The following is a 288,358-nucleotide window of genomic DNA, read 5'->3' as shown; positions in this document are numbered from 1 at the left end:
AATGATATATATATATATATATATATATATATATATATATATATATATATAGTAGTAAATGAAACTGTCTATGAGAAATGGCACCAATATTTTTGAATGTCCACCAAAGTTTTTGAGCTGGTAGCTTCAGCAGGGCTCCATGTCACTGGACATCCTCAAGCATTCAAAAACATATTGCATCTGCACAAGTGTAGCATACATTTCTGCAGACAAGCACAGCCAACGCTAGAAAGATGGATGCAGGATATGCAAAACACCAGTACATGTATTAAAAGTAAGTGATAACCATAGCCTTCAGGAGCAAGGTTAATGTTCAACACTGATTAAGGAGAGAGAAAGATGCAGCAATGCTATTAATGAAGAGGACGGCACTGAGTGACTGTGCTGAGTTAGGACAAAGACAGAGGAGTAAGATCAATGGCAGTCTGAGAGACAGTAGAAATACAGGCTCAAAAAAGGTGTGGGACAATAAAAATCTTGCAACTTCATTGCATGATACACTATGGAAGTGTGGATTGTTCACATGAGGTTAAGTGCCAAATAAGAGCAGTAAATGATGCTTCAACACAGCTAACTAGAACACTATTGACTAGAGCTGAGTGTGTTTCTAATCCAAAGTTCTTTGAACCATATTTTTGCACACCATCATTGACAGAATGTAGATGGTTCAGGCCAGTTGAACACTTCTCTCTAATCTCTGCAAAAATGAATGAGTATGTTTGCTTATTCCACAATAAATAATGGTCCTTCTCAACAGTGTGGTGACCAAGTATTTTTGGTATGAAAACCTTGTAAAAACAATCTGGTTGCGATAGTACACCAGAATAAGTCAGATGGTATTTTACAAGCCTTTACAAAGTCATATCTATCATCAATGTGCCTGTTCTGTTGTAATGGATTGAAATTTGGATTTTAAATTCCTAAATTTAGATGTGTAGATCTTAGTTAGCTGACATGTCATAGGCTCCGTCAAGTAAGCAGGTTACATTTTAAAACATAACCCATCCTTTTTGTTTTTCTTTCTTTTCTTTTCTTTCTTTTTTGGCTTTCTTCATCTTCATCTTCACCTTTTGCAGTGTGAAAACACAATTTTTTTTCACTGCTGTTGTGACATATTAAATATGCCATTTTATATATGAATAATATATTACTTTTCTAATTAGCCAGCACTTTATACCTGTCTGCTAATTTGGTATGTTGTTAACAGGGTTTGTGGGCGTTTTGCATTTTTTTGCACCAAATAGATTTTATTTTATTTTTTTAAACTAACGAGATTTTGTTAAAGATAACCCTGCAAATCACAAAGTCTTCGTGGAGTTAAAGCTTTTAAACCTTAACTGAGAAAATAGTAACAACTACTAATTTAACACAATTCACACAATTTAACACAACATTCTAGATTTTCCATGTTTGTTGTCTATGAATTGCTAATTAATATGCTGCGATATTACAATATATATTGTAGTGCGACTATAATCCTCTATTGTTTTATATCGTAATTTTAATGTGTGGGCTACTGGGTTAGCTCGGCTAATGTACCGCTGCTTTGTGGTAGCATTTTTACGTCTCCGGGCAGAGGCAGAGCGCACATTAGAAACAGAAGCAACAGAACCCAAAGACTAGTGCAGAAAAGGGGGGATTGGAGCTAAATTGTTTGGCTTTGGTTTGGATTTAAAAGGTCAGACACAGACCAGACAACGGTAATCTGCAAAACATGCTGCCAACAAGTTGTTTCTAGCCACTCGAACATGCCTAATGTTTTCTGTCACTTAAAGACACAGCATGATGATACAGAGACAGCATTAAAATGCAACACTAGACTTAAATAAAGAAAGCAAACTGAAATGCATTACTTGAAAACTGATTGCACTCTATTTTGTTTTATTTATTTTTTATTTATTTTAGTTTTGATTTTGTTTTAATTGTGTTGTCCTGAAATCCTTGAAATTGCCATTCATTTACTGTGTGTGTATATACATGTATATAGTTGTAAGAAAAAATACTATATCGGGATATGTATCGTTATCAGGATGTAAAATTACCTATGTCGGAATATACATTTTTAAAGCACCTCTGCCTGTGTGGACATGTAATATTAGACAAAGGAAGTAATATGCAGGACACAGGACAAAATAACCTGGATCTTTAGTTGCCTTTGTAGCCTTTAGTGTGTGTGTGTGTGTGTGTTTTTTATTATTATTACACTGGTGTTGCCAGTGGAAACCTAGAGTTTGTTTGGAACTGTTTTTGTCTTTTGTTTTTGTTCTGTGTTGGTCAGTTATTTTCCTGCTTACTCTTATGCTTGCTCTCCTGCATGCACATATTTCTCAATAATTCTCCATTTTAACTCTCACCAGACAGCATGGTCTGCAGAGAGAATTTAAATTACTCTGAGAAAGATTTTGGAAAGGCTCCTTTTTTTCCAGCAGTCTCTTTCATTTCCATGTCAATGGGCAGCGATTTGCCTAGTGGCCATCATCTTGGAGATGCATATGAAAACAGTGGCAGTGTATGATGACATACTCTAAGAGCTCAATAGATGTTACAGGAGGCTAACGTGAAGAAAGGGAAAGGAGTCATGTACTGTAATGAAAGGAGGGAAATAAAGTTTGTTTCTGTAACAGCGGAACAACACAGTGACTAATAGTTTTAGTTGAATACATTTTTCTACATTTAAATCTACATTTGCTTTGGAATTATTATCCAGATCCCTCTGTCAAAATGCAAAGTATTAAAATATACAGATACACACATACTATAGAATTACATTGCACCTGATGTCCGTCCGTCCATCCATCCATCCATCCTCGTCTGCTTACCCAAGGTTGGGTCACGGGGGTAGCAACTTCAGCAGGGAGCCTCAGACTTTCCTTTCCTCGGCCACATTGACCAGCTCTGACTGGGGGATCTCAAAGTGTTCCCAGGCTCGAGTGGAGATATAATGTTTCCACCTGGTCCTCGGTCTGCCCCTGGGCCTCCTACCAGCTGGACGTTCCTGGAACACCTCCCAAGGGGTCCTAACCAGATGTCTGAACCACCTCAAGTGGTTCCTCTCAATGCAAAGGAGTAGTGGCTCCACTCTGAGCTCCTCTCAGATGGCTGAGCTTCTCACCCTATCTCTAAGGGAGAAGCAGGGAGAACCCTTCTGAAGAAGCTTATTTCAGTCGCTTGTACCCATTGTTTCGTTCTTTCTGTCATCCAGCTCCAGTTCTCATGACCATAGCTGAGGGTAGGAACAAAGATTGACCTGAAGATCAAGAGCTTTGCTTTCCCGGCTCAGCTCTCTTTTTGTTACAGCGGTGTGATACAGTGACTGCAGTACTGCTCCCGCTGCTCTGATTTTCCCACCAATCTCATGCTCCAAGGTCCCTCCACTGGTGAACAAGACCTTGAAGTACTTGAACTACTTCACTTGAGGCAAACACTCATTCCTGACTTGGCGTAGACAGTCCATTGGTTTCCTGCTGAGAACCATGGCATCTGATTTAGAGGTGCTGACCCTTAGTTGCAAAATAGCATTGTTGGGTGGGATAAGGCTATTTCACTCTAGAATTCATTTCCTCAGTAAACTGTTGTGCAAGTGCTTGGTATAAACTCTTGATGTTCTCAGCCAGATGTGTCTTAGCTAAACCCCAAAATTTCTTCATCTGACTGACTGACTGACTGACTGACTCGGGTTGTGAGCATGTTTGGTAATTGCCTGCTCTTGGTTCTTGCAGCACTGGGTGTGGAGATTGTCTATGCAGAGGAGATAAGTGGCAATGATCCTCTCTGTGGTCTTAATTATAATTCCCTGGAGGGCTTTCCTCTCTCTTAGTTTGGTGTTCTCAAAGAGCGTCAAGAGGACACTCTCTCTAAGATGCCTGTGGTGGCCTGAGTGAGGGGCTGATGCCCGAGGCCAGCCTTCTTTCATGATATATCATATATTTCATGATATATATAGCTGCAGGTGTGTTTTCACAACAGTAGCTGAGATACCGACTGACCAGGTCAAGCTGGACCCAGCAGTCTGGAGCTCCCAGGCTGCTCTTACAGCGTGTCTTTAGTATCCTTGAGCTGTAGAGAGAATGCCCCCACCCTGATGTCCATTAGTTAACGGTGAACTCGTCAGCAAACTTGAATGAACTGAATTTCTTCATGAGTAATTGTATAATCTAACATTGGATCACTCTGAACATTTTGAGCAGAGTAGATGTCATTTCCTCTATTTTGGTGTCTGGTGTTTCTTCAAAGGTGTTTTGACACCTTGATCTGACTGTGGGGTGACTGTGTTCCAGGCTGAAAGCAGAAATGCAATTCTAAATGGCAAGTGTGTAGTCTCAATCAGAATGGCATGCATTTTTGTGACTGAGACAGAGATTAAGTTTGGAGGTTTTAGCTCAGGAGCTTTGGGTGAAGCATGGATCTCCTGTTCTTCAACACAGACCAGGAGTGTGGCTCTTATGTGTAAAAGCAGTCTATCCCAAGGCTTTATATTGCTCTCTTGTCTGTTTGAACAGGCAAAGTTTTTTAATTCTTTGCACCTGAGAGAAAGTGTAATGACAGTTTCCACACCCAGCACCTACCACGTTTTCTTTCTGATTCGCACTTTTCGTCCTCACCTTTTTTCACTTACTCCTCCTTCACTTCCAAAACAACTGTCCTCTCCTGGTGATATACAGTAGATTCATTAGTGTTTGATAAATATCAGATATCAGATGATTGCGCTCTTCAGCTGGAAAAGTTGATTCGTGCCACCCTTCTACCTCCCTTGGGCCCTGACCATTTAAACTGCGCTGCTGTCTTCTTCTTACCCTCCATTCTCATTTCTTGTATTTTGGTATCTGACCTTGATCTGACTACTGTGTGAAAAATTATGGGTACAATATGTAATTGCAGAAAGTGATTTTAAGACAATTCAGAGCCATCTCTAATAATAAGGTAATTAGCTGACATTAACTCACTGCTTCCAGTGGTTATTTACTGTCCCCTTTCTAGCTGTCCCCCAACCCTTTTAAAGAAAATTCATGTTCAGTTCATGTTTTCTGGGGCCCAGATATATCAAACCAAGAGGCTGTGTGTGTGTGAGACGCTGCTGGTAGCAGTCAAAACATGTGCTGTAGTTTGATTGATTTGGGTTTTCTCTCATGATGGAGGTGTGTGTATATTGCCAGAAGTGCATAACAGATGCGAATGCAACAGTGTTCATGTTCCAAGTGTGAGAAGGTAGTTTAGAAAGATGGTTTTGTGTGATAACAATGGTGTGTAATGGATTTGATCATGAAACACTGACACAGCGCTTTGAAGAAAGCACTGAGTGGACAGACTGATGTACTGAGTATCAACATGGTGAAAGTATGGGGGTGGGGGTCCAAACAAATTATTTTAAAAAGTGGGTGGAACTTGTCCCACTCTTGTATAATGGCAGCTAGGCCCTTTATTTATATATATATATATATATATATATATATATATATATGGGTGTGTGGGTGGGTGTGGTAATTTCCGGATTATAAGATTATAAGGATTATAGGATTATAAAATGCTACCTTTTTCACACACATAGGACCAATGAAATTATCGAACAGGTCACAATGGACCAATTAAATTGTTTGAAGTAAATTAAACGCACCCACACTAAATTCTTCAGATCAGTCATTTATTTTGCGCTTCATGCAAACACCCTTATCATGGAAAACGCACGAAGCAATGCATATGATGCAGCTTTTAAGTTAAAGTCGATCGATCCTGCGAAAGGCAAAATCTTTCTGTGTAACATAATTCCTGCCAGATGCCATTTCCTCCCATATTTCTGACACCTGCGTCTTATAAACAAGTGTGGCCTGTATATGTACAAAACTGTTTTTCTCTTTAAATGTAGCGGGTGCACTCTATAGTCCGGGAATTACGGTATGTATAGTCTTCTCTCCAGCTGTCGCTTCAGCTGCACTAATGATTGTGATGATTCTGATGTCTTAGTTCCTATCTTTATTTAGTAATATAGCTCCTGTTAATTTTAGGCGAATATTGAAGATTATTATTAATATAGCCGACCCTAGCTGGCCCCTCAGCAATCCAAGACAGGCCACCATCACATGGCTTGGGTATATTTCTGCAGTATGACACTATGAATTAACTTTCAGTTACAATGGGACTTCTTCTGTCTCCAAGTGACTCTAAAACGAAACTCTGTTTAACCAGATTTTGAGCTGAAATCTTTGCTTGTGTTGTGTTGGCACAAGCATTTAAAAGGAAAACCTCTTTAAGTCATGCTTTAAATTCAGCTAGTCTCCAGAAAAAATAAATACAGAAGCATAACAAATTTTGATTAAACAAAACATAAAAATCCAGAATATGATTACCCCTTTTGGATGAAAGAAAATGAAGTAGTAGTTAACCTAAATACCTCATGAAATTATAAATTTGTTGCATGTATATTTTGAATTCTTTAAGTTTTCGGGCTACGTAGAAATCAGTGAGATGTAAAATATGGAAGGATCTGGAAGACAGCTCAACAAATAAATTCACTCCTGCAGTATATTGCGTTGTTTTTCTGGTTGATGAAAAGCACAATACAAAAATGTCTTGTTTTTCTTTTTTTCACATTTATATATTTATAAAAAAAAATGACAAAATATTTTATTAGCATTATTTATGCAGGTATATTAAGTCAGTGATCTGTGACTGCCTGCACATGGATATGTAAAGGTAACAGTGTGGATGGGTGTGTGTCTGTTCTCAAATCACAGGCTGCAGATTTATCAACATATGTCTCTTCTTGCCTCCAGATGGCTGCAGGGATTTAATGAACTGAAAGGAGAAACTTTTCAGTGTGAAGTAGTACAGAGCAGCTGCAGACAACAGATACTGTCAGAAGCAGTAACATTAATTATTTTACCAGTGTTTCTACTTTGAGCACATCAAGATTATTTTTATACAGCTTTAACACGTTAAGTGTTTAATAAATTCTACTATTTCTGTGCATTTTCTTCTAGAAAGCAGTTTGCTCTTCCTGTACTGTCAGGGTGATGCTTTTTCTTAGATGTCTTGTCTCACACAGTGCAGCAACAATAACAGGCTTTATATTGCGTCTTCTGAATAAACCTCCCACCTCTGCGCTGAGCACATAGCACTTGGTACCAAAATACACAGTCACACAAAGCAAATTTCAAGGTCAGGAAATAGTTTGAAAGGTGTTTGCAGTTGTTGTTGTTGTTATAATTAGTAACCACTGTCGAAATGTAAGTGTACGAAAATCTTCAGCATATTTCCACTATGATGGGCAAGCTCAATTTGTCCTCACCTTTTATTACCAGGGGTGTGCCAAAAAAACAATTCATAGAAGAATCGCGATTCTCATTTACTACAATTCAGAATTGATTTAAAATAGCCCAAAATCGATTAAAAAAAGAAAAACAAACCCACAGGGTGTCTGCCTCCATTTTGTATGCAGGACGTCCTGATATCACCACAGAGCCGGTTCTAGAACACACGCCTGCATGGTGAGCACCAAATCAAGGAGGAAACTACAATAATGGAGGAAAGAGAGATTCAACTGGCCCCGTCCTTGTTGAAGGTTAATATTAATTAATTAATTAATTAATTCATTCATTCATTCATTCATTCATTCATTCAGTCAGTCAGTCAGTCAGTCAGTCAGTCAGTCAGTCAGTCAGTCAGTCAGTCAGTCAGTCAGTCAGTCAGTCAGTCAGTCAGTCAGTCAGTCAGTCATGGGTAGGGTGGTGTGGATCATTAGTGACCTCTGCGGAGCATTTTCCCAACAGATGTGCTCCTTTTCATTTCAAGAAAAAAAAAAAAAATGTAAAATGTTGGCCTGAACCTAAGAAGTCTCTTTTATGTCTTCACTACATAACTTGGTCTTTACATGTTAAGGACTTTTTTAAACAGTCTGTGTAGGCACCATGCATATTTTCTCTGTGAGCTTTATACAAAATAGACATATCTGATTTCACAAATTCTGAGGTCTGTTATCTTGCTTGGGAACTTTACCTGTCCCTCCCCCCGCCACTGGATTAATCTTTGTTGCTATTTTATTTATTTGTTTGTGAGCATCATATTAGCATAAGAAATGGAGTACTGTATACATATAATTCAGAAAGATGGACTGATCACTCCTTTTACAGACACAGGATGCCAAAAATGTCATGTGTCAATGTGTTTGAGTGCAAAGATTTAGGCACTGAAGAGAGTCTTATAGCAGAAGAGACTTTAACTTTCGCAGCCAGGAACCTGCTGAATATGCTATACCAGCTAATGCTGGCTATGACAGGGACTGCTACATCCATTTTACTAATATAACAAAAAGTGAATCCAGAAGAGAAAAGGAAGCTTTAATTCAAAAGGAAAATGGAACAGAAGGTTGGTATCAAACGTGCTGTGTGAAACTGTAAATGTGGATCTTGAACTTCAAATCTGAATCTTGAACGCTGAACCTGTGAACAAAGAAATTAAATTAGAAGCTACAATGACATCCTCTCACACAATCAGGTTCTGACAACTCAAGTTTACTGTGTGTAATTCACTGTTCAGACATAAGCTTTGTATTTTACTTTACTCAAATGAGCAAAACCCTAGTGAAAATCTGTTAAATGAGATCACTGTATTCTCACCCACTTGATTCCATCACAGGAGGGAGTCATTTGCCCATCTAGCTGCAGTGAACACTGTTGAGATGAAGAAAAGAGTAACTTAAATTAAGCCCCTCACTCACATTCACATTACTTCTGAAGTCCAATAAAGTAATCAGTAACATTTAAAAATGGCATTAATTTAAAAACATCCAGGGAAAACATGCAATTGTTATTTCCATTTCATCAGATAAAGTGACCAGATTTCTGAAATATAAAGCAGGGACATTTCAAGTTCATACTACAGAAGTCATTAAATATTATCATTATGCAATAAAAAAATGGTGGCAATTGCGGTTTCATGTATTTTGATAACTTTCAAAGAATGCAGTGGACCACCGTGCCATGGTGGTCTACGGGCGTAAATGCTTTGTTTTTTGTTATCTTGTAATTAAAAGGACATTTCATTTCCAACTTTTACTCTATCAGTAATCTTCCTCTCCTAAAATAGAGCCACATCATAATATATTATAATAGCTATCATGAAGATAATGTTCACAATTCACTATTCACTTTTCAAAAACCTTACTTTTTTTTGTTTAGCTGTTAGCTCTCTTCTGCTGTTTCCATTGAGGTTATGAGAGGAAACTGATTAAATGACATTGTTTACACATCATCATAGCATGTTTGCTTGTTTTATGAGACTCAGTGACGTTGGTCAGCAGATACTCTAATAAACGTGCAACAATCCCAGTTATTTTTACCACAAGGACTTAAGAGACCGAATGTAACGCAATGAGAAATAAGATGCAAGCCACTTCAACTTAACTTTACCTGTAAAGTGTGTGAAGCTGCTAGTGAGGGCTTTTTGCAAAAGCTAATGCTAACGTTACTTTTACACTTGCAAAATGTCATCATACATTTGAACTTAATACTCTACAAAACAAACAAGTTGCAAACATTTTTTAATATAGTAATGTTACTCAGCCTACTTGTCTCCACCGTGTCCATCTGCTGATTCCTCAGTTGAATAGCTGTGCTCAGTGTAGCTAAATCTTAGCTTTCTGTTGGTCAAACTGTTATAGTAGACTGTGGCATTTGCCTGCATATTAAACAAACTTTAAATTATAATTATGGACAAAAGTGCAAGAATATGTGGCAAACATGGCAACAACCCAGATCTGATGAAGAATAAAATAATCTTCACAATTTTACAAATCCAGGTTATCCCTCCACGGGGATCATAATTTTTTAAACCTAATGCAGATACGGGTCTGCGGCCCACTGCCTAATAGAAATAGATAAATAGTAACATAAATAATAACAATTTAAAAAGATTAAAAAAAAAAATAGCATGAAAACAGGGCAATCACAGTGTGTGCAAATTGAAGCAGTCAGTGTGCAAATCCAAGATTAGGAAGGTGCAAATGAAGTGTGAGAAATGTAGTATAACAGTCTGACTGTTACATGAGGTAGTCTATGCAATTATTGACTTTCGTTTCAGAGCCTGATGGCAGTGGGAAAGAAAGAGTTCTTTAGTTTGGTAGTCCTACAGTTCACACTTCTGTACCTCCGGCTTGAGGGCAGAAGTGTGAACAGTCCTTACTGGGGATGGGTGGAGTTCTCGAGGATGGAGGCAGGTTTCCTGCAGACTCTGGTGGTAAATGCTCTGCAGAGAAGGCAGTGGAGTCCTGGTGATGCTTTTGTACTACACTCTAATACAGCTGGTCAATATGTTCTCAACAATACAGCTGTAGAAGTTGGATCTTTGGCGACGTGCCAAACTTCCTCAGCCTCCTCAGGAAATACAGTTGCTGTTGGGCCTTCTTGACCAGCTGTGAACGCCCACGTACCGAAAGCTGCTCACCCTCTCCACTTCAAGCTTCCGGATGAACAGTGGCTGATGAGGCCTCCTCATGTCCACTATCATCTCCTTCTTCTTGTCCGTGTTGAGGGTGAGTTTGATGTCCCTACACCATTACACCAGACTGGCCACCTCCCTCTTGTAAGCCACTTTGTCACCGTCAGTAATGTGTCTTATCACTGTGGTGTCGTCTGCTAACTTCAGGATGATGCTGTTCTTGTGGTAGGTGACACAGTTGTGGGTGAACATGATGTAGAGGATGGGGCTGAGGACACTTCCCTGTGGGGTGCCAATGTTTGTGGTAATGCTGGCCTGGCTGAAATCAGCCCTATTGCCAACCCTAACAGACTGGGGCCTGCCAGTCAGGAAGTCTGGATTGAAACATCAAAGCTTGACTATCATATTGCCTGTAGCAGATCCAAAGATGCTGCATGGCCATAAGTTACATGTATATACACATATATACATGTATACATGCGTGATATGCCCTCATCAACTGAGATTTGGTGGAGAATGTTGTGGTCTGTCTGAACATGACCTGGCTCACTAACATTGTTCTTCTAATTTCTTCCACTCCATGGGTGTCTCTGCCTCTTGCAGCGTCTCAGTCGCTGTCGGTAAATCTGCTCACCCTCTACATTTGTCTTTCTTCTCTGTTGCCAAATAAAACAGATGTCCCTCACTGACCACCTAGGGTGACTGATAAAGGAAGGCAAATGAAACAAAAGGCATATTGCCTTCAAATATTTCAGCTATTTTTTTTTTTTTTTATCATTTATAATATTGTTTAAAACTGTCACCATTCATTAAAACTACTACCACTATTACTTTAGCAGCAACAACAATAGTAATAATAAATTATGGAAGTGTCACTTTTGGGTAACTTTGTTAAAATGTTTGCATAAAGTCCACTACAATAAAAATGAATATTTAACATAAAAAAGGGAAAATAGCTTTGTGAATGCAGATGATTTACAACAAATGAAACAATACAGACTTTGGATGGAAAAAGTGCCCATATTCTCTACTCTTCCCATATTAGCTCCAGGAGTCTCTGAACAGAAAACCTTTTGCTCATAGAGATGGTGGAGGATTGTTTTGTGGGATTTTATCAATACTTTATTACTCTTCAACAAAGGTCCACTGTGTGGAAAATGGAGCTGTGTGGGACATTACAGCTGCATGGAGGTGTGTGTCCATTGCCAGAGGTGCATCACAGATGCGAATGCAACACTGTTCATGTTTCAAGTGTGACATTAGTTTAGAATATGTAATATGGTCCATTGTTTCTTTAGTTGGGTATAGATTATTATTCTTTTATTCTCGTGTTCAACCAACTATATGGATTGATATGCAGGCAGAAAAATCAATGAAAGCCTTTAGGATCCAGTTACATAAACGTGTCAGGGAGTAGATTTAGTCATAACTAAAGAAATGACTTTTTCACAGCAGAACGTGTTGAACTGGTGTTCCATTATTATACTTACTGTTCACTAAAACTGCCTTTTTTTTTTTTTTTATTATTATTATTCCCTCTGTGGTGGTCCCAGATGTGGTATTCTTTTGGGTCACTGCTTTCTCCAAGGCTGGACAAAACCATTACAGTGAAAAACTATAAAACCAGAATGTTTTTACTAAATATAATGGAGACTCTGAGCTTCTCTTCCATCTGGTTTCTGAGCAATCCAAAAAAGATAAATCAAATTTTAGGTAAACCAAATCTAGCAAAATTGAATGGTGGGCCCTGGTTGACCCAGCTTGGGGTGTAGCTGAGTGGTGACTGATTGAGCTCACCACTTTATGAAACTAATGACAGACTATTAAGCCTATTAATTTCCATATTTTGAAAGATTATTTTCATCTTAATTCCAAGTGTACATGTTTGTACACACTTAACAAAATCATTCTTATTAAAACTGAAAAGCCTCCAGTTTTGGTTAAAATGTACAGTAAGATACGACATAAGGTCTGAGGTCACGATGATTTTTTGTCCTAAACCATACATTATCTTTCCTTTATGTTAACTAAATGATCTGAGAATATTAACACTAATTCCATCACCAATCTTTTTTAGTATCAAAGTGTAATTTGCCAAAAACATAAATGATTTCATTGTATCAGTTACATAACTTGGCCAAGAATAGGAATTTTATTTACACACTCAAAGAGCCCTGGAATGTAAGAGCTTTATTTATTTATTTATTTATTTATTTTTTAAACAAATTTGAAGTTGAAGTTGGGTATGGATAATTCTGTACTTGGAGATTTTGGGCAAACAAAAATATGATGTGGATGAGTAACAAAAGGAGAGCACAGATGTTTTTCCTATCTTAATTTCACAAAAGAGGGGTGTACGAAGAATGGAAGAGAGTTGTTTCAGTGCAATTTCTGTTTACATTGATGAAAATAAGGAATAAGTGCACAACTCTTGAAAGAAAACCATTCTTTTCCTCATAGATTTTTCTTCTCTATTTCTCCCTGCTCCTCAGTTGATGTGATACATGGAGCTGGAAAAAAGTAAATGTGCAATGGATGTGCCAAAAAGAAAAAAATCTTTGAGGTTTGACTGGTTCCACCTTTTTGTGCATTTGTTTAATGACACCTGACTTTTCCATTTGCACCATTCATTATAAGTCATGATGATGCACTTAATTAATGCTCACAAACCCAACAACAAGGACGAATTATCTAGCAAAACTCTAGGCATATTGCATTTCAAGGGGGAACCACTCATTCTTGTCTTGTTGCCTTGTTTTAGGGATGAAGACTTAGTATCTAAGACTTTGTTAGGGCCAACTGATAGAAAAGAAAACACAGTATTGAATGTTTGAAGTTGTCTCTTTTTTTTTTTTTTAAATGCTACTGTTGCCCTTTGCCAATCAATTTTTGAAATGAGCAAAAACCAGGTTCAGAAGTTAAGATGATCCATCGCTTATTGGACTGGGACTTGACAAAATACAACCTTTCCTGTGACGCTATTAAGTATCCACCATTGTTCAACATCTCATTTCAATATAACTGTTTTACTGGGCCTAATGTGATTAACACCAGTATGAACAATAATGGCGTGAGGACTTGTACAGAGGTCAGTGAGAGCGGGGAAGAGCTCAAGTAGATTGGGGATTTATTCACCAGACACACAGTAGGTTAATCCACAGGGAAATTCACAAATCTAATTATTGAATCTAATTATATTCTCTCAGAAGAAGACATGCTGTGATTTTTGGCGCCACAGTGGACAGGTTTGAGTGGAGCTAAGTAAGACTGGTATCACCAAAAGCATTGTCTCTGACTGATCAGCTACATTAGACGTCTCCTTCTTGGATAGGAGTCTTCCTGGGATATCGCATGTTTTCCACTGAATTAGATGCTACTTTAATGAACAGCAGGCAGTTGCCAAGTGGTACTCTTTGTAACATTGTTTTGAAAGTTGTGACACTAATAATAATATTAATAATAATTATTATTATTATTACCCTGAAGAAGAGAACAAAGTGATTCTTTTCATACTGTAATGTCCTATTATCAAATGAATTAAGACACATTAGATCAGTCTTTATATATTATTCAGAAAAAAAGTTCCAGAATATTAGAATATTAGATTTTAATCCAGTTTTGATCAGTGCATTTTTTTTATTTTTGTCTTCCAAAAAATGCAAGGTTACAGCTGCTGATATGTTTGTTTTATGCTGTTACCATAGTTACCAGATATGTCCCTGAGCGTGTATGTTTACAGGCAACTAATTGGCACCAACAAATATCTTCCATAACAAATGCAGTATTGGATGCAGCAAGGATATACTTTAGATTGCATTTAACAAGTTGCGTACATGTTGAACATCAGTAAAATGTTTGATGAATAATATTTACTTCAAGTGATTACAGCGTTATTCAATGCTTTTTTTTTTTTTAATTTATGGCTTTTGTTTGAGCTTAGCTTCAGAGGTAGAAAGTCAGACTACAACAACCCAGACGTAGTGCAGCAAATATCTAGAGGATTGCTGACATTAATCATGAATGCATTCCCTTTGAGAGGTACAGCAGAGATAGCTGACTAAAAGTAACAAACAGTACATCTACATCCATTTATTACAGGAAGCGCTTATGATGGATAATACTTTCCACGGTGGCATTAGTGAATCTGAAATTGGTGGAATTATTGGAAGTACAGAAAGGCCATGTGCAATATCAAAATCACAGGAACTCGTTGATAAAAGGTATAATGAGTCACATTACACAGTAAATGAAGCAGGCCTACCTCATATTCATGAGGGAGCATGAAAGGTTAGTCCCATTCCAAATGAAATCATCAGTCATTTCACAATTGTAATATCTGGCAAAATAAATTCAAATTGGTTTGTTTTATTGTATATCATTCCTCCTACTCTGAACAATAAACAGTTTAGTACTGATCAACAATGATGATATGTGATTATAGACACACGCAGCATATTGGTCATGGCAGCCAAATATTTGCCTGGCTTTTGTATTGCTTGATTTGAGTTTTTTGTTGTTTAAAAAAAAAAGTGGGATTTTTTTTTTTTTTTTTTTTTTTTTTTTTGATGGAATTAAAGTGGTTCTGGGTAGCTGTACTGAACAACCTAACCCAAAAATACATCAACACCAGTATGAAACCAGATAGATGCATGTGGCAGTTGGATTAAGGAAGTAATGATCAGCAGAGTAGCATTGTGGTGATCGTATCAGTCACTGCTTGATGGGCTAACAGCGGATGACAGTAAAGTATTGACATATATTGCACACACAAGACTTCCTTGATGAGCAGCAGGGGCCAAATAGTCCAAAATAACCAGATAACCATTTATTATTTTCAATTCCACACACACGTGGACAGTGGGGGAGCACATCAAATTCATGTTTGATTTGGAATAGAACATGTTTTTGCCAAGAAATAAGTTTCATAACTAAGAAAGATTGTAAGTAGAGATCTTGAATAATTTCTCACAGAAGAGATGAAGAAGTCAAGTATTAGACAGTGTTATGCTCTGGATCAGCTTAACCCCTTTGACATAAAGTATATTCTTTTCATACTCTCTGGCTGACTGAAAAGAAACTGAGTTGGACTATTTAAGATTAAATGAAAGGAAATTCACAATATGCCGCATTTTATTACTGAATTCAACTGAATGAAAGAAGAGGGGGCTACATGATGTGCATTGTTCCTTCACCTTTCTTCCCAAAAAATGTAACAGTAGCTTTGGAACAATCAAACATCCTCAGACATGCTCTCATTTAGCTCTTAAAAATTTTGCAGTGAAACAGCACTTCTTATCCACATGGGAGCAGTTAAGAGATGCTGGGGTCAATGAGGTTGCTCTGCTTCATGGCTTGGATATCAACAACACTGCATGCACATATATATGGAACTAAATTGACTAAATCTATTCTAAAAGTTAAAAGTTGTTGAAAAAAAAAAGAAAAAAGTTATTTGTCCTCCTGGCAACTGATGCCTTTTATATTATGACCTCATGTGTAAGTAAAACTGAGCCCACTGTCCCCACAGAGTCAGACTTCAGGGGAAAGTCTCAGGAACAACCTTCTCTCAACCAAAGTAATCAGCCTTTGAACACGGCACCCATGTCGGTCGAACGTATGTGACAGACTTAAGTGTGCTGACATTGTAGACTAGACAACTCTTGGGATTAGTTGTTGATGAAAGTAATCTCTCATTCTTTATATTTTATGAAATGTTCTATAAACTCAGGTTGTAGAATTGTTGTATTCCTTTAATTTATCTGCTTTTCATTCTGCTTTTATCCCCCTGTGTTTTCCTGAATGTTTTTCCTGATTCTTATTCTTTTATGGGGTCATATTATGTCACATGCATATTAAATCTGTTTCAAATGGCTTCAGGAAGCATGTTGTCTATAAGAAGCTAATAACTTTAAAATTAAGAAAAAAACAACTTTGTTTTGCCAAGGGGCCAGTGCTTCTCTCCAGAGCTCTTCCATATTGCTCAGATGTCTCTCCCTGTATTATTTATTCTTTACCAAAGACTAATCTAAGTCCTCCTATGCGGTCCATTATTCCTCCACTAAAGAGGCAGAAACGGCGGAAGTCTGGCATCGCCATGTGTCTTTAAACGCAGCCCGCGGTGGGGGCGGGGTGGCGATGAACTCATAAAGGCTGTGGAGTTCCCTTCAAGGCCGCTAGGCGCGTCTCTGCTCCATGAAAGCTGCCGAGAGAGGTTTTAGGCTGGAGGAGGAGGAGGTGGAGGGAGAGGAGGAAGAGGAGGAGAGAGCAGAGAGAGAGGACGGTGTTTTATCAGCCAAGTGCAGCCTGAATCGTGCGGAGCGGACGATGGGGGCAAAAATCCCACTCTTGTGTCTTTTTCTCCAACATCACCGTTATTAACATGTAGCCCGGTGCGTGTCAAAAACCTGGAGGTGCTTTGCTGTCTTCTGACTAGGAGAATTTAATTCTTATCATAGTTGTGAATAATAATAATAATAATAAAAAAATGGATTAATAGTGGACTTGTTTTGGACTAAAAAGCCATTTTTTCTGAATTTGTTTCCGCGCGTGTGTATTTGTTGGACCGCATTTCACCCGAGTTTTCTACCCTGTGGAGTGAAAAGTGCGCCAGTCTTATTTCCCAGGTTTATTCCCAGCTCTTCAGCGTCGAGATTTTCCCCCCTTCTTCTTTTTCTTCTTTTTTGGGCACGGGAGGGAGGTGGGGGGCTATGTGGCTTTTTGGAAGGAATGCACCTTATCCTAACGGGACGTAACGCACAGAGGAATATTATCTGAGGTGGCTAAAAAGAAAGCAGCAGACGGGATCCTATCCTTGACGGTAAATACACACTCCAGACTTCAATTCTCCGAGCTCCATCTACACTATCACACTTTGCCGTTTAAAGAAAAGGGGAAAAAAATCTTCCAACTGCGGTGCGGTGAGCTGTGAGGTGTTCAGTTCATCATTTACTCGGCTGAATTATCCAGATGAGGTGGTGATGGTGGAGGACAAGTTCAAGTGGATGTTGAGATAATGAATGCCTTTTTCTTTTTTCTTTTTTTTTTTTCTCGAAATACCCCCCCCCCCTCCCTCTCCACCAACCCCCTCTTCCTCCATGACGTTATTTGTGTTTTAATGGAATGGGGGGGTTTAGTGGTGAGAAAGCTGTAGGTGGTAACGCAGAGAGGCAGCATCCCCGCTGTCCCTGTCCGCCACTTCGGGCTGTCTCAGACTCCATGGGCTCTCAGTGCCGCTCACTGCCGCTCACAGCCACCTGCGCAAAAAATAGCCGGCTCCAGGAATGACCTGCTTTTTTCTTTGGGGGGGGCAGAGTGATGAATTTGTTCTGAGAAACACTTGTGCTATTGCAGAAATATGGGATACATCAACAATTCAGGAAATCCATCCGTCCGTCCGTTTACCACCGGTGTGTGTGTGTGTGTGTGAGCGCGCGTGTGTCCGTGTCTGTTTGTGCGTGCACGCGCCTATGAGAATATTCTGCCTTAAACTGTCAGCTCATCTTGATCTCCTGTTCATCAGACACATTTTTTTTTTGTGGGGGGGCGGGGGTCACTCGATCTGGCCGAGTGGACTTTGGACACAGACTCAGAGGTTATAGGCTTGTTGAAACATAGGAGTGATAATCAAATAACCGCAAAACCCTTTTTTCGCTGGTGGTGGTGGTGGGGGGGGGGTCAGGATGGAGAGGGAATGAGAAGAAGCGTGTGCGTGTGCACCCGCGCCTGGTGAATAGAGTCTCTCTATCTTCTCTCAGATCCAGGAGGCGGAGGATGAGGGGGGGGTCCGCCCGACGGCTGCTGTGGGGGCACTATCACCATATAAAACTAGATGAATGCGGTATTTGTGTGTGTGTGTGTGTGTGTGTGTGTGTGTGTGTGTGTGTGTGTGTGTGTGTGTGCTTGAAGGACCTGACATCTCAAAGCTGAAGTAGGAAGAGCTCAAGTCACTGAGGACTTTACCCCCATCACTCTGGGCTTGGAATGGGGTGAGGAGGAGATGAGTTAAGGTGATCCTGCTCGGCTTCAGCTACTATGTTGGCATTAAAAGAATTGCTGTGCAGATGAGCCTAATCAAGCCTGAGTGATGCTAATACTTGTATATTGGCCACAGTTGGACAGCACAGCAGCTCAAAATGTTAATGGGATTTTATGTGTTCAGATTTTTACTATTTATAGTCAGCGGTGGGTTGACTGGACTCCATGTGAGACCGCCCCCTCCCTCCTGCCACCTCTCAGCATGAAAGTGGTACGTTAACCTTCTTATCTGCAACAGAGAATATATAAAGTGACACTTGAATGCAAACACAGACGAGAATTCATTGAAAAACTAAACAAACAAGTGTGAAATCATATTCAGTGTCTGGGCTGCATGTGACATCTCTGTCATGTGTGGAGCAAAGCAGAGTCATAAGCGATGTCTCATAGGAATAACACATTGACTTTTAAATGGTGACTTCTGAGAGCTAAAATGTTTAATTCCTCCTTTAATAGAGACAGAGTGGCATGAGACCATGCAGTAAGAACCCTTCAGACACAATCTGCCTATAACCTGTATTGTTTTAATTTGTTGCACCCTCACATGGTGGTGGAGGTGGTCATGGTATTTCTGTGGGTGGGGGCTATCCCAGGGGTTCTGATCTACATTTCTTTGGCCTCAAGGAAAATAACTACTCAGGGTTGTATTTTCTTTCTATTATGTATTGCTCTTAAGGTTTACCCACTCTCTTCTCTCCTTGCCTCATCTGCCATCTCTTTGAATAGGAGAGAGCTGTTTTGTAAATGACCTGTTTTGCTTTGTGAGACTCTTTGTGTGAAACAGGCCCTTGAAATTGCAGTTATGGTTTGGACAGTTTTAGTGCAGTAGTACATTTTGCCAGTGGCACATTGACTGCACTATACCAGTGACTGATACTGTGGAACTTGTAAACAGCCCCAGTTCAACAAAGCTTTTACATTTTGAGGTATAAACAGCTGTTATGACAGGACCAGTTGGATTTTATTCCTGATAGTGCGACCTAAAATTGTATCCCTATTCCAAGCCTGTTTTTAATCCCAGGACATGCCTTATGAAGGTGGTATTTTCAGAAGACTGAAAGACAGAGGGCTGAACCTGCATCTCATCAACATGTTAACGATTTGGTTAAAGATTTCCACCAACTTGTTCGGGGGAAACATTTCATGTTGGAAAACCAATGAAATTATAAATGTATACATGCACTCATATTTCTTCAGCTGAATGTGTATTATCCCATTCATTAGGATCATGTTTTTGCAAGCCTCTGAAATTGAAGCGAACTGCATTTTAATCGTTCCAACCGGTACATTTTCAACGCTGTATACAAAGTATCTCTCCACAAAAGTTCATTTCACAAAGGCATTAGAGAGGAGATATAGTTAACATTCAAGACTATTCAGTCTTGAGATGGGAATTTGGAAGGAACATGTTGCAATAGCTTCAAGAAAAATAAAAGAATATTAACTGTGTAGATGAACTCCTGAAGGATGTAAAATTCATCTAATCTGGTGGAAAGCATGCATTACTTTGTTGGATAGTTATTCAAATGGAAAAGTCAAGCAGGAGAATTCAGTGTTTAAAGATCTTTATCTTTTGTCATACGCATATGACAAAAGATGATAATATGCACTTCAGCAAGAAAGAATGACCTGCACAGTAATGCCTTCTAGTACTAATAGCTAGATTAAGCTGTGTAGGTCTAACAAGCATGATATATTGCCAGCTCAAAATGTTTTGTGGGTGGATGGTTGGTTGTCAGAATGGCAATTTTGGTCAAGAAAGTTAAAAGTTAGTTTTACTTACAGGTGGTAAACTTACCAGTGTGATACATTTTCTGATCCATTTGTTGTTCTGCTACCTTGTTAGACTGAACATACCACATGTGTCTCTGAAGCTCGGCCCAGAGGCAGAAGCCAACTGATCACTGGAAGTTCCTGGTTTTATCCCTTGTGGACTTTGTTTCAGGGTGCAATGAAGATCATGTGGTGTTGAATCAGTAGTGCAGAAACACTGCTGAATAACAACAATTGCAATGTTTTAAATATGCATCTGCCTTTACTGAGACAGCAGAAAATAAATTAGGTATTGACAGGCATACAAAGAGGGCACAAGTGGCTTCACCCAACCCATCTATACTTTAAGAGGAAATTGCTACAGTTTTACTTTGTTTCCCCTCTCATGCTCAAAGCATGTTTGGGCGCTCTGTCGCTCTGGTAGTTGGATGCTATTGATTATTGACTATGGAATTTTGAAAATAAACCTGTTTCAACTCCAAGCAAAACAAAAGCTAGCAGCAGTTCGTTGTTTCATGAATAGAGATTAAAAGCAATGTTAGAACATTTTAGCTTTTTTTATACCCAAAGAAACAAAATTCTCTTGCATGTTACCAGACTTAATGTAAAATGCTGGAATTACCTTAATAGGTAATAACTGAAAAAAAATTGATCATCACAGCCATAATGTTATTCCACACTCAAAGGAGTAATGTCTTCATTTCTCATTCATTTTTAAATAATATATTTTTATGATTTTTACTTTCATAAGTAAGTGGCAGAGGTGCTGACAGGAAACGGGAAATAACCTGCTGCATAGGTCCCAGGCTCGAATCAAACTCTGTGATAACATGGCACAAGTGTAACCACTGTAACCTCCACCTACACTGCCCTTTCCATTCATCTTTACGCCATTATGAACCCACTGCATCTTAAAAATTTTATAAAAAGTGAAGACAGCTGTCAAACTGTGGTTAATGCATATTCTTAATTGGAATGGTCCAGCAAGTGTGTCTTTACATTTTTGCTTTAAAGAGGAAGGCCATAAAAAAGGTATACATAAGAACCCGTGTAATTCCTAAAAGGATATTTCTGTTGTGTAAAGTGAGTCCTTTGGTATTGTGTCTTTTAGATTGGTGGAACGATATGTTGGGGATTACTATGTTGCTCTTTCTCTGGAATGCCCTGGATGGAAATTCGAGCTAGGTAAAGTTTGATTCAGGGTACTTAAATTAAGCAGTCTGCCAGTCATCTGTCTGTCTCCAATCATTAAGTCAATCATGCATGGAAAGATGCAAAAGTGACTCATACTGACATCAGTTTATTAATAAGATAATAGTTTATTAACAAGATATGTTTACACCCTCAGACTGGGTAACATACATATGACTCATCCATCTATACAAATCACATCCGCTGTTTATTACACTCAAATAGCTTCTGTAAGCTTTGGATGCTTTGCACTGTGGGGAACCCATAAACAACGGTAACCAAAGCAGAAACAATCCCTGAAGAAACAAAGCACAGTTACTCTCATGCTTTGATAGTCAGGCTAATGTTGTGCTTCAACACCTTTGGCAGCACCTAGGCTTTAGTAGCTGCACATTACTCCTCTGCTCATGCTGTTTTCTTTAATTATCCGAATGTTTTAATTACATAAAAACTAAAATAAAAGACATAACTTGCATGCTTGTAATTAACAAATCAAATAAATATTTTGTAAAAGAAACAGATGACTGAACATAAGAGCAAAACATAACAGGGAAAGTCACAAGGCCACCAACAGCCCGAACCAATTCCGAGATAGATGAGAGGGAGGAATCAAATAAAGTAGACCACATGGTGCAATGGTGCCAACCTGTTTCCAGTGGCGACTGATTGAACTGATAAGAAACACAGCAAATATATCATTATTTTTGTACTGTTTCAGCATGGAAACCCAGTTTATGGCTGGTGACACTTATTGAAGCTTCTGGCAATTGTAGACTTGTCATCTGTTCTATGTATGGCCACTTCCGTGCTTACTGATGCGGATGTGTAACCCTTGGTTAGTTTTGTCTGCATGCAGTAATACACAAAGGGTAGAACAGAGAAAAACGAGGAGGTGGTGAAAATACATGGAACAGAATGTCCTCATTGGGACTAGGGTGAATTTCTGTTGAGAATAACATAAATTGTTGAATTATTATTTTATCAGCATAAGATTCAGTGCAGAGATTTTATGTCACAAGGCATAGATGCTCTTGCTATGATACAATTTTTCTAAAACCAAAAAATATATGTTGTAATTTTCTCACTCATGATATACCGGACATTTTTGATATACTACTATTTTCAGCATGTGTTCCAGATCCAGTGAATGTAAATTCACTGCAGTGTTGCAATACACATTAAAGCTATGACTAAACTGTATTATTTTAATTCAAAATTCACTTTTAAGGTTTCAGCGCCACACAGTCTCACTGATCTTTATTGTAACTTCTGAGGAATTGGGGCTGAGGAGGAATGAACAGTGGATCTGACCTGCTCTGTACTCTGTCCTGATTCTTAGGCCAGTCACGGTTTGTGGTGCAGTCCGTCAATCACACACTAATGCCTGCCATGCTTTATAATCTATTTTCATTTAAATTGAACCATAATTTAAAAAATGAAAAACCTGTTGTATTGAAGAAGACTTGAAACTTGCGATTGAGACCATAAAGTCATTAGGAAAACGTTTACTCTGGTAATAAATCAAGTGAGAAATATGGCTTTTTTCCCCCATAGACTTGGAAACTAGACTTCTTTTTGCAACCAGTGGACTTGCCCCCTAATGATCTTAAGATAGAAGGTAGGTTTAAGACTGTTGTCAGTCTGGAGTTCATGTCCACCTTTACACACAGTCCGAGGTATTTCCCATAGTATTCATCCTATTCATGATCATCATTAGTCATAACATACTTTAGTTGCTATCACAGTTGCTAATGATTATGTTTAATAATGATAATTCATGTGCCAATGAGACAGGATGACAAACTACGCAGTCATTGAAATGCCTTTCAATCTTGATATGTTTGCTCAAGCTTTTTTTTGTGTGTAAAACAAAACAAAACTGCTTGAACACAAACTGAACACCAACCGGACTCGCTGCGGTGTCTGAAAATGGCTGCTTACAGAAAGGTCTATATAAAGCGGTGGGAATCTCTCCTTCTCGCATAGTTTGCTGAGTGAAGACAACACAATGAGCTGAGAAGGCCTGGCTTTGCTGTTGTATTTGCATGAACTGCATTATGTGTTGCATAAAATAGCCTTAAGTGTTGTGTTTTTCACGCAAAACCATCAGCCCACACTTAAAATTACAATCGGGTGGAAAACAGAGTTGAACTGTCAGAAAACCAAAATTGATATCATAAAAGAGACACCACAATGCTGGAGGAAAAAATGAATCTTATCTGGAAATCCAACTGTGAAAGATCTTCCAGCAGGATGTGTGACAAAGCTACTATGTTTCATCTGTTGCATAATGGATTAGATATGTTATGGTGCTGTTTTGCTTTGCAAAGTGTTTTTATTTTAGAATGTTATATGCCTGATGATAACAGCATTATAGTTTTTGTCACAATGTTGGAAACTGAGATACAAACAAGAAGAATAGCCACTTGGATTTTCTCAGAAGTTTAGTGAGCTGTTCAGCTGAGGCATGGTTGCATCGAGCATCCCTATCTTTCCGTCTTCCTCTGTCTCACTGTGTTAAATCACTTATAACTTTTTTCACAGTCTTCACTTTTCTTTGAATAATAGTATGTTTATTAAAGTCTAGCTCAGCAAGTTCTCAGGAATCACATTTATATTAAATACTTCTTCAAAATCTGGATCCCAGTTCCCAAATTTAAGTTCAGAACTTGTTTCCAGAAGTCAACTATGGAGGACGCTACTCTGCTCATCTGCCCAATTATTTTCTGAAACTCCTTCATCACCAGCGATATGAGTCACTTTGAGACAAAAATGACCAAGAATATTGATCAAAAGATCTGATATTTAATTTTATTTTACTGTGTGAACCTGATCTGTTTTACCCACAACCACGATCTTTCCCATAACCTTAACCAAGCAGTATTGGTAGTTGAAACCTAACAACAAATAGTCAAAATAGTTTCCAAAATATGCTACACATCAGTGACATATTAATGTCACTACTTACTGTCCAGTGTTAGATAGGATTACCAACCATCCCAGTACATACATCGTATGGCACATACACGTGTGATGGAAATGTGAGGTCATAATCCTCAGACCTCTGTAACTCGCAGAACATCATTATACACAGAAATGTATCTTTTTTTTTTTCTTTTTTTTTTTTTCCCAAGGTATTTTTGTTGGGTTGCACCTTTTTATGAATGAACTCTGTGAAATGTTTTCAATGAAAATCCCATTTGTCATCAAGTTCATCTGCCTTCACCCTTGTGTTTAGGTTATGAGAGCATTTGGCAGCCATTCCCAGAGGACAGAAGACAAACATGAATCACTGGCTGTGGTTACATGAGTTGATTTTCTTTTTTGCTTCCAAATGTGACCAGTATGATCAATAATTCACATAAAATATTTAGCACATGGGTGCTAATATTATAATATAATAGCTAATAATATAGCTGTTTCATTTGTCCAGTTTACATGCTCTAAAGTAAGGTCAGAAGGCAGAGTAGCAATGAGAGTCTTTGGGAGCAAAGGACACTCAGCTTTCTTTTTTTCTCTAAAGTAAGATTACCAGGGCTCACTTGGTGGATTTTTATTTAAATGAATTGTCAATGTTATACGTGTAGAGGGAGGTTACCTAATATATAAGATGATGACATTGTCTCTCCTCCTCTCTGTCTGTGTCTGTGTCTGTCCCTGTAGACGCCACTTTTAAAAGCTTTAAATCCATCCACACGTTCATGTCAGATGAAAGCTCACCTAGGGATTGAGCTGAAAAGATGTGGGGCTGTGTGGCTGCCACTGTGGTGGCAGGATGATCGGGCTGTTAAGGTTATAGAGCCCAAGAGTGTGACTGTATATGTTTGTGTTTTTAACATGGCTAACAAGATTGACAGCATTTGTATGTGTGTCCATGTGTAGGCAAATATGACAAGGACTATGGGTTCCTGAAAAACAAAAACATCATTAATAGACAGCTCTGCTTCGATGAGAGAAAGCCGTCAACACTTCTGTTCTCTTTGTAGAAGTAAACATAATTTTTTGATGGAATTGTTTGTTTCCCGTGTCTCTCTAGACCATTAAGTGAAGGCAAAATGCTAATGCTCTTAATAAACAAAGGCAGAAAGCCATCTGTTGGGAATGGGAACTTTGGGCATTGTAGTTATGGGGTATGCACCTTAACCATTCAGATGATTATTTGTTTTTTTATTTCTCCAATTATTCTTGTTGTCATCAACAATGCCAGTTCATAATTTTATGTAATTTTGGCATGATGTCCCTCCGTACTACTACTACTACTAACAGCAATGATAATAATGATGAATAATGACCTTCACAATGAACCATTACTGAGCAACAAAGGCTATTGCATTAGGGCTGGGCGATATAATGATAATTATCGCGAAATAATCTTTCCTCAATTAGAAATATAAGACATGGTCAAATCAAATCAGATTTATTTGTATAGCGCCAAATCATATAAAAGTTACATCAAGGCACTTTACATTTAGAGCAGGTCTAGACCAAACTCTTTATAAAAAATCGGTAGAGTCATTCTATCCATGTTTTGACAGACAGCACGAACAGCCAATGATAATGAGAATAGTGCCGTGCCGAGCCAATCACGCAGCTGGAATAGAGTTACAGCCACGTCACACGTAGAGGAGAGTAGGTGATGCAGCCGGCTTAAATGTAAGCACATATGCTTATGTTTTGACCACCATTACGTTAGGAGTGGGAGTGAAATACGTTAACACGAATGACAGTGTCCCCGAAGAAGACAACCCAGCAGACACAGCCCAAGGCTCAAAAGATGAGGACATTGTTGAGAAGAAAGGTCTGAGGAATTCGGTATTGTGGGGATATTTTGGCTATTTAAAGTCCGACAGGAAGCAGAGTAATGTGCACTGCAAATTGTGTCGAGCCTTTGACTGGTCAGAATTGAGACTTTTCTATTTTGTATTACCTATTTATTTTTTTGTAATTGACCAAAGAATGTAGTTGTTGATTTGCTTGTGTTCTTCTTTAACACTTGAAGCTTCTGACTGGTCAGAATTAAGATTTTAGTTCATTATCGACTCATTTTATTTATTTGAAATACAGTTCGACAGGTCTGTAGTACATTTCATATGTTTAACTTCTGACAGAAAATAAATATTTAAACCAATATTGATGTGGTATCTTCACATCTCACATAGGTGTAAAAAGGAACCTTGAAACTTGACAGAATAAGTTATTTGATTTATATCATGATATATTGACTATTGATACCGACTGATATGAAATATTGTGATAAGAATTTGTTCCATATTGCCCAGCCCTATATTCACAATGTGGCCAAACCCTATGGCCCAAAGAGGACTCCTTCATGTGACACACATTACCTAAAGCAAAGGTTTGATATTATTTTTGTACTGAGTGTCTTATTTTAATACAAGCAGTAGTAGATCACTTTAGGGGCCTTAATGCAAAACTCTGTCTGTTGACTAAATTGCCTGGGCATCAAAAGCTGCAAACTCAGAATTTCAAAAGGCACGACCCAGGGGCCATTCCTGAGACGTTCAAAAAAACAGAACAAAACAAGAAAACTAACTTCAAATTTTGATGTGGTTTCTTTAAACTGAAACTTCATGAAAACAATATTTTGACCAGAGTCCCTGCTGTGGCCATTACAGTACCATTATATCTCCTAGCCAGTAAAAGCTCCCTGTTAAACCCCAGGGAGGCAGATTTCCAGATACGGACCTTAAAGTAACTGACTAATTATGTCTCTGAAACAGAATTGAATTCCTACTGAATATAAAACAAGGTGTCAAAGCAAAGTCAAGAGATTTAGAAAAGAAAAAAGAAGTGATTTGGATATGTGCAGGGAAGTTAATAGGTAAAAGGTTATGAATACAATAAAATGTTGCAGCCACTGAGTAGTTTCCTCCACATTTACATGTATAATTGAATATATTTTTAGGTGTGGTTGTGTTGATACTTGATTGGTTAGGGTTTTTGCGTGTGTGTGTGCCTTCTGGAGGCAGCTCAGTATTCACCTGTTCATCTGTCCCCAAGGGATCCATATCACACTAAGCAAAGAGTGGCAAAGAAATGTGGTTTCATGCCAACCCACCAGTTTCCCATTGACCCTCCTGGCAGCCGGGCACAAAATGTCTGCCAGGTGAACCAAACAGAACAAGGAAGGCTCGGCTCTTCTACCTCCCACATGGATAACACTGGTCGCTTTCCTCTTTATCCATGCTACGGCACTCACGGCACCAGCCTGCTTAGTATGGACGCCCACTGACTGACTGTGACTGAGAGAAAATATCCACACATCGATTCTGCTCAGTTGAGATGATGGAACTGAATATAGTGCAGGCAGATTGGTGCGTAATGTACTCATCCTTCGTGTGAGGTTATGAGGCGGTTCCTGCTGATGTAACAACCACACTTTGGGGAAAAAAAGGTGTGTGAGTGTTCCTCGGTGGTTGTGTGTGTGTGTGTGTGCGTGTGCGTGTGCGTGTGCGCTGGATAAATGTCCAGTTCAGTGCTTTAATTACAGCTAGTTATATAAATTTGTACTGCTGTTTTTGATGTGTTGTTTTTTTGCTTTGCGGATTGAGCATGTGCAAACTTGCCATGAGCCAGCAGAGCAAGGAAAGCAAAGGAGAGGGGAAGAGAGGATGAGGAGCAGAACAGGGAAAAAAGTGAGCTGACACATCCTCTCAGTGCTCATATACCTTACTGATCCCAAGGCTAGCATGTGTGTGTGCCTGCGTGAGCTACCTGTGCGAGGCGCTTGAGGCCCAGTGCTAGAATTTAACTCATCCTCGCAGTAGCCGAGGATGCACAGCACACTGATCTAGACTGACAGGCTAGAACACATACTACATTCTCTGCTCAACAGCCTGAACAATAGTCAGCCTGCCTTCTCCAGTAGCAGCGGCCAACAGCTAACAGTCAGCAAATGGTCTGGAAAAAAAGACTTATAATTTCTTTTAAAAGGCCACAACACAAATAGCAACACTTTTTGAAAATGAAACCAGCCCCGTCAGAATTTTATTGTTTATATTTATTTTTCATCAAAATTGTTTTGTGGGCTTGTTCATTACTTTATGGATATATGGAAGATACGTGTTAACAAAAACACGATTATAAACCGTGAAATAAAATTTTGTCTCATAGGTCACAGCTCATGATTGATTAGTTATTGATGTAAAGGACTGGGCAGTCTGGCACTGCTCGTATTGATTTGATCCACCATGGGTTTATGCAAACCTTTGAGCTATAAATAACAGGTTTAAGTAGCAAGTCTACAAAGTGAAGCTACTAAATATACAATGTGCTGTTCTCTAACCCTAACTCCAACCCTTATATAGATGAAAAAAAGTTTACATTTAGAGGGGAGGAAAAAAAAAAAACGAACTTGGGATAATTATGTTGGTAAAAACATTTGCAACACACACCATGAGTTTTGATTTGCTGATTGTTTGAGCCAAACAAATAGTTTTTTAACACTAATAGTGTCTTCAAATTTCTGTCTGTAAACAAGATTTCTAATTCATACAGCCATGTTAGATAAACAAAAAACATGGCTGACCCTTCTTGTAAGAGCAGTTGAAGGCTGTCAGAACAAGTAAGAGAGGCAGTGCTTTGTCAGTCAGTGCTTGAAATAGACTTTAATTAGTACGATACTGAAGGAGAAGTGATAGCTCTCCTTATATCTGATCTCAGAACAGCTTTTTTTCCATTAATGATTGGATGGGTTGCATCCATCATGTAATTTACTGCCAACTTGTGGAGGCAGCGGGGTATTTTCTCTGGAAGCTGGCTTGACTATCAGCAAATGTATTCTTAACTTCTTTTATTTCCTCTGTAACTGTCCAATTGTCAAAGACTTGTCAAATGGTCCAAAACATTTTTTTTGGGACATTTTCACATAAACATCAAGGATGAGCTTAGGAGCTTGGCTCTTGCAGCAAAAAGTGTAGTTGTCAAGCTGTCCGCAACCCAGCTTATTCTGTTTGGGGACAAGTTATTATTGTTGTGTGCATATGCAAACATGTCCAAAATTCTAAACTGCACATTAGAAATTCAGTTCCAGTCTTCTCTTTCTAAGCTTTAAGCATCAGCAGTAGCAAGTAAACAAGCAAATTACATAGATTTTGCATTGTCGCTCGAGTGTCAGTTCATGGTAAGTATTTTTATAATATTAATACTTCGACAAGGTAGTGTTATCCTCTCCAACTATCAAAAAGCAAAGAATAGGAGGAATGCCAAGAAAACAAAGGCCTCTCAATCTCCAGACACAATAGCCAATTTCCTAAAACAGATTATAGACTATAAAACGACAAAGAATGAGTTTCAGTATGCTGCAGAAATGCTGCCTGCCATTGCAGAGCAAAGTGGATACTCTGTTTTTCTACTGAAGGATGTGGATGACCTCATGATTGTGAATTTCTTAGGGAGCGAGGAGGACAGATACACACTCATTAATTCAAATAGCTGATAGCTTGAACTACAGTTTAACCTGCTTCTTTTATGTCGCTTCTCCTATTTTGACCTGAAGCTTTGTAGTTCATCCTCGACAAGGTAATTACAATGTTGCTACACTACTGATTATTTTTTTGTTCATGCATCTCCCTCATTTTCACTTCAGTCTAGTTGATTTAACTCCTACACATCGCTCATTACCTTCTTTTCAAATGGATTTTATCTTAACCTTTGAACCGCCAGGCATGGCTAGCAGTGGTGTCATGATAATGTGCCCTTTATGTAAATGTGTGTGTGATGGAAAGTCATGGAGTGGAGGATGCTTTTCATGATCTGTCTCCTGCAGCTGATATTCAACCTTTTATGAAGTGTTATGACCTTTTCACAACTTGAACCATATTGCAGTTATCATTTGCAGATTTAGTAGAGAAGTGAAAAGCTATGATGTTGTAAATATAATCCCAACATAGTAGATTTGTCCTGCATCAATGGCTTCTTCTGTCAACAGTTGGAATTCTATATAACAAGTGTAAATAAGTGAAGTGTCCATGGGCCAACAATGGCATGCATGCTGAAGAGATAGCTGGATTATCAAAGTCTACCAAAGCTCCCTTTATGGACACAGAGGCAATTGTGCAACTGCGCCGGAAAACTGTTTATAGTGGACTTTGTTAGAAGAATGCATCCTCCTCAACCTTTTTTCCTGGCTGATTTCATTCCTCTCTACAGTATCTCAGTCACTCTTTAACTCTTTTACGCTGTCTTATAGTCACACACATTTTTTTTTTTTTACTTCATTCGTTTTGGATCCATCATTGACAAAATGCATTTACTCGCACCTTGCCCTAACTTCAGCATCTCAGCTTAATGCTTAACCCCAAAAGTCACAATTTAAATATGTGTCTAGTTGGGTCAAGAATTTCCATGTGGAGACACACACACACACACACACACACACACACACCAACCATATTCTTAGGATGACTGGTTCTCTCAGACCAGTGAAAGGTTGAAGCAGGACAGACCTGCAAGCTAAGCACATCACTCAAATAGTCATAAGCACCTCTTCAATAAATCCCTTCCACAGGCCTAGCTCTGTGTGTGTCTGCGTGTGTTTGTGTGTGCTACAAACAGAGGTGAGATGAGATGCTTAAAATAGGACAGACAAAAGGGGTGGAGGGATGGCTAAAATGCTCTGATGTTGTGAGGATTTATCACACAATGGCACTGAGTGTAGCGATGGATAGATGGATGGATGATGGGAAATAGAAGGAGGATATGGATGAGACTGACTAAAGCGCAGGCTGATAGAGTGTTTAGCTGGGTGACTGACTAAGCCATAAGTCTTCCATGAGTCTTTATACTCACTCTCTTTATCTGTTATACCCCCTCTCTCAGCCTCTCTTTAAAATAACACTATGTCCAATGTGGTGACAAGCCGGGATGAAATGATTGGCCCTCAGTTTTCTCCCGATTGCCCTCTCAGATAATCACTACACCTTCTGGCTGCCTTCATATGCTGTTTCTAATTTATTAATGACAATCTCTCAATACATTGTTATTGTGGTTAGGCGTGGTAACACACTGACACCCTAACCCCAAAAAAAACAAAAAACAAAAACAAAACAAAAAAAACAACAAAAAAACAAAAACAAAATCCCACCAAAAACTAAAACTACAAGTTGTTCCTTAACATTTTAAAACATGTATTTAAAATCACCTATTAGTACATAATGGAAACGTGTTTTTATTTTTAATTTATTTTATTTTTTTTATTATTATTTTTTTTTTTTAGCTTTAAATATCCCCAGCAACACTGTGGTCTGAATAATTGTGAAATTGAAGAAGGGTTGGAGCAGCAAAGACTCTTGTCATCCAATCATCGTTGTTAACAGAGTTTCTGAATTTCTCTGCAGGGATGGGAGCACTTCACTGTTCAGGCCTTTGTCCTAGAGTGACTAAACAGATGCCACTATAAGTAAAATGCATAAGTCTTGGGGTTTTTCCAATGGAGATTCAAGGACTATTTATTATCCACACAAGATATATTCCTCTGTATTTTTCACAGTTGTTAGTAATCACAGCAATGAAAAACTTTTTTTTTTTTTTTTGTGCGTTGATTGCAAAAATTTTAATTTTGAATTATATGGTCCTAAATTGCTAGTAGTTTTAAATAGGAGTATGAATGTCTCTTCATATCAGTGCAATGAGTCCTGTGGTTGGTGACCTGTTGTGAAATGTCAATCAGAATTGGCCCCAGGCTTCTCACAACCCTGAAGGATAAATTAATGGATGGAGGATGAATTTCCATCTTTCCTTTCACTATGAAGCTTTAAGTCAGTCATTATCCTGCCAACAGTCCACACGCCTGTCCGTGTCATTTCAAAATCAGCTAAATATAAACACATGTACATGTGCAGCCGCCCAATACACATATCGTATACACACATATGCGTCACTTTAATAGCTGTCATTGAGTGTCGGTGGAATGACAGCGGAGTGCCTCCAGGCTCTGTGGCTGATCTGAGCTCATTAGAACAGCGACTCAGACTGAGGGGATTCAGCTTGGATTTGTTACGCTGCAGCAGCACTCCTGCCCGGGCCAGGAGGTGAAATTGGGAGAGATGAAGTAGAGGATGAGGAGCAGACAAGGATGGGGAGAAGGTAAAGAGATGAGGTTAGGGGAGGAGAGGAGGAGGAAATTGGTAACAGAGGGTAGAAAATTAGGAAAAAGAGAAGATGGGTGGCGGTGAGAGGAAAAATGGAGAGCGAGGAATAAAACTGGAGTAAAAGACAAAGAAGATAAGGATGGACTTTAAGGAAAGAAAGAATAAACCAGGGGAGAAAACAGATAGGACGTCATGGACAGCTGCAAAGCGGTAGAGAACATTAACTATAAGGAAAAAGTGTAGGCTGGATGATCTGATTAAAGGTGTAAAAAGAGAGGGGGGAGGTAGGAGGGAAGCAGAAAGCCAGAACTGAGAGTGCAAAAAGATAAGATGGGAACTATGTTGAGCCTCGCAGCAAAGGAAATGAGTGGAAAAAAAACCCAGCACAATACAGATATGAAGAGAGGAAATAGGAAATTTATAAATATGTGCAACTCACAACTTCAGAACCTTTTCATGTAAAGTAGAAATTAATGAATTAGAATATGCAATAGGGTAGGAGATAACACCACAAAAAAAGATGAAAAGGGACAAAATTTATTAAAATTAATACCAGTTTGTGTGTACATTTGATAGAGAGGAATATTAAGAGTGTGGCAAACTCTAATACATGGAAAGATAGGAGAATATGTGCTTATGTATAGTAGAAGGAGTGAACAAGGTGCTGGTAAGCACAAAAACAGGGTCAGGCATTTATACATACGCATAAAAATGATGTGGGAAGAGGAGGAAGGAAGGATGAGAGGAGGAGAGGAGGAAGTGCAATGAAGACGCAAAGTGAAGATTGAAGAGGGATTTTCCACTTGGTTACCCAGTCCTGACCACGTGTGAAATTTGCTCTGAACACCCGGTGGCATTCAATCACCAGTCAAGTGAAGCAACAAGGAAATTAAGTCCAAATTGAAGGAATGGACCAAAAAAAGAAGTAAAAGCAGTCAGAGAAAAGAGACACATACATTTTTCATGCACTCTGCCAGCCATTAAAGTATTTGTATTGTAAACAGTGCCAAACGATTATGTATCTACTCATGTACTACTGTCACCAAGACAAAAATTATGCCATACTTTGTGTTTCTCAATCCAGTGCAGTGATTAGCATTTTCTGTAAATGTCATGTTTCTATAAATTTTTGTTTTTTTTCAGTGTAAATTATTTAAACAGAAAAATTTCCACACAATTTCTGCACGACTACAGTGGACTTTTTAAGATTAGGTATCTTACAGTATGTTAGAAAACAGCTTGAAAATAATCGTGTTTTCATGCTGTGCCTTTATTAAATTGCGAGGGTGTAAAAAATGCATTATGTATCATTAAGCCAGTGGAGACTTTGTTGAAAAATAAAGGTGGAGGTATTTGATCGTTGTTGTTGTTTTTTTTTTTTTAATAGTTATATATGTATATATATATATATAATCTATAACCAACAATGTAATACTCTGATGTACTAAAAGCACTCTTGTGATGGGAACATTTAGAAGTACAAACTTAAGGTTTTGAAATGCTCATGGCTTGACGAGATGATTTGGTTTAGTTCAGATGCAAAAAACTACTTGGTTTGGTTTAGAAGAATAGTTTTAGTTCACATAAGTGTTTCTGTGGCCCAGTGAATTTCTCATTTTGAAAGACTGTCCTTAAAAATAAATAAATTAAAAAAAATTGTGCAGCAGCTTTTTGTAACCCACCGTTACAAATTGTTGTTATGCAACATCTAGACTTGGTAATTCTAACAGGAGCATCTGGAAATCTGTGGTGATGGTGGTTATAAAGCAATTATAGAATATACAGTTAAACAAAAGTTTGAATTTGTTATTTATTTTCATGATCCACAACCTTTTCCGAAAACCTAACCCAGCTATGTTATTTTCTATGTTACCTAGCTAGCTATTGTGATAACTGTCAGCAAAAGCTGGTACAGGCACAATTTCAGGAGCTTATCATATCAGAGGGTTGGATATTGCAAGCAAAGTCGTACAAGGATCACAAGTTGAAGAACCTCCTCCTCTCGCTTCATTGATCCCTTTTTTTTTTTTTTTGGTTATCCCTTCTCTCTCCTGATGTATTGCTAATGCAACTAGGAGGAACAGCTGTCAACAAGATATGTATAATGACTTGGAGGACTGACAACACCAATAAGTTTTAGAAATGTGGAATAATACAGGTGAAATGCAGTCCAGGTAGTCCAGAATTGTTGCTCCTGTTCCTTCCTTTGTTTTTTGTCTCTGTGTTTGCTCCTGAACTGAGCAACCATCATGTTGAACTGGCAAACTGTGGCTGTGAATATCTTTTGAAATAATAAAGCGTCTGTCTTCATTTCTTTTTCTTTGTTTAGTGTTTTTGCATTTGAGAATAACTTCAATGTTGTTGCACAATGAGGGAGACAGAAACAAACAGGAATGGGCAGTGAGATGAAAATGAACAGTAAAAAAAATAAAATAAATAATGATGATGAAATCTTGAGAAATAACGAAGAGATATGAACAACAAATAGCAAATTTGAGATCAAATCCAGTCATCTGGCCATGATTTTTGCTTTAGTCAACTAACAAAGAGATTTGGAGATGCAAATAGAGCTGACGTCTGCTGTATAGCAGATGCACTGGGTTATAGCATGACTGATCATGATGATGGATGGAACATTGCCCAATGAGGAAATGAAATGTGTAGTTTCCCAAATCAAAATTAATGCACACTTGATATTGGTTAATACTGCATGGTTTTCTGCATGTAACAAAGAGATCACAGCTAAATCTACCCATAGCTTTAATCAAAAAATACTGCCGTATTATCAACATCTGTAAACAACTAACTAAAAAAGTGGGACTAAAACTGGGAAAACAGAAAAAGAAGTTTTGAAGCCCGGGAACAAAAAACTAGATTCAGATGACTATAGACAAAGAGATGAGAAAGACAGAAATAGATGGACACAGAGAGATACTGACAGAGTCGGGCGTTGGGTTTGATCTGATGACAGGCAGAGAGGGAATGACAAGAGCTATTGGCAGCAGCGCACACGCAACATGATGTGAGAGCAGCGTCTCTGTTGACAGCTACCGACTGAGGCTGTTCTCCCTCCACTGACAGATCTGTGCGCTTGAGATGAAATTACAGTCCTGCGCATTAAATTAAAACACACACAGGTCCACAGTCACAGCGGCGCCCAAACTGTTGAGTTTCAAATGTTGTTCGTTTGCGATTGAAACAAGTCAAACATTTAAATAAGCGGTGCATGTTTTAGTTGATGTTACTCAGCTGCTGGAAATAATCTCTACATATTGCACTCCTCTCTTTAGCCCTCAGCAGTCTAAAAAAAAAAAAACTGAATTGTGAATGTGTGTGTAGTTGACCAATCTAGAGGTAAGAGGAAAGATTGCAAGTCAAACTTTATTATGTTAGAGCTGTCGCCGGCGGTGGAAGGCGATGCCTATGTTTACTCGTGTTCAGCTTCTCTGTTCTTCTACTGAGGAAGCTGCGGCAGTCCAGCTCCTCATTTTCTGATGGCAGCTAGAGAATCGATTATAACCTATTATTGCGAAAACAGTAATCGTTGAAGCTCTTAGCATACTGACCTTCATCCCACATGCTCCCAGCGCCCATTCCTAGAAACTTGCAAAAAGCTCTTTTAAGGTGTTTAAGTGGTTTTTGTTCAGCACTTGTGACTGGCGGACTCTGGCGGGGTGCTCTGGCACCAAATGTGTTTTTATTGAACATTTAGTGCAAATGCTCAGGAACAGGGGATTCGATCCCTGAAGTGTGATTTTAATCTTCGTTCCCGTGCACTCGGTACTATAAACACATCCCTCCTGCCTTTAGGTTTCAGGGTTCAACAAAATAAAATGTGGATGATTCCTTTTTGCCAGTATCAGTATTTGATGCGCTCCCTCTCCAGGACTTCATGTGTTAGTGATTGAAAAAGAGCAGCATGTCAACACTTGCAGGCGCTTTTATGGACTCATTAACGAAACACTGAAACAATCAATGAATACAGCCTTCTTTTCAGCGCTCCTGTTGTTCCTCTCTCTCTCCCTCTCTGCTTGCTATCTGCTATTATTCTGCGAACACTAGCTCCCTGTTATGTATTTGTTTATTTGCATACAATATTTTGTGTGCCACAGTTGAGAAGTAGTGGTTTCCTTTAGAAACGTGGTCGCTGGGAGGCGGGGCAGGAGGGCTTCTGTCAGCCAGTGACTGTCAGCTTCTTCGCTGTGTGGATGTAGCATTGGCAATTGTTGCTCCTCTGTGTGGTATGACTGGAGAGGTCTGGGATCACTTAGTCTGACTCAACAGATGTTTTGCAGGGAAAAATTGAGATTTCTCTTCCTGCTTCAGAGTTTGCAGATGGAAATTCAAATTTTTTGCTCCTTTAATGCTTCACCTTCACTCGCATGTTATTGCCACTCAGTCGACTGCCTCCTGCGTCCCATGAGACCTCAGAGACAATAACAATGGCAAATGCAGACTGTCACTTCCCTGGTCTTAAAGAGAACCAATAGACATCTCCCATATTCAGTACCAGTATCAAATTTTTTTTAATATATCAAGAGATATTACTTTCTATACATATGCCGCTCTATTCTTGCTTTTTGTTTGTTTTTTTGCCAGGATTAACTAGAAGTTAGCAGCAGATCTTGCAGTTCTGCATGTGGTAAGGCGGGGCCTCCATAGATCAGACTTGCCTGTCCAGCTCGTCAAATGGCTCCATGGTCTAATTCTGATGAGCACATGCCCCTTATAAGCGCTTTTAGAGGTGGATACGGGTCAGTGTGTGCACCCAGACATCACTAAATACGAGAATTCTTTTTTTTTTTTTATTATTATTATTATTTTTTATTTGAGTGACAGTAGCTCCTCGATTGAATTGGATCTGCTCTCCACATGCATCAATGAGTCTTTGCCACCCATCACTCTATTGCCGGTTCACTGGTTTTTCCTTTCTTTGACCACAACATTCCACAAGGGCTGCAGTTTTGGACTTTCTGTGTCCCAGTTGTCTAGCCCTTGTCAGAATTGCTCACATCCTTATGTTTGCTCATTTCTCCTTCTTCCAGCACATCAACTTTGAGGCTGCCCCTTTGCTGCCTAACATATCCCACCCACTGGCAGATGCCACGGCATCAGTTTAATCACTGTTATTCACTTGACCTGTCAGTGGTCATAATGTTATGTTAGCCCCATCCATGTGTGACAGAATATTGCAATAACATCAGCCAAAGATCCCGAGTTGATTTATCACTAACTTTAACTTTAATTTCACTTGAAATTACGTACAGGAATATGCATTTCTTCAACTGAATTAAGCTGATTTATTATGAAGGCACTATATGCGGTCTTTTGATATATATTATATATCAATATCTGTATTACTAGCTATCCCAGCCCACTCCCACCAGTCTCAACACTTCTTTATAATGAGACAGAGTGGCTTCTACTCTGCCCAGAAAATGCAAAACTGCTCAGAGGGCGTATAAAAACCTCTTGTATTATAACGACTGATCCCCACCAATATGGCAGCAAAAAACACTTATAAATACCCCCTTTAATCCAGTCTATAAATGCTGTTTTGGAACACAATATTTCACCTATAACACAACAGCACTGGGTGGTAGAAGCAGTAGCAATGTTTCTCCCAGTCTACCCTTTTATCCATATAAAAGTGACAAGCCAGGGAAATGAAACTGCAGACTGTTAAACTGCAGCATTTTGCAAATAATTTGGTACAAGGATTATCTGTGGAAATTTGTTTCAGTGACTGATAAGAGAGTGACTCAGAGGCAGGAAGAAAAACAGTTTCAAAGACAATGAAATTTAAACCTGATGAATCCCGGCAACACATTAATTAGTTTTTTCTGAAACCAAACTCAATATGTTTAGATCAAGTGAGCTGCAGTATGTCTGGTACGCCTCCCACTGGGACAACCACAGTGATTACAAAGTGCCGTACATGAAAGACGTAGGTGAGTGTGTTGTTACGGGGCTGCCAGACTGCATAAGGTGTTAGCTGATGACATTTACAGATGCCACCGTGAATTAGAATTTACATATCCAAATACAGAATGAAAAGGCGACACACAGTCTTAAATGTTTCGGGAGAGGAAACGTGAAAACTATGATCTGTCCCATGTATGTTGCTGACTAGAATAATTTAATCTGGAAGTCAGATTTGCAATACCCTCCAGCAAAGAGTAGCTGAAAAGAATCATCTGTGAGGAATGGTAGAACATCTGTCCACAGATTTGTGGAATACCAGTATCATCCATGCCCAGATGGATCACGTCTGTCATCAAAATTAAAATTGGACATAGAAAATGGAAAAAAAAAAAAAAGAAAAAAAGTAAGATAAAGATTAAATCTCCCTGATGAATCGACTGCGGTTGATGGTGGTTTCTAGATAATGGCCTGTCTTTAAAGTTTCATTTGTCAAACATGTCTTTTTCTCAAACTAGTTTGCTGTATGCTGTACGTCTGGGTCGGTGATGCGGTGTAACACAACCATTAGCTGTGTGCTTTTCAGAGAGTGAGCAAATCTGTCTCGCTTGCTGTGCGATGGACAGAAAATGAAGATTTGACAAGAATTAAATAGGGTTCACACAAGTATGGCAGCTGTCAATGATTGGTTTTTTCCCATATCTCTCTGTTGGTGAAAAAATGTACACCACACAATGTATATGAAACACAGTGTGTACTAAATATAAAATATCTGCGTATGTTAACTGCAAGTCATTCAATCTTTTTCATCTTGCAGTGCCATCCATCTCTGAAATGCTTCCAACACCTTATTTCCTGCTCTCTTGGTTATAGGAAAAAAAAAAAAAAGAAACCCAAATATATTCTCTGATTTAATGTCATCCACATAGAGATTCAAATATAATTCCAGACAACTGATAGATTAAGGCCACACTCAATTGTTTCCTCTTTTTGTATGCTTAAGAGCCTTATACAATCCATAGTCACTGTGTAAATTCACATTTGCAGCCATGTTGATGCCAGAGGATAAAATGCTTCGTTGGCCGCCTTTAAAAGTCAGCAGTTTTTGTTATTTGTTCAGGGACACAGAAGAATTGCCTACTAAACCTCTTTTACTTTTAGCAAACTGAAGCATGCTAAATGGTCCCTTTGGATGATGTCAAACGAGGCAACCCGAGGTTTATACCTGTACTTTTTGTATATTGATGGAAAATTACAACTGTTTCAAACACAGCGACCTGCTGGAAATGAACATTATAATGTAAAGGAAACATACTGACAGTCATTGCTTTGATAAAGGGGCCAAGGAAAATTTCCCAAAATTCCTTAATATTTTTCTTCTAGTTTTATTTAACTACCACCAAAACCTATTTTCTCGATGACTTCAGCTTACTAAGGAAAAATGCATAAGGAAAATATCTCCTTTATGGAAGAGGTGTCATTATTGTCTTTGCTTTAAATGTTTTGCAGTGATTTGATTATGCGATTCTCAGTTGCGTCTTCTAAATAAGCACTAAATAACTTTCGAGTTATTGAGCAATCAGTTTCACTGCGCTTACTTTTTTCACGTTAGTGTTCATTTTCATCAAAATCAAATATATATACATTATACGATAATACAGGGCAAAAATTCAATACATTCCACATTCATTTGCATTTTTAAAAGCCATAATTTAGAGCCAGTAGAAATGTTCTTTCCATCTTTCTCTTGAAAAATCACCTTTGATTGGCCATCATAGGCTCGATTTTCTGAAAAACAGCAGAGGCCAATAGGAGGCCCAAGCATCCACCTCTCTATCAGAAAACTGCAGCTTTGTACAATCACGCCACCCCCCAAAAAAAAAAAAAAAAAATCATAGCCTATCCCTATGGCTGAACTGCTAGGCTGCAAACCACATAAGTACAACCTTCACAGTCTTACCCGCAGGAAACCTTTAATGCATATGTCATTAGCAATTTTGGGTTTATGACCCTCATACTGTCATTAAAAGAAATGAGTCGGTGAGAATAGAACTCAAATGTACCTAACGTGAGATAGTTGCTAATTGCTGACCCCTGCCATGCAGAGTCCTTCAGAGGATCAGGGATCAGAGAGTGACAGTTGAAACACAATCTGCACTTCCATCAGAAGATGATTCTTCTTGAGTTGTTCTACTTGACACCAAACATTCAGGAGAGTGGTGACACATCAGACTACATTATGTATGCTTTTCTTCAATCTTCTTGCGTTTGTCTCTGTGGGTGTCAAAGTGTTTTTCTTCTGATTGGAGTAAACAGCTGCACTATAAATTGGAAGCATTACAGCGAGAGGAAGTACAATTAACTTTGATTTGAGGGGGAAAAAAAGAAATGTTTGAAATTTGCCTTGTGTGTTTGTATATACTTTAAATTTAATCAATGGGGAAGTCACACCTGTGCGCTCCTGCTCCTGAGACCAGTTACTTTGTGAGGCACTGAAACATCCAAAATTATTTCCCCCCATCTGAAACACAAATCTGCTTATAAGCAGTGACACGGCAAAAACCAAATGTAATCATTTGTACCGTCGGCGCAGTGAAATCTGTCAAGCAAAATGAACAGCTTTCCATGTATCTCCATCTCTAATGAAACAGTTCTAAGATATTCTGTTTTACTGTACTGTCTGTTTTTTGAAGCCATGTTCCTCATTAAAACCACCACTCCCCTAGCTTCAAACAAAAATAGAACACATGATCATTGCTGGTGAATTTAGGTCTTCACTTGCAAATATAGCAAGCAGATTTTAGACACGCATAGTCTATATACACAAAGAGCGGGAATCATCAAGGTGGGATACAAAAGCACTGGAAACATGAGGATGCAACAAATAGAGCCGATAGGAAGGTTGTGACCGTTTGATTAGTGAGAGGGTGACAATACATTTATTCATTCATCTTCTACCGCTTATCTGTTTCTGGGTCACGGGAATGCTGGAGCTAATCCCAGCTCACATTGGGGCGAGGCGTACACCCTGGACAGATCACCAGTCCATCCCATGGCCAACTCACAGAGACAGACAGAGACCAACAACCACTCACACTCAGACCCACAGACAATCTGGACTCACCAATTAACCCAAACATGATGTCTTTGGATGGTGGGAGGAAACCGGAGTACCCGGAGGAAACCCAGGCAGGCATGGGGAGAACAGGCAGACTCTGAACAGGAAGGTCCCAGGCCCTTCTTGTTGGGGGGCAACAGCGCTAGGCCATGCTGGTGACAATACAACTACTGTCAATTTAGCTCAAATATAATAGAAAAATGACCTATTATTTACATTTACCAACATAGAAAAGAATGGTGTAATAATCATGCTCTGTCATCAGTGTTTCCCCTAGGATTGCAGCCTTGTGGGGGTGGGGGGGTGACTGGTGCTGCCATCATCACCCTATGAGCGTTTAAAAAACGCTGATATTTTGCTTTGCTTTTCTTGACATTTTTTGATACTCGCTTGCGGGACTCTGCTCACCTGTGTGTGCGCACCGAGGCGGAACTCCGCCGTGTGTGATACAGAGCGCAGGGGAGAGGCGAATATGGAGAGACAGAAATGACATTCTGTCGCTTAAATAAAATAAATAATAAATTACTATCTTGTTTAATAAAAGCACAAGGTAGCTATAGACATGTTCTATAGGAAAGTTGCCCTTAAATGACGTCTGATGTGATCTGGCGCTATATAGAAAATTAAATTATATTAAATTAACTTCACCTTCTGGGGGGGCAGGAGGTGCTGTTGGGAGGGCGGGGCGCCCCCCTAATATAATGGTAGGGGAAACACTGGTCATGTTTTATTGCAAAAGGAACTATTCTGCTCTGCTGCATTCATTCATTGGCTCTTCAAGCAGGGGTTAGTCATTGTTTTTCCTCCTTGGGTGTGCTTCAGATCAACTTTTTATTATGCATAGTGCACTGTAGAGGTTGACACACAACACACTTAAAAAGAAAGAAAGGAGAAAAATACAATCTTATATAATATTTAGCTATACAGTTTGTCTCACAGCAGTGTTTGGCCATGGTTTCTAAGCATTGGAGTGAAATATGGATGGACATAGCTGGACTCAATAAAAGAGAGTTTTGAATGCCACAGTGAACAATACATTTATTGCTACTTAAACATTGTGACACTAAACTGTAAGAGTAATATTTAAATATTTGGACCCAGAAACAGACACGGTCTGAAAGGTATCTTGATGATTAAAAGGTTGAGGGCGAGATGGAGGGAATTAAGGGGATGGGGCTGAGCCATAGGCAGCCAAATTACAGCAGAAGAGGTATCGTTGGGTGTCTGTGAACTGGAGAGTGGTGGCGAGCACTGGAGTGATGGGAGTGATATGGGGGAGTACGCGGGATGGTTGGAGGTGAATGGCGTGGTGGAGGGGGAAGGCAGGCAGCAGCTTGATGTAAATGGAGCTTAGATCTGGCACTGAAGTCCACATTGATTGGCTGAACAATCTGGTGATGAGTGGAAGGAAGACCGGAGCACTTGAACTGTAAGTGAAGAGTAGATTAAACACAGGTGTGGAGAGCTGCCAGTGCCCACAGGCTACAGTCGAAAACTCAAAATAATCTCCTTTCCGAAACCACTTTTCCTCGACCTCAGTAGACAGCATGATGAGGTCAAAGAAGAATGTGAAGGAAGTCTCATAAGAGCTTGGCAAAAGACAACAAAGCAGTGCAGAGAATGAGACTGCACTTGCTTTTAAGACATCATTATATATAACAATATTATAATCCTGTCCACAAAAACCAAATAATTATGATTGAAATGTTTAAATAAAAAAATATGGCAGGAACTTGACGAAGGGTCAAAGTAAGTAAGTAAACCCCTCTGACATTTTTATTCTTTTGACAGTAAAATTACTTTTGATGGGGTAATCTAAATAGTCCGAAATCATTTAGTGCGATCCACATTTGGACGATATTTAATGAATTAACATTTGAGTATAGTTTTATTGGGATTGTAATGCTAACTAGAAATGTTATCTGTGGAAATGTGGATGAAATGTCTATATTCATGTGGGTCTACTCCGATCAATTTAATCTAGGTGGCTTTTAAAACGGCTTTTTTTTTTTTTACACACATTTACTAACATACATCATCCTAATGTATTATTGCAGACAGACAAATGCAGTTAAATATATTAATAAAAAACCCCCCAAACATCGAGACCTCATACACCTTTCAACATTCGCAGTTCATCTCTAATGATGATGGATGTCACACTTTGCGCCTTTGTGACTGTGTGCATGATTTCCTGCTTTAATTTAAAATTTCTCTAACTTGTCTGTTGTTCACAGATGGTTTTGCCGTGTTTGGTCACCTGTGTTTTGTTTCCCTCTACCCTGCAGTTCTTGATCCCCTCGTGTTTTCAGTAGTTTTCATGACTTTTTAAGTACCACCACTTATTATCTTAATAGTACAAGCAGCAACAAGCGATGCAAGATTCAGGACAGTTGAGCCTCATGCTGTCAAGGCAGACAAATACGAGCCAAAGGGCTTATGAAGGTTAATTGTGGATTCCCTTCTTGGGAGTTCAGACCCCTGCTGTTTTGGCTGTTTCCAAAGTATCACACTTTCTGTTTTGCCAAGAACCTACTGGTCAGTCTGGCTAAATCCAGCTAACCCATGTGGAGATGGGAGCAACTTCTGGTGTCAAGTCTGGTCTCCTCCGGGACTGAAGCCAAATATTTCCGACTTTTAATCTGATCTGATGGTTGTCGTTCACGCATTTCTTAAATCTTTTGAGGTTTTCTTTTTCCAGTTCATACTTTGGAAACACAAGCGCCAAGTGTACCAGCAAAGTGTCTGAATACTTATGTCAGTGTGCGTTGTTTTTTTTTTTTTTTTTTTTTTTTCCTCTCTCTCTTTTCACACATTCAAAAACATTCTAAAATTTGCTTGGCCTTGTGTCTGATTAGTAGTTTAGATTGCTACTGTTAGATAATAGTCGACAGGGTTTGATTATATTGCACCAGCGTTACCATGACTCCGGAGTCGGAAGGATTTGTCCATATTGAGCTCCTTGAGGTCAGATTGTCCTCACTGGTGAATTGCAGGAAACCTAGTGTCCATGTCTCTTTGTGCATCGTGTCCACAGCTAAATCGGATTTTCTCAGTGTATGAAATGTGAAGGTGAACTTGTCTAGGTGACTCCCAAGCAGAGTAGAGGTGAAAAAAATAAACAGAACAAAACAGAAAAAACACAGACCAGAAATGATAAGGTTTCATATTTAAAATATGCCATGCGTGCTCCTTTCGAAGTAGAGTTTTTTTAAAAATGAATTTCACTTCCAGATAGTTTCATTAACAACATCATATTTCACTACTGTGTGTGCTTTTGCATGAAAATTTTATTCTTTCTTTCATTCGCTGGTAATTAAATAAATTGTCATTACAAACAGTCAGTTACTCTTAGCATGGAGCTTAGGATTTTTCAGACAAGGATAAGAAAAATTTCCTCATTTGAAAAATTTTTTTTTTCTTCTCTGGAGGATTTTATGTTGAGAAAAAATGTCTCTTCTTCCACCAGCAATGACGATGATGGAGTGTAATGCTCTGCTTTGTGTTGCAGACAAGTACTAGTCACGGTATAGCAGCTAGTCTATGATCTTTTCCTATGAGACATGTTATTTTGGAGAGTGGACGCAGACTAACACTGGGAGTTAGCGTATCATACTACTCTGATGTGTGCAATAAAACACAGTCTGTATATTAAGGCGCATTAGAGATTTCAGGTGTGTTTCTGTTTCTATTTTTTTCATTTTTTTTTTTTTTTTACGCGTTTTTGGCAAGCTACAAGGAAAACAAAAGATCCCATTTGGAAAATGGTAGCTATACCAAACTTCCACCTTAGTCCTGGCATTCAAAATGTAGCTGTGTAAAGGGGAAATTAAGCGGTCAAGTACCCATACAAAAACTACATTTTGAGATTAAACTCTCCACCACTTCTAAGTTTGTTAGGTATTCATAGATTGAGACCCTGCTGATGGATGACTGTTTTTGGAATAACAACTGTGGTAAATTTGAGGGAGGATGCAACCAAGACAGTTAATTGCAGGTCAGATGGGACCCAAACTACTGGGGTCAAATCTATACACAAGCATACACATAAGAAAGAAAATGACAAAAACGATATGCGCATATGGATCTGTATTTCTAGACTGGACCATCAAATGCTGGTGGATTTTTCAGTCATGCCTGAACTTGTGGCATTACTAAGGATATTGGTTCTTCATTCATTTGTGCTTAATTTTGGGGTTTGGATATGTCTGTGGATATGCATTAATTTCTCAGTGAATCAGATTTACACAAGACAATTGTGCATACAGTACACAAAACAGTTTTAACACCAGTGAAAAGAATGTATTTACATATTCCTAGTTTCATGCATACATGTTAAAAATTCATACGGTCTTATGAATCTGGTCCCATCACACACTTACAGTGAGGCTGATCCATATCCTTGACCTCCATACCTTGCTGTGTTCAGGGTTTCGTGTACCCTCTACATTGGCAAGGAGAGTTGGCATTTGAAAACCTGTCACTATACCCACTTCTGCTCACAAGAGCTTTGGCGTATACCTTAAGTCTTTATTGTTGCTGACAGGAAGCATCTTTGGTTCTCTCCCAAAAGAAAGGACAATGCATATTAAAGGTGGAGAATAACATTCAGCTGTAGAACAAATTTGCCACAATCCACCATAAGTAGTGTGTGTATGTATGTGTATGTGTGTGTATATATATATATATATATATATATATATATATATATATATATATATATATATATATATATATATATATATATATATATAGCCTCTTGAGGTGATGACTAATATTCCTTGCGGTGATGTGCCATTAATACATTTCATGCATCTCTTTAATTCATTGCATGTGGTTATATCAGACAAAAAATGTCTTAAAAAGGGTGACAATACATCGTCTCATTGTGTGAAATTTGATTGTTTCGTTTCTGTGTTGCAGAGGACTGATTGGAAACTGGATAGAGCTGCTTGAAGCACATGAGCTCTACAACCAGCCACCGTTCCACCACCCCTACTTCTGCTGCTACATATGGCCGTCTGCTCACCTCAAAATGATGGAAACCCTCATCACTGACAGGCGTGTTGACTTGCTGAGAAGTGGCACTTAAAGATGACAACATTCATGTTTTCTTCCCCCATCGGAGAGGTTGTTCGCCGGTCCTTTTTGCTGAAGCTTTTTACTTATTGTGAGGAATACTTCCCAGATTTCCCTTCACCAAACTGCAGGAAAATTATGGCTGCTACTTTTCCCCTGGATGTTTCATTTCCTGGATTTTAAAAAGGATCTGCAAAGATCACCACCCTTATTTGCCCTGGAGTTACCTACTTGCTTATGCCTTCTGTGTGAATGCAATTTTTAGTATTATTTTGTGTTTGTATAAATGGCGTAAGTAAGAGGTAGAGGAGAAGGAATTTTTCTGGTAAAGGACAAAGAGGACGCAGAAAACAAGTTGCAAACAAGGAGTAGCAGATATGTCCCAGTGGAGACACCATTTGAGGACTGGATTCTGGCAATTTCAGACTGTGAAGGGCAGGAGCAGGATGATGGGATATGTAGGGCCTGAAGGTCCCTTAAGCACCTGTCGATGGGTGTCCTCTCTAATATTGCTGGGACTGCTGCTGCTGCTGCAGGCATCTCCAGCCGCGGTGTCTGCTCAGAAACTTGATGAGAGCGACCCTGTGGTCACCACCGCCAACGGCAAGCTGCGTGGCATTAAGAAAGAGCTCAACAATGATATACTGGGTCCTGTCGTGCAGTTCCTGGGTGTCCCGTACGCCGCCCCACCCACCGGTGAGCGTCGCTTTCAGCCCCCTGAACCGCCAGTATCTTGGCCCGAGATCCGCAATGCAACACACTTTGCGCCGGTCTGCCCTCAGAGCATTGTAGAGGGCCGTCTTCCGGACGTGATGCTGCCAGTGTGGTTCACCAACAGCATTGACATTGTGTCCACATATGTCCAGGACCAGAGCGAGGACTGCCTGTATCTTAACATCTACGTGCCCACTGAGGATGGTGAGTTAGCCTGCAGGTCCAGGGCAGGATGCTTGTGGGTACAATTGGCCAAGGGAGGAGGGTAGAAGAAATTTAACCCATTTACTTCTGGTAGAGAAACAAGTGTGCTGTGGGGATGTGTTTTTATTTATGTGAGAGTGCATTTCTGTCTCTGTTGGTCCCTCTGTCCTTATCTGTCAGCATGACCTTGCGCATGTTTAATGTGCATGACACTGCTTACAATACATGAATGTGTTCGATTGGTTTTGTGAAAGAAAAAGTTGCACATGTGTATGGCATCTATACATCAGTTTTTTTTCTCCTCTCCCTTTTTTCATTTAACTCCTGAAACCTTTACTCTTCCCATCACCTTATTTGCCCTCCTCTGCAAAATCCATACGCTTACCCTCCTCATGTCTGTAGCTCATCATAGCCTATTGTGCTCCACCACAATGGCTACAGTTCATTAAACAAGACAGTCGTTGTCATGATCATCTCTGATTGATTTGGCTGACTGGCTGAATGACTGGCTGGCTGACTGACAGGCTGAGAACCACGCTGCCTGAGCTGCTCATTCTTTCCTCCTGTCTTTATTTCTCCTTTTCCTCCAAGTCTCTTTTTTCAGCCAATCAGCTGTGTGTGCGTGCGTGCGTGCGTGCGTGCGTGTGTGTGTGTGTGTGTGTGTCTGTGTGTGTGTGTTTATGTATATATGTGTGTATGTGCGTGCATGCAGCTCCTGTGTGTGTGTTGCGCATCCAGGGGCTCCATGTTATTCTTTAGTCTTCTATTCATTTTACAGTCAAAAGAATATCCAAGGAATGTGCCAGGAAACCGGGCAAGAAAATATGTAGACAAGGAGGTATGTATGATCTAAACGCAAACTATACAATGCCACAGTAAAAAGGAAAGAGCTTGGAAGTAGGAAGACAAAAAAAATAAGTGAGAGTAATCGGGACATCAAGGTGTACAAATTATTCAGGTCTTGACTCAGGGCATCTGCAGGTCTTCAGAATGCTAAATGTAATAGACAGGGACCTTTTTAAATACAACCTGGAAGTAAATTTAAGGGCAAATCTAACAACCAAAGTAGAAGGAACCAAGCTGTGACATCTCGGCTTCCACTGGCTTATTATACTTAGTGCAGTTAAGAAATTGTAAGTGAGCATAGCAGAGCCTTTTCAGGTTGGTAAATATCCTGCAGATTGCAACAATAAGATGTTTGCTTTTAAAACCCTGACTCAGCTGTGTAATTTGTAGACCTTGTGATGGCGGGATGATGGCGCAGCAGTGTTGCATCAGTCTGCTGTGGTCCACTGCTGTGCGCTGTCATTGGTCAGCGAGACTGGGGGATTTGAGTGGATGCCAGATGTGGGGTCAGAAGGTGTACAGTAATGATGGTTGATGTGTGGGGAGATAACAGCGAATTTATTATATGAGACCAAACACATACACACACACACACACACACACACACACACACAATGATGTAGATGTATGCACTGTTAAACAAGATGAGCTCAGGCTGGACCTTGACTGTGTAATCTCCATTAAAAGAAAGCAGAGCTGTGTTCAGGTTGGCTCGAGCTACTGTATCAAGCACTGTTTCATCAAGATAATGCCCTCCCCCTCTTCCCCATCCCCTCCCTTTCTGTCTCTTGGCCCCTCACTCCTTAGATGTGTGCACATCTCTGTGTGTATATATGTTTGTGTGTGTGTGAGAGAGAGATGCTGACAGTGTCCTTGATAAGGTCTGGGTGTTAATGTCATTGTCTTGGCAGCAGTCTGGATTATCACTTTGTGTTCAGTCCTGCTCTTCTTACTACACATATACATGTATACTCCTCTCCTCCTCTCCTCAATGTGTGACACACACATGCATACAGAGTAGAAATGTGTTTTAAAATTGCAGATGGTAAAAGCTTCCATTTTACTCATACAGCATGGTGATTATAAAACTCAGACAATCTCTTTATGGAAAGATTAGAGATTAGGTGTACCCGCTGGCTATGCATTGAGGGGAAAAAAATGCATTTTTGAACCTTTATATACAGTACGGTCACATCAAATAATTCATTAAATTGGGCTATATGCAGCTCAGTGCAGGGAGCCACAGGTAATTAAAGTGTACATAAATTAAATGAAAATGAATGCATGTAGGCCACTTTGAATATTTTTGCCAGTAATGTGAACAGTAATTTCCAATGTTCAGTATGTCTAGTAAGATATGTTCTTGTTGTAGACACACATATATATATATATATTATTATTTTTTTTTTCTTTTAAATGTGCCTTTGAGTATGAAAGCGATCAGTGCAAACATTAAACTCTAGGATGTCTCTTTGGTTCTTTTCAAGCTGGACAGAGTGTGGATAAGATGCTACACCAAGAGCACGACGGCTCCGTCACCTGTCTCACATGGTCAGGGAGTAGCTGGCTGGATTATTATTTCCATGCACATCTTCAAATTTCATCATATCAAATGAAAAGGTGTAACATCTTTGCAGCACATTATTATATACCAGCTACTCACATGATATATTATCTAAAAATTACACTGATATTTGATACCCCACCTCATGAATTCAAATGACAACCTACATGATAGTGAGCTTCTATGTAACTAAGTTAACTAACTTGTAAGTGGCAAGTGGTGGATACGGTGTGCAATCTCAAAACCAGCAGCCTTTCCTTATTCTTAAGGCTTTTAAAGTTGCCTGTTGCCTGAATCTACCTTAACTGTAGTTTATTTGTCAACGCTACAATATTTCACAGTGTTGACCATTTCAAGCACAGATATTGTAGCTATGAAAACACAGACACCGTTTTGGAGAGTCTAATCTAATATTGATGTTCTTGTCTGCTGTATGTTGTCTGTGCAAGGAGTGGGTGGCACACTGGGACACTTTTGAGCATGGTCTGAATACCAAAGTGCACAGTAACGCTGGCAGTGTTATTTAAAGTTTCCAAATGCACATTTTTGACCTGACAGTAGCATGTGACACAAAGCTTCTATCAAGATCTCTCTTGGATCATCATATTGCAGAAACCATATGACGTGACTGACATGTCATAAGAGCACAGTTTAACTGTTAGTTATTGGAACCATGCCGTCACATGAATTTTTCTTCTGGGGATATAGAGTCAGCTTTTCTTCCCTTTAAAGAGACTTGGATAGTTTTGGGACATCAGTCATTATCAATGACACACTAGCACAGTGTGTAGGCAGTCGTGCATGGAGTGAGTGGACAGTTCATGTTGAGTGACAGGGTAATTTCATGGCCTGATGTGTGCATAGAAGTGCATTTAGTAACAGGGGTGGATTTGGAGGACATGCATTATCTGTCTCTTTGGAAGTCACACAACACTAAATCTGTTTAGCAATGTAGACAGCATTTTAAAGCTGATGTAACCAAGGCTTTTTCCAAAGGGGAAACCAAAGTCCTCAGGCTGCATGTGCGAAATCATCACGAGTGAATGTGCGGAGCCTTGGATTTCATTCGGTACTAATGCAATCCAGAGGGCAATCCGTAAAAAGGTTGAGCAATTATTTAGACAAAGTAGCAGACAGCCGGCAGTTGACCACTCTTGTCCTTGTATGATATTGTCTTAATTAATTAGAAATTTTGCCAACATTCATACTCACTGCCAGTGTGCAAGAGTGCATGACCAGGAAGGAAAGGCAAAGTTAACAGGGGCAAGAAGACAGCCAGAGATGGGCAGTGATGAAGAACAGCCAAAAAAAAAAAAAAAAAAAAAAAAAAAAAAAAACCATCGCAGACAGCGATATTAGAGAGAAAAAGACAGACACAAAGTGAAACCAGGACACAAAGGCAGAATATAATTGCTGCAGGAGTCATGTCTTAGTCCTCATAAGGACGATTGTACTTTGCCCTGGTGGTTCAAACAAGTCTTCTGTTGTAAAACTGTTGCTTTTGATGTCCCTGGATGGTGGGTGGTCAATTAGTTATCACTTGCTGGAAGAACTGTCTCTCTAATGAGATCATCCATAGATGCATTTAAAATTCTTTTTGAAAAATGGAACAGAAATCCACTCTTTATCATTGATTACAGCTAAAAAGACAAAATAAAGTAAGTGACAAGAAGTCTGACAGGAGGCAAAAATGGCTTTGTGAGATCAGAGACATAAGCAAATCTCCCCAAAAACAGCCACTGTGAGTCTTTGGATTTCTGTGTTATATAACTGCACTTTGAACATGAATGAACATATGAATGTCACTGAGAATTGGAGATCTTAACTATATATATATTTTTATCCTTTTGTAGCTATATTATTGCATGTACACTGTTGTTTAGAACATGTTTGATAAAAAAGCGAGGCCAAGAGGCCGATAACTCCCCTAAAACATTTCCTTATAGTTAAATAATTGCATGATTTTTGATTTGCTTATCTTGTCCCAGTGTAATTTCAAACTAGATGAAACAGCAGCAGATTATTCCAAAAGAAAAATCATAGACCAAAAACTTATTGATGGATGAGTCAGATGTGTAGAGTATTTATAGCTATGGGACGTCTGTAGGGGTGGATTTCAAACCTCAATAGTCTCAAAGCCAAATGTGTAGAATCAAAAATTTTCCTGTTATATAAGGCAATAGCCAATGACACTTCATTTATTTATGCTTTGATCCAATTTGTTCTCATCCAAAAATGCTAATTATCTACATTGTGTATGCAGTATATATTTGTATGTGCATAAATATAAATTTTTATGCACACATACATGTACACACGCAGTATGTATATTAAAAACTACAGCATCCAAATATATTCAGCTCAAAGATACACATCTTCATGTGGAACTGTCAGATGTTTCTGTGGCCCAACTTTTCAGTGAACAGCCTCACAGCAGTGCTCCGCCGTCTCCGCCTTAACCCACAACTGACTGCAGGCACGTCCAGGCCTCAACTCTGCAGGTTGTCACACAACATTATAAATACAGGAGAACACATGCTAATGCAGATGTACATGTCTGAGGGTGAACCAAAGTTCAGCTTAGGCAAATTATAACACGTTGAATAATTATGGCATTTACATTAAGCACTGCATGCTGACAATATCCAGACAGAACTGTGCTATATCAGAGTTATGCACTGGCAACAACCTGGACTGGAGAAATTCTGTCTCACTGTCCTTTGCGTACTCTTTAATATGATATCTCAGTAATTCCTTGAGTGAATTTGGCCCGAACATTAACTTGGAGTCAAAGATAAAGGGATTATATTTTGTCGAAGATCAAAGTTCAAGGTCTGGGTAACTGCATGTTCTTGTGAATGCAATATGTCAGAAAAAGCCAGAGGGAATTTAGTTACATCAGGCTCAAGTTCTCACGAGAGTTTGCTCAAAGTTCAGTTCACAGACTAAACGTCAGTACTTCACGACAATTAGTTCAGTTAGTTCAACTTAAAATATTTCATAAAACCGTTTGTCTTGAATATTTCTTCTCAAACTATTTAAATATATGATTTTTTTTAAATTAAGAAAAAGTGGTATAAAGATGTTATCTAATTAACTTGCGTGAATTACGTATCATGGATTATCAACTGTTTATATGAATTGCATGAATGAAGAGCTTCTCAGTGCAGCTTCTCAGAACAAATGCTTCACGTTCTTTTTAAATACCTTTTAGATACCAATTGGCCTGAACCTTTTAAACTTTAGTTAAGTGCTAAATGTTAAATTAGTAAATTCTCTGCATAAAATTATGAAAAAATGTAAATATAAAAATGATTACTGTAAAATTTTTTGGATGACCCGAACTATGATGTCACGTTCAAATTACAAATGGTGTCTTTGTAGTGATTAGCCTATCACGTGTAATACTGCCATTGATGTGGAGAAGGACCTCAGACTGCTATTTTTGGAGGTGCTAAAAGCCATAATTCAGGTTTAAATCCATTATATTATCCACAAGTTGCTCCCCTGATAAAATAAATCATTATAAACATCAACAAGCAACCAACAACTCCCACTGTAAATGAATTTGTGGCTACCGTACCACACATTATGTCTGACACTAAAATGTCCAGGAGGAGGTATTCAAACCTAACAGTTTTTAGCTTTAAAGAACATTTTCACAATCTACTTTTATTACTTTTTGTTTTTCAGTGAGCTTCTCTGAGCTTTTGTTTTCCAGTAAATCCGCCCATGTCTTGCCTACAACCACAGCCAACTTACAACATTAGTATATGATTGGCATTTATTTATGGCAGATGGATTTTTTTTTTTTTTTTGCAGCATTACAACTGTAATTGATCCAGGTCTGGTTCATTGTTGTAGTTTAATATTTTGACAAATGAAAGCTATGGTGGACAGGTATCCAGACACAGTGCCATGATTAAGTCAGAATTCCTGTAAAACAGATTTATGTGGCCTCCTAAACACCATTTGGAAAGGTTTTGGCTTATTTAAAATCCAGCTCTATATCTCAAACTCTACTTCCCGCTGTGTGTGTCTTAGCCCTTCAGCCCCTGTAAAGGAAGCTCAGCAGAGGGACAGACAGGTGGGGGAAGCTTTCCATCAATCATTTTTAAATTATGTTATCCAACCAGAGTTGAACTGCTTTTAAAAGTCAGGACAAAACAGCATTTTCTGAATGCACATGATTTGGTGACAGTGTTGAGGATGATACTGCTTTCTCACTAACTACACAGAGCGCGTCGCCAAGCGTTGTCAAGGCAGTCAACCTAACAGAAACACTGGCCTATATGTTTACTTTATGTTGAATTAAGTGCTAGACTTTTAAAACCTAAAGTAGGCCATTTAAACTGCAAACTAGGCCATTTCCCAATGCATGTGAACGCTCTTTAATATCTCAAACAGTTCCAGAAGTATTTCAACATGTTGCATTATTCTGACATTGTGTGCTGTCTTCACTCCAGAGGGCTTGAGAAAAGAAGCTTTATTGTAGATCTGAGTTTCTTCAAGATGGAGGCGTCTTCACAGAAAGTGAATTTCTCACTGCCTTGCTTCATGGTTTCATCTCTCCCTCATCACTAGTCTTTGCCCCGTGCCTCTTCCTTTCCATCCATCTTTATCTCCCTCTGCACAACTTAACTCGGTCCCTCGTGTCTGTCTCAGTGTCTCAATCCATCCTGACCTATTCACTCACACATCTCACTCCCCTGCTTTGTCCTTTCCTGTTGTTTGACTTTTACTCCTTGGGCTTTGTCCCAGTTTTGCAGTCATTGAAAAAGGATCTTGTGGGAGGCTGCATGCGTGCACACACATGCACACTAAGGCAAACAAAAAAAACCAAACAAACAAAAATAAATAAATAAAAAATGCCAGAATGGGCATGGCCCTTCTTGTGTTTGGGTCTCCCTTGAGGCGGTCTGTCACCTGTATTCACAGTTTAACTTCACTGCTCTGGTATTTCTTCTCAGGCTAGTGTGATGTGCTTGGGTGTCTGTGAAGATGAATCTTTGTGTGTGTGTGTGTGTGTGTGTGTGTGTGTGTGTGTGCACATGTGCGTCAGGTGAATTTTAGGTTCTGTCATGTCTGACAGGGTGTATGTCAAAGCTTGGCTGGCTATCTGTGCTGACTGCTAGACTGGTGGGAGACTTGTCATTTTCAGCCTGGCTCTATTGGAACAAACAAAAATAGTTAAAAAGAAAAACAGAGAAACAGAATACATGTAATTTGGGACAAACGTGTTCTCTGCATGTAATTCTGTATCTCTTCAGTTATCTTTGGCCATGAGGAATTATAATACTGCCTCCCCCCATTTGTGGCAAACTTAAAAAAAGTCAATCAATGCTCAATACTAATGCAATTAATCTGTTAATATAATCATATCATAGTGACATTGATAATAATTACGACCTAAAAGTGTCATTAAGATTTAAAAGTTTAATTATTCAAGTATATGTTAACCTTGCCATTTTTTTTGAATGACCCCCTGTTTTTACTTCATGTGGTAATAGTGGATGAATACTCTGAGCTACTGTCTTGACTACAGACAGTGTTGGACAGCTTTTCATTGCTGGAAGGAACAAGACAACTTGGCTTAGGTTAGGAATTTCAGTAACCAAATTCTGCGCTGTTTGGCAGGGAAAGAGAGTGTTATGCTTGTTAAAAGTAGATGCTGATTACAATCCAACTTTACCTTTCCTAACAAATGCAATCATATAAAAGCTAAAATCTGAAGCATATCCTGCCAAGGAAAGCCCTCTCTGGAGAAAAAAAAAAAAAATCACCAGCAGGATTTTGCTGCCATACACCTGAAGTGACTGCTTGTTAGAGGAAAGAGTTTCCAGCTGGTTGAGTTTTTACCAGGTGCATTTTGGCTGGAGTTCATTTGGGAGAAAAACAGACTACCTCTGTGTTATGATGGTAATTATAACATGAAAGAGACTGACTGACGGTCAGGGACCCTAATAGAGCGAGAAGATTTGTAAAATAGTGCGTTTGTTGGATCTTAGAGAGAAGTTTCGCCCTTTCCAGAACTGAGAAAGCCTTCTCATGAATGAAGGCCAGCTACACCCAGCCAGGATTAGAGTTGAGTATATTGTAGTGGGTATTGCAAAGCCCCCTGAGACACACATATGTATTGTACTGTATCTCCTGACCAGATTGTTCTACTATTTCTAAAAGCATGTCAACAGTGGGGCTAAGTGATCCTACAGGAAATGCAATTATCTTTCATGGCATTCTCTTCATATAAGAATGTGTGCAAAATACATGAAAAGTGAATGTGCCTGACTTAGTGTTGACACAATACTGAAATTATAGCAAAAATCCAACATCCATAAATAGAAGCAATCCAATATGCTCTGTACTTGACTTTATATTTTCTCTTTGATATTTTTGAAATGGGGTAATTTGGGGTATTTGATCAGGGTATTGTGAAACCTGTCTATTATTGGTGTTCTGTACCACACTATACAGATACATGGTATTTTTTAACTTTCTAAGCACTAGTGGCCTGATCTACTAAGATCCCAGATAAGGAGCGCTAAAATGCGGGCTCGTGGTAATTTGCGCACTTGGATTGTGTGCATTTTGCAGGTGATCTACTAAGAGAAATTGTCAAAGCGACTATAGGTGCAAACAGTAACATTTAAATGAGGAGTTTGCGTGCTGCCACCCTTTCCATCATGGCGAGTGTGGAGGAAGAGCGAATGTGAAAAATGAAATTTGATGCAGTTGAATTGGAAGTGCTTGTAGAGGAGGCGAATAAACACCTGAACCCCAAATGTGCGCTCGTATGGACCACGTTGTATGGATTCTCTCCCTGAGTGGTAGGGTTGAGTATTGGGGTCAGGAGGAAGGGATGGAGGGGATATGCACTATCACCTTTGAAACATATGAAAATACATGGTTTCATTTTGTTCAATGAGAAAAATTATTTATATAGCGTAGAGTATTTGAAACCACTCACGCAACAGCCATCTCCTAACTTTGAAAATATACTGCTGTTTCTCATGATGAATGAGTCGTGCACCGACCCAAGTTATTGTGCCACATTAGTTATGACTCCTCTGGAGTCACAAATGACCTACGTGTTTAATGAGTGGCTGTGTTTGCGCTTCTTGTACGCAAGCTCAGTGATGTGAATAACTTTTCCTTCTGTCATCCATGACATACTGACGCGAACAAGAAAAATTTGTTCTCTTCGTCTGCGTTCATTGCTCCTGTTTCTCCTCCTGGTGTCAATGACAGCAGCCATTGTGCGTAAAGCTGGGATGATTTGCACCTGCCCTTCCAACGTATTATATTTAGGTTCAATCATAATCCCCGCAATTACTTGTAGGTTCGATAAATCTAAATGCATGTGCTAATTTGTTATCTGTATTTTCTCCTCCCAGTATTTTTGCTCGCCTGGGCAGAAACGCCCCATATTCCATATTCATTAAGGCCAAGGTGCTAAATGGGCAGCGCATGTCGTTTTGCTCACTTCAAAGACGAAGTCCTCTGTGCGTATTGTTAGTAGATCAGCTAGCACATTTTTTTGCGAGTGACATCAAGTTTGCACACGTTTTTATACAAGCAAACCTTTAGTAGATCAGGCCCTAAGTGTGGCAAACTGAGGCAAAAAATAAATTCAAATCCAAGTATTCTTTTCTCTCCCAAAGTCAACAGTCACACATAGGCCCTTGTTTACTGATGCAAGATTCTTTTTTTTTTTTTTTTTCTCTTTCCCCTCCCCTCCAGTTTTGCCCCTTGAGCTTGGATGATCTTATGGAACAGAAACAACATGAAAAGATCATTTGATCTGAATGCGCTTTGATATGAGAGAGATCGGTTCCATCTCTATCAAGCATTTAAAGTAAGCAGCTGTCAAACCCTCCAGTACACAGCGAGATGCTGCGGCAAGAACAACATCCAGTTCATGCGTGCGAATGATCGCTTGTCTGAGGCAATTTGTATGACGCTAACAAAACTTTGAAAGGGTGACATTTCAAGGTTTCATCGAGTTCATGGTCACCACTGTTCAAAGTAAGTCTTAAATTGATATACCCTCAGTGTGTTACTGGACATTACAGCGCATATGAAATTAGTTCAACTAAATAAGAGGAATCTTTCTGGTATATGGACTGTGGTAACTATCTGTATGCCTAAATAATAGAAAACCAAGTAGTCTCATTTGATGCCAGTCACAGGCAAATAAAAATTGGACAAAAATTGCAGTCATTTATCTTCTGTCGCAGACCTCCAAATGATACAGGCTGTTTAAAAAGTAATTCTAAACTTGCCAGAAAAAGTATCAAGGTGTTAAATATGTTTTAAAGCTCATAAAGATGACCCAGTGTCTCCGAGACCTGAACCAGGGTTATCCCTTAACACACCTTTTAAATCTAGTTTATCTGCAATAATTCTAATCTTCAGTATCCTTGCAGAGAGATTATAGAATTTAAAAGAACCAATGATTGAACATTTAAGGATCAAGGGTTTTAGATCCTGACAAGTGTTTTTGGCCATCTTTGAGCTTACTGTTACCAGCAGTAAATGTAGCAAAATTTGAGTATTCATTAAATGTTGGCTGGGTTTTGTGCTTGAATGCCCAGTTTGTTGCCTGATCAGGGAAATGTCAAAAGAGAGTATGACCTTGATTGTATACCCGTTTCCACAGTTTATTTTTTACCAATAGTTAAACACACACACACACAAACATACACATATCAGCATCCAGGCACCTCAAGCCAACACTTTTACACACAAACACACACCTTCACACGCTGATATGCACACATGCGTATGTGCTCTTCTGCTCAAGGTGACAGCATTGATAGTTGCTCATACATATTCATGAGTCATACATTTCAATAAATAAATAAAGAGCGTTTTATTTTTTTTCTCCCTGAATATTAAATGAAGGGCATTTGAACCTTGGCATGCCACCAACACCAGCTATTGTAGTTTCACAAATGACAGGAGCAACAACTGCACAGAATGTCATAACATTGCCCCATTTCTAAGATTCATCACACAGGAGAAAAAAAAAAAAAGAAAAAAAAATCTATCTTCTTTTTTTCCCCCACCTTCTTTTCTTCTGTTCTCCGTCGCTGCATCTGTACTGAGGACATTTTGCCTCATGCATATTTCAGACCCAGCATATTGTGAACAGCACAGATAGGCATGGCGTGGTGAAAAGTAACAGCTTTTCCCATAGTTTCAATTTCACTCCTAGTTATTATTTATGGGGACCCTTTTCCAAAATGACCATACAACTACGTATGAAGCTATTTGCTTCAATGATGATGGAGAGGTATCTGTAAACTAGCTGAAAGCAATAAGCCTCTGCATACAGGCAACAGGAGGGAGGGTAGGGTAGATATTGAATGAATTATAACATTGTTTCTCTTGTAGCACATTCTTGTTTTGTTCATTATACTTGCGAGGCATATCTGTCACAGTGTAAGTCAGCAATGTATTGTAATGGGAAAGGAGAATCACCGCCTAGTTGTTATATGCCACCGGCAGCCGGCCATGCTGCTGGAAATATGGTCCCTATCTCCCCATTCATAGTTATGTTGAATAATAAGACTTTTGCAGTACATCACGATACCACAGTGAGCTTGGCCTTTGACCCAATGATTATAAAACTTCACTGTTGTTTTATCGTATTAGTCATTTAAATAGTTCTCTCTGGCACCCCAACGTATTTATCTTGGAGTCCAACTGAATGCTTTGGCAAAAAACAACGTTTCCTCAAGGTTTAACTGAAATGTCAATCCGATGGACAAAGGAGGAGACATAAAAGAGCATACCTTAAATTGAGAAGAGATAAATTTGATTTTAATGGCCAATATTAAAGCAAGTCTGAAGTAGCGTGCTGACCATTACCAGGTTCATAGCTCAATTAATTGTTTCCAAGGCTATTATGAGTCACTTGCACACTCAAAATGATACAAACAGCACCACAAGCAGTTGTGGTTTCTTTACTGATGGGTGAATATTCATATATATATATATATATTTGGTGCTGCTACAGTCACAATGTAATTTCCTGTGAGGATCACTGAAGTATCGGTAACTATTTATGTTAAAAGCTAAATCATAGTTTACTTTTTGTGGGCTGTGGATTTCTGGTTTAGATTGTTAAGATACCAATAAATAATCTTTAATAGTAGCTAATTAGCTCTTGCATGACCATACTCATTTGCTATTTAACAACAAAACAAAGCTGTGGCAGCAAACCTCCTGAGTGTATTCAACAAGTTTACATTTTATACTAGGAGAAGTAACAATGGTACATTCAAATAATTATTGCATATGTTATGGCTGGCTCAAGTGACCACAACAAAAAGGAGACCCAATGCAGATAAAGATTAACAATTAATATTTTATGAAACCAAACAGAACCAAATTAGAAGGCCAAAATAAATGACAATCAGTCTCTAATTAGTTATTAATGTATGATGTGTGCATGTGAATGTGGGTGTTGTACAGAAAAAAAAAATAAAGACAACTTAAATCAACTTAAAGTACTCAAAGTATGTAGAGACTCAATGTACCTGTGGAGACTGGTCTGCAGCCAGCACTCGTATAGTTTGGCTTCAGGTGTCTCAGGTACGCAAATTCAACTGCCAGCAGAGCAATGAGACAAATCAGTGTGAGATCTCAAAACAAGGGTTAGGGTTAGGTCTGCACAAATAATAATTGATATATTTTCCTGCATCCATTTTTTTTTTTTTTTCGTGAGGCAACTCTTATAGAAGGCAAGAGAGTATTTTGCTCAACATTGTTGCCTGTGGCAGCTAATTATTTACTTGGTATACTGTGTATGCTAATGATTTTGCCTTGCAGTTTGTTGGATTCACGGGTTTTGCATCATCTCTGAAGTGCTCTTAATACGGAATGCACACTGCAGAAACAGCTACTGATGTTCACGCCATGACATGGTGTCCAGACTAAAGAGCTAATTGGTTAGACAGTCTGAATATTTCCTCACGATGAACTCAGAAACATTCTTAGAGGCTGCAGCAAACGTCAAAACCTTAAAGTGCAGCTGTGCTTTCAGGAAGAAACAAATCTTCTGTCTATCTTTTATATTCATAATGTGTTCTTACTTTCTCTGCAAGAATTTAGTTTTTTCGCTTTACAATTGTGAATGAGAAGGGAACCCTTTTAAGCTCTTGGGAAAATTGGTTTACAGAACTTACCCTCTTATAGATCCAAAAGTTTTTTTCTATCAATTAGTGTATTGATGAAAATCGGAAGCCATCCTGCAATGTAGGTGTGATATTCTGTGTATCCTGCAGTTCACTTCAACAAGCTCTGTTTTAGTACAGAAGACTATAAAGTCTGCTGTTCAGGGGCTGCCAACCCCCTTTAATTATGCTGTGATGTTAAATTAGGTATGTAGGAATGGAACAGGGTGCATGTTAAAAGCTGGCCTAGTGCCCAGGTCCAATGTCCCCATAGATACATACACGCTATGAATGCTACCCAGTTTTATTTTAAAGGGCTTGTTGGCACAGTGAAGCATTGTGGTGACAGCGAAATGTCACATTTGAGATCTATGTTGCAAAAGCAGCATTACTATGGGCCAGCTAAATAAATACATAGTAATGTGTGTCTTGTCAGTACATTCTGTTTAGAGACAGCTTCCGCACTGACAGGTGTGCATTTGTGTGTATCTATCTATGTAAAAATAGTTTACGAGACTGTGTGTGTTTGTGTGCGTGCATGGAAAAGAAAAAGGACAATCTGATGCTTGGCCAGATGGTGTGTACGTTGGATCCTTAACACTGAGGCCAAGGTGTCACCTTGGCTTGCTAATAAGACAGCGAGTGTCGTGGTAGCAGTGGGATGGTTTTCAGAATACAAAATATCTTATAGCATGTGAAAGTACAATTTACTTCAATTTACTTTGCTGGAGTGTGAAGTTAACAATTTCAAGGATTTTATTATTTTTCTTTTGGAGAAGGGATGGCAACAGGCATGACTTTTAAATAAAAACATTGGCTTAGATGTGCGCAGTGTGAAAGTCATTTTCCTGAAAAATATTGACATTGAAATTTGTTTCTCTTTGTTTTCAATTTAATTCATTTCCTGGAATATGGTAGTTACTCTCCAGGCATGGAATGCATAATGAAATATTAAAAGGGTTTTTGCTGTCTTTCTGGTCTCCTTTCTGGTTGTCTGTCACCTGTGGAGCCCCAAAAATTATTAGAAATAAAGCGAGAGCAATAAGGGGGCAAATAAACAACTCTTTACAATTCTTCTCCTGTAACTTCGCATAAATGGCACTGATTGTGATGGGTTTACAATAAACCTTTCAGAATTTAGTCCCCTTCTCTGGGTAAAGGCTGTGGTGTTGCTGACTGACTGGATGAGTAAGTGGTGCAAAAAGCAGTGCTGCAAACTTTATTTTGTGGCGATATTGTCTATGTCGATATTGTATGTTGTGTTTACCAGATCAGGATTTTAGCACCGCAGAGCAGCAGATTAGCTGGCTTACATACTGTATAGTCTGAATGGGCTGTTTCACTCACTAGTTCATAATGTTTCCATTGTCTGACAACAGAAACAGAAAAACACTTCAATGTGAACAAATTCTGAAGTGCAAAACTCACAGCATTGAAATATTGTATGTGATCACAGAGAAGAAAACAGATGAAGGGCTGAGACTGGCTGACAAGAGGTGGAATGTAAATATGACACAGCTCAAGCCTGTGCTAAATTTTGATTTAGTCAAGTTAAGTGTTTATATTAGTAAATGCTTCACTGAGAATATCTGAGAGTACAAGTGTAAAATGCAGGAAACAATCTCCTCTATGTCCAGCTTCAGTCGCCGCCTTTAATTCTCTTTTTTCAGTATAGTCACACCCGAGCAGATGAAAAGTCATTAGCTCTATCCCAAATTGCTACCTAGTGTCTCATCTGTAATATTTATGTGCTGCACTAACAAATACAGAAGCATGACAGAACAGCTTATTGCCACAATGAGAAGTAATGAGATGTAATTTGGTGTTGCACAACTACATAAATCATTTAAAGCCTTGCAGTCATATTCACTCTAAAGGTGTTCTATAATGGACCAGGCTTGGCATTAATCGATGTCTCTCTTTCTGTCTCACTGTCTGCTCCCTCTCCCTCAGCTCAGTTTTCACATACTTTTGTAAATTTGGGTCTGTGGATTTGTATATCTCACCACAGATTATTTTGCTTATTGAATAAAATGACTTTGCTTTTAAAGAGCCCCAGTAGTGGCATGATCTACTGAATTGAAACTTCACACACATCAGTGTCCCAACACAATAACAGAGGATGGGTGGCACAAAGAGACACAAATGAAGACTTGATCATTTAAACAACTTGATTGCAGTTACAATTGAATCCTATTCAGCTGCATGTATCAGCTTTACAAGAAAATTCATCACAACTTTAACACTAACATCAGGTAATTCATTACCAAAAAGGAAGTATTCCATATACTCCTTTTTGGAGTATACATAGCCCTTTATGACAGGAAATAAAAACATTTAGAATCAATTTCTTTCCAATACTGTTGCCAACCTCACCTAAAGGGTTATTTCAGTTGTTTGATGTGAAGTGCAGTGGTTTACTGATAAATTACACCCTAATGTCACACCCTCTATAGAACCTACAACCTACAACAACAAGCCATCCAACTTAAGCTCATTTTAGTCACACACAAAAGTGAAGACCAACAGCAGAGTTGGCTTGTAGCCTATAGGATAATTAATTTTGCAGGGCAAACAGGGATATACACATATACACTGGGTTGGCAGTTTAGCATATACCTAGCTGGTGTTAATGCAGTCTAATACAGCAGTCATGCATCTAATCCACCATTTGTCAAGGCCATTATGTTTTCATACAAACTGTTTTTGAGAGGTGTTGACTCAACAGTATGATAATGTTATGTTAATTTATTGTATTATGCTGTGAGGTGATTTTTTTTTTAGTCTAACCCCAAAAATATGAATGGCTTGGATTAAAAAAAAAAAAAGAAAAAGAAACATCTGTCCAGTTAATTTTCCTTTTGAGAGCAATGGTTTCATGTTACTCATTAACAACCACAGGTTACTGCCCCGTAGATGTTGCCTGATGGACTGTTGCAGGCTCGGCCTGTGAATGTGCTTACGGCTCTTGTGGAAAATGAACAATTAAGAGTCAGTTAATTTTCTGCTTTATAACAGTAAACTGTTATAATTGTATTTTTTTTCCACTCAGATGTTGTTCATTTATGAGAGAGCTCCAGAAATTCAGACAGTGCTTACTTCCAGCCTTTGCTCAGTAGCTTTACCATTTAAAGTGGCACCCTATTAATATTAAATTCACTAGCCATGGACAATACTACTTAGTCTTTAAACATACCTGTGGACTGACTTCTCCCTCAGAACAAGCTGAGGAATCTGAAAAAAGTGACTGATTATGAATATTTTCTACATGTTTGGCCATGCTGGCTGGCCGGTGTGTCCATCACTGTGGTCTACACTGAATACGACTTTTCGTTAGGTGAAATCATGCAGTTGGAATATTTTGAGGAAAGTTGTTAATTGTTAATTATTGGGTCAATTGCCATCCAGTTATCCAGAACCTATGGCAGGGCTACAGCCTTTTAACATCTGCAGTACAAACTAGCTTGCGCTGTCTGGAAGATGTGGTCTCAGTATTAGAGAAGGTAATGAATGTCACTATGTTGTTGCTCAGTAGTGCTTTATCCATCCAGAGTACAAAAGAAAAGGATATTCTGACCTCGCGTAACTATTTGAACAAGGTTTACAGATAGTTGAGATTAAGGTTGAGTCCATGGTCATGGATGTAGGATTTACAAAAAGCCTAACCAGACCTGCTGCTTGAAATACAACTCAGACCCCCCCCACCCCCCAAATAAAGGTCTCCATTGCACTATTGCCCTGAAATGACCAACACTAAAGACTTCAAAGGTCAGGCTGAATCACTGCAGATCTTCAGTTATTCAGGGCTTCAATCATTTCGCCAGGCCCCCACAAGTTATAATGCGTTCTGAATTTTCTCTTTTACTCGCTCTCGACCTGTCTCCCTGTCTTTATCTATTTCCCCAGAGAAATTTATTAGGAAGTCGACATCATTAAGTACCTTGACTCATGTGCTGCTGGGCTTTAATGTTTAATTTCGCACCAAACGAGGGGAGGAGGACAGGGAGGAGGAGGAGAAGAAGGTGGAAGCAATAGAGGTTAGAGTATCACACAGGTGGATAGGTTTGTTCATTTTATACCAGTATGTGTCTCTGTGATCACAAACCTAACCATAAATCCATCACTGTGAGGACATTTCCAAGGCCTGCTTCACAGAAAAGCCTGTAGTCCATGTCCTTGGAAAGGAACATTTACTGTTCATTTTCCCTGCAGGTTTCACATCCAGTTGTTGCAGATTTTGCACATTAAACATTTTGTGCTGCTAATTCAGAGGACATACTCAGCTACATGCAATCAGTCCTAATGCATCAACAACTGTGCGCAATTAAACACTGGTGCCCTAGTGACCAATAAGTCTACCTATGTGATGCCTGAGAGAAGGAAACCAGAACGATTTACCCTGACTATTAAATAGCCTCTATACTTGTAGTGTTCAGATTATAATCAGGGTTCAGTTTAGATTAGAGTGAAATGCAGGGCGATGTGTTATGGTAATGCACCCTTAATCCATCCATTATCTTTACAGAATGGCCCCAGAACCAGGAATTGAATCCAGAACATGTGTGCATGTTGTTTTTTGTTTTTTTTTGGGAGGCGTGTGTTGGTGCTGACTTCACGTTCATTATTGTCAATCCTTCAATTAGCCACAGATGTGTATCGAGTCGGTGGCTCTAATTAGACCCTTAAACATCCTGCCACTCAAATGTCTGAGTGTACATCAGATAGAATTGCTGAAATGCGTGCACACACACACACACACACACACACATGCACACTGTAACCTATTGAATCTACAAGGCAGGTTCACAGACACATGCACAATGAAACACTGACTCCAAGATAAATAGTGTGCAGGGCCTGGTGTGCTGAAAGATGATGTGCTCAATAGTCACTCATTGCCAATAACATCCACCCTCTGACACACACACAAACCCCACACACACTCACACACCCACAAGGGGACACAACCGTTCAGCTTGGAATGCTTTATCAGACATTAGATTTGAATTCAAGGGCTGTGTGTGTCAGCACATTGGAGACAGCAATACACACCTCAGCAGCTTCAGATACACGGCGACTGTCAATAACTCATCACTTCTTTCATTAAGCATATTGGCAGCCAGTCAAAACTGACTCTGTGTGTGTGTGTGTGTGTGTGTGTGTGTGTGTGCATATGTATGTGGCATCTTCTCATCCTGCTTGTTCAGTTACTCTTCCTCTGCGCTGCTTTTGTTCATTCAAGGCCCATTTAACCAGCAAACTGCTGTGTGTGTGTGTGTGTTCACGCGGGTTCGCATGTGTTTATGTGTGCATTATGAAAGCCTACGCAGATGGAAATGTAACATCCAGGAATGAGTCTTGTAACACAATGTGTGTGTCTTTGCTGACAGGTCAAAACAAAGGTGATGGATAATGTGCGTGTATATGTGTGTGTGTATCCAGAGGGGCAATTGACGTAGGTGGAGGAGATCAAGTATGAAGAGACCATTTGTTATATGAAAAGGTGGGGGTGGAAACTGAACAGAAGCTAACAACTGTGATCAAGTGATGAACATTGAGGTAGTGGGAAAGAAAAAATGATCTGTAGTGAGTGACATTGTTTTTGGGAATACACTGCGGCCCTTCTCATGGCCTTTACACATGGCTCTTTGGTGTTTTTCCTAAACTTCAGATTCTATTTGCCATACAATATTTCAGTGCCTGGGGCACAGTCCACAGTTACTGGGAGAGTCATTCAAATGAGGCAGAACAAAGAGAGTTATCTGTAATTTCATTTGGTGGTAAGTGGATGTTAGATATTGCACTGAGAATAGACTATAATACCTGCGTCTGCAGCAAACTCTCTCTTTGGTTACTTTGCAAACACGAGTAAGCTAAATACTTAGAGGAAATGATAATGGAATAAAGATGAAAAATGGCTGCATTCAGATTTAGATTAGGAATTGTGGTCAGCAATAATTTTTATATTAATCTATTGAATCTATACTTAATTTCTTAATATGAATGAAATTGCCATTTTGGACTGGACGCAAAGCTTCTCCAGCGGCACATTAAACACCTTCAGCATCTGAAATGTTAATGAATCTTGAAGCTCTCTTGAAGCTATCTAGGCCTTATGAAGTTATATGTGTTATGTGAAGTTGTATGTGTGTATGTGTTAGCATCAATTACTTTGACACACATCAGAATCATCCACATGTTTGAGTGGGAGTTGTTGAATTGCCACAGCTCATTGATCGTATGTTATGATTAACCTTTCATTTTTGAGCAGCAGTGACTAATTGTCTTAATCTCAAAAGAAACATTAATTGCAACGTGATTTAACAATATAAATCAGAATAAATTGTGTCAAATTGAGACAATTATTTCTCTTTCAGAGCTCCAACACCAGCAATTACAGTGAATTTCCTAAGTTGTCAGCAAGTTAATGTTACCCATTTTTAAACTTAGTGCCACTGCTCATATGTGACTGGAATAATAGATGCCCAAGACTCATCCATATCACTGTTTTCTGCATTTGTGCCATTAAAAGGCAAAAAGAAGAAAATATTCACAAAATATTGGCATTGAACCGTAAGAAACAACATCTGTCAAACCAAAACTTAAGGCCACAGGGGATAAAAAACACAGCGCTATGAGTTTGTTGTTGTTGTTCTTTGTAATCATATTTTTCCCCCTCCTATATCCAGTTCTCTCTGAATACTGACAAGGCCTTTTGCATGCGTGCAATTGTAATGTCCCCAAGGCATCAAACTCAGCCACTGTGGTCACTGTGGAATGTCTAAAAGTTCTGAGCACAAAGCGAGTTTTTCTTCCCCGCTGAAAAGCTGACACTCACTTAAGGCTTCAAGGTCTTCCTCCGATGGGAGCGCTATATTAGTGCAACGAGGGAGAAACTGCAGGCGATTGCTGCGGCAGCCGGCAACTCAGGGATCGTCACCTAAGTAAGAAAGAAAAAACAGAACTCCAACAAAAACAAGGATGAATGGTGTTGATTTACAGCAAGAAAAAATAGGGCATGGAGTATAAGGAGACAAAAAGAAAAAAAGATCTCTGTAAAAACAGAAGGCTTTGAAACGCATAGAGGAAATGTAGTATTTGAACCACTGATAATTAGCGTTAATGCACGATCTTCATTAAGTGCCTGTATTCTGCTGGAGAATGTGAACTCTTGGCTTTCTTCCCTACAGCATGTGCTCTACATGCTTAACAGATATGTGCGTTTGTGTCTGCCTCATGCAGTCTCTCTTACAGATACATGCCTCACTCACTGCTCTTGCCCAAGAGGTTAAAAAACCATGGTACATATGTAATTACATCAATACAATTCTGTTTCTGCGTTCATTCCAATTAAATATTTGATGACTTCTGATTTAATAAATGTGCAAGAGTAGTGTCTTTTACATTTTCTTTTAGTTTTGTAGAGGGATGGCCAGATGGATAGGTGAAACTCATTTTTGTGCTTGAGGAAAATTTCTTGTTCGCGTCTTTTATGATTTTATGATTGTGTGTTCTCATCACTTCTCCCATGAGCAGCAGCTTTGTAGTTCTCCCCATTGTTCTCCTAGATTAGGTGCTTCCACCAGTTAATGCAACACATCAATAATTCTATACAGGGAAATGCGGCGAGCAGAGGGAATGGGAGAAGGTTAAGGAAATAGAGCAAAACAAGAGAGGGAACACACTGCCAATTGACTATGCTAAAAACTTTGCTTCTGTCACCATTTACCACCAAAACCTTTCAAGTCCTTCCTCTCCTCTAATGTTATGTAATTTAATTATTTCTAAACGAGGACTCAAAGCAGGAGAACCTCGAGCACATCCATGGTTTACTTCACAGCTGAGGCCACGAGCTTTTCACAGTGTGTGTGCATGTGTGTGTGCACGTGCAACTCCACTGTGGGGACTGAGGCCCATACCATGGTACTAGACCGATTGCTGCACAACCCAGAGTTAACCGCCCCTCGCATCCGTCAGCACAGGATCTGTGTCAACTCAAATGACTGCACAGATACGTCACTTGGTAGTAACTTATTAGGCCACAACAAAATAGCCTGTTCCCCTGCAGGACAGAAAATTGGCTAATATGACCGCAATGTCATGCTGAATGGACGAGGACAAAGCGAAAAAGGTTGGAGTAACATTAGATGATTTGACATGTGACCCCAGCAAATGATTCATGCCATTTATATATGTCTATACATCGATGCACTTTTGTGGTTAATACTAAAGCAGATGGATTGGAAGATTCTTCACTAAAATATCATCATTTCACTGAGTTTGGTATCATTTCATGCTGTGCTTAAAGGACCAAAATTATGAATTGTAGATGGATGTAGTGGTTGAAGCAGACTCACAGTTGATTGAAAACAATTTGAGTAAGAGCCAAGGAGGAGATTAGGTTAACAGACAGGATAGATAAAAGAGTTAATCCCCCCCACCCTCTGCACAGCTGGGCTTTCCTTCATTTTGGCCAGTTGCATGGGATCCAGCCAGGAAGACTAGTATCTCAGCAGAAACAGGCCATATCCTGTCTAACACAGCGATTGGATACCACCCTTTTTTTTTCCACAGTAGAACATGAAACATAAAACAATTTATAGGACAGAAGGACGCCACTTCAAAGACAATAGCTCAACACGTAAGGATTGCATCAAAAGATCGCTTGTTACACTGGAACTGTATACACATTGTTCCTACGAAAGGCTTTAACCATCCTTTTAGTCATAACGCTGTGCTGGTAAGATACCCGTGTCTAAGTTGAGTTGATTAAGCTGTCGGAAGTGTGAGTAGCAACATGTACAGGTGATCATGGTTTTTTAAAGCTGATTTATTTTTTTTAGTTTAGGGTTTCCTGAAGAGCCTGGTGTAAAAATGTGCACTTGCAAAAAGTCAATTGTCATAAACCAGCAGCTGCTCTTTGCTAGTTTGTGTTATCAGATTTTTTTTTTTCCTTTTAGTTATTTTAATTATTATTTCCTCAAAAATTAGTATTATTGTTTGTTTCATGTGAAATACTGTTATCACTGGTTTATGAAGGGCAAAATAACATCTGAGAATCAAAATGACTGCTATTATGTCTGATCCACTGATTGCCTGTGACTGAACAATTCCATATAACTTTCAGATTTTGAAGAAATGACAAATATTATAAACGACTGTTCTGATGACAGTTCCATTATGATCCTCATGACGTTTACTTGGCATGTGACAATAAGACCACAGCAGGATAGTTTAACAAGCTGAGATTGACTCGTCTGATATTAAGGATAAATGACGATCGGCTTGAAATATAACAGTAACTATGAAAGAGTTCTTGATTATAGCATCACTTTCCCTTCACGACGAGCTGCTCCGTAATTTCGGAATCTCATTTTACTGAGCTCATTTAGCACCTGTTGCAAATAATAGCATATGATTATCTGGTAGGAATGATTAGAATTCAGTGTTGCTGATAAAAGACCGCCCCAACTCTTTTTTCAACAAGATGTTGCCACATACTCTTTGTTCCACATCCATCATTCAAAATGATGTATATAACTTAAATTACATTTATAAGATATAGATGTGTGCCAGCCCAACGTCTTTTCAGTGCCACAGTCCTTTCGCTTCTGTCTTATAGCTGAAGTGGCAAACTTACTTATTGATCAGCCTATTTTTCCTGTGACCGTCTGATTGGTTTCATTAAAGGGTGGACGCTGAAGCAATTGATGCAGCAGAAAACAGGAGGTTGGTATTGCGACACATTCTAAACGTCTGTAAAAGCAACCTGAATTTAAAGTTGGATCAATTTAAACGTAGATTGAACGGACAGACTTATTACAATCAGTCTTGTCTTTTGATTGCTGTTTTAATAGTTGATGTGATGTTGGATTCATGGTGGCATGGCGTTTTCATTTGTTTGAGGAAGAGAAACTTGAAAATAAACCAATCTGAAGGAGGGGCAGAGAAACGGGAGCGTTTGAAATGATGATTCAGGAATGCAATAAGCTTATGCCTTTGGGGGCCAAAAGTGTTTTTGTTTTCTTTGGCCTGGATTGCGATGTGGGAAGCAAGTGTTTATATCTTTCCCTTTACAAAAAAATAATTGTCACAACTTTGAAAAGTCACCACACAACGTTCCCTCCCCCCACCCCCTGCCCCGCAACTCCAACCACCCACAAACAACATCCGAAAGGGACTGGGAGCTAAGCAACCACTAATGGTCAGTCTACCACTGTTTTTGTTTGGAGAATAACTAATTGTTCAATCAAATCAAGATTATACATATATAAGGTGACCTCCTCCAAAAGTGTTTGAATGGATCAGAAGAATAGTGAATACAGCCTGCTGAAGGGTTAGGGTTAGGGTTGAAACAAAATAAAATAGTCAAGCACTCTCATTTGACTTATTTTAAAGACTGTGGTGTCTTGCTGCCAAATGAAACAACACACTAAATTGGCTACAGGTCTGATCTATGCCTGAAGTTTTCCAACACAAGCTCTGAGAACTATATTTAAATAAATTAAAACAATTGAAACAGCAAAACCTTGAATGCTGTTGCATTATAGAGGAAAGGAGGAAGAAATCATTAAATACAGATTTGCACTGTTACTGTTGGAGTGGTAAAAAAAATAGTATGTAGTCTTAATTTTCATCATAAGAGCTGTCTCAATACTCTGACCCCAGTTGAGTGAAATCGAAAAGTGACACAGAGAGAGGGAGGTTGAATCACATGGAGTGCAAGTCAAGGATGTCTTTACCTGATATTCATACAACCTGATATCAGCATATCAAAGCCCATCACCTGACTGAAGCCTTGTCTCAGGTCTCCAAAGAGACTGTCACACATGAAAGAGAGAGTATTTGACAAGCTGAGGAAGTGCTGAGCTGAAATGCCATTTCCCTTTTAAATTGTCACTTTCGGGGTAGACACTTCTGAACTCTTTAGGAATTGGCAAGTCGCCTTGAAGTGATGATAACCATCTGTGACCATGTATTCAATCTTTAATGAATTCACCGCTGCTGCTTCTGTACTGCTGGTCATTGATCAGAACCACTGTAAACCAGCGTGGCGAGCACGCCCTGCTGTACCATTTTTTTGCACTGAACACTGATGTTGTGCGAAATCACCCGCAGTCAGCCTTCTCAAATTCTACACGCGTGCATGTAATCAGAGAGCTGCGTGAGTTCAGGTAGACCAAATGCAGCACACAGGCAGCAGGGAACCGGCAAATCTTGTGAGCTGCCATAATTGAGTTGTAATAGCAAATCCATTATTGCTCAGGATTTGTCAATAATCTAAACTTCTTTTCTGTCTCTTTTTTCTTTTTCTTTGTTTTTATTGTATTGAAATGCAAACACATTCAGAAAAGATAAGCAAGGGTGACGGATTTTTTATTTTTTTTTCCTGGGAACATTCATTTTTCTGAATCCTTCACAAAGATGGCCCACATTGCTTTTGTACCATAGTATTAAGCACCCATTCAGTCAAACACTTGGGTGTAAGCATAGTCTAATAAATTCATTTCGAGGCAAGTGGGTGTACTACAGTATCCACAATTGGCAGATATGCAAATAAGCAGGGATATCATCTTATATAACAAAGAGTTTTACTATAATATTCCAAATGCCCATAACATTAATCACTCATCTGTTAATCTGTGATTAAGCTGAGATCTTTTTTTTTTATTTATTTTTTTTATAAAGAACCAATTTCACACCATTTTTTAATGTTCTGATTGTTCAACAAGAACACAATCATATATATTTTTCTATGTATCTAATTATTTAAAGTGAAGGTCAAAAGCCCAAACAACTCAGCCTTGCACTCTCTTTCAGGCTGCCCTATCACCGACTGAGTGCTCCCGTCCATTTTACAAAATGGATCCTCCCAAATGAACCAGTGTACGAACCAAGCATTCGTTATTATTTATCCACCTGCTTCAGACTTAATGATGGGCAGTTATCAGGCCTTTTCACTTTTTGAGTGAGATTTGCCTCGGAGCACAAAAACAACAGACCTTGAGAAAGACGGGCTGCCTGTGGCACAGGTGACAGGAGATGGAGGAGGGACAGATTGGAGAGGTGGGCAGTGGGCTGCAGAACCGCTCACTCTGTCCACTGGTGAGTGCTGACATATTCAATAGCAGCCATTTGATTACTGTATCGTTTATTTCCCTACAGTGTATTGATTGACGGTGCATCATGTGTTCATGCCACAGCCATTGATTGTTTGGCTGGCAGCCAGGGGAGAGTGTTTCTACACTTCTCTACAATAACACCATTTATTAAATCGTTTCTTATGATCTGTATTTTTTCTTTCCTGTGATACTCGTGCCCCCCAACTGCAGCTGCTTTTGTCGCATTTGGCTTTTATGGACAGTGCATAGTTAAAATTAAAATGAACATTCTCTAGTTTGTGTTTGTTTGGGAGGTTTTAATAAGATATTTATTATTACTATTATTATTACCTGTGATATACTGTTTGATGTTGGTGGCTGTTTTGAAGCAGTGATTCTTCCATGGGCTTGAGGTTTGCAAATTTTTTCTCTGCGCAGATGATGCTTGAGTATCTAGGCTGGTGCTTGGAGAGAGCTACAGTTTTTATTTTTTTGTTTACACTTTGTTCCCTTTAGAGTCAGTCCTCACATTTTCAGGATTGGTAGCAATGGAGACATCTTTCATTTGTGTCATGTTTGTTTCTTTTTTCTTTTTCTTTTTTAATTTTACAAAAGGTTTCATATGTGTTTCAGCATGGTAGGCCCATAGAGTAACCTAACAGTTTTTTATATATACTTTGTTTTTAGTTAATGAACATTTTGCAATATTCAAAGTGTCCCCTGATTGATTAGTAAATATTGATCAGGATGCTATTTTTAAAACCAAAAAAAGAGTTGAAAAAGTTATTGCCAGGATGATTGGACCAGTCAGGCTGCTGAGGGGAGCCCTGTCCTGGAAACCGGCAGGCTCTTGATGACATACATGCAAAGAGGGCCATTAGAGAGACTGACGGACTGCTAAAACCTTTATGGATTTTTTGACTGATGCAGCGGCTCACTGGGGTTTGTCATGATGGCTGTTGCGACTGGGTTTCCAGGTTCCTAACTCAGTCGCTCTGATGCTGAAGTAATTGATTTATATGAGCATGTACGACTTATACTCTCACCTGCCATTTCCCATACTCCTGCAATATAACAACCAGTACATTTAAACATTCAAATCCAATAGTGACCATCAACGCCTCAAATAATCGTTGTGTGCTGTCATTTTGTCATCCCAGTGATTCCCTGTGACTCGCTGTGAGATGACACCACTGTGCTGCTGCAGCAGTAAAGTCCCAAGCCACTGCCTTAGATGGTGCTGTTCTATAATCCATTTGTTCCAGGCACTCATATGAGGATTGAAGTCAGCGGTAGCAAAGAAAAGACTTCTCTTCACTCTCATCCAAAGGGACAACACCGTGGCTAAAGCACAGGAGCCCTGAGAGGTTGTCGCCATCTGCCACACACACACCATATGCAAACACACAGTACCCTTTCATACACACACTTCCTGAGAGCCAGACTTAAGAAATCATCCTACTGTGAAAGCTCTTGGTCAGGAGCAAATTAGCCTCAGGGAGTGAAAGAAATCTGGTTATGGGTTTGTGTGTGGATGCGTATATGCGTGTCTCCAGTATGAATATGTACACAAATGTGTTGTGTGTCTGTGGAAGGTCTAGCTTTGTGTTAGCTCACTTGAACTTGGGTCCGGATGACAGAAAGGGAACTGAGCTGGAGCAGCATGGCCATAAATGGTAGTGAGGGTGACACAGAGAGGGACAGATCCTTTACTCCAAATCTTTTTCATCTTTTATATTTTTGCTTGACTCACTTTGTTTCCATCAGAATCAGGTTATTGTTTTAGCATGGTGAGACTTCCAGCTGTGCCAATAAATCACCTCAAAAGTGGTGGTATATCTTTTACTATTATTGTCAACAAAGCCGAGAAGAAAAGTCTGTTGTCTTATTCCTCTGTCTCATACCTACAAATACATTTTGCTGGAAATAATTCCATTTTCATAGAACTGTGCTGGCTGTCCTCTCAGCAGGATGTTCCAAGTGTCCATGTCTTTCCCCATGTCGTATCAGTAACACCTTAATCTCAATTTTGTGATTTATTTATTTATTTATTTATTTTTTGTCTTGCACTGAGCACTGAACCCACTCCTTGTATTTTAGTTTGAGTTAAACCCACATCTGCTTTTTTGCTGCAGGAAATATCAAACTAAATTGACTACTGTAAATCAGTGTTTAATCAAATATTGAGTTAATGTCACTGTAATTCACAAGGATTTAAAGTTGGCGAATGACTGAATGGACTGTGTCGTTCACATTGAGGTCCATGTTGTGCTTTGGAAATTACAAATAGGTTTATTGGTGTGTGTGTGTGTGTGTGTGTGTGTGTGTGTGTGAGAATGGTATGTAATTGTGCATGGAATCTAAATTACTGTAGAACCTACGACTCCAAAATGCGTTGTTATATCAATGATTCGCCACCTGAAGCTTCCCTAAGGTTTCACCCGAGGCACACAAAAAACTTGGTTAAAGTGGGAAGTGAGTTTTGTCACGCAGGAGGTCAATGTACAATGTAAATACCGTGGTACTCAGTAATCAGTCCATGAAGATATGATTCAGAAACTATCTTCAAACCATAACCTTGACAACTGGACTCTTAGTGAGCAAGCCAACAGTATTACAGCTGGGTCTATCCCTTTCATGACCATACACAAGAATTTCAGGCAAGGATTTAGTTGTTTTCCCCATTTTTCAATGAGAAACTTGAGTGTGAAAGAAAAAAGTAGTAAAAAAAAAACCCAAAAACATGACAACTGGTTTGTATTATGAGCGAATTTAAAATGTTCAATGTATTTTACAAAAGCCATGACTGCTAAAGTTGAATTAATTAACATTTACAGGCATCAAAAACCAGCAAATTAGCAAAACACTAACTCCCTACACTTTGAAGTGACAAGTTCAATTGAATGCAAATTCATCAGTTCCTCATTCATTTCATTAATGCAAAAGTTGTGAATACTATCATGTGAAATTCATACAATGTGTTCAGTTCTTTCAGCATTAAACTCATTTTTCAAGGACCAGTCAGGAACCTTTGGGCAAGCTTGTGTGTGATAGTTAGTCTTTTTGAAAGGTGACGTGAAGACAGTAACAACACTATATAACGATTTGTTCATTCAAAATGCTGGCCTTGAGCCTTTAGGAAGGAACAGGCCAAACAGCCTCTCTTAATCAAATATAATTGTTCAATCTTCCTGCCAATCTCTAAAGAAACAGAGAGCTTTGGGGCTTCAGGCCTTCAGTTCTTGCCATGAGGTCCAAACCAATGAGCAAGGCAGAGAAATGTTTTCTGATTTGAAAACTGCATTTTCATGGCTACAGCTGTAATCCCTCCACTCAACCCCTGTAGGCTATGAGACTACAATTAGATTGAAAATGATAATGATAAACTTATTCATTCTGTTATAGTCGGCGGATCTAGAAGCTGACAAATTTTCCATCAATTTAAAAGCAATTTCATTTATTTTTGCAACTGGTTGCATGACCCCCTAATGGTCATGAGATAAGATAAGATTCTGGGTCTGAGAATTAAAGTGCCCTACATCTGCATTCTACTTCTGTTTTTGCTCACAGACTTAAAACAAACAACAAACTGAAACTGACAGGACAATAACGTTGTAAACATTAATTCAAACTGCATTGCATCAACCATAAAACTATATTAACCACATTAAACACGATGCAGGTACAGAAGTTACACAGAAGCTTGGGAATGACATTTGAGCTGTAATTAAATTTCTGAATCAATTAACCTCCGTTCAGAAATAGCAACAGCAAAAACATCAGTGTCATGCAGAAACAATGCTATGCTGCATTTGAACTTCTTCTGATTATTCTCTGAATGTTTCCAGAACTTCTACATGAAGCTGATTTATAAAAAAAGAAAGAAAATGACTTAATGCAAACAGCAAAAACGCTGTCTGTATTAAGTCGTTTTCAAAGCATATACAGCTGATCACACAGCTGTTGCCATTAACCATTTTATGCAGATTTTGCCTGGCAGTGTTGAGAGTATAAAATAAGGATTTGCAGCAGCACATAATCAGCTTAATTTTAACTATATGTGGGGGTGATTCTGAGATGCCCAATAAATTCTGCATGGGTGTAAGTTCTCGTATTATTTTTCACCTCACCTCACCTGAGTTAACATATTTTACACAAAACAGCAATCTTTTTTACATTAATATATAAGAAATATAATGGTCTTATAGATAAAATGCCCAGATTTGTTTCAGCAATATCAGGCACGCAGCAACAGTTGAGAAACAAACATTGATGTTTCTACTTCATCCATCCATCTTCGTCCCCTTATCCGAGGTCGGGTCGCAGGGGTAGCAACTCGTTTCCAGTTCTTGTCCTGATGAATCTACCAAAAATGCTTCTAATTATAACAGATACTAGAACAACAATTTTTGACAAGGTCCTAAAATGAAGGTTGCGTTTTTCACATATGTATAATTATGAAGTGATATCAGAAAATAAACAAATAAATGCTAATGATAATGGCTCAACAGTGTGATCTGCTGATGAGAAGGAAGATGAAAGTGTCCAAAATGAAGATAAAACAATCAAACAGAGGAAGTGAATCAGATGGTTATCTTTCACTGTTACAAAGCAGAAAACAGTATCAGCCGGCTCAGGAAAAAGCTGTTTTGGTGTTGGAGAAATTCGCCGGACTACAATGGACTTCACTTTCCACAGCTTTCACAACATTAACATTTTTTTATGACAAACTACTTTTTTTCCACACTCAAGGAATATAAATAATTGAGTAATAGATTTGACAGCCTCTTCAAAAAAGCAGGGAGTCATCACTGTTTCTTGAGCACCAGGGAAATCAGAGCTGCTCAGTCAGTCCGTTTACCTTACCTTGCTTGAATTTTTGTGCATATATCAATTGTTTACTTTCTCAGCTATTGCAGGTTTGTGCTGCCCTTTTTTTTGCACCCCAAATTTCAATGTAATTTCTAAAAAATAACCATACCTCATGAAAAAAACATCTGAATCTCAGTATTTGGTGGTACTAAACTTAAAATACCAATCCCGTAGCATTCTGGCCATGATCGGGGCAAAGTAAATATCAGAAACGATGTGGAGTTATCATTTTTCCCCACTGTGTTTCTATTTCTTTGAACCAGTTGACTCCCATGTTGTTTCTAGTGAGCCCAACTTTTCATTTTCATCATTCTGCACACAAATATCAGGTGGGCGTAGGCAGGGGTGTGCAGGTGTTGTCTTCAATATGACTGCAAACTCTGCTAATTATCGAGGTCTCACTCAGTGACACATGGTGTGCGGACATGGCGACGCCAGTCCTGCAGCATAAAGCAGTTGTTAATGGGTGAAATGGGGAGAAGCTGTGTTGGGTGTCAGGATGTTGGATGAGTATTAATTACCTCAGAAACCGAGGGCACTGATGGAAGAGAGAGGAGAGACACAAGAGAGACACAATGAATACGACACATTATTTATAGAACTTATTTTATAGTTCACGTCCAACTCATTGATATAATTCACCATGATGCAGTTTAGGTCATGCTTCAACGAGAGAGAGAAAAAGGAGAGAAGGAGACTGACAGTGAGAGTGGTGACGAGGTTATTTTTAGAGTCTTTTTTGTTATCAATTTTAAAATTCTCTGTCATGTATCCTGACAGAAGTTTAAAAGACATTCAATGTATGTAGATTAGCCCTTTCCTTTTTTGGAATCAAACTAGCGACTGTTTTCCCAGAGACTGCTTGCTAATATACTGCTTATTGTGTGTCAGGTTTTGTGAATGTACAGAAGACAAATGGTGACACATAGAAAAATGTTATGCTGCTTATACATAAGATTCCAGGCAAGAAGTGAGCTGAAGAAAGTGAAATTATATACAAATTTTAACTTACTGTGATAATTGTATTGCTTTGTTTGTATTCCCAACTGCAATTAGTGGCCAACCGACTCTGTGCAGAATGAGAAACACCTACAACCTCCTTATGAAATATAATGACAAGGCAAAAAAGAAAGAAAAGTTACTGTCACCGTGGCATGGATGTATCTAATTAGAATCTGACTCTTCTATATAGTTCAGCTGCAGTTCAGCACATATAGGAGGTACAGGGACAGCAAGTTAAATTACCTGACTGTGTCATGTTTATGCTTTCAATACATCTGTCACAATCACTAGAGGTTAATACGGTTTGTAACAAAACCAACTAGGCAACAGAGGGTAATGGCCTTTGTCCAAACAAAAACCAATACATAACATATTTGAAAAAGAAGCTGTAGAAAACATATTATTGCTAATTTTCTGGGGGGAGGGGGAGGTTGATGTCAGGTGACACACCTGGGTCCATGGTTGTCGTGCATGAATGGTTTCCAATGTAAAGCGCTTAGAACAGTTGACAAAATGAGAAAAGTGCTCGGCAGTCCATTTACAATTTTTAACCTGCACCAAAAGGGACATCATAAGACTCCAGGTAGTTTATGAGTTGTCATATTTAAATTGCTTGTTCTTGGCTGGCTCATTCAAATGTTAAATCCCTCTCAAATATAGAGCTGCCGGGTCGTTCTCTATTTCATGCCACACTTTCATTAAAATGGTAGTAATTCTTGCAGTCAAGTCCTGTGTTAGAATCTTTTGTCGAGCAGTGTCTCAGTAAGTTATTCATTGATTTTGTGTATTTCCAGTAACATGGAGTTTTTTCTTCTTTTAAATATACTGGGCACGTCACCTTATCTTAAGCGATCATTAACCTCAACGGGTTTCATCAGTTTGAATGAAAAAGTAGCGTTTTAGTGTCCCGCGAGAGCCCAAATGTTTCAGGGGCTTTTCCACTTTCGGGTGACTAAACTTGTGTGATGTTCAATAAATCTTCCCAATTTTTTTTTTTCTAGAATGTGGTCACATTGAAAGATGCTGTAGAGCAGACTTTTAGCCTCTAATTATGGACTAATTGCTTCTGAAGAGGGTTATTTTAGTGGTCTGAATGCTGCGGCTGTGTTCTTCTTCACCAACCCAACAGCTTCAGGCACAGATTACAGGAATCAGTGTCAAAGAAAAACCTACTGTCAGGTGAAACCCTGGAGGTGCTGTCTATTCCTGGCCTCCATTTGTTCCTTCCAGTGCCTCTGCCACATGCGGCGGTCGTCCCAGGGTCGCTTACTGCCTCGGCTGCTGTCAGCTAGGCTTCCTCGCTGCTCCAAGTGTTGGTAATGAGCGGCTTCAAACCTCTTTGCCCCCTCATTACAGTCGGGGCCTGCTGGGATTTCTGCTTCTTTCCTTCCCTCCAGGATGTCACTATCAAAGAGTCACCTAGCTTACTGCTGGACACAGGTAGACTTCTGAGGGCCTCTGTGACATGTATGTACAATATAGTGTAGAGGAAAAATGTATTGCATTCTTCCTGTATCTGCCCCCCCTCCTGCACCAAAACCATCTCAAGAAGCCTCCGCCAGGCTTGGGAGAGTTCTTTTACAAATCTTGAGGCCACCATGCTCCATTATAGCCTTGGCCTGTCCATTCCCTACCACAGTTTAATCACGTTTGATTTCATGGCTTCTTTTTCTTTTCTTTTTCTTTTACCAACATATAGTATTACATATGTAATGTGCATAGACTGCAAGTGCCTCTTCTCTTCAAAGAGGATGAAGTAGGCGGTTGTGATTTAGTAGCAAGTTTGTATTTGTACGCTGTCAGAGAGTTTCACAGTCAGATGATGGTAGGTTGTCTTTGGGGACTAATATTTGCCATGGGGCGTGATGATAGCGACGAGCTGTTTAGTAGATCAACATGTGATATGCTTACATCTTCCAGTGTTTCACTCCACTTCAATAGGAAAGAGGCTTTCTCCTTAATTGGCTGGTTTTTGCTTGACTTGGCGAACAGTTTACTAAATAAATGGGTGGAGAGGTTTGAAGTGTTGGGCTGCTGCTGTTTTAATGGGATCAAGGTTTCTCGTACTTTCCCATTTCTTGTCAATCCCAGGCATGTTAATTCTGTCATTTAATGGCTTTTACATGAAGCAGATGGTTCAGTGTCTGTAGCAGCATCATACCACAGCAGTATGCCAGCATGCCAGCATGCCAGCATTCCCACACAACCTTACCACACACGTGTCAGTCGACAGGAAGAGAATTGTGTCTGCTGAGAGCTGTTTTAGTCCACACAATTAAACACATTGCAGATTGATTTAAGGGGAAATCATATAAACATTTTCAGCGTTTTGAGGATAAAAAAAAAAAACATTAAAATGTTTAATTTAGGATTTCTTAAAACCTTAAGCTGTTTGTCCAAATATACAGTAATTTAGTAAGGGGACATTCGTCTCATCTCCGGGTCGATCTTCTGCCAGATTTTCACTATAGCAGGTGGTTTTGCTACCAAAACCTGGTCTCTGTTTGGTTTCCCACAACCAGGGCCAAGCCAAGTATTTACAAATGCATGTCCCATGGTTTCCCCAAGGTACAGCATAACTTCACCGGGATCTATCTGCATAGCACCGCTATGTAACATATCCCGTGGCCATTTGTTTTGCCTATTTACACTCCACCCGTCTCCCTAGAGAGTATCCTTCCACTCAGTGGCAGGGAGCCCATTCCAGTGCTGCCGACCACCAGGGCTGAAGACTTTATTACTCACACAGGCCAGAAGAGGTACTTATGGCTCTCTCTGTAGCTTACCTTTGAAGCTAGGGAGACTTAGCTCATTGGCAGGGCAGACTATTGAGCCCTCGAGAGAAGCTATGGAACCCCCACATTTAAATTTAGCCCTCTGTTTTATCTTGGCTTTCTCATTAGCAGCACTGGAGACTAATTGTTATGGGTTAAGTCTTTATTGCTGCAGGTTCTTTCACTTGTTCATCTCTCTCGCTCGGGCTCTCTCACACACTCTTTCTCGCTGGTCTTTTCCAAATGGTACAATAGCAGGGGTGGCTCTTTGTATGGTGGTAATTAGGTTTTATGGTGTTGCTATGAGCAGGGTCTTTTCACTGCTGTGTCCATCACTCACTTCAGCCTGTCACTTTATCACCCTGCCAGGCTCTGGGCAATTAGTCTGCAATCCCACGTTCCACCCCACCCGTCGCCTCCATCGTCCAGCAATATCCTTCCAAACCCCAGCAGAGAACGAGATACAGAGTGAGACTTCAGCCTCCTTTCTCGTCTGCTCTTCCACAGGAGGAATAAAAATCAGCTGGTTTCACAGAGCCCTCCTTTGTGTTTGTCAGTTTTGCTTGGTCTCATCCAATGTATGCACACTGAATATCTCCAATGATGTAATTGATAGCAGATGCATTAGGCTATTCTGTGGAATGCCAGCCTCTAAATGGGATAATTATCAATATATAAAAACCGGAATTAAACATTCACTATACATCTGTGAGCTATTGCTATTTAAATTCCCTTCCTTTGTGTAGCGTCCACATTCTTTGAAATTATAGCTTGAATGTGTAGAATCCTTGCTGTGCCTTTGGCGCATTATTATTTATTATTTTATTTTTTTATTCTTCTGCCCACACACACACACACACACACACACACACACACACACACACACACACACACCACAAGCTCACACCAAATGTCATATATATTATCCTGAAAAGGAAAAAATGAACAATGAAGCTGTTCTAACCAGGAACTACTATTTTCCGTTCTGCCACTATTTGGATACCGTAAAATAATATATATACGTATACAAATATTTGTGAGTTTTAAAGAAATCCTAGAATCCTCATGAGGTGAACTCAATTCTATGAATATCATTATTTCTAATACGTTTTTTCTTGTTAATTTTGTTTGTAAGTGCAAAATATTTTAGATTAATAATTAACCAGCAATCATCACATTTTTGCACAGTAATTTTGATTCCACCACTCAAAGCGGAAATGACAAAGCCCAACTCAGGGGAACATTTGAACCCTGGGGACCTATTGGCACTCTCGTCACTGAGCTGTGGTCTTTCCCTCTGAGCTCAGATATTGATCTGGTACTTAGGCAATTAGTCTGAACCGACCCGTTTCCCTTTTTAGCCATTCTCTTCTTGCGCTTCAATCTAAAGCTTTTTGCAAATTCAGAAGGATTGCCCCGAGTCGGAAAAAGGCCAAATTACTTGCTCTTTATAATGCTTTATCACCTGCCAGCTAAAGGGGTTTGGAGAGGTCTCAACTGTTGATACAAGTCAATCACCCGTCCCTCCCTTCTGTTTCGCCTTCATAATGCACTGAAGGCCCGTGATCCAATGGCACTGTTGGCCTATAGTAGACCAATAGAAAACAATGAAAAAGACACAAGGATAGACGTTTGTAGTCTTCTTGTCAATACAGGCAGGTGGCTTAGAGAGAAATGCTCTCTTAATTAAGCCTGATGGGAAACGAATTAAAAATTAAACCCAGAAACCAATGGCTATGATTTCCACCAACTAGTTGCAGTTACTTAAACTTTTTATCAAGTGAATTCTCAATTGCTCTATGTACAGAATGTGTTCTAACCCCTGCCTGTCACCTTCACTGGTCGTCAATCAAAAGGATTTGCTGTTTTTTATCACTCTAATAGTGCTGTGTCCTGTTCTAAAGTCATATCTTAATTTTTTAAAGCAACTGCAGTATGCCTTATAACCTGAAGTTGGAAGCTGAGTCAGGGGAAATCAATAAATAATGGCCAGTTGATTAGGCGTTTAACACAACTGAAAACAGTCATATCTGTTTTTGTTAACATTTTAGTTAAGTCCAGGCACTAAACATTGCTTTTTACATCACGTTTTGATAAATTGGTTAAATTGGTGATCAGTAATGCAACTGATTGCTCAAGTACACCATTAGTGATTTTTACTGGCACCAGTTCTTATACAGTATGAAGAAGTTGATGCCACGCATACAAGAAAAAAGAAAAAGCAGTCCCTGTGCTGCATTTATTCTTGTAATTTATAAAAATCATACCATTTTACAGCTACAGCTTGTGTAGTACAGCATGTTTTGAACCATTTCTCTCATGTCCCTCTCTTGTGTTAAAACCCTGTCAAACCAGTGAGGTCAGTATGCCTTAAATTTGAGCATCTGTGTATGGTTTCAAATTTGGATGGTAGTAGGTTATCCTGTCAGATCTCATACCCACATCACACCTTTAGGTATTTGGAAGAATTCTATATGATGCACACATAGCCAGCTCAATTCAGAGACTTGTGACAAAAATGTAAGCGACAAAATGCCTTTTTGGTCTTCTCCTTACGTCTGACTCAGTGACTTTTTCTTTCATTTCCCTCTAAAGCAACATGATGATCACTGTATATTAAAAGATTACGTACAGGGTAGCAGTAAAAAACAACAAACACACAAATAAATAAAATCACACTGTGTGTCAGGTCGACACATAGCCTAGGATTTTTTCCTGTTTAACCTTGAAGTGCAGTAAAACGGCTTATACAAAAACTTATTCAAAGGTTGCTTTTCAGAGGAAGAACATGAACCCAGCTGGTAGCAATTTGAAGCAGCAGAGGAAAAAATGAAGCGTAAAGACAGTCTCCCTTTTGATTGAACATTTGTGACACTGCACAGATATTCAACAATAAAAGCTAGAAATCACCAGTAAGAAAACAAAATAGCAGATAAATCAAATAAACAATGTGCTACACTGTTCGCTAACATTTTTAGAAAATATATTTTGGCTATTTCATCCTCTAGAGAACAAACCATCTCGGAGGTTTTTCCCCTAAACTCCCATTTTTATGCTTGAAATAATAATGGTCTGCTGTGCTGTTACTGAAAGCTAAAGTTCAATCCCGCACAATTCAGCAACAATTCAAAAGCAGTCAAAATGACAGCCTTTGTCAGATTTTATCCTCCATATGCATCTGTCTGTAGCAATGGCACAACTCTCCTGCTGACATTTGGTTAATCGGTGGTAGGAAAGGGAGGGAGGGAGGGAGCGTCACTTTAATTTAATTACTGGATGACGCTGTGTTGAGGAGGCCATTACAAGCTAATGATTGTTGCCAAGATTCCCCCATGGCAGCAACCACAACAAAGACTTCGCCAGACTTCACACTTACATAGGTAGACACTTAGTTGCAAACATATGCTGGCTGCCATAGAGGTCATAGAACCATATTCAATTCAATTATTTTTATTTGAAGGTACAGATGCACGTCCAGCAACCAATGAAGAAGAAAGAAGAGTAAAAAAATGTAGCTGCATTATCATTTGTCATTTGGCCTCATCAAATTGAAATAATGAATTTACTTATTGACAGACACTTAGTGCCCTTGACAGATAATTTTTAACTGTGAGTGCCTTGGGGGGGGGACACCAACATTTTTAGTCAGCTAATGGAGCAGTAACAGTGATTATTGTTTTCCTACTTGGAGGAGAGTTTGTGTGAAGCTAATGACTTCTACGGGATAATTAATTGATTCTAGGCCACCTGAATTAGCAGACTTTTAATAAAAAGTGACAAGGAGAACAAGTCCCAGTATAACCATCTCTGCACCATTTAAGTAAATAACTGTTGTAATTTGATTCAGTGGTGTGGGAGCAACATAAAAAAGGCCTTTGAGATCATGCCTGTAAGCCATGATCTGTAGGAAATATATACCTTCAGTGGAGTGGAGGATTGAAGCAATGTGATTTGATGGTTGTTGGGGTTTAAATTTTCCTTGGTTGTTTGTTTTTGTTTGAATGTTGATTATACAGTGACAGCAGAGAAATACCTCTAAGTGGCATATATCAATCATATGAATTAATGTTTTCCAATTTGACACCAGGAATACATATAAAAGGTGGCTATTTAAAAGAATTGGAGTGCCTCGCTTCAGTGAAATTCAAATTAGTTTTAATCAGCTGGAGCTGTTAAGGAAGTGAAGAGCAGCAGTTACATTCATGCATGTTTATAGTGTAATAGCTGCTTTGAAGTGAGTGTAAACCTCAGCTCCCATGTGCAGTGGAATATTAGTTTTCACCCAAATGCATATTTTCCAGAGGTATGAATGATTGCTGTTCTTCCTACACAGAGGTTTTTAACTTTGAGATCTATTACATCTGTTCCTCTGGGTTTCTTTCAGGAGTTTCGTATAAATTTGTAGCACACATACACACAAGGAGCCGTCCACAGACACAGTGTCAACAAGTGAAACGCCTGCTGTTATTGCTGAGTGTGAATGGGTGATGAATCTCATATTGAAAGACCTGCGTCGCACGTTATTATGTTGAGGTTTTAAACCAGCTAAAGCTCGACAACGCTGAGTATCAGGAACATGCAGCTGTAACCATAGCTCTGGAAAGAAAGACTCCCTTGTAAGTACACGGTCTGATGTTCAGTTTGCGACTCAAAGACATTCCCTGAAGGCCTGCAGAGCTCCAGACTTCATCACATCCACACTTTACTTTTCTCTTTCTTGTTTATTTCTCAAGAAACACGCACAATTGTTTAACATTATATTTTACAGCATATTTTAATTCAAAAAACTCAAATTCAAAATTTTCATTTCAAGTTTGTCCCAGTGCCAACTTTAAGAGGTGATGTGTAGCTATCACTTTGCACATGAATGTAACATGTATTACATGTATTTATCATTGAAATCTGCGGTTTTAGCTCAGGAATTATAGGCTGCTGCTTGTTATTCTACTGTGACCTCAAATGCCTTCTAAGTGTGACACTACCTTCAAATAAGTGAAACTTTAATCCTGAACATGCCTCAACAGTGCATGTTTACTGATTCAGTGGCACTGACTGAAATAGTTGATAATCCTTATTGCACTGCAAGAGAAACAGATGTATCCCTCGATATATGTGATTCCTAGATTGACGCTCTCTGACAGTGTCATGAAAATAGTTTGACCCTATACCAAGAAAAGATTTAGAATAATTTAGCAAAAAAAAAAAAAAGGGGGGGGGGTTGGCTCATTTCCATTCCCAGGTCAATTGGTCAATTACTCAGATGCCGATATGTAACCTTGACCTTTACTTTGACCCCACCCTTGCTTATGACAATGCTATAAAGGAAGTGCAGAATCATCCATTGTAATAAGCCCTGTAGAGAGTAGACAAAAAAAAGGAGCAGAAAAGATGAGGATATCACATTTGCTCTCTTTGTATTTGACACCCTCAGCATTTTGAATAGTGACTTAGTCTGCAGCTTCCTAGTTATCTGCCTTGTAGGAGTGAAAACATTGGACATCTCAGTGGCACAACACTTGAGATCTTTTAAGATCTTTTATTTCAGTTCCTTTAATAATGGAATGCCATTCTTTTTTCATCATGATTATTTTTGTTTTCATAACCTTTTTTTTTTAGTTCATATATAGCCATGGGCCATATATTGGCACAACCCAAACCAAACATTACACCTTGAAATCACAGGTATTGTCACTGTTGTTTTTCATTCAATCAAAATCATATCATTCAATACCTGGTTTTCTATTATTATGTCCATCTAATTCATGTTACTAAATTTTGTTAGAATTACATCTCTGTGCCATGAACAGCTTTGATTCAAAGTGACCATGATAATCTTCAGGCTTTGCTTTTCAAGTTCTGTTGTCCTGGACTGCATTAGTTTTAGCAAGGTGTACCCAAAAAAAACCCCAAACTGCCAGCTGAGTATGTTTTTAGAAAAGTAATTTATTGGCTCAAATCCCTTAATGTTTTTGTAGGATTGTACTGTATTTTATGCCAGTTTAGTCAGTACATCAATTTTGCTTTTCAAAATCAGTGTGAAGTTGTCAATTTTTCATCCCCAATCTGTGCTGAGATATTTTATGGATATGTTTTGGGCACCTGAAGATGTGCCCAGCAGGCCGGGCTTGCTTAAGGTTTGGGAAAGGTTATGACTAGTTTAATACAAAAAAAAGTTCACAGTAACAGCACCGTGTTAAAGTCATTGCCTTAATGCACTCATCACCCTCTGCTATTACACATCAGCTACTTTGCTGCTTTCACACAGTTACGCCTCTCATCATAATCCGTCCAGCTTTTCATTTCCGTAACGACAACAGTCTATGCTCTTTAATTTTAGTCTAGTAAAAAAGTAATTTTTAGGCAACAGGGTTGCTTCTGCTTCAGTGGTCACACGTCCACTTTTGAGGCTTTAACTCAAAAACAAACAAAAAAAAAATGTTGGAGGATGGTCAACTATTTAACCTTTTTCTGAGATTGGGCAGGTTGTCCTCACCCTGTGTGTCCGGTTCACTTTTTCCCTAAGCAAAGCGCCTACATCACTGCTTTCATTGCACAAGTTATGAAAGTCATCCAAGCAGTTCTTTCAACAGGTCACTGTAATTTAGCAGGACGCTCGTTCATTTGCTTGTGGAAATTGTTCAGTTCAGTACAGTAGTTTGGTCAGTACAAAATACTTTACAACTCTGATGCCAAATTCTTGTGACACAGGAGTATTATTAAAACATGATTGTGTTCTTTTTTGTTTTGTTTTCTGCAACAAGGAGTAATGTGAATGACAACTGCATCCTCTGCAGTGAGGAGCTCCACTGTTAAACACTATTAATGCCCCCAGTCGCTTCAGTCTGTTTGATGGTTTTAGTTCAGTTTGGTTAGCGCTGCTGCCCCACAATAAGAAGTTTGCAGGTTCGATTCCTGGGCATGGGACCTTTCTGCGCGGAGTTTGCATGTCCGTGTGAGTATTTGTAGTTCATCTCTGGGTGTATCCTGCCCTCGGAGGTTTCTGGAGCCAATCCAGTGGTAGAAGATGAGTGAGTGAATGAAAGTGGTAAAGACTTCTTTATACAAGTACTTAACACCACCGCAGAAAAAAACTCAGATAGCCAGTTTACACATGAATTGTGCGATTTTCAGGTCTTTGAAATCACACTGTATCTAGGCCAGTATTTTTGGGTACAGACCCCGTGAGAGTCTGTGGGTTGCTCCAGCAGGTGGATGGGACTCCAGACACACTTCAGGCCTGCTGGTTTATTGAGATGTAAGCGCCTGTGTTTATTTTTATGTAGCTACTTGCTGTGTCTTTGTTAAAGTGAAGTCACAATTGTGCTCATGGTTGTATGGACAGATTTAGGGGTTCATTTCACACAGCAACATTCAGTAAACATTAGAGATTATATTTGGTTTTGGTTTTAGGTAGCTCTTCCCGCAGGTCTTTCTTTTTTTTCTTTCTGGCAAGATGCTGTTGTCTATATCTGTGTTTGCTCACTATTCATACATTTATAGACTAGCTAAAGGTCTCTATATGTCAGTGCTGGCAACCTATACAGAATATTGTGTGTGTGTCCTTTCTTCTTTTTATATAGCATGGCTTGTGGAATCCCACAGGTATCAATTTGTGGATCTCTCCTGCACACAAGCTCATGTGCAACAGATTTATTGATATGCGAAAACAAAGAAACACAACGGCTTAGGCAGATGGACTCCAAGGGCGAATTGGAAAGGTTTTTCACAGAATGTAGAGCAATATCATGTAAGTGCAGCATAACTTCAGTCATATCATTCAAATTGTTTCTCACTTTGCACCATTTATCTTAAAAAATATTGCCAGGCTCAGGGGCACCTTCTGACACTTGAAGTCATAGTCTTAAAAGACATGTGATCAATGTCACTATTTTAGGCCGCAGTGTCAAGGTAAGAATGGCAAAATTTGCACGACTACAAAGTCAATGAGACATTTCTTCATTAGTGAGCTACTATTACAAATGCAATGCTTTTCCACTGAAAGTAAGTTCAAGTTTTAGGGAATCTCTGAAGTGATATGTGCTTCCTGTCCATCCTTAATGTTTATAATTCATATTATGTTGACATGACACCAATGCATCTTTTCATTTACTAATGTCTGTTTTGATTAAAAGGAACACTGCTCAAACACATGCGGACTAGAACTGTCAGACTGGAATTAGAATGAGCTGCATCACCTGAACATCTCATTGTTGATGCAAGATGTATGCTAATTGTGAGATGAAAACAAACATAAACTCTACCAAATTAAGACAGATACTAGATAGATTGATAGATTCTCATTTACTACGATTCAGAATCAATTTAAAGGTCCCAAAATCTATTAAATAAATAAATAAATAAATAAATAAAACAAATCTGCAGGCCGCCTGCGTCACTGCGGAGCCAGTTCGCACACGCATACACAGTGAGCACCAAATCAAGGAGGAAACTACAATAATGGGGGAAAGAGATTTAACCAGCCCCGTCCTTGTTGAAGACAAAGATTTGGACTCATTTTGGTTTTTACCTAGAGCACTATAAATATATATATTATATATATATATATATATATTTTTTTTTTTTTTTTTTCCCCTAAATTCTGTTTCATTTTTTCCAGCGTTAACCACTGTGCCACTGTGCTGCACAGGCCACTACATACATTTACATCAAGTCACCAATTAACCTACACATCTTCAGGTGCCCCAACTGGGAATTGAACTGCGTCCACTACGTTCAAGTCATCACATTCATTCGATTATTTATTTATTCATTCATTTATTCATTCATTCATTTATTTATTTATTCATTCATGGTTAGGGGCATTATTAGTGACCCCCTGTCAGAGCATTTTCCCAACAGATATGTTCCTTTTTATCCCGTAGGGGGAAAAATAAATAAATAAATAAACGTTATGTAAAATGTTGGTCAGTTCCATGTTATTCCGTCTTTATAATTAATTCTGTTTTTCCGCGATCTTGGTTTTATTGGGCCTTATTTACCGAATGCCCGGAAAGACCGAGCTTGACATGCGCTTCACAGTGGGCACGGTTTGCAAAATGAACAACCCATGTTTAACTGCACTATTTTTTTTTATATATATAAAGAGACTTTATACACTTCTATGAATCGAATCGTAGCCCCAAAAGTCTGAATTGAATCGAATGATGAGATAGTAAAAGATTCACACCCCTAATAGATACATTGAAATCATTAATTCAAGACAAAAATGACATGGCATTGATCCTAACACTTTAATTTACTGTTAGATAGATACAGATACCTGTAGATGGGTAAAAACAATGAATGTCATATCACATCTTTAAGTTAGGTGATTGATGAAAGCCAATAAAAACTCTGTTCTATGCACTCGCCTTTGTATTTACCTCAACAGCTTCAAGAAAAGGACATTTAATTTACTGTTGTCACCCCAATGGATTTGTGGGCTATAAACTAAGTTTCAGTATCCTCCTCCAGTGTGTCAAGCAGTCTGGTGCAGCTTTTAAGACAAATGGGTGTTTAAATAGAAAATGTTACTTTCCTAATGGAATCAGCAAATATGGAAGGATGGCAAGGAAATTTCAATTGAGGCTTCGTGTATATGGAATTGGATATTCAGGAGAGGTATTCATTGCTGTTTATAGCTGCTGCGTGCTCTTGTACTGTGCGTGTGTGTGTGTGGGCGGGCACACAAACCTGTGTAGGCCACACCGTGGTTAGCGGTGGAAACTCAGCATTGCCATGCATGACACGTTCTAGGGTAATCGCCATGGCGATTTACCCTCTGCTCTGTTGCTGTGGTGACTGAGTCACCAAGGAAGGGGGAAGGTTTGTGTATGTGGCAGGGGGGTCGGGAGGTTCAGACCTGGGCCCTGGTTACTTTAGGATGATAGCTCCCTCCCTTTTTCTATCTCCTATTTTTGCCCTCTTTTCTCTGCCTATTCTTCTCAAAGCTCCAATCTAGCAGTCCTTTTGCTGATCATCCCCACCCCGACTTCAACTTTAACATGTTACAGATTGTCCTTTACTTTTCTTCACAGTGGTTAGTACCCAGAGTTCCACCCATTCCATGTGACATACATTATATCTGGCCTTATGAGCAGCATTGTCTGTCTCCGGGTTCAACAAGTCGTCCAACCATAACCTTATAGGCTGTTTGTCCCTGCTGTTCCGATATGACCCCTAGGGGAGCTTTCTTGGCAGGGGGAAATATGCTACAGACAAATTATGGAAAAACCAAGTAGTGAGTAGTAGTGAGTATTGGCTCTGATTTCATCTGAATCCCTACATACGAATAAATCATTTACCAGAGCAAAATATTTCCCCCCAATTCAGAGAGCCACACCCAATCCCCTTTCCGTTTTTCCTGTGATATAGTCTTCCCTATGTAATGGCAGCATATTACAGTGAAGTAGGTCGGTTTAAGATACTGAAAAATAAACTTAAAAGTTCATTTTTCCTGTGAAATGAAAATTGCTACATGTATTTCTGTAAGAGCCTGAACACAGACTGACATTTTTAATTCATCCAAGCTCCGGCTATGTCCTGAATTTGAGCAACATAAAATATTTAATGTCTTGCTGCAAATGAATAATAATAATAATAATAAAAAAAAGAGCTCAGCAGTCAAATACAAAGTAGCATATTGATATGAATCAATTATCTTCTTGAGATGAAATTTAGCCTCCTGAATACAAACTATTTAGTTAGAATTAATACTCTCATTTGAAGGCTGTCCAACATAAACGTGCAACGTACCATGTTGAGCAGAATAAATTTGTATTGAAAAATAGTTCCAAGTTTTCAGAGCTAAAACTGATTTTAATAATATTGCATAAATATATTAATGAGCACTTTGACTTTTTTGCCCCCGCACAATGTTAAAGCAATGTAAAATGCAATTCCCCAGGATTCAATCCTGCATCACCTCTATGATGTACCTGACTGAGCTGAATGAGGTTGTAGCACTTGTAGTAAGAATATAAGCGGCTTTGTGCATCTCAGATAGAATGTAAACTCTTCTCTGGTGTCTTCAAAGTGTGTGGAGCAGCTCTCCACTTTTCCACTAATGCGAATGCTTCATCTTCCCACTCAGCGAAGTCCATTTTGTGTTTTTATGCCAGTCTTCTGTCATGTTTGCTTACAACAAGAGTTAGTGTGTTCAATAACTCACCGGTACTAGACACGGCACACATTGGCAGAATGAACACTCAATCTAGGTGTCTCGTCTTGCATTTTAGCTGGTGCCAAGTTCTTCACTCATAATTTCTTGCACTTGCCTTATCACCTCACGTCTGTCCTTTGAGTCAACATTTTCACTGATTCAGAATGGGAGTCAGAAGCATCTCATCCTCAACCAGCCTGGATTTGCAAGCATGGAGGAAAATGCTGTGTGATGGCTCCCTGAATTTAGGCTCAATGTGCTTCGAGCCTATGCCTGGGGACGGGGGGGGATTTAATCAGGAACTTGCTGCTCTTGAAAGATTTTTTTTTTTCCATTATGTGAGAGCCCCAATCACTGATGAAAAGGTATTGTTGAGAGGATTTCACAATAGCCAGCATGCAGCTCTCGCTAACTTCATGACACAGAACAACTGTACCTTGTTGCGTAACTTTCTGGATGGCTTCAGACATTTTGACCTTCATCTGGAGCCAGACTTTGTGCATTGTCACTCACAGTTTGTAGGTGGACTACAAAGAGCAGCATATTTGGTTCCAGTGTTAATTTGGGTCTGGGCTACCTGGAAGAATCTTTTCCGGTGACTATATCGGAGAGGCAAATGTCAAGGCAACATTTTAAGAATTTCACCAAATTACTCTGAACTTTTTGCTCTGTTTTTTCAATTCTGCCTTTTGAATTTTCTTTCTCTTCTTTAATCTTTTGCTTTAGAAAAGTGGTACAATTATTTGTACAACAATTAGGGTGACCAGACGGCACGCTTTGTGTGGGACAGTCCCGCATTTCCATCACTTTTTGCACATCCTGCTAATTGAGATGCTGTCCTGCATTGTTATAGACTGGCTCTAGTTTTGAAAAGTGTGTTTTAAAATCTGGTGCCTGTGCGGAGAAAGTGGTGAGGGCTGCCATCAGGGGGTGAGGCAGGCTGTGTGATCATGCCAGTCAAACTGGGACGCAGAACTTCATTGCAGTTTAAAAAGACTGGGAATCTGTCTACCCGTGGGTCTTTTTGTGTGGTTTGCCTGAGCGATTTGTTTATTTCACACGGAGGGGAATATGACTTGAAATGACACAGACAATGCAAGACTCACAGAAAAGGTTTTGGCTAGGCTACTTAAGCTTCCTTATGTGAACGAATTTGAGAAAGATCTATTTAAATTAAATATATTCAATTGTTATATGCTACTGAGTAAACCAGATGGCAAAGCAGAGCAATTTTATGAGCAAAGTCACTGAAGAGAAAGGGTGTTGTTGGTTTTTTTTTTAAGTTCCTTGATGCGTTGGTGTCCCACATTGTCCCACGTTGTCCAACACAAGCATAATTTTTGTCCCACATCTGGTGAGCTGGGATCTGGTTAACCTAACAATAAGACTCGCAGATTAAACTCAATGCTCACATGCAAAACAGCAAATTATGCATCTCTGCTTATGAGAAATTGGTAATCGACTGCTTTAGGATAAAGCAATTAATGGAAAAAGTTTGTTTGGTTTAAATATAAACGACCTGGGGAAATCATGGTTTCTGCTTTTACTTTGTTAAGGTTTGAAGACATTTCGTTGTTACAATCAATAGTGGTCATAGTTAAGAGAAACATTGACTGTTTGACTCCGGCGAACTAAGAGCAGCCTCAGGTCATCAGCACACATTGTCAGTCTTTATTATGCAACTTTATTATGTTGCTTTGTGAACCTTAGATAAGATGTGCTACAACACATGGGGTAAAAATAAACCCAGTCTGTCGCCCAGATTTCTGTTCTGAAAATCAACACTATTATTATACTATCTGTACCAGCTGCTCTGGAATATCTGGCAGTCAGGGAACTTTAAGTTTGTCTGGTGTCGTCTGCTTTCCCTCTTTTAATTTTCTCCTGATGCATGCTATCTAAAGATTGACAAATTGCTGTGTTGTGGCCTTGTAGACATTTCCAGTCCTGGATCAGAGCCATAGGTAATCATTTCTCAATTCCTTTCTGTATTTCTTCAAACCTTTTTTTTTTTTTTTTTGGCTTGTTTGTTTTTTCTTAGGTGTGTTTTTGACAACACTGACACCACTTGTCATTGGTCAAGCTTCTATGGTTGGACAGTGCAAGATTATTGCAATCGGTTCAACTCTGATGATGTCTTTTTCTTTCTTTTTTTTTTTCTTAAAGGTTGGCAATCATCTCAAAACAAAACCATGGGTTGCACAGAGCAATAAGCTGCTTGCAGTTACAGCCAGCAAGGTTGCTTTTTATGGAAGGACAGTCTGCAGTTTTTGTGCTGACATGGTATTAAGATTATTATTGGAATAATTTATTGAAAGTGAATATTATTATAATTATTGTCCTGTTCTGCCACACACTTTATCAGTCTGCGCACATTAGCCAATTCTGAGAAAGTCAGAAGCTGAATAATATAACACTCCGAAAGAAATCTTAATAGGCTGGATGAAGCGTAATACACTGCTTAGTGCTTTATTAAAGGTTTAGATCAGGGGCTTGAGAAGAGAGAGTTGTGCTCTAAATCATGCAGCCTTGGAAGGCTTAAGGTTTGATGGGAGAGGTATAAAACATGTGGAAGTCAGCGGGCACGTGAGATAGAGACGAAGAGCAAGATAAGTTGCCAAAAATAGGATGGACAGCAGAGATAAATATCCAGAGAGATGGATGGGGTGAAGATTAGTTTTTAATAGGAAGCTGAGCTTCCTTTTAATCGTTTCTGTTATTTGCATTTAGCTTGAAGCTCACTCTCTCTGAGTCCATGTGGTCTGATGGAATAGCTTCATTAAAACTCAATGCTGACAAATAAGATGCAGCCTATAAGCCACACTGTGCGCACTGTGATCCTTTTGTCATGACTTCTTCAAAACTAAACTTTATGAGTCAATGAGGATATTAATGATCCGAGTTCATTGATTTATTTAAAAGCCCCTCTCCATCTATTAGTTGTGGAACATACTGTTGCCAAACAAAGCAGTGAACAGAAATATGTGCCCATCATGATATAATTTGATTTAATCCTATTTTTGCTCAACTAATTGCATCAACATCTACAACAGACTCCATGTCTGTCTAGTACTTTCAGTTTATAATAATAAATCGGCATATTAATTCATGTACAAAGCCATAGGGATGACGATAATTTGAACACTCCTCAGCACTAACAGTCAGCATGTGTTATATCATTCACGTTCTTAAGTTGATGGAGGGGCAGCACAGTGGCATAGTGGTTAGCGCTGTTGCCTGACAATAAGAAGGTGGTCGGTTCTGTTCCCAGGCCTGAGGCCTTTCTATGTGGAATTTGCAAGTTCTCCCCATGATTGCATCCACCCACCGTTCATCCCACCGTCCACAGACATCATGTTTGGGTTAACTGGTGACTCTAAATTGTCTGTAAGTCTGGGTGTGAGTGTGAGTGTGAGTGGTTGTTGGTCTCTGTCTGTCTCTGTCTGTTGGCCCTCTGATGGACTGGTGACCTGTCCAGGGTGACCCAGCCCTCACCCAATCTGAATTGGGTTTGGCTCCAGCACCCCCCACAATCCAGAAATGGATAAGTGGTAGAAGATTAATTAATTAATTAATTTGATGGAAGCTGCCAAAAAACTGAACATGCCTATCACAGTAGTGTTTCACCGCAGAAATAAGTAGAAAATTGTCACAATCACAATACTTTTACGACTAAATGCATTTCACTGAAAAATAATGAAAGTGATTGCAAACGCCCAAACTCCTTCTGTTGCTGTTCTTGGCTGGCTTAAATCTCTGCATGACTGACATGCAAATTTGACAAGCACTGACATGTTGTGTTCCAAATGTCTGTATTGTGTGTATTATTATATTATATATTATTATTATTATTATTATTTACAACACAAGGGATTGCTAAAAGGAAAGCGTTAATATACTATACTGTTGGTTTAAATTATTTTAAATCGTGTGTTTGCAACTTTTTACATCAAGTCTGAACACATTGGCTCTACTGATGGCATGAGATTGCTCCAGAACCTGGGCTTTGTTCGAGAAATATCTTTATCGAATCCATATGCTAAACAATTTGTGCATAAATAACCTTACACAATGACTTGAGTTTGCTTGAGCAAGCAATGTCCATATTTAAACACACAATGGTACTAATACCCCACTGAACACCAATATACACTGCAGTAAACCCACAAAATATTCATTAGCAGTGAGACTTTTGAGACACTGCTAATGAATGAGTGGATTTTGAGACAGTGGAGAGATGATAGGACATCTGCAATCAGACTGATACAACTGCCAGTCTAACAAAACGATGGAATAAAGGCAACATTGTTAAAGGTTGTCATAGTGAGGCTATTACTTTCTTTCTCCATCCCATTATTGTGCCACTGTAGATTGAGAAGAGATGAGACAGCGGAGTGTGCACACATTCACTAAGTTTAATGTCAGCCCACAGTTCCACAGGGAGGAAACCTTAAATTAAGTTTCCTGTGGAGAGTTAAGCTGCCATCTCTGTCTGAAGAGAGGTCAAGGAGTATTAGGTGACTCATTCACCAAAGTTATCCTCTGCTGGTCGAGTTGTAAAAACAGAGCCACTACCAAACAAGTACCTCTGTGCACCTACTTTTTTTTTTTATTTTGGAAAAAGGAAAATTTTTCTCTCTTTAGGTAGTCTTTTTCTCTCATATTATTAGTCTTTATTTTAATCTTTATTTGCTGATGTCAAGGGTCATGCACTACTAACTGTATATGTGGTCCCGTCATGGTTTGTTTTCCCAGCCATTGATCAGGAATTATTTAATCCTTTATATTTACAATCATTTCAAGATGCTATCAGTTTTTATTTATACGATGATAAAAGGTAATAAGCTCACCATAAATTCACCAATAACATCACTGCTGACTTGTTTTGAGATAGCTACTGTTGCCACTCACCACCTCTTATAAACAGGAGAATGGAAGTTCATTTTCTACCTCAGAGAATAGATATTTGTTGAAATAGTCTTGACTCAAGTACTTCTACTTAATACGCTGCTTTTGCCAACATACTTCATTTCGCAGTCTTCTTCTGGTTGTCCATTCATTGATGAAAGCCATGTAATGACTTGCATTTTGCACCTTTTTATTTTTAAATTTCAACCAGGATGTTCGGTTTGCTCATAAAAGGTGTACATAGTTGAAATTGAAAGAACAAACAAACAGCCAAAAAAAAAAAAAAAAAGCCTGTTTTATAGATAGTGAAAGTATCTCCACTGAGTGTGTGAATGGTGACTTTCTGCAGGATGTTGTCATACAGCCTCAGTACACAAAGGGAGAATGGGTTCGCAAGTGGATAAATAGGGTGACAACATAGTTCTTGGCCTGAAGTTCCTTTGTGTTGTTCCTGGGGGCTTAAATCTTTGTCACATATTCATGCTTTGCAAATTCAGCGCTGGATTTTAATGCATGATAGTAACTAATATTCACCTATAATATTTATCTTTAAGGGGCTCGCTCACACCAATGCTCTTGAATAGTAACCATAGTGTCGTTAGGAAAAAAAGCAGTTCAAGTAGTACATTCAACATATAGTGACTGCGTATAGTCATGTGTAAACAAAAATGAAAGCAATATGTTTATACGGTATATAACAGAACAGAAGGAAGACACAAAGCGACGTGTCATTGGCTCCATGCGTATGACATTCCCTTTGGAATAGGGCATTGGCACACAAATTGTTTTAATTTTAAGTTAAAATATATTTGAGATTCCATTATTTCATTTGTACTGGACTAAATGGTGATACAGCTTGTACAGCATATAAACTATAGGGGCTAAAATTCCCTCATCAATTACTTCCTGCTTTCATTTTTGCCTGTTGATATTTCCAGATTTTCATTAGCTGTATTCAGAAACCGCTTGCATTATTTCATTAAAAGTGATTTATAAATCCTTTCACATGCTACGTTAGCATTCGGTAGCGCCCACATGCCAGCATCTGATGTGTTAAAACCTGCTCCAGATGCACCCAAAGCCTGTGTAGAGACCAATGTGTGATTGTTTCCTGTGGCCCTGTGTCGAGATGGAAATGTAGCAGGGAAATAGATTATCTCCCACCAGATGGCTACAAGACTGCACAGAGTTAAAGTTTGAGACGACACCTTGAATGAAGATAAGAAAACTTCGGTGTAGATTGATATTTTACTTCTGCCAGGTGCAGTTGGGAATTTCTGATATACGCCGCATCACTTATGCAAGATGTTAGCTAACGTCACAACTGTGTCACCACTTCAGAGCTACTAATTCCCACCATTTACGTTTGATGGCACATATGTTATAATATGGACCTTGAGTGAATTATCTGCTGTGGTAACTAATGGTGTCATTATGGAGCACAGAAGCAGGTGGAGTGTTGGAATATGTACCAAGGCGTGGATGGGGAGGCTAACTCCAGGCATCCTGAATCATTCAGAGGGAGCTGGACTGGGATTATGGGCATTTATTATGCCAGACACATAATAAAATGGCATCAGGGGTCCTTTCCCGCTTGTGCCATATGACATCTGAACATGACATTAGCTCTAACTGCATCGTAGGACAGTGCTGATTGCCTGCTACAAATCTACTCCATATTGTTGTGAAAGTACGTGTACAGAAGTGGCAACCCCTCTACTTACATCCATGTGTTTATTGGTGCATGACAGTTCATGTCTGTTAAACAAGGCTCGAGTCGCTTGGGACATGCATACTCAACACAGAGACGCACAAAGATGCAACAGAGATCAATGGAACCTGAGCAGCTTGCAGTCGATGTGTAGTGCGGTGTATTCTGGAACGATTTCCTGCCGACATTTTAATGTATCTATAGTACAGGTCGATGAGCACGCCGGGAAGAATTCTATATTTCTGCCTGATGAACTACTTAATCATCTCGGGGATGGTCGGCTGAGTGAGAAAAAATCTATATCCATTTTACCTTTTGTCTTTCATTGGCCACTGCCTCTCAGGTCATCAAAAAATAGACAGAAATGTGTGTGTGTGTGTGTGTGGGTGGGGGGCATGGAGTTGATGGGTGAACATATAGCTCATTGCAGAAAACAAGAGAATTAGTTGTTGATCATAATTCACAAAATAGAGAAGTTACAAAAGGCTCTAACTCTTAAACTGTACAACAGTCAAACCCACTTTACTTTGCCACACCAAGGCTTGTTTAAAAGTATAATAGGATTTATGGAGACTTGAACAGAATATAAAATAAATCTCTGACTTGTCCTTTCATCATCTGATAGCAGTTTGCTAAAAGTCCCTGCAGGCAAAACTTTGCATGGAAAAGCAGCATTTGTAACGTTTCCAAATATATGCCTTGCCCCAACATTGACTTTCTTTAATTCCAGATTAGAAAAAAAAACAAAAACAAACAAACTTTCATGTACTCCAACAATTTATACAGTTTGCATTCACCTTTAGCTGTCTTTCTGGTTTTAACCTGTATTTCCTGTCCCTCAAAAAACACTGTACTGAAACACAACTCTGCGTGCTGCAAAGCTGCATTTTCCAAATAAATGTAAACCCTTGCTAACATCAGAGGTCATTTAATCGAGCTTCCCTCAACTGCTACAGATCTTTTTGGCAAAAAAATCAGTAAAATATTACAAATATTTAAATATTAAGAAGATTGGTTTGCAAACATAAATTTAGGAGAGGCAGAAATAAAACATGTTAATTTGCATATTCATTTTGAAGTAACAATTACACACATGAGGGCACGTAACAATTGGAACATTCTGGTTTGTAGTAATACAGTACTTTTACATTACATCACCATATAGTTGACAAATAAATTAATATTTTTTTTAGAAAATTCAATTTCCTTTCTACCCATATCTATCTAAGGCATGGCAGCGTAGTGGTTAGCGCCCCACAATAAGAAAATTGTGGGTTTGGTTCCCAGCTTGGGGCCTTTCTGTGTGGAGTTTGCATTTTGTCCCCGTGCCTGCGTGGGTTTGCTCCCACCGTCCAAACACATCATGTTTAATTGGTGCCTCTGAATTGTCTGTAGGTCTGAGTGTGTTTTGGCCCTGTGATGGACTGGTGACCTGTCCAGGGTGTCCCCCGCTCCTCGCCCACAGTGAGCTGGCATTGACCCCAGCACCTGTTGTGACCTGGAAACGGATAAGAGGTTGAAGATGAATGAATGAAAATGACATATCTATCTGTCTAGAAGTAAACATACTTCTATAACTTACTTAAAATTACATCTGTGCTTCAGCAGCGACTGCCTGTCTGCTTCTGTCAGATTGTACAACAAACAATACACTCAGCAGGCCTACTAAACACACCATCTGCATATTCCTTATCTGCTTCTATATTTGTAAATTAGTTCATCATCTAAATTGTACATAATTTATTAATATATTCCGTTTATCTGTCTTTTCACATTTCATTCTCTCTACACTGGCAACTTTCTGCTGTAATACACAAAATTTCCAGACTGCTGGACTAATAAAGGAAACTCTTATTTCATACCTTATTGTATCACAGCAGCCATTACGTATGGAAAATAAATATGTAAAAGCTATATATACTTGATACATATTATACATATATATATTTTTTTTACATCTGCAATACCTAATGATCTTCACGAAAGGGGATTACTAATTTAGACTAGTGCCCGATATAATTGTGTATAGACATATTGTCTAGTTTTTTTGTTGATTTAGTTTTTGCTTTTTCTGCCATGATAAGATCATTCCCAGGCCTCCATTTTCATTGTAATACAAGGAATCATTGAGCAATTTGTTCATCTTTAAAACACCGATCAGAAACTAGATAGAAGTCTTTCTCAAAAGCAGCTCTTCCTGTGTTGACAAAAACAAACAGAAAGATGGGCACATTTAACCAGGCCTTCCACTAAGTGAAGTGCAGCCATTATCGGTATCATCTCTTCGTCCCTCTGTACTGCTCTCTGTAATCCTCCGCTCCTCATGCTTCCATTTTGTCCCCTTACTCTCTTTCTCTCCATCTCGCTGTTTCACTACCTCGCTCTCTGCGAGGCTTCTCCCACCACCGCAACGTTTTCCTGATCATTCTGTCTTGCTTCCTCTCTGTCACTTTCTCACTCTAACACACCTCTCAGTCTTGCCTTTCTGCAGCAACTGTCTTTTTTTTCTTTTTTTTTTTTAAATCTGTCTCCACAGAGTTTGTCTTTGCGGTGACCATTCAGAGTACTTACTGGTAAAGAGGCAAGACAAACATCAAACTGCCTGGAAATGGGGCTGGCAGGGGAAAGAGTGCCACAGTTATTTCACGGTTCTGTGTCCTCGAACTTCTCTTTCTCATTCAAACGTGTTTTTTCTTTACGTCTCGCACAAAGTGTGCGGGGATTCGATAGCAGGTGGAACCTGACGGGGTATTCTAAATGGATATAAACAAAGGTGGAAAACTTACCAAATAAAAAAAACCCTATCTTATCTGCACAATAATTTCTCTTGCTTATGTCGGCCTAACATAATTTAGCAATTTTAAACATCTTTTTTTGTCTGCAACTAATATATTAATGTATACATTTCATCCAAATATGGTTTATATAGGTGATAAGACCATTGAACAATGCATTTTTCTTATATTATTTATTTACTAATTTTGCCATAATGAGATAAATATTTCTCACTATAGAGTTTACTACAAATACTGTATGCTGGGAAATTAGCTTCACACTGACAATTGAAACATCAATTACATGTATCAATGGCATACCAGTCAGAGACCAGTCTGAAAATGCAGAACTTTGAATTTGATATTTGAGGGGGAGGGGCATGTTAATTCGAAGAATGCTTAAGTAAGATTTTTGACTGGAATTCAACGTTTGATTGAACCCCCTCGCTATCATGCGATTGCTTTACAGATTATGGATTGTTTAAAGTTACAGGGTCACATTTGATGGTTAGAAGCAAAAAGATCCAAAATCTTCTCAGTTGAATCAACATCAATACTAAACTAATGTACAACTACATTCATGTCATGAAATGATAAGAATGCTTCACTAAACTACTGCATTGTGGGTCAAGGAGATCTATCAGCAGTTTACAGTTGGACATTTAGTTTGACATCTGTGTCCTCAGAGGTTCAAGTAGTGTACCAATCGATGCATCAGTCGGATCTGATAACAAAAAATGATATGCTTGAGGTGCTTTAGGACCAGAGCATCATAATGTGCCACATAACTCAGTTTTTTCACCTCCTGTCATGTGTAGCACAATGCTCCACATCATTCCTTATATCTACATTTGTCTCTTTTGGGTAGCAAGTATGAATAATTCAACAAATGCAACTGATTTGCATTAAGGAGGCAGTTAATGAAATGCATTTCAGGCAGCTGAACTAGTAATCTGTTTTTTCATATAACATCAGCAACATCACAATTAGATTTCTATAGAACAGAAAGCTGGTTATGCCCCCACCCCCACCCCCGCCTCAAATTTCTTCCTTTGAGGTTTTTTCCATTATCACTGGATGATTGAAGCTGATTCATCATACTGTGGCTTCGTGGATATGTGACTGACTAAAACTATAGCAGGCTTAGGGAAGAGAAGGTATAGAGGCAGAGGAAAATGGACAAAAGGTCAAAGTGAGGAAGCTTCAACTTATTGAGTCTGCAGTGTAATAGCAACGTGGTGCATTGGGCCACGTGGACCATATCATGTGGCTTTTATTACACTATGATAGATTGTTGTGAAGAGTGACTCACTTGTTTTAACTTCAATTTTTTGAATGAAAATTAAAAATGTGCACATTTAAAATCATAACCTAAAACCACCTTCAATGTTTAAACAACAGTTCACTTACTAGACTCGGCTGAAATATATTCAAATAAATATTCAAATTGATATACATGAAGGAGTGAGTATAGCAGACTTTACCATAGTGGGCTTTCAAGGAAATTTTTATAATAAAATGAAAACCAACCGAGAGGCCCCAGTAGGAAAAAAATACATAAATACAAATACAGATCGACAAAAACATACCCAGCAAGCAAAAAAGATGACAAAGAAAAACACAGGAGCAAGCATGTAAAATAATTTGAATAGAAGGAGTAAGAAGAAGTGAACAGAAATACTGGGAAAGAGGGGAGACACGTGTATGTGTGAGAATGAAGACACGGTATGAAGTAAAGGATAGAATGTGTGCGTGTAGATGAGATATGGAGTGGTCAGTAGTTACCTGTTGGAGTTTCGCTTGAAAGTGGTAAGAGTCAAAGATGAAAGCTTGAGGCTGTTAAATACTTAAGACAGTGTTAGAGACACTGTGATTGCCTCACTAGTTGAGGTTCCTACCAAGCAGTCAGCCATTTTCAAACAACTTCTATTTCTGCAATGTTATCTGATTGATTTCGAATTGTCGCTTCAAGCGCCTGTGCTCATTGAGCCACGGATATCAATTAGCTGAGCGTTAATGCTGACGCCATTGACTGATATGCAAACAGATGACATTGATTGGGCCTCAAGCTCCGTCGTAGCACTTCTACCCAAACCACAAGCACCAAGACAGAAATGAGCCGGTGGCAGCCAGACGGGAGGAAAGTGGATTAGATGTTGCTGATGTTTGTCCTGGGTTAGCCACTGGATCCAGTCACTGTGGTGATCTAACCCCAAACCTATGTGCCATGAACGTGGCATATATGAGATATGATGATTGAAGGAGCTGCTCACCTACCTAAGGGAAGTTCGTAAAAATAGTTTCTAAATGAGATTATAGTATCACAGTGGTTTCAATGCAGTCTCTTCACAGGCAAGAATTACATTTCTTGAGGGGGAAAAAAGAATAGTTGGCATTTAAGTGGATAAATGGACCTGATATAAGCTAGAAATCTCAGTACAGCACCTTTGATGTAAACGTATCTGATTTCGTGCTTTCCTATCTGTAGTGGTTGAGGAGATAGTGCTGCTAAACCTCTGCTGCATGTCGGAAGATAGATGAGCTAGATTTGTCATTCAGCCAGTGCACCTATAATTACACAGAGGAATTATGGCTGCACACTAAAATTACAGACTGAATAATAAGAATTGCCAGCACTTCCATTCATTCACAGGTGCTTCATGCTTAACCAACAGCTAATTGAGTGTGGGACGTAGTTTCCTGAACAGCCTTGGCATTGAACACATTATCTGAGATCAAATCTTCATGGGTGTGCGAAGAAGTAGTGGAACAGCACTAATAAATGCGCTTAATAATAATTAAAACCCCATGCAGACATGGACCACCCGCATTAATGGTGTCACTTATTTTGGCAGTTTTCTCAGGATGCAATGGATGTAGATGCGCAGTGGGCATAAAAATCTTCCTCACTCTGACGTGAACTTGTGCATATTTATTGTATCAACCTCCATCACACAGAAATATCTTTGTTTTTTTTTTTAAGGATTGATGTAAATGCCACTGTGCAAACTGTGAGACAGCAGACTGCTGCTTTGCATTGTTCTTCTTCTTTTTACCCTTTGGCAGTCTGTAAAAAAAAAACAAACAAAAAAAACCAACCTCCTCTGCCTCAAGTGTTTCTGTCTGTGCAGACTACACAGCAGCCCTCAGCCATTTTAATTGTCCATGCAATTGCAAGTTGCAGGATGCCGACTGCTCTCACTTGCCACAGATGGACTGTGCTTGAAGACTAGCAGTTAATATCTACACTATGTAAAAGCTTCTTCCCATGTTTGATGCTGGCAGGTTTTTCTCAGTGGATGCAAAAGTGCCAAAAATATCTACATAAACAGACGTGAATGGACAACCACCCAACATAAATATGGTATAACAGCAAAGCTCTTGCAGTACAGTACATCCTGGCTGGATGAAGGTTTTATTCACGGTTATTTATGATATTAAGTCTGAAATAGAACAGACCTCTGACTAAATTACCAAATATGGCCATGACATAAAATAAGATTAGGTGGCAGTTTAATTCTTTTATTTTTAAAGAATTACCGCATTGAGACACTTGGGGAAAAAAAAGTCAAAGTCATAAAAATTATGCTCTTACTATATTGTTTTAATATTTTATATATTACGATGTGCCTCCTTGTGTCATTTCAAGAAATGTTATTTGTCCACATTGGTGACAACAACGACAATCCAATGAATATGATAATCATACGAGATATGTATTTACAGACAGGACCAAATACTCAAGCTGAGCCTTTCACGAGGTCACCCCAACTTCACGAATGTCCCCAGAAGTGTTTCTCTGCTACACAGCTGAATGTAAATTAAGTCTTCGTACTTCTTCTTCGTACTTGTCAAAACTATAGGTTTTCACAAGGGATAACAAGATGGATCTGCATATTTTCAAATGCTGCACTTTAAATGCAGCCTTCTCCTTGAGCTGTGACAGTCACAGAAAGAAGGGCGAATCGTTTTCAAACTGCCGGTCTCGAGCTGTAACATAAATATCAAAGAAAAATGAGATGCATTCAGTTGACTAAACTACCAGCACAGTCGAGAACAGTAAATAAACATTCAATCCAGCAGACTGCAACAGTGCAGATAGTAAAAGCATCCAAAACTTAAGACAACAAAAAAAAATTTAAATTTATTTAATCTTCTTGCTGTTTTTGTGCATCTTTTTTTTTTTTACATGCAAAAGATCCCTTCCTCTCATTTCACCTTATATTTTCTAAAGATATGTCTTTTTTTTTCTTTCTGTCTGCCTCATTATCCTCCTTCCCTCCTCTCACATAACCCTTCCTTTTTTAAAAATAAACACAGCAAGTGGGGAAGAAAAGGATGTAAAATGTTCCTCCAGGGTGTTTCCTGCTTTGCTTTGGTAATGTCTCCTGCTCCTGCTGCTGGGAAGTAAGTTTAGATTTTTAGCCTCCAACAAGGGAAGTTAGGGCAAGGTAAATCAAGGAAAATAACAACATTACTTTGTACTTTTTCTATTGCAAAGAAAATGAGGAGAAGTGGGATTTATTAAGTTCAAAGTATAGAACAGCAATGTGCATTCATCGATGTGTGATATAGTATGGGCTTTCCTTGAAAAGTGGAATTTCTCTCCTCTCCATTTTTACTTTTGCTTTTTATTTCTTAAACAATTACTGTATTTGTCTGCTGCTGATGTGTTCACCATGGGCATTAAGTTTTCATTTAACCCACCTAATCAAATGAGATTTTTGTGGTACTGTACACAGAACAAAAAAAAACAAAACAGCTTGGCTACTATTGTCTTTTGTATCAGTTGATAAATTAGTGCGGTTAAGGCGACCAGTCCGTGATTTCAATCTTTTTTTGGATTCAGTTCAGAAAGTCTTCAGCCTTCTTGGTGTCGAACAGACCTTCCTTTTGGGACTGCATTTTTTTCAGTCATCAAGCTCCAATAGTTTGTGCTGTTGCCCCACTATAAGAAGGTCGCGGAGTCGTTTCCTGGCCTGGGGCCTTTCTGTGTGGAGTTTCCGTGTTCTCCCTGTATGGCTTTCCTCCGGGTATTCCAGTTACCTCCCACCGTCCAAAGACGATATGTTTGGGTTAACTGGTGACTCTAAATTGTCTGTAGGTCTGAGTGTGAGTGGTTGATCATCTCTGTCTTGTCCTGCAATAAACTGGCCACCTGTCCAGGGAGAAGATAGCCCTCAGCCAATGTGAGCTACTGCGACCTGGAAACGAATTAGCTGTAGAGGCTGAATAAATGAAAGGATAAATGAACTACAATATTCATATACGTAAAGACAAACTACAGTCTGCACTTCCACTTACAGAAACTTTTGTATGTATTTTTGGGAAAAATAATTTTTTGTCAAGGCTCCATCGAGAACTGCGCATCACTCAGCTTGTGTGCCAGCACACAGAATCCAGACTCTCTAAACTGGATACTGATCTAAATTTACAGTAGGTAATACACTGACCACAAATGAAGCACCTGATACAAATAACCTGAACTATCACTGCAACCCTGCTACGAAGAATAACGGAGGTGATCTGCTCTCTACCCACAATCCCCTACACTACACACAGTTTTTCTGGTGATGTCCACTTCTCCTGCACCTCCAGTGTTCTTTACATGTATTCAGTAGAGTGACAGTGACCGATGTATCCAGCTGTATGAAAGGCCGGGCTGGTTTCCTTTCAGTATTTAGCTTTTTCCATGAATTTACACTTTCATGCGGATAGAGCAGTCAGCCATATTGTCGTGAAGGATTTGGGATCAAAAGCTTTTCGATGCTCCTTGAAACTATTTCAGATCCTATCCACTGCACTGACCCTCCCACTCCAACTGTTTGACCCAAACTTGCTCTGGTTTTCCTTTTTGCTGTGAGGCAAATGACTTCCACGGCCCTCCTCGGTCCCCCCACAGTCAGTGCTGATTTAGAGAGCTCGAAAGAGCAGAGCCTGGGATGGATAGATGAAATATTGATGAAAAGCTAAATGTGTGATTTGTAGCATGGCATCAAAGGCATCTGCTTCACTGGGCCAGTGAGGGGATGGAGGGAAAGCTGAGGAAAGAAGGGAAGACAGATGAAAACAGCAGATACGCATGCAAATGAATTTGTGCTGATACAACATGCGGTACACCAAGGATAGGAAGTGGACAAATGAATTATATTACAAAATAATGCAATGAAGCGAGAAATCTCTTTGAAATTGTGAATATAATGCCAGATATCAGACAGATAATGTGGTCGGTTGGCAGTTTATGAGGAAGACCGACCTAGAATGAACTTCATCATTGGTGTGTGTAATTCATGGTGTTGTTGGACTGTACTGTTTCATACGGAGAGTCTGTTATTCAGCCTGCTCTCTTTAATGTAGATGGACTGGATATCATTTCAGTTTGAATATTTTCTAAAGGTAGCACAGTTAAGTAGGTTTTAGAATCTGTCCTTGCCCCATTGCACTGGGTCACTTCATCTAACCCAATGGCACATCAAACTCAACCAACATATGACTTAACAGCCTAAACTCAGCAGGTGGGCCATCACACCTGAGCAGATGATGCCTTGATTAGGGAGCGTAGTCTTGATTTGGTTAAGATGGATGTAACTTCCAGGCCTCATCTGTGTTTGTTTGGCTCCACCTTCACAAAAGGTTATTTGATAAAGTTAGGGTGTAGAGACAATCAACGAACATCCCTTTCATCCATATGAACTTATACAGGTTGACAAAAGACACAAGAAAGACTAGTGAGTCCAGATGCTGTTGTTTTCAATATGACTATCTACCAACTTCTTGTACTGTGGAGTGGCCTTGAGCAGATTACGTTAAAGTAGTCTTTTTTTTTTTTTCCTTTTTATTTCCTTTGAGGATTTTTTTCAATAAGTTCACCATAGTGAAAGATATTGCACAGTTTCTGTTCTGTGGGACACAACTGTCACACCATATTACTATCTCAGCAGCATCTGAATAATCATGCACAACCTGGTCTTGTATTTTCATTTCATTTGCTCCCCTCACTGAATTCGCCTCTGTCCACAATGCAGAATAGCCCTGTATATGTATATATGTTTCCAAAATGTTAAATTGTTTGCAGCATCATGACAAGTTGGGTTTTCTTTGAAGAATAAAAGAGCTCTTTAAGCTCTAAAAAAGACTGTTGGCATTTCTATATTCTTTCGTTTTTGGTGTTCTTGAAGCGTTTCTGCCTTGTCAGCCACTTTTTTTTTTTTTTTTTTGTGTCTTTATCATCTTGGTTTAGCAAGTTTTGCTTTACAGCAGTCTCGCATGCTTCACAATGATCACACTGGCATTTGTATTTTTTTTTTTTTTTACAGGAATGACAGCTGAGGTTGAATTCCGTGTTAAATGTGAGTCAATAATGAGGCTCTCTCAGCGGTTCCATTCCATTCGCTGCATTTAAGTCTGTAGAGATCGTACATTTGTGAAACACTGAGTGTTGCCTAAAGGTGCTGCCTTTCTCTTCTGGTGAGACAGTAGCATGATTCAACTGTAGAAGAGATGTGCACTTTATACCTGTTTGTTGTCTTTTTGTCCTTGTACTTCAGTGACATTGAAGTTCCTACGTTTTTGGCTGGAACCTTTTCATTTGTAGAGTTGGCACATTCCTGAGTCAATGTTTATGGATTTGAAACTCCTCTTTAGGTTGTACTCCTTTGCTGAATAGCCATCTGCTTTTCACAAGAGTAATCAGATGGAATGCTCTCATACAACCACATCACTAAGGTCTGAGCCCCGAAAAGTTTGTGTTCGTGAACAGATGAAAGTACAATCAAGCTCTTGGACCGAAATCACTACATTTGTTGGGAGAAAAAAAACAAAAACACATTTAACTCTTCCAAAATACTTAATGGAATCCATTCTTCTCATTGTCTGCATAATGTCTTTCTGTGCTATTAGCTGCCACACAAGAATTATATCTGTTCCCATATCACCAATGAAAAAACAAAAGAACTAAAACTAACAAAAAAACGTACAAGATAAACGGTAGCATTGAAGCTAAATGAGAGAAGTCTAAATAATGGAAAAACCTACAGACAATAACCTGAAGCAGCTACAGAGATGTGGGTGTTTAGATTATATTAGATTAAGTGGAGTTTGTGTGGCTAACGTGAGTGTGTATGAGAAGCATTAATACAGTGATGCAGCTGAGTGGACCTGGACAGGTTGGCAGGCAGTGGCAGTGATGGAAAAGTGACATGTGATGTTGGTGTCCGTGACACAATGATAATATGATCTACGGTCATATAAATCAATGGAATCTACGATAGTGTTGACAATATATTGTGCATTTTAATATCAATTGGCAGTGTTTTAATATCAGATTCAATGGTTTGTCATCAAGCACTGAAAAGGTGAGGCAGTGCCCCGCCACTTCTTCTGGACCTTTGCTTTGCCTTTCCATCTAGCAGATCAGGAGTTTCATTTCTGGTTTTCTTCATCTTCTAGATCTTGTATTGACCTCAACACTTTTGCTTAAGTGCCATTTTGTCTAAAGACACGTTTGGTGGTGGAAATTGGAGGGTAGAGGCACTTTAATCTCTTTTTGCAGAGGTTGTTGAGTGTTATCACAAGGTTTAAAAAGTCAAGCAGTTGTTGGCCTGCCTTTCGCAGGACCACATTTTTTTTTTTCCAACAGTCAAGTGGTGGGAGGACGCAGGGAAACACCTTGCAGAGCGGAGCACTGCATTTGGATTTGCCTCTCTCCGACAACAATATGTTAATATAGCACTACATTCACTACTCTACTTCCAAGCATTTGTTTTACAAACATTCAGAGCTATGTACAGAGAGAGCCACAAGTTAAAATACTTTTTGGAGCACGCTCCCTGCCGACCGATCACATTTTGTTCTGCACGCCTCTTCTGCCTGGTACAAATTTCTCTGCTACCCATACCGTGCAGCACCACAGCATCACAGTTCTTTGTACTTATGTTAGCGCTAAGACATGCTCTGTTACGAACAATTCAGGATACGAATAGCCGTTCGGAAGGTAACTCTTTCCTAAGTTTGGGAGTGTCTGTACTGCCGTTGAGTGTCCCACTGATCTGCTCTGGCTTTTCTCTTTCTAGTTTCTACAGAAAATATCATCACATTCAAAATAGACAGAAATGGACAATGCAAGCCTCTACTCCATTTTCTTGATTTCCAAGGTAACAGACCGTCTTCCATCTCATTGGTTCCCTGAAAAGGAAAGCAAGTACCTCGGGAATGTTTACATCAGAGTGACTGCACAAAAAAAAGAAAAAAAATATATACACACAAAAAAAAAGCTGGAAAACAGGTTACAGAATATTTTCTCTAGGGGCTGTAAATAGCTACTACTACTTTGTGACATTTCATCTGGCATTTCTATGCATGTCAAGTTGCTTCTGTGACATCTGCACCGTTTTGGTCAGAATTACAGGGAGGGTTAGAGATGAGTTGGAGAAAAACCTTCAGGAAATTGACATATTATTCATATGACATTTGATGGGAGTGTACTTGTTAGTAAATGCTGATGACAGAAGATGCTGAAGTAAAAAACCAGCATGACACAGTAAAATACAAAAAAAGAAGAGGCAGCATCAACACATGAAGTCAATGCTTGTCTTTTGTCTTCATCCCAACCCTCCCTTCTTTCTCCTTCCACTTCTTTGCTAACTCTCCTTTTATCCGAGCCAAATGCTAATATAGCCAGAGGGCTCTTTGAAATTGAAATGATGTGAAAATAGAATTGCAGTAGCAAAATGAGCAGTGTTTGCCGGTCCCGTTGGGGCTGAGCGAGCCCTTTGAACGTGCCTCTCCCCCAGTGAGGAGGCCCTGTTCTGGGCCACGGTCTCTCTGGCATTTCCCTCCCCTTTCACATCAGCTGGAGTGCTCCCAGAGGAGCAGACATCAAGCCAAAGCTGATTGGGATGGAGCTTGATTCACACATGCGCACACCTGCATCGCGGCATTTGCACACATAGTCATCGTTAAACATAGTTAAAATGCTTTAATTTGAGTGGAGTTGTGGCCCTTCTGGTGCAATATGATTTGTGATGCATGTATTTCTAAAATTAGAGAAGAAATAGTATCATGAGATGCTCTCAGTCATCACATCAAATCATCAGTGTGGAGGTACATCATATACTCTGGGTTGGACGAACAGTTTCACAAAAAGACATCTAGTTTCATATTTAACAAAGAGAGATGTTTTAATTTTGTAACCATGACAACAGAAGTCTTGAATTGTAGCCCTTCCCCAGCATTACTTGCTGTAACTCCACCTAAACCAGGTCAGATAATACTTGACAGTCTCAGAAGATGAAAGCCGGACACAAACACACACTGTATTGAACAGTTTCATGAAAACTTTTCATTGTCAAAAACAAAAAACAAAAACTTTTTTTTGTTTTTGTTTTTGACAAAGAATCCCATCAACGTGGCTCTGGCTAGGAGAAGGACAAACACACATCCTCCAAAGGCAAGTCACTGAAGAGAGAAGGAGCGAAAACGGAGAGGAGATGAGGGGAAAAAAACATGAAGACATCATGTGACCGAGACGTGACGAAAGGAGGGGGTTTTTAAATGTCAGTGTTTCAGATGACAGCAAGTCCCAGCTCTAATCCCCCCTGAATCTCTTCTCTGCTTTCTGACACAGAAACAGCACAGCTGAGTGAAGCGCTCCATCCAACACACAAAAAGAATACATAACAGCATCCCTCAGAGTTGTGCTGATGATTAATAAATGAGTATAATTTTATATTTTATAAGAGTGAGAGTAAATACCGTTAGTCATCGTTTAGTCATAGCTGCAGAGAAATGACAATCACCTGCTCACATGCATTAGGTTTTTATGAATTCAAAAATGCAGCCCGATTAATAAACAATAGAGCACTAATGGGTTATGTAATGTAATTGCTTATGTGTATGTCAGCTCCTCACTAGGGTGTTTGATCAGATGTTTACTTCTGCATTGTGTAATCTGTTTCTTATTCCCCACACTGTGAACAGGCCACAGTTGGTGCATCATTTCTCCCTCAAATCTATTTTACACTTCACTCAGCCCATTTCTGCGTCTATTTCTTCAGCAGTCCTCACATTCCCTCCTTTTTTTTATCCTTTACATTTCACACATTGCCTAGCTTTAGATGGTAATATTCAGACCAACTGGGTTGTAAAATAGACCGTTCAACACAGTGCAACAGGGAAGGCTCTCCTCTTTATGAAAAATGAATGTAGCTGTTGTCCTTTCAAATGCTTAATACATCCACTGCATAATTTTATTTTCCAATCAGTCTCCGTACAGTACCACCAGACCTACCTGGTGAAGCTCAAACAAGTGCTGACTTTGCCCTTTTGATCTGCTTTATTCAGGCCAGTGTCAGCTGTAGTTGGTGTGCTCTATGAAAGCAAAGCAGATCCACCACAACATAAACCATCATTAGGTCATAATATCGATTAGCCATAGCATTAGGACCCCTGACAACTGAAGTGAATAATGTGTATTGTATTACTACTATTATTAGGCAGCAAGTGAATATTTTGCTCTGTGTTGGAAGCAGGAAATATGTGAGCAGCTCTGACAATGGTCGAGCTGTAATAGCTAGACGACCAGGTTGAAGCATCTCCCTGTCTGCAGTTGTCCATAGCCACCAAAAGTACAAGGAGGGGAAAATGGTGAACTGGTGAGTAACCAAGGCTCATCGATTGTGTGTGGAGCAAAGGCTGGCCATGTCCAACAGAAGAGCTACTGAGGCTGAAATTACTGAAAAAGGTGATAATGGTGGTTCTGATAGAAAGATGTCAGAAGACGCAGTGCATCGCAGGTTGTTTAATATGGAGCTGTAAAGCCACAGACCGGTGAGGTTGCCTGCGCTGACTTCCATCCACAACAAAAAGGGCACCCAAATGTCCTACAGTGGGCACATCGGCAACATAACAAGTAGACCAGATCTGATGGATCATGTTTTCTTTTACATCATGTGGCTGGCAAAGTGTGTGGCAGGCATGACATTAGGATGCATTATGGGGAGAAGGCAGTGTGACGCTTTATGCAATGATCTTTATGGAAACTTTGGCTCCTGCCATTCATATGGATGATGCACATACCATCTGCCCAAACTGTGCTGTAGTGGCCTCCTTCAGCAGGATAATGGTCCCTGCCACACTGCAAAAACAGTTTGGAAATCGTTTGAAGAACATACCAATAAGTTCAAGGTGTGGACTTGGCCTCTGAATTCCCCAAATCCAATGCAATTCAGCATCTGGGGGACAGACAAGTTAGATCAATGGAGGCCGTACCTCCAAACTAGCAGGACTTAAAGGATCTGCTGCTAATGTCTAATAGTTCTGAGTTACCTGTCTGCCTAGATATGGAGCCACTGCACACCTTTTTGGCATTAATTCTGCTTGATGCAGTTAATTTAACACCTCTACATAAGGAGTCTTCATCAGTTGTCCTTGATAAATGAAGTGGGGGTTTTTAGAAGAATGGAATACTGAGTGAAGAAAGAGGATGTCAAGAAATGTGATTGACTTTTTTTTTTTTTTTTAACCAAGTGAAATATGTTTTTTGTGACTCATTGAAAGATAGGGATTATGTTACAGAGAAATTGGAAAGGACTGGATTAGAAGAGTGAAGTGATGCCAGTGAGAATAATAGAGACATCAGAGGAGAAAATGTGACAGCATCATTGTGTGTATGTATGTGTCGGTGAATGTGCATGTTACATTATATGTGTGTGTTTGTTTTCCTGTGGTCCTCTAGCTTACATGCTGGTTCCTTGTCAAGTCAAAGAAATTTGAAGCAATTTGTGTTTTCAAAAATGAGGAAAAACAGATTCAGCCTCCCAACTGGGTGGCTGCATAAGAAACGGCATAGTGAAACGGTGTGACTTAGCCTCACTTCACTCTGTGCTGCTGCCGCCGCTCTCCTCAGCATCGGCCACTGGCCAGGTGCCAGGTATGGAAATACCCCTCAGCCTTAATGGACATTTCATTTAATAATCAGTGATTGATCGCTGCTGGTAATGATGTATAAGCGGGAGGAATCACGGATGGAGAATATGCTAAGTCAATAACTGGAACAGGTAGAGAGCTCTGCAGAAAGATAGTCAACTGTGATGCCAATAGCAGCATGTCTCCTTAACTCTCCAGTTGTCAATATGGCATCTCTTTATTTGCCAGTGGCAATTAGCACCATGGAGTCATGTTGTTGTGTTAGAGTCACCTCACCTCACAGAGCTAATTAGACGCACTTGACCTTTTTGAGACGAGGCTAATTTTAGAGCTAGAACTTTGCCTGAAGACAGGGTTGGTGCAGGGGGTTGCAAATGTTGTTGAGATGTCGCAGACCCCTTTTATAAACACCATATAACGGAGCCGATTTCCTCTCTTTTATACAATATGTAAGTGAATTACGTGGAATAAATTACCCCCCAGGGTTAGGGTCTGTGCTGCATTGCTTTAATCACAGTTCCTGGAAATATCAGCTTCTCTGTAAAAGCCCACCCCCGCGTCCCCTTCTAGCTGCCATAGCGGTCACTCACCATAAAGCAGCTCGGAGTTTAATCCATCTACTCTGAAGCCAGATTTCAGGAGCTTTCAAATTACTCTGATGACACCAACATAAAATCACAGTACAAAATTACTGCCTTCGGTTCTTTCATCGCAGCAGACCAAAATTGAAGAATCTTGAAATTTTATTTATTTTTTTAAGATGTATTCTTTTGTCTCAGCTGACAGTGAATTTTTCACATCTTTGAAAATAATGTTATTTTAAAGCGCAATAGTTATGGAAAGGTTGTAGTGTTGAAAAAAAAAAAAAAAAGAAGGAAATGTTCCCAGCCACTGAAAGCATGGCATAAATTACATAAATTACAATTTACATTTTTGTATGTTTTAAAGAATTACTTATCAAGCTTTAAGTAGTGTAATCTGACATTTAAAGGTGTGACAATGACTGACTGGTGATTACCATTATGTGACCATGAGCATTCATGCTAACACAACTTTTATCTCATTATGACTTACTAAGGCAAACATTTCACAGGTGTGTGTTTTCTGTATTAGGTTACCTGTCGGAACAAATACCACTTAACTGGGGAGTACTTATCCAGCAGGGACACCCCGGTTTGTCTGTATTTGTGCGTATTCTGGTCAGTGTGGTGACGTATGGTTTGGCTCAGTAAACTAGTACTCCAGTTTTCACTGGTCTGGTTGTGTTAATAAATCCGCATGTTTGTCGACACCACACAGTAGGCCTGTCTTTCCGCTAACAGTTTTTCTGGGCCTATTCAGCTCCTTTGCAGATTTCACCCCAGAGACCTTCTCCAATCAAACAGGCAAAGCAGCAGCAGTGACACATAATGAACACAAGCATGCACACACTCATATGAACCTGAACGTGAACCATGTTTCTGACATTTAATGGCATTTAACATGTATGACAGTTCCAAGACTGTTAGTTTTTTTTGTCACCCAGTCACGCTGACTTTGACACATTCTGTTATGCACATGACATGTGCATGTGTGTAACAGCGCATGTTTTTTATCAAGGTGACACATACAGGCAAAACAGCAAAAGTAAAAGTACATGCGTGAAGTGAAGATGAAGGTTTTGCTGTTGTTGTTTTTTAAATTTTTCTTTTTTTTTTATTATTAATCATCAAAAATTAAAGAAAACAATTAATAATCAAAAATATGATTCAATTCTCAAAACTGATTCATTCCTTTTGCTTTGAGTCACATTCCCCTTTAAAGACACCTGAAATGAGAGCAGGGTGGTCTGTCCCCATTTAAATGTTTTACTACTTCCATCAATGTTGTGCTGTGGAGGCAGTTAAGTAAAAGAAGAGAGAGCGTTATGACGGCATAAAATGAGCTCGGATTCATTCCCATGCAGCTGTACGTACGTGGCTTTTACACTAATTGGTTTTGTTACCATGAAGCCAAGAAGGGCTCCTTTTTTAAGATCTCCTTTACGTCACGCTCACACGACAGGGGGCAAGCATTTGAGAAGGTGCTGATTTTCACTAAAATGTGGCTTCTAGCTGTTGTTGGTAGTACAACAAGCTGAGGCACATTGGATGTGTGTATGTGTGTGTTTGCTCTAACTCTCATCCTATTTCACCTTTATATGTAACTGTTTTTGCAGTGTTTCTATTAAAGGAAACCGAACTTCAAAATATTGGCTTGGAAATAGAAATAAAAAGTGGTTAATGACAGAGTTGTGTCTACTGGGGATTTTCAAGAGACTCGAGCTGAACGCAAAGCAGCTCAGATATCATATTGCTCATATGATATCCATATCCTTGTAACCTTTTTTTCTAATGAAGTCCTCATCTTTTTGTTAGTTTTACATGAAAATCATCAGTTTTCGTTGTTTAACAAACAAAACAACAAACGAAGCAATAAAAAAAGGTTAGGTTTAAAACATCTCCAGTAAAAACATTTTCTTCATTGGTTCTGTTTTGTCCACTGCTTTGCTTCAGTATTAGCCAAAATTATAAACTTGTTAATATACGTCATCACAGTGAGAATTTTAAAGACATCAAATATCTGCCTGAATAAATTTATACTTGAAATAAATAGAATTTTTTACATTTGTGCTCCATTTAGAAATTTAAAAAACAACAACGAAAAAAAATTATAGAAAAGTTGTGACATGCATGTTTACTTTACTACTTCAAATTAAATAAATCCAATGCCATTTATCGCTGGAGCCAGTCCTCATGCAGCGCGACGCAAATATATTTTCTGCTGAGACTTGCCTCAGAGCCTGAAGTCAAAATCCATATTTCTTTCTTGTGTAAGTAAGGTCACAAACTTGGGTTTAAAACCTCTGTAGTTCCTGTCATGCCTTATTTCACAGAGCTGTGGGTGAACAAAGAGCAGGGCAGACAAGTCTCAGTGCATAAGGAGAGAAGACTTGACTCAAAACAGCTTGAATGATAAATGGACTGTCCGCCGGCCTATTAGCTTACAGAGTTGGTCAAAGATGAGTCAGTTTGCTAAAAGAAGAAGAAGAAAAAAAAAGCACTTGTCTATTTAGACACACAATCTTGAATTATCCTTGGATATATTTGGAGAGACTGGTCAGTGACTGTTTGGCTGCTTTGGTCAGGGCTCAATCCCCCAATGCCAGTATTTTTTATTTATTTATTTATTTATTTATTTATTTTTTTTCCTTACTTTAAATTTTTCCAAAAGGTCTAATGCTGGAAGGTGAACTTCGGCTCCTCCTGTCCAATGAGCGGCTATGAAGACAGACCATTTGAACAGATTCGCTTTTAGTCATGCTTCAGTGACGCATCCCAACAACTGGGCTGCTTGAAAAACAGTCAACCAATGAAAATATTTGAATACTTAAATGGATTGATCAAGTTTTTAGAGAAGTGAGAATGAACAGTTCCAAGCTGTCAGGGCTTCTTTTGCATCATGATCATGACAGCCTTCTCCAACAACTTTAAATTGGCAATGCAGAGTTATCGGTTAACCTCCTGGCTGGACAGGCACTCGCCACCTAAACCCAGAAAGCCAGGCAAGTGTGAAAATTACCACTGCACCACTATGCCGCATCTTTGCTGGCTTTTCAGATAAGTCAATAATCCACATGGAGAGAGGAAATGCTCCGTAACTGGGAGTAATTGCTTTAAATCAAATAACAGTATAACGATACATGATGTGCCGCCCAACACACTCACGTTCTACTTTGGAGGCCGTCTTACCTAATAAGCCTACACCTGCAAGACCTGCAGCAACTCTCATCATAAACCAGAAACACTTCTGAACAGAAAACACGTCTTTGACCCACAATGTTAACTCCTAATGCTTCAAGCTTTCGTGGTTGATGTCTGCCTCTGAAAAAGAAGTCAAACAGCCCCCCCCCCCCCCCTTTTTTTTTTTTTTTATCTCTTTTTTTCCCCAAACTCTCTTTTTTCTTGCTTGTTTGCACACTAGTCACACAGCTTTGCTCATGCTCTCCCCTCCCAGGCTGCTTGGAAGTGACTCACCAACAGTGTGGGTGTTTGTCTCGTCAGCAGACAGAACACTGGAGGAATGCAAGAATAAAATAATGAGTACAAGGGATGGGGAGGAAGAGAAAAGTAAGTGAGAGAAGACCAAATTGCTGGCAGGCAGACGTAGAAAAAAGTAGCGTTGTGTGGACATGAGACAAGGTAAGAGGGACATTGGAGAGAGGGCAAGCTTTTAGGTCTGAAATGTGTTATAGCTGACTTAGCTGGTCACTGTAGGGCATTTTAAGATTCTGCTTCAAACTTTTATTTCTGATTTCTTATTTCTTATCTTAGGAGATGCTGTCTTTGAATACTTTGGTTTTGTTATCAGGTCATGATTCAAATTATTTAACAACTTACTTTAACAATATACTCTTAATTTTTGTGCAATACCTTTTGCTAGAGCGGTTGGAGACTATATAATACACAAAAAACTGCCTGTAAAACTATAATTCAGATAGAATATACGAAGGGTAATAAGCAAAAATGAGTAAAAGTTAAAATAAGCAAAAACGATAATCATCATTTATTACGACTGAAATGAGTTAAAAAAGGAAAATGGATACAGAAAGAACAGTGGGTTTGCCCTACATTTTATTCATGTATGAGAAAAAAAATCAGCCCATATTCAAAGTTGGAATGTGATAATAAATGCATATGTATCCTACAAATAAACAAAACCCCAACAAACTAATAAAATGCAGAAAAGGGGAAATTTTGCTCCTTCATCTTAAATATATCAATAAGTAAGATTAAAAGGGAATGTTTTTTTTGCTCCATTTTCTCATTCTACACATAATGACTCGTAAATGTGTCCACCATTGAATGTCTTATCTTTCTCTTGGATGTAGAGAAAACGCGTCATATAAATCATTCATTTCGAGAATACTCTTCAAGAGGTTCCTTGGCATTATGGTCATTCTGCCTCTTCTCCCATTATTCCACTTCTTCCTTTTCTGCTGGGAAATTAGTCACCAAGTTTCTTGGGTCTAGACTCCTTTCAGTAATTTTCTCTCTATTGTTCATATGCCATGCCTTTTTTTTTTTTTTTTGGTTTAGTTATTTTAGTCTTTTATCTATTAATTTATTCTTTATAGAATTACCTTGGGCCTGCAGTACTGCACAGTTATCTCTAACAACAATCATTCTAGCATATTTACCTCCAGCCTTTACGATAACCACCCACAGTGACTCTGGCCTAGTGAAGGACATCACAAATCATCACAGCCATCCCTTCAACATCATAAAGCCATATAAGAGAAAATAATATTTATTTCTTAAGGGCATGATGACCACGAGGCACTCGTGAATTTAACTCTTTCAAATCAGTTATAGCCATATAGATCCATAGAGTTTATTGCATTGTGAGGAGAGCGAGTGAAACTGCAAAAGACAGAAGTAAAAAAAAAAAAAAAAAAGAGTCCCCCGGTGCATATGTGGAGTAATATTCTTTTTCCCATTTGCTTTAATGCCACAGATCCAACATGAGGGATGGACATCTGTGGCCACACATCACTTACACATCTTTCAGGCTTTTTTTTTTTTATGTCATCATCTCATTCCCCTAAAACACAGTTCCAGTCTTCTGAAGCATCACTCACAGTCTTTGTTAATTCCTCTCATCAGTTTGTTGAAGTGCATTAGATGCACAGGTTTATCTTGGGGAATAGATTTTGTATTTATAGTTTACAGCCTGTTGGGATTTTATCCAAGGTCAGTAGTAGATTACCTGTTTGGCTCATTGAGCTGTGTGCTGTGTTAGATCCCGTATTTTAATGTCCATTGGTGATTGATTAAGCTGCTGTGTTACTGTGCTGCCGCAGATCTTACTGGTGCATACAGAGAGCAGTATGTATGTATGGATAGCTAGTGTTGGATGTGCGATCGATGCATGGACCCTCGTTGCAATAATGACCTCATCTAGGAAAAGGGGCAAAGCCCGAGGGTTGTGTGTGTGTGTGTGTGTGTTAGCCATACTTTTCTACTTGTTTTTTGAGCTCTGAATTGATGCCGTGTGTCAGAGACACCGAAACTCTTCGGTCACCAATCGATGGCGTTGGGATAAGGAGGGAGGTATGAGGGTAGGCCGAAGAGATGGACAGAGATGGCAGGTTCTAAACCAAGTAAAGCCAAATTTATTTTGAGGAGCAAACCAAGGTGAGGCTAATGGCTAGTTTGCACTCATTATGAATATGTGCAAACATTTCACCTGCCCAGTGATAGATTTAGTACTATTTCAGGTGTCCTTATTTTCATTTCTGCTTCTTGAAATGAAAACAGTATGACTCATTACAAGATCACGTTTATGGCCTCAGTAATAATTTAGGCAATGTTACATGCTTCCAGCACTATGAGGCTGGAAGCGTGTCCAGCACTAGCATTATGAGGTTTGTAAGGACGCAGGGTGGCACTAGATTGTACGGGTGCACTTAATCAAAGTTGACATAGGATAACATTGCAGTAGGAACAGCTGCTCACCTATAACACACCAGTTATGATCCCATTTCAATTATTGCCAACTGTTGCCTCTTCTTTCCTTCCCTCTGATTTGGGCTCTAACTCCTTTCTCCATCTGCAGTCAGTAGAAATTGTTCAGTTTTTTTGATGTTGACAATAAAGAAAAAAGGCCAGAGAATCAAAAGAACAAAAAAAAAGAACTGCAAAGAAGCCACCTCCCCCCTTTATTATTTTGCTTTTAGTAATTTAAAAACATACACTTGGTAAAAGGATTTTGACAAGATAATTTACAAAACAATGCTCATCTATTAGCTTTCTCCTGAACATCTGAAACAGATGGTGTGACCCACACTGCCCAAAGTCATCAACCAGCAGTCAGCAGGCAGCCAGAGAGAGATCAAGGGCGGGCATTGGCACACAGAGAGCATATATTTAAACAGAGATGACATGAGAAGAATTCAGCCCATTCAATTCCATTGAAAGCAGTTGAAAAACTCTTTCCTTGAGCCCACAGCAAGAGACTACATACTGTTGGTAATGTTTTAATGTTTACTTACCTGGAATAATTGGAAGAACAATGGCGTGTGGGTCAAATCCTTCCATAGAAAATCAAAATAACCCCCCCACCAAAAAAAAAATAATAATAATTAAAAAATATATTGAAAAGGGAATGGAAGGATATAAGTAGGTATAATTTCTAGTTGTATATAGTTTTATAGAATTAAAATATAGTTATGAAAGTGAAACCGTTGCCAGCTGAGATATCACAGTGACAGAAAGAAGAGAGCAGGTCAGTGTCGGTGTTTCCCTGTCAGAAGGCAGTTCCAATTGACACCTGAATGATGTCTCTTTCTCTCTGCGTGTGTGTGTATTCATAATTGGTAGTGTGTGTGTGTGATAGGGCTGTCATGCAGCTGTCATGTCTGTTCTGATCCCCACTAACCCTCGGTCAAACAACATGCCACTGTAATAGCGCATGTGCAGACACATCCATCACATTCTCTTGGATTACATTTCCCTCGCAGGTCTTCAGGGAGTTTTTTTTTTTTAAATCACAAAAAAATGAAATAAAAATAATAATAAATTTGGAAAAGTCTTTCTTTATGTTTCTTTGTGGGTCATTAATGTAACAGTAAGTTCTATGAAGTGTTTGCATGTTTTTCATGGTCTTAGCGCATTGCAGCCACTTTAAAGCTTTTCAAACTTTTGGATTTCCTTGTTGCTGGATGATGGAAAGTTGTTCAGTGATTTGGGCTTTTGACATGTTTTATTTGAGGCTTATTTTTAACATACAAATAAACTGCCTGTATACAAACATTTCAGACATCTGAAATAGTCCAATCTGTCATCAAATGTCTCCCCCACTGTGAGGAAGAAAAGATGACATTCCCCAAACCCTTAAAAGCAAAATAAGGATGAGATGGGATAAGCAATCAGGAGGTATTTAATTATTCCTGTACTCTTTACAACAATATGTGTTAAAAAAGCCCAGTACAAAGTCCAGTATTTCTTTGACTTCCATATTACCTGCCACTATGTCACATTCTAGCAAAAAAAAAAAAAACTAAACAAGACAAGCAAGTCATCAACAATCCCAAAAATCCCCAAAATCACAAAGTAACATCATAACAAGAAAATGTTGCTATTTTAGCAACAAATGCAGCGCAACCTTGTGTGTAGTGTAACATTGCGATACAATAGCGAAGCTTCATATGTTATGGCAAGAAAAGCTGTGGATGTGACAGTTTAAAAGCTGATAGAGCAGGAAGTCAATCAGCCTCGTGAAATATATATTTAAGTATCAGCACACAGCCTTCTGTCACTCAATGCAGGGCATGCTAAAAGGCTAACATGAGTCTTTGACAGTGATCTCTCTATGCAGTGTATTCTGTAAACAGGTAACACATCCCCAGACGGCAGATGCCCCGTGTTTCGACATTTCACATTTCGAAAGAAGTGATTCTTGTGTCTCAGCACTTATTCGGCACATGGAAAGCGCAAGTCAGCTCCTGGTTTTCAAATTGCTTGTCAAATTCACAAAGAGAGCTGGGAAACTGCTGTAGGACAGAAGGATATGCTGGTAGCCGGTTTCCTCTGTAAAAAAAATCACTTGAGAGATGTTTGGCCTTGAAATAATCCACCGAACAGTGAATGATAGAATTATTAGCTGTCAATATGAGAGGTGTCAAACGATTTGTATACATAAAAAGATATTTTCAGGCAATATAGTCACTGGATGTTTTAATTTTTCTCCTTTCAGACAGCACGTTTTTTCAACTTTAACTGCCCATTAACCTTGGTCTTGTCTGGATTGTCTTTTTTTTTTGGCTGTGGAAGGCTGGGAAGGATCGGACCACTTCTTGTCAGTAGATGTCTATTTGAAGCCCCACGACATCACAAAGTTTGAATGTACTGTGAACCAAAAAGTGATCTCAGACTTTTTGACCCCAGTGTGTGTGTGTGTGTGTGGTTCGGGTATTATTTATTTTGTGAGGACCTATGTCACATAGATACATTATGGGGAGAGGAGGCAAGTCTCAAATAAATACATTTCAATGTGAAGACGTGTTTCACAGTTAGGATGAGGTTAGTTTAGATTTGGCAAGTGGCAGTAAGGAATGCATTTTTACGTCCTTTGAAGTCATAGGTGTGTGTGTGTGTGTGTGTGTGTGTGTGTGTGTGTGTGTGTGTGTGTGTGTGTGTGTGTGTGTGTGTGTGAGTGTGAGTGAGAGAAGGCTAAAGCACAGCCAGTATGCTTTACAATTGTTCTGTGTGTCATATACCCTGCTGATGCACATTCTCTTCTTCAAAGCTGCATGTTTTCCAATTCAGCATCTGTCTGCACCTCAGTCTCTGTGTCTTTTTGTGGATGGGTGAGTGTGTGTCTGTCTGTCTTGTGTTTTGAACAGCAGGTCCGTGTCTGTGAATTACACTGCACTTGTATGAAAAATGACAATTTGTTGTTTTAAGTGAAGAAGCAGGTGACCACTTCCCCCTGTCAAACTAATCCACCAGGTAATCAAAACCCTGTGAACCTGCCCGGAGTTGGGTCCGTTTTGCTCCGAGAAATACTTTGACATTTTGGATATCCAATATTTGCTGAAGATTAACAGATACAGATGATCAGTGAACAATCAGCTCAACTCCACTCATTTGTGCATGTTAATAACAATCAGGAGGTGAGACTGCAATTTTACATTCGCCTTAACACCTAGTTTGGTTTTTCCAAAAGATAATAGAGCAACAGAACTAAGGACATTCATTAATCTTCTCAAAAGCTATCAGGAGGCTAAAAAAAAGCTACTCCTATATGTCTTTTTCATTTCCTTCTTTTCATTCATTTTAATTTCTCAGTGAAGGTTGCAACTGTAAAGCATGTACAGTTGACACAAGATATGACGGGGGGAGTTTGTCCCATGCTTCTGTGCTCTGCTCTGAAAAATGCAGCTTTTTGGGTTTTTGTTTTTCTTTTTCTTTTTTTTTTTTTCAGCATCTGCCTCGTTCTCTGCTACAGTGATTATTTACAACTGCTGACGTAATGTCTCTGTTATGTATAATTAATGCTACGGTATATAATATTTGAAAGTGGTTTATGTCTTTTGATCCTAAGAGGTTTATCCTCAGTTAAATCTTCATTTTCAGCAGAGAACTAATATTTTTTTTTCATCTATCTTTTTTTAAAAGCCCCTCTTTTCTTGTTGCTCTTTAACTTTCTTAAATGAACTCATATACAAGAAGTCCCTACAGTAAACATGTTAAGTGGACACTGTGGTAATGTTTGACGAGTTTCCTTGTCAGTGTGAAGATTTTTTTTGAAAAACGATGGGGCTATAGAAATATTGAATATTGACATACTTTCTTACCTTTTGAGAGCATCTTTTGAAAGCTGTGTGTGTTCTTGATCACCCTGTTTTCCTCCATCTTCTCCTTCTTGGTCCCATAGGTCCCCTTACAAAGAAACACACTGATGATTTAGGTGATAATGACCGCACGGACGACGAAGGTATTTTTTCCCCTGATGCCAAACTGATTTGCATGACAAGGGAAACCAGACTTACCCTTTCTCCTCCAATTTTTATCTTCTTTGATTTTCTTACATTTCTTGTCCTTTTTTTGAAAGTGATGGACATTTTCTTTTTGCTCTTTACTCGTAAACTCTTTTTTGGCTGGATATGTTTTGTCCTTTTCAGCTTGATGTCTAAAATTTACATGTCTTCCACATTCTTTGATATTAACACTGTAATGTAGATTCTCTGCTTGGATTTGTTTCCTTTTCTTTCCTTTTCTATGTTGCATCCCACCAGCAGATGAAGTAACTATTAACCCTTCAGCCAGCTCTTAACACATTTTTTGCATGTTTTTTTCTTTTTTCTTTTAACTCGTCTCGTTTCTAAAATGAGATCATGTACAAAAGATCAGTCACTGGCAAACTGGCTTGCACCTACAGTATACTTACAAACTCAGTCCTGTTCATGTTTTGGGCGTCAAACCAATACCCTGCAAAGGTATGCGAGTCAAAACCAACATGAAAATACTGGAAAATTCTGTCTAAGAAACGATGGTTGGCATATATGTGTGTTTTGGTTTTTTTGGTTTTCCAAAATATTATGAACTATTATGTGAAAATAACTTTCTGGTCAAGCACCTGCAGTAGTTGTTGCCTTCTGAACTAAGTCTCAAGCTGCCAAATGTATTCTTTTAAATTCACATGAAATGTGAACTGGCGAGCAAACCTGACAGGGTTGGCAGTAATAAAAGAGCCACTGTTTGAGAGGATCAGATTTGAAGTGGCATCACTGGCATTACAGTTCTAAGCGATCATCTGGGCCCTCCATTTTAATGCTTTTCGGAGAACACACAATGGAAACAGCACATAAATTCTCACTTTCTATTATCTTTTAATTGTGATGGGGCACACTTGGTTTTTTCAATCCTTGGATTCTCACATTTTGATGACTGCTTACATTGAAGATAGCAATTTAAATTTTACAAGTATCACTGGGAGTCAGATCTGCCCCGGAGGCAGATATAATCTCAGTGGTTGAATTAAATGACCAGTAAACCAGGGTGAACAGACTGAAGGTAATAAGTAAGAGAGGATGGATCTGGCATTATAAAACGTGACCATGATAGTAACAGCATGGATGATCAACCACATTGTAAAACTGACATAAACGCCAAACCTGCATAGAGTTGTCACACAAGAAATTCACTCACCGCTAACACGAATGACTCCAGTGCCTCATTGTAATGGGACTGTGCAGCACAGTATGCAATAGTTGCATGTACCATTGTCTAAATCAGTCAAACTAAATCCTACATGGAGTCACATGGAAACACCATTTAAAAAGGTATCTCTCCATCAAAAATGCGAAGACATTTGAAATTTCCGCATATGCTTGTAAAAAGTAAGAAGTAAAACCAGGTGGCAGATACTACAGGGCCAAAATTTTGCTTGATATTCAAATGAAATGCTGTGCCAGAAATACATTAATCTCAATAATACAAAGAGACGGACCTTTCCTCACTCGTCATAAACAAGCAGCTCTTTGAAAACTCATATTCAGAATAAAATGTCCTTGATAAAATCCTCTGATGGAGTCGTAGCCCCCTTAAGGTCTCTACAGTGCAATTTTAATGACAGGCAGAACGTCTTAATAAGGCACCTCTACTGTATAATGTGATGAAGTAAACAGCAATTACATCCAAGTAACACTCACAACCATCCAGATCCCTTTGATGTGTGCTATCTTTTTTTTTTTGGTTCCTTTTCTGGAAGCTCCCAGACACACATACAGACACACATGCAGACACACATGCAGACACACATGCAGACACACATGCAGCACCCCGACACGATTAGTGAGAGTCACACAGATCTATTCAATGAAATCCCAGAAAGCTTCAAGTATTATCTCGATAAAGGATGCAGGGCAGACAACTAATCCAGTTTAATATAGAGGAAAATATGCTTGAGAACCAGCACACACACACAAACACACACAAACACAATTCTGCCCTAGCTAGGCTGACTGTAATCAGCTCAGACCCCCCACGCTGACCATCCCAGTGGTTCTTCATGCTTTTGGCTGTTGACCTCTTGTTGCCTTTTAGATGCAAACTCAATAGGGACATCCTCTAACCTCCTCCTCAGCCAACCTTGTCATTTTTTCTTTTTCTTTTTTTTTTTACAATCTCTTTATACTGGGTAAAGCTGGTGTTTGTAATCCTTTTGTGCTGGGAATAGAGATGTAAACAGGAAAGTCCCTGAGAGCTGAGGATTTGTTAGAAGATCCTCCTTTTTTTTAACAACCAAGTCGTGTTTAAGTGTGTGTTCTGAAATTGAGATCTCTTGAATTGTTGTATCCTAGAAGGCTCTTATGGGGCCCTAGTACCCTATATAAAATGTTATACAGCAATACCTGTGAGATATTAATTTTCATATACACGACGAATATATTACTTTGAGGGGCCAGGGTTATAGATTTTGCTGACAGCAAGAGGGCAATCTTGGAACTGAGGAAAAGATCATAAAAGATCAACTGGGGAATGTGTTACCCTGTTCCATTAGGCTCACCCAGCTGCTCCAGAGCTTGTGACATTTTGCTGAAAACCCTATCTTTGAGGCTCCATGATATCAAATACAAGTCCAACTTCTATGTGAATGACATGTGAAAACATAGCAATTAATATTTGATGAATGATTCAGCCAACGTCTAATGACACGGTGAAATACAAAGTTAAAAGTGGACTGACAAATATGGAACCAGGAAACATTGAGGATGCTCACCACATCACCGCCTGACATGGCCCCTTCTGTCCATAGAGACTATGCAGATTCAAAAACCATGAACCCAAAGCGTACATGCCACAAACTAAACAAAAAAGTATTTTGTTTAGTTTTTATTTGCGTCACATATAGTTGATGGTACATTTGGAAACAAATGTACAAAACAATGTATTCTAGTAATTCTCTTTGGCAAAAAATAATAATAATAACTAAATAAATTATTAACACAGCAATAAATCATAAAGCTTATAATTTTCAGTTTCAGTTCAAATTATTTTGTTCTTCTGAGTTGAGTAGACTTAATTGTATGACTATTTTTGGGGATGTCAACAATACTGTCAGAATGATAGCAGCGTCAAATCAACGCCTCTATGAACAGTTCCATTATAGACCAAACATTAGAACCTTCATGTCATTTGACAGATTATAGATATTATAACCTTCATGCATTTCCAACATCTTATTTAAATATATATATATATATAGCCCGCATGCCAGTGGTTCTGCACATTAATGATTGGCATCAACACAAAAGTGCTGATTATACAGCAACTTCATCGCTGAGCTACATTTTGCTTCCTGTAGCTTTTGCCAAGAGTCCCTGCGGCTTTGCTCATTTCAGCAAAGGGCTGAAGCCAGGACATAAAACAAACAAACAGAAAACAAAAAACACACCTCTGCTCTCTGTGTCTGCTATTGGTTTGATAAGTCCTCTACACCGGCAGAGGGAGAGGAAACCAAAGTTGTTGAAACAGCCCTGGGGCATCTCCCAGGTTTTGCTCAGAGAAATCTGAAGCACCTGAATCTCTTTGATCATAACCTCATCCCCGGTGAAGCAATGATCTTCGCAGGGTACCCATCATCTTACTTGCTCTCCCTTGTCCACACATAGACCTAGGAAGATTGGACATCCGGATACAAGATTCCATCTCAAAGGAACCTTTCATCTTATGCCAACCACCATTATTTAAACCAAATAAATATTATTAGCATTACAAATAATAACGTCTTCAGTTTCAGAAATCACCTTGACTATAGTAGTCAAGCTCACGGCGCGTAGAACTATGATGGGAAGAGATGAAATCTGCAATCATCTGAATGAGGATTAATTGATAAATTAGGGGATGGAAGGGAGAGGCTCAGGCTTAGAGCAATTTTTTGGCTCTGAAACCTGAAGTGGTGTCCAAAGAAGGATGCCAGGAAACCATACTGAGAGAAAGCTGGAGTGCATAAACTTAAAATCTCAAGGTAACTTGTATGTGCGTGTATATACACTGGGAGTTGTTTCTGCCAGTAAACCCAGGTAAATTCAGGTAAATCCATCAAATGCACAGCCACTGCCAAGACAATTTTATCCTAATCTTACCTCATTACCACTGACCGTCTGAGACAGCTAATGTAGAACAGCCACGCTCATGTATCTGTCTGCGGTGAATTATGTTCATGTGATACTAGCTGAGCCCACATATACTTGTGCAGAAAAAAAAGTCTTATTACACAACTCCAACAAAGAGTAGAACAATACAAAAAACACCCAAAACATCCATGTTCTGTTTGCTTTAACAGGGAAAAAAAAGAAACTTTCTCTATGATGAGTAGTTCCCAAGAGGATTTATAAAATCAACAAATCTACAATCTTCAATCATGCAAGTCCTCGTCATCGTCATCCTCATTCTTTATCTTCATCATCACAGCTCTGTCTTGATTGTATTCCACTCACTGGATGTCATCATAATCAAGAAAATCGCCTTTGCTGTGATGGCTTTCATTATCACTGCCACTATCTTCATTCTTGCCTTCACCGTCACTTTTGGGGTTCTCCATGGCTTCCATTGGCCATTGTTAAGGCCGACATTTTCATGATTACCATTAGAATTACCAGAAGCATCCTCATCAGCATTGCCAATCTCACCGTGGCTGTCATTATAATCAGTAGCGTTACTGTCAAGGCTGGAGGCCCAATGTTACATGCATTGTCGGCGACATTGTTCGTGTCATAGGTGGCCGTTCCCATCATCATTATCAACTCTATTGCTAAACCAATACAAAACTATAAACCATCCTCATGATCTGCCGTGGTTGTTGTCACAGTCGACCTCACCCTTGCCACCATACATGCTTAGGCAACTTCATCAATATAATAAACACAATTATTATATTCTCATATCCACCATCATCATCAAGGTAACTGCCGTCATATACACCATCGTCATCATCATCATCATCTTGGTTGGCTGCCTTCTGTATTAACACTGATATCACTGTCATCAACAGAGTTATTGACATGATCTCTCATCCCACTTCATCATCATTCTTGCCATTTAATTGTAGATATGGGCATCGTCGCCATCATCCATTATTAATACTAAATAGTAATGACCAAATTCAATGACTGTCATGGAAATGGATATCGACATGCTCCAATTTTTCAATCACAAAGGGTTTTTCCGTTATCATCATCACCGCCACTACAACTGTCATGTCACTATTGCATCACCATTACTACCCTCACATTCACTGTCATTATTCTAACAAACATCACATTACCAGTATGATGAGTTTTTTTGTTTGTTTGTTTTTTTTTTTTTGTTGTCATTTGTCCCTCTTGTCTTTTTTTTTCCTTTTGTCAGCATACACACAAAACTGTACTGCAAGGTACACACACATGCGCACACTCTAAAAATCCAACCAAAAAAACACCACAAAGGACGGAGAATGATAGAAGTGATGTAATGAGCTCTGCACAGATGGAAACAAACAGTAGATAATATAGTATACACGCAAAAGGAGATTATATAGGTCTGTCTTATGTTTTTTTCCTGCTAGATTCTCTTTTACTCATAATCTCCTTTTCATTTCATATATCTACTAAAATGTATCTTTTGGAAAAAAAACAATTCCTGCACTATACAGACATACAGTCATACTTTGCTTTACTTTACATACTTCACTCACAGATTCTTATTTGGGTGACATAATGACTTGTTTCTTCAGAAATGTCATCTTTCTTCGTTATCAGTCACAAATGAAGGTAGGCTTTCCTATGAACTAGGAAAATTGTGGCATTTCTATCATTGAAAACACACTGAAGCACATTTGGTGAGGGCCTCAATTTAACAGCCCCATAAAGACCCTTTCCTTTTGACAGTGTGACTTAGTCCCCATGTTGTTAAAGTGCGTGATTTTGGGTTTGGGTCAGGCTACCCCCAGGATTTGGCGTATGTGAAATACTGAAGGGAAACCTTCAGCCCTACCTTTCTGCCACTTTTCCTCACCGTACTTTTTTTTTTTTTTCTTTTTTCTTTTTTACTTCCTCAACTCCGAGGTGAGGCTCTTCCATTTTCTTGCTTGATTAATTTTTTATTCCCCATAGACTCACTGATCTCTCCCTGGACCCCAGTCCGTCAGTGGTAAAACATCAGTGGGATAAACGATGTTTGCTGCCGCATGTAGTGATGGAGAGAGTTAGGAAGTAAGATGAAAAGCTTCATCTCTAGGATACAGAAGATGAAAGTGAAACCTTGTTTTGAATGTGGGTTGCAGCATGTTGTTAGATCTCTCTAAGTCCTCTCATCCCTTTAGTTCAAAACATAACCCATATTAAAACTACGTCAAGGGCTAAAGCTTAACAATACAGCCGTCCTTTTTTCCTGCTCTAATCAGCCAGATGTAAAGCATTTCATACTTCATTTTCTGCTGCTATTAACAAGGTAACCATTTTTTGACCTTGACATGTACAGCAGCACAGTAAAATGTAGACCAGTGTTGCTTTGTTAAAAGGAAAAACCCACAGTTTTAAATGATTTCAATATGGCAACTCAGCATCTACCACAAATTTCATTTAGCTGGTGCTTCATTACACTGTAACTGTGGAAATGATTTTACTTTAATTGAGAGCCGAAGCAACGCAAAAAGAAAAGGCAAGTGTTCCAATCAATTTTCACTTGTGTTTAACTTCACCTAAGCTAAAAATGGCCTCACATACATTATAATCACAAAATCTAGGCAAACATTTCCCTACAGCAAAACAACCGGGCAGTGTTAACATGAATTTAAATTAGAGTTTCAATAAAGTGGTTCTTTTTCATAAGATTGCCAAGCCTAATATGCGATTTTTATGAGATTTTCTTCCATATTAATTGCACAAGTTTTACCTCAACATTGTATGACAGTTTAGATTGCAGCTCTTGCATGTTGACAGTCCATTTGCCTGTAGGAAAATTAAAACTTGCTCCATTAAATATTCAGTTTTATTAAAACCTATATGGAATTTAGTATGGGTTAATAAATAAAGAAAACAGCATTTTCCAATCACCACAAACATGTCACGGCCTTCATGTAGAAAAATAAACGGTTTGACGCCCCAAACTAACAAGGTCTCCACATTAAAAAAGCCAGTGTGCCAAGATTACTCAGAAAAAAATAATCAAATGAAAGATGTGGCTAAAGCCTCCTGGATTGAAATTGCATTTCTTGCTGTCACCTTCAATCTGTCAACTAATCAGTCCCTCTGCCTTCTCCACCTCCTCCTCTTCCTCCTCTTCCTCTCCCCTCCTTCAGACATCAGGGAGAGTGGAAGCCCCAAGCCGGTGATGGTTTTCATCCATGGGGGCTCCTACATGGAAGGAACGGGAAATATGTTTGATGGCAGCATCCTGGCCAGCTATGGAAATGTGATTGTCATAACTGTTAACTACCGGCTGGGCGTCCTAGGTAAGGATCATGCTGTAAAGTGTGATACACAACCATTGTTCTCCTTTTGTGCCTGCGCTGGCTTTGTTGGTTTCTTGGGGATTCCATTAGTTGGCCTGAGGGCTAAAAGTAGGAATTGAATATTTTCAATTTCTTTTTCTCTTTCCACCATTCCCTTTTGATTTCACTGCTGGTTTCATTTCAGAGCTCAGTCTGAGTCCGAACATTAATAATTGTTCCTGACTGCTTTTCTTTTTTGTCTCGTTTTTTTTCCCCCTACCTTCATTTATCCCTTCTTGCTTTTGTTCTTTCTTTCTACATTTCTTTTAATGACCTGTGACCATCACCTGCTAGTTCTTCAATAGGAATTGAGGTTTCTCACTTGGTTTCATTGGGTATTGTTCTTGTTGTCATAATAAGAACTGGTGGGTTGTCAGTTTTCAATCATTTCTTCATCACGCTTACATTCAGAGGATGGTTTTTAATATGTCGGGGTTGTGCTTGTGCTTTTCACCACTCCTAGTTCATCGAGGTGCATGGTTATCCAAAAACAATCTCCTGGCCATATTGCTACCAGCAAAAGAAATGCTCCAACAAGCCTTTACCAGATGTACATGATACCGATTATATGATTTGTGATTTAGCAACTATACCTTGCGTATTCATCAGCGAAATTTATGGTGGGGCATGACATGCCAACCCGGTTGCTGCTACTTTTCGTGTCAGTCCTTCACTTGATTCTCACATAGCAGATATTAATCTGTCTCTCGTCCGTTCTTTTTCATTCCGATCCCTATTTTCTATTTCCTTTCTCCTCTATCGTCTCCCTTCTCATTAGTCTGATTCCTAATTCCTTTCCCCCTGTATGTGGATGTCACTGCCTTATCCAGACGGCAGGTATATACTGTGACACATGGCGGGTACAAAGGTTTGCCGGCTCATTCTTAAAAATGAGATTTTGCGCTCATTGGTTTCAGAGGAAGCAACCAGTTTCATATCGAAGTAGTTTTTGTCACTTGTTTTTTTTTTTTTCTCTTCTCCCTTCTCTTACTAAACCATACCATGATAAAGATATGGAGCAATATCCGCCTTTCACTCAACTGAAATACCATTTGTGTGGGGGCGCGTGTGTGTGTTTATTGTAACTGAGCATATATAGAATGAGCATAATGCGTCGATGCTTAAGCTTGATTCTTATAGATGTTGATGGAGGCAGAATGCGAATCACAACAGTAATGTCCTCTGCAGGTGGTCTTTATAGTCTGGATTTGGGCATGGATCTCATTCCCGTGATTTATCTTTATTTGTTTGCATTGCAAATACTGAATATCAGTGAAACTTTTTTCCATATGATCTCGTAAAAGATATTCAGCCTTGTGCATCTTTTGGGGGGAACAAAAACACTCACAAAATAGGAAAATGGCAGGCATTTGTGCCTAATACGCCAAATGGCCAAATTGCTGTTTCTATGGGCTTCATCTGCCACAACATATTTGTCCTCCCTCTAACTATTTTGTGTACACAGTCTATTACAGACAGACTATACAAGCTGATGATGAAGTTTGAAAAATTAGAAGATAGCTTATTAAATAAATCCACAGCTGTGACTACATAGAGGCCTGAAAAAGTCTGAAATTAAATGGCTTGCTCAGGTTTGGGCAACAGGCTAAATCGGACGTGGACAACAAAAATGCTTCGCTTAAGTTTGGCTGTTCATGCCTCTTGGAAATGTAACCGTCTATTAGCCAGTAAAGGAGCTCCTCACCCATCCTGCTAGCAACCTTCAATCCCTGCCAAACCACAGAATTTGATATTAAAGAAAGCCCTCCATTATCTGTACTAACTAATCATTAGTTCCTTTTCAATAACCACTTACTGCTTTTTCAGGGTCATGATGGAACAGGAGGTTGTCCCAGCATGCAGAACAGTATTACACAGACAAGATTATACCGCACATATCAATGTAAGCATTAGCTGAATGACACAAAATGAATCAAAAGCCATGCTGCATTTGTTGGCTCGAGCATCAAGAAGGTTTTATCCACTTATCCAGTTTTTCATGTTTTTTAGACTAATTAATTGATATGCCAAATTATTTATCTGTAAATATTGGATAAAAAGACAACTATAACTGACTTATTGGTGGGGGGGGCTCTAATGCTCAAATATCAGTAGCTACACTTTCCAGTTTGGAATATGTTAAGATTATTGTTTACCAATTTTATCCTTCCATTTTGCAAAAGAGATTTCAAAAATATGCAAAAATGGAAATTGCTAGCGATGAAAAGAAAAGTGCAGGATTAACTATATAAAGGAAAGAACAATCCATCAGTCACATTTTTAACTAGTAATTATTTTAGACACGTCTCTTTCTTTTTCTCCCTCTTCCTCACTTTCTCTTCAGTTCTTGACTGCTTCAAGCCTCATAGTGTTGAGAGAAACTGTATCCCTGCTGGTTAACATGAGGCGCCGCTGTTTGCTCTCAGATTAGGCCCTGTGTGTTTGTTTACCCCCCTGGCAATGGACAAAAGCGTACAGTTTTACCTCGCCAAACATGTGATTGTGTGCATATCTGTGTGTGTGAGTGACAGGGAAGGCGTGCACACTCGACATAAGTAGGTGTAGAACCGCTGGGCTTTCCAGTCAGCCATTCGATTTTTAGTAAGTATAATAAGTGAGTTCTGTAAGTAGCTTCCCTGCCAAAAATATCTGTCTGAACAAGCCATTTAGTCCTGTATTGAGTGAAATGGAAAAAAAAGGATATGTTTCATTTATTCACGGACATTTTCTCAGTACTTATTTTGAGATATTGTCATTGACTCAAAGTGTGTTAAACTGCGGGTCAAGCTACTTCAGTCTATATTCAGGTTCCTTTCTTTTAGATCTCAGAGTGAGAGAGGGGAGTTACTTTGATTTGTTTTTAAAGGAACATATACTGTATCAATGACCGCACTTACATCATCCTTGTCACCATGGTGATGAAACAAATGCCTGAATGATGACAAAATCTGTTTCTTTGCATTCTTTGCATTTTAATATTGTTTCAAAAACTAAGCAAGCAGTGGTTAGAGATGTTAGAGTGCGTGGATCAATTAGCCCTGATGGAAGACTGAAGTGCTGAACATTTCAAATGGACTCTTTGGGATTTCAAACATGACACAGTGACATTTTGGTGTACTGTGAACTAAGAATGCTTTCTTCGATCCCCACCTGATTCTGCTTCCATTCCCGACAGCCGGACACACTGAATACAAACCTCAGATTGTTGTGCATGTGAAGTCTCCTCAGTTTTATGGCGTGTTTACTAAAAGCCTCAACGTGCTCAACTGGGATGGCCATTCACAACACCTCCTGAACCAAGAGATTTTTCTCAAAAATTAGATTTTAAGAACGTCTGCTCAGAGACTGGGAAGAGATGTGGTGTCTGCTAACATCTTACTTCATTAATAGCCCTCAGCTGTCTCCTAGACCTGTAATTATGTTCCCCAGCCAGCTACTTAGCCTCCACTGGCTCAAGTGTGTGGTCCACCTTAACCAGACAGCCATTGCAGCACCTGTTCACTTTGAGATGCTGCTCTGCTGACAGAATACCCTGCTCTCATGCCAGTGATTTTTCTCCTTGGCTTAGAGGGTGTATGAGAGAGCAAGAGCTTTGCAAAAAGCCATTAGTGGCTTTAAATATGCAGAGCTACTGACGCAAAGCTGTATTTATTGTTTAAGGGGCCTCAGCTACAATGGATTTCGCCATGGGCCATGCATATAGTACACTACTGTCAGTGGCTTTCCATGGGCATGTTTGGAAGTGCGTATGTGTGTTTAATGAATTAGCTGTTCCTCCTGTGTGCAGATGGGGTGTTAATGGAACACAATGCTATACTGCTGTCAAAGAGTCATTCTTAAGGCTTGCAAGTATTAATGGTCTTTGTCATCTTACCCCTCTTTGGTTTATAGTGGGACACACTGCTGCAGGGTTGGTTATGGTTTCTTTAAAATTTTAACTACGTAAGAACCTAAATTCTCCATTATGCAAAAACACTATTCAGATTGTTCTTTTGCTGAGGGGGTGCTAGAGGGATGTCAATTTACTCTCACAGAAAGGGTTGTTTTGCTCTAAACACATCCTTATCCTCCCCCATCTCGTCAAAGAATATAACAAAATTGTTGTTAATGCACAGTTAAGAAAACGTGACAGTGGTTTAACATTTAGTAAGCTCCAAAAGAACAGGTGTAATGCTTCAAAATTCACTGAAACTGTATGCAATACATGCTCCTGATACCTCCCTGGGGAATATGCCTTTAAAACCAGACCCTCACATTGTTGAGTTTGTTTTGGCCGAGCCAAAACCTTTAATCATGCTGATTGATGAGGTGCATTTCCCTGACTCAAACCTTCTCCAAATAACCCTTCCATTTCAGCCATACATCAGCCATTCAGCCAATTCATCAAGCCTCTGATTGTTTTAAGATATACCTGGCCAGTAAAATGTCCATTCCTCTGCTTCGCACGGCTTCTCTAACTCTGCTCCAATTTCAGCACCGCAATCACATCTGAAAAGCCTCTCTGCTTGAGAAAAGACTGTGCAGGAAGAGGAGCAGCAATCAGGCAGAACAAGATACAGATGAGGGTTTCTAAAGGATAACTGATTGTACTGATGCAGTTTGATTAATATGATAGTTAATGAGTAACTAATTTATAATCTGTCTATGTGGGCATTTTCCAAATGTGAATATGGAACCCAAAAATTACCAGAAAGAAAACAAAAGCAGTAAGAAGAAAAATAAAGTTTGTTCTATTGTACAAGTTCATACCCACATTAGCTTTATCTTTATCACTGTGAATGTCTGTGAAGACAAAATACAGAGCATGTCATTCTTTTCAGCATGCAGCACACACCCAGAAACACACAAACATCAAATCCAGCTTTTAATTGTATCCAAATTAAGACCACATGTGTTTACTTGAAGACCATTTTCTCTCACACAGGCATTATCCCAAATGTTTATCCTCAGATATTACCAGCAATCCTCCAACCTCCCCCATATATCTTCTTCAGCCCCATGCAGTAATTGGTCTTTCTCTTTTCTGTTACTTTATTTCCTGCTGGCTAAGTGTTGAGGACTATTATTTTCATGCTTATTATTATTGTTTTTTTCTTCCTGAAACAAATACCCCAATGATTTGGGTTCATTATTCTTCTTGTGCCACCTCTCTCCTCTCCCCTTCCTCTCTTCTGCATCCTGACTTTGCCAGCAGGCCTGACACAGCTCGTTCAGAGATATGGGAAGTGTCTGACCCTGAAACACAATATTTTAAATTGATAGACTACTTAGATAAACTTTTTAATTTGGTTTTATTTTGCATATGTGTACATAGTACAAAGAGGCGCAAAATGTATTGAGAAACTTCATGTCCTCTCTTGCCCTCGAGGAGGCTTTTTATTGAGATATTTTTATGTTAAATGTGACAATAAATACAAGAGCAGGCACAATGCAGACCTGGAGGATCCAGAAATAAACTTCTAACTTTTTCATTCACTTGAGTGAAGACAGCAGAAGACCTGATGAAACTGTAATGAAATCATTAAAATCATTTCTTTTGTTATATAAACTGCACTATCAATATCACTTTATTGTTCATTATTAATCATGTTTACCGAATGTTTTCTTCGTGTAAACTTGCTTTGTTTCTGTTTTTGAATCCAAATTGTGAATGTTGACAGGCTACCGTGTCAACCGTGTGTGGATATGTGTGTTTGTATGTGCATGTGTGTGTGGTGGTGTTTCATCAACAGACCTTTGCCATGCTGCTTGGATGTTCTCTCCTGTAAATTAGCCAATTGAGGCTCAAACATTTCCTCAGCTGTTCTAGGTCAGAGGAAGCTTTGATCAGTGAATAGGCTGCATTTAGATATGCTGTAATATTTGCAGCAATATTTCTTACCCTTTTCTCCCCGTCCCGATGTGCCAACATCACAATCACTGAGGAGAAATAGTCTATCAATTTATTTATTTATTTTTTAAATTTAATTCTATTTTAAGATCTGACAGACACAGCTATACAAGGATAATTTGCTGGATGATGTCCTCTGAGATCAAATAAAGTGCCAGTGTCCTTTCACCATTATAAAGTTTCAACATTCCAGCTGCTTAATTGCGAAAGGTTGCAATACAATCAAACAGTAGCTAACCCAGACTTAGTGTAAAATTGACCTGAATTGGTGTTTTGATTAAAGTGTTGTCGGCTCCAGTCAGAACGATTCATTTTTGATATTCCTTTCATTTGATTATAGATTCATTTATCGTAACAGAATTGATTAAATTAGCAGTATTAAGAAAAGCCTAATGTCATTTTGCCAGTTCTCCAGTGGAAATGCTGCGTCATCCTCAGTTACATTTGTATGTATATAACAGGGTGTATAACATGGTTAATTTCAGCTAAGATCTGACTACCATTTTAGCTACTAGCAGCACGATTACAGACACTAAGTGTTGTTATTATGTACTTAAACCACCAGAACCATGTCCACCATTTGGAAACCACTTTGCTTTGTGTTGGCACCATCTTCACTTTAGTGTATAATAGTCTCTTGGCTGTTGTGAGGTTCTCTCAGCTTGCCATTGTTCAGTTTGTTTTTGTCCCATTTATTTGGCTCACTGTCACCAGCATAATAATTTATTCGGTGAATGGGCTGCAATGCTAATGGAAGCCATGTTATGCTTATGGTGATCTGGCAACAGCACGGTTGGCGTGGCGAGGTTTACAGCAGCTCTGTGGATGTGTCAGGGATCAGATTAATCTGGCTAAGGCCAGGACAGCAGAAGGCCATCTGGTCATGCTGCTATGTGCCAGGCATCTGCGACTTTTTGCCACTTGCCACTGACCATTATGCACACAGTAATTCACATGACTCATTTAATATGCCACACAGCCACAGCCACAGTCTGGTTTTAATATAGCCTACAAGTTTTCAAAGGAATCATTCCTTGATTCCTAATCAATCAATACACGTTGCTGGTTTCATTCAAACATTGGCAACGCTTGAACTCAAGAAGAACAACCTGCCAAGGCTGAACATAAGAAAATATGCGCCTTGCAATTAGTCATCTAAGTGTAGAAAAAATAAAAAAAATAAATAAATAAACAAACAAATGTCCCTTATCAAGGCTGTTCATCAGGTTTACTGCTCTATAGTTTCAAAGAAATCATAACTGCTGCATGCCAGCAGACAAATCTGCCTAACAATAATGTGATTTGGACCACATGATGTGGTTGCTTTAGAAAAACTTGGATTTTGATTTGGATTGTATTTACAAGATCAAGAATACACTTAAATGTTTTCTATATTATTAATGTTGCGAGCATAACCCTTGAGCTTTGAGAATAATATATTTGGTTGGAACAAGTATTGTTCCAGACAAAACAAAACTAAACAAAAGTCTAGAAGGAATATTATATGAGGCAAGACACAAAACTGTGCTGAAGTGGTCAAATGAAACCAGGAACTAACATATATTATTGCATGTGCATGCTTTCTGTCTCTGATTCCCTTTAACTAACATGCTGCTCTGTTTCTTAACCTTTTTTTTTTTTTTTTTTGCCTTGTTTTACTTGAATAACATGTTTTTCTTTCTTGCCGTCCTTTTGATGTATAATTTAACAAAAGTACTAAAAATACTAACACCAAATGTACTAACTGAAGCATTTTTTACTAAACTACTACTACTACTAATTCTACTAATGCGAAATATACTAACTAAACTGCATAATGCACCTAATGTATGCTAATGTGAGTGGAAGTCTTTGAGCTTTGCTTTCCTTCTATTATCTAACAGCCATAATTGGCTCCATAAGGTCTGAAAACTCATACTTGCATTTTGAGTAGCTATCAAGACCGAAAGAATTTTATTTTTGAAAATAACATTGAAATTAATTGAAAACTGAGTCGCTGCCATTACAACATTTCAAAATTTTCAATTGACATTGACATGCCATTATGGTGTGTATGAGCTTTCAGACTGAGAAACTGTCCCAATTTTTCCTTTTCACCTCCTTCCCTTTTGTCTCCCTGTGAATAATCACATAATAATGGCGGGGAAATGTCTCATAAAATGGTTTTTAATCAGCGTGGGACAGTAAAACTCCACTCACACACATCAATGGTTTTCTGGCTTTGATCTGTCTGTAATGAAACTTGTGGAAATGTCCGTCCAGCTGCTCTCTGCTTACCCACTTGTGTTCTTTGGAACAGGAGGCTGGGCCCTGCCCCAGCGTGTAGGAGGCAAGAGGCAGAGCACACCCTGTAGGGAGTTGTCGACCGCATCACTTTTAGATTTTAAATTTCTCTAACTGATTAAATAGAATTGCTCAACTAGCCACTGTGATAGAGAAATGATCACAATCTAATTACCTTAAAAATTGGCTTTAATTAATAAAAGAATGGGTCGAAGCTTGGCAGAGGAGCTGGGGTCAGATGTAGAGGTGTGGTGAGAGCCAACTATCACTCCCCTCCCGACCAGAAGTGTTACTGCTCTCAGTAAACTTCATGTGTCCATGTGTGAGCGGAACCTCTCTTTACAGCGTTATTTGTTGATCAAAGCTTTGGCCTTTGCATGCTGATGGCTGGATACTCGCTTGAACATGAGAGCAGGTGCTTGTGTGCCTGTTTGTGTGTGCAATTGGGCACTTGTAGAGCAGATGGACACGTGTCGCAGCAGGATCAAAGTGTTCGGCATGTAGCACCTCTGATCACAGCAAACTGCATATGCACAGGAGGTGGGACCCATTCTGCCTCTGAACAACTGTCCGTCTGTGGGAAGATATTTCTGACAGTCAAACTTTATTTTTCACACCGACCACTGTCACATTCCATCGCATTCTCTGCTCTGATGCTGTTCCAGATAAAACCTAGTTTTTGATCAGCTCCGATTCTCAGGCTGTCAGCCTCTCTATAGCCCACTGAGGAACTCACCATACTATCTGTCGGCACCAAATAAAACCATCGCCAATACCAATAAATAAGAGTGAGAGACCCGGGGAGGGAAAGATGAAGAGAAAATGTGATTTAAAGCTCGACGGGGGTCGTCTCCCCTGCACGACACGAGCTGTCTGATTGGTTATCAGCACGAGTCACAAATCTGCTGTCGCCATATTTTTAGAGGTCAGATAGGAGTGCTTTGCTGCGACACCAGGCAGTCAGGAAGTGAGGAGGAACAGCATGAGAGTGTGAGAAAGAGATAAATGGTGTGTGTGTGTGTATTTACCTGGGGGGTGAGACTGATCTTAGTTCAGTCAATATGTATCGTTCATTAAATATTGGCTATTGGCTAATTTCTGCAACTCAGATAAGGAATCATTCCCAAAAATAACAAACTAAATAGTGGGTTAGATTGCTAGATTTCATTTAATTTGCATTACTGTTTCAGGAGTGGAATACAAATGTGTAATTTGGTGTCAGGATGGCATTAATGATCAGGCATACATCCAGTGCCAGCTCTTTGTCCCAGCACAGGTAGCACTGGGTTTTTATATGATGAGGTACTGTAGGACGGACGGTTGTGGTGAGTTAAGGTGGTGGATGTGGAGCTGTGTAGCACATCTGACTTGCAGGAAACTGGAGTCAGTGTCTTGTCGTAGACCCACAATTTATGCTTGCCTTAGAACGAGCCAAAGAAAACCCAATAGTTTCTTACCATTAACCATAGGAGAGATTTTCAAATGGCTGTCCTTAACCTACAACAAACACACAACAAACACACAGTAATTAAATACTGAATGAAATTGAGTGTCTTTTCAGTTGCTTCAACGATGAGGCAATATTAGTGTCGTCCAGCTCAGCATTCCCATCTACTCTGCCAAACCCTGCACTGAACTACTGTTAAATCACAGGTTAGTGTTGATGCAGTGAAACCAAAACCAAAATCCCTTATTTAGTTTTTGAGAGTGCATGTGAGTGGGTTTGTGTGCAGTGTGTGTTGGGGAAGAGTGAGAAATGAGTTGTTGTTTTATTGGCCAGCAGATGGTGAGCAGACAGAGAAGAATATCTGTCGCTTTGTATCTTTTTTTTGTGATGCTGTTTCTACCCCCCCCCCGGGCATTTTTGTGATATGCAGCTCAGATACAAAGATATTATATTAGTCTGTAAGAAGTCCTTATTTTAAGGCAGAATAATATTATCATGGGACATGAGATGTTTATCTTAAAACAAAAAACAAAAACGGGATGAGAGTCATAATTACATATATTATTGTGTATAATATTGAATTTGGTTCAATTGTTTCAGAACTTCCAAAACAGAGTCCCTGTTGACACCAAATGAATACAACAATAACAGAACGATCCATTAAATGGCACCCTCCTGCTCTGCTCTCAAATTACGTCGTACTCAGTGTGGATGTATCATTCCCTCTGCCAGTCAACTGCTTTTCACACAGTGATCCTTTGCTTTTTGTCTGCCACCAGCATGCTCTCTTTGCAGCCGCAGTGTCTCAATGCTAAATAGTCTATTTTGCCGAGTACATCTGCCATGTTCCCTCCTCACTTTGTTCTAACACAAATCCTATAATCCTATCAAAGGTCAGCTTTTTTTATTTACTCGCTGTGTTTTCATTTATTTTTTCCTGATAGAAAATAGTTGAACAATATGGAGGATAAAAAGAGGATAAGGAGGCGGAAGAAAAAGGAGGAAACTCCCGATGTTTCCCTTAATCTGACTTAAGTGCTACTATCCTCTCTCCCTCAGTTTCTTTTTTGCCCCAGTTCATTTGAAGTCGGTTCAATTATTTATTGGCATGGGAAGTACTTTGAAAAGGCACCAATCAGCACTTCATACATTCTGACCGTGCTGACACGACGGATTTAAAAGCTTACATTATTACGTTGTACGCAAGTTGTCAATATCTTTAATACAGTAAAACAGGGTGTTTTGTTGTATGATTAAAAACCAGCAAGCAGTTGGTCATCGCTACGCAAAACAACATCAAGCATCTTCATAGCATGCCAAACGACTGGCATTACCAGTATATGTGTGTGTTAAGGAAGGAGATTTAGCAAAGCATACAGTATATTGGCCTGTGGCAGCATGGCGAAGGGGTGGGCACTGTTGCCTCATAGCAAGAAGGTCGTGGGTTTGATTCATCGGCCTGGGGCCTTTATTTGTTGGTGTTCTTACCGTGCTTTCTCCAGGTATTCCAGTTTCCTCTCCCTGTTCAAAGACAAAATTACTTGGTGACTCTGAATTGTCTGTGTGTGAGTGTGAGTGGTTGTTGGTCTCTGTCTGTCTCTGTGTGTTGGCCCTGTGATAGACTGGTCACCTGTCCAGGGTGTACTCCGCCCCTCACTCAATGTGAGCTGGGATCGGCTCCAGCAACCCCACAACCCAGAAGCGGATAAGCGGTTGAAGATGAATGAATAAATTAATGAATATTGGTCTGTGTGACATTGTATCACTGCATGTATCATTGCGTGACGCCCCCATTCTGTATTGAATGATCATTTTTCCTTTTTAACGGCAATCTGTTGTACATGTCAACATACTGTATATTGTAATGTATTGTAGGTGCCCCAACCACTCAGCTGGACTCAGTAAGTTGAGCTGGTAATGCTGAATCTGCAGTAGTCTAAGGTTCCTCTGACATAGTACATGTATTTGAGATTGTAATCAGAAGAAAAACACAAATCAAAAGAGGATATTAGTGATCATTTTTAACAAATTCGCCGTTCCTGTCCTGACAGAAGAAATGGACCACAAACACAATAAAATAAAATAAAAGAAAATAGAAATTGCTGAGCAAACATACCCTCAAGGCTGCTGTGCAAGTAAACACACTGTATGATTGGTCGGGGGAGAGTGAAAGAGAGAGAGGTGCAGTGTCATCACTGCAGACTCACTGCTTGATTTGCATGTACAAAATTAATCAGCAGCATATTGCATCCTGCTGATGCTAATTAGAGAACTAACCATAAATACCAACCACTTAATCATCAATATTAATATGCATAATTATTAATAATTCTGTTTCCCCCAACAACATGACGGCACTGCGGGGCCTCAGCTACTTGTGTTTACACCTACATCTATCTTCATTATACAAGCACCTTCTGTTAATCAGCTCTTTCTTGCTCTCTCTCTCTCTCTCTGTCTCTGTCATTTCTGTGTGACTGTTATTCGAAACTAAACGCCTCTGCTTTCATTACTTCTTAGAATGCAAATGATCCCTTTTCTCTTTGTTTTTGCATTGTAATTATCATAACATACATTTTAGCTGGGGGAAAAAAAAAAATCACAATTTATCTGTTTGCGTATAAGACAATGATAGATGTTCCTCGTGGTAGAAAACCCGGAGGAGTAGATGAAATGTCTATATAAAACAATGTGTTTGAAATTCTGTTTATATATCGCCGTGTCTAATCTAGAAAATACTGACGTACAAGCCTGATTAATGTATGTATGATAAAGGTAATGGTTTAATTAATCCAAATTGCTTAATACATTGCTTCTAAAACTTTATAGTGGGCAAGATATTGTCCCACTGAATAATGTGCATTCTAGAGTCTACACAAATGTGTGTTATTATATTTGTTTTAGTTTCTTTTCTTTTTTTCCCTGCAATGATGCCACACACATTGTGCATTGCTGTCGGAGTTTAGTCAGGTTTAACCAGCAGGCTAAATACCACCATTAGGTACATATTAGTGATCAGTCCGATCACATCACCTGTGTGTTTTTGTGAAAGCTTGTGTAGTTATATGTTTGTGTATTAGTGGAGAGAACTGGAGGATAGATCTATAAACGCTGGCCTTGCAGGTTCATAACTGGCCCCATGGGAACTGTGAACTGGTCATGCTGTTGACGAGTTGTTTCTGTGTCTGTGTGTGTGTGTGTGTTTGCGTAAGTTGTTGTGTCCACAGCTTCTCTGATGGAGGAATGAAAGTGGAGGAGCATTTCATTTACTGCCCCAGGGAGACCTTTCCAGTGTCATACATTTACTGATGCTTGCACTTTAACCGCTGCTGACCCAGCTTATAGCCTGAGAATAGCCTCTACAAGCCCACATGTGACCCAGGTTATAACCGTGTACCAACCATTGCCTTCAGTTGATTCACTTACTTAACCAGTTGGCACCTCACCGTGCTGCCTCACAAAATCTCTGGAAAGACAGATATGTTCAAACAACAACATATTTTGGGAGCACTTTAAAATGAAGACCACCAGATTTGTTAGTCAACGTTTTTCACCAGTTGCCTGTTCAATTACCAGCCACCATGTGACATAACTGGATCGCACTGGTAATGTTTAGGATGACTGGATGGTACTGTCACAGGACCATACCAAGGTGTAAGTAAGAAAATGGGTATTTTTTTCTTTCCTTCCATCCCATTTTTTCACTTGAGTGGTTCAGTGGTTCCCAACCTGTGAGTTTGGATTATAGCAGGTCATAGGTCAAAACATAAATAAAGATAATGATAAAAATGCAGAAAATTCCATTGAATGTTTCAAGACAATATTTTTCTGCTCACTTTAAGGATAATATTTTCTCCACTTGTGCAATTCATACATTAAGTGGATGCTTACTTGGAAAAACAAAAAAAAAAACAGCATGAACATGAACATGACATGCATAATCCCAAATAACACCTAATTTACTGGAAAAATCTATGACAAAAATGGTGATAAAATATGAAGTGAAAATTAAGAACATGCTGATGTACCATCATCAGCCACAGCTAACTCAGTGTCACCACTCGTTTAATTGCCTAAGATCCCAAAGATATGACCCATTTCCTGCACATATGGCATGAGGTGTAACTTACATCATCGGCTCATGGATTGCAGCTAAATGGCATAGTGGCACTGCAGACTCTGTAGTGACAAATACTGTTAATAGCAAGATGGATATATAAATAATGTTCAAGTATGAAGATGTGTGAGCATGTGTTTTAGTGAATAGATGTGGTGTGTGTGTGTGTGTGTGTGTGTGTGTGTGTGTGTGTGTGTGTGTGTGTGTGTGTGTGTGTGTGCGCGCGCGCAGCATGTGTGGTTGAGTGAAATTCTGGGCAATAGTGCAACATCTGTCGTGCCTTAGGGCCAGACACAGTCTCAGCCAGGGGTCTGTCCCAGACAGTGCGCACACACACACACACATTTCCGAGCTACCTTTCTGTGTATGTGTATTTTATTATTTCTATCTTGCAATCTGGGAGTCCTGCACACACTGCAGAACTTTCGGGATTTGCCGCCCATAAAAATACACACACACATGTACAATGCAGCGTTTCTATGTTTGGAAATCACAAATGGACACTGGTTTCTTGTAGAGCCCCAAGGGCAACCAAACTGTGACTAATCAGCAAGGGTGATAGAATATGCGTGCATGTTTGTGTGTGTGTGTGTGTGTGTGTGTGTATACACCAAGAGAAAACTTTCTAGGGGGCCATCAGCAAGAGGTGACCTCCACAGCTGAAGGGTTGATAAGGCCTGTTCGTTATAAATGACAACTTCACAAGTTTTCCAGCTGAAAATCATCACGAAAATAAATGTGCGCAAGAACTCTCAGGCATTTGTGCATGCAGCGCCATGATTCACTCTGTTAAAGGCGTTACAAGTGACACATGGTATTAATCACAGTAATGCCATTCTCTTTATCAGTACCCACTGCTGCGCTTTAATGAGGGATCCACATAGAGAGCTTCTCACATAGACGGGGTGCCGCTGGAAGATAACCGGCTCACTGTCTCTTTTAACCACACAACTTCCTGTCAACCTCGAATCTTAGTCCAGCAGACATATGCAGGTATTCAGGTATACAGGTATTGTAAGTTGTATTTCTATTTTATGTGTGTATGGAAAATGAATGAAATGTGTTAAATGAAATGTGACGAGCCACCATTCAAACGCTGGGAAAATTCTCCCCAAGGATATCGTCAATTTTTGATTCCACCACCATGTGTATGCACACTACGGATTGTGTAGTAACATACTCTTTTGTCTGATTATTGTTTTATTAAGGAGAAATGCATGTATGCGCCTGTATGCATTTTATTTGTAGAGGAGCTCACATAATCTTTAAACTCGACAACACCCTGGACGGTACTAAATAGCAACAATCAAACACTTGCGCAAACTTTTGCAAATACTCAATCTAAGCAACTTGTTGCACAGCATTTGGAGTGCTGCAGGTCAACTCAGATTTATTATATTGTTTACCGTAATATCTTATGTCATAGGGTATAATGTAAAAACTGGGTTAACCGCAGACCTTATCAGAACAGCCCACGGTGCAATAATAACGGGAATACTTACACTTTACAAGTTAAGATGATTTTATAGAATTCCTGCCTGAAGTTGGAAGCAAAATCTTTGATTGGTCTGCAGTCGTTATTGTTTTAAGTCTGCGCTGGAGAAGTCTTTTTCATTATTCACCTATAGTTGAACTTAAAGAGGTCACGCTTTTACTTTTTCCCATGATGGCTGATATTATTACCTTAATTATGATGAAAATTATATTTTATCACAATGAAGGTCCAACTCCTCAGCAGAGGTCTCTTGAGGTGGTATCATGATGACAATAGTTCAGAATCTGTCACTGCTAGGCTCCTTTGGGGTGTATTCGAGGATACTTATACCCCACGACGATGACACTTTTGGAATACTCTAATGGCCTTTTGATTCAAATGGTGAGCCCTGCCCAACCCTACCAGATATAACGACTTTGGCACAGAGGGAAAATTATCCTAAACTACGATATTATTGCTTGACATTGTCCAAAGTAATCTGGAAGATAAAATAAAGGCAAAAGTGCTGATCTCTTATTAGAATTACATCATGCATTATGTATTTGAATTTCAAAGTGCTCTGCAAAGCACAAGGCAACACTGTATTGGAACCTCATATTTAATAAACATCAATATTACAGGCCCCACAGTCTGCAGTGATGGTGGGCGAGCAGTGAAAGATGTTTCACAACACTGTTGTCTTGCTGTGAGAGCTGCACTCACATTTCAAGTGATTGTGACTCGTGTGGCTTCAAGGGCATTGATTTAGCTGCTTGATCTTAGATACGAGGTGCGTCTCAAATATGAGTAGTTTGGTGAGGAAGACGATAATAGAAAAACCGATTTGGCAAGAGAAACAAGAAAAATTGTGTTTTACCAGACATGCGGCTCTGATGCAATCTGGGTAATTGTCATTGACATTTCACAGTGTTTATTGATCACTCATCAGTAGCACGCAGCTTCAAAACATTTCATAGTTAGATGATAATTCACAAGGAACTCCTGAGTTTTCCCAGGATCCTACTGCAGATAAATCAGATGCACATCACAATCCACCTGTATATTTTCTGGTCTGTTGTGGTCCTTTCTCCACCCCCAAGTACAAACTGAAACTATCAAGACTACAAAACAAAGATTTCAGCTTCAGGGAAATACACTGATCTGGTAAAGGTTACAAAAATGGCAGAGTTAGTGTTGGCTTATAATCATCGATTCAGACACAGGCATCCAAACATTGTTGCTCTGCCCTTGTCCTGAACAAACAACAGCCCAAGAGGTCCTTTTAGAAAGAAAACTTAAACAATGTCTTTGAGTTAACTGTTTTAAAATGGAAGCAAACGATTTTGATTGCTATGAAAATAATTTTTAAAAAGTACATTAGATCGCTAATATCAAGGCAAATGATTTATCAAACAGCATTTGAAGCTGAAGGCAGCTTTTCATCTTCGCAGATGACACCCTAAATGAGCTATACATTTAACATTAAACATTAATATGTTTTTAAATTCAGTGTAGACGCTTTTAATTTAATCAACCTGCCAAAAATACTTGTATTATGGGTAACTGAAAGTTGCGAATGTTTTATGAGAGGGCCTGTTTAATGTGTTAGGGTTAAACAATGACTGTTTCTAATCATTAAATTATTCAGCAACTGGTTACATGCCTACACCTTTTCAAATTACAAGGTTAATGGGATGTTTTATATTTTTCTATGGGAGGTAGAGTTCATATTTATTATTATAATTTTTTATTATTTCAAATATGTAATGAATCTATACAATAGGCCTTCCCAGATGGTCGCTGGACAGAGGGTGAGGTTGTACGCACGCTTTGAGTACCTGGCATGTTTGGATCATTGGCATTCAACATTTCTGACGGTTTATATTGACTACAGGTGAAGAAAGGCAGAGCTAAACAGATAGAGGGAGCAGTTTAATTTGGGAATAAGATGAACAGTTGTTTTCATATATCTATAGATGCTCTGGCCCCAGTAGTGAGCAGCACAGACTCTTCTTCCACTTGACGACTTGATCCTCTCCTCTCACCCCGTCACCCTCCAGTTGTCTCTCCCTCTCATCTCACATTTGTCAGGCTCTCTTGGTTTATGTATTTTTAAATGCAATTTTGCCTATTCAAATTTAACAGTGAAAGATTGTTTTCATTAGTGGGTGACAATAAATGGGATATTTAAACAGCTGACTGGCTTTTCAATTTCACATCTCGAGCATCATGGCCACGCTAGGTCTTTAACAGCCCAGGCACCAGCAGACGGAGAGACAGACAGCAAAGGGGGGGGGGCCCACAAAGGGACGAGGCATGGATTCACTAACTTTTAGCGTAATTTGATTTTAGTCAGAGATGAAATTGGAGCATTGGCATTTTTAGAGAGGCGAGTGCAGCTTCACTGTTGCATTAGGAGTATGGGGAAATTAGCTGCCCACTGGAGAACAGCAGAAGTGGATAACAGTTGGACGTTTGGTTTAGTGGGTTTGATACCGCAGGTGTGCCATCATGTAACCTCTCAACAATATTCATTTTTTTGTGTCACCCTGCTCATTACCATTCTCAGCATCTGGAGTTGGCAATCCTTGAAATAAGTTTCAGGGTTGGGAAAAAACAAGTGTCTTTCATGAAGACAAACGCATTACAACAGTTTTTTTAGGACGTTATTAGAGATTTGCCATGGCTAAAAATCACAACCACTTTTGGAGATATTGCTAAAAGGATCCACATTTGTTTAAGGTTGCAGAAGCGAAAGATGGGACTTTTAGATACTGCTGAGTGATGATATAATTGGTCAAATCAGCTGATGCAGCATTTCACTGGTCTAATTCATTTCTCCGCATAATAGTCACACGGAAGACAAACCAAAGTATACTAATCCTAAACTAGCCAAGCTTTGGAAAACAGGCGACGGCATAGATCTACTGTTAAATGTGCAGTTCTGTTTAACATCATTACACTCGTCACCTAAAATAAACAAGATTACTTTAGGATAAATACTGTAGGGTTAGGGCCCTAAAAGGTACAACATTAAACTAACGTATTTTATATTATAATGTATGAAAACAGTATAATTAATAATGTCAGTCCTAATTTCCCCCATAGTGTCCGTCGATGTTGTACTCAGGCTTTGTAGGATAGTGCTCTCCTTTCCCCTAATGGACGAGGTGATCATCATAGAAACCTGAGGAATCCGTGCTCTCCGGTCTTCTTTATAAGCAGATGCTGTCTTGGCTCCTTAAGCTAGATGTGTAGAACACTGGCTCAGTGGATCACTGAGAAGAGGCCTAGGCCAGAATAATATCGGTGCAGCACTCCATTTAGCCAGATTTGGACAAGCTCCACCAGATACATCATTCTTGCCAAAGCAAATTAAATAATCCGCAGGCATTCTATGGAATGCAGAAAATCAAATTGGATCTATTTTTGCATCGCCATGAAGCCAGTTCAGCAGCAGCCTCAGCGCTCTTGTTGTGCCCATCAGAGTGTTCGTTTACTCATATTGCAGCCAAGAGAGATCAGAGACTTGGACGAATTCAATTTGATCTATGCTATTTTCACCCAAACTGGCTATTCATTAAGTCATGTACATTAGCGTCCGAAGGCCTGGGATCAGTTATTTTATTTAGTTTCAAATATTCGTAGCACTTCATTACCCAGGTGGCATCAGTCGACTTGTCCGGGGGAGCTGGCTTTACCGGCATTAATAACTGTCATATTATGAATTGAGATCGTTTTAATTTTAAGATAATTATCTTGATTGAGTGAAAAGCAAAGTCACACACAAGTGAAGCTGTTGAGGACACAGGAAGTTAGTATGATGGTGTTCCTCATAAAATGCTCAGTGAGACTGTGAGTGGAAAATTAACCTGAACAGTTTCATTACTCACAGTAGCCAGTTGACATCAAATGTTGGTGCGGGGGGGGGGGTATAGATGAGAGGGCCATGCACATTCATACGTATGGTTTGTCCACATGTGATTCATATTGTGAGAGAAAAACTGTTAAGAAAAGATGACAAGAAGGTCAAGATATCAATGAGCTGAATTCTGACGAGCGATCTGACAGCAGTAATGCTTAGAATGACTCAGCGTGTGTGTGAAGTCCTGACAGTATTGAATTAGTTTATTTGCAGCAATTACATTGTGTTGTATTGTTTTATCATTTCCATGTTTATCACTTTGAAAATCCTCTTTATGATTTGTCTTGAATTCGGTTGGAGATGATTTTGTGTCTTTCTGCACTATAGCTTTTATTGAAAGGAGCCATCATCGGGAGAAGAAAATGTTCCCCATCATGTTAATCCGCTGTCTTTTCTGAGATAAGTTTACATTTTCCTTTTCCTCAATGTATTATGCATGTCTTGGGAAGTAAAGAACAAAACATATGTTGTATTCTCTCCATAATTTATTCTCGGCTAAGCATAAAAGTTTAATTGAAAAGCAGAAACACATTTGTAATTATTAACAAACATTAACTGGGAATTTGACCTTTTTCTACTACTGACTTTCGCTTTATTCTCGGGAAATTTGTCTTGAAGTCAGGCGTAAAACAGGATACAGGAGCTGAAATGAATATATAAAACAACTGCACGCCATAAATATTTACTACATATCCTTTTAATGTTCCACATGATCACACATGCAATGCAATGCATTTCTTAAAACATGGAATTAATGAAAAACATTATCGTCATAATCCTTCCCCGACTCCGTAACACTAATGTCTGTGGAAGAACATAAAATATCAAATCCTCTTTTTATCCATTAGCTTTAAAGGATGCTTGAATCAGCTTGAGGAAAAAAAGGAAAAAGAAACGTAAGCTCAGAACAAAACGAGACCATATCGGTTGGAGCAACAGTCCTGGGTATTAACAACTTTCTGCGTTTCTCTACAGAGAGGTCGGAGGTCTGTGCTTATGAGAGCATGAAGCCTTATGCTTATTTTGCAGTGGGTAAGCAGTTACCGCAAACACGTGCCCACTCTGCCGATGCACTGTGGTGTTTGGTGTAAATGTAGACACGCTGAGAGAGGGCAGGAGAAGGAAGGAAAAGTTTTCAAAAGAGAAGAAAACGGAGCGGTCGGGGAGTTTATGTGCCAAATGCAACTTGTCTGCAGCTTGGACAAAACTTTCACTTGTTGTCGTTGTCTGTGTGTTGTCCGGGTGTTTCACTCTGATGCATGAGGCAGGTTGTTTGATAGAGACATGACAGCCTCGCACAGCTGTGAGTATAAGTGTGCGTGCATGTGTGCGCGTGTGCCTATTGACAGCTCCAGATTGCTGTGAAATGCACAGAGAGAGAACAGTCTATTCACATTTCAGTCTGAAGCAACAGCAACATCCATCACCACTGACAGAGAGCTGCATGGGGGGGGGCTGACAGGTGAAGAAGGGATCTTAATTCCAAGGGGATTTTTATGTTTCTTTTTGTGCGTGTGTTTAAAGCTTTAACACGTATCAGATTACATTAGGAAAAAGATGTTGGGTGGGAGAAGAATGTAGATGACATCACACTTGGTTTTCACTTCTGTTTCGCTCTTTTGTGTTTACGAGTGTTTTTCCTATGATGTGGCCTCCAGACGACCCTGCAAGCACAGCACAACACAACACAACACACATTCTTTTACACTCCACCTACTTAGTTATTCCTCAGCTGAAATGGCCAACCTGGAGATCATGTGGAGAAAAAAAAATACACTTCTACACATCTGTTTATATTTATTTGGGTGTGTTCGTTCTATGAGCTCTATCACTTGCTTGCATTCATCTAATCTCAAAATTCAGCATTAGCTTCCTGAACCTCAAGGAGCTTTGGCTGATCAATCTTTTTTATACTCTCCACTCCCCCCCCTCGTTTCCCTTTTTACATCACGTTCTTCTTTCTTCTTCCTCTAACCCCCACCCCCCATCCATTCTGTCTCTCTTTTCATCTGATTAGAACTAGAGTTATAACTGCGTCCTGCTGATCTATATAGTTGTCTATCCTATTTACAGGGGCATCCATTGGATTATACTGGCCCTTCTGCTTACATCTAGTTAGGCTCATAGGATTGATGACTCACATGGGCAGACACACACACACACACAGAAAACACACAATTGCACACTTGTGCACGTAGCCACCAGCCATATGAGTAAGAGGCGGCAAATTTACATCGAGATACATAACTGTGTAAAGCCCTGCACATGTGAGTGACGCACATTTATACAAACTGCCTCAGCCCTGAGGGTTAGTTTACACCTTAAGTTCTGTTTCCACTTATATATATATTATCTTGGAGTATATAAATGTTGGATTTGCACTAAAGCTCTGTGTCAATAAAAAGCAAAGGTTGGGCTGAGCAATATGTTTTAAATTACTATCATTAACATTTATGAGAATATCTTCTTTAATCAAGATGGGTAATGATGTCTAACATGGCAAAGAAGAGGCATTATAAAGGCAGAAAATGACATGGTGCTGATACCATAACATAGATTTTTCTTTTTTTTTTGGGATCTCTTGGGCAGGTACCAGATTTTCGTTGCACAAAAACAAAGTCATTTCTGTTGAATGAACACTTCAAGGACCACGATGAACTAAAAACAATAGCATTTCATAATAATTAATGAGCTCAAAACACTGATTAAATATTCATTAAGTTCAGTTACATCTTCAAAGGTTTCACTGGTGGATAATGAACAAAAGGTAGACTATCCAAAAATAGTCATGTTTTTACCTTCATTCCATGTTTTTTGGTTAATCAAGTTATTTACTGGATGGTGTCGCACAATAAAAAGGTTGCTATTGCCTTGAACACACTCCCTAACTTCAGCCATTAGAAATAATTCTAGCTGAATGAAAAGCCTTTATATTCCAGAAAGACATGACTCGTGGGGGCTCCATGATCAGGCACAGTGCTGTATGTAGCTTAATGGCTGTTGTGGCCTTCGCACATTTCTGTCTTGGCTGTTCCAGAATACCCCGGGTGGATGTTGTTTCTCTTCTAGTGGAGCTCGCTCCGTGGCTGTCACTGCATTTATTAGTTTGCTGCTTGGTGCCAGCCTGCACATCCACTTCACCGTTTAGCCAGTCTGTAGCTGGAGAAGAAGGAAAAGAGTCCACTCTAATTTTGTGCTCTTGACTTGAAGAGATTGCTAAGGCAATAATTGCAGACCCTTTGCTCGGGGTAAATCAGTCTAAATGGAACAGGCCTGGTTGATGCTACTCTACTTGACTGACTCTGTTCCTTCCGACTTCTGATTTTCTCAGTCGCTTCCCTGATGCTGAAGTGACTGTTAAATAGACTTGACAGAAGGGGACACACATACAAGCAGAGTCAGACGCAGACACGTGGACAAAACGCTCTTCTATTAGTACTTTAGTTAATGACTTCCACCTGAAACAGCATAAATTAGATCTTTAGGGAGTTAAAAACTCAAAATACACAGACCAATCAATTATAAAAACCGAAATAAGCAGTAATGAACTGCTTGAGGCCAAATTTGTTCAAGCACTGGTTAAAGTCTTCACTTGATCAGTGGAAAGTTCAAAGTGAGGCATGAATTTTCAACACTCTTGATCCTCTTACCATCTGACATTAATGATAATCAGTCTTAATACATAAGATAGTAACATTATAATTATAGCAATTATTAGGTGTTATTAAAATCCTTGTTTAATAACACCTATCCTGTTTAACAGGATATTCAGTTAATTCAGTTGTTATATTAGCCTCATGCTATAGAAGAGTGTAACTAAAAGTATGTTGATTTCATATTTATCCAACCATTTCGCTCTCTCTGGGCTTACCTCAGCTTTAATTGGGGATTGGAAAGACTCTCTCTCTCTCTCTTTATATATATATATATATATATATAAAGAGAGAGAGAGAGAGGCTGACTGACCTCCTGACGACCCGACTCCACCTACCAGACTCCTCTGGGGAGTTCTGCCAAGGCAGTCACCCCTACCATCTATCCGGGTCCATCATAAACCATTTGCCCTTCCAATCCCCAATTAAAGCTGAGGTAAGCCCAACATTAACTAATAAGATAAACCTCCCATGACCCACTTCCTGCCTTTGCACACACGTAATTGCAGTGTGTGTCTTGTGAATATATATTTCCATGTGGTACCAACTGAAATCCTCTAGCTCAACCGCCCCCTTCCCCCCCCTTCTTTTCTCTCTCTTTCTCTCTCTCTCCCACTCTCAGCCATCTCCCAGGTTTAGCTCAGTGCTCACAGGGCCTACCATTACACTGTGTAATTGCGCATCAAAATTATTTTGCTTTATGATTTCACAGTGTGTTGCTGCTTATCAACAGTGACTCTGTTTTGCCAAGTGTTTGCTGTGCTGCTGTGAGGGGGTGCCTCTGTATGAGCCTGCATGACTGTTCAGTGTGAGTGTTCCTCATAGTGGGCAGTAAGCAGGACATCCCGCCACTTCCTCTGCCTCTCCTATACCAACATCATTCACATGTTTCTCTAGATGTTATGCAATGCATCTTTTTCTTTTTTTTTTTTTATTCAAGTTTACGTTACCACAAAGTTTTCCCCAAATTACCTGTAAGTATTGATACACAATCCAATCTATCATAGTTATATTACTGCAAAGAGAAGTTTAATTTGGTATTCTAAAAATAATGAATCATAGGTGGGCTGACTTCATTTATTGGTGATGTTGAGCCTTTTATGCAACGAGAATTATGCAAAAGGACACACACAGTAATGAATAAGGAAGATTAGCCTGTGTTTTGCCTATGAAGTCGAACTGCATATTAATATTAATTCTGCAGTTAGAAAATATTTGATGAAAATGAGAATTCCTTTGAAGCAGACAGATTCCTTTCTGTCACACGGGACTCTGAAAACTGGCGGCGCATATCTCATGAGCTCTGTATGTTTGAAACACCCTGAAGATTAATATTATAGAGTATAAAATCTTCCTCTGAAATCTCTTATATATGAAATTCATTTCACACAGATAAAGCTAGCAGGCATTGATGATATCCACAAATGCCATCTATTGCATTGCTTTGTCATTATGTTTTTTTTATTTATTTATTTATTATTGTTGTTGTTGTTGTTGTTTTGGTACTTCAATTTTTTTGGACTAAGTTACAAATCTGTGAGGTATTATTATTTATTTTCTTATTTTTCAATAATTTACCATCAAGATCATAAAGGGTACTGCCACCCGCCATCAAAATTAGACTCAATCACCATCTCATATCACCAACTGGTGCATGCTGGGTTGGGCCAAATACCAAATTACTGATGGTGGAGCATCCAGCTGTGGTGTCCACATTCACCTCCACTCTCGGTGTGGTTATCTCCAGACTTCTTTTTCTGAACAACCCCTGCTGTGACTGATCAATGTTTAAAAACACAGAAAAGCACGTTTGAGTGAGTAGACTGGTTATATTTTCCCTTGAGAACGAGCCAGCAGAACATTTGGAATGAAAATTAGATGGTTGGTGCACTGGACTCACCTAGTGAAGGGCATGTACAGCAAATGAGTGGCTGAGCTGCACCAAATACTTGCTTGGTGATGTAGCGTTTTTTTTTTTTTTGTTTGTTTGTTTGTTTTGTTGTTTTATTTTTCTGTTTGTGGCTGTTTATGGTTTTCTATGTATTTCAATATTTCCTGCTACTTTCTACAGTATTCAGCAATCTTCTTCAGAAGAAGAGGCAGCTTATAATGCTGCCAAGGTGTCCTAGTGTTTCTCTTTAGTCCCATTTCATATCGATGAGAAAGGGCACCTAATATCATGACAATAATACAGGAATATGATGACATTTGCTCAGAATTCATTCTAACTGAGAAGTTTGCTTTTATTTGTGCAGGGCCAACAGCTTTACACAATTAATTTGACCTCTTCTGGAGTAATTTTTAATTTTTTTGCAGGAGAGTAAAGGCAAGTTGGGCTGGATAGGTCTGATTTGCAGTTTTGCAAATGTGATAACACACCAACACACCCGCCTATCACAAAGCATAGCCATATGTAATTGAACCATAACCAGACCTCAGCCATAAAACCAAGATTTTTCCACAACCCTGAGTTTTAACCAAAAAAAATGTAATGTGTTTTTTTTTCTTAGCGACTTGGGTTTTATGAAAATTTTAAATAAAAATTAATAAATAAGATAAAGTTATGTTTAATATCAATCTTTCAACTGACAGTAGACTTGCGAGGTTTTCCGGCATAGACATACAAGTTAGCTTCAGGAAGTATCATCCAGTGCGATGTTGTTGAGGATGGTCATTGTGAAACTTGCTGTGGTCAGTGAGCATGTCTCTGTCTGTTTCTCGTTTTGCCATGTCAACATCGTGCCTCTGATGTGTGCAACTGCATTTCCCCCCTCTGATATTGCCCTCTCTCCTACTGTCTGTCTCCCTGCCGCCCCAGGTTCACATCACACCCTAACAGGATTCATCTAAGTCAAGGGTTAGATAAAGAGCAGTGGGAGGGATTCATAAAATGAGAGAGAATCCCCCTTTTCATCTCTCTGTCTCCATAAGTGCTTGTAGTCTGAGATGGAGTGTTGCGTCTGTGCCGCAGGTCTCTGCAAACCCATGCAATAATCCTGTTTCTCCCTTCACGCGCTGTGATAGACTACTTTGGGGTGCATTCATGGTCTGAAATAGTCTGTATGAGCTATTTCATGCATGTTGGGATATGTTGTGTGTCTGTTGTTCTGCACCACCAGTGCCAGGGTACAGTATGTTGGGACATAAAGTGTGCAACTGTGTTGGTCAGTTGGTCCACCGAAATGGATAGTGATGATAAATTGATGACACAGATACCTCCGGAGGTCATTGGGGAAGCATGGTGCATTACTGTGATTGAAGCCGATAATGCACCAGCAGGCTCCGTGCTGTGCCCCTTCTAACCCAATCACAACTCTGCTGATGGCAAGTCCCGCCATCTGTGCTTCTTTGATTGGATGGGGGAGTGATTGATGTGCACTTGAACCTATTCCAGTGAGTTATTGTGGCCTGTTGTAGTCTTTAAGACAAGACCTTGTGGTTATTTTTCACAGACGGACGCCAGAATGTGGTACTGTCCAGTCTTTCTCAGCATTCATTGATGTTTCGGTGCACAGCCTAAATGCCATTATCCTGTTTCTGAGTTTGGGGCATCTCTACGGCATATGAATCCCAATTTGCTCTGAAATCTCTGAGCAAAGTTGACTGAAAAACTATAAAGTATGTAAGAGTTTTAAAAAGCTCTTTGCTTACTGAGAAATGAAGCGGTGCTTATAATTTAATTATTAATATGTTTCATTCATTTGTCATTGCAGGAAAAAAATACAATAGGAGGATGATGATGAGATGAGAGAGTAGTAGGTGGACAGGTGTGCTCTTTGGTGGAGTTGCTTATTGGACAGAAAATCCATGTGCAATCACTTAGATGCACAGATGAAAACGCAACCCATGGCATGACATGACACTGAACTTCAAGGATATTGTAGAAATCGTCAATTATATAACTCCATTTCAAACAGCTTTTGTTTCCCTGTGTGTCTTTAGTTGGAGGGCAACCTGCTTTTGCCTGAGTGCACATATACATGTTTATCACCATACTGCGCTACTTTCATACTTGATTTTTGTTTAACCACACAGCTGCATCTGCCACTTGAGCAACGGTGAGAGGTCGGTATACAATATCACTTGAAGATCCACTTCACTTCTGCACTGGCGACGTCCAGATAATACCTCAGGCCTTCCTCGTTCACTTTTACTGATCTTCCATCCATTCCATCTGATGGTATGCAAATGAAGTGGCAGGAGGAGAGATAAGGAGTGGGATTCCCGATTAAATTGGTGCTTTACGTGATGAAGGCTTTGAGTGGAATGGAAGATGTTTGCAAATCGGAATGATTTTCATGTCAGAAGCAATATTCTGTGGCGGTGGCGGGAAAATGCACAACATGCTCATGTTTACCAAGCTGGTGTGTCTGCGACGCATGCTGCCGTCCATTATTGTGGCCGTTCAACTCTTCATTCTGTCTGTTTACCCCTACTGACAGCAAACAGCCACAGCTCTTATTTCCCTTCCTATTTCAAATGAGCCATGCTTCCATTTATGCCTGTTGAGCAAATGTGTGTGTGTGTGTGTGTGTGTGTGTACTGATGTGGATTATTTTTCCTTTGCATATGATTGTCCCAGTGTGTGTGTGTGTGTGTGTGTGTGTGTCTGTGTTATATGTACTGCAGAGAATAGTAGAAACATCGCTCCAGTAACTTGCTGCATAATTCTCTGTGCCAGGGGAGACTCGCCTGGTTGGTTCATTTCTATGGGGAGATGTCTCCCAGTTTTTGAAGAGGCTAAAATAGAACAGTACAAAGCATGTCAGGGAAAAGAGAGACAGAGAGAAAAAAAACAAAACAGTATTCCCGACGCACACTCTACACATTAGAGCCAGGGAATAGCTGTTAGTCTGCGTGCTTGACTGACTAGACTGATATTTTCTGCAACCCGCTAGAAAATCTAAATAAATAAAATAATCCAAATTTATAATATTGGGAGGGGCCTTTTTTTTAATCTTTGAAGTATTTTATACATGGAGTCTCTGAAATGTTTTCACCTCTCCCTGCACTGAATCTTCTGCTCTGCATGCTTTTTTGTCAGTCGGGTCTGTCCCCAGTCTTTCTATGTTTCCCAAAAAAGAGAGGAAAGCATGAAATCATCCCCCACATCTGTGTCGGCAGCTCAGATGATGGCCCCTCACAAAAAGAAAAAAAGTTTTATTTATCTTTGTTTCATTAACTTACATTCTCAAAATTAAAATCTGAAGTCATGTAATGAAGCAGTTTCAAAGGCCTGGCACATTACAGTATTATGACGGTAGAGCACTGTTTTTTTTTTTTTTTTTAAAGATCTGAAGCTGATAAGTGAATTTCTTCTGCACAGCCTTTCACGCATCAAATCGTCATCAAATCGTATAAATCACTTCACATTGTCATGCTTCAACTCGGAGCTGACTGGTTGAAGGGTCATGCAGGGTAAACAGAGAACAGAGGTTTTAGCCCATGTGGTGTATCTATGGGGTGATGGGGCGTATAAACACATTGCAAAAAGCCAAAATAAATGAGATGTCAGTCTGCTAATGTGCCAGATATTTGGAGTATTGGGTGTTATACATTTTTTACTGACGTGATGTGCTGATGTCAAGTAGAGTTGATGCTTCATTAGTTGGTTAAATGTGTCATTATTCTTTCAGAAGTTTGAAGCTGCAGGATGCCAGTAGAGGAACAATATAATTACCAGGAAAACTGGATTCAACTTGAAAACCTCAGATTCTCTTTGACCTCAGATCTCCATCAGGCAGTCTTTTTCCCCCCATCCTTCTCTCCAAGCATTCACTGGATTACTGCGTCACTCCTGCACCCTCAGCCCCATGGGCAGAGGTGAAGGCTTGTGTACCTTCATCCAATCAGTATGTGTCTAAACGAATAGCGTTTGTGTAACTTATGTGTACATGCAGTCCTCTATTTTCTTTGTGGTTTGAGCTGCCGAGTAAACCGGAGAAGGACCTAATGACCTATTTTATCGATGAATGCTTCACCTTGAGCCTGGCTATGGACATCAAGAAAGAACAGTTCAAATATAATGGGGATATGATTCAATATCAGATATCCAAAATCAATTATTATTCTAGATGTCCACAATGTAATTTAAATGCATCAATAATCATAATCTAAGATCTTCAAATGTCATTTGGACCAAAAAAATTAAAATAAAGCAGACTGCTCTCACTGAGCTCACATGTATTTTTATCTGCATAATTTTTTTGACCAATAAAAACCAACTGTACACAACTCAGGTTTTTGCCAGATCTCTGGTCGTGGCTTTTGTGTTTATGACGTTGGATCTCATGCAAAGAACAGCCAATGGAGACAGTTGGCATTACATAGCCTCTCTTACGATGTGTCTGGCAGCTGTTGCTATTAATATTTTGTGTTTCTTGAAACTTTCTTATCACCTCTAATATAACTGACACTGCTAAGTCTGCTGGTTTTCTAAAATAGGACTTGACGCCCTGCTGCGTCAAATTCTTATTTTTCTAGTCTTTTATAGTATATTTGTGAATGAAACTTTCTCAGGAACAAAATGAAGTGAGTGGGTGGGTGGTTATGGGATGAAACCTTGTTAATTTATAAATTCTTGATTATGTAGCACTCATCAGAAGAGTGATGGCACAAATTTGAAGAGTTTGATTAATCTGAGTTGGAGCAAGGAAGTTTTTCTTTAGTTTTAGCCAAAACTAAAGAACAAGGGCCAGAGGATACGGTCTGTATGTCTTTTGATAGCCACAATAGAATCAGTACGTCAGTGTGAACTGCATTGCACTTAATTTCTAGAAATGTGGATGATTGGAGGAAAGAGGGGAGGAGAAGTGAGGAATTCAGAGTAGTGAGGGGTGAGATATGAGCACCAAGAGAGAGATGAAGGGAAAGGTGTGAGGTCGGGATGGGAAGTGGGATGGTTGCCAGGGTTATGGTCAGGGTTGCAACCCCTTATGTCAATCCGTCCATTTGGCGCATATTGCAGAGTAAGAGGATTGGATTTTTATGGAGATGGATTTCATCTGCTGGAAAGCCCTGTCTCTGTTTCTGTCTTACTCTGCCACCTGAACCTTTCACTTGTCTTCTTCTCCGAGTGTATTTATTTATTTTTCTTTTTGCGGGCAAATTTCTTCTGATATGCTTCCATTAGAGGAAATTCAAAAGAAGACATCTCCTCTGCCTGCTCCTCCATCCCCTAAAACTGTTCAATGCAGTGTGTTGGGCAACATCAGGATCAGCATAATCTCTGGTGATATTTTCTAAATGCCATTTTGTTTCTTCAAAACGGCACATGAAAGATTACTGTATGTGTATGTATATATTTTTTCCTTGTGCGTCTGTATCTGTCAGTGGGTTTCAGTCAGAGGTGATAGAGCAGCTGTAATAGAGAGAGCTTAGCTGCCTTTTCTTTAAATGTCACTTTCTTTCCATCTGCCGAACACAGAGGAAAGGTAGAATCCTATTTGACTTTGATGCTGTTTTATCTTCCCTAATATGGAGCCAACCCTGTCCTTGATAGAAGAATTTCCTCTCATTCAATACATTTTGTTGTAAATGTAATTGCAATTTAATTATGTTTTTATTAAGATGTTGCCAGTTCCAATAAGTGTATATGGCAAGTCAGGGTTTTAAAATATCTGATCATGCAGTGAAATATGAATTTGTTGTAAACCTGTTTAAGCTTGATCTAGTTTAAAGCAGCCCATGTTCACAGTGACTTCATTCACAGCATGTTAACTGACATTTAACCCAAACCACCAGCATTCCCTGACTTTAACCAAAACATTTCTACTGTTGAAGCCTAACCATGGACAGGATCATGGACACAAAGCCCAGTGTCCGGTGTCACAGTTCAGCGGGTCCAGGGTGATGTTTCTGATTTTCGTCAGCAAAACAGAGAATGAGAAGTATCCAACGCTCATTACATCAGTGTAAAAATGGAGTGATGATGAAAACAAAATTAAATGTATTATTTCCCTTAGCTTAAAATGTGTTTACAGAAGAATGCTGGGCAATTTTTAAAGCCGACAATTATATTCTGCTGCTTGATTGTACCGTCACTGAATTTAAACTGTGGACTGAGAATATTTGACTGAGAGGAACATTTGGACTAGTAAGCCTACATTATAGTCAATAAGTACACAGAACTAATGCATTCAAAATAGCCAAAAAATGGAAGTTCCTTGACATCTGGAGAATATCATTTAAAGGCAGTGGCATCTCTCTTGCACCCCAATGGTACGTCAGTAATGCTTTCATTTTCAGAGTTTGTGTAGTATAATGTTCATTTTGTAATATTTAAGTTAATTGCTCTACCATATTTCCAAGTATGTTTCAGTTATTTCCTGCCAAGTCAAAGTATATAGTAAGTTATTGTAGGGAATGTTTTATGAGGAACTGGTCTACACTGTAGTTTGCAAAAAGATAGAGGGAGCAAAGGAAAGAGAACATAGGACAGGTTGCACATAATAGTATACGTTATGCTATTATGATGATGATGATGATGATGATTAACAACAACAACAACAACAATAATAATAATATAGCAACAACATTAATTACTGTGCTCCGGTGGCAGAAATCCCTGCAGGAAGTGACAGGAGGAGAAGATGAGTGACTAACATGTATTGTATCGGAATGAGAATGCATGCAGATGGATGGAGTGGTTGGGGGGTGCAGTTCATCATGGGAAGCCCCCTGGTAGTCTGGGCTCATAGCAGAACTAAAATATGGCGAGGAAAACCTGAGCCACCCTTAGCTTTAACAGAAAGGAAAGTTTTAAGGCCAATCCTAGATGTGGAGACTCCACAAGAGTATTCTGGGAGTGCAGTGTCCTATTGGGGTAATAGGGTACTATAAACTCCCTTAGTTATGATGATGCCTGACCATTAAAGGTTTTGTGGGCAAAGAGAGGGATTTTAAATTCTGGATTTTATAGGCAGGCAGTGCAGAGAAGCAAATATGAAAATATGCTCTCTTTTCCCAGTTCCTATAAGTACACATGCAGCAAAGTTTTGGATGTGATGTAGAGAGTATTCACCAAGAGTATTTCAGGACATCTTGGCCGAAATCCTGATAATAAGGCATTTAGGAGAACTGTGTGGACCTCTTTTTTTTCTCCTGTGCATTGTTCCATTAGTCCTACACCTGTTCATATTTGTGGGAGTATGCAAAGGTGCTGAATTTTTTTTTTAATGGTAAGGAATTGAAATATTGTAGCCCAGAAGTAACAGAAGCATTAACTTGTTTTCCGTATCTTTCTGAGACATGATGTGCCTGCTTTTTGCAAACTTTTCGAGGTGGTAAAAGGCAGTCATTGAAATATATTTTATGTGCGAGTTCAAGGAAATGTCCTCATAAAAGCAACTTCTAAGAGACTTCTTAAGTATATTCTCTATGCTCTATGTCTTGGAAATGACAAATGGATTATGATGATAGTTATCATTATATGGTGGCTGTTGCAGACTGTCCAAGTCTATGAAGTAGAATTGTGTATCATCAACATAACAGCATTAGTATTATAATGTATGTAGCTCCTTATAATATTGTGCAAAGGAAATATAAGGTAAAGAGAACTGATCCAAGCACCGGCCCATAGTAGGCCGTGTACTGTAGGTCATTGGCCACGTAAACCAGGGGTGTGTTTGTGGTATGATATACAGTCAGTTTTTATCCTGAATAAATATCCTCAAATGAGCTGTTGCTATGAAGGAAGTTATGCAATTGCTTGACAGATCTTAGCAAGAAAGGGAAGGTGAGGCATATTGTAGGTATATAGTGGGCAAACACACCAGGATGAAGAATTTGCTTTTATGCTTATTTACAGAGGTTTCATTATATCCTCTCTACAGGCTGTGGTGAAAAAACTCTGATCATATTGTCATTTTCATATTCATAACCAAATTTTTCATATATAATCTGCCCCATGTACTCTTTGAGTTGAGAGAAAGGAACATACATAACAGAGAAAGGGATGGACTGTAAAGGCATGAATAAATTAACAATGGAATTCATAAAAAATCTGTACTTTACACTCATCATAAATGTCATCTCATATCCCTATGACTATAATTTATGACATTGAAAACTTACATTTGTCTGGATTATTTGTAATAGGCCTAATGTAAAACTCAACACTGAGATGTCCTGTACGAAGGATTAAACAGCCATTTCTTTTTATCATCCTTTTAAAGTCGTCAAAGCTTCAGAATTACCCCAAAATCTTTTGCTGGTTCCTCGTCGGAATCGAGTTGCACCGTGTGGCAACTGCTTCTCCACCTTGCAGTGAAAATGTTTGCAGAGATGCATCATTTCAGTTGTTATGCTTCCCACTCGTTAAACTGCATGAATCCTCACATGGGAGCTACCGAGAAAAGCCGGCGCTGAGGTCAGACTAAGTGCTTCGCTAAAAAGGCACCTCATTTGCTGCTGTGTCTCCCACCACCCAGCCCACTGAGTTTCCCAGCTGTTTCAGGGAGTTCAATTAGTGACCTTCGCAGCATAATGCCACTTCTTGAGGCTATGCCACCCACGCATTGTAAACGGCATTATGAAGAGAGTTTAAAAAATTTCATCACTTCCTCTCAGAATTGTCTCCAGCAAAGGAAAGAGGAGACGCTGAAAACAGTGACTCATTACGGGGTCAGAGCCAGAGGCAAAAATTAAGATGCGGGAGTCTTTAGGATGTCAAGTAAACCACAGAAAGATGCTAACCTGGCAAGGGGGACACATGCCTACTGTCAATCAGTCTTTAATTCACGTGATTTCTGCCTCCTATGAGTTGATTATGCAGAACACCTGCTCTTCCGTGCCACCCTGTGTATGTGTGAGGGTGCACGTCAGTGTCGGTGATGTCCTCAGCCAAGCTCCTCAGTAACCTCAGCACTCTGGCATCCTGCCTCGGTGCGCATGCTCCGGATATAGACCAGTTTGTCTGTGTCAGTATCTGTGTCTGTGTGTTCCAGGTTAATATGTCACTCAGTGGGGCAGTTGGGTAAAAGTTGACTTTTTCTCTTTTCCCTCAATGTGCCAGCAGCACTGCTTATTGTGTGTGTGTGTGTGTGTGTGTGTGGGGCCACGGTGGAAATAGCCTTTCACCATTAAATGAGCCCATCATTCAGAGGTAGCGCTTTTCTCTGCATAATGTCTCCACCTTAGGGTCTGACACACACGTTCACACACTCAGGAGAAGTGGAGGGTTTCACATCATTGATCTCTGCACCTCTGACCCCCCCACCCCCCCAAAATCCCCAGCTCTGCTCTACTGTCCTCACTCCCTTTGGCAAAGTCATGGCTGTCTTCCTTGACAAACACACAACCCTTAAGGCCCACAAGTGAGAGTGTATGTGTCTGGATTTTTCTGTCTGCCTGTGGGCCAGGCGTATGATATTGTTATTTAATTATTTTTTCAATGCGTGCATGCTCTAAATGAATGCGTACATGCGTAGTGGTGAAAGAGGCTGTGTGGCATGAGAAGGAGAAAGAAAGTATCCCTTTTTTTTGACTGCCAATAACTGGACTGCATGCCAGCCAACAGAATAGCTGTCTCTGGAGGATGCTGTCCTCTTTTCTTTACCCCCCCCACCTCCACACACAAAAAACATTTCTAATAAAATCATGAAAGCACACTCTGGCATCTAATATATTTCTACTTCATCAGGTTCTAAATGCCCTTATGAGATTTGCCAATTGCAGTTGAATGGTAGCTTGAAACAGATTGGGATTTTGCTTTGATCACTTCAGAAACGTATGACTACTAAGACACGGTAACCCTAAACTCCCATGAAAACAGAATGAGCAAAAGCAAAACACACACACATGCAGAAAAAAAAAAATTCGCTTGTTGAACTTCATCAGACCTGCATTATGGTGAAGAACTTTCTTAGCACTTTATTATAATGGGTTCTTTAGCACAGGGTGGATGTGGAGTATCCTGAGAGTGCATAAGGCACAGTTGAAGATAAGACCTACATTTACACAAACATTGTTCAACTGTAACTGTCAAAATGTTAAATGAATGTGATGTTTTGATTTTTTTTTTTTTTTTTTTTTGCTTTCCATTAAAATTTGCGTTGACATCAGTTTGGTTTCAGAGGTGGGTGGCCGGGAATCCAACATCTTCTTTGGCATGATGCAATTTTCTCATTTCATTTTTCTGACAGTTTCATATCAGATGTGCTCGCATGAATTGTGAACTATGGGAATCTCTTGCTGTTTGAAATGAAAATGTTGGAAGCGTCTATGATATTTGCCTCAGGTGACGGTGTCCAGAGCTTCTTGGTTGGTAAAGCACTGACTGCTAAACAGATGAGCTCATCAGTTTCAATGTCTCTTTTCTCTACGCAGCTTGTTGGCAGCTAAGCTGTAAAATGGACACCGTTGAGAGAGATTCTCAGTGAATACATCACTCACAAAAATCGAGGGAAGAAAGAGAAATAGATTTCGACATTTGCCGCCGTTGAAAAATTAAACCCTGTGTAATCCTTCACATGCAGACATTATCACAGATTCGCCTTATTTTTAGATACAGCGTGATAATATTTTTCAAGCTGCTCACAGTTATGTAATACACAGATGGCAACAGACTTACCTCAACACACTGCTTCCATGTTGCACCTCTGCCTCTGTCCCATCAGCCTGGCTTGCTCTCCCTTTCCTTGGATTACCCTGACATGAGGGCCTCAACCGAAAGTGACACATGACAAAACACGCTGGTTCTTCATCTGTTTGCAGAGTGCAGGCCTGTCACGACGGCCCTCGGTGTAACTGGTCTAGTAGATCACTTTCCCAGGGAAAGAGTGACCTATAACACAAATGTCCAGATTCTGAGAAAACCAGCTAGTCTCCCTCCATATTGAAGACACAGCAGCTTCTTTCAAATGCGATTCATGGAGAGTTGGTGTATCTCCAACACCTTGACTTACATTCATTGAGCGTGACAATGACAGTCTACTGTTGGCCCAAACACCAGTTCTAATGCCACAGTAACACAAAGTTCTCTTGTGTGATCCTCTGCATTATTTTACCGTCACTCTTGGTTTGCAGTTACCCTCCAAAAACTACACAGGGCAAGCCATAATTACTCCATTATGGGCCAGAGAAGCCAATAATGAAAGGGAAACCTCAGAGTAATGTTCAAGAACAAATGGAGTGGAGGGCCATCTTGTTCTTTTCTTTTCTTTTTTTGAAATTTAGAAGTAATCCAACCATATACAGACGGACAACCACTCATCCAACTTCAAACTTAGTGGGCGTGTTGCTGAGGGTGTAAGAAAGTGCAATGGTTTTTGGATGAGTGAGTTCTTGGGAAAGCTTCAAACACTGCTTTTCTACATTCTAAACGCTGCTACGAGAGCAGAGCGACACCTGGACAATTTTCAGGGTTGCAATTCAGGCAGAACTGACCGAGGACTGTACAGAGTCCTTCCTCAGGACCTAAAAGAGTCCAGTTTCGAGTGTGATACAGAACTTGTATTTTAACATGAGAAGTCCTGTCTGCCAAGATATGCAAATCACAAAATGAAAAATCGAGAAAATATCTACAATAGTCCTTCAGAGCTGTTCAAGATACTGTTGGATAAGCTGTGTCCTCCCATATTCAGTGTAATTGCTGTGTAATTGCAAATCATTTAAATGGTTACAATAAACACCCATGTAGTATAACTTCATATTATGGCTCTGATTAAAAAAAAAAAAAAAAAAGAAAAAAGAAAATACACAAAGGCACATTGTCTTGACATAATCCTTGCACTGAAGGGGCAGAAGCCCCTTATTCTTCTCCAATGACACTATCAGCCTGCAGTCATGACAGCAAATCCCACTGTTGTTGGAGGCAGACAAGGAATTACTTCCTGTGTCAGATTAAGGTTATCGTAGCAGAACTGAGAGTTATCATTATTGTGACTAATATAGGTGACTTCTCTCTCTCCCTCATACACACATTACAGAGGAAGAGAAAGAGTATTTACAGGGCTATTAACCCATTCTAATGTTGGATAATCTGCACTCCAGGGCAGTTTGCTGGCAACTACATTCTTCATGGGGAATTTGGCCTACATAAAAACTAAAGCAAGCAAACCCACACTAGTGACATGCTGTGTTATTGTTTCGTTGGAAATAAAAAAGAAAGAAAGCTGTTAGTCAAGAGGTGATTGTTGAAAGCAATTTAGAAGTTTAATTCCACGGGCTAAAGAGAGGCAAGGGAGGAAAAAAAATGCCACAGGAGATGGTGTGGAAAGGAAGAGGAGAGACAATAGCTTTGAACACTGATTTTTTTTTTTTTGGCTGTTGAGCAAATAAGACAGATGGACCAGAAAGAGAAAGAGAGCAGTAATTACAGAAGATAAAACGAAAATTGTCTGGATGTGGTAGAAAGGAAGTACATAAATGGGACTGTTGTTTGTGAGTCCTTTTTTTTTTTTTTTTTTTTTTTTTTTTCCTCCCTCATGCCCTTCGTCTATAGTACGCAGCCGAAAGCGTGTAGCCAATCACATATCAGATCCACGCGTGACACGGTTCCAAAAACATGTGCATTAATACGAGTCAGGGTTTTTGACTCTGGCTGCGGGGATTCTGAAATAAATATATTCAAAAGACTCAGTTCTTGGACCAAAACTAGAAACAGGCAAAAATGAACCAAAAATTGTCATCACTTTGCAGTCAATGCACAATGCAGTCAATCTACAGCCACAGCCAGCAGGTGTATGGACTTAAAGCAACATTGCTGGCACCGACGCAGATTTGCTCTGATTCATTTCGTTCGTATGACTGATGTCAGGGGATGAGGCCTGGCCAGCGTACCAGTTCATTCCATTGGTGCAAGGTGGCGTCACTTGTGCAAAGAAGCAACATATAATCTTGCTACAACCTAAAAGAGAGGCTGTCCCAGATATAGTTTCCAACTTTGAAGATTATTTCAGTGAAAAAAGTACAGAAAACTTTCTTGATGGTGCTACAAGCCATTTCATCAGTAGATTTTAGGAACATTTTGAAATTATATCAGTGTTATTCAAACAAACACTCCAGCATGCCTATTACTGCACTCATTTGTGTGCACAGTACTTGAAATTAAATGAGATTTGAATCTTTGATTAAGCATGAGCATACTTGTTTATATGTGTGGTACATACCTGTGGTGTGGTGTACGATTGTCAAAGGTCAGAATGCACAGGTGAGGGTGTAAGCTGTGCTGGAGATATAACCTTAACTGTGAGGTTATAAATCCCTGGTCTCAAGTATGGGATCTGCACGGTGGAAAAAAATAAAAGGAAGCTAAATAGTTAATAGTTGAAAGATGAGATGAAGGTTAAGACGTGAAATGAGGAGGAAGAGGGTCAGAGTTGGATTAATGTGGAACTGGAAAGCCTTCTAATCAGTCAGATCACCAACTGGGCTGTGACGAGGTTATCCGTGACTCGGAATCAGGGGAAAAGCTATTACTCCTTCCAGATGCGATTATATAAATCTGCTCATTCTTTGATTATAACTAGCTCTGCCCAATTGTATTAAGCTAACAATGAGTTGTGGCTTCTTTGAATTACAGAGTGTATGGTGATTTAAATTTTTTTTTTTTTCTCCCTGGGGATTTATTTAATTGGTATTTTATGCAGGTTTAAAGGTATCGGCGCTATAATTAAACAACAATACTCTTAATTAAATCAAAACGAAAGAGTGCATTACCAGCAGGGCTAAGCAGACAGCTGCCCTGAAGCCGGAGTTCTCCCTCTGCCACAAAGATTTCAGGTGCACACCATTTGGTCTTTGGTTACTTCTTTCTTTTTTTTTATTGAAAATCTATCAGGGCATTTGCACCACCTGCTCTGTGTCTTGTCATATCATCTGGATATAAACACATTTCTTATTTCATACCCTCACGTGCACGGTATTGTTCCTGTTGTTAGTTTTATCCTTGTTTAACTTGTGCTTCGGGGAACAGAGAAAAAAAAAATGTCCTCCCATAGAACTGCTACTTTTAGGTCAATTACTATGGCAGATTAAATTGACGCACTGCAAATTTTATTGTTAAGTGACCTGTTGAGTGGCAGCATCAGCAAATAGCCCAAAAACTACAGGAACAAACCCTGCAGGGGTATTTGTACATGTGAAATAAAAAATGGTTCAAGTTTCTCTGAAGACTCTTTGTGCAAATAAGTCTAAATATTTGCTAATGTGTGTACTAATCTGCTGCCCCCCTTTAGCGTGGTCTTTGTTGTATTTTCTGTTCCAACTAAAATAAATGTAAAGTGGCTTTATCTCCTGGCAAAAATCGCAATTCGCACCCTTCCCCTTCCTTCAACCCTCTTTTCTCAGATTGAGCCTCACAAACCTGTCCAAGAACACCCGTGTTTCTTCGATCGCTCACATTGGCATGTCTTCTTAAAAGAAAATACTCCGAACTCGTATAGTTATTGCTGCTGCTGCTGATATCAGCGCATTCCAACGGCTGAAACGGCTTGTTGTCAAATCAATAATAATTACACAATGAAAGGCCTTTTTCCACTAATGATTTTACACAGCAGAGCTATATTAGAGGAGTTGTAGTAATAAACATTGCTCTTTTGTCTCCTGCGAGGGAAAAAAATAGATAGCGATGTAGCTGCTGGGGAAATAAAGAGAAAAACACGTGCGATTTACTTGAGGAAAGAGGGATGGAAGCAGGAAAATGGGTCTTCAATCACCTTGATTTGACATGTGCGTCTCTGTTGTAGATATTTTAAACTACATCATAAGAACTTTCAGAGAATATATTACGTGCATCATGCTCACCAGACAGAATGAAGTATGTTATGACACAGACTATAAAATATAAGCAACACTCTATTTGAATAGTAGATATTAGCAAACCAGCAAACTTTAATGGTCCCCATGGGACTCCAGTAAACATGATAAATAAAACAAAATAAAAACAAATAAGAAAGTAGCTTGTCAAGGTGACATTACTTTATTGACATGTAATAGCCACAGTGGAATGATTAAGAGCAAATAAAAGAGATGGGAAATGTACATTTGAAAGGGTAGATTTTTTTCCACCCCCCCCTTTTTTTTTTTTGTGGTTTTTGTTGGATGCCATCTAAAACTCAATTTCCTTTTCTAATATTTGAAATAATGACTCCGGATTGAATTATTAATGCCTGCCAAGGGCTCAGAAGGGTGGAGAAAAAAGGGCAGAGGTTTTGTGAGCAAGAGACATAAGGACACTCTAAAGAGGGAGGGAAATGAAGAGGTGGGAAGGAAACGGTCTTCACACAGGTTTCATTTTGGTTCAAAGCGTCTGGGCACAATTTACACACACACAGTCACTCCGCATTGCTTGCATATTGTTAAATTGCAACGCACAAAATAACTGCAGTCCGATGCAGCTTGGATCATATATCTTTGAGCCATACACACACGCACACAGCCCGACTGTTTGCGGTTGATTGGTCAGTGTATCATGTCTGAGGTGTATTATGGATATTTTCTGTGGTTGCCCACTCGATTGCAATGCCATTATGACCAATACAGTGTGTGAAATCACATTACTCTGGCTTACAGCCTCTCACAGTGTTTGTTCCTCTGGCTACTTATTAGATGGATTGTCCCTTTTTTGGATCTGTTTCTCTGTCATTGTCTGTCTTGGTCTGTATTTTTCTTCTATGTGAGAAGTATTGCTTTTATCCCTCTGATATTGCTCTTTTATTAAAATTCAGATTTCATCTTGTCCCCAGCCAATAAGATGGACGCAAGGATGTGTTTTTCCTCAGCTGCTTAGATGGTGCCAGTCTGTAAATGCTGTAGTTAAAGCTGCCTGACCCCAGCATAAGGGACTGCTAACCCACCTAAAACATTTTCATTTGTCACGGTGTCAGTGGAGAGGCTTACTGCTCCATGAAGGTGTGTAAGTGCTTGTTTCCGAAGGCTTTTTCACCCCAACCAGATAAAACTAACTGCTGTGTGTTAAATCAGCTGGTTCAACACTTAAACACACTGGACTGTGCTTATTGCAGTTATCAGGTAAAGGGTTTGGTCCCTTCATTATGCACTGGCATCCAAACTTAATTCAATTTAGAAGCATGTGCCATATGAGCAACAATTGGTTATTGGATGTAACACCCAAGTAATGCTTCACTACGTTTCTCTCTATGCATTATAATGTACATAGTAGTAAAAAGCATATTTTCAGAAAGCCATAGTGTTGATATACGCAAATATGTGATATTTATGTGATATTTTCATTTATGATTTTCATGTTGTGGATTGGATCTTTGAGCTAGAGAGAATGAAACCCTACTGTTCTACTCTGCAAATAATGTTTCGTGCTGAACAGCTTCCAATGTTTTCCTCCACTCAGAAATAAACAGCTGCTAGCACTAGATCTTTTAATATTTTCATCAATTCATTTATTTGGAACCTGCCTTAAATACAAAAGAGGTGGCATTTCTGGCAAAGCTTGGCTGAGTTATTTAAAGTAGCCTACTAATAATTTCTGAGGCTAAGTTGTGTAGCTTAACTGCCCTTGTGCTGCAATATTTGCAAGATCTCTTGATGCAGTGGAAAGGTTCAGATTCAAAGATAAAAACAACTTTAGTCAAATATTATGGCAGCTCTAGCAAATCATCAGAATTGCCATGGCCTTCAAAACCTTCCCACTCTTTTAATGGCACTTTCTTCAAGCCTTCTCCATGTCTGAGTTGTGTTTTGCGCCTTCAGCACTTCTGAGTTTGTGCTTTTCATTATTACTTCAGGTGACCCCTTGGGGAAAAAAAAAAAAGTTTTTGGATTTTTTCATCCTGAATTGATGCAATATTTCTTGATGGGCCAAGGTACAGCAGTTCTTTATCCTCCTTATGTCTTGTCTTGTTTTTGGTTACAAGATAAACACCACTCCAGGTGGACAGTCATACGCAAAAAGCGAAGCTTCAAACCAGAAAAGCTCATTCTCACACTGTAATGTATCAGGCATCAGGCATTTTTCATTGCTGAAAACAATGAAGCGCGGCTTGATTAAAGATGTGAGTGATCCAGTGTTAGCTGTGGCATACTGTTTAATCAAGAGCTAACTGTTGTTTCATGCAAATGCTGATGCAGTGTGTGCTCCAGTTTTATTGCTTTTCTTGATTCATGCCCATTCTTCAAAATAGCTCTGTGTATTGTTTTATAATTAATCATTATTAATCATAATCATTATTTCCCTAAAATGCAATCTCCACACTGCCGTTAATAATGAAATTTCTTGTAGTAGTGTTTAAAACAATTTTATTAAGCCAATAGAGTTTTATTAGTTATTGTAGTTCATTGAGCATGAGTTAAGCTCTCCTGACACTCCAGATAGCTGTGTGTTGTTTTCCTGTATTGGGTGGTGGTAAGGTTTGACACCTCAGGGTGGCTCAGGTACCAATCCACCAAGGAAGTGCGAGGTAGTGTATAAACCTCCTGCAGCATCCCCCACAGTAGAATTTGGCAGAAGACAAAGCAGGAGTAAACTGATCATGTACTAAATGCCTCCCTGGTGTGATACCCGCTGAGAAGGATGTTAGCTTCAGGTGCCAGGAAAAAGACTAAAATCAACATAATTTACAATGCTGAGGCAAGCTTGATGGGTCATTAGATTTTTTTTAGTTTCTGTATCAAGCAGGGCTTTGAAGGCACAAGGAAATAGATGGATAGGGTTAAGATTGGACAATTTGAAAGAGAAAGGTTTGAAAAAAAAATATATAAAAGTTGTGGTTTTCTCGGAAATCTCTTTAATATTTGTTCTGTTCCATGTAGGAGAGGCATCAGCCCATCATTCATTTGTCCATGTGCCCACTTGACACATGGACAGAATAATTTATTTATTTTATTTTTTTTTTTTTGAGTCCATTAATGGTAAAAAAGAGGAGCATAAAAGCTGTCTCATTTTGAATGTGAAATCTCACTGACAGTATGTTAAGTGTAATACAGTTTCATAGAAATTTTTAGTTCTCCAGACTCACACTAGTTACTTTAATCTTTAATTTAAAGTTTTTACTTTCTATTAAATAACAGTCGGTGCAGTTGACTGTCACTTATATTGAGTGAACGTATTAAACCAGAGGAGAGCCGTTTTGTTATGACTGAGTAGAGGGAAAATGCATTCGTATGTGTGAGGGGTAGAAGGGATGCAGTGGGAGGTGAATAAGTTGAGCTCTTTGTGTTTGCTTTAGAGCATCTCCTCTTAGAAGGGCCGACATGCACGGATCCTCATCGACCCTCCAGGGTGACTTTTACCCCTGAACACTCTCGCGTTTGAAAATAACTGGTTGACAACAATTCAGTTTTCTGCATCACTGAGCTCCTTCTGGGCGTTCTGGATGACTTATATACATGGATGGATGGAGGGATAGATGGATGGATGCCTTGTTCTTAAAATGCACGAGCACTGAGTCAGAGTATGGATAGAGTGAGAGAATGTACAGTGCATTCAGTCGCCTTCACTTTTTTCCTCCTTTGGCCTCATGCTAAAATAGTACCTCATAATTTATACTTCATGGCAAATGGAGAATATAAGAAATTTAGTGAAAAAAAGAAAAATATTTATCACATTTGATGTGAGTATTTTAAGCTTGCAAGCCAGTCTAACTAGCTTTACACAGAGTTGTGTCCATCACATGGTGATAGACATATCTACACTAAGCCTCCAGCTAGCGGCAGTGTTAGCTGACCTTTCTTTTTTGTGGTGTTGACTCAAGCATAGTTGTGGTCACTCTGTGGTAGTTAATGGTTAAATTGGAATGTTATCACTGCAGAAAAAAAAATTGCGTATGTATCTTCTTTGTCCCTGATCAAATTTACAACCAATGAAGTACTCAATTTTAAACACTCATACAACATGCTCCCAAACACCACCAAGACACTTAACATCACAAAAAAAAAAGTAAATAAATAAAGGAAACCAAAAGTCTTTGACTTACACAACACAGACAAAACACAACCAAACACTTACGGCTAAGAGACTCTCAGACTGCCCCAAGAAATTGTACGTGCAAACACTTGAGTGTGTGCAACAATGTTCCATCAGCCCATCTACCCAAGAGCCCTTCTCTGTAATTGTGCATTTAAAAATGTCTGTAGTTACTGTTGTTGCCATGCAAAAGGAACAGGGAATGGAGGGACAGATTTGGGTTTTATGGCACGCCACTTAATGTGGCAGCAGACACCAGTTGCTGGAAGCTGAAACTGTTGTTGTGTATGTGTGCATCTGTGTGTGTTGATAGCCCAGACATCAGTGTAATGGACCCTGTTTTGATTGAAAGGCCCAGCAGAGGAGTTTGGGGACTAATAACTATTATGAAATTGATAACCTTGGCAGTCGTTGGCTCAATTCACACCTGCTACTGTTTTCAATAAAACAAGAGGAAAGCGACATCAATCAAAAATGATGCCCCAAATATGAACCCACTTCATTTTATTCTGTTATTGCCACTCTGTTGTAACAATAACAAAACGGCGGAGGAGGGAGTGTAATGACTGTGCACAGTGTCAGGCTTACGAGTGGTAGCTCATTGATTTCAATGGCCAGATGCAATATAGCTCCTGGTCAGTGTAGGTGTAGCCATTCCTGCCCTGAACAAGACAGGAGACCTTTTTAAACATCATCTATGGGGGCTCATTTTTGTCTCCTTTCACCTCTTCTTTAAATAAAGAGATCTCAAATGTGTAGTTTTTGGTTTTCCTTCTTTCCTTCCTTTCCTATTGCAACAGGATTTCCTGGTCACCAGCAAGGCGATAGCCAATAAAGCCTTTGTTGTGGACTATTTTTAGCAGCGGGTTAATGCACATTTGGTGTTGTAGAGGATAGTTGCCGGAGCAGGACAGTGACTCTTTTAGATTAAGTCAGAATAAACTTCAGTGTGCAGGAATATGTGTGTGTTTGTGAGTCAGAGAGGGAGAGTTCATGATAATGTGCAAATCAGTCTTTGCAACACAACAGTGTGGGTTATTCATGGATTTTAAATAGTTGTTTGTTTGTTTGTTTTTTTGCCCAACAGTGGAGCTCCCTGTCAACAGAGCAGTAGCATTTATCAGACAGCTGATCACTATAATTTTAGTTTTATCCTATCAGTTTCCTTTATGTTTTTCCTCTCGCCTTTTCTCTCTAGCTAAAATCAAACATAAGAATCAATATATATAAATTGATTTGTATAGATTTGGATCATTTTAATCTATTGCTCACAAAACTGCGTCAGGGTCTATTTACTTATTTGTTCGAAATCATTAGAGGCAGTGGCTAAGATGTCATGGAGCTGCAGATGTTGATCAAGTTAAGAAGCTCTTTTTAAGTCTCCCCTATAATCTACATTGTGGTTACTCAGTATTATTATTATTATTATTGTTATTCCTCCTGCGTTCGACTCTGGAAGAACAGGGAAAACTTTGATCGTAGTTCCATTGCCAGGGTTTCAGAATGGTCAATTTTAAAGCAAGAGCTTGATTTTGATGTTTTAAATGACAACTTCTTCTGAAAAGCTCAGAAAACCAGGAAATGTTTCTGATGGAATCTATATCAGGTTATTTTAGATCTGTAAGTTACTTGACCTAGTACACTTCCATTTTGGACTTCTTTGACAACACATGCAATTTATTTATTTATTTTACTAATTTCTGGCAACTGATAGGCTCCCTCTTCTGCCATTTTATGGCCTCTCGCACTCTCCCTACCTCTCTCTCACACATACACTTCCCTGTGCAGACAGAACAGCGGAGAGTTTGGGAGAAACAGTAGAGAAAAAGATGAGTGAGAAAATACAGGGAGAGCGCTCTCCCTCATACTTTATATGCTAATCGAGGTGATGCTCTGACACGCTGTAAGCATCCTGAACACAGCAGTCCAACAACGACCTCAAGGTGATTGTGAAGTGCAATGCTCTGTTGGTAGCTGATACCATGAGAGTGGATGCAATCACAAGTATAGTCTGTGATGTATCGGCTCATCCTGTGCACCGTGTGCCAGGCATGAAGAGGGTTTCCTCGTATCTTTTGTTCATTTTGTTTGTTGACATTTGACATTAACTAACATCAAATATTGACTTGACTTGTGTCGGCTGGATAAAAATTAATTGGCAAGTGTTTAGTACAAGCTGGAAGCTGGAATAAGAAGCTGAATTTGGTTCCCATCTTCAAAACTTTGTTCCAAAAATTTGTGATTATAGACAAGTTTGACTTTGTGGATATGTTGGCCTTTCATTAATTCAGTAATTGGAGCAAGTTGCAACCAATAGCACGAACCAAAACCACATCAAATTTAGACACCTGCAAAAGTTTGGACTTTATCACAGGTACAGTATATAATAACTTGGAAGGTTGTGGTGAAGTCAGACAAATGCAAGGCATCTTTGCTGCCAAAACCCTCAAATACTGCAAAAAAGTATAGTCAAATAATAAATACTTTGAAAAGAGAAGATGAAATTGGAGTGTGATGTGAAGCAGTGTAGGTGTGGAAAAAAAAGAGATAACACATAGATTGGTGAGTTCATCTAACAACATGAGGTGTGAAAGCAATATAGATGAGTAGAGTTACTTCTGGTTGTACTTTCTACTCTGCTTGAACTCTCAGTCAGACTCTGGGCTGCTTTATTCTATCTGGTTCCCTTCAACACTTCTTGAATAAAGCAATTTCGATTGTTTACTTAGTTTGAAATGGAAAACTATGAGGGATAGTAACTGCTGACTATATGGATGTGGCATACATTTCGCTTTTGGAATTAGCAGCACAATTGAGCCACACGTTTCAGTGAAAAAATTACATTTCCTTTTCGGGGCTTCTCTGTTGGATGCCTTCTTTGAATGACTTTGAGTCTAAATGCTGTTGGGTTTTTTTTTTTTGTTTGTTTTTTTTTTTTTATCAGGCGAAAAACATTTTTTACAGTAAATCTATAGCACAGTGTCCTCAATGTGTGTGCAATACGCTGCAGCAGATTTATTATTTAAGGTTTGATTTTGATTTGTTGAACCATTTCACTTTATAGTTATTCTCATCTCTCTCATCTCTCTTTCTGGTACAGCTTTGAGCACTGAGACTGATGTAATTCAGCCAGTGAATGAAGGTTGCAAAAGCCAGTTTTTACTTAATTAAGACTCACTATTTCAAAGAAGGATTGTGAACTTGGAGCAGGTGGGAGCCAGGCAGGGTCAGTGGCAGTAATATGTGCAAGTGTGTCCTTGTGCGTGTGCCCCAGTTTGGGACAATCTGTTCGAAGATCTAAGCAGCAGTAGCAACAATAGCCTAATTGTTCTTATGGTTGACTAAAGCTGGGAAAGCCATGTTGACAAAAAACAAAGAAAAAACTCTAATTAAATTAGCTGGAGGGGTTTACAAATACGGAGAGCTGTTTTTCGTGGATGCCTCCCCTGTTCAAATCCCCTCCTGCTTTTACAAAAACAGAACTTATAAGCCCGAGTGGCGAATGTTGGCCAGGCGTGCACTCAGTGATTACCGCAATGACCCATATGTCCTCAGTATTGTTAATGAATGATTTGTATCCTCCAGCTACAGTTGTACAGTTCCTATGAATGCGTCAGTGTCCTCCTTCATGTTGTAAGACTAAATGCAAGCAGAATTCACAAAATGTGCTTCTTCTTATCTAAAATAATAAATACCAGTATTGTTTTCAGTCATGGGAGTTAAGCTGGGAGGGGGGTTGTTGGAGAAGGAAAGGGAGAAAAGAAAGTGTGAGTCAGGCAGGACAGGTGTGTGAGCAGAATCTGTAGCGCCAATAGGCTAATTTATCATTGCCCCGGTTGCTATGGGAACCAACATTCTGGGCAAATCATAGGATACTGAAGTGGTGGGTTTGTTTTTTTGTTTTTTTGTTTTTTTGCAGTTAAAGGGATGTTTGAGTCCATCCCATCTGCAGAAAAGAAAAGAAAAAAGAATGAAATGACAAGTAATTTAGTCATTTAGTAGCTTCAAATTCAGCTTTGAATTTGAAAAGTGAGAGAAAGAAGAAGAAAAAAAAGATATTCAAATGAGATAATTCTTCTTTCCCTCAGTGTAACTGCGCTTAATGTGTTTACTTTCCTTGGGTGCTGGCTTCAGGATAACAGAAGAGGTGAAACTGCTTTTGCTTTTTTTTTTTTTTTTTTTTTGGGAGACGTCCAACATCAATAGTTATTAAAGTATTTATAACAGTCTTGTTAAGAACCTCAGCCATCATCACCTTTACAATAAAACATATTATAATACCTCCTTTAAGGAGCAGGAGCAGTTCACAGCAGACTGGACACCACAACAAGCTAAGTTCAGCAGAAGGAAATACGTGCTTTCAACCGGGCGGCCCAAATACAAAGCCAGTACTTCAGTCCTTTTACATACCAGATGGAAGTAGAGCATATGAATTAATATCATGATGAACTCTAAATATCAGAATTTTCATGTATTTTTTCAATCTGTTATCTATCTAAATTATTATTTCACCACTTAATTTTCAGTGACCGATTGGTAAGCAGCAGAAAAAATATATTTTCAGGAAGCTGCACAGTCAAAAATTGCGCCCCTTGCATGTTGAACGTATGCCCCTCGTAGAGCATGCGTTGTATCTACATGTGACACAGTATTTCTGTCTAAACAAATTAACTAGGCTCTAATCTGTCAAAATGATGTGCTTGTTTGAGGTATTTCGATTATTGCAAGAATTCAGTCAGTGACTGATATAACACTGTGTGGATTCTTCAGTCAACTGGTTCTGGACATAGAGTTAGGATGAGAGTATAAAGCAGAGAAACAGACAGTCGAGGGTGTCAGACACGCTGGTTTCACTGGACTGCTCATGTATAAATTTACATCATATCATAACTTTTTTACATTCTTGCAAACAGTTGGTACAGTATTTACATCACACTGTATATTATAAGCTTCAGAACGTCTGAAAACATGAGCGAATGAGGTCATCCTGATTCATTTGATGTATTGCTTTCATCTGTTGGCTCGGTCTGCTCTCCCTCATAGAGGCGAGTCGACTTATAGTGGAGCTCCAGCCTTAATCCTATAGGAAGCTACTGACAAACGATAACTACTATTGCCAGCTTGTCATTATTGTGATATGATATCTAGGTCAGATTTCCACTGTAAGCCGTGAAAGAGTTATTGTAGCTTATCTATGTTCAGCTTGTGGTGCTCATCACATGATGAATGTGATGCTTTATACCACTTTCATTCCTTATCTTGAGTTACTGCGTGAATGAGGAAAGTTTGAAGATGATAACCACGATAAGGATGGAGTTGCGTACGACAATTCATATTTAGCATGCTCTCTGTTAAGTGCTTTTAAAAGTTTTTTACCTGAATGAGACAGAAACTTCTAACTGAACGACTTTACTCTAAGTGGTCAAAAACGAAAAGCAAAACAAAACAGAGTAAGCCGGTTGCATCTGGTACAAATACAATAGTTTGTTATACTGAATCTGAAGTGGAAAAGGTCAACAACACCAGTCAAGGAAACTTTCTTATTCTATGCTGATGGGTACTTGCCCTCCACAACATCCCTCCCTGGAACCAAGGTCAGTTAGTCGTGTCAGTAACTTTCCACAGTCATTTAAGGAAATGTCTTTGGCTCAAGCTTCATTCAGCTCATCAGGTTTCTGTTTTTTTTTTTTTTTGTTTTGTTTTTTTTTTTTGGTTTTTTGACAGGGATATTTTTTCTTTTGGTTTTCAATGAGAGGGATTATGAAAACGCACCCAGCTGTGTTCCCTTTTTGATGCCCTCCTCCCCTCAAATTATGGTAGGAAGGAGGAAAACATGTTTACTATGCTTTCTCATTCTCTCCCTCTCCCTCTACAAGTTGACAGCACAACATAAATCCATCTGAGCCCGGAGGAAGAGCATCTCAAGGCTGCTGCTTCTCTCCAACAAAAATTGTCTTATCCTAAAGGGAAAAAAAAAAAAAAACCCTCCAGAGGAGGAGATTGGTGTGGTATGGAGGAGCAGGGGGGGTTGGTTGGGGAAGGAAAAGGGAGTAGAGAGAGGAGGATAAGACTGAGGCAGGAGGAGGCTCAAAGAGAATTATTCATCCTGTGTTTGGAGAGCAAGTTTTTTTTTTTTTTTTTTTAAATGAGGCTGCTACAGACGATCTAGTACAGACGCTACAGCAGCAGGTTCAAGTGTTGCAACCTGCGGGATCGACAGACATGAGCGTTTAGATGTCTGCTGTGTACACACAGATCCCTTCATATATGTGCCTACTCCCACCCTACACCACCTTTGGATTTAGATGGGACAAGCCCACTTCAGGGCCATTGACAAGATATAAGCGTGACAAGTGGGGACAAGGTTCCCAAACACTCCACATAGCGAGTGAGTGAACATGATAACTGGCAGGCATGTGCCTTTGTGCATTCGTGGTGCATTTTGATATGTGGCTGATTGTATTTGTCTGGTCATGCTGCGCTAAAACAATGTTTCACTTGCCTTTTGCTGTGCTCATTTAATCCCTAAATTGGCTGATTACCACGGCCAATACGTGTTGATGCATTTTAATGGTCTGATAGAGGATTTAGAGAGCGAAGTGGGCTCATAGTGAGTGTGCCTGGCCCAAGGGCACAGTGATACTGCTTTGAAAGAAAACTTTGAATTGAATTGAATTGAATGAATTCTTTTGACATTCACATTATCTCAGATTCCTTGTATTTTCGAACATCCACGGTGGGTCGAGTGGAACATGACATATTTCGAACTGGTGTTCATTAAAATTCAGGTTACTGAGTTAAAAAAAAAAAAAAAAAAAAAAAAATTGTTGCCCTGTTGTACTCTCTGTATGTCCACAAAGGTCTTTGTGCGAAAATCTTCTAATTTGTTGTGTCTCTCATCAAACTCTGCAGCTAGTGCAGCTGCGTGTGCAGTTGCCAGGGTGAGTAATTCAGGCCTTTGTCTCAAAAATCATACGGTATTGCTGCCTGAAACTGAAATGAGAATACTCTGATTATGGGTGCAGAGAAATGTTTGGTGTTCAAAGGTTCAGCTTGATTTTGTCTTGATTTTGAAGTTTATATTCATTTTCTCACAGGGTTTAGCAGAACCTGGTAACCTTTATTCTGAAAATAGGGTTTCATCCAGGTATTGAAGTCACTGTGCTCAGTGGCTGTCATTGAGCTAGGCAGGCCGCCCCCCTCACCATCCCACTTCAAGTCTCTGAGAGCTAAGTGAAATGTACTGGAGCAGATCAATGGGAGAAGCAGTTAGTGCTGCAGGCCAGGTGAAAATCTAAGGTTTTTAGATGATGAATCCATTCAATCTGATTTTTGATTGAATGCCATGAGCAGCTAACACTTTGCATTGGGATTATAATGTTCTCTTCACGCTCCCCTGGAGATGACGCTTCCTGACTTGGTTATCCTCAGACCTTTCCACTAATGAATTTTCTTCAGGCATTTATGTTCCCCTCAACAATCACATTTTATGAAGTGCCATCTTAAGGTTAAAGTTAGCTTTTCCAATTTTTTAGTAGCTACAGATATGAAAAACATAGTTGGCAGACAGAAGGAGGGCTGGATCAAGGAATTACAAAAAGTTTGTATCCTGAGTTCACTGTGTGGTCAGATTTAGGCAAGAGGAGCGTTCATTTTAATCTTAATCTGTGGATTCACAACTCACTATTCAGGAGAAAATATAACAATTTTTGTTACTTTACTTAAATAAATACACACACACATACACACACAGTGGTTCACAACTCAGTCATTATTTGATCATTCCTGTTTTAATGCTTTCCAAAGAAAAGATGAGAGTCAGACAGAGTCGCTTTAGGAAACCAGGATTTCTACTTGAAATTTCCACAAGATGGAGCAAGATACAACACTCTCAGGCAGCAAACACGTAAAAACTACTACTCAACATGAGTGAGAAGCATCTGAAGGTCTGCAATATAATTTTACTCACCAGAAGAGGCTCTTCTCTCAATGACAGAAGCTGTTGAAGCGGTGCAGCCCTGCAAGGTCATTAGCATCGATATCAAACAGGATAGTGAGGTCATTAGCTCATTTGTTCAGTTGTTACATAATGAATCCACGCATGGGACAGATTATGCAAGTTGCTTTACGAAATTGAATCAATTTTTGACTCAATGCAGGCAGACAAAATGTGACAAACAGCAAAATCTAAAGGGACAAAATGTAATGTGAGAACGTTGAGGATTGTTATAATGACGTTTCTCGTATAGTAAGGCAGATGTTGTGTGATGTGGGACTTTTTGGCTCTGGTTGGATTGTTACACGATGCTTCCCAGAGCACCAACTTTTGAAAATAATCCCTATCTTTATGACTTCTACACAACAACTCAATGAGTTTTATGTTTTGTGTCATTTTGCTCTCATTTTCTGTTTCCATATAGCTGTTTTGCATTTCTTTGTGTCATTTAAAAGCCTTTGGAGCCATTTTACATGTCTTTGTAGTCATTTTGCATCCCTTTGTAGTCGCTTTATAAATACCTCTTCAAACAGAGGCTCTGTTTGAGGGCTCTCTGACCCGTTGAGCATGGACCCAGTCGGTCCGTTCAGTAATCCAGCTGTGCATACGCTTTTACTCTCCTAAATACTGCCTGTGTTGGAGGAGGCAAAACTGAAGTAAATGTCTTGGGAGAAAAGAAAGGAAAGTGTGCTCTTGGCACTCATACTGATCTTTGAAAACCAGGAGCTGAGTCAGGAATTGTGGCGTAATCGCTGACTGTCACAACAAATCAGTTATAAATATCATCTCAGCAACAGTTTGGAGGATTTGTGTCCAAGCATGACTTAAATAAACATGTTGAAATGCTTCAGTTTTCAGCAGGATAGATTGCCATGATAACACCCTCTCAGGACTCTGGCCGTTGCCAGAGTATAAGTCAATTGTAAAAAAAAAAAAAAAAAACATCCACTCCTTTTTGTCATGTGTTAGAAATATGAGCCATTTTACGGGCAATAAAACAATGCTACCTTTAAAAGTGCTATCATCACTTGCCTATTGTGAATTAAAGATTCTCAGCTGTCTCTTTGTTATTGTCAACTTCTGTTACGTCCTGTTGTGTTTGACAAAAGCACTTGTCTAGGTTGCAGCACTCGTCCATCTCACTTGAGTAGATCCTCAATGCATGATACTGATGGATGGAGCAGAACACTGCATGGAACAACTTGCCACGGCTTTGAAAACATTTCACCTTAAAGACATGATACGTTACCGACCGAGCTACAGTATGCTTCTGAACCAAAGCGCTTTGTTGTTACACCCCACCCAACCCCTTGTTCTGGAAGCACGGGAGAGACCCTGGTGATAGGTTTTACATGTCATTAGAGGGTTTGAACTGAAAGTAGGACAGCTATTTCGGACTCATTTTCATTACCACTAAAAGTCAGAAACACTTGATGAAAGTGGAACACCCAAGTAGAATGGAGAAAGAATCATGTGAGTGCCTACATGTGCATGTCGAACTAAGAGGCTGTCTCACTGGTTCACTGAAGGGCCATATATATATATATATATATATATATATATATATATGTATATATATATGTATATATATATATGTATGCTATGTATTGGATCTACTTTGACACAGTTCTACAAGTCTTAACAGTGCGAAACAATATTTTGAATATAGATTGATTGATATGACCCACAAATGGCCCTATGGAGGCAGGTGAACTCCACCTATGTGAAGCTCATGTAGCAGTTTGTTTAGGCGTAGGCACCAGGTTACAGATTAGATATAAAATACCAAAACAATCTCCTCCAAAAACTGACTTGGTCATTCATTTTAATATATCACCTGACCAATCTTTGATGCTGTTCTTAACATTACAACAATGACCTCGCACGTGGATTACGGTATAGCAACAGATGCACTTTCTGTTACCGTTTTTAACCGTATGGTAATTGGTAATTAACTTGCAGAGACGAAGAGGACAAACTCAAGGAGGCTGTAAAAATGGTAAAAAATACTATATTTACAATGCATGTATGTACAACCCAAAGAAAATCACTCACGCAGGAGGAAAACTATGCAACATAAAATAATACAGCAAATAGAGAGTGTCCCACAAACTATGAGTCCATCACCAAAGGCAGCGGGCAGGCAGGAATCTAGGTTCACTGATCTCTACCAGCAGGAGTACAACAGCACCACCTCACTCACATCCAGTAAACAGAGTCCCAAGGTCCTATGGGCAGAGCACAGCAAAATTGAAGTCCAGGGAAATAACTCACGAACAATTCACTAGACAAAACCAGGACTCTGGTGAATCAGCCAGATACCACGGAGGATGTCGAAACAATCTGACAACTAGGAGGGAACACTGCAGAGTACAAGCAGAGCGAGGGTGATTGCTGAATGGAATGGAGCTGCGCCCCCTGCTGCTTGCCACACCTGCCCAGCCTCGCCTCCAACCTGCACCGCAAAGGGAGAGAGGTAAATCAGTGGCCAGGATCTCCACAACAAATAAGAAAATAATGCCACCTCAACAGTACTCTGTCCTCAATACCAGGGTTCTCAGAATGGTCCTGGTGGAATTCCCGCAGCAGCTGTGGGTCCTGTGCAAAGCGTTTGGGAATCCATGAACTCTGATCCTGTCTGTAACCATCCCAGTCAACCAGATATTGTAACCCCCGTCCCCTGCATCTCACATCCAGGATGAATAATCTGGGCAGGAAGGATGGGTTGGACACAAAGGACTTCTAGCGATTGGTTTGAGCTTGGAAACATGGAAGGATGGATGGACTTTCATGGAAGAAGGTAACTTAAGATAGACAGTAGTGGTTTTAATAATTCTCTGAATGACAAGCGGGCCAATAAAACGAGGAGCTAATTTGTGGCACTCAGTCCTAAGAAGAATATTTTTTGAAGAGACCCAGACACTCTGACCTGCCCTGTGTAGGCAGCGGATGGGGCATGATGGCAGTCTGCGATGCTTTTGCGATCCTTGGTGGGATTCTGGGCAATGATGCAGCGTAGGGCTGCCCCCAGGTCTTGTTTGGCCTTTATGTCTGCCCATCAGTCTGCGTGGGAAAACCTGGGGGGAAAGAGGGAAAACCAGTGGCCAGTCTCTCCACAACAAATAAGAAAATAATGCCACCAACACATCTGTCTTTATAGGTTTTTAATTGTTATGTGCTAGTACCTGAGGACCTGAGGAAGAGTGATAAAGGCAAGCAGAGGGGAAGACACAAAAGGGTATTGAAGAAGAAAGATGAGCAGAGCGGGCCAGTGTGACAGAGCAAGGCAGTGGAGTGGCAAAGACATATCGACGTACGGTCCTTTGCACAGCTTGCTGCTGCCACTGTCTTTGCTGCTGAGAGTGGCGGATGTTCCTCAGTTTATATTGGTGGCAGCAGCACAACTCAACTGCTGTGACTACACCCAATCCCACTAACAACCTGCACCGCATGTCCCAGGTAGCTTAACACAGTTTGACAATATTTTGGCAATTTAGGTACATTGCATCCCATTGTGAGCACATCGTGAAGTTGCCAAATCATGGAAGCAAATAGTATCTCATTAACAGTATCGTACACATCCAGTATGATTAAAATTCACAGCGACATAGTGGTTAGCGCTCATGCCCCACAATAAGAAGGTCGCAGGTTTGGTTCCTGTTCTCCCTGTGCCTATGTGGGTTTCCTCCCACTGTCCAAAGACATCAGGTTTGCGTTAATTGGTGACTCTAAATTGTCTGTAGGTCTGATTCTGAGTGTGCCTGTTTGTTTGTCTCTGTATGTTGGCCCTGTGATGGACTGGTGACCTGTACAGGGTGTACCCTGCCCTCACCCAATGTGAGCTGGGATTGGCTCCAGCACCCCCTGTGACCCAGAAATGGATAAGTGGTTGAAAATGAATGAAAAACTGCATGAAATCAAACTCCTGCTGCCAAATCGTTCATCAGTGATTTTCTTCCTGCTATTTTCTGCTTGTCAGGTAACAAGTTGTTGCCCTTTTTATGCTGTGTGTTTTTAACCGTTTTGGGAATGAAACTGAATAATAAACAGATAGCCCAATGTATGTGGTTAGTTTCGTTCCCAATCACAATGTCTCATTTTAACATTGATGGAAATAATTATTGGTTATTTCAAGAACTATTATTTCATCATTGTTTATCATTAGCCTCTCAATTGCTATTTTTCAGTAAATTTGACTGACAAACAAAAGGTGGAAATGCTTTTGAGATTGAGTGAAACAAGGGTATAGAAAAAGACTGACAGACTGTTGGAGAAAGTTGACAAAATAATAAGAGGTAAGGCAACACAAAAAAGCCTTGACAAAGACTGAGGCTGAAGAAGGCTCAAAGAGAGCATATGCTTGAACAGGCTGTGCTACAAGACATAGACAGAGCGAAGGAGAGAGATTGTTATGCTCGCTTTGTCATCTTTGCTAAATGAAGCCAGTGCTGTCTTATTATAGCTGACGAAGCCAGAAGCAGCATTCCACCTTGATGAATTTTTACCTTTTTGAATTTTGTTTTGGAGGCAGTCACCGTGGCGGAGGCTCTAACCTTTTTTCTTTTTCTTTTTTTTTTCCCTCAATTTTTAGTAAACCACATCCCGGAGGACGACAGGAATGGCAAAATGAGTGTTTTATTTGTCAAGCCCCCGGGAAACTCACACAAATTGGCCAATTAGGAGATAGCTGTGTTTCTTCACAATGTTCAAAGCCACTAAGTAGTGACATTTCACTCAGGCCACCAACACATGTTTGGAGTTGTATACCCTTCTACACATCCAGGTTAATGCCAAAATATGCGTGGAGCATTGTATACAGCCCACATACAGAATTATTATTGCGCATTTAATTGTTGCATACAAAGAAAATAGACTGACAGAAAAATGGGGGGAATAAGAATTAATTTGGTCCCTCTTTGGCAGTATGACTCATATCAAAGAGACAACTTGGCTTTGTCTATGTGCTGCTGTAGGCTGCAGGGCTGATTGGTCTAAATTGGCTCGGTGACAACTGTGGGGCGAGTGTATCTCAGTGTGTGTGTGTGTGTCTGTGTTTATTTGTTAGGGTCTTATCAATCTGTGGCAATGGAGTGTGTGATATGATGAGGCTGGGGTCACAGGGAAAACAGTCTCTTGGATATCAGCATGCAAATTGCCAAAACTAACAAGCCATCCATGCACAGTTTTAAATGAAGAATGGGATCAACAGAAAGGAGAAAAGAGAACAAGTGAGCGGGGGACACTGCATGTGAATATTGAAAAAATAAATAAATGATGCACTTTGATAGAATTGCTAAAAGCAAATAAATTTGGCTGGCCGTGTCATGCTCAATTCAGTATTGTCTTAGATTACATTCCCCTTAAACCTGATTACTTTCTGCAGGCCCACCGATGGGGAGGGGGGACAAACAGGTCTGCTGTCCCGGGCCTAGGGTAGAGGGGGCCCAGAAGTGGGCCCTCATTAAATTATGAAATATCTTTTTCAAAATAAGCCTATTTATGGAAACGATTATGTAATATTTGAGTTTTCAACCCCCCCCAACAAATGGCTTGATCCTTCTCTAAGCCCTGCCCCCCCTTGGTTACTGTTGCTATGCCTGTATTCTGTTGTCTGAAGTTCGGTGCCCAGAAAAGATAAGAACAAAGGGTTAAGTAAATATTTTTTTAAATAAAGGCCGTGGTGGTGAACCTGGGACTAGAAACGTCGAGCGAGGTGAGGAACAGCGCAGCCAGCCTGTGACGTAAGCTAACTGGCTAGCTCCAATGTTAACGTCCATTAGCCTAGCTTGTATAAAAGCCTGATGCAAAACGTTATCTTTGACAGAAACAGCTGAGTTTGGTTGCTCCATCAGAAAGGAAGAGACGGAGAGGAGAGGAGAGGGCTGCAGCTGCAGTCAGGTAACGGAGAGAGTGATTTGGGAGGGGTTTGCTGCCCCGGAGCGGAGAGAGACAGAGAGACTCAAAGTAGAGCGGAGAGACAGAGAGCATCTAAGATTATCCTGTCCGGGGCCGAAGCAAGACTGTCAGCTGGCCTGACTTTCTGTCCATTCTCTGTGGTGTCCTTGCCTCTAATCGAGGGTCATTTGGGGTAATAAGTTTTTTTTTTTTTTTTGCTATTGTTGTTTTGTTTTGTTTTTTTTATGCAGACTTACAACTGTTTTTACAGATGAGAAAAAAATCTGTAACATAATGGCAACATATTACAAGACATTAAATCCATACTTGCTGCTAAAAATTAGCCATTTGCTAAGCCAATTTCCATCCATTCTTTAACATGGTGTATAAGTCGCTGTCACATCATTTTTAACGAATGCAAAAATTTATCTGAAATAAGTAAATGCGAGCAGATGTAAAAACTGTCAACATCATCTGATGGATATAACAATCCAAAATTTTTTGGATTCCAAAATATTTTAATTCATTCTGGTTTACAAGGAATGTACATGAAATTCCCAACTGACTGTGAAACATTTTAACACAAACTGTCATGCTACTATCATCAACATATGTTTACATTATATACAGATATGCATTTGCAAGATTGCATCTGATTTGTTGCCTGTAGACTTTGAAGACCGCAGTGAACCAAACCTGTGACCTTCTTGTTGTGCGGCAGCAGCACTAAACACTATGCCACCGTGCTGCCTTTTGGTCTTTTTACAGAGATTAAATTACCATCTTCAGTTTGAAATAAGTGACACACCTAGTCTACCTTCTCCTTTTAAATGGTTGAGAGGAAAGTAGAGAACAGAACCAACAGAAATAATGTAAGAAGTCTTTGGCAGAGACACAGAAAGTGAAGTAATGAATACCAATCAAGAAAAAAGGATCATGTCATCTGAGAGCAGAATAGAGAGTAAAAAGAATGGTTGAAACTGGGCACAGACATAAAGTGGAAATGCAGAGAAGTAGGGAGCAAGGAGGAGAAGCAATAAAGAGGCATGGTGTTTATTGCTGTGTTGTTATTGTGATGGTGCTCCTACCGAGAGAAGGTAAATAAATAGATAGGAACATGGAGGGCAGGGTGGGCAGTGACACACAGCTATAAGTGACATGTGACTGGCATTACTGTGTTAAAACATTGTTCTGGTCTTACTTCTTAAACTGGCTCTAAATTTCACTGTGAATGCGCAAAACATAAGAATATATTGATTAAAGCATCAGAATATATTATCTGTAAATAGTACCAAAAAAAAAATTATTTTGTGTCTGAGGTCTAAGGATTCTGAGGATTAAAAACCCCTGCTCAGGTCAGAAAATCCTTCGTTACTGTAACATTTTCAGGGAGAGAAACAACAGAAAGGAGAAACAGTCCAGCTTTCTGCAGTGGTTGCACGGCTCGAGAAAACTTTATAAATATACAGAGAGTGAGAAAGAGAGCAGCATAATATTCACTTTGCAGTTTGAGGACAAGTTTCTTCATCTCATCTTTTTTAGCCTTTGCTTTTATTAGATCCCCCCCCCTTTTTTTTTTTTTTTACATTTGAGCCACCTAAATTGGCTAATTCTTTGGAGATAGAACATATTTAAAGAAATAGTCACATTTCAAATTGATAATACCACAACTCTGTAAAAAATAGAACACGTATTTAAACATCCAATGTCAAGTTATTCTTTTTTTTCCTGGGTGAGGTATGGCTTTCTCAACTTGTGTCCAAAGCTACTTACTGTCACACATCTTTCACAGTTGAACTCTAATAATGATGGCCCTGATGGAACGCCAGGGAAAAGGGAGTGGAGGAAGCAGGATGTATGCTGGGATTTGAAAAAGAGCTAATATAAAGGCTTCTAGTCCAGAAGGAAGCTGCAATGTGACCAAAAATTGAATCACAGACGATGTCACGTGATACGACTCGCTTTTTCCTACTCATTTTCTGCTCATTTGCTTCTGTGCATCAGAGGGTCTTCGACTTCATGAATAAAACTTCCACTTAATTTTAACACTCACTGTATAGTATTTTTATAGTGGTGTAGAAGTGAGCGGCCATGCATACATCTTAGAAAGCATCATTAATTAATTATAGATATGGGCTGGTTTAAAATCCCCATAGTAAAACATCTTCATCTGAACGGAGCTCATAGAGACGGTCTAAAACTTTATTTTTCTGTTCTTTCGGGCCAGTATAGCTGCAATAGAAAGCCAGGAATGATCATAGCAGGAGGCCAGAATGACTGCAGCACCTTACCTGTGACTCAAAGGCTAGCAACAGGTTATGACGCTCTGTGTCTCTGGGTGGCGCTAAACTTAACTCTTGTCCTTTCTATAATACCCGGCACCCAAAGTGGTACATTCGTGACATTGATTGAAAGGTGTACTCTGTTCCAAATTCTAACATAGTCGTTCACCATAGTCCATGCAGACGTCCACACACGTGTGATGTATGTGTGATGTAATGTCATACCAGCAAACACAATTTGAGTAAAAATCCACCTGAAGAGTGTCTCAAAATGAAAAGACAGTTGAATAAGTAAAACCTTAATGTTTTTCTTTGAAGTTTTACTCTTCTTTTTTAATTCTAAAAACAGGCTCTGCTGACATTCTGATTAGATCTCAGAAGCCATGGCTATTATCCTACCCACAGGCAATGTCTGAGACACATGCTTGTGCTGGGGGATGTCTGTATGTGTGGGTGTGTGGGTGTGCTTCATACAACTGGCTCCCCATTGAGACAGGATATTGGCCAGTTGCCTTTTTATGAGCACCAAGATTGTTACATCCTCAAATGCCTGAAAGATGGATCTGTGCTTCATTTTTCTTCAGATTGGTGAAAAGGTCTAGCTGTGATAAAGATCACCAAGTGTGTATGTTACCCTTTCATCTATTTACCATGTTTAGAATACCCTCTATTCGCCAATTGTAGATATGAATGGAGATCAGTAATAGCTTGAAAAGCTGCAAATATTGTTGATGAGATGAGTCTAGTGTACAAATGGAAAGCAATGAAAATCCATATTTAACAAAGAGGGAAAAAAAGAATTTAGCAGCTTCCAGAATTAGTCAAACGATAAGCAAATTACATCTGTAAAACTACCTACTGCTAAAAAGCTATATTCTGAAAGAAGAATTCAGTCATTTGCCAGTTCTATCTTTTTATGTTTTGAAGGCTGAAAATTATTTAAAATGTTAGTGTGATCCGTGTAATGTTTGTAATATTAATATAGGTCCAAAATTGATTAATTATAATTGTTAAAAACAATTACGAAAAGTGAACCCCTTTCAGACAATTGTTAAGTTGTACATGTGTGTTTTAGGTGCTGGTGTAAACACTGAATAATCAAATACCAAAACAAAAACCAAAGCCAGGCAGAAAGGGAAGATGGAATGCCAAGGTTTGCAACATCAAATCCTTACCCAGGACCACGCCTTAAATTACAATCAGATCTTTACTGATTCATAAGTTTGATGATTAGCTGGGTAACAATATAGTGGCAGAACGGAGGGAGGTGTTGGTGGTGAGGGGGGAGGTACCTGCTAGAGCAGCCAGTGTAAAATAAAAAATCCTAGAGGATTTATAAAACAATTGACACAGGCTAGTGGTTAGTGTTAATTTCAAGCTCTGCTTTCAGTATTTTGATATTTAATATCTGTGATGGCTGCCGTGAATTTCCAAAGTCAACAAGCTTCTGTAACATGACAGCCTAACAAGCAGCACAGGAGAGGATCAGTCAGAGCAGCCTGTTGACACTGTCTGGCTGCTTTGGTAATAAAGCCAAATGATGGCAAACAGCAAGATACAATTTCAGCTCAGTGATAGAAAATAAAGCTGTGTAATGAAAGCACAGATGTAATCTGTGCACTGTTTGCGAAGGGAAAGGAGGAGAGACAGCCGAAGAACAATGGCAGCAGAGGGAGAGAGTTACATCCAGCAGATTGATAGAAAGACAAAAAAATTTGTTCAAGCACAGTTTTGATGACAGGGAGGAGTGTTGCTATATTTGCTTTTTCTATGGGAATGCATGATTCATCAAAAGTGTTTGTTAGTCTGTTTCTACGTGGTGCAGTGCAGAAGATGGGTCAGATATTACATTTATTATTTCTTTTTTTAATCTCGTAGTCATTTAAGTTAAAAAAAAAAAAAAAAAAGCTTCATGTCAACTGATGATTTCGCCACAAATACCCACAGTTAGTCACCAGTGCATTCAGTCAGTACACCCACTCCACCTTTATACAGTTTGTCTTCGCTTGTCTATACTGTTAGGGAATGATGAATTCCATTCAGTTTTCACAGCTCTGGTCAACAAGCTCACAGTGCTGATTTCATGGATTTAACATTTCATCATGCTCCTGCATGTTTTTTTGGCTGATGGTACCATATTGTATTACAGATTACATCATTATTTACCCACTGTCCTCCATCCATTATTTTGTCCTCCTCTTCTTTGCCATCTTCCCACTTCTTTAGTTACTCCTCTGTTTATGTCCTTTCCATCCTTTCCTTTCTCTTGCAGTGTTTTTAGCAGCAATATATGGGTCAGTCAGGTATGATGAATTAAAACTACGTGTGTATGTGTGATATATTACAACATTGTGTGTGTGTATGCGTGGGTGCGCGTGCGAGTGTGTGCATGCGTGTGGTATGTGTTTGATATATTAAAACAGTGTGTGCGCTGCATCCATCTTCGGGCAGCCATTCTGTGCCTGCCATAAATCACCATCAGTCCCATCGTCACTTCCAGGAAACCTGACAGGAGATGCCACAGTATGGCATCAGGACGCCAAGTGTGTGTGTGTCCTCAGATCTGTGTGTATGTGTGTGCGCTTGTGATGATACTACTGGCTGCAGTGCTAATAGTGGAAATCTGTGGTGAAATAAAGTGCAGTGGATAGTCTAAATTCAAACCAATTTCTTGGAAGCATTTAAGTTTTCAGAAAATGCAAAAGAAGAGATTGAACATCATCATGAATGGACAGAGCGAACACCTCATATTAAATGAAGGAAAAGGTTTATCACATTGTCTACAGGAATGCTTCATAATGGCTATATAAGAGGAGGACAAAGATGGATAGAAATGAATAGACGGGCAGCTAGGCCATATTAAAAACAACTGTGCTCACAAGGAGCTGTGCTGTGTTTGAATTTCATCTTTAAAGCTCCCGTAGACAAAAGGTCTTAGGCTGACTGCATATCAGAAAAATCTGTTTAATATATGGACTCCTTAGCAAACTTGAGATCGTTAGATAAGCGGGTTAAAATGGACGATTTTCTGTTTAGAATAATTAAAAGGTGACGGCAGATGCCTTTTTATGTTACTGCAAGGAGAGAGGAGAAAAGAGAGATATAAAGAAAGCGTTGGAAAAACATACAACTGGTCTGTTCCTCATACACATTACATAAACAATATTTGACATTTTTAAGTCGTTTTAACTATTCAAATTAGTCAGTAAGTGGCTGCAAGTTGCCAGGTGGTCAGGGTCCCACTCATGCCTACCAGAAACGAAATGGATCAGGTGGGCGTTTGTCTGCAGAAGTGACACAGCCATGGCTGGAGGTGAAACTTTTAGTGCAGAGTGAGAATATCAGACAAACTGGAGAAACTCCAGCTGACCGGCACAATTTCCTTTGTCTCTGTTTTCCAGAATGAGAATGTTCAAAGAAAAGTGAGAACTCCTTCCTGGTGTGTGTGTGTGTGTGTGTGTGTGTGTGTGTATATATATATATATATATCCAGCCTTTCTTGGGACCATCCTAATGACTGGAAATCAGTCAGCATACGCAGGATCCTGTCCCAGACTGGCTTTATTTGTAACCTCTGATGCTGTCGCTAATGCGCCTGGAACTTCTAGTCTTAGAAAAGAAATGGATATTATATTCCCTTAAATTTGTCTTTTGTTTTGTTTTTTAGATTTACTCGTACAGCACATTATGTATTACACAATATAAGTTCACACCAATAAAGAACACATTAAAATGCCACACAATGAAATCCAGGAGTCCAATAATCAATGTACGAATCAAACACAAACAGTTATTCTCTAATCTGTAAATGGCTTTCCAATCCATTAAAAGGGTGTTTGTGTGGTTTCATTGTGTGACACAAACACACACACACACACATATATATATATATGTATTCACAGACAGGAGCACTTCAACACCTGGTCTGTATGAGATGGCAGTTGGTCACAGATGTGCCCATCTGTCCTCCAATTTGAGTGTGTGTATGTGTGTTCGTGCATGTGTCAATGCCCTAAAAGAACAGTGAGTCCTAGAACGGAGCTGGATCACTCCACATTAGTAACCTCCTTTGGGGGGGAACACCTGAGGCTGGATTACAGAGTCGGTGCAAAAACAGAAAATCTGAGATGAGACTGTGTTATTTGGAGTGTTACTGGTGTTCGGGAAAGAGAGATAAAGGATGTAAATTGAGTAATGAGGGACAGAGGACAATAACATTTGTCCTAACAATCATTCTGGTCAAGTATTTTGTCCTGTGATTTTTGTAGTCAAAACACAAACATAATTTTCTTCTTTCAAGAAGAAGTCATGCTGTAAAGTTCAGAATATTTGAATATTGAATATTTTTACTGTGAGGTGCAGCACATTATCACGGTCAGTTGCTACAAGGACATTAGCCAAGGTTGGATGTCCTATAATTGTCTCCCAGCCAGCTGTTTGCTTAGCAGGTAAGATTAACACTGCTTACCTGAGCTGAAGCTGAAGTACAATGCAACTGGTGCAACAGCCATTTTTTTCCTTTCTTTCCTCTCACCCTGCATGTGGCTCTGTGCAGGTACCATTCATGCTAAGTTTGTTGACAGGCAATAAGCTAATGCTGCTACCCGCTGCTCAGTTTTGTCCAACAGGTCACAGCTGCCACCACCTGAGAGTTGCCTAGGCTGTGACGCACTGAATAAAAATGGCCAGCGCCTTCATTACAGGGGCTAGTTTCTGTGGCTCATGGTAAAATGTTTTCCATTAGCTCTGCCCATTTGGTGCTTTTCTTTTTTTTGTTTGTTTGTTTGTTTGTTTGTTCTTTTCTGGCAAGCAACCAGCTGGCCACCCATCAATGTTATGACTCTCGCCACAGGCACATCAGGGAACCAAGGTCATAACCCCCATGTGTGCAGCTCCATTGTCTTTACTACCCCCTTATCCTTGTGTAACCTCTTCATTTCCTTCCTCTTTTGTGCCTTTTTTCTGCCCGATCAGAACCCCTGTTTTTTCCCTTCCATCTTTCCTTCCACCCTGCACTCCCTCCTCCGCACTCTCAGCCTTTGCTTTCATAGCTTTTCGTGAAACACTGCAAATATTTTTAGCTTTGCCCATTTTCTTTCTTATCTCGCCACTTTCTCTCTCTCCTTCCCACTCCACCTCAGTCCTTTTCCTCTTCCATCTTCTTATTCGGGTCAAGCTCAAGCCCTCTGTCTGTCATTGGCTCTGTGGAAGAGGAGGAGGAGAAGGAGGAGGAGGGTGATGGCGTTGACTCGCCTTCCTCTTGTTATCTCATTAAAATGGCTGTCAGAGCACACTGCAATTACCGTAGCATCCACGCCACTACACTGCCCATGCCTCTGCGTGCATGTGTGTGTGTGTGTGTGTGTGTGTGTTCGTGTGCAGCACGACTGCAGTGTGACGTTGAATGCATCACCCCGTGTGTGAGTGTGGAGTGTGTTAATTGTGCTTGACTAGAAATGTCTCATGTCAGACAGCCCACAGAGGCCCGCCATGACCTGTCTGCCACATACAACACACTGTCTACAGAATACTGATCAAAGGTGCTGCTGAAATAGACTTATGAAACTACCAGACGGTCATTGACCAGTGTGCCTTGAATGCTGATGGTTAGTCTGCTCTGTGTGGGGAAACGCTATGATGGGCTGTCTTAAAAGTTAAGCATTATTTTTTTGGAGGATTTTTAGTCTCAGGCTATAATTTAGTGTACTGGGTGCAAATCCTGGTTTATGGTGTGGCATGTGCATTTAACCTGCCCTATCCACGTTAACATCCATGAAAACTACTAATAATCTATTATTTTAAAAAAGGATGGGAGATTCTTTTTAAGTGTTTGTTTTCAATTTCCATGCATTATGTGTATGTTTGTTTAAAAAATGTGTATTATACTTATTTGAATTAATCAACACAAAACTGAATAATGGAAATGAATAAAAATGAATTAGACTAAGACAATTGTTTGGACAGGGAGGAAGTCAAATTGACCAAAACTGAAACAAACACTGAAACATTTTCATTAACTATCAGTGATATTTAGATACTGAGATTCAACTGTGATTCAGGAATAGTTGTAAAATATGATATTCTGCAAATATATCACCTTAAATTCACCTACAAGTCTCAAATGGTTTAAGATGAGTCTTTTAGGAAGCAAAGGTCCAGTTGCAATTCATGATTATTTGTCCAAAGTGGAATTTTGGACCTTGGGTTTTTTTGATTGTCTCATGGTCAAAGTAGAATATTTTCAAACTTATAACATATTCTTTTGCGGAACTGATCTTTAAATTGCATTTCAGGATTTGGTTGAGCTGAGTTCATTTTTGTACATCTGAGTTTGCTGCCAGAGCTTTCTCTGAGTCAGCAGTTCATTGCAGGTTTTGATCTGGTTATACAGAGTATACAGGCAGCTCAGAGAAAACCGTCAGAGTAAAACTGAGACAGAGAGCTTGATGAAAGAGATTTATTCAGGGTTCAGATTTGATAACCTGTATTCAATCTTGCCTTCAGTGTCCTCTGCCAGGCTCTGCAGATGCTGTGCACCTTTTTTTTAATCCTTTCATAATTTCTTTTCAATCAGTTCCACCTGCCTTTCATGATATGATGCTGTGATAAAATACTAGGCTGCCCCAAGCCTCTAAAGTGGTTTATCGCTGAAGAGACATGGTAAAATTCTACACCAAGGCCTAAGATGAAACGCTGAAAACCCACCAGTGAACAAACCTATATCAAATAATTTCCACAGCCAGTTATAAAACTGGACCGCTGTTCTAATTCTGCATTCTGATCACAAAAAACAACTTGAATCATAACCTGAGCACCAAGAATTGCAATCCTGATTTTTCTGACTGCCCGATTTAATCAAAATCAAAAAGGTAAAAAGTGCACAGGCCGAGACCTACTGCAGAAAACAAACCATTTCCATTATACAAGGCATTGTGTGACTGACTGGTTGAAATTGCCTCAGCATATGTGTTATTTTAAGTGTAAAGAAACAAAAGAACAAGACTTTCACAGCGGCCCAGTCAAGAAAGAAATTCAAAAGATTGATGATTCTTTGACAGTGGATACATCCTTCATTGGGAAATACAGATTTGTACAATTAATCACATCTTGATTTGCTATTAACTCATCAAAAAAATGCAGTGTCTCAAAGGGAATAATAAAAAAGAACAAAAACAAATGAAAAATATGACTCTGGCATCTCACTGCGAGGATGAGCACTACGTCCAAATAAGTGTGCCTCTCTCCCCATGAGACATGAATGTAGCACGAATGGCTATCCACTCTCTCCATTCCAAGAAACATGAAGCTTTCAGGTTACATTGTACCCGCAGTTCTCTGAGTGAGAGACTCTCCACTCCACTCCGCTACATATTCTATATGTCTGCAGAATGTCCCCACCTGACAGATTACATGGATAATTATTTAAGACACACACAGCTGTGCCCTTATGGATGAGTATATGAAGGGTATATAATGCACTGGAGTGCGTAATCACAATAATTTTCTTGGATAGATCATGAGGTCATGAGTGAGTCTCTCACTCAGACAGCCATGATTACTATATAACTTCCAGCTCTCTAGCGTATCAAGATCATCTCTCCATCCAGCTATGCAGTCCAAATGTACGGGGTCTCTGTAAGACACCTCGCAAACAGGGGGAGCAGTTCCACACAGGTGCTACAGATGAACTGTCTGAACGCTGAGCTGAGCTAACTGCTCCTGCATGCCTTGGTGCGAGGTGCTTCATAAGGCTTCATTGGCCTGCAAGACACCAAGGCCCTGTGACTGCAGGGGTCAAGGGAGCCCCCATGCCAGCCCACCAGACGCAAGGCAAGGACAGTCTGTCGAATCTGGTTAATGCTGATGGACTAGATCAAGTTATCGCTGTTCAGATCTCTGGCAGTGACGCCCCATTCTACAGTGCCCAGGAGGTCGTTATTTTCATCACTAGCAATCCTGACCCCCAGTACATCTGTTTGATCACATGTGTGATCCAGCCTAGTCTTAAACAGCAGCGTGACACCCAGTTGGTCTGTCAACTGTTTCTGAGGGGACTGGTTCTCTCTCCATCTGTCTGAGGGTCAAAGAAGGCCTAAACAGGGAATGGATTTCTCCCACTCATTGGGCAGAAGTCACTGCCAACAGAAATGCTGTCTTCAGTGACAGTCGTTTGAGGCCCACCAACTCAAGGTCTTCAAATGGGTCCAGGACCACCTCTAGGTCCCAGAGTGGGACTACAGAGGCTCTAACACTAGCTCTGAGCTTGCAGAGCCTTTAAAAACCTTTCAAAACAGCACATTGAGAACACACAGTCTTCAGAAAGCTTGAGCCTCCCTACCCCACGCTTTGATGGCAGCCTTTCACTTACCCAGATAATGCAGAATCTCCTGAGACCCACAAGAGAGTGTGGCCTAACCCAACCTGTGAGCCCACCTCCATAAGCTGCGTTTACCCTGCTGAGCAACTGGAGTGGAAATGGCGGCCCTTCTTCCCTTAACAGATAAAAAGAAAAGGCGCCTAGCCTCCCTAGTATGAGCTGACATGATAAAGCACTCCAAATTGGAGAGCGTGTTCTAACAGGCAGCCAAAGTTTGGCACACACTGATCATGCCCATCCTCTGCAGGCGTGCGCACTCCACAGTCTACCCATAAGTGGCCTATTGCCATTTGCATTTCTTTATTATGATATTTTCACAACCTCAAGCTGGACGGGAAAGGGAAACAAACATGCAGTTTCCACTGACAACACCACTTGCCACCCAGGAGGATGCAGCAGTGGGCACAGCCATGCGCAATCCGCCCCAACGGTGTCTTTCTCCTCACCTTTCAGACTCAGCATGCTCCGCTGCTTCACGCTGACAATGCTGCAACCGACAGCAGAGCTACACCTGAGCGTCTGTGGGCCTGGCAGCTCTGGTGTGCTGGGTGACAGCTTTCCCCCCTTTTGTATACTAGAGATTGTCTTGATACAACAGAAAGCACATTTTTCACCGGTGATAATAAAAGGGGCTTGATGCCTCGGGTGATAAAAACTGGAAACTAATTGACTGACCAAGACAATGATATTTTCAGTAGGTTTTTTACCCTTTTGCTTGAAGAACATAAGGAAATAACTCAACCATATTTCAACCAAAGAAACACTATGGTTCATTAGAACTTGTGCAGCCTGAAAAACAAAACTTATGAAATAAATAAACTATTTAATAATAAACAGTCTAATTATACACAAGTTCTTGCTCTGAGTGATACTCTCTGTGACTCCCCATTAGAGGATACAGATGTGAGCACAATTAATTATATAATTCTACATTATCAGGGGTATGGAGGTATGCGGTTGTTATTCTGTGTATAGATACCTGATATTGATGGTGTGTGGGTGCAGATTTACCAGTCAGTATCCATTAGTTGGAGAATAAAATGAAATAATAGGATAAAAAGTGTGATCTCTTTGATCTACATTAATTGCTTCAGAAAAAAATGAAGAATTGTTTATGTAATTTTGTAATTATGAACTACTTTGCCAAAAATAACTATTTGATAAAAATAAAAAGCTTCCTTCTTGTATGTTTTTGCAACCAAATTCAAGTTTTAAACCCACCAACTAATGTTTAGTAGAAAATGTCTCTTTGGTAATCACAACTACGGATGCAGTGATTATAGATTTTGATTGTACGATTATGGTCTGAGGAATAATCACGGTTTCACGATTATCACGATTATGCATTAATTAATTTCACAGCACTACTAATGAACTAAAGCATAAACTCACATGAGCATTCTTGAGAGATTTTAATTTATTTATTATTATTTATAATAATATGTCTCACTTTGGAATTAAATAAAAGTGACCTCTGCCTTTATAAACATCTATGTCAGTATATCCATTTTGGAAAAAAATAAAATAATTAAATAAATAAATCAAATAATCCTAAGGGTGTGTAGGACCTCTGTCTGCATGGCTCTTTTGATTAAAAATATCACAAAATTATTTTGTATTTTCAGTTTGTTTATTCTTTCTATAATTATTTTAGACCTGAATAGAGAACCTGCAAACATGGCGGAAAAAAAATATCTAGTTGGCTTAAACAGTATAGCTGCTTTTTAAAAAAAAAAACAAAACATAAATAACACTCTAACATTGAAAATAAATGAAACACTGAACAGTAACGTAAGTTAACTTGGCTATTACGTGTTACCTTTACTTTGGCGTGTAAAGCTGGGTGGTGATCCCACAAATGCTATATCAAGTTTAATGTGTTTGAACCTTTAGCCCCACTTTTTTCAGCAGCTTTTGCAGACATGTGAGTTGTCGTCTTGATTGACTCCCTGGTCATTCTTGCTGTATCCGAAATACTCCCACACTGCCAACTTCACCTTTTTCTAAGCTTCGCTGCCATTGTTTAACTAATGTAGCATGTCCTTCATTCCCCTTGATAAGCACGGCACTGTAAGCAGCTGCACCTCTGGTGTAACTTTGTTTTTGTTTCATGCAGGTTGCACCAAAAATATTGTACCAGCATTTTTGGGAGTGAGAACAGAAAACCTTGGTGTAGCGGAGCCTAGGGTGTTAAATTAACCGTGACGTTTTAAAGCACAGTGTATAGTACAATCGGTTAATCGCTGCATCCCTAATCACAACTTGCTTGCCATTGAGCTGGAAGCAAGAACACATTCTTTTTGTCAATTGGCAAGTTTCAGCATGACCTCTATAGGATGTTATAAATGAGCATTGTGTGTATTCAGAAGGATTCAGAGACCACACTCATGAGTGTGAACCAGTCATTGTTTGTTTCCATCTATCTATCTATAGATAATGAGTAAATGGCAAGTCTGTGCAAAAAGTACATTTTGGGACAACTCATCATAGATTGCTTGTTTGAAAGAGAAAAAGCTATTTGCTCGAAACTGAAAACAGCACATGCTAGTTTTGCAGTAGCTCTAATTTGGAATTAGTGAAACATGTTTGTAACGACACCAGTACTCGCTCATACCCCTGCTTTGCTACTAACGTTCAAAGCAACTGTTCTCCAGGTACCGCTCAGGTGTACTCCACTAGAGAAACAATCATAAGGCAAAGAAAGGGCTTTCACACACTGAAAAAAAAAAAGTGTCCAACGTCACAGTTTTATTTTTATTTATTAACTCACATGGCAGAGCACAGAGGCTTCTTCAGTGTGAAGAAGAGAAAGTTGCCAAAGCGTCTGTCTCTGTGCTCAGCCATGGAAGTCAATAAATAAGATAACAAACAAAAATAAATTCAAACTGAGGAATTTGGAGCGTTCTTGTCAAGTGTGAAGCTGACCCTTTTTATACTTTTGACTATCCTATTAATCCCTGAATTATCCTGAATAACACCTGGTTAATTATTGAAACAGTCCAAATCTTTAGCCTACGCATTTGCTTCTTCATTTCTCCTAATGGAACGCCATTTTTACTTGCTGCGGACCAGTTGGCGGTTAACTGGGTCCAAGACAAAAAAAAAGAAAAAAAGAGTATCCAATCACAAGTCCAAACAGCGCTTTGTGTGACTGGGAATGTGTATGGCTGCTTAGGGCTGCACAACTTCTACATCTTCTACAGCTCCTTTTCCATTTGATGCATCGTGGCGTTTCTCTTCACCACTTGACTCGTTATCCGTTTTCATCTTCGTTACAGTTGGCCAATGCCACCACAGGGATCGGTAACATCAAATCTAGTATCATGTAATGCAATCTAGTTTAAATGAATGAAGTCAATCATAAACTGGTAGCGCTTTCTCTTGCTGCTCCTGACAATAAGTCCAGAGCTGTGATCTTCTGGCAGTTTCCTTTATTATTTTTTCTTTTTTGTTTTCTTTTAACTAACTAGTAAACAGACAGGAAAAAAACAAATAAGCAGATCTGATAGGCCAAGCCTTTTGAGTTACCATGGTGACTCGTTCAGAGCACTCTGCCAGTAAAACTCTTTTTTTTTTTCCCCCTCTCTTTCTCCATTTGACTTTCATTGCAGGCTTTGGATCTCAGGCTTCACCCCAGCTGCATTTATTTCTTTGTATGTATGGATGAGTGACACCTCCTCCAGGGAGACTGTTTAGTGTCAAACTTAATTATTAGTCAGATGTCTTCAGTTTGTTTTTTTTATTTGCAACTGATTTCTTTAATTGAATTGACTCTGTTCAGTCAAATCACCTCTCTGTGACACCTGCACACACAAAGAGGTTTGAGTTTGCAGGCGTATATTTAGTACAAATTCTTCTTAACATTAACTTGCAGTTCAGGAACGCAGGGGAAATTATCAAGATGACAACAAACACAGTTCCGCTCTTATTCAGAAAGATGACAGGTTGACAGACATGCAGGTTAATGCTTTCCTTTTACTTCTGTCATCATCCCATTGCTGTGGTTTACCAAGCCATATTTTACAGCGTCATACATTCTAGCTAAACATGATAATGAGACAGCCTGGCCACGGCCCTGTCGTCTACTGCACAGTCCTTTCTATAGTATATGCAGGCTTCAATCATTCATTCTTTGAAATCTCTGTGTAGGAATTTCAAATCAAGTGCCATGCTTCACAACCGGTGTGTTGATGAGCATTTCACACAATCCCAAATAAAACCACATCTTCACATAATGTGATAGTGATAGCCAAGGTCACGTTCAAAGCGAGTTTGAATGCAATTTTCTGCACTGATCTTCAATTAAACACCAGCATTTGTTTTACATGTAAAGCCTGAGGAGGAATTGTGTCTGCTAAAATGCCTGAGGGTTTTTCAGTATATAATAGAATGGAATACCTAAAATTGTGTGCAGCAAGTGTTACTTTCAATTGGCACTAGATTAAAATTTGTAAAATACAAAACAGTAGAGTAGAAGTGTTTTGCATCAATATGTAACAGATTCAACGGGTTGCATTTTTCTATTTCATAATGTATGTGAAACACCTGGAATTTTATGTTGTGAAGAGGAGTAAGCAAATGTAAACCATGACTATGTTCTAGCTATGCACATTATACTGAATTTACTAAGATAACAGGGTAATGAGGAGGAAGGAAATGTAGAGTTTGTTTTTGCAGCATATGTAAGCGCCTAAAATAGAGACACATTGCATGGACAAAATAAAAGTAGTAGAATAGAGTAGAAAATCAGCAGAGGTAAATAAGATTAAAAATAAGAAATAAGATAAATTCAGCCTCCCTTAGGACATGGACTGCACACGGCATTGATGTTAACTTGAAAAATAAAAGTGCATTAACTGTCCATGAGCTCTGCCTGTTTGAACGGCACTTTGTGTTCAACAGAGGAGATGCCGGGGGCTCAAAAAAGGGATGAAGGTCAAATGGGTGTGAAATGCACTGAATGCGCAATCATTTCAAGCTTCTATATGGCCCTTTTACATGAAACATATGGTGGGGTTTCTGGTAGCATTGGTTTAATGGAGAGGATGAGAAGAAAACCTTTGGAAAGACATAAGGGTGAAAACAGGCACTGCTAGAATGGGAAAGAATTTATCTGACAGAGGGAGCAGGCTGAGTTGGGGAGAATCTGTGAGGACTAAACTAAAGGTAGATAACAAGCTAGATAGAGAGGTGAGGGAGGACTAAACAAGCAAAAAGGGACGGCGAGAAAGACAGAATGGTGGTTTATTTATAATCTGTGTTATTCTTTGCTGTGACTCAACCTCAGATCGTACATTAGATCTCTCTGAAACGAGCCATGTTTCCTCCCATTGCCTCCTCAAATTCAACTTCTATCTTTAGCTGCCATCATTGTCCCAAATAGACTGTCTCTCTATTTCACCGTCTTTCATACAAACCTTACTGCTGATAAAAAATAAAAATAAAAAAAAAAGACAGACATATATTGTATATCCCTGGCAATGCTTTTATCTAAAAAGCATCGCTTGGTCACAGATAAACGCAGTTTGCTTAGTTTTTCAGTTAGGGTTGAATGAACTGTCAAAACAAGTGATTTCCCTACAATACCAAAAGATTCTCAGTTTATGAATAAACTGAGTTGTAAAGAGTCGAGAGTAGGGATTCTTCAGTGTATAGAAAACTGAAGTCAGAAACAAAAGAAGCATGAAAACCTACTCCAGGACTAAGGTGATATGCATGCATATCTGACTGAGAAAGATTTCTTGCTGTAAAAATAAACCCAAAGGTTGGCTTCGCTGGCAGCTTATTCCAACCCAAATTTATGTTAGTTTTATAAAAGATTGGGCGTCGACACATATTTTAAGTCAAACTGTATGATTTGTTAAAGCCAACCAAGTAGGTTTTTGTATCTAAATCTAACCAAACTTTGGCTGTTCCATAAGAATAACAATGATGTTGCAACAGCCTATTTCAGGAGATGTTCCTCTGGCAGTGGACAAGAAACCGTGAACGTTTCCTCAAGGTCGATTGGCAGCCTACAGGAAACCTCAAGCGTCATCTTAAAGGTAACCTAAGAGCCATTAAAGCCATTGATAGACCTAATAAAATTAAACAATACATTAGTAAGGACACAACCTAATACATCCCAGAGAATCAGCAACTGGACGAGGCGGTCATTTAAATTCAACGACAAGTTTTTGCCATTTTTAATCAAATCGCTAAAGATTGGAACAGCATACATTGATATCTGTGGTATTTTCTGCTAATATGCAGAAAACTTACCAGTTTTAATAGTAACAACACTAACACGTAATTATTAGATATAACAGCAACCTTAAAGAGTCCTCATGTTCCCAATGAAGTGATTGAGGGGTTCATTTCCATACTGCGCCCTCTCATTCTTTGTAGTTGCACTTACTGTGTGTGTACATATTGTGCGCTACCTGCATCCAGATTTTTGGGATGATTATCACGTATGTTCTTTCCTCCCCATTAATGAAGGACAGCTTGACTTGAAACTACAACATCCTGCCGTATTCATTCTTTGTTGTATTCAGTATGTGTAGACGGGTGTGCGCGTACAGGCATGTGTTTGAACCCCGTATACAGCAGAGGTAGTCAGTGGGTCACCTGCCATCTGGTGGCCACAGTGTCCCGTCTGTGATGCTGGCATCAAGGTCAAATGCTCTCTCTCTCACTCTCTGTTGATAACCACACACCCCCAACTTTTAAATCATAACTACGTTAACCAGCTCCTCAAAGTGTGTTCAGTTAAATGTATGGTGCTGATCGAGAGCTGCATATTTTTTTGAGTCAGGTTCTAGGTGTTTGTATGGCCATCTCCCCAAGTGAGCTTGACGTATAGTCATTTGATCCATTCCTAATTAAAATACATCGATTGGTGCCACCTTAACAGATAGGCAAACATATTCTAAGGATTGAAATATGTAATATAGCTTTCCAACAAAGATCTGTAGGTTAGGTGAGTGTTTCCTCAGGAAATCCATTAAATGCTGGAAGTGAGTGAGTTTTTCAAATACCAACTAAAATCAATATGTGCTAAAACCTTAACCAAACTCTTTGTAGGGTACTGAGTCCAATACCTCTCTCCCTCCCATTTGTTCTGCTATCTCTCACTATCACTCCATCTCCATTGCTTGTCTTTCTCACCTAGTGTGCACGCTGTTGCTAAGAAACCGATAGCAGACCCAGTGCATATATTAGATATCCTTCCTCTCTCTTTTTTTTTTTTTTCAACTGTCTGTTGATGAGTTCAGAACTTTTTCAGACAGAAATGTCAGAGAAAAAAAAATCAATCCTTTCCACCCTCCTCAACTTCATTTTACTCTCCCTCTCTCGAGATCTGTTTCTTCTCTCCATTTCTTTCCCACTCTCTGCTTCAGTCTAAATATACACCAACAGCTCAGCCTGTCTCTGCCTTGCTTCCTAGACTTTACAATGTGCTTCTAGGTACAGAGAACACTGTTCGGCTCTGTTTGGCTTTCTTTGGGCTTCTGATGAGAACTGGGTTTTTTTCTTTGATTGATTTTCTTTCTTTACAGATGAAGAAAATATGTTGGGGCTACTTTATTCTCTGAACTTTGTAGCCACAACACTAGTTGATTTAGGCGCTTTTTAAATGCCAATTCAGTTTATTTTTAAATGTCACTGACTTTTGACTGGAGTGTTTTGTGCCTCCTTATTATAATTTTGTCCTTTACTCTTTTTTTAAATCATTTTTTATTAAGTGAATTCAAAGTACTCTGGTTCCAGACCTCTCTGTCACAGCTCAATTCAAATAAATTGTTTATTTATTACTTAGTTGTTGAAAGCAGTTTTCTAGGTTATAAAAATAGTGGAGCTTTGTGTAAGGTCTTGATATGTATGTTAACATCCTATCCAGACAAAAAATATCAGCAACTGTTGATGAGATCTCAATAAGAAATCATTGTCATTCGGGTTTTTCTTGGAAGTGTCTGCTAGTGTACTTTTTAGATTGGCTTTTAACTTCATTCTCATGTCCTTGAAATGATGCATGCCATATTTATGATAATAGCTATCCCTCTCCATGATTAGAGTGATTAGTGAGCCACACAGTGGAGTTTTGTGGCAGCTCCCGCTGTCTCTCCCATCAGGTTCGACATCTAGTTGACATTGCCCCAGCATTGTTTGAGACTTTCTGTTGAACCTGAACAAATATTTTACTTCACATCAGGGGTGGACAATCTGATGATCGTATATTCTGGACAGTCATACTTTGGCAGGTGATCTACTTCATTTATCGCTCAAATTGCACCATTATAAGGTGTTGGTAAAAGATATACTTCATTTTAAAGTTTGTTTAAAAGCTTGCCAGCTGGCCCATTGTTGCATGTTAAACAGCTAGCCTGCTAAGAGTAGCTAGTAACTTTGGTCTGCTCTGCAGCTTCAGCAACATTTTGGGTGAAACAGATAATATCAGTCAGGATGCAGATTGTGATTCCAATCATGGATTATGACTCTACCCAAAACATGATCTTTGGCCAAATCGCCCTCCCCAACTTCATATGTGGCTCACTATCCGATCACTGCTGAGACCAGTAATGATGCCAGAACATAACCAATAAGTCCCATCAACAACCCCTGAAAGGACCTTGACTTGGTACAGCCCACCATTAGCCCGAGGTGAAGGGCAAGACCACCTTGGGTGAAATGAGGGGTGAAGGAACACATTTAGTCTGTCTGGAGAGAGGCAGAGCTAATGGAGAATAGATTACGTCAATTAACATTCACAGCAGGGAGACATTAATCAGCTAATGATGGTTCAGTGACACACTGAAAAGCTGTGATTGGCCCCAAAGAGTAAAACTGTGCTATGAGTCACAGACAACATGTGTTGAACAGATAATGCGGAGTTACAGGATGTGTAGCCACGTAGGCAAGGTTACCCACCTGTTTACAAGTGTTCTGGAAACATGTGTTTCTTAGCCTTTACTTATGTAATTGTTTCATGAAAACTGTAATCACTGAATTGCTTGCATTTTATAAACAGCCTAAATAACACATCAATTAACAGAACAGTTCAATTAAGTGAATGAAATATACATTCAGTTTCTTATATATGATTCAGACACTGCACATGCAAAATGTGGTTGTGATTTTTTTTTCCCCCTTTTAAATAATGTATTAGATGTTATAAAACATGTCAGCATCTGTTTTTTGTTCTTTTCTTTTCTTTTCTTTTCCCCCTTCAAGTGTATTCTTAAAGAAATCCACAAGCCCACTTCTTTGACCTCTGCTTCACTTGTCCCTCAATGCATACGCATGCCCAGACACACTGGAGCGTTCACATACATGTTAGCTCTCAGGGAAGTGCCTGGAGACAACAGAGTCATGTTCTTTGTCTTTGTATTTTCTGCAGCTAGTCCTTATGTAGTTAATGAGTTGTAAAATGTAGGCTAGAGCTGTTGCATCTTTGCTCCCATGAATAGGAGGATGTATGGACTGACTGCTTCTCAAAGTAGGGTTTGGGAATCCTCTGGGATCGTTAGGTTGGTAGTCCGTGTGAGCAGGAGGCAAAGTTTAATTTCTTTTTAATATGGTGCATTTAAAATGAAAGTATATTTAAGAGTGTAATTTAGTCTTACGTTGTATTTCTACTATCATTTTTTTTTATGGTGAGCCAGTATGAAATAATCCATCCTTTTCTTTCACTGAATTGGAAAAGAAAGTGGAGAAAAAAAAGTATAAATGAAACAATTGAATTAAAAATGACTGAGAGCTAAAAGTCAGCACTTAATAGGAAATTCACCCCGTTTCCTGAGGATTGGTTTTCTTTCATGTGCCGATGATTAAATTTGGATGTGCCTGATCTGCGCTGGCAGGCAGCTGTGCGCTTGCTTGAGAGATGACCACCGTCTTCAACTGAAGAGGCGCACAGTTATTGTTGAAATTGTTATTTGCTTCAGACTTCTGCCGGACAGCATCAGAGCAGAAATATGTTCATTCGTGTTGTTTTGATCGAAAACGGAAATTACAGCAACAACTCCCATCTGTTGCCACAAGTGAAGACTTTATCTGGTAACATCTTCTGGCACATTTGCATCTCACATTGATTTATGGCTGCAATAAAGTCTATTAAATGGAGCACCAAAAACGTCTGTATCCTACAGAAACAGTCCGATGATGCTTATTTTATTCTTTGTTTGAGCGGGCAGACCGGCTGGCTTTGTTGGCTGAGAGCATTACTCAACTCACACACTTGCAAATGCTCACGCAGACAGTGTGTGATTAGCCAGTATGTGGCTTACAGCCAGCGCTGATGTGACAGAATGTGTTAACGTGGAAAAAAAAAAGTTGCAGTTGGATGAAGAGGCAGGCAGACGCACTGAACAGGCTGAAGCATTTGAGCTGTCAGATTCAAAACAGCTGGTTCTGTGGTTTAAAGGACTTACGGGGAAAACAGTGTTCATCATATTAAAATACAGAAAGAACAGAAGGCACAAATGTTGATCCATTACCAGCATCAGTGTCAAAAGTTCAGCTCTGATTAGAGTTTGGCAACTCCATACCATGGCAGCATCAGGTGTCAGCCAGTAATCCTGAAAGATGTTTAGGCTCGCAAACCTAGACATCATTTTTGGAAGCAATCAAAAGTTTCAGGCATATCTGGTGCCAGTGCTAATGGAAGCATGGCTCTTCAGCTTTGGAGACAGTTTATATGATCATTTTGTCAGTCACAGTCTTGTTCCGACACAATAACTTAAACTGAACTTAATCTGGTGCCGACCACCATGAAGCTGTGGATAAAGAAACTTTCACAATGCATTGGTCTGGTGAGACTGACATATATTGCCAAAGGAAAACAGAAGGACTTTCTGAAGCACATCTCTGAACATTATACAGGCTGGACAGTAGACCTTGTTTGAAAATGCGGGATCAATCTTACTTTCACTTTTACATTTACTTTTGTAACCTATTTTAGTTTATAAAAATACTGGCCCTGTGCAAGTGTAGCATCTGTATGTGTGTGTGTGTGTGTGTGTGTGCATTTGTTGAAACGTTTTGTATCATAAAAAATTAATGCCAATAAAAATATTGGGGAAAAAAAACAACCGAACTTAATGAGCAACAGAATCTCAGTTATTGAGGATAAAGTGTTTGTTTTGTCATGTTCCAAAATCCATATATGATAAGTAATTTTATACCGACTGTAACATACAGCTTTCAGTTGTATGCAAGTACACAGAGCTACGTGGTGGATGGCTTTTCTCTAATTCCCAAACGTCTTTAGCAACCAGTCAGAATGAAGGCCGCTGTACACATGAATGGCAAATTTTTGAACGGGATCTCCTTAAGATTGTGTGGCCAAAAAAATAAAAAATTACATCAAATCAACAATTAATAGGGTTCAGTAAACTGGATTAAAAACTTAAGCAAGCATCAGACTAATAGTACAGATAATACGCAGAGTTAAAAGACAAACGCTCACAGCCATGATAGCAAGGGCACACTAACGGAGGATCTGGTTATAATGTTAAGTGTGTAATGGATAAGACTGAAGGGCTGCTGGAGTGACCTTGGACTGGATTGGACACTTACTAATACACTCATAAGCAAAGAAAACCCGAAGCCCAGTCAATGGCTGGAGATTCCCGTTCAGTGTCTGTCTGAGCCAAGCCAACATGTCCTAATTCAAAAACATAGAGCTCTACAAATGAAATTCACATTAGCAGATGATTTGAGTTAGAATTTTAATACCAGTATGTCAAAATGGAAGCATTCACATTTCTTGTTTCTAACTAACTAACTAACCAATTCTTTGTGATGCTTTTGAATCTAGTTATTTAAGAAGTTAGATTAGTGACCCAAGGAAAGAGAAACAATAATCCACACAGAACATTGACTGCAGGTGGATAAGAAATCATGGGCAGCTCTAATAACTAACTAATACCGCTGGTTGGTTGTGTTAAACTTTGCTCCACTTGCCTTTGATTGGTTGAGAGGTTTTGGACTTCATTCTAGAAATAAATGACCTCACTACAACACTGAGCAAACAGAAAATGAAAAAGAAATGAATCATATGGGTCTGGGTTTCTATTGGAAAAACCCCATCACCAACGACTCAGTGTGTAAAAGCTTGATAAGGAGATCTGGAGGGAAGAAAGGAGGGACCAGTTGGAAAGTAAGAGGGAGTTACATTTAGTAGCCTCAAAATGAACACTCCCCAGAAAATGAAAAATAATAGAAAAGGTAAAAGCTAAATGCTTGTGGCTCAATTTGCTGACTGAAAAACAAAACAAAACAAATAGTTTAGTCAACCTTTAAAGCTGGTATCTCAACAAGCTCATACTTACTTAACAGTGCTGCATGTCTGACTAGTAATGGCATAATGACACTGACAATAATGACATTTTTATGGAGACCTTTGCAGAAAACCTGTAAATCTTTTTAATTTTGAACAAAACGGGGGAGCTTAATGAGTGCAGAACATGAGCATTTTGCAGAGGTACACCTTTTTAGAAGAGAATTTGATTTAAATTCAATTTGTGGACATTTCAAAATTTGATATCCAAGTTCACAGACACCGCTTCTTTCTTCTTCTGAGAATAATCTTTCAATGTGATGATCTAATCTCCTTTTCCCTGCAGGGCAGACTCATACGGGTTTTTGGTCACTATGTTTGCCCCAAGAGATCAACTGTGAAGTATTTTCCAAAGGGAAAACTAAATAAAAGTAGTCAGTAGCATCAGGACATCTGTTTATCTTTTTTATTGATTTATTTTCCCTGGAAATTAAATACATTTCTATGTCTTTTCTCACTTTGCCTCTGCATGTGCAGATGGAATTGAAGGCTGTGTCTTATAGTCAGTCAACCACCACTGTGCTGCAGTGTATGAAATTTAGTAAAAGAGGATTTAAAAGCAGATTGGCAAAACTTGAACAGCGAGGCAGTCAGCTCCTTAATTCTCACAAGTTAGGGTGGATATTAGTTTACATTTGCATTATAGATGAAATTGCCCTGCTTTGTTCTTCTCTGATTTCTCTTCATCTACTAAAGAAAAAAGTGAATGAATAAATAAATAAAAATGCAACAAAAGGGATTTAGGAAAAGTTGAGCAATAAAATCCACTTAAGAATAAGTCTTCTGGAGAATCATTAGTCTCCCCAGACTGTATAAATGCATTTATTATTCCACAGCTAGTAATTTACAGAGGCACAGACAACTTAAGTATGTGCTACATGATATGCATTGTTTCACGTGTACTGGGATTGGTTTGAAGCTGCATGCTGTTTGTGTACACATTTTTCTTATTGGCCATAATTGAAAATTTATATCTGGCTCATCCTAGTTGCTTGTTAGTGCTAAACAAGCGTGCAATTCATTTAATTTGCTCAGTGAAATGTACATGCGTGATTTACCCTCCCTGTGATGGAAGACTTATTATGGCCTGTCAAAATTTGACAACTGGCCTCCACATGAGGCATGACTAGAAACAGTTTTGACATGATTTGACTTGAATGTAAATGAAATAAATGAAAATACATATGCGCTCAAGATCAGACTTCAGACTGCTTGCTGGATATCTTGATGATGAATAGTTGATGTTTGAATTGGATTTGAGTCTAGTTTTACCAAGATTTGTGACTTGGCCTGTTTGATAAGAGCACAAGACGACTTAGATTTATTTCTATGTACTTGTAACTTCACTTGATGCAGAACTTGTTCTGATGTGGCTTGAAAACATTACCTGAAGACTTGAAGGTCATTGAAGAAGCCTTTATTGTCATCTGGAATATAATTTAGTTGAAACAAACCAATGCTGAGAGAAAACTTTAGCAGGCTGTACTATTGAGGAGATACTAATGATACGAATGTACAAAGGTGAGCAAAGGCCAAAGGGTGGTCGTTGTTTGTTTTAAGGTGGTCGGGTGTATTATGTTGTCATATATAACACGAACAAGCAAAATGTATGTTGTCACTTACCTAACAACAGTGTTTTTCACAATAATGCCAAATATATTTCATGCAGGACTTACCATGTGAAAAATGTAATCACACAAGTTGCATTTGTACGCAGCAAGACCATTTTTCATGGATCATTGACTGATGAGGTAATTAGTCTGATTCATATTGGCTATAAAACTCAGCTGAAGAAAAAAACAGTTCATTCCTCTGCGTACACCTGTTCACTTTCCTCGTTTCCTCTCTGTTCACCTCAGCAGCCGATTACACTGACAGAGGTGGATTTTCCAGACTTTTAATGGTTCCCATTTAGGGGCTGTGCAGGAAGTGGCTGGATGGTTGACGGTGAATGGACAAAAGGCTCTAATGAGGCACGAAGACAATGGAAGGGGTTTGCCTTTGCTAATTTCAATAGCATCTCCGTGTCCCCAGCCATTGTAGCCAGAGACAAATAGGACTTTCTAAGACGGAGCAGAAGAGTCTAGAGGACTGTACAATATACAGATTATGTCTGATATTCAGTTTGGTCTATGGAGTGGTGGTTGGGAGGGGGGTGTGTTTAATGATGCGTGAGTATGTAAAACAGGAAAATAGGATTTGAGGTGCTATGTGTACTATTTTCACACACGGTTTTATCTGGGTGATATTATTAGAGATCTGTGCAGTTACTATACGTGGCTGAAATGGGGCCCTTCAGTTCATTGAAAAGGAGCTGAGTCCTTTCGTCAACAATTTCTGGAAAATTGATTCATCCCCAAAATAAAACATTTAAGCTAAAAGTTAAGTAGCCTTTTCCTGGTCTGGTGCCCCTAAGCCTCAGTGACATTATGGCAATTTAAAAAATTGAGTAGCCGGGGGGGGGACTGATAGTTGGAGATTTGGAGAATTCCTGCCAGTGACAACATTTTCCACCACTATGCAAATGTCTTCAAACTCACAGCAAAATGGCCTCACTTGTAGTACCATTTTTTTTTTTTAAATCCATCACCGTAATTAATCACGTTTTTTGGACACAATTCATGAAAGATGGAATCATGGAAATGATTTGTTTCCAGTTAACATGAATATCTTCAGGGTGTTAAACCTAAAGTAATGAATTTGTATACTGCATTGTATTAAATAATTCCATGTTTAATAATTCCCAAGAAATGAACTAGTGTGTCTTTTGCCTTGCTATTTCAAAATTAACCTAAGTGTGTTGCATTAAAGTGTTGAATGGACTGTGCAATTTGACTGACTTTTATCCAGAACACTGGACACTAGGGGTGTCAAACTCCATCACACAAGGGGCTCAAACTCATAACACACATTAGGTCGCGGGCCAAACTGGGGGAAAAAAGTACTGAACAGACTAAAAATAACCATGTTTTGGATAAAAATATGAATTGAAACAGACAGAATACGATATTTTGTCCTCCAAAATAAACAGATTTAGAAATATTTTGTTCTCAATGAAAATGTCTAGTGGAAACTTGAAAGCATAAAAAAAAAAAAAAAATAAAAAAAAAAACTGCCACATTAGCTACACAAACAACACACATTTTGTGCACAGTTGAAAACATCCAGAGATGCCTGATCGGTGTGTCGTCAGGGGAGCTGAAATTAGGATTCTTGCAGGTAGCCTATTGTTTGGCACCGCAGCATTATGGAATTTGAAGTATGAGTGTTATGGGCGCTTCATACAGCCAGGCCATTAAAAATTCGACGATTGAAACGATCTTGTGGGCCGGATTTGATTATATCCTGGGCCTTGAGTTTGACACGTGTTATATATATATATCAATCCATTATAATGTCAGTATTTGCTTAACCTTGGCCAAGTCGTGTTATTTATTTATTTTGTTTTTACAGTCATAACATAGCCACATTTAAGCATAGTTTACTTATAATAGCCACAGATTTTCTGAACACTCAACTGTGCATTACTGGCTGTGAGAATATAAAAAAGAAGTCGCAAGGTTTCATGAGGCAACAGGGTGAAAAGAAATGTTTGAAATGGTGCAAGCGTTCAAGTAATTCAGAGAAACTTCAAGTTGGGAGAGACAAATAAGCACCATCAAGGGATGATATGTGTCTTCATGAATGCAGATTTATATTTTCTCACTGAAGGCACCTAATGTAAAATACAGTGCAGCGGCCGGCAGCTGGCAGCTAATTTATCAGCGATGCACTGGTGCCACAATTATTCACATATCACTTACATCCGGACATTTAAGGATTAAACTGGGCTAAATTGAATTCCACTGCTTTTTTATTCCACTGATGTTTGTCAAAATGTTAATTTGTGCATTTGAGGAAAAGCAAGCACCCTCTCTCCCGCCTTCTCTCAAGGTGCTATTAAAGAAATCCCCAATTACACTTAATAATGATGTAATCAACCACGGCTGACGTGCCAACGAGCTTTAATTAAGTTATTAATTAGCTGAATAATGGGTTTTTTATTCACCGGCACAGACACCAGACTCTCCCACTGCAATAGTTGCATGTGTGTGCGAGTATGTATGTATAAACTGTGTGTGTGTGTGAGAGAGAGAGAGAGAGAGTATGAGCATGGCAGAGAGACAGAGTGAAACTGAGAGAGATGAGTGTGGGTGAGTATGATGTAACAGTCATAAAAAAAAAGAAGAAACGAAATGACTGCCATTCTGTGGAAAAATCAGCTGTACTCTCTAAATATTGCCCTTTATATGAAGTTGATATTCATGATTTTTTCTTTCTACCTTTGTTTTTCTTGTCCAGCAATTCATGGGGGGCAGACACACAGATTACCAGGCCCCATGTTTTGTCCTTCAATTACAATGTGTTATGATAATATTTCACCTTATTTTCTCTCAGCTTTAATGCCAGAGGCTATTTTAATCTTGTGTTGTGCCCACTTCAGGCCATAGTTGGCAGGCTGAATAAAACACATTTATGTAGTACATAATTACCTGGATATGAATTATCCAAAGTGACCCCAGTGACTGCAAAGGTGCAGTGCCAGTTGATCTAATTAACTTTAAACTAAGGACCTTAATTTATCTGCGAATGGCTGCACCTCTTGCGGGAAGCTGATAATGTCAACCTTCTTGTTCACAAAACAGCTCATCGTCCCAGTTTCTTCTCTATCTGTGTTGTGGTTTATGTTATTTTCTCTCTTCTCCCAGCCTAAACTAATCTAAAACTACCAACCGTCTTTCTGTGTCACACCAGACTGTATAAGATTACATGTGGTAAAAAATGAAAAACCAAAAAAGAACGAAAAACATCCGCTATAGCATTCCCTCAATCAATTATTTGTTACAGAATCATTGTTTGCAAAAAGCCTCATCAGAAAAACCAAAAAGAGGTGAGATCAAGCCAAGTGAGTAGCCTCCGTTGTATTTGGCGTCTCATATGTCAGTGTGAAGTCCCAAAGCATCAGACCATCTGGGCCAGCCTGTCACACAGTCAGGGCTCTGAGTGCACGTTAGTTACTACTTACTTTACGTCTGATGGTGCTGTTTCTTTTTAATTTTTTCTCTGTCTTTCTTTTTTTTTTTTATAAAATTCATGGTTAATGACAAAAATCATTTGAAAACTTATTTAAAAACTTAGAAATTTCTGGTGAAAGAAAAAAAATAGTTTGTGTCAAAACAGAATCCCTGAAAGTTTTAAACAGCAAAGTGTTGAACACAATCCTCTGGTGATTTATTGGTATTTATTTATTGATTTATTATAACCATTGTTTCAGAGGACATAGGGAGAAAATAATCTAGATAGCATTTGGATAAAGACAATAAAAAAAAAAAAGTTACTTTTTGGCTTGGAGAAAATCTCACTTCCTTTTTTTCTTGCCGATGGTAGCCAAAAATAGTCGCACATATGTGTGAAGAATGGGACGTTTGTTAAATGTTCCACAAAAATATAATAAAATGCAAATAATCGGTCATGCAATAAAGCAAATTGATGCTATAAAAACAGCAGCAAGAGCTGAAAGTGTGTTGATTCAACATAGAAACCAAGCTGTAGTTGGAGCTATAAACTGAATATTGATGTGATGTGTTCGCCAAAAAAAACAAAAAGGTGTCCGATAACATTTTTCTTCCAGGTCCAAAGGACATCCTCCGATTCAGCAGCTGCCACAAATACTCGGATGCACTTCGAATACTTTTATTCATGCCCAGATCCTCAGCCCAGGAGTCATGCTGTATTTTCCTATTTTCATTTTCACAATTTTCAAACATCGTCGATAACATTTTAACCTCATGCATTTCAATGAAATTCCATCAGTCCTTGCCGTGTTGGGTCCTTGAGGGCAACTAAAGCTTTTTGGCTACAAATGCTTCGAATGGCCTCTTCAGAGCTTGTTATCGCTGAATGGGGAAGCTAATACAAGCCAAAGTGACTGGCTTTGATAGAGATTTAGAGATTCCCGTGTTTCTTCTTTTCCCGTTTCCATCCACTGCCTGGCTGCGCTGCTTGACCTTGTTGGGTGATGCAAGGTCAGAACGTTGCAGCAGTCTTATACTCTGCTGTTGTGTTGAGTATGCTGGCCTTTTTTTTTTTTTTTTTTTTTTTTTTTTGCATGTTTTCATAAGTGGAGGAAACCCGATGTTAATGTGCCTCCTCTCTTTTTCCCCATTTCATTCCTCTGCATCACTGTCCTCCTACTAAGAGCCTTTTTCTCTGCCCGCTCTTTTCTCTCCTCCTTGCCTTTGCCCTCCTTCATATTGTCTTAGCTATCAGTCAATCCACCAATGGCTCTTATTCTTCAATAAGTGGAGGCGATCCCGCTAGGGGAAAGAGGATGAGGAAGCTGAGTGAATACAGAAAGGCCCTTTATCTCGCTCTCTCTCTTTATTTTATGCTGTCTCCCTCATGTTTCCATTCCCCTCTCGATCCCTCTCTTTATCTTTCCCCTACTCTCTCCCACTCTCTGTCTGCGTCTCGGGAGATTTCTCTGAAAGCCGGGTGCATGCAGAACAGTCCGGCGCTGCGTCACTTTACCTATAGTGGCCTATGCCAACAGAATTATCAGCTCGGCTCCAGACTATGTTGCCAGTTTGACTCACCTTCACCTTGCTGCTTTTAAAAAAAAAAAAATTATACAATCTCCAACCTCCACCAGGACGTGCAGCGCTGGCCTTGGCTGTACAGATAAAGAGCTTTACCTATAGAGGAGAAGCCTGTCTCTGTTTTTGGGTTTGTTTTTTTGTTGTTGTTGTTTGTTTGTTTTGTTGTTTTTTTTCTCAGGGGCTAATTTAAGTATTCATTCTTCCCACATTTAATAAACCATTTGTGTTATTGTTTTGCAAAACCCTTTATTTTTTTTGTTCAAAGGGCTCATTTTCTATGTCACTGAAGATGGCACACTGGCAAATGTTCCTTCCTTTCTCTCTAGCTGATCTAAATAATTCATTCAAACAAACATTTTTAAAGCTGAAAATACGAGAAAATGTTCATAATAAGAAAATGACTGAATGATTACTTGAAGTGCTTGTTAAGGAAGAGTATTTGCATAACATATAACAGAAAGTGTGCGTTTACATACATACTACAAATTATAGAAAAGTATCATCAGTTGTACAACAAATGCCATTGTAGTCCTTAATCATTGTTAATTGCATCAAGCTGTTATTGTCCATTGACTTGGTTTGAAATACGTTAATTATGATGGATTCATTAACGTTTTTCTTTTTACTTATGTTCGTGTTGCTTTGTGCTTGTGTTTTAACACTCCCTCCCAGTAATAGCGCCTTCCTTCCAGTTTACTTCAGCCTCTCACAGACTGTCTGAACCTCAGCCTAAAGGCACTTTAACAGGCAGTGACCAACATTAAAGGGGCTTCCTCATCTCCACTAATTTAGCTCCATGGCAACAAATGTGCATGCATTACATCAGAGACTGACCTTATGCTGTGCGCTGGATATGACTAAAGGGACCTTCCAATGTCTCCCCATGGTAAAATTACATATAGTGATTGATAGGACCTTTAAAACACACTCTGTTTTCAGAGCTTTTCAAAATGCAGTGCAGTTATCTTCTTTTGCCTCTGTAAAAACTGGAGCCTAAATTTCAAATTCAGAAATAAAGAAGCAGAAGAACAGAACACATGACTAGGAACAACATAGCATTTTTGAAGGACAAGAAGAATATTTTATTGTCGTTGTGCACACACAACAAAATTACATTTACATTATATATCATATTTTTTTTATCAGCCACAATGCTTATTTTTTGATTTTGCCCATTCCTCTTTGCAACATGCATTAATCACCTGACATTATGGAAACTGCTTCATTAGTCCGCCAACTATAGCATTGTGTTTGCCAGGAATTGTTTTTGAATGATGCCAGACAATTGGCCCACCTACTACCACGACCCCCTCCTCCCCACCCCTGTACATACACATTCGCCATGTTTGCTGGTGCTATTATTGGACTCTCAGTGAGAGATTTATCGGTTGATATGAACTATAGATTACAGCAGTCAGTGCCATCAGAGGGTTTAAGTCTTAAACCACCAATTCTAATTGCCAATATGAGAGCTTCTGGATGCTACACAGCACTTCATAATACAGCAAATGTCTGTGGAACAGCTCAGGCAGTACTGTGTATTTTACTGTGATTTTTAAGGATAGAAAATGTTTTTGGGATTGATTTTTAAATGTCTATTCTAACAAATAAAACAACAAGAGTGACGTGAACCAGTGAACCCAACAAAATGGCACAGCTCTCAATCTGGGTTTAAATTAGCCTGGTGTCAGACTTTTTCAGACTGATTTTTTTTTTTCCAATTAAATAGCATTGCTTAGTGAATTGTGAATGTGTTATTAATTAATTGAGATGCACAAAGCAACTGAATTATGCCAAAGTACTTGGCGTTAAGTATAAGCACAATTGGCATAGCAATTGTAACAGTTTTGATTAATTAATCTAATCATAGAAGCTGAATAAGGTATGTTAAGAAGAAGATGCAGACGTACGGACATCCAGCATGTCCATACGTCTGCATCTTCTGGACTGAACATCTGATTGTCATTCCTCTTCTCGAAGGTAGGTGGTGTGTGTTGCCACATTCAGAGCTGCAGCTGAAACTGCTGGCGCAGCTCCTCCGCAACTGAATGATATCGGTAGCAGCTGCTGTGGTTGGTCTGGCTCGCTGTATTGTTGACAATAGAATAGTCAGAGCTGCCAGCGTGTGTACACATTTGCTTGTGCGTGGGCATGCATGTGTTTGTGAATGTGTGTCTCCGCGTCCATTGATCCGCCCGGCTGTGATAGTGTGCTCTGTTGTCTGGTTCAGGTCCACATACGAGAGTCCCATGCCGCGGGGCAGTGGCTGTTGAGCATTGCCGAGAGGGTGTATTTGTTTTCAACGGGTTGCCAATGTGGGTGTGTCTGTGTGTGTGTGTGTAGCTAGGTGTAGCTAGTTCAGTCATGATGCTCTGGCCTGCTGGGTTGGCATTTTGTCTCCTTGGTGATTCACACACACACACACACATAATTTTTTTCCAGGGTGCCTCAATAACAAACACATCCCACAGCCACATACTGTACATTCGACAAATGTATACAGCTAAACTCAGGAGCATCCACATAGATGAATGATGGATGGATTGAAAACTACCACCACTACTGCCACACACATCCAGCCACAGTCATACACACACAAACACAGACACACACACAGACACACACACGCACAGACATTCTACTGTATGTCGGTGGTTCCCAAACTTTTTCTGCTGGGCCCCCCTTTGGTTGATAAGAAAACCCCCCCGATACACAGACAAATGCTTTGTTTTCAAAATCCATTGCAGTTTATTTTACACATTGTAATTAATACAATAATAACTGGGACTTCTTTAAACAAATAAATGTAATCTGCAATAAATTACAGGTTGCAGTAAACTACAACCTCTTTTGGAATAAAAAATAAACAAATCACCTTAACAATGTAATTAATTGTAAGTAACAGTTTTTTTGTTTTTTTTTTTACTATGTAACAGTATCCAATATTGCTGTGGGTGTGTGTCTTTGCCCTGCATCTGCAAATTCACTCCATTGAGTTTCAGAGACACATCACTGAGGTATGCAAACTTCATGAGGAACTTGTTACATTGTTAAACCCTCTTCTTCCAAAACGATGGGTTAGGGTTCGGCTCGTGTTTTGACGTAGCTGACTGTGGAAATGACGTTGAACATTCCATCGTTTAACTCAGGACTCAGGACTTAGACACCATGAGACGCTGACGTCCAAACAGCGGTGTATCACCCTAACCTGTGCTGCGCCCCCCCACTCTTGGAACCACTGCTCTATGTAATAGCTTCAGCCATAGCAGCTTGTTTAGCACAAGCCTCAGAGGAAAAGTAAAGTGGGAAATAGACAAGAAGGAGAGAGATGCATTTCCGACATGAAACTCCTCACTGTCAGCATATTGCCAGCTGCAGTGGAGGCTCGTTGCATTCAGAGCACATTTCTCGTCACCTTAACCACCATATGATCTAGAAATGAGCTACAATGGAAAAACAAGCGGCTTGGGAAAATTTTCAGCATTCAGGTAGGTGCGACTAGAAAAAAGAAAAAAGTTTAGGATGTCATGTAGACACAAACATTACGTTTTTACAGTATTTGCCACTGCAAGGATAAAACCAAAGCCAAAGAAGTGTATTTTGGCAGATGTCAAGTGTGATGACAGTTGTATTTATTCCTGTCTCTGGTCAAGGACAAAGTAAAAATAAATAAATAAATAAATCATTGCTTTATTTAGAATAAAAAATATAAAATAACATAATCATAGTAACACGGTGTGATGATGGTTAAAGTCTATATATAATGATTATTAGCCAGCCAGTGTTAGTGTTTAGGTTGATTACTCTTCTCCCATATTAAACATCCAGTTTCTCTTATGGGGAAACAGCATAGAAGTTGATGTGAATGCAATTTTCTATTTCTTGTTTAATGGTTCTATGATCATAAAAATAGATTAATGCTTTTAGTGCAAGACTGATGCACTCCTAATATGTCACATAAGTGTTTGGACTACATGGAATATGACTGTGGCTGTGAGGCAAAACGGAAAAAGGCTGCGGCGCCCACACGCATATAAGATGTACACACACACACACACTAGTGTGTGCTTTGCATATGTGCTTTTAAATTATTAAGTTTTCCGCAAAGAGCAAAGAAGAGATTTCACTTCACTCCCCATGAGCTTCAAGATGGAAAGTCAGTTAGACGGAAGCAGAGACTAAAGAGCCTGACACAAAGAGATGGCTAAAATAAAAGCAAGTTTTTTTGTTCTGCAATCTGTGTGACTCAGTTTTACAAAGTATTTAAATTCAGCTCTTGGGCTTTTGTTCTTTTTTCCCTCTTTTGGAGCTGATTAGTTTAAGGTTAAATGAAAAGGAAACCTTAAATGACAGAGCGATGTGTCTGTGGTGCACATTCCCCACAGACGAACTGGGGGATGCATCATGTAGAGCAAACAGAGAGAGTCGGAAGGAAATGGTGACTTTAAAGGAACAGAAAAAAGAAAAAAGAAGACGAAAATGAAAGGACAAGAAAAACAGAATTGGAATTGTAAATGAAAGTTTCATGAGGGGACATTTCTCAGCACGATAGCACTGGATGGTAGATTTTTGTTGCGCAATTACACAGTATGACTGTCCACTGTGATCTTTCATTCATTCATACATCTTCCACCACTTATACATTTCCGGGGTCACAAGGGGTGCTGCAGCCAATCCCAGCTGCCACTGGGTGAGGGCAGGGTACACCCTGGACAGGTCACCAGTCCATCACAGGGCCAACATACAGAGACAAACAGCCACTCACACTCAGACCTACAGACAATTTAGAGTTACCAATCAACCTAAACATGTATGTCTTTGGACGGCACAGAGAGCAAGTACATGCAAACTCTGCACAGAAAGGCCCCAGGCCAGGAACCGAACCTGCGACCTTCTTATTTTGGGGAAACAGCGCTAACCACTATCCCAGTCTCTCTTGTACTTTTCCCTTCTTCCCTGTTTTCTCTCTTTCTCACACACAGTTTATTGCCACACACACAGACCCATCCTTCTCTGCTCATGTCATCTCATGTATATCATCTAATTTATGATAAAGGACAGCTTTCCATTTGTCTGAAAGCTTTTTATGCCTGTGCAGACCTTATGGTATCATGCCATTTATTCTCTACAGGAGGTGTGTGTGTGTGTGTGTGTGTGTGTTCATGTGAAAACCAAGGTTTCATGCAGATACACTATATTTGTTCTTCTATCCTGCAAGTATTATTTGTGCATCGGCCATACACTGCGAAACCTTGGTCTTTATGTCTGATTCATTATCCTGACAGAGACAGAAGAGGTGAGAAGGGAGAAAGAGAAGCCCACAGCCAGCCCACTCCTCCTTCTCTTCCTCCTCCCCATCACATGGATCTGCCCCGAGCAGGCGTTGTGAGTGCGTCGTGCCAGTGCAGCAGGCTTTTATTGTGATTGAGTTTGCTGCTTACAAGGAATGATGCAAGGGAGGCTGTCTCCGTCTTGCAGACAGACAGATAACTCCTCCAGATAATCCTCAGCTGTTCTACCTCCATGCAGGCAAGATGTTATACATGGAGACATAGCTCCTGTAGCGCACAGCTGGAAATCTGTTATATAAGAGTCTGAGCAATATGATGCGTTTCTCGTATGGTGACTGTGGTGGAGGCAGAAGAGCAAAACTCTTCTCCTGAGATTAACACAAGTCCTGATATTTGTTTATTACATATCTTGCAGCAAGAGGCACTCAGTCATGTTGAGCTCAGAGCTCATGAGAACACATTCCATGCAAGGGTTACAATAATAATGAGCGCATTCAGGGAGTAGATAACAATTATTACATTTGAAGAGTAACAAATCTTTCACATGATGCATGTATAAAGTACATCGTATCAGAGGTGTTAGTGTCAGTCGTGACAGTTTGAGTATTAGTTGTAACAACAGCAGTTAAAATGTAATTGATCTGAAACCTTCTGGCATAAGGGCACAACTGTAATTGTACTACAAAAACACGCACACTCTCACACATGCAGCACACCCAAATGCATTATGGTCACTCCTCATTGTATCCCAGCTCAGGGCCATCTGTTCAGGGTTACGAGTGGTGTTAAACACCAAGATGTCCTTCCTGCATGTGCAATCACTTCTCTCCGTCATTGACTCTTCCGAAACTCCATCTCTCATCGTGTCCTCATTAATCTCTGTACCATGTTTAGAAAAAAAACAACAACAACTAAGTACAGAGATCTAAAGGGAAAAGGGAGTTATTGATGGCAGGTGAAGAGTTTCTATTAGTACAGCCAGGTGGCAGGTATACAGGCAGGCAGGCAGGCAGGCAGGCAGGCAGAACAGGAATCAAGACAGTTATGCAAACTAAGGTTTTGAGCGCTTGGCACTGAGCTTGGCAGTCTGACCATTGGTGAGTGGACACAGAGCTATTACAGAGCAGATAAATGGGTGATGGGAACAGGTTTGTGTAGAGGAAGGGCAGCCAGAAGGCAGCAAAATGGGTATAGGAAAGGGGCTGGTTCTGAACTGCCATGAGAGTTGGTGACAATGGCAAGATCGGAGCTGTCAGTAAAATCCATGATGTTCTGCTTCTCTTTCTATCAATTCCTTTAATTGAGATAGTTTCTTTTGCTCCTGCACTCCTGCCTGCTTCCCTCACGCTAAATCTCTCTGCCCCCTCTTCTCATTTGGCCAAAGACAGGTAAAGGCGGCGAGAAAAGAGGAAAAGTGATTGGACATTTACAACTAACCTGGAAATCTCATTGCTGAGGCTCCGTCACTGCGACATCTTTTATTGCCTTCTTACGGGAACCTTCACATAGGAGGGCTAACCTCATCTCTTTACACACATACACACACACACACATCCACAGGTAGCCATAAGAATAGCCCTCTATGCACACACATAATATGTACTTGCATAGTCATACATATATTATGAAAGCATGTGCACCCCAGAAGAAGAAGAAACCCCCCCCCCCCCCCAAACACACGCACACACACTTACATATGATACACAAGCTATCAGAAGTCTGCCATAAATTGAATTTTGTCAGTATGAAAGAGATATGGAAGGCAAGCGGGGGTGGATTGTATGCATGTATGCACATTTTCAGTAGTGACCTTCCTGCAAATTGAAGGTAGTGGAGAGATGAAATGAAAGAAAGGAAGGAGAAATGGACGAGAAGAAAAATTAAAATATTATAACAAAAAAATGTATCTTGGTATCCTCTGTGTGTGTGTTGGTGTCATGCTTGTGCGTCTACTCCTACCTGAATGGCAGGACTGTGCATTATGGTCCCCTTGCTGTCAGATAGCACTGCAAAAGGAATCTATAGGTACTGTGCATCTTAGTAGAAAGAAGCTCGCGGTAGATGTTAGAGTGAGATTAAGATGGACTTAAAGTGCTCTACGTACAAGTCGTCTGCTTCCACCGATATTAGTCAGGTCACATTTTAATCTCGAAATGATATACAGCGGCACTGTAACTGCTGCCCTATCAACATCCTTTATCTGGTGCTGTGGAGCAACATCAGTGAGGAAAAATAAATGGCACTTCCATAATGCTTACAGCACTAGTGTACCAGTATAAGTAATAGTGCAGCAGCGTATGTAGCAAAGACAGTATCTGAGGATATAGCACTGAGGTCAAAACAACTTTAAGCCACAAAGACATGCATAAATTAATGCAATAAAGTGACCTGATTTGAACTATAGCTGAGGATATCAGCTATAGTTCAGATATACTTCAGAGAAATCACCAACTGTCAAATGCATCGTGCAACTCCAGTTACCAGGCGGTCATACAGTATATGGGGCACTGATAAAAAGGTAACACAAGTGGGACATGAAAGAAAGTTGAGTTCTATATGTTGCTATGTTGCTATGCATAACGTCAGCTTGGTCAGTGGATGCCCGCAGTTCTCCTTATTGTGCTCTAATGTCTTTGTTGTGCATTGATTGGGTCTTAGAGAAGAAAGTACTTGCAAGCAAGGTGTGTCCAGTGTGATTTCATACACACACAAACAGAGCAGCAGGTATGGCTACCAGCTCGGGAGGGGGGGTACTCAGTACAGGATCTACACAGCAGGAAGTGCCATAGCTCAGTGATTCTGCAGTGACTCCATCAGTGCTCACATTAAACAATTTGTTTACCGATTCAATTCCTGCCACCAGCATTATGCTAGTGCAGCACTCCAGCGATAACAGGTGAAGTTTTTTTTTAAATTCATGGTACTATTACTGACCTCAGTCGTGAATGGAGCCCTGCCTGAAGGAACTTCAAAAGCATGAGGGCATATATTTATTAGGAACGCCGGCTGTTGTCAATGTCTGTGCGCTGTCATAATGTGCTGCAGCACAGGGCCACCATTGTGTACATATTTTCTACTTCAGCAGAGGCGCATAACACTTGAGAGCCTCAGCCTATTTAGTTGGACTCGGAGAAGGTAATATTGGGTCTGCACAGAAGCCAAAGTCATTCTGTGGTGATATTTGACCCCGAGGAGTGCCAAATACTTCTCAGCTCGATGCAGATTGCATTACTTAAAAAACAGCCTCTGGCCTCTCTGCACTGTAGAGGACCTGACACGGAAACCATGCTCCTTTGGCAGGCGCTTTTGTTCATACTTTGACTCGCTGTGTGGGGATATTCAAGTGACTGCTGGTTAGTATGCACTGTCATGCTACTGAAAGGAAAATGTTTGGTATAAATATGTATGGGGATAGGCTTGGATGACACTGGTTGTGAAAGATTAGATAAGAAATCCAGTTAAACATAGGACATCATGTTGTGTTGACTATGTATCAACTTAAATGTGATAAAAATTTGCCATGTGAGTTTGTCAAGTAGATCGAAATCAAAGAAAGAGTGGAAGAGCAGAAGAAGGAGATATTGGAGGGATTTAAGAGTCAAGGGGTTAAAAGTAAAAAAAAAAAAAAAAGAGAAATGAAGCAGACAGTATGAGTTGGTTCACATGTTCAGTTATTGTTGGGGTAGGGCCTGGTAACTAAAATTACTATGTCAAGTCCTGGGGGATATGGGGACAGGGGACAGGGACAGCAGGGCTAAAAGGTCCTTGAAGAAAACCTGGTCCAGAATACATGACTTGATTGTGACCTGAGACTGGGATGACAGTTTGCCTTTCAGCATGACAATGACCCAAAGCATACAGCCAAGAAAATGCTACAGACCCTCTGGGAAATGTCTCTGACTCTCCTTGAGCGGGCCTATTTTTTCTACATATCGTGTGGCTTTAGGGGTAGAGATGGCAATTCCATGCATTTAAACACATTCCATAAAACTCATTATGGCTCAAGCTTTAGAAATCAGATAACCCGCACAGCACGCCTTATCAGATACGTTTTTGTTTGCCTGTCTCGCTGCTAAAAATAGTTCATCCTGCTGGGTCTCTCAATCAGCTAATTCTGCCAGACTGCTCCAATCAGATCCAATGCAGTATACACATAAACCTGACAATCACCGCTTTGTCTTTGTCCGTGTGGGTGTGCATATGCAGTCTTATATTTGCACTGTCCATGTGGGACAAGGACACACACACACTGAGCAATATGTGGATGAACACACTGGTACATTTTGGACAGATTGGGGTTTTGTTCTGCCATTCTTCTCCAGAGAGTCATTTTTCCTCTGTCCAGTCATTGTGGAGGGAAGGCGTTCTCTGTACAGTTCTCCCTGAGGTAAAGGTAATTAGGCTTGGCATGATATCTGGACTCGTTCATTTACCTGTTCTCCTCATCTCTCACAGTCCTTCCTTCATGTCTCCTAACCCCAACTGTCTTTTTAAGTCCAAAAATACAACCTGACCAGCAGCCTTATCGCCGGTAAATTCTAATACTTCCCTTTACTTTTTCCCACTTTTACTTTACTTTCACGCCAGAGGTTTCGCTAGACTTTTTCATTGTCCATCATTTTGACGGACAGGTAAAAAAAATCGGTTATAATCTATTCTTATGTCATTTTAATTTAAATGTTTTTGTTATAATAAAGACATAGTCAATAGCATTTAATTTTCATTCATGCATTTTTAATGCAAATTGAATTAGAACAAACTAAATAATGTACTTATAAAGGCATGAGAGAAAACATTCATCATGCCAACACCACATTTCCCCGCAGTGACATCGGTGGCCACTAAAAACACCAACTGTGGCCATATGCATAAATGAACAATGCAGTTTTACAAAATGAAATACTTGCGATTAAAATATGAACAAACTTCGCAAGAAATCAGCTGAATTTAACTCAGTTCAGCTGCTGTGGCCTGAACTCAGTCTCGTTCAGATCTTCTTCCTGTTGCACATGGAGTGAAACAGGGTGCCCGCTATTGCGTAATCAAATGCGTCAAGTGAGGTTGCTGCAGAGGCGATTGTCATTAAATTTTGTACATTTGCTTTGGACAGACAGCTTCTCGTGGCTGTTTTGATATTGTTCTGAAGTAATTGCAACCCATCAAAATGACAGATGACCTTCAGATTTGTCCATCAAATCTTAAAAAAATCTGTCAATGACAGAGAATTCTCGGTTAACGCAACCCCCGTTTCACGCTCCCTGATCCCCTCAAAAATATAAAATATGTGGGCGCATTTGTATGGCAGGTAGAACGCGTGGAAGGATGGTTTAATATACAAAGATAAAGGTTTGTTTTGGGTTTTTTTTTTTTTTTCCCCAACATGTAAAACTAATGTTCACAAGCACATGCCATTTAAGCGCTCATCAGTCAAAAGGACATTCAACTAAGAATTGTGTGATTTTAGTGTATGTGTGTGTCTGTGGTGTCATTTATGTTTATATGTGGCTTGAATTATATTACTTGAAGAAAATGGGTGGATGTATCCATAGGTTGAAGTTACAATAAGTAGAATTAGATGGAAAAAAAATGGGCAGAATGCTGTAAAATGTTGCTCTAGGTTGGCTAGGCAAACTTTTCTTCATGTAATTTCTCAAAAAGCAAAAGCCCTGGAGATACGTTACACAAGTAACAGTCTGCGCAATCAACTTCTCCTATTAATTAAGAGCCATTTGAAATGCAGGGGACCTGGGATTTCAGAGGCCCGTGTGGCCCTGTTGCCACGGGGCATTTTGCGTGGTTGATAATCTACAGTAGGCTTTGGTTGATGCTGACCTTTTTCACTGCTTTGGTCTCATCCCAAACTGCCTGCTTCAACGGTTCTGAACCCTTTCAGATCATCAGTATCCTCCACAATCGAATCAGTGTGTGCCTGGTAGAAACACACTGGAAATCGTTAAGGATGTAGAGTAGGGTAAGCCCACAAGACACGCATTTCATGTTGATGATTTCTGGGGAGCATAATAAAGCAGAGGTCATAGTTTATCCACCTTTTTGTTTGCCGTCACATCATTGTGAAACCGAAAAGACTCTCCTCAAATGTATCTGCCAGACTTACATTCTCAAACCAGTCCCTTTCCCATCCTTTGCCAGTTCTCCCTCTGTGGCCTGTTGTCAAGGCTTTTGTGACAATTAAGAATCAGACACAACGATTTCACACTAGGGCAAAGCATTGTCTGAATTGCTGCCCAACAACAGGTCCACTGGAGCATAAAATGGATGCCAGAAACGCTGTTCAGATAACAGACCATCAGCTGGAAATCTGGACGATGAAGAGTTGTGAGCCCTGGACAATTCAACCACACACTAATGATGCTCTGTATTCACTAACAGCCAGCCGGAGAGGAGGGGTTTTGAATGATCATGGGGTTTGACTAGGCCAAAGGTAGAGTTCACATGAGATTGATCATTAAAAAGTCCACGTCGAGGTGCAGGAAAAGTGGAAAGTGAAACGAAGGTCTGCTGTCTGGCCATACGCTCGTTTCTCTTTCAAAACTAGGTGCAGCCAGATATACGCCCTGGTGCCGCTGAGGTTCTGTGTGCTCTCCAAACACGCTTTTTTTCCCAGTCATTTTTCCATCTCCCAATTTTAAGCATTTCAGACATTAACAAGATTCAAGCATTCCTAAACGGGCCCCTTGAGGAGATGATGTCAAGCCAAAATGTTATGTAAAAAACATGCTCACCCTCAAAGTATATACTTCTCACAAGGGTAAGGGTAAACACTTCCACAAACACTCATCTCTACTGTGTCTGACAGGGCTCAGCTGGTGCTTGTGGGGCAGCAGTGTATTAAAGAACATGAGCAACTATTCTCTGCACCTTTGCTTGATGTTCACCTCTGTGCCTGCTGCTCTCTTCATTATGCAATAGCTGGGGAAAATCTAGCTAGATAATAACAAAAACTGACTTTCCTGCATGCTGTAGTATTTGTGGTCCGTTACACTATGACTGCTAGATTGATTTACCAGTGACCTAGTCAGTGATGGGGAAAATTACAGAGCCGTGTGTTTTCTCTACTGGTAATCACACTATAGTAGTGGTAAATGAATGAATTCATTCATTCATCTTCTATGGCTTATCTTCGTCCGGGTTGTGGGGGTTGCTGGAGCCAATCCCAGTTTACATTTCTCCGGAAACTGGAGTACCCAGAGGAAACCTGCGTAGACACATGACACATGAAAACAGCATAGAAAGGCCTCAGGCCCGAGAATCGAACCTGTGATCTTCTTGTTGTGGGGCAACAGCACTAGCCGTTGTGCCGCTGTGCTGCCATGGTAAAGGGATTTTAGATGATAATGAGTTTTAAAATGAAATTAAAAAAGCTTTAAAGAAGCACGCGCAGAAAGAAGAAGGAGCCAGACATTCAATCTGAACCCTGGAGTGTTAGCCACTCTGTTAGATGAAACCGACTCACCTTTATTTTGGAATATCCTGATAGCAACCGCCAGTAATAATGTACTTCGAAAAGAGTGAAATGAAATCAATGCGACAGTGAGCACGGTGTAATTCTATGCATGAGTTCTGTTTGCTGCTTTCCTGTGTGTGATATGTGCTTGGGTGTGAAAGTGAGGCATCTGATTTGACTCCAGATAAATCTTCCTCTGCTGCAGCATCAGAATGTATTACTGAGCCAACAGCCGGGGCCAAATCCATTTTTATCTCTGTGCAATTGATGTCACACCAACTTCTCACAAAAGTGCCTCCGCCGAGGCACCACACGTGAGGCTTTTTGTTTTTTTTCTTCTTCTTTCTTTCCTTTTCCGCAAGAGTACGGATATGTGCGTTTGCGTGCAGTTGTGTATGTGTCAATGTGTGTTTTTATGAGGTGAAAGGTGAATCGATTTCCACAAGATGGCTTCAGGGAGGGATAGGTCTCACAACTGCCCAGAGCTGTCTGTAGAGAAATAACCCTGTTATATGGCAACGCGCACACACACGAACAGACACACACTGATCCTGTTTTGACAGTGGTTTTTGGCACATCTTAACCTTAATCTCATGACTGTACAGAGAGACGACAGTGAACCACACTTTTTTGATGGGCTTGTTCTTGCCAGAATACATGACACGCGTCTCCCCGCAGGCAGGACAGGACGGCTGGTCACCTCTGATTGTATCTTCGCACAGGCCACTGGTACTGCACAGCCTGCCCTCCATTAGTTTGTGTAATTCCACTCAGTGATGACAGAAGAAGGACATTCATCAGTCCAAATGTCTTCATACTGCAAACTTTGTGTCACAGTTGACAGGAGCAAGACGGATCTTAATACTTTATAGAAAGCTTATTATGTCTTCTCTATACCTGTTGCCTCCCTTTTTCCCCCTGTTTCCTGTGATGTCTCATGGCTGTCTCATGGCTGTTTAACGGTTTTATTCAACTGTCTCACGGTTTCTTATACCATCATGTGTTTGTAGCACTGTCTTTAGGCTTCTTAAGGCACTTTGAATTTTTCTCGCCTCCTGATCGAATTTTATGGCTGTCTGATGCACTCACATGACCTCTTACCCCGTGTTCGTATCCTGACGTAAAATAGGCAAAATGTGTTTGATCCATTTGGAGGTTGTCTCATTGTACAGTGGGGTGGAATAGCTCATTAGTACCAAGGTACAACAAAAAGAACAGTCAAGGGTAGCTGAAGTGTTTTTTTGTTTGTTTGTTTGTTTGTTTGTTTGTTTTTATATATTTATTTTGTTATAATTAGCACTCTGGTGTGCTAATTATAATAAAAAAAACATATATAAAAATACAACTACAGAACAAAATCTCCTTTCTCTGATTTATGATTTATTTATACAGTTTCTGCATTTTTCTACAAAATTCATGCATGTGAACTAATATAAGAGAGAAGAAGGTTATGGAATAGTGTAGTAACTGTATTGTATGGTACTGTATGTACCGTATTGTAACCGTGATGCATTTATATGGTTTCTCTCATAAGAACAGGGAAGTCATATGAAAACGTATGTGTGAGATTGCCTATCATATCGCCCACATCCAGTTTGCTAATATCCACCCTTGATATCAATTGTGTTTTTGAATGGGAGCAATAGCCTTCTGTCAGTTGACTGGAGAATTTACAAATATTCGCACAGACAATAATGAAAGACATCATGTACACGTCTGTTCATAGCTCAGGTAATGAGGTTTGTGTTGTTGCCAAGTGACTTTTTATTTGAAAATGTTCCCACTCATGTGCCAGTGTCTCATCAAATTTCTCTTCAGTATGAGCTCATTGAGGCTTTTTTATGTATAATATTCTGTGACATGGATACACAAATTGAAACACCAAACTCTAACCTGCCAGGAACACTAAGTGAAGCGTAATGATCCACGCACATGATCATACTTGTGGCTGCTCTGTTGAGCAGTGCGGTGGGGCAGTCAGTTAGCTTACCTCCGCCGATTTGAATGGGGTGAACAAACATACTTTACCATAAACATCCTACAGCTCAACTGTACTGCATTCTCACGGTGACCATTCATTTGAATCCATTAAAAAAAAAAATGTGTTTGTGCTAGTGTTAGTTGGACCTGATGCCCTGAGTATTGTGTACGTCATCCAGTTTCTTGTTTTTATTTCATATCGTCTCTCCTACTCTCCTATTTTTGGCTGTAACCACCAACCGTGTTTGCAGCCGCGGAGAAATGTGTGTCTACGCACACATGAATATGGGGATGGTTGTAACCTTGGTTTGTACCATGAATTTATTTATTTATTTATTTTTTGTGCAAATGTTCAACAAATCGAAAATAAATACAACACTGTCATCAGTTGTTCAGAAAAAGCGTTGGAAATATTAAAGATACTCTGCAGTCCAGTCATGCATTAGTAATCAGCATTGGTCCAAAGCTGCCATCAATATTTAGTTTTTTTATGTCTGTAAATTAGTTTTCATTGTGCAGCCACAGTGTGACTGCTCCGCTGCAACCAGCTCCACTCACTGTGTCGACCCACTGAGCTTGTGAGAGATGCATGTCAGCGTGCAGAGCTTTTAGCCTCGGACAGCCGTCTGAGTGGCTTCTCAGTCCAGACAAGGGTGGGCTGTCTCCTTTGCCCTCCCTGCAAGCCACTGTAAGACTGAAGTAATATGTCATGGCTGAAAAAGTAATAACATTCCCTGGGTTTACCCAAATTATTAAAAAAAAAAAAAAAAATCACTATCTGTTTTCTGTCTGTCTTTTTCAAAGCTGTATTAAATTATTTTCTGAAATAAAGAGATGAAACAAGCAGATGAAGCCTCAGAGGAAATTCCAAATGGGTTTGAAAGCCAGAGGCCATTAGTTCACCTCCATATCAGACATCTCACAAAGATCGCAACAGTTTTTCTAGCATAAGGGCTTTATTGAAAACATTAAGGAGTGATTATAATCATCTGTATCCATGCAGATGTTTAGATTTACTAATGTTAAACAGGATCAAAATGTTTTATTGAATCAGTTAACTGCTGTAGACAAGCAAGTATAATGTAATGTCAAATAAGCACAAATCGGACCAGTTGTAACAAATCCCAACATGAGGATTATTCCCTTTCTTTCAGTGGTGCCTACTGTAAAAACATGGTCATTTCCATAGTAATAAGCCAGTATTGTGTCAGTTTTCAGACTTCTGGTTTGTTTCTGTTTTTTAATAATTTTGTTTATTGGTTTCTGAAGCCCAGTGATAGAGCAGTCCAGTCTGTAATCACACCTTTCACCCAGCCAACTCCAGTTCCTTTGTGAGCCTTGAAGCATGACCCACGCTTGGAAGACGAATGGATAGTTTTTATTGTTTGCATTGTTTTGGGGTTTTTTTTGTTTGTTTGTTTGTTTTTTTTTTTAATCAAACGTTCAGCGTTCTTATTTACATAAAAAAAAAGTGATCCTGGCAATCACTAAATGAGCAAAAAACTTAATTTGCACGTATTTAAAATCCAACATTGCGTTCATCCTTTTTTCCTTGACAGCAGGGTTTTCTTGGCACATTGCATCATATCTTGGTTTGATGTTTCCCCCTGTTGAATATTAAAATAGTGTGAAACCATTGGCAGATACTGTGTATCATGTCACCTTCATGAAAATTGATGGCATTAACAAAAATGGACTAATGAATTATATAATTCTGACACACTGGAAGGTTTTTGTTGTGAAACATATGCCTAAGAAGGGATAGATGTTGGCAGTGACTGAATATTAATTAGTATTGTTAAAGTATTGTTAAATGTAAACTAAAATGTGATTAATAAAGATGGTAACACTTTTCATGATAAGAGACAATAAATCCATAATAAGGGAACACATTTATTCTTTGATCACATTAATTCTGACAGAAATGCTGACAGAAATTGAAAACAGCTGAATAAATGGGTGTAACTACCATTAAATTGGGGGGGTTAAACTATTTAGATGTGTTTCAAAGAAGGGCCTGGTTCTCTCCGCAGAAAAGGTAAATACAATTTTCAAAATTTACAGCTACTGAAACATGACAGGAGCAAGGTGAGAGCAGCAAGAGAGAACCACAGCAGACTGACATAGATAGGTACTGTAAAGAGACAGAGGGGTTGGAGGGGGGGCAAGCGGCCGTTAAAATTGAGGGAGATTGAGTCAACGAGCTCAAGAAGAGAGTGAGGGATGAGTGGAAGCAGCATGAGTGAGTGGGATTAGCCTGAAAGTGAAGGATTAGCAGGGCTGAAAAGAGTCCCATAACAGAGAGTGGAGAAGCCAGCTTCAACAAGACAGCAAGCAGATATCTGGGTGGGTTAAGCCAACTCAACTCAATCCTGCACACTGATCGGAGAGAGCCACCTCTAAGAGGGAAGCAACAACCAGCTGAGACACTGAGATGCGATGTAGGTTGGAGAAACATTCTCACTTACCTGTCTGGAAAGAAAGGAAATGGCAGAACGAGAGTGTGATTCTAGGAAGATGTGAAAGCAGCTGCTGTTCTTTTCACATGTAGGCAATTTTATGCTCAAGACAGGCTAACATAGTCATTTAAAGATATTTAACATTTCCACCTATTTCAGAAGACAAAAGGGGCAAGTGAGGAAGGAATTAGGAGGTGGGAGAACAATCACAGACAATTTTCACATTTTGTTTTCTACAAACTTTTAAGCAAGGTGAAGAAGCAAAACAAAATACTCAGTGTTTCATTATTTCTACAAAGGAGTAACAGCTGTTTACCTGCCGGTTTAGGTTGTAGTATCGTAATATAAGCTCAGACTGGATGCTACAGTGAGTCAGTATCAAAGCGGGACGACATGTTTTTATTTTTTTCACTTTATTTCACTCTTGATCTTGATCAGTGTTTCGGAAGCACTCAGTCCAGTGCACACTTAGTCCTGTGGTACATGCAGGCTAATAGACCTGAGGTGTTAGAGTGCACCCTATTTTACACAGCAGGGGCTCACGGCTCAATTGGTTGAAATATCGAGTATCAAGCATCGAAAGCAGGAAGCAGGAAGTATGGAGCAATGTTTTCACCAAACGGACACCAGTTCATTCACATTAAAATGGCATAATCTCACCCATTTTATGTATATCATTCCAAAAAACAAAAGACATATTTTCTATTATTACATTTATTACATTTGCAGACAACTTTTACATAGAAAGGTTTGTTTGGCTTCCAGTCATTTGAGCGGTGCATTCTGGGTAACAGGATGTATCCTTGAGCTCTAAATAGCAGCAGTTTCGATGGATGGAAGTATCTCTAGTTTGTGCAGGGGGGGCAGGGGGGGGGGTGAATTGCAGTCTTGTTGCAGGATGGAGGGCATATAGCAGCATGGGGAACACAGCAGATAGGATCATCCACCAAGGCTGTAACATTCAGAATGTTTACCTTCTGGTGTAAACAGCAAGTAGGCGGAGACAGCGTGGTGTATTTTTACATTGCAGATCGTTTTCCAGTCAGTCCACATCAAGTTAAAATGCAGAGGCCCAAGCGTGCAGCATCCCTGTGGTATAAATAGTCTTATTTTGGGCTCCCTGTGGTGTCTTCAGAGGAATATGATGAATAATTCTTAAGTTCATGTTGCAGTCACTGCACCAGGCCCACCCCCTCCCTATGCACACACACACACACACACACACACACACACACACACAAGCAACAAAAAGTCACAAGAATATGCACATACATAAATACAAAGCTACACACATTTTGACGCATTCAGAATACATCTTTACGAAAGATGCATTAAATGCTGCGTGTTAGAGCTTGAATTGCATGCTGTAATGGCCACGTACTGAAGTCTGGGACTGTGAAATTTCACAAGTTGTTCCTCTCAGTGAAAACTATCAGAAGTTATTTGACAGAACTTTTCTTCAAAGACGTATTTGATGGTGTTTACATTTGGAGATGGAAGTGTGAGAGTGAAAAGCACATGGTTATACACAGTCTTTGTGAAGTAGGTGTTTTATGCTGCATCTTAAAATGTCTGTGAGCTGACAAAGATATCAAAAATTGAATTTGCAGGATCAAATCACAGGATGATTAATGATTAGTGTCGTTCAATTCCATGAACATTGTCAAAAGTCTTGAAATTTTGACTTTTCCATGTTGTTTGCATTTCAGCTGCAATGCAGCCTCTCAGATTAATTGCCAGTGCAAGACAGAGAGGGAGAGACCTACTGCAGGGCATCACAACCTCCGCCATGATTCAGCCACATTCTTTGTGCAATAATTCATTATTAATAGCAGATTCCAACTAACCTTGGCTTGGCTGGGTTCAAAGAAATCTTCATGCCCATCTTCCTTTGGCAAATATCCTCTGAGTCTGGGGAAGAAACCGTGGGGAATGCTGCAAAACAACGTGCAGGATGTTCAAGTGTCAAAGGCCTACAAACACAACAAAAAACACACAAAAGGTCTCTTAGACACATTATCACGAACAACACAGAGGGATGAGGTTGGGGTCATCAAAGTTGACTTCTAGTTGACGTTCCAGCAGTAAATATTGGTGTCTTCTGGGCCCGGCATCATTATTCCTTAACTTAAACCGAGTTTTGTTATCGTAACTGTGATGCTGAATGTCCACTAATCTTAACAAAGAAGATATCCCCTCTTTTTGTGTGTCGATGCTACACCAAAATTGTGAGTCTAAATTTTGTGGTAGTTGCTCAGTCAGGTCAAGATTGTGACTGCCTATCATGTGCTCATACTCAAACCATTCACTGAGACCTCTTGACCTATATGGAAACGTGTATGCAGTTTTTGATGCAGATATTTCAGAGATAGCAGTGTTTGTGTTATTTTGCTGCTGAGTGAGTATAACTTCCAGTTTGATGCACTGTACCATGTGCGGCTTAAACCTCATTTTCAATTGCTGATGTAGCACTGTAGCACTTGTACTGGAGTTTTCTTTGCAGGTCATTGCACTGTTTATTTAAACAGTTCTTGCAGAACATCCATGAGGGGAAACTGATTGCAAGGGACCTCATGTATCCAAATTCTATTCAATATAATAAAGTGATTTCTTGCATGGATAAAGAGGCATATTCTTTTTTTGTAGGGTGGAAAATACTTTTTTTTTTTTTCAACTCAGTGAATGCTGACTACATGTTACAACTGAGAATAACTTTCCTTTTATTGGCATCATGACAGTAAACTGTGATTCACATTTTACCCTTCGCTTCAACGGTGGTAAAGTGCTCCCTGCCGACTGCAGTGCTCCAATATAAAAGTCAAAGGATGTTAAAGTTAACATGAGCAGTCACAGTTGAGTCGCAGCATGCTCCTGTGACACACACCCCTTCCCCTCCCCCCATTTTACTATAAATCAAACAAAGTCCATCAATAGACATTTGTGGTTGTTAATGAGGTGTAGCCAGTCAGAGTGATGAAAAAGGAACTGGCCTTTCACATCAGCCGAGTGAGAGTGTGAAGAAAATGTCCTCCATAACAGCTCAGATTCTGTGCTCTGAGTCCAAATGTTTTCCAGTCTGCTTTTGCATCATCCAGCCGGATTGTACCGAAGTAATGGTGCGTTTCAACCTGAACCAAATGGACTTGAGGTGACAAAGGTTCGTCGCATCTAAGTGTATCTTTCATGTCACAGGATATGTGCGGTTATGTTCAATATTTTAAAACCCACATGCGGGTGCACTCACACCCCTTTGTGGCTCAGGTGATGTTAGTGCAGGCGTCGCCAGAAAGCTTTCAGCTCAGTGAGTGAAGTGGAGAAGGGTTAGATATAGATACAGCTCACACACTCACTCTCACCTCACCCACAAACACGCTAGTTTATATGACACTTGGGCCAGTCTCAGCTCAGACCAAAAAAAAACTCAAAAGTTGACTTAAAGGAGCATTTTCCTTAGCATGACAGCCAGAGGGATATTCTGACTTAAACCGGTTTCTTAAAGTGTCATTTCTCTGTATACTATCTATTTATTTATGTGAGCTTAGAAGTGAAAATCAACATCTGTCTCAATTCATTTCCTTCCTCCCTGCACTTCTTTTTTTTTTTTTTTTTTTGGCAGTCTCACTCGTTCTGTTTGTCTACCTCTTTTTCCTTCACTCCAACTCTCTAAATTAAAGAGGCTTTTAGCTCTCCAAAGAGAGAGCTGTCGGCCCAGCTGTCCACTTTAGTATTAAACAAATTATCAGTGCACACACACTCACACATGCACAGGCATGCGTGCTAACTCAGTCAGATGTCTCTCTCTCTCTCTTTCTCTCAATCTCACTCTCCGCTCTCTCTCTCTCTGCATTTCTCTCTGTCTGGCCCCGTTATTTAAGAAGGTCAAGTATGTGCTGCGGCAGCCTCACATATGCTGGGGGATCCGTAAATTACATCTATCCAGGAGGGAGTCGAGCTACCCAATCAGACAATTAACTCAGATCCAGAAAGGCCAGCGCAATTTCATCTTGCACACATTCACGAAAAAACACACATACACACGTTTCTTATGCACTGCTTATGAGGACCTTACATTGATTAAATTCATTCCCATGCCAACAAACTTAATACTAATTCTAAACTTCAACTTGAACTCATGAGTGTCTGCACCACAGAGACTTCACCTGCCAGAGAGTTGACAAAAAAAAGAAAGTGTTATAGGTCTTCAGATGCCAAAAGGTTTATATCAATGATAAAGTCAATGACTAAATTACTACATCTGGATGCCCTGAAGGACGCAGCTCACAAAGCTGGCTAATAGTGCATTCAGCTGCTCCTCAATTTGTAAAGTCAAATATTTACAAGGAAATTCCCCTTTAACAGCCCAATAATTGTAAATTCCCAAATAAAACAGGGCAGGTGACATGACAAAGAGGAAGTTTCCCTTGCACCAATGATTGCACTGACATGTGATAACGGTAAAAATATCCTTGATGGCATATTTCTGAGGAGAATAACTGAGAACAAGATAGTCAGGCTGTTAACAAGATTAAAAGGTCATTAAAACGAATAATGAGCACAAAGAAATCTATATATTATGATATATTAAGTATGTTTGATGATTTCTCTGCAACCTCTGGAAGCTGAAACAGCCTTAAATGGAAACCTGTTAACCATGGGATCACAAATTAGCTGCTTTTGTGTGTTTTGTAGCACTAAAAGGATTGTGTCATTTTTAATCGCCGGTAAAGAGCAACACGGCAGGAAATTGGATTCATTTTTGGAACATCTGATTGCAGGGATCACATTCAATAAGAAAGCAACTGTTCGCTTGCCTGGGCTGACAGTGGGGCAAATAAGACACAGATGCACTGAGAGTTATGCATGGAAACAAATTATAGTGAGCATAGGACTGAGAGAGATGACAGATGAGAAAAATATTTTTGTAATACCAGATGATTCAGTTAATTAAAAATTGTACCTATTTCAGCCGCAGTAAAAAAATGTTTGCTGGAATTAAGCTATAAATCGGTTCAGTGTTCAACTCTGTTGACTGACTTGTTGACAACTTGACTGACTGACTGCTTCCCCAATGTTCTCTGCTAACTGAAGGTATTCATATATGGCCTAAACTGAACCTAACTTTTACCCTAAGCAGGAATTGGTTTGCACACTTCACAGAAGACAATGACAGAGACTCTTCAAAAGTAATAAAAAAAAGTGGCGCATACAGCAGACACGTGAGTCTGGTACAATGGAGCAAGACAAATTCAACTTAAGTACCTTATGTTCTTTTATTCATAGTTAGGCTTACATTCAGTTTTGGCCACGAAAGGTCCTGGAGTGCCTAAAATTGTTATGAATGCTTTGGGGTTTTTGTTGATAAAATTACAAAATTACAAAACTTGACCTGAATATCTCGATGCATGTCAAATCAAATCAGATTTATTTATATAGTTTTATATAGTGATGATTCACCACCTGCAGGATAAGGACAGGGAGAGAGAGGAGAGGAAATGGGAGAAACAGGGACTTCGGGGAAACATCACTAGTAGTACACACAAAGTGTAGGGAGAGGAGGAGACGAAGGGGGAGAGGCACTCCCAGAGACTCTATCTCAATCATTTGGAAAACATACGTCAGTCTCAATACCTGTGAGCAAATGTGTCATGACGTGAAATTCAGAAGTAGGGGCAGGGAGGGGTATGAAAAGAGACTCTGAAACAAGTATGATGAGAAGCAATATTTCCATAAGTAAAAGACTGATAGAAAAACAGGACAAATGAAAGCAACTGAACCAAACAGTATGAATGGAGAGATGGAAGGAGAGGAAGGAAAATGACACCAAATCCATTGCAGCCCGGCTCTAACAACAGATTACCACGGCATGTGTCATGATGCTCGAGCTGAAGACAAACCAATAGATGTCCAGACTATCTCAGGTTGTACAAACCTACAACACAGTACACATCATTAACCTCCCTCAGACATTCGGCTGTCATTTTTTTCCACCCACACTCTTTGTCAGTTTATATGCAGGCTTTAGTGACTGTAGACTGCTGCAGAACAACTGCATCTGACAGATGTACAGAACTGGAGAGATATTTGATATCTGACTTCATTCCAAAAATAATGTTTTGGTTTTTGTTTGTTTTTTTTTTTTACCCAAAATCTATAAACAATTTCCATTGCAGATATAACTAACACAGATAGAGTAATAGGTTTGGGAGAAAATATGTTTTTATGACTTCCTGCTCAACTGGAGCAGTACAGACATAAATGAAGCTAAAGCAAAATCTTTGGACATAATGAGGATATTCAACTAGTTACATGTATGAATTACACAGATTAATGCTGAATTTATCAGTGAAATGTCAACAAATTTGTTTTCCCACACATTGCAGTAGTATATTCACACACGCAGTGCGGTGATTGCACTGAGGACTGTAAATCTGAAGTCTATATTTATGCTAAGAGAGTGTGACAGTAAGCCAGCCAGTAAACATATTATACCACTCTTGTCGTTTAGATGTGTGCAAACATGTTTTCTTCTAGACAGAAGGTTGAAAAGAACATGGTCGTTTTCTTTTAATGGAAAATCATACAGGAGGATGTGAGAGACGTCGATGTACTGGAGAGGACTGATGCAGCTGACCTCTGTGGATGTGTGCTTGTGTGCGTCCAAAGTGAAAGAGATTGCGCACGCTGAGGTGCTGATGTGCAAACAGAGCTGCCCGCTGCTGTTAATGGACAGCTAATATCATGAGTGAACGGTAAAAGTAGAGGCTGCTTCATGAGCAGATGGAAAATCAATAGGCTATTAGAGTGTACAGAGCATGAGGGACGTTGGAGGGGGAAGGGGGGGGGGGGGGGGGTTATGAAGGTGATGGAGGTGAGCTAGAATAAGGAGGAGGTGAAATTGAAGAGATAGGAAGCAGGGGGAAAGCATCCTCATATATGTGATGTGATTATTTTCTTAGATAATGGATTTATTAACTACACATGAAGATAGGGAGATTTTCATATTGCACATTTTCATATACGTTTCTCTCTTATTTTGATATAATTGCATTTTCATGTCTGAGCAACACCTTGCATCCAATATTCATTCTCATTATAAAGTAAAATTCTCACGTGCACACAAACTAATATGGACACATACACGGGGCCCATAATGATGTTGCAATGCATTCAGAAACTCAGATCCACCATTAAAAGTTCCTGTAGCACACACTCACACACATACAGTCATACCAGGGCAGTTTATTGCTCAGCACTATTTATTTTTATGATTTCTTTTCATTATGTGATGCATTAACAATGGGATTCATCTAACATCCGTGGCAATAAAACCACATTGAGTTGAACCAAACAAACCAAAATGAAGCTGAAACACAGGCTGTGCAGCAGACAAGAGTGAAAGCTCGAGGGTTGCAGCGATAATAAGAGCACAGTCCAGCTTCTGTGTGTGTCTGCTAGTCCTGGTAGCCTCTAGCTGGCTATTAGGCTGCAGCACAACCAAAAGGCTCTGTGACAGTCAATTAAACCTCTTTATCTGGGATGCCTGCATCTCTTTTTCCTCTTCCTTCTCCCTCCTCCTCCTTCCTCCTGCAATCCCGTGTCCTTTTCCTCCTGGCATCTTTATTCTGTCTGCTCTCCACTTCATTCTCCCTTTGCTGCCTCCTCCTTGAAATCCAAAAAGGCTATGTTCACAAGGAAAAAAGTACCCCCCCCCCCCCCACACACACACACACACACAGCAGCAGCAGCAGCTCGCCTGGCAAAATGGTGTTTACATGAATTGCCCTAACAAAACAACCCTGGCTTTGCCTGAGCGTTTGTGTGTGTGTGTGTGTGTGTGTGTGTGTGTGTGTGTGTGTGTGTGTGTGTGTGTGTGTGTGTGTGTGTGTGTGAGAGATATGCCTTTGGTTGAAACTGCTATCTAGACTCTAGAACTTCTCTTGAGGCATAACAGTGTTTGTGAAGTCAAACCAAGGCCAAGTAGCTTCCCTTTGGTGACTGATTAGCATGTTTACTGAATGATAGAGGAGAAATTTTGGGTGAAATGGTTGTTTGCCAAACTAATCCATGGGAAGATGATTTATGTCATTCAGTTTAGACTGCTTTGTTTTATTTAAATAGTTAAGTTACGAAGCATTCAACACGACCTTTAAAGCATTGTGAGCTTGAGTTTTAAGAACAATGGAATGTTTCTAAGACTCTTTGTTCAGAAGAACAACATCACCGGATTTAATAAGTCATGTCATTCATCAGGATTTACATTTTACTGCTGTTGAACCATGTTTTTGTTGCTGACACTCATAAAGAGACATTCAAAGAGACTGTTGATATGTGGGCCGCAGGTTGAATTGCAAAAGTGCTCATTTGCGCTGAGTAGAGAAAATTCTGTTTACCTTTTATTTCCAGAGTCAGAGTCAGATTTGTCAGTGAGTGACGACACAGACATTGCTAAATACAAGAAATTCGTAGTATCACTCAAACTTAGAGAATGCAATTCCATTCCATGAATGTCCTTGTAAATACACAGATTTTCGAACATTTCTGTAAACTAATATAGTTGTGCATGTTCTTAAATGGTGGATAAAAAAAGGATGTTAAGCTTTGCATGGCATTCATAACCCACAGAGCAACAGGAATCATTGTGAAAGAAAAATTATCAATGGAGGAAAATAGGTGTTTGAAGAATTCACATCAGACCATCATCATATGTTGTGTAAATAAACACTTCACAGTCACTGTGGCCTCATTAGGCAGAACCAGAACCAGAAATTTGTAACAAAGAAGAAAAATAGAAGTTACATGTCGGCTGAATGGAGCTCCCATTGTGTTTTATCTACAATCTCCACCTGTTTGTTCCACGCAATATTTTATGTCGGTTTGATCACTGCAACACAGAAACACATATCCACAAGTTATAATTGACTCCACACAGCCTAAACATTATTATTATTTATTTTTGTTTTTATTGTTTTATTGTTGAAATGGTTTTAGTGATTTTTCAGTGTTAGCGCCAGATGGTGTAATGCTGTTTCAGAGGCTTTTACAGCCTGATGTGACCAACTAAATGTCTGAAGCATTAAAAATTTCTATTCCTTTATGGCATAAACAAATTCAGGATTTTGCACATGCCTCCTGATGATAATTAGAAAGATATCTGGCTATCAGTTTTTAAAGTATCAAACCGAGACATTGACAGCCCACAGAGCAAGCAAGGACACAAATTGAAAGAATGCAGATGTAACACAATGACTCAAACCAGTACGAGCTTCCATTTCTGTCTGTGATGTCCTTTCCCTCAACCCTTTATTTCCCCTTTCCCCTGTCCTTTAGACTCCTCTGCAGTAGCTTGGCCACTGTGATGTCCAGTTTTCATAGGGAGCTGATTGGTGCCTTCAGCCGCAGAGAAATCAGTGGAGAGAAATAAACACTTGGTGATGAAGGTTTATAGAGAAATAGAGATAAAACTGTCAACTGTTTCCTCTGGGTACTCCGGTTTCCTCCCACCGTCCAAAGACATCATGTTTGGGTTAACTGGTGACTCTAAACTATCTGTAGGTCTGAGTGTGAGTGGTTGTTGGTCTCTGTCTGTCTCTGTGTGTTGGCCCTGTGATGGACTGGTGACCTGTCCAGGGTGTACCCCACCTCTCACATGGAACATTGGCTGGGAATGAAAAAAAAAAACAAAAACAAACAAACAAACAAAAAAAAACAAAGGTGGATAGAGGACAAAAACAAAACAAAACAAAAAAAAAAAACAACAAAAAAAGTGTGCATGTATCTGCAGACTTGAAGTTACTGACCTGGAAGGACTTCAACAAAGCAACTCTTAGCCAAAGGCCATGTGAGTTTGTGTGTGTGTGTGTGTGTGTGTGTGTGTGTGTGTGTGTGTCAGTGCCGAGCCCGTATATTCATGTACTTCATACCGTGAACAAGCATCGACCTCTAGATTTCTTCCCTGTGGGATGGCGAATTACATCTGAAAGCTTTAAACACGCTCCCTTAACGCTTTAAAAAGAAACAAAAAGAAATCCATAATAGACAACAGATAATAAAATAAACAGACACTTCCTGCTATGCATCGCACTTCTAAATATCTTAAAGCACAATTCTTGAAAACTTTTAACCTAAGGCCATGATGTAAGGGTTTGAAGCTGCTAAACTGGGATGGTGTAGCACAGTATGATACTGCATGTTGGCTATTCCATTAGCCAGCATGCATATGGCAAGATAAAAAACATCAAACTAAGTGAAGTTCTTCTTCCTGCCGTGTCCGGAACATGCACTCATAAGTTTTTCGTTGCCACGGCCACCAAGTGCTTGCTCTTTGAGGGATATGTTGGATCTCTTTAACAACTGCACAAAGAGATTGGTCTTGACCTGCTCTGTGTAAAGTGCCTTTGTTATGATTTGGCACGATAGAAATATATTTGATTTGATAAGAATATGGATTGCAATAATTATCCTGTTACAGGGTTATCCTTTAAATTACGCTGTTGTAGGATGTTTCATGTTTTAACCTTGGGCACAGCTTTTTTAAAGGTCTCTCTTCCTACACTGAAAGAAGTTAGGGTGTTGTCCACTGGCATTAAAATTGGAATGCAGATTCTTGCAAACTGAATTTGCATACCCTCCCTAGGCACATTACTATAGACTGCATGTGGACTCATCAGCTCCAAGAAAAATGAAAGGAAGGAAAAGAACAGCTAGAAAGATTAGTTGTTATTTATAGAGTAGATTTCTTTCTGAATAATGTCTAACATAATGTTTCCTCATTAGACGGAACAGCACAGAGCACAAGGAGGTAGTAATATCTTCAATTAGCACGGCAGCCTGATTAGCACGGACCACCTCTGAAGATACACAGTCATTTCACAGGACTAGGCGTTCTTTGCAGACACATTCTTTTATTATTTTTATTTTGATGCCAGTTCAGCTGTGGCAGAGTTAGGAAGTGCTGGAAAAAAGTGCCCTTCTGTGCAGTATAATATAAGGGGGACAAAAGCAAATGCTTTAATATCAGCTCCTTTTCCGGTGTGTGTTTCGTGCTCTCTCACTGAAACTCCATCTTTGCCTCTTTGTCTCTCTCTGTCTCTCTCCCTTTCCGTAGTTTATACATGTGACGGTGGTGAAAGTCTCCATCAGCTCTCGTTTTCTCAGGAAGCATCATTATTAGATGAGCACTGATTCATTTTAGCCAGGAGCCTTCTCTTGTGCATTCGCACCAATTGCAACATTCATAGACGTGAGTGTCTGCGTGTGTGTGCCGCTCTATATCTGGCGATCTTCGAGCGCGCTCAGTGAGCTGATAGCTTACGACACCTGCATTGGCATCACCTGGGCCTCAAGAGGGATGTGTGTTTGCCCGTGTGTTGAAATATTGAACATCGCTGCACACTTTCCTCCAGCATGAGCGCCTGGAGAGCCTCTTTTAGCGAAAAGATTTCCCACATCTTTCTCACCTCCAGTGCCTTCTTGTTTGGCTCCAACTGCTATAAAGCTTCAGTTTTTGCGTGGAGAAGCAATAGAAGACGAGACTGGAAAGGTTTTTGGCCCAGAGACTTCCCATAAAACAGATCATACAATATACAATTTGCAAGTGTTTTTTTTTTTTTTTTTGTCTTTTAGTAAGGATTATAATGGATGCCTGCTAATTAACATCAGAAGATTTTTTCTCCTGCAGGAACAGGAGTGAAGAAACAGTTGTCAGTAGTTTGTAATGAAATGTCATTTTCAATTGCATGATTAACCTCATTAAAATGTATTGAGGATGAATCATAGACGTAATTACCTCACACGGAATATCTACATTGTTAAAGCTGAAGTAAAAGCTTAAAGTACTCTTACTGAACCTGCCGCTGTCCTAAAGCTGTGTTATTCTCCACCATTAAAGCATCAGCCAACATCGCCAACTAACTGTGTTTAGTCATGAAGTCTGACCGTTTGGTTTTGGATGCCCATATTTTTGGTCTCATACACACACACGCACACACACAAACACACTTACACATAGACACACAGTGTTGGATTGTAGCATGGCAACTAATTGTACAGAACAGAAGTGCTAGTTTTGGGTTCGTCAGCTGCTTTATTGAGAATGACCGAGTGTTTCAGGGTTAGGGTTAGGGTTAGGGTTAGGGGTTAGCACTTTGGGCGAAGCACTTCAACAAGTTGCGGATGGAAACGCCACAGGACCCTTTTTGTGTGTTGGCTTTCACTCCACATGGTATCAAAGTAGATTCTGTACAGGTAACCATTCAACACATCACCTATCTCCAACATACAACACACCATTGCCTGGAGTGTGTAAGGGAGCAGGTGAGAATGTCACAGCTATTAAAATGGTTTTGTCTCTATCTTTGAGACAACAGCAGCCACCCAATTAACCTTTTGTCAGGAAGCGCACACGCCTACACACTTGCCACATATAAATTATGTATCTGAGAAAAAAAGCAACAGCCACTGCAATCTCCTTTTCATTTGGACATCAACTCCTGAAGGAATTCCTGTGGTAGGATACTCGGATCAGGGACATTTCTTCTTCTGCACCATTTTCTGACAAGAAATGTATCGGCCGCAACAGAATACATCAACTTTATTTTGACAGGCACAGTTTTTTCGTGGTTTGTTTATCTTGTCTCCTTAGTTTTCAGAAATAAAAGTGCACAGAGGGCAGCACGGCACCATAGTGGTTAGTGCTGATGCCCATAACAAGAAGGTCCCCAGCCCGGGGCCTTTCTGTGTGGAGTTTGCATGTTCTCCCCATGTCTGCGTGGGTTTCCTCCCACCATCCAAAGACACCATGTTTGGGTTAACAGGCGACTCTAAACTGTCTGTAGGTCTGAGTGTGAGTGTGAGTGTGAGTGGTTGTTGGTCTCTGTCTGTCTCTGTGTGTTGACCCTGTGATGGACTGGTGATCTGTCCAGGGTGTACCCTGCCCTCGCCCAGTATGAGCTGGAATGGACTGCTCATCAAACAGATAAGCGTTTGAAGATGAATGAATAAATGAAAATTACACAGACCAGACCAGGACAAAAGGCAAAAAGATAAGTAAGAGTAGATGAGATTATGTTTGTATTGGGGGTCATCTGGGCCAATAATTTACAGTAGCGTTTGTGAATACTAATGATGTGGTATGCTGAGCTTATTTCCTTGTTCCAAAGCCCTAATACTGAAAGGATCAAGGGAAAGATATTATAAATGTTCTCAGATTGAAGGTCAGTGAAAGCTATAATAGCGTTCATGAACCTTACAATTGTCGTGTTAAAAATAAATCATCATATGGGTTTCTGAGTCGTATGTAACAACCCTTTATGGATGTAATGGCTGATTAAAGCCTCTGTAGAAGCTGAAGTTTTGTTTTTTACAGTTTTATTTTGGACAGTGGAAATGCTTCTACTGTTTATTTCTGGTGTTTTCATCCATGCCAACAAGCGATGTATGTGACAGTCCTTTGGCTTGCCAATCTGAATCGTAAACTCTATCTACTTTTTCTTGTGATTTTGTTTTGAAATTCCTGACCCAAAGTTGGGATTTGTATCTTGCACCTTGGTCCATGCTCTGGAACCATATAGTTGTTTTATTTTTTTGTGCATTGTGTTATAGCTAATTGCCTCTTTTTGCCTGAACATGACTGTTACTCATTAGTCCAACTCCATATGTCAGTATTTGAAATAGGAACGAGGACGTACCCTGCATCCTGCTCTCTTTCTGTGTCCTTGGACACGGCTGCATCCTTCTGTGACCCATTGACGTGCTGCGAGGCCTCCACTTCGTCACATTTCACATGCCCCTCTCAGGGAATTCAATTACCTCAGATGTGCTTTGTATGTAAAATTGAAAAAGGCCTGCAGTAACATGATACCAGAGAACCTGGTGTCGACAGTGTGCTCTAAACCTGAGAACGACGCAGATAGCCAGATTTAGTAAAAAATAAATAAATAAAGTCGGGGATATTATATCCTCAGGACTACTTAACTCAGGTGATTCAGGTGTGCCAAATTGCTGCAGCTAGCGACCTTAAAGACAACACAGACGAGGCATGAACACACCACACACAAACACACAAAAGCAAATTGGGCAGCATGCGTTGCCAGTTGATCAATTCACATTCAGTGATCGGCAGAGTTGGCCAAATATCCCAGTTGGACAACAATACATAAAAAATAAATAAATAAACACACACACGCACAGACCATATACTTTTATTCTCATTCTTCCATATAAACCTGCTCATCTGTACAGAAATAGTGCGTCCTCCACCACCACTTACTCTCCTGTTAACCTTGATGTGCATGTACTCTATAGCATCTTCCAGGCTAATAATACTCATTCATTTTTCATTAAATCCATCATGTATTGTCTTGGTTGTGGTATTCCCTTGGCTGCAGCTTCTGTGGTTGTTCCCCCCTTGTTGAGGCAAGTTTTGCTGTCAGCTAGTGTTACATTTCTCCCTCCCTATCACTCTCTCTAAAAAGGATTATGTCCATCAACGGGATTGCTTTTGCATCAGATCAGCAGGGCAGCTAACAGTTTCTGTCATCTGGTGTGTGTATGCGTCGCCCGTGAATTCGTCCCAGTTGTGTGTCTGCGAGTACATCATAGTTTCTGCTTGATAAACAGGCTAAGCCAGTGTAAATGTGTGCTGGGGAGGCAGTGGGTGACTCCCCTCCTGACTGACTCAGCTGCCTGTCCGTCACCCTCACGGGACTGCGGCCAACTCCTAAACAAGATTGCTATTGAAACAAACAGCGACACACATGCATGCAAAAATTATACACTTTAAAATAGAGTAATCTGCTTATGTGGAAAATAAATAAAATGACTTTATAACTCATTTAAATTTATTATTCGCCATATTCAGCAAAGACGTGGATAAATCCATCTGTAAGGTTAATTAGATTCTCTCATTTGCAACTTTCTGGAATAAAATTTCATTTTTTTACTACACATTATTAATGATTTTGTCTAATTGAAAAAAAAAACCTAATGAAATTTAATCACATGACAATTCTGTACTTTGAAACATGACATGACATGTTACTGGGAGGAAGCCAACTGAACAAGGCCCCTTAGCAATTCTATATTTTAACAGTATGGATGTGGCGTTCACACAATAGTGCTCGCCGTAATAGTCTATTATTCAGAAAGCCGCAAGAGTTTCTTCAGACTTTTCTAATGTGATTTGCTGTATTATAGATCAATGAAAAGAGTTTTTTGTGTGCCCTTAGAATAGAAATAAACAAAGGAGCTGTCAACAGATGTTTGACAAGACAAAACATGAATTTGCCATTAATATTTTCAGATGATGATGGCAAAATAAGAAAACTTCTCTTCACTTTCTTCCAGTAATGTGTTCATTCCACTGTGTTTGATTGATTTAAACACGTAACTGTTTGCAAATATAGTTACTGATATCTTGTATTCCTAATACATGCAACTGTTCTGTGTGAAATTAGACCTCAACATCAGTGGTGGCACAGGATGAAACAGGATGGAACAGGTGCTGTGATCTGTGATGGATCAACAGCTGGTTCGGTTCACAAGGACACATTTAGTCCTGACACATGAGAGCACAAACACAAATCCACACAAACACGCACACACACATGACTGCAGTGGTGCTTAAAAATGCTGCTCTCTTTTCTCTCGTGCTGAAACCTACAGGTCAATGGTTACGATCAATTAAGCTGCAATGTAGTTACTTTGCTGCGCCCCCATATTGTATGTGCAGGTGGTGCTGACATTAAAAAGCCTCCATCACACTATGCAGCAAATTACATTCTACTAAAAAAGTAGATACCATATTTTGTTGACCATAAGGCGCACCCCATTATAAGGCGCAATATCAATGAACGGTTCTATTTTCATACATAAGGCGCACAATAAAACATATAAAGTGAAGCACAGTACGTACCGGTATTACAAAAAGTGGTGGAGGTAAGAGTACTGCGTACTGTTCTCTGATTGGTTTATCATTGCCAGCGATAGCAAACACTTGAAGTTAGTGTGATGTTGACAATGTTGTATCCCAACATTTGATTATAATTGGATTATGATATGGATTTGAAAATTGGGTTCACGTTAAAAACCTAACGTTTTCAGAATTCATACATTCAACGCCCCCACTGATTTTTGAGAAAATTTAAGGATTTTAAGTGCGCCTTATAGTGCGAAAAATACAGTAAATATACTGTTTTCAGAAAACTAAAGCGCAGTTTCTGTTATTAACATGGATTTGATGTCACTGTAAATTGTTACTCCTCAACTGTGAGACAGCTGTTCTTGATGTGCTGTTGACATTTAACCAAACAGCAATCAAAACAGAGCAAATGTCAAGCAATTGTAATTAATCATTGATTGAAAATGTATAGTTTGTTAATGACAACCTGAGTCTCAAGAGAATGCTGAGTGAGACATGGTTGTTGTGCCGAATAACTGTGGTGGAAATATACAACAAACTGAATTAAAGCCAGCAGCGATGCACAAAGTAGGTCTTCAGGTGATCAGTAAAACGAGCAAATGAAAACATGAAAACTGTCTTACTGAATTGGGATTGATTGTAGTTTGTCTTCAGCTGAGGTGAATAAAACCTTTCTGAAAACTCAAGGTTTTTGGGATTTTTTTTAGAAATGGACGATGGTTCGTTGGCTGGGTTCATGATATGCTTTGTAAGAACCTAAAATAAAATAAATGAGGCTTTTTGCACCGTGCCTGCATCGTCTGAAATGTGCTGTTCAGACAGTGAAAAGGCTGGGGAGTGGATCATCTGCCCGATTATCACATCAGCTTAAGCAGATGGCTCGCCTGGAGCGAGAGGAGTCGATGACACTGCACAACTCTGAAAAACAACCAGTTGTACACCAGTTACATGCCAGTTACACCATGGTACAAGATGTTAGTGTCAAATGGCTGACATGGTGTGGAAATAGAAGGTTATCTGATGTGTGTGTGTGTGAGTGTGTGGGGTTAGGGATGGAGATCATCAGCCATGCCTCTGCTAGTGTGTGTGTGTGTTCCAAGATCCCATCCGTCATGTACAGCTTGGCCTATACATCACTTCGGCTGGGCCCTCATACCCAACCCTGAGGTCATAGAGCTACTGTGTGTGTGTGTGTTTATATTTGTTTGGCTACTTGAACACAGTTTATTCATGGTGACGAGGCACACAGAGTGTTATGGGTCCTTCGATGGCTGTTATCCACACGCGCACACACAAACTTCCACGCATAGTGAAATGGCATGGCTTGTTGAAGAGCCCCTTGTGTGCTCTTTGAGGAAAATGTGTTGTCGAAAATATGGCTTTATGGCAGTTGTTGGTCTAACCAATGACCAGATGCACATAGACACACAAAGGACTTTATCTGTCATTCACAGCCATTGAAAGGTATCGTCTGTGTCTAAGTGTCAGACTAATGGTCTTTCCTGCTAACAAGTGGTGCATCAGTTTGTGTATGTGTGTGTCCTCCTTATTATGACACATATGTATGTATGTTTTTATGCTTCTGAAAATGTAAAAGGTGGCCATATGAGCACACTGAGGGATTTTTTTCTGTGTACTAGTTTCCATTTGCTGTCTCAGAAGTGTGAGCAGAAATTAAATTCTAAACAATAACATTCAACCAGGGAAAAGAAAAGATGGCACAGAAATACTCTACATCGACCTCCCATTACCAGTCGCACATTAATTATCTTTAAAGAGGGTCAAAATCTAATGTGATGATGTTTTGGGTTTTACTCTTCAATGGATATGAAGTAAGTAATTACCCTGTTCATAGTGTCACAATTCTTGTAGCAGTTCAAAAGTGTCATCTAAACAATATAAAGGACCACAAAAAGCAGCTACAGGGAAAATAAATGTGGCCACATCTTTCTTATCAAATCAGGCCTATTCAGTATAAATGATAATAATAATTTAGGTTAGTGCCCTAAATCACTCCCCATTGAATTTAAAATACCACATGCTTATTTGCATAAAGTGGATATTGTTAAGAATTCTCATTTTCAAGAGAAATAAAAGAATGAAATAGTTCACCTTTCTTCTTGTGTTCTTATCCAGGAAATATTTATTATCACAGTATATACTTAAATTTGATCTCATTTAGGTTTCTTCAAATTTAAAAATGAATGCATGACATGTGGAGCGCCGACTTTTTGGCTTTAAATTGTGCTGCGCCATGAATATGTCATCAATATTATTACCTACACCTTCTACTTCCCTTGCTGTGCCATGCTAAAATTGCCATTATGATAAATGTCCACGTGGACCCTCTGAATTTGCAGAGAAATATCATTATCATCATGACTGAGCTTCTCACCCTATATCAAAGGGAGACCCCAGCCACCCTGTGGAGAAAACCCATTTCAGCCGCTTGTATGCCCGATCTTGTTCTTTTGGTCATGACCATAGGTGAGGGTAGGATCAAAGATTGACCAGTAGATCGAGAGCTTTGCCTTCTGGCTCAGCTCCCTTTTCACAACAACAGCACGGTACAGCAAATGCAGCACTGCACCAGCTGCCCCAACTCTCTGGTCAGTCACCAGAGTTCCCTCACTCATGAACAAGACCCCAAGATCGTGGAATTGGCAATCCATGGGTTTCCTACTGTGAACGGGCTGGTGGTGATGCTCAATGACATGTATTGGTGGTATACTAAACCAAGTCCAACAGTCTGTATTAAAAGCCAACCAAGAGCGATGAAAGCAGCACTTGGAAAGCCTCCATTTCCTGTTTGTGTGTGTGTGTGTGTGTGTGTGTGTGTGTTTGCCCCTATGGAAAACACTAGTTTTAATGGACATCCTGCCATTTTGATGTTGAATTCTCTTTGCCCATCAGATCTGTGGGTTTCACTCTTGATAAGGTGATGTGTGGGCTGAAGCAAAGCTGCTTAGTGATGTTTGTGCAGACTTCAATAGGCGTCAATCTGTAAGGTCCTGCTGCCTTGCATATGTGTGTGTGAGAGAGAAGAGGGGAAGCTGTTTCTCTTTCTCCACAAATTCCTGGAGAGGTTTGACAGCAAATCCCCGAAGACAGCACATCGACTCTTCTTTCTCCTGCTCCTCCCATTCACAGCTCTCTCACTTTTTCTCTCTGCATCCGTCTCTTTTTTCGTCCTCCGTTCTGAGCCTTGATTTCTCCCATTCTCCCCCTCTCCCTTTCTCTGTGTGCTTCAATTTTTATCTCCCAGCATGCATGGGGAATCCGACAGCGAGTTCTCATCTTTGAGTTCGTATTCATTGACAGTTCCATGTGGCGTCTCACAGCTCCTTCCTTCTGACACAAAACAACAAACCTGCTTGTGTGTGTGTGTGTGTGAGAGACAGAGAGAGACTCCTGCCCATGCCTGATATATGGACTGATATAGAAATTAGGTAATATTGGCCTCGAATCAAAAATCAGTTGTCAGCTAGTCAGAGTGAGCTACCCCATTAAGGACATAGGATCTTCACAGACTGCACCCCGTCAGTAAGGTTTTATTATTTTATACCAGATGTCTACGCAGATAAATCACTCCTTCGGGCTGTGGGGGGATTTTCCTCTCCACATCTGAAAACCTGGCAGACCAAGCAGCTGCTCACCGACCTGAGTGGCTATAAATAAACTGTTTTCATTTCCCATGATTATTTTTAATGTGCAATTTTAATTTACTTTTTTTTTTTTTATTATTATTAGTTTTTTGTGCAAATGGACCAAACCAGCTGTGATATATATACTGTTTATCTTCTCTGTAACGCGAACAGTTGCAAATGGCAGCAAACATTTAACGGCATGGGCCCCTCTGACAATGGGCTTTTAGCAGGAGTTAATGTGCGTCAATTCTCACCTATTTGAGACTTGGGACAAACAAACAAACAAAAAAAGAAAAAATCAAAAGCAGCTCAGTGGGGACTAGCTTGGCAGACGGCGGGAACAAGATCCTATCGGCTAAAAGGTGGATTGAGAACACTTGTAAAAAGTGTCTGGGATTCAGCCTGTGCTGCAAGGTTGCATCACGGGCTACAAAAAGAGTCCCTGCCATGAAATCAATTTAATGTAACATAAGGCAGCAGTAGGAGCAAAGCAGAAGACACAGCAATGCTGCTACTTTCATCATTGCAACCTTGTTTCTTTCATGTCCATGATATACGCCGACGCACTCATCTGATGTCCTTTTTTCAACTTCATGAAGGACTGTTTGTCCCTCCCTTTCCTGCTGCTACATGCTGTTATGCTCCCTGACTCACCCTTATCTGATCTTCTAGTTGGTGATTTTAAGATGGTGCAGTTCTTCAGCATTGTTGTTGTTATTTTAATTATTACTGTTAGAGATAGAAATGACTTCCCACTCTATGACAAAAGCCCCCGACTTAAAGTTCCTGTCCCACTCCATAATGTTACAATCATTGAATGGTGACAAAACTTGAGAGCACTCCATCACCTTTAAAAAGGCTGATCTCAGTCAAATCCTGCATGAGTATTTTCAACCACAGCACAGACTGTGTGCATGATGTGCCAACCAGATTTAACTCACCAACAAGCCTGTGTGTGTGCTGGCTTTTGTCGCACATCTGCAGACATGCCAACCATATGACTGATGAATAAAAGATGCTTGTGTTGACAGGTGAAAACAGGACGAACCATGCCTAATTAATAAGTGAATATTTTTCTAGTTTTGCCCCGTTGTTTTCACAGCAGCAGGTGAAGTGTTAGATGCACAATGGGCTCATGAAATTTCTGAGAGAAAGCTTTTGTCCTCTTTAAAAACAGGGCCTGGGGGTGGCCTGGAAATGAAGAAAAAGCTGAGCAACAAGCTGAGCGTCCAGTAGGGCAAGTACTTTGTATTGATTAGTGGGAATTAGACAAGTCGAGCCAAGTGAGGTAAGCGAGTCCAGTGTATAGGTAACCATAAGAATTTATGTCACCACAGTTTAAGGGAGGAACACTACCCATTATAGGTTCAACCACTTTAAGAGGGAGCAGCAAGCGATTTCATCATGTTACCACAGTTATCATTATCAGACTATTTTTGAAACTGATTTTTTTTTTTTTTTTAACTTCAAAGCAGCTCTGAGCCACAGTGAGATCAAGTTCGATCAAAATGCAGGTTGAGGGCTTTAAGACTAATTGACCCCAGGTCTAGTTGAGTCAAGGGCTTGATTGACCCCCTCGTGTTTATGCACAGACCCTGAATCTGTATTATTTTTCCAAGTGTCAGGCCAATGCACATTCAGTTTGTGAGGCAGAATGACACTAAGGAGGTGCATCAACCGAATTATTTAAAGATAAGATCCTGAACAGGTTATATCAGAGCAGCATAAACTCACACTGTAAATTGGCTTTTGCAGCTACTTGCTTTCGAGTTAACAAGCAAAAATTTACTTTTTCTATAAAAAAAAAAAAAAAAAAAATGGGCTGAGCAAAAGAGCAGTTTGGTTTTTCTTAAATAGTTTTTGTTACATTATAACGAACCGGGGCTATATTTCTTCTCTCGTCCCCTCACCACACTCACAGCCACACGGTATAATGTTTATCTTTATGTGGTATCACTAAACATAAAGTAGAAGAGTCATCAATTGGTCATAAACTGAAGTAGTGGACAAATAAAAATTCTGACCCAGGGATAAGGATAGATAAGGAGTCAGCAGGACCAAAGTTTTTGCAATTCATATCTACACCAGCTTTCATGGCAACTGTCCAGATGTTTCACTCTGAACCAAGGTCAGCAGACAATACTCCAGGAGCCACAAACCGCGGACAACGCACTTTTTGGTCCCTTGTTAATGTCTTCTTCTTGTCTGACAGATAATTGAGCCACAAAGAAAATATCTACAGAGGAGAAGGGCAGCGCTATGACTGCTCCACTTAGTAGAGTTGGATGTAGCACACAGCAAAGATAAAAAAAACTACAACAACAATAAAAAAGTAGTTTATGTGTAGTGGGTGGTCTGTGTTCTTCAGCACCACTGTTCCGCTGCTCAAGAAAATGCTGTCGCTTACTTTTAGGCACTGATAGTATCCATCTTTTTCATTTTTCTGATTTTTTTTTTTTCCCCATCATGGTAAGATATTCTTTCAAAATAAGCCAGTTTGTGTATAGACAATTGAGATCTGTCAGTGCTAACTGCTTACAGGAATGCACCCATGTTATGTATTTATTCATGCTTTTAATTCCAGTTTAGGTGTGCATATGTGAAGCCCTTAGATATTTAGGAGTTGTTGCTTTGATGAAAGAGGCTCTTGGTTGGTAGCTGCACTGCATGGTGGGTAGTCTGTGGGAGTTTGAGGTTTAATTGAAAAATTATCTGACGCTTATGTTTCGTGTGCCTCGGTGCTGTGTACCTGCACGGATGCCTGCATGTTTGCTTACCTCCCTGTGATTGTGTGTGTGTGTGTGTGTGTGTGTGTGTGTGTGTGTGTGTGTGTGTGTGTGTGTAAGCGTGAGTATGCAAGCGTGTGTGCAGTAGGTGGAATAATGAAGTGGATTATGAGTCACCCAGCAGTGTGATGAGGAGGAACGGATCGATAACTAGATATGTGCGACAATGTAAGAGTGCAGCAGGGAGAGGAGAGAGGTTGGGCCATGAAATGACATTTTGATTCTGGTGAGCGAAGGCATGTGGGTTGCAGAAAAGGACACAGTAAAGAAGAAAAATAGCAAGTCACGGGGGAAGCAAACAGAAACATGGCCATTGTGTTTTCTTTAATAGTTCAGACCAATCCAATGTTCATTTTATCATACGTTTAACATTTACAGTTGCATTTTAATCTGTTCCTGTCCCTGTCCTGTACTTTCGCACCACCCTCTGCTCCGAGGGGATTTACTTGGTGAAATAAAACACCAACATATGGCAGCTTGCTACAGAGGAGACAGAGTTTGCGAGCATACAGACAGAAATATAAGACAGCCATTGTAGCCGTAGTCTCTTCCCCGACTCTCCTCTCTCTACGTCAAAGCCGACGTCTCTTCTCAAGACAAATGGTCTTTAATCAGGAGAAATCTTCCCACCAGAAGTATGCTGAGACAGTCTGGACCTGATGGGCTTCACAAATCAAAGCTAAACCCTTCTGCTGCTCTTTCTACAGTTCCCGAATTAATTTTGGGGTTGTCAGCTCCCATCTGAAAGACTTTTTACCTCCCCTTTTCTTTTGCATTCTTTGTTTATTTCTCTTTTATTTATTTGAGTCTTTTACAGGCAGATTCAAGTTTGTTTATGGAAGTTTTGGACAATCACTCACTCTTGATGGTTTTCATCTGTTTGGGTTTTTTGGTTAGTTTGTGTGAATCTGTCTGTGTCACTCAGCTCAGTAGCTAGACTGAGACGCAACAGCTGAACTCGAAAGCTGGGGAAAAGAAAACCTAGTCAAAGTCTCTGCTGGACACCATGAATGAGAACATATTGTCTGAAGAACCTGGCTTGAGCCGGCAGCCTTTCTTTTTTTCTATCTCTCCCTCTAAATCTTTCTGCTGTCTGGGATTTTCTCTTTGTGTCACAAATCTCCCTTGAGTATGGTTGTCAGTCAAACTGTGTGGCTTTTACATAAATTGTGTTTAGGTTTTTGTAGATTACAGTCTCATGTTTAAAACGCCCTGACTTTGAAAACATTAGTTTATATGCTTTTCATCTCTCCTCAAAAGCAATGTTGAAAAGCCCAACTAAAGGAAAAAAGACGATCAGATGCTTTTTCTGAAGCGTCCGTCCTTGTGTTAAACCTATAAGGAATAATTATCCACTTCTGCGGCTCTTCTCTTCTCTATGGAGATTGTTAGTTCATTGTTTATGCGTCTGCCTGAAAACTCTTCCTTCATCACCCTTATTTCTAAATGCAGCAGGCAGTTGCAGATATGTACACCACCTTCCCACACACAGACAATGTGCTAGTTGGTAAATGTGTAAGTTGGAGGCATATTTTAACTTAATTTTCTTTTGCTAGAAAGTGAATTTGTCACTTATGCAGTATGTCACTTGTTAACACGTTCATTGTAACAGGTTTATGTGGCCATAATGTGTCCTTATGGTTTTTAGGTAGTTTTGCTGCCCCAAAAAGGCAACGATATACTTGTTTACCAAATATACGCACAAACAACAGCTGTGTTTCCAGGATCATTCTTGTTTGTGTACTTTATGGCTATCAAGAGGGTTAAGAAATAACTTATATTTGGCTTTTTGCAAATTGTTGATGCTGAATATCGACATGGGAAATGGAAACAGTGATAGGTGGACGAGATCCATGAGTTCTTCCTCAAAATCTCTCTACTGAAGTGGTGATCAAAAATTGAGAAACTGAATTTTTTCCGATTTATGAGTACATTGAGGTCGCAGGTGGAAAACATACTGTGAACATTAGTATAGGTTACAGTAGACCTAACCCTAACCCTAAGTGCACACACTGGTCTGAGCATCAGAAACTCTAACCATTAGTGCTGGACCTTCAATTGACAGACAGTTAATATGTTAAGATGTTTATATGTGCCACTTGTTAAAATTCAGATTTTAATGGTTATATTTACTTATAAAATGTTCGCTCAGAGATTCTGGGCCTGGAATGCCCAATGGTTTTCAACTACTTCATATTTGCAAAAAAGGTAACTGCTCTCCATTTGGGGAAGACTTGCATTTAAGACAGGCCTTTTTTTTTTTGATGTATAATTGGTCATAGTAATATAATTGTAATGTAGTATTACTGCCTCCTTCTGGCTTCAGGCGACCTGAAAACTGCTGGTGCCAGTTTGTTCTGAATCAGAACAAGCCAATGGGGATATTCCAACTTGGTCTCATGGTATTTGACCAGTGAAAGAAATGTGATCAGTCACTCAATCAGTCAGTCAGTCAGTCTGTCAGGGCTGGGAGAATGCGTGGTTAAAATTTACAACAGAGACCTTAAGAATATGCTCTTTCTCCAACATCACCGGAACAATCTGTAAAACAAATAAATAGATACATCATTAAATAAATCAACCAAAAAATATCACATGAGGATACGGCAATGAAAAACAGCCAATTTACTTGTGTATATGAAAAGGCTGAAGTGCCTTGAGTCTGTATGACATTGACATATGTTCGCATTCTGCATAACAGTATTTGTAAAGGATCTTTTTTTTTTTTTTTTAAGTTAATCACCAGTAGTTGGCTCCAACAGTGTTGTAAACGCACGTTTTGAATTATTACTAAAATCACATTTCTGATCTCCTCCTTCTGGACCATTACTGCCTTTTCTGTGCTGATGTTTTTTCTTCTCTTTTTTTCAAGATGTGTCCATACATCAGAGTAAAAAGTCATAAATCATTCAAAGTGAGGGAACCGTACATGCCCTACAAACATGGTAAAAAAACGATTATTCTGTTTGAGCCCGTTTTATTTATTTAGTTATTTATTTATTTATTTATTGTATGTCCCAATAAAAGAAATCACCATGCATGTAATCCAAGAGCAGGATTTTTTTTTTTACAGCCCAATTTAAAAGTTTGCGTCTTAACTTACAAGTCACAATTGACGAAGTTGAAAGACATCCACAAACGTTTCAACCTAATGACAGTCAATATAAAAGTACATTAAGAATGAGTTCTTCTACATTCATTATCTATGTTATTATCTCCAATGGGAATAGATTTCAAGTATCTTGCTGTGTGTCATATGAGATTGAATCTAGGGATTGTTAGGGATTATTACTTTAAATTCTTAGCGAAAGCAATGACAGCTCCAAAACTGTCACCAATAATGGGGCCTTCAACCCCAGAAACTACAACTCCCAGCAGTGTGGCAGGTGTGTGTGTGTGAGGAAAGATAATGAGTGTTACTGTTTTCTTTAATGCCTTGATGGCAGGAGCAGACTGCATGGAAAGCATTCTCAAGTGGGATGGCACAAAGTCAAGCTAATTAAACCACCATATTAATGCACTTCCTCTGTTAACACCTCAACTTAAACACCTCAGTATAGCCGACTTGTCAGGACATAAACTAATTAAAGCTGCATTAAGCAGAATTTTAGTTTTAAACAAACCTGTTCAGACAACAGCCTCAGCGGTTTACCTCAGACTGACTATGTTATGTCTCATCCTTTTGTCCTTTTTTTTTATACTGGATATTAGGCATGTTGAATAATTATTGAGGCAACACAACAATTGCTGTTTTTCTGTGTTTAGGTTTACATAGATAACATGGCTTCTTTATCGCTTACCTATGCCAGCTTTGTTTCTTTTGCAGCCTCCACCAAGGGTTCAAACTACATCCTTCAGAGACACTAGTGAAGTCAGAAATAGTAAAGGCCAGAGAATGTTTAAGAAAAAAAAAATGTCTGCAGGAAGTGCCTCGACGATGCTAACCTTTACTCAGACTCACACAAATTGACAAAAAGAAGAATCGAGAAAAGAGCAGTGTTCCATCAGGACAAGTAACCTTTTCTCCAGCTACCAATCAGGCAACCGGGACCAAGGTCTGTGTGTGTGGTGTGAGTGTGATTGTGTGTAGATATTTAATGTGCAAGTGTTTTTAGTGTGGTGACCAATGACTGCACTAATCTGAGCGAATCCCCCGCCCCCCCCCAACCAATACTATAAATATATAAATCTGTGCATTTCCAGGTGCACGACCTTAGTGTGACTGGAACAAAATAGTGACCATATAGACTCAAGCATTTGGAGCTTTCTTTGAGGCAAGACGTGTGTGTGTGGAACAAAGGCTGGCTGACATTTCCAAGCAGCCTGTTTATGACCACAGGCAACAAGCGACAACGCAACGACATCACTTCCTGGGTGGCTGGGGTCTCATTAGATGGGAAAGGTTGATAGAATGAGAGAGAGGGAGAGCAAAAGAGAAGGAGAGAGAAAGGGTGATAAAGAAAAAGACTGAGAGGCTGGTAAGGACAGCAAAGGAGTTCATGTAAAATGTTGATCTTTTGCAGTCTCGCTTTGGGCAATATGGCTCTCTACTTTCATGCCAATAAAATATGATTACCGAGAGAGTTGATGCGAGAGATTTTGAAGCATAAAGGGAGGTGTGTCATTGAATGCCCCCAGATGTCCCTGTTGTTCATTTACATGCAATTGAAAGAGCAGTCTTGTGAAACCCGGGCGACCCCATTGCCACGTTGTACAGAATGAAAGGTGAGGTTCAAGATCAAGTTTTGTGCTGAAGTGTATCTCTCAAGTGTCTGTCGCTAGTGTTCAAAAGGAGTTTCCTTCAAGTTGGACCCATTTGTGTGTATTTCCTAAGCAAAATGAGTCACTGAAACTGTGTGTGTGTGTGTGTGTGCGCGTCTCTTTTCGGCTTTTCCCTATTTTGGGGTCACCACAGCAAGTCAGCCTGACTTGTTTGATTAGGTTTTTGTCAGATGCCCCTTCCTGGTGCAACCCTTGCCATTTTTCCTTGCTTGGCAGCGGTGCAATAATACCGCAGGTTTGTGGGTGCCCATGTCACCAGGGTTTCCAGGCAAACCCTGGTCTTCAGCAGAGACACTGTCCACGATAAATGAGTGCTCACTCAAAGTGCGGAATCCAACAACATCTCATGGATGCATCATCTGACAGCAGGTTGCAGCTACCAGCATATTATTCCTTGCGGGAAGTGGCAAAATATTGAAGCATTGCCGTTTTTTTCTTTGCAAGGCTCATCATCTTTAATTTTAAACGATCAGATGGAATATTTATTTTCTGTGTTTTCATATTGCGGTGAATTGGATTTCACATATGCAGTGCGCAGGTCAGCCCATCAGTGACTCAGTGACTTTTTCAGTGACTTATCAAGTCTCATCAACACCACCACCACAATTAATTTTAATTGTGGCTTTACCTAAAATGTATTTATGCAATAAATAACGACAGGCTTGTGGAATATGCGTATTATATCACAGATAAGGTGCTTTGTTCACCTGGTGACCACCTTGTATGCGTACATTGCTTAAATATGCCCTCCTGTATACTTGCACAGGAATCAGTCACACTCACCACCATCCATTTTATTTCAGCATTTTTCTCCCATTAGTCTACCTGCAATTTTGCTTGTGTTGTATGTTTTGTGTCTTGCTCTTTAGCTTGGGTTCTTAATATTGTCACATAACCAGTAGCTAGCTCTTTTTTCTTTGCCTGTCAGTCGTGGCTCTGAACAGCTCTCAACCAATCGGACTGTCTGTTTTAAGCTACCCATTTTATAATCTGCAATAACTAAAGTCAACAAACGCACTAGTACCAAATTATTTTGTGTAGAGGGGTGAAAGCATATGGGTGCAAAAAAATGGAAATATGAAGGTAATGTCCAAATATCTTTGTTACTGTCCACCACTGTTGATCAGCATCTTCATGCAAATGGACTGCAGCCTTACCTCTCCACTGATGGTGACAGAACCAGCCAACGGCAATTTTAGTCTTTCTTGATCTTTCTTTTTCTCTCTTCCCTCGCCTTGTCCTGGAGTTTCTCATTCAGCTGATACAAGATAACATCGATAACATATTCTGTCTCTTCTCTCTACTGTGGCCCTGAATCCGTCTGAGTGCCATCACTACAAAAGCACCAAGTGGCTTACTCTGCTCCTGTGAAAGCCATGCATATCTGAAGGCCCCTTGCCTCAAGATTCCAGCAACATGTTGTTGACGTCTGACCTATGTGTGTGTTTGAAGACCATGGCGGTTGGTAATGCATTAGCATGGAAGCTGACAGTTCTTTGAACTACTGCTTTGTGCTGGTGTTAGGCATTTTAAAACTTCTTTCTTTCTTTCTTTTCTTTTCTTTTTTTTTTTTTTTTTTTCATTTTTTATTTCCTTGGCAATCCAGCACCATCCATACTTGTCTTGGGGATGCCTAGGATGCCTGCACATGTTCACCTACAGAATGTAAACATGACGCTGCAGTTCCGTTATAGACCAGCGGTGTCATTAACACAGATGGGAATGATGGCAATAAAATAAACCGTGTTGCTAATGGTGTTGCCTTTATCCATAATAGGTCATTTAAATAATTACTGTTTCCATTGTTACAACGCAGATTTCGACAATTACAGGGGGGGCGTCATGATAACTTAATTTATTGCTTTTGGGTGGGTAAACCGCATGACAGGTAATGATGATTGGCTGAGGTAGAGTGAAATTTCATACACACACAAATGACAGGGACACACTAACCCTAACCCTAGGCGATACAATTCATAGGTAGTGTTTGCAAACTGGAAGTACAGACATTTCAATGTTTCCGATTAATAGTTTATTGTATTAGGAGTCCATTTCATTCGTTAAAAATAGAAAAATATATACCATTTAATTTCCAGGGTGTGGCTTTATTTATTAATTTTTTTTATCTTGGGATTAAGGATATCCTATTCAAGTACTTTTATGATTCTGATTGTTGTTAAGAGGCAAAAAAATATTAATGTGCACCAAATACTGTAAATGTTACTAGTTCCTCTCCCATCTTTCGTTCACTAACTCCACACTCCACTTTTCTTAGTGGAGCGGGGGCATTATTCTAATGTTTTGTCTGCCTCTGTCCATTTTGTACATCTTTATTTCATCATCCATACACAGGACTGGATACATCAGAACTATCTTTGACCTCACTCCCTGTGGAGTCATGTTTTCCTGAAGCACCACTTTCTATTCCAAGTTCCCTCTTCCTTCTTGTCAACCCCTTTCTTTTTTTACTCCTGTCTTCTCCCTCCGCACCTCCCACACACTCCTTCTCTCACATTGTCGTCTCCCGTTCACACTTCTCATTCAATGTCTCTCTCTCTGATCTCCTTCCATTTGGGTTTTGTCAGTTTTCATCTCGTGCTGTCTGGGCCTCAGTCCTCCCTCTATGCTAATAATGTTACTGTGCTAAGAAAGGACGCCACTTCACCACTCACAGGATTCGACACATGAATGCTGTTCTTCCCATCCTGTGGTGAAGTAGCACAGCCCCACCTTTTCTCATGCACGAGACCACTTATCAAATGCAATTTTCTGTTAAGTGCTATCATTGTCAAACTGCAACTACGCCTTGTACTGTTTCTGTCCTTTCGAATGCCACAATTTGCATGTGGTAGCCATCTACTCAAACATCTTGCATTGTTTCTGTATATATATACACACATCTTCAGTGTTTCAGGGACTGAGACACTTGCATTAGATTGTTTCACTTCTTGCTGAGTTTTGAGAGGAGGCTTTAGTATTTTTTCCAACCCTCAAAGAAATTATATGAAAAATAAATAGTTCGACAGATGGGAAAATCTGCAAGATTAGACTATTTGTTTTATACATCTTTTCAATGCAACCTGGCAAACCTCAAACCTTGTTTACATAAAGCAAATAAACAAGTGTTGTACTCATATTTATGGGGTGATTTAGCAATCGTTTACAAATAGGGTGCCGCTGAGACCGCCATAGATTGAGAAGATGCCTCTGAGTATATCTGAGGCAGAATATTTTGTGATCAAAAAAGGAATTGTACCTGACAGAATTAAGTTTCTGCAAGGTAGCAGAATGTATGTTGTGCTATATAACCAGGTGGGAATTAGACTTTCCTTGATAGCAAATTAGTTTATGGCTCAGTGGGAGGCTAATATAAGCTAGTTCTTCAAATATTTTACATCAGAATATTTTATGATTTGGGGCTAGAACAAAGTACAACATGCCAACTAGTGGTTGAGAATACTAAGAGGATTTGGCACTGTTGTGATAGAAACTATCGTGTCTTTTACTCAGTAGTGTTGTGTGTTGTAATTTTGCAACTTTGCTGTTCAGAGTATGAAGCAAAATTACACAAATTAAGTTATTTGCACCAAACCTGGTAAAGGTCCATGCACCATGGACTAACCCCTTACATAGGTGTGATCAGGTTGCAGGGGCATATCCAGGAATCATTTTCATCACTTACCTTAACGTTTTTTTTTATGTTTCATTTATTAATTCATTCAACAAGTTAGTCAATTCCTCAAAAATATTGTCTTGATGCAGAAAAAAATCTGACACACCAACAGCATCAAGATCTGTGAGTTTGCAAAATTGACGTGAGCTCAGATAATTAGCCAGATCTGACAGAATTGTGTGAGATTGTTTGGCCTTGGCAGATGTTGCGTAATCTATCGAGTGCCATCTAGTTAAGGCTGTCATTTCTTGTTTATTGACATTTCAGTGTTTTTCTGTGCATTCTGTGTAGAAGAAGCTGTCAAGGCCTAATCATTTTTTACATTTTCTTAATTATGGGCTATTATGTATTCGCTCCACAAGGCTGGAGGAGCTTGTGTAACAGTTTAATCACATCCGTACCCACACAGAAAAATCCTCCCCACTCCCTCGTCGCCTTCAACCCAGCAGAAGGAGGTAATGTATACCAGCTTGTCCTGCAGGGAAATCTGTTAGGGCAGCGACACAAATTAGCACATGTTTGTGTTTGTGCAGAACAAGAAATATGAACAGTGGCTCATTTCATTTTTGAAGTTGACAACATAATTTGATTTGCACCAGCAGAAGGGAGGGGGGGGAGGGTGGAGAGCAAGTGGAGAGAAAGTTTGATGGGCAAGGAAGTGGAGATGGTAAACGAGCGTACTGTAAGACAGGAGTGATGGATGGACGGATGGATAGATGGAGGAGGGGATAACTGTGTTTAAACACTGTGGTGTTACTACATATTGGTCTTTGAAGTGTTAGCTGGAGTCTAACAGAGATGCTGTTCCGTTCAGCATTTACCATAAAATATTTCCAGTAATAAACAGTTCTGACTTCGTGCCTGTCACATCCCATGTTAACCAGCACCAGCCACGTGTGTGTGTGTTTGTGTGTGTTGTGATGCCTAGTATAAAAATCATTGAGCTCGCGTTTGACCTTTCCAAACTTTATATGTACTGCATTATCCAATTATTCTTGACGTGTTCCTCATTATCACACGGCAGACTGCCACCAGTTTATTTCTTTGCCCACTGTCAACTACAAAGATTATAATGACAGCGTTTGAATGATGAAGATCTGATAGGATTAATAAATAGCCTCAGCACACACCAATGCACATTTACCTCTCCGGCTGCGTGATGAAGTCTTATCTCTCTGTTGCTCTCTCTCTTGTTGTATTGTTTAAATGGACTTTTAACTTCTGTGGAATCAGTTTACTTATTTCAAGATAAATTGGGCCTTTCAAATGCAAATTCAAACACTCGCATAAATGCACATCAGCTGTCTTCGTAACTCCATTAGTCGGTGGATTACAAAGGTAAAATGACTCAGACTTTTTCCCCATTCTGTTTTGTGCGTCTGTGTCAGTTTTCTAGACGTATATTTGCAGGGAAGTTGAACTGTCATTTGTCCTTTTTACCGGCTACAATATTTGAACAATGAATGTTTTATCTGACGTCTGGCGAGGAAAGCAAACAGTGCCTCAAACAGTGATGTCCAACGTGACTAGTTTTTTGTTTCTCCTACTGAGTGACAATTTTGAGAAAATTGTCATCAAACTCTTTTGGAGCTTGAAAAATGCACATCTGGCTCTTTAGCAGCTACATTGTCCACATTAGGCATAAAATACCTGCGAGCATTTCCTGTCTTTCAGTGGTCAGTGGGTATGATATGAATGGTTTATTAGAGACTTTTCACTGAATACTACCTATGTATGAACCACAACAGCAAAGTTGCCTTATTTTGCAGCTTCTCATACTAAGAGAAGCAAACATAGAGCATGCTTCCGCATTCATTATTACTTTTAGAATTATAATTATGATGCATTTAATGATCTAACTTAATCAAAGGCTAGATTGACAAATTCTGCTTGTATCAACCCAATTTCCTGCAGCAGTAAGCTGCTGCTCGATATCAAAATTGTTGAGATGAAGCCACTGTGCATCCCAGTCAAACAGCAGACCTAATAAGAACCTATCTAATGATGAACTGTTTCCTCTGCTGTCGTAAATTATGTTGAAAGCGAGAGCACGAAATGGCCTGGAATTTGAATTTTGTGCCTTTGTAGCTTACAAACTGTTACAGCTTAACCAGCACAGGTATATTTAATTGTAATCTAATTTAAATTATGAATTAAATTCCATTCTTTGTATCATTTTACACTGAGGAGTTAAAAGCACCTGCTCCAAAGGCTGATCTCCAACATGACTAATGTTTAACCTTTCTTGTACATTTCTATTCATTATACTTTTTTATTCTTATTTATTCTTATTCTCATTTGTTCACACGTTTAATTTATTCATATGACAGTGCACTCTGCTGTTTTGACGCTTGCATCCATTTTGTGACTGATGCACAATTGTCACCATGCAAACAGGTACACACCTGAAAATGAGAGCTTGCTCTGTGTGTTTCCCCAGCACTGTCTAAATAAAGGTGGAATGAGTGAATATCCTGTAATCTCCATATTCATTATTTCCGGTGAGAAATGCTTTGTGCCTCATCAGCATATTCCCCGTGCACTTGGCCTCGGCCTGCTGTTGTCTTTAGGGTTTGTCGTGTGGAGGGATATGGATGGAGTACTGCTGAGGCAGTGTAAATATGTGAAGCTGGCGTTGCACCATTTGTTTTAAACAAACTTATACAGACTGGACGTTAGTACAGGGAGGAGTGTTTTGTGGGTAGTGAGGTCATGATGTGAGGATACGCTCTCTTTTTTCTAATTTTACCAACACATGTGATTAAGTCATTGTGCTACTGGAAATTCTTTATAGCTGATCAATATTTTTCATTATCCGGCTGCGCTTGGGGCTATAACGTTTTTTGTCTCTTTTGCAACGCTTTTGACCATTCTTGTTTCTCTTTATTTCACTCTTGCACACAAGAACTATTACTTTCCATGTATCCCTGGAATGAAAATCCAGGGATACATGGATGCTATTCCATTTTACAAATTCCCAAAGGATTATTATGAAGGAAAAGAAAACTAAAGAAAATCCGAGTGGTTGTTTATACCACCACGTTGTCACGCTTTCCATTTTTATCCACTGTAATCCTCCCTTCTCTGAATTCTACATTCCCTTTTTTGAGTTCATTAACCGTACAGTTTACCTCCATTGGAGTCAGTGTTTTTCCTCTTTTTTCCCAGGCTGGTGTACTTTTCCCTTATTCTGTTGATCTCGACATCGAGAGTCAAAAGAATACATCATGAAAGAAAGAGGGAACAGAGAGAGGATTATAGTATACAGACCATGACTGTGAAAAATAGATGTGGGGGGAGAAAAAGATATAAAAAAAATCCCATCTTCCTCTCTGTCTAGCATTCTCTCTCTGGTTCGACAGAGATAGCAGGGATAAACGCTCGATTCCTGGATCAGGGTTCACCTCAATATTGTCATCCTGGGGAGCTTAGAGGCCGAGCGGCCATATCGCAGTCTCAGTGATCACGGATGGTGGCTTTTAGCCAAACCTTAGACATAGACACATATGATCTAACCTACACAGGGGAGGAAAATGGAGTGTGACGGGCTTCATAGGAGCTCAAAGGCTGATAAAACTCAACATTTACAGCATGTTGCCAAAGACTTGAGCATTATGAGCTCACTATAAATGGAATACAGCACTGAGGAGATGTGGGGAGAGAAGGGATTTATTTATTTATTTATTTTAAATTGAATTCAATCCTGTGAAAGCTGAGTGGATTTACTTTACTTTACAACTTAATCAACTTCAATTCTTGCTTGTAATTTTTGGAAGTTGGTTGAACTGAATTAAATTCATTGGTCATTGTTTTTATTAAAATTTTTTTATTGCTTGTTGGTTTTGCGTTGGGACAAAATCTTTTTACTTTGGTACATATCCTATCCCTCTGATGAACTTGCTGCACTGATACGCACACACAAACACACACACATAGACGTGGTTAAAAGATATCCAACCACAATGCCGCACCTGGTAATGAAAGCATCTTTCCATTTGGGTTGCCTCTGCATCTCTGTAAACACATTTGTAGCTCTTGTATGTAAACATATCTGCATAAAAGTACTTGGTGTGTGTATGTGTCTGTGTGTGTGTGTTGTTTATGATTCAACAAGGGAGGGTGGTCCCTTCCCTGCTGCCCCACCACTGTTGGGTTGCTAATCATTCTTCCTGCCTCGCTCTTTGTGATTGCCAGCCCATCCCTGCACTGCAGCTAAATTGAATCAATTAAAATCTTTCTTGTAGATGGCTGCCGTTGCTTCCACCAGATTAGGCTTTGATCAAAAGCACACAAATAAATAAATAAGTCAGAGGGAAGGAGAGAGAAAATGAACGAACTCAATTAAACAGTCAGACGAGGGTTGAGTCTCTCCACTGGTGTCGGCGGTGGGAGTGTTGGGAGATGCAAATCTTTTGTATTTGTTTGTGAGAGACATTTAATGGTGAATTCATCTGCTTGAAGTACTTTATGCTTGTGAACTTCAGTGTTGCATGCATGAGAAGCACTTGTATGTGAGAGAACCAGACGAAGAAACAGCGGCGTGTGAAAGCATTTATGTATATCAGGATGCTTCCTTTCAACTGATGAGAGCAGATCATGACAATAATTAGTATATTAACTGCTACACACACTCTAAGTGTGTGTGTTGGACCTACATATATATATTTTAACACAATTATGATTGCATGCTTACAATGGCATTGCGAAGATACAGTTATGTATTTAATGCACTTTTTAAGCCTAGAATGCATGTAAACACAAACACAATATACACAATATGCAGATGAAACTGTATATTGTCTTAAATTGTTTGAAACCAAAGGTTTGGTGAATAATAGTCCCAAATTCAAAGTCAGAAGATCACTAGTTATTCATTTTTTTGGTATTGTCCAGATGTGGTGGAGCAACTGACCGACACTGCTGCCCAAACTACTGCGCCACCAAAATATAGACATGTGATGAATACAATGCACAGCAGCCAGTTTTTTTGTAGACTTAGTTGTAGAGTCCTTAATTCTGAAGGGTTTAGCTGTGTTGGCAGCTTTAAGGCCCATTTACGCTCAACGTGAAATACGCATATGGATACTCTGAGCCTTTTGTGGGTTACATACGATGCAGCTCTAAGAGCCAGCTCTTTGTAATGAACAACGGGAACCGGATCCTGCCTGGCTCGGACTCGCTTCAATTTCTATTCTTTTTTTTTTTTTTTTTTCTGTTCAAGCCGCACGTGATTGGTCAGCTACATGAGCACTGAGGGGAAGGGGCGGGGGCTACACACAGCTCAGAGAGAGAACAGTCACTAGCACACCCACACAGAGATGCTGGAAACAGGTGGAAATCGAAAATGAGTGGCAGGAACAGAAGCAAAATTTTGATGCATTTCAAAGTCATTGATCAAGCAAAGGCAGAATGGGTGACCCTTCAGTCTACCCACCCCTTGTTTTCTTTTTTTATTTATAGTCATTGTAATGTTAACAAACATAAGATATATCTATTTTTACATATATGCTTTTATACCCACACACCTATACAATAAATTAATAAAATAGACTGTGACAGTAAAAAAAAAACAGTATATGTATATGTATTGGGTGTAATCTATTACAGAGCCAATGTTCTTATGTGCATATATAATATATAGTATATATGATAACACAAAACTAAACATCAACAATATGAACAGTAGATAGGTAACATGGAAACCTCCCCTCCCCTCCCCTTCCTCCCTCCCTCCCTCCCTGGTGGGTGAGTGATCTGCCCTTTCCCTCCCCAAACCTGTAACCTTACAATTCATCCCCCTCTTCTACCCGAAAAGGTTTTCACAACTGTTATAGTTTCTGGCCAGGATTTTAGTGTTTTTTCCTTTGCACCATGAGACCGTGCACCTGAGAGCTCCAAAGTTAAAATGTCCAGCAGAAGATGCCACCAATAGTCTACTGATAACATGTGTGGTGGCTTCCATCGTGCTACCAAGATTTTTTTTGCAGCAGTTAGGCTGGAAATCCAGAATCTTTTTTTATGATTGGACATAGGAAGTTTAGAATTATCATTTAATAAACACATTATAGGACAGCATGGCATCTCCTTATTGAGAATTTTGGAGAAATATTTGATAACCTGCGACCAAAACAACTGTACTCCAGGGCATTCCCAAAACATGTGGATAAAAGTACCGACACAATCTTGCATACAAAGTTGGCAGAGTGGAGATGACTCCAGCTTCATTAAGTGTCTCAGTTTTGGAGTAAAATATGCTTGATGTATAATTTTTAGGTGTATGGATTGGTGACTGGGGTTTTTGGAAGCCTGAGCTAAGTTACTCCACACTGTATCCCATGCTATTTCTGACGCAACCACACCACAATCGTTCTGCCAGAGCGTTTGTACTGCCATCGTTCTGCAAGAAGCCTGCAGTATTTGGGAGTACAAAGTTGATACAGTTCCCCTGGTATAGGTGGTATTGTACAGTTGTTTTGTCAATTCATGTTTAGGAAGGTCAGAGTCCCATGGTACCCCAGGTCTTCAAAGCAGTACGGAGCTGTAAATACATAAAAAAGGAAAAAGCTGGTGAATCATACTGATCTCTTAACTCTTGGAATGAGCGTAGACCATTTCTATCAAAAAGCTGTCCAAATAAATAAATCCCATTATTAGACCATATTGGATAGGCCACCTTGCACATGTGATGGCACGGAGACTGTATTGTGGCCACAGCCGTCCCCTCTGAGCGGATCTTCTTTACAGAGGGAAGGAACAGAAGCCGCCCCTCAAAGCTGAGGCCTTTCTCAATGCCAACCTTCTCTAAAGGCTAGTTGAAACTGTTACCTGCTTTTCTTTTCTTTTTTGTTTACACATTTGTATTTATTGTTATTGTGTTGTTATTGTTTTTATTTTGTTCTTTTTGTATTTATTGTTTCACACTAGTTAAAAGTTGACGAATAAGTAGGTATACAATCAGCGATTGGACCTTTTCTCTAAGTGAGAAAGGTCTTTTTGTACTTATACGTATTTATTTTTTGGAACACTCAAAAGAAGTGACTCTCTAAACAGAGCTGGAATTCCCATCACTATTTGTCCGTACTTCACGTTCATTTTGTCCATGTTTCTACACATTTCTATAAAGCTTAAGGATATGGACCAAACGGAGCAGTACCACCAGAAACTGTGGGGGCAGTGTTGCTGTCCCCGAGCTCCAGTCACAAAGAAGAAACAACAATGGCGGGACTTTTTGAAGAGAGGTTGTGTGAGTTGGTGAGGAACTAGAAGCACATATGTGATATGATGTCTGTTCTTATGTGTTGGCCCCGGCGGACATCCTCAAGTCCTGGAAATGACGCTCGTCGTCAATTTCTCTCATTGTCAGCACCAGAGAAAAAAAGTTCCCCGCCCTCCAGTCGGGAAGTATTTAAAGGCCTCACCGACCGCCACCTCCACTTTTGTCTTTTAAGTTAGATATACATTATCAATACCTCCTCCACAGTCGCCATGTTTGTTTTGGTTTGTTGTTGTCATAAACTTTTGACTCTGAGCTGCCCCGTAGTCGATGCATTGGTCAATATCCAGGCCAACATAAAGGACGCATGAAAGTATGTGAGCAGTGACGGTAACATCGTTTGAAATGGATGCGTAGATTTCCAAATGGACGTTGAGCATAAATGAACAAAGAAGTGGACGGAGAAAGCTGAAGCCACTTGTATTGATCAGGGTTTCTTTGAAAGACACAATCAAAGCATCTACCTAGGGATTTTTTTTTTTTTTTCATAATTAGTGCTACTGAGCATAAATTTGCAGTATTTCTCAGCGTTCCTCACTCACCTTTATTTACTCATTAAGGGGACCTTTTCTGCTGGAGAGATGGACTAAAATGTTTGGCTTTTTTTTTTTCTGCCACATTTAGGACATCATTCCTGTGTACTTTTTCATAGGCTTTAGTGGACACACAACACACAAGGTATTTCTGCATCTGTTTGGGAATAAACTGTACTGGTGAATGGCACTAGGCAATCAGTAGAGGTAAGAAATATGTGAGAGTGGGAGGTGGAACGAGACAGATCATGGGTGAGGTTGGTCCGTGTGAGGGACTCCCCGGATGCCTGCACCAGGTAATGGAGCTTTTAGCGTGGGCATCAGAGGGAAAGGGAGCTGGCGATGGTGCTGGCGGTAGTGGGGTGGTGTTGGACATGAAATTGCTCTAAAAGACCAGAGCTCTCCTGTGGGTATACTTGAGGTGCCTTGTCTCATCAGTTCTTTCATACCTCACTAGCACTGAATCTTTATGCAGCCACAGTGAGAAGCGGAGAGGTTAAATTGGTCAGGGAGAGAGAGAAAAAAACTTAGGATGGGTGGGTGTAGATGGTTTAAGTTTGTCTGGGATGGAGATACGTCTCCAAAGCAGGTTGATAAGGTTCCTTAATAGGATTGACACATAGAATTGCATTTAAAGACGAATAAAAGGCCGTAGATTTTCAGCATGAATGATCATATTATTTTTGCTGTCGACAAAACTGTTTTCGGAGAACTTTGTACGAACCTCTAAGATTGCCTGGACCGCTCTTCAAAGGACTGTGAAGAGCGGTTCATTTTACTGCCCACAACTATTGTGGGCAGTAAAATGACACCCATATCCTTTGGAGATTTGCCAAGCTCTGATCTGCATACTCAATGCAGGATTTACACAGCCACGTGCAGCCACTTGCATGTGGGCAGGACCATCAGGTGTCTTTATGTAAATTTGTATATTGTGTATCTGTCACTTCAACAAGGACTTCTTCAGAATCAATGACAATTAGACAGTTTATTTACACAGTGGTTATTTCTGACACGCGGGGTAATCCACAAACTCACAGCATGTCCATCTGCATTGTCATTGTGGATTTGTGACGTTGAGCTGGCACGCCAGGAAGAAACAGCGCAGCAACACACACAAAAATATAAATGCTCAAGCATTCATCACTATTAACATGCTATACCCTGTTAGCTCAGATACATTATCCACAATTTAACCGCTTAGTTCAGTTCAGTAACTGTGAGCACAAAACTATAATTCACCCCGATTTTCCAGCATCATAAACCTGCAGGATGGTGGAGATCACCTACGTGTAAAGCGTTAACTCTGTCTTTCTATCTATTCTTCTATTATTTATATTCCCTTAGTCAGGAAGTGTCCACGGTTGAAAAATTAAAAGTTTTTTTCATGAAAGTATTTCAAGTTATGAATCCTGCCTGTAGACGGTATTGCAGGCTGTGATAACTGTGTATAGAGGGACTTGATTTGCAGCACTGCTCTTTAGATTTTAGGAATTTCCCTGTGGCTGCTATCTGGCTGCTTGACAGTGGTTATCTTGCTTGCAATCCAGTTCTTGAAAGTGGATTGGATCTGTTGTATTTCTGTTCAGAATCGGACTCCCACTCAAACCGATTGAGCAGAACCAAACCGTAATGGCCACAAACTCTTGTTGCACAAAGCCTGCTACTGTTTGCATGCTTATGCCCTGAGTTCTTAACAGAGCACTTCAGATAGCAAGTGAATAGTACAACACAAAATGTGTATATATTAAAAGACTCATAATGAAGTTTATAAATCTACTTTAGGAGACACCAAGAATCAAATGATAAACACCAAAATGCCCCATAATAGGTCCTGAGAAAAATTCCTAAGCTAAACTGCCTATAACTTTCTCCAGAGTTCTTTAAAATGAGCAACAACGATTTTTTATTCACTCCAGAAGTTCATTCATTATCACTGATAATGTCTTCTCTCTGTGTTGACTTGTTGAGAAATATAATTTTCATGTAAGTTTGTCAGGCATTCCCAGTTTCACTTGTGCAATCTGCCTAACAGGTAATGGCAAGGCAGTAAAATACAGCATGAGACTATATCCATCAGCCATTGGAAGTGAGGTTGAATTATACATGGCCTTTTTTACTATAGATGCTCGGAGCAGCTGAAGCGGATTGATTCTTCTTTTTTTTTTCTTTCTTCTTCATACTAACCCTGTTTTGGGTCTTAAAATAACAATGGAAGTATAACAAAATGTGATTTTCTTTGAGAAAACAAGCCCTTGTTGCTTTGTATGTATGTTTCATCATTATCACCCTGCTCTAACTTCTATTTGAGGCCATACATTTAGATATGGTTTTTTTTTTTTGTTGTTGTTGTTTGTTTGTTTGTTTTGTTTCTTTTTCCCTAAACGGGCTCTGTCTGCATATATTTTGAATATCCACGCTCTAGGATTCTCGGTGGGGTAATAACTTGTTTTATTGGAGGAAATTATTATATAGCCAGGCTTGTTGGCTTTGCTTGTATAACAGAAACATTTGCTCCATTATCTACTGGAAGTTAAGCCCAGAGAGTTCAAAAGTAGGTTTTTTTTTTATTTTTTGTTTGTTTGTTTGATTTATTCTAATCAAGTGGATCAATAATAAAATAAGTTTGATATTCACACCTTTTAAAAGAGGTTCTTTTGGTTTTATTTTTTTATTTTGTGAAAACTGAAATTTCATTAAGTATTTCACACATTAGCTCTTAGCCTGCCTAATCCATGGTTTTTTTTGTTTTTTTTTGTCATTGTATTTTCTCTCAGTCAGGCTTACCTTGACATAAAAATTTAAACTCAAGTTAATTCTGATAATTGCGTAACTACAGGTGGCAACAAAATGACAGTGAGAAAAATTGCTCCCGTTTTTTTGTCTAATGACTGCATGTATTAACTTCCCTTCTCTATGCTGCCACTTCTCACCCCCGTGTTATAGCTGGATAGTTTGCTGCATTTGCAAATGTCGTCTGTTGCAACTTATGTGCCATACTTAGCTATTTTCTTTCTTAAAGCAATAATGTATTTGATTTGTACGTGTACAATTGCACAGGGCTTCTTAGTCGATAAATGCACAAATTTCTCATTTCCTCTAATCCCTGTAGCAATAAATTCTTTTTGCAACCTCTGTTAATCAAAATTCTGTGCCTAATATAAGTTATATAATTCCTAATGAAACTTAAATACAAAAAAAAAAGATGCACATCCAAGCTAACATCCCCTCTGTTCTCTGTCCTCTCTTGCAGGGTTCCTGAGTACAGGTGACCAGGCAGCCAAAGGGAATTATGGTTTGTTGGACCAAATTCAGGCTCTGCGTTGGACGAGTGAGAACATTGCAGCCTTCGGCGGTGATCCGTTACGTATTACTGTGTTTGGCTCAGGAGCCGGAGCTTCCTGTGTCAACCTGCTCACATTGTCTCACTACTCAGAGGGCAACCGGTGGAGCAACTCCACCAAAGGTAGGAATACAAGTCACATTGAATCTCCACAGCTAGTCGAGCATGACCATAAATCAGTAACATGGGCAGCAAGTGCAGACAAAACACAGCAGAGTTCCACTTTAGTTGTTTCCAGGTTTAGTTTTTCAGCTTACTTCATGTATATATATATGCTGGCATGTGAGTTTGCCCTTACGTAAAGAGAAATTGCTTTTCATCTAATGCTAACTAAAACTGTGACTATGTAAATATCTGCCCTGCAGATTATTTCTGGAGTCAGAGCTGTTGCAGGATAAGGTCAGATACAATGGGGGCATAAAAGGTTTCCTTCTGAATTAAGTTCTTTAAATTTTACATGAGGAAAAGAAAATGCTTAACAGAATCGCATAAAAATTAGCCGTATTCTGAGCAGGAAAAATAAAGTGACATTTAACCAACGCTGTGCTCAGGCACGGAACTGCTATTAAGATATTTGAATGATAAGATGATGGAATAATTATCATCATCTGAAGGATAAGGCTGGTTTTAATCAGCCCAATTTTGTATAATTTGTCCTGTGAAAAGCAAAACCATAAAAGAAGCCTGACCTGTGCCTTTTTCCATTTTCTGAAATTTCTCTAAAAAGAGTTTGCAGGTGAATCCCAGGATTACAAAATAACAACAAAGACATTGGAAAGTCCATCTTTTAACTTCCATTTTCGAAACCTGATCACTTTACAATGTTTCAATGAATGTTTCATACCTGTCTCACAGACTTTCTGCTCACATGCTTTGAAACAGTTTCTTCAGTTAAACTGCTATGGTACAGTTTGGAATACGTTCAGAGGCAACATTTATTTTAATGGCTGAATGAAGAGCAAAGGGAGGTGGGATGAATTGAGGTCATGCAGAATGTGTAGCCTGAAATTAGCTTTAGTCAATATAGACCGTTTGGCTAAATTTTGGTTTGTAATGGAAGAATACTTACGAGTCATTTCTCTCAGACAGATAATTGACCTTTTTCATTGATTTGAATTGCAGTGATAAGGTACTGCTCATGGTTAAAAGAATCCTTGTTTCTAGCAGGTAGCATGGTTACTACAAGGCACACTTTAACCCGCCACTATTCAATATATGTTTACACTTGTTTTTGAAAATGTTCCTTCGTCATAATGTGCAATGTTCTTTCTTTCTGTCCCTATTTATGATGCTGTCCCTAACCACGACCCTTCCTGTCCCTCTCCAGGCCTGTTTCAGAGGGCCATCGCCCAAAGCGGCACAGCCCTGTCCAGCTGGGCTGTCAGTTTTCAGCCGGCAAAGTATGCCCGGATGCTGGCCCGCAAAGTGGGCTGTAACTTGGAGGACACTGTAGAACTCGTGGTGTGTCTGCAGAGAAAACACTACAAGGAGCTGGTAGATCAAGACATTCAGCCGGCCCGGTACCATATTGCCTTTGGACCTGTTATCGATGGCGATGTCATCCCTGATGACCCTCAGATACTCATGGAGCAAGGTATTTATTCACTTTACTTAAGAATGACAATCTCCAGCAATGCTCTTCCTTTTTTAACGACAAACTGCCAAATCTCTTTTCAGGTGAGTTCCTCAACTATGATATCATGCTGGGAGTGAACCAAGGCGAGGGCCTTAAGTTTGTGGAGCTTATTGTGGACAACGAAAATGGCGTCCAGGCTAATGACTTCGACTACGCCGTGTCCAGCTTTGTGGATGACCTCTATGGCTACCCAGAGGGTAAAGACATCCTCCGAGAGACCATCAAGTTCATGTACACTGACTGGGCTGACAGGCACAACCCGGAGACTCGCCGGAAGACCCTGCTGGCCCTGTTCACTGATCATCAGTGGGTGGCGCCAGCTGTTGCCACAGCCGACCTGCACTCCAGCTTTGGGTCACCAACATATTTCTATGCGTTCTACCACCACTGTCAGACAGAACAGGTGGGTCCATGACTTTAATTCATCAACTTCAGTGATTGTTGATATTACAGAACATAAAAATTCTGTCTGATTTTTATATGCCTGCAGAGACAGAAACCATACGAAAGCATAATATGTGTTTTATTTTTTAGTTAATACAAATCAGGAGGCCATTACTGAGAAAGAGACAGCCTAGTGTTTAAAAATGGTTATTTTGTGACAGGCTTTGGTAAGAAAGTCAATTATTTTGTCACATTAACGCAGATGGTGGAACAAAACATGGCCTGTTTTTATTCCAATTGCATTACTATGACAACTTAGCAGCCTGAGTTTTACAAATTCCCAAACTTCTTGTTTCGAGTTTCACTTGTGCAACTATTCTTTAGATACGCTACCGCACTGACTAATTGTAGTCTATAATGAAAGGCTTGAATGGTGATTAAATCCACACATTTTGTTTTGTCAGATTTTCTTTTTTTCAACGGGCTCAGCCAGTGACATTTTTGTTTAAAATTCAGTTCAAAGGCATCCTTCTTTATCAGTGCTCTCCTTTTATTTCTCACTGTAATACACTGAATATTGTGCCAGATATGGTAGGCCAAATAATATTAAATCCATCTAATTCCCCATTTCTCCAACGAAATAATGTGTTCTCCTAGCATATTTGATCTGTCTGTGTTTGTGTGTATCATCGCCATATGCTGCGTGTCAGCAAGAGAACACGCTGCCTTTAAATGTCCTGTAACTGTCACATAAATGTAGAAATACTCATCCAATTTGACTCATCTGCTACTCATTAGGTACCACCGTGGGCAGACGCAGCTCATGGAGATGAGATCCCGTATGTGTTTGGCCTCCCGATGATTGGGCCAACGGAGCTGTTTCCCTGCAACTTCTCCAAGAACGACGTGATGCTAAGCGCAGTGGTCATGACCTATTGGACCAACTTTGCCAAGACGGGGTATAAGGACATTACATATGTCATTTTCACTGTTGTTCCAGCACCAGCACGACATAACAATGTAGTTAGGACATTTTCAATTTCCTTTGTGGTATATGAAAGTCCAGTGCTAATCAATGAGAGGAACAATTGACAGAAATATCTCATAACTTACTGTTGACCAGTATTTATACTCATGTTTGTATTGCTTTGAAAATAATGATTCGAGGACGTAAGGGACCTCTTATCCTCTCTCCCTCTTATCCTCTGTGTTTGCAAGATAGAGAGAATTAAATACAAGAAATAAATCCAAAGCATTCAGGAATCAAAGACGCATTCAAGATTAACTTGTTTAACTCTACCTCACTTTATCCATAGAGCTGTTGTGTTTTTTTCTTTTCTTTTTCTTTTTCTTTATCTAAAAGAATGAATGTGATACCTAATATATGAGTTATTTGCAAAACTTATTCACACTCATTACTCACCCAAACCCACACGTCACATTTTTAGTTCAAACAAAAGTTCAAGTCCAAGTTTTCCACCACCAGCATGCTCTACATGAAGTCAGCTGTCCCACCCACTATAAATTAAAATGGGATTGATTAAGTCACTTCCCACTTCTTCAGCAAACACATGCAGCTTTGGTAGCTTCAGACCTTCTGTCCTGTGAGTGAGGCAGCTAACTATATCTCATCTGAAAGGCAAGCCAAAGGAGAGAGAAGAAAAAAAAAACTACTACTTTTTTTGCTACCATTTATTTTCTGAGTCAAGTTTGTTGGAAATCTGTCTGAAATTATTCATTTATTTGTTTAATTTAATAACAAGAGAAAAAATAGTAGCACAAAAGTGACCCAATGGAAAATGTTAAAGCCTGATCTGTTTGGCCAAGAAGGCCCCGATGGTTCTTCACTACTGTTTGTCATTTCCTTTTGAGGAATTTGACCGCTTAATGTTCATATATGTAACACAGTGCCAAAAACATCATCCATGTGGGTGTTTTAACAGTTTTTGTGGGCAATTTGTTGCAGTCGATGTAGTCATGATGTATTCATACATGGGATTTGATAGACATGCATTACAAGTCCAGAGAGTAGTTGTTTATTTCATTGTAATTATGTTCTGTCTGTTTTGATGGCCAGGTCTCCTGAGTTGGCCTACTATGTTTTATAGACTGTGCAGTGCAATTGGTATTCTGTGCAGCTACTCCATACATATCTTCAAATAGATTTTTAATTAATGGTCATGGCCTGAAGAGCAACATTCTCGATAGAACAAATGAACCCCCCCCCCCCCTTCACTCCAGTCTCATGTTGCCTTTCAGCATCTAGTCTTGGCAGTAATTGTTTTTTGAGAGTGTAATGGGGGGACAGTGGCTTTTTGTGCACTGCCCAGTCGCCCTGAGGGGAACAGAAAGGAACTAATGATCTACATATATAACCTCAAATTGACGTGCAATGCCGGGTACCTGGGAGATTTATCCCACCAATTGGAATGGTTAAGCGTGTTTCTGATGAGGTCTGGCTGGCTCCATATGCCAGTCTCAGACAATGGGGCGCTCAATGGGTCTGAATGGGCCTTCTTGCCTCACATGGCTGGCTCTGTTCTGCTGACATTAAGTGTAAGTGGTTCTATTTAACACGGAACTACATCATTTTGTCTCTTGATACAAATATAAGGGGGCAGGTGTATAAGGTTGACCTATATTTACATTCAGCATTGTGTTATTATTTCTTTACTTGTAATTTTATTCAAGGTGGTACATAAAATATATAATTTTAATATAAAACAATATAAATAGCCTAAGCCCGAACAATGCACACTACAAAAGTCATCAAAAAAAAACATCGACATGGCAATTTAGGAGAATTTGAAAAAAAAAAAATCATATTATGACAAATTATGAAATTAATAGCCATGTTAAGATCATTTCAGCCAGATTCCAATCATCAGTTTGACCTTTTTTTTCCCTCATTTTATCAGGTGTGATGTCTCAGACGCTGTTGATTAAAATTTGATGAAACCTTGGGGCTGCTTCTCAACACTCAACACAGTGTTTTCAGAGCTATACTGATTAGCCTGAAGGACATGCTCTACTTAGGTCAAAATGAAAATGTTAATAACAAGACGCATGTCTTGAAAGGTCCACTCCGACTATAGTTTGGCTGGAGTTGTCCCTGCCCTCAGAAGTAAACAAGCAAATGACGATATAACCAATAGGAGGCAACGTGTCCATCTTTACATTGTTTTTTAAGGCCTTGTGTTAATGCTCTGCTGTAATACCTACCTGAATGCTTTCACCAGAAATTCTGGCCCCTTTGTTCTCTTCAGGGACCCAAACCAGCCCGTCCCTCAGGACACCAAGTTCATCCACACCAAGCCCAACCGCTTTGAAGAGGTGGCATGGACACGCTACAACCAGAAAGACCAGCTGTACCTGCACATTGGCCTGAAGCCCCGAGTCAAGGAGCACTACCGTGCCAACAAGGTACAGCTGCCGTGCCACATGCAGACTTAAGAATGAGCATTGACTCATCCAACTTTAGTTTTCATGATGTTGTATGGTATCATGAGGCTGGCTCACTATTAGCTGAACAGCTAAACTGCCATGTAATTACTCTCAGTGACGACTGCACATCAGGGACTTTGCATTTCTATTATACTTATTTAACTACGCTGATTGATATGATTATAGAAGCATATTAATTCTCAGTTTCTTTCAGACCCAACTGTTGCAATTTAACCTTTCTACTATTAATTCTCAGCAGCTCATGATAAGTTGAAGCCACCTACGATATGGATGCCATTTTAAAAGAGCTGATTGGGATAGTCATAAAAAAATGAAACAGAATTAAATAAATTAAATAAACAAATAAAAGAAATGTGACTTTTAACTCAATAATTTTTACTCAATAACTTGAATAATTATAAATGTAGCATGCACCTAATTGCCCTTCTTTTTCAGGCACAGCAGAATCAGCCTAATTTGTTCTCTTGCTTATTTTTACTTGTGTTATTTGATTCTTTTAAGCTGAATTGATCTCTTTTTTAATTTTACCACATTCCAAAGGAAATACTAAATTATTGATTATATCTAGCTGATGGTGTGTGGTGGCACATCAGCCCCACCGCGCGCGCACACACACATATTATACAATATTTATATATATGTATATAATATGTTATATTGATCTCCTCTTCAGGTGAACTTGTGGTTGGAGCTGGTTCCTCATCTACACAGCCTCAATGAGGTCACTCAGCTCATCCCCACCACCACCAAGGTTGGTAATATTTCAACTACTTTATCTCTACATTCAAAAAGAGAACGACCCCTAGCCGTGATTGTAAAGGGCAAGAAGGTCAAAAACTTCATCCAACACATGATAAAAATCCTAACAGTCTGTAAAATATCATAACAAATGTTGTTATCCTGTCAGAGAGTTGGGTTTTTAACATAATACCTGCGCTTGACTTGTAGTGTTCTCTCTTAAATGACTGATTGACACATTCAGATTGTGGCAGTGCATGGGGATTGAACTTTATTTGACAAACATGTTATATTGTGACCATTGCTCTTGCTGTCCTCCACAGATTCCTCCACCTGAGGCTACCAACCGAACTCCAAAACCCAAGGTTCTGGTGACTAAACGTCCCAACCCAACTCCATTTCCCACTGAGACCCAGGACAGCCACAACCAGCCACACCTGGTGGACCAGCGTGACTACTCTACTGAGCTGTCAGTGACCATCGCAGTGGGAGCCTCGCTGCTCTTCCTCAACATCCTGGCCTTTGCTGCGCTTTACTACAAGAAGGACAAGCGCCGACATGATGTCCACAGGCGCTGCAGCCCTCAGCGGAGTGCTGCCAATGACATAGCCCACACTCAGGAAGAGGAGATCATGTCCCTGCAGATGAAGCAGCATTCGGACCTGGACCGGGACTGCAGGGGTGTGGGTGACTCCCTACACCCGCACGATGTGGTGCTGAGGACTGCCTGCCCGCCGGACTACACTCTGGCCATGAGGCGCTCACCAGACGACATCCCGCTCATGACACCAAACACCATAACCATGATCCCCAGCACCATGGGGGGGCTCACCTCGCTCCACTCTTTCAACACCTTCCCCACCAGTGGGCAGAATAACACCCTGCCCCACCCACACTCACACTCCACCACCCGGGTATAGCCCTGTGGATACACTCACGCAGGCAGGACTCTGATGGCTGAAGCAAAAAGCTAATGCCACTGCTGCGGCAGGGACTTAAGGCCGACATGCTGACAAACACAGATATGTCAAGAGCTGAAACGCCAGCCTAGAGTTGCCAGACACCCATGGAATTATACTGGGATTCTATGACACCCTGTTAATACCTGAGGGAATATAAATAAGGGTTTGGGGGCTTTGAACCAGAGGGGGGGGGGGGAGAGTAATTATGTTTTTGTAGAAAAATAAAAGACGAAAAGAAAAAAAGGTACAAATAAGGGTTGAAAAAAAAAAAAACAACCTCACAAGCTAAAACAAAGAGGAGGATGTTTTATATCATTATTTTTGTTCTGATATTGCAGCAAAACAAGGTACAGTAAACTACTTTTTCTTTCTAGCGACAGATATGGCCTTCGGGATCTTTTGACAAATGACTGCTTGACGGTATTATCTGGAAGCAGAACAAAGCATCAGACACGCCTCGGAGGTGAGAAGAGGGGAGCACTTTGTAAAAGAAAGAAAACATATTGTTTTCCTTTGGCATCACACTGCAGATTACTCTGTGGGGCACAGAGTAGATTTAGGCATGTGTTAACTTCATAAATCGAGGCTATGTAAGATAAGGCAAAAACTATTGCTGAAACCAACAAAGGAAGGACTGGAAATATCGTGGAAAAAAGAAACCCTGTATGCACAATGGAATTCATTTGAGGAAAAAAAAAAAATGTCAGATACTTTTGATCCACTTATTTTTGAGGATTGGGAACAACTTTATTGTATAGAACCTATTTACATATCTAGATCTGTACACTAAGCACCAAGGCTTTTTAAGCCCTCTTCTCTTGTGGGGGGGGGCCCTGTACTGCAGACCTGCCAGCAAGACTGAACCAAGGGGAAGTGGGAATACACCTTCTGGCTTTCTGGCAGTTCCAACTCCGACACCGAGAGCTGGGGGACAAAGGATAATTGGATATTTTAGCACGATGCGCATGACAATTTATCTGCTTAATGGCTGCTCTGCTGATTATGTCATTATTAAGAATAATTTTCACCCTCTCCCTTGCATTGGAGTAATTTCAGACGGATTTCCTGATTGGATTACAGAAAAACACACACCATCACGGGACTATGAGAAATGCAGCTCAAGGTTGTGGATGCTGTGGGCTCAAACGGGGGACAGGAAGGGGATGGGCCGGGGATATGGTAAAACTTTCTTGCATAACATAATATAGCTTGAGTGGAGCTGGGCATATAAAGACTAGTTTTGTACTCTGTGTGTTGGTACTACTTTTTGATAGTGTTCAAATCACATTACACTGTATCAATCAAACTCATTGTACCTTCAGTTGAAATCAGTGTTATTTGCTATTGTACCTATTGGACCACTTTACTGTATAGAAGTAATTACCTACACTGCTTAT

General features: G+C 39.6%; 1 protein-coding gene across 6 annotated transcripts; it reads left to right on the top strand.

Annotated features, from left to right (window-relative positions):
• The first annotated feature begins 47,168 nt into the window (after nucleotides 1-47,168).
• On the top strand, nucleotides 47,169-286,919 carry nlgn1 (neuroligin 1). Of its 6 annotated transcripts, XM_029499464.1 has the most exons (13): nucleotides 47,244-47,578; nucleotides 66,895-66,921; nucleotides 93,067-93,085; nucleotides 98,391-98,402; nucleotides 103,633-103,653; nucleotides 133,283-133,409; nucleotides 279,687-279,872; nucleotides 281,104-281,370; nucleotides 281,454-281,815; nucleotides 282,595-282,755; nucleotides 285,063-285,219; nucleotides 285,935-286,012; nucleotides 286,323-286,919. In XM_029499464.1, the coding sequence occupies exons 1-13, from the start codon at nucleotides 47,469-47,471 to the stop codon at nucleotides 286,917-286,919; spliced, it is 2,124 nt and encodes a 707-aa protein (XP_029355324.1). In that variant the 5' UTR covers nucleotides 47,244-47,468. The 6 variants fall into 6 exon arrangements, with proteins under 6 accessions (XP_029355322.1, XP_029355327.1, XP_029355324.1 ...); XM_029499466.1 differs by lacking the exons at nucleotides 66,895-66,921; nucleotides 93,067-93,085; nucleotides 98,391-98,402; nucleotides 103,633-103,653 and adding exons at nucleotides 98,253-98,293; nucleotides 118,644-118,658 and having other exon boundaries at nucleotides 47,250-47,578; nucleotides 133,257-133,409; XM_029499463.1 differs by lacking the exons at nucleotides 66,895-66,921; nucleotides 93,067-93,085; nucleotides 98,391-98,402; nucleotides 103,633-103,653 and adding exons at nucleotides 48,353-48,412; nucleotides 125,850-125,909 and having other exon boundaries at nucleotides 47,265-47,574; nucleotides 133,257-133,409.
• Nucleotides 286,920-288,358: the final 1,439 nt, after the last annotated feature.

This window comes from Echeneis naucrates, chromosome 4 (genome assembly GCF_900963305.1).
Source record: "Echeneis naucrates chromosome 4, fEcheNa1.1, whole genome shotgun sequence".
In the NCBI taxonomy this organism is placed as follows: Eukaryota; Metazoa; Chordata; class Actinopteri; order Carangiformes; family Echeneidae; genus Echeneis; species Echeneis naucrates.
The sequence above is the reverse complement of the archived record's forward strand: the minus strand, read 5'-3'. Positions and strand labels throughout refer to the sequence as shown.

What these genes read in the sequence shown, in the direction of transcription:
- nlgn1 (XM_029499463.1), top strand. Translation starts at nt 47,469, where the DNA reads ATGCTGCCAGTGTGGTTCACCAACAGCATTGACATTGTGTCCACATAT. An exon ending in TGACCGCACGGACGACGAAG is followed by an intron (nt 125,910 to 133,256) that starts GTATTTTTTCCC and finishes CCCCTCCTTCAG; the next exon opens with ACATCAGGGAGAGTGGAAGC. An exon ending in TCATCCCCACCACCACCAAG is followed by an intron (nt 286,013 to 286,322) that starts GTTGGTAATATT and finishes TGTCCTCCACAG; the next exon opens with ATTCCTCCACCTGAGGCTAC.